General features: G+C 41.4%; 23 protein-coding genes and 1 long non-coding RNA gene across 39 annotated transcripts; 15 read left to right on the top strand and 9 right to left on the bottom strand.

The window, feature by feature from the left end:
* The first annotated feature begins 19,774 nt into the window (after positions 1-19,774).
* LOC311490250 (uncharacterized protein) lies at positions 19,775-21,291 on the top strand. The gene is made up of 2 exons (XM_084547653.1): positions 19,775-20,379; positions 20,709-21,291. Exons 1-2 carry the CDS (start codon positions 19,819-19,821, stop codon positions 20,997-20,999), a joined length of 852 nt encoding a protein of 283 aa, XP_084403779.1. The 5' UTR covers positions 19,775-19,818; the 3' UTR covers positions 21,000-21,291.
* An 89-nt stretch (positions 21,292-21,380) lies between these two features.
* Positions 21,381-26,062, top strand: LOC311490887 (mediator of RNA polymerase II transcription subunit 22-like). The gene has a single exon (XM_084548641.1). The coding sequence runs from the start codon at positions 23,539-23,541 to the stop codon at positions 24,028-24,030; it is 492 nt and encodes a 163-aa protein (XP_084404767.1). The 5' UTR covers positions 21,381-23,538; the 3' UTR covers positions 24,031-26,062.
* A 3,166-nt stretch (positions 26,063-29,228) lies between these two features.
* On the top strand, positions 29,229-31,619 carry LOC311490301. Its single transcript, XR_014699149.1, has 3 exons — positions 29,229-29,379; positions 29,936-30,430; positions 30,590-31,619. It is a non-coding gene; the product is annotated as an uncharacterized lncRNA (long non-coding RNA).
* A 16,461-nt stretch (positions 31,620-48,080) lies between these two features.
* On the bottom strand, positions 48,081-52,993 carry LOC311490227 (histamine H3 receptor). Its single transcript, XM_084547627.1, has 3 exons — positions 52,285-52,993; positions 51,529-51,695; positions 48,081-49,922 (listed from the first exon to the last, which is right to left on the bottom strand). Exons 1-3 carry the CDS (start codon positions 52,520-52,522, stop codon positions 49,065-49,067), a joined length of 1,263 nt encoding a protein of 420 aa, XP_084403753.1. The 5' UTR covers positions 52,523-52,993; the 3' UTR covers positions 48,081-49,064.
* Positions 52,994-56,113: 3,120 nt separating this feature from the next.
* impact (impact RWD domain protein) lies at positions 56,114-72,950 on the bottom strand. 2 transcript variants are annotated; one of them, XM_084548009.1, is made up of 10 exons: positions 72,121-72,943; positions 71,983-72,035; positions 71,792-71,854; positions 71,542-71,627; positions 67,883-68,008; positions 67,692-67,786; positions 65,604-65,677; positions 64,674-64,764; positions 59,228-59,362; positions 56,114-57,136 (listed from the first exon to the last, which is right to left on the bottom strand). In XM_084548009.1, exons 1-10 carry the CDS (start codon positions 72,271-72,273, stop codon positions 57,077-57,079), a joined length of 936 nt encoding a protein of 311 aa, XP_084404135.1. In that variant the 5' UTR covers positions 72,274-72,943; the 3' UTR covers positions 56,114-57,076. The 2 variants fall into 2 exon arrangements, with proteins under 2 accessions (XP_084404135.1, XP_084404136.1); XM_084548010.1 differs by lacking the exon at positions 59,228-59,362 and having other exon boundaries at positions 72,121-72,950.
* Positions 72,951-73,374: 424 nt separating this feature from the next.
* On the top strand, positions 73,375-98,789 carry osbpl1a (oxysterol binding protein-like 1A). Of its 4 annotated transcripts, XM_084548007.1 has the most exons (29): positions 73,377-73,825; positions 75,970-76,099; positions 76,174-76,259; positions 76,335-76,409; positions 76,542-76,653; positions 76,783-76,868; positions 77,574-77,718; positions 79,577-79,644; positions 79,735-79,779; positions 81,502-81,575; positions 81,802-81,865; positions 81,975-82,076; positions 83,625-83,750; positions 83,907-83,988; positions 84,332-84,438; positions 88,559-88,721; positions 89,768-89,954; positions 90,807-90,882; positions 92,286-92,420; positions 92,566-92,663; positions 92,903-93,085; positions 93,189-93,296; positions 94,210-94,299; positions 95,305-95,431; positions 95,586-95,699; positions 95,822-95,945; positions 96,027-96,117; positions 96,761-96,781; positions 97,247-98,789. In XM_084548007.1, exons 2-29 carry the CDS (start codon positions 75,976-75,978, stop codon positions 97,347-97,349), a joined length of 2,916 nt encoding a protein of 971 aa, XP_084404133.1. In that variant the 5' UTR covers positions 73,377-73,825; positions 75,970-75,975; the 3' UTR covers positions 97,350-98,789. The 4 variants fall into 4 exon arrangements, with proteins under 4 accessions (XP_084404131.1, XP_084404133.1, XP_084404132.1 ...); XM_084548005.1 differs by having other exon boundaries at positions 73,375-73,825; positions 76,335-76,653; XM_084548008.1 differs by lacking the exon at positions 96,761-96,781 and having other exon boundaries at positions 73,380-73,825.
* Positions 98,790-115,322: 16,533 nt separating this feature from the next.
* Positions 115,323-117,956, bottom strand: cts12 (cathepsin 12). The gene is made up of 6 exons (XM_084547777.1): positions 117,195-117,956; positions 116,722-116,886; positions 116,418-116,639; positions 116,174-116,342; positions 115,713-115,818; positions 115,323-115,622 (listed from the first exon to the last, which is right to left on the bottom strand). The coding sequence occupies exons 1-6, from the start codon at positions 117,270-117,272 to the stop codon at positions 115,523-115,525; spliced, it is 840 nt and encodes a 279-aa protein (XP_084403903.1). The 5' UTR covers positions 117,273-117,956; the 3' UTR covers positions 115,323-115,522.
* A 2,266-nt stretch (positions 117,957-120,222) lies between these two features.
* ankrd29 (ankyrin repeat domain 29) lies at positions 120,223-124,405 on the top strand (the record flags this gene model as incomplete). Its single annotated transcript, XM_084549035.1, is given in 11 exon segments — positions 120,223-120,249; positions 120,450-120,560; positions 120,853-120,951; positions 121,832-121,930; positions 122,168-122,266; positions 122,658-122,756; positions 122,881-122,979; positions 123,273-123,368; positions 123,896-123,994; positions 124,083-124,154; positions 124,156-124,405. Coding segments are annotated over 11 exon segments (948 nt in total). The 3' UTR covers positions 124,204-124,405.
* Positions 124,406-124,850: 445 nt separating this feature from the next.
* LOC311490662 (vacuolar protein sorting-associated protein 4B-like) lies at positions 124,851-129,797 on the top strand. The gene is made up of 11 exons (XM_084548273.1): positions 124,851-125,040; positions 126,372-126,483; positions 126,817-126,961; positions 127,491-127,549; positions 127,632-127,751; positions 127,839-127,995; positions 128,095-128,243; positions 128,542-128,623; positions 128,744-128,963; positions 129,427-129,567; positions 129,660-129,797. The coding sequence occupies exons 1-11, from the start codon at positions 125,020-125,022 to the stop codon at positions 129,759-129,761; spliced, it is 1,308 nt and encodes a 435-aa protein (XP_084404399.1). The 5' UTR covers positions 124,851-125,019; the 3' UTR covers positions 129,762-129,797.
* A 3,078-nt stretch (positions 129,798-132,875) lies between these two features.
* plekhb2 (pleckstrin homology domain containing, family B (evectins) member 2) lies at positions 132,876-135,828 on the bottom strand. The gene is made up of 8 exons (XM_084548275.1): positions 135,702-135,828; positions 134,923-134,968; positions 134,646-134,798; positions 134,433-134,535; positions 134,283-134,322; positions 133,783-133,866; positions 133,341-133,455; positions 132,876-133,026 (listed from the first exon to the last, which is right to left on the bottom strand). The coding sequence occupies exons 2-8, from the start codon at positions 134,957-134,959 to the stop codon at positions 132,890-132,892; spliced, it is 669 nt and encodes a 222-aa protein (XP_084404401.1). The 5' UTR covers positions 134,960-134,968; positions 135,702-135,828; the 3' UTR covers positions 132,876-132,889.
* A 112-nt stretch (positions 135,829-135,940) lies between these two features.
* On the top strand, positions 135,941-140,690 carry ing5a (inhibitor of growth family, member 5a). The gene is made up of 9 exons (XM_084548274.1): positions 135,941-136,030; positions 136,460-136,644; positions 137,625-137,696; positions 138,314-138,480; positions 138,671-138,782; positions 138,861-138,960; positions 139,065-139,200; positions 139,289-139,350; positions 139,490-140,690. Exons 2-9 carry the CDS (start codon positions 136,608-136,610, stop codon positions 139,527-139,529), a joined length of 726 nt encoding a protein of 241 aa, XP_084404400.1. The 5' UTR covers positions 135,941-136,030; positions 136,460-136,607; the 3' UTR covers positions 139,530-140,690.
* A 151-nt stretch (positions 140,691-140,841) lies between these two features.
* Positions 140,842-142,016, bottom strand: cep19 (centrosomal protein 19). Its single transcript, XM_084548277.1, has 2 exons — positions 141,783-142,016; positions 140,842-141,260 (listed from the first exon to the last, which is right to left on the bottom strand). Exons 1-2 carry the CDS (start codon positions 141,910-141,912, stop codon positions 140,914-140,916), a joined length of 477 nt encoding a protein of 158 aa, XP_084404403.1. The 5' UTR covers positions 141,913-142,016; the 3' UTR covers positions 140,842-140,913.
* Positions 142,017-142,182: 166 nt separating this feature from the next.
* pigx (phosphatidylinositol glycan anchor biosynthesis, class X) lies at positions 142,183-144,908 on the top strand. Its single transcript, XM_084549169.1, has 6 exons — positions 142,183-142,486; positions 142,779-142,866; positions 142,945-143,080; positions 143,175-143,388; positions 143,792-143,892; positions 144,006-144,908. The coding sequence occupies exons 1-6, from the start codon at positions 142,423-142,425 to the stop codon at positions 144,141-144,143; spliced, it is 741 nt and encodes a 246-aa protein (XP_084405295.1). The 5' UTR covers positions 142,183-142,422; the 3' UTR covers positions 144,144-144,908.
* Positions 144,909-145,060: 152 nt separating this feature from the next.
* Positions 145,061-151,187, top strand: pak2b (p21 protein (Cdc42/Rac)-activated kinase 2b). Its single transcript, XM_084547931.1, has 15 exons — positions 145,061-145,548; positions 146,417-146,761; positions 146,852-146,958; positions 147,084-147,234; positions 147,344-147,375; positions 147,469-147,582; positions 147,711-147,846; positions 147,998-148,061; positions 148,157-148,205; positions 148,476-148,588; positions 148,686-148,803; positions 148,907-149,006; positions 149,095-149,291; positions 149,810-149,947; positions 150,072-151,187. The coding sequence occupies exons 2-15, from the start codon at positions 146,572-146,574 to the stop codon at positions 150,156-150,158; spliced, it is 1,596 nt and encodes a 531-aa protein (XP_084404057.1). The 5' UTR covers positions 145,061-145,548; positions 146,417-146,571; the 3' UTR covers positions 150,159-151,187.
* Positions 151,188-160,507: 9,320 nt separating this feature from the next.
* rpp21 (ribonuclease P subunit p21) lies at positions 160,508-163,047 on the top strand. The gene is made up of 5 exons (XM_084547652.1): positions 160,508-160,672; positions 160,799-160,899; positions 161,412-161,494; positions 162,288-162,437; positions 162,622-163,047. Exons 1-5 carry the CDS (start codon positions 160,616-160,618, stop codon positions 162,717-162,719), a joined length of 489 nt encoding a protein of 162 aa, XP_084403778.1. The 5' UTR covers positions 160,508-160,615; the 3' UTR covers positions 162,720-163,047.
* Positions 163,048-163,101: 54 nt separating this feature from the next.
* aqp12 (aquaporin 12) lies at positions 163,102-164,342 on the bottom strand. Its single transcript, XM_084547651.1, has 3 exons — positions 163,641-164,342; positions 163,335-163,451; positions 163,102-163,252 (listed from the first exon to the last, which is right to left on the bottom strand). Exons 1-3 carry the CDS (start codon positions 164,233-164,235, stop codon positions 163,125-163,127), a joined length of 840 nt encoding a protein of 279 aa, XP_084403777.1. The 5' UTR covers positions 164,236-164,342; the 3' UTR covers positions 163,102-163,124.
* Positions 164,343-166,194: 1,852 nt separating this feature from the next.
* Positions 166,195-173,834, top strand: LOC311490449 (nucleotide sugar transporter SLC35D2-like). Of its 2 annotated transcripts, XM_084547930.1 has the most exons (13): positions 166,195-166,225; positions 166,478-166,643; positions 166,934-166,967; positions 167,073-167,159; positions 167,970-168,037; positions 168,143-168,214; positions 168,367-168,435; positions 168,684-168,786; positions 169,466-169,558; positions 170,174-170,241; positions 170,516-170,594; positions 170,675-170,757; positions 172,481-173,834. In XM_084547930.1, exons 2-13 carry the CDS (start codon positions 166,534-166,536, stop codon positions 172,584-172,586), a joined length of 972 nt encoding a protein of 323 aa, XP_084404056.1. In that variant the 5' UTR covers positions 166,195-166,225; positions 166,478-166,533; the 3' UTR covers positions 172,587-173,834. The 2 variants fall into 2 exon arrangements, with proteins under 2 accessions (XP_084404056.1, XP_084404055.1); XM_084547929.1 differs by lacking the exon at positions 166,195-166,225 and having other exon boundaries at positions 166,308-166,643.
* A 1,114-nt stretch (positions 173,835-174,948) lies between these two features.
* Positions 174,949-180,018, bottom strand: LOC311490759 (transmembrane protein 205). Of its 2 annotated transcripts, XM_084548424.1 has the most exons (4): positions 179,499-180,018; positions 178,521-178,775; positions 177,629-177,792; positions 174,949-177,532 (listed from the first exon to the last, which is right to left on the bottom strand). In XM_084548424.1, the coding sequence occupies exons 2-4, from the start codon at positions 178,618-178,620 to the stop codon at positions 177,230-177,232; spliced, it is 567 nt and encodes a 188-aa protein (XP_084404550.1). In that variant the 5' UTR covers positions 178,621-178,775; positions 179,499-180,018; the 3' UTR covers positions 174,949-177,229. The 2 variants fall into 2 exon arrangements, with proteins under 2 accessions (XP_084404550.1, XP_084404549.1); XM_084548423.1 differs by lacking the exon at positions 179,499-180,018 and having other exon boundaries at positions 178,521-178,830.
* Positions 180,019-180,177: 159 nt separating this feature from the next.
* Positions 180,178-189,101, bottom strand: dhcr24 (24-dehydrocholesterol reductase). The gene is made up of 9 exons (XM_084548823.1): positions 188,120-189,101; positions 187,308-187,463; positions 186,016-186,121; positions 185,438-185,556; positions 183,628-183,891; positions 183,414-183,557; positions 181,518-181,715; positions 181,242-181,420; positions 180,178-181,142 (listed from the first exon to the last, which is right to left on the bottom strand). The coding sequence occupies exons 1-9, from the start codon at positions 188,348-188,350 to the stop codon at positions 180,989-180,991; spliced, it is 1,551 nt and encodes a 516-aa protein (XP_084404949.1). The 5' UTR covers positions 188,351-189,101; the 3' UTR covers positions 180,178-180,988.
* Positions 189,102-190,593: 1,492 nt separating this feature from the next.
* LOC311491176 (uncharacterized protein) lies at positions 190,594-192,640 on the top strand. Its single transcript, XM_084549034.1, has 2 exons — positions 190,594-191,277; positions 192,281-192,640. The coding sequence occupies exons 1-2, from the start codon at positions 190,866-190,868 to the stop codon at positions 192,589-192,591; spliced, it is 723 nt and encodes a 240-aa protein (XP_084405160.1). The 5' UTR covers positions 190,594-190,865; the 3' UTR covers positions 192,592-192,640.
* A 2,405-nt stretch (positions 192,641-195,045) lies between these two features.
* Positions 195,046-200,123, top strand: LOC311491197 (uncharacterized protein). 3 transcript variants are annotated; one of them, XM_084549057.1, is made up of 4 exons: positions 195,046-195,679; positions 195,853-195,912; positions 196,090-196,228; positions 199,138-200,123. In XM_084549057.1, the coding sequence occupies exons 3-4, from the start codon at positions 196,128-196,130 to the stop codon at positions 199,295-199,297; spliced, it is 261 nt and encodes an 86-aa protein (XP_084405183.1). In that variant the 5' UTR covers positions 195,046-195,679; positions 195,853-195,912; positions 196,090-196,127; the 3' UTR covers positions 199,298-200,123. The 3 variants fall into 3 exon arrangements, with proteins under 3 accessions (XP_084405183.1, XP_084405182.1, XP_084405181.1); XM_084549056.1 differs by having other exon boundaries at positions 195,895-196,228; XM_084549055.1 differs by having other exon boundaries at positions 195,853-196,228.
* Positions 200,124-202,914: 2,791 nt separating this feature from the next.
* pcsk9 (proprotein convertase subtilisin/kexin type 9) lies at positions 202,915-211,480 on the top strand. Its single transcript, XM_084548640.1, has 12 exons — positions 202,915-203,279; positions 203,760-203,951; positions 205,437-205,569; positions 206,370-206,503; positions 206,602-206,743; positions 207,134-207,330; positions 207,418-207,601; positions 207,690-207,866; positions 207,964-208,112; positions 208,193-208,358; positions 210,085-210,257; positions 210,610-211,480. The coding sequence occupies exons 1-12, from the start codon at positions 203,106-203,108 to the stop codon at positions 210,802-210,804; spliced, it is 2,016 nt and encodes a 671-aa protein (XP_084404766.1). The 5' UTR covers positions 202,915-203,105; the 3' UTR covers positions 210,805-211,480.
* A 973-nt stretch (positions 211,481-212,453) lies between these two features.
* usp24 (ubiquitin specific peptidase 24) lies at positions 212,454-245,110 on the bottom strand. Of its 8 annotated transcripts, none has more exons than XM_084548814.1 (67): positions 244,659-245,110; positions 241,641-241,809; positions 241,367-241,434; positions 241,128-241,271; positions 240,376-240,501; positions 240,002-240,037; positions 239,836-239,901; positions 238,782-238,847; positions 238,212-238,286; positions 237,401-237,559; positions 237,202-237,316; positions 236,993-237,096; positions 236,727-236,834; positions 236,552-236,647; positions 236,302-236,463; positions 234,636-234,728; positions 233,903-234,010; positions 233,665-233,814; positions 232,905-233,036; positions 232,280-232,391; positions 232,101-232,177; positions 231,804-231,944; positions 231,613-231,666; positions 231,391-231,524; positions 231,164-231,230; positions 230,945-231,055; positions 230,747-230,845; positions 230,393-230,566; positions 230,217-230,302; positions 229,886-229,994; positions 229,533-229,688; positions 229,314-229,411; positions 229,038-229,133; positions 228,728-228,950; positions 228,438-228,600; positions 228,041-228,202; positions 227,835-227,905; positions 227,584-227,744; positions 227,441-227,502; positions 225,948-226,154; positions 225,739-225,853; positions 225,472-225,616; positions 225,272-225,391; positions 225,047-225,172; positions 224,354-224,452; positions 224,182-224,264; positions 223,956-224,097; positions 223,751-223,870; positions 223,413-223,627; positions 222,565-222,689; positions 221,621-221,762; positions 221,207-221,357; positions 220,999-221,094; positions 220,452-220,555; positions 220,247-220,360; positions 218,597-218,804; positions 218,416-218,505; positions 217,998-218,100; positions 217,782-217,900; positions 217,561-217,674; positions 217,409-217,474; positions 217,243-217,309; positions 217,051-217,129; positions 216,874-216,949; positions 216,390-216,476; positions 216,150-216,260; positions 212,454-215,755 (listed from the first exon to the last, which is right to left on the bottom strand). In XM_084548814.1, the coding sequence occupies exons 1-67, from the start codon at positions 244,935-244,937 to the stop codon at positions 215,693-215,695; spliced, it is 7,899 nt and encodes a 2,632-aa protein (XP_084404940.1). In that variant the 5' UTR covers positions 244,938-245,110; the 3' UTR covers positions 212,454-215,692. The 8 variants fall into 8 exon arrangements, with proteins under 8 accessions (XP_084404940.1, XP_084404941.1, XP_084404942.1 ...); XM_084548815.1 differs by having other exon boundaries at positions 225,963-226,154; XM_084548816.1 differs by having other exon boundaries at positions 231,409-231,524.
* Positions 245,111-246,570: 1,460 nt separating this feature from the next.
* bloc1s2 (biogenesis of lysosomal organelles complex-1, subunit 2) lies at positions 246,571-249,024 on the top strand. Its single transcript, XM_084547670.1, has 5 exons — positions 246,571-246,827; positions 247,031-247,147; positions 247,270-247,389; positions 247,507-247,611; positions 248,412-249,024. Exons 1-5 carry the CDS (start codon positions 246,662-246,664, stop codon positions 248,441-248,443), a joined length of 540 nt encoding a protein of 179 aa, XP_084403796.1. The 5' UTR covers positions 246,571-246,661; the 3' UTR covers positions 248,444-249,024.
* Positions 249,025-252,272: the final 3,248 nt, after the last annotated feature.

The following is a 252,272-nucleotide window of genomic DNA, read 5'->3' as shown; positions in this document are numbered from 1 at the left end:
GAAGTCTGTTTTAACTTACCTTCCGACAATTCCTTTTCTAGGGTGAGGTTCATGCGGTGATATGCATGTAGTGTATTCACTTCATTTAAGAAAGTATTTTTTTGTTTATGGATAAGACCGCAAATGACATAGAAAATACTCAGCGAGTGTTAATAAATAACTATAACTACTAACTGATATGCTATGCAGGTTTCACACGTCCTTTGACTGGAATCACAACTTTTATCTGTACTCTGCAGGGCCAAAAGTAAATATTTGAAAGATACCTGATAACATTAGGTCAACAGAGCAGGAGAAGAAAATGAAATCCATAAGGAAATCATGTGGGTTGGAATAAGATAAGGTTATCCTTTAATGTATCCCATACTGTAAGTGGCTGACACCCAGCTGTAAACATGGACGTCTATGAGGATTCAATTGTGTTTAAAGCCAGTGTTTATTTGCCCCTTGTGTTGAAGTCACTTCCAGTCAGCATGAGTCAAGTGGAGGAATGGAAGAACGAACTTGACTGTCAAGACGACAACATTTTGTCTCTTTTACTGATCCACACCTATAAGCAAATCTCTGTTTAGTGAAGCAACATTGCATGTATTTGCCTCATGTCTTTTAGGCATAGCCTACAGAAGGGATGAGTTTGTCATTATGTATTGTGTTATTATGTTTCCTCTTTTGTTCTTTTCCTTTCCCACCTAAGTTTTAGTTCTATTCATGCAACTTTGATGTTGACAACACAAGCTGTGATTACCATTACATACATGTCAGAGAGAAGAGAAACATCTGTTGTGATGTGAACAAAATGAAAAAACAAAAACAAAAACAGACTGAAAATAAATACCAACCCACATAAATGACACCAGCTGTGTGTGTTTCATTTTTCCATATTAATAGAACAAAAACATTTGCTGTGAGGTTATTGTCTTTCAGATACAGGTAGATCAGAGTACCGTATTGATTGCCGTCCCCCTGCAGAACATTTTCCTCAGGTAATGTGGATTCCACATGTACGCTTTAGTCAGATATGTGTATCTATGACAGATGTATGTTTATCTTGCTGTTCTCTTCTCTTCTCTCTTTGCTGTTCTCTTCTCTCTTTCTTCTGTCTGTACCCGGCTGGCCTTAGGCAGATGGGTCCCTCCATATGAGCTGGGTTCTGCTCGAGGTTTCTTCCTGTTAAAAGGGAGTTTTTTCTTGCCACCGTCGCCTTCAGGCTTGCTCTGGGGGTTTCAGGCCGGGTTTTTGTAAAGCGTCTTGAGACGATTTGTATTGTTATTGACGCTATATAAATAAAATTGAATTGAACATCCATTGTAACAAGGGTTAAATGGTATTGTTTTAATAATTTGCTGCAACAAACAAGAAAAAACATTCAATGAAGTCTGTTAAAAAGCACTTTGACACACGCTCTACCATTTTATTTGGACTGCAATGTATGCTGGGTGATAACATCCACAATTTTTGATGGGTTGGGTACTGAGGTTTTTGCCATGTACACAATGTTTCTATTGTTTTCCTAATGACAACAATAGAAGACAAAGACATCAGTCAGTGCAATAGTCTGTGTTTGTACATCTTTTCTCACATGACGTCTTTCCTGCCAGTCATGCTGTTGTGATGATGAACATGACACACAGGTGATCTTTCTCGTGATGACTCGTGATCTTTCCTGCTGTCCTCACCTCTTTCTGCACCTCTTTCTGCACCAGCCTCTTGTCTGAGGCACTGCAGCTTCCAAACCAGACAGAGATGCAGTTGGTCAGTATGCTCTCTACTGCGCTTCTCTCTAGAAAGTGGTGAGGATGGACAGACTACTTTTAGCATTTGTGAAGGTGGATCAGGTAGAAACTGCAGCAGTGTTGTGAACGCAGCTCAGTTTTATTCAGTCTGGTGTTTTATAATAATAATAATAATAATAATACATTTTATTTAAAAGCGCTTTTCAAGGTACTCAAAGACACTTTACATAAAAAGAACATCAAATCAGCAAAACAATGTGAAATATAACATTAAAAACACAATAGACTGAGCTAAACATTAAAAGCAATTTTAAAAAGGTGTGTTTTTGTCAGAGATTTGAAGGTAGGAAGGTCGGTACAGTCTCAGATGTGTTTGGGGAGAGAGTTCCAGAGGGAGGGGGCAGCTGCAGAGAAGGCTCTGTCGCCCCAGGTTCAATGCTTGGTCCTGAGTGATGGAGTAAGGAGGTTTGCGTCACATGAACGGAGGCTGCGGGATGGATTGTGGCGATGGAGCAGGTCAGTGAGATAGGAAAGGGCCTGGTTATGGAGGGCTTTGTGTGTGAGGAGGAGGATTTTGAACTGAATACGCTGTGGAACTGGGAGCCAGTGGAGTTTCTGGAGGACAGGAGTGATGTGATCACGGGTGCGGGTGTGGGTGAGCAGACGTGCAGCAGAATTTTGGATGTACTGAAGTTTATTTAAAGTTTTGGATGGTGTGCCATAGAGGATGCTGTTGCAGTAGTCAATTCTGGAAGTGATGAAGGCGTGAATGAGGATTTCAGCAGCAGAAAAGGAGAGTGATGGACGGAGTCGGGCAATGTTCTTGAGGTGGAAGAAGGCAGTTCTGGTGATCTGATTGATGTGATGATCAAAGGAGAGGTTACTGTCAAAGATGACTCCGAGGTTGCGACTGTAGGGGGATGGAGACAGGGTGGAGTTGTCGATGGTGAGGCGGAAACGGTCTGTGGTTTTGTTGAGGGATTTGGGGTCGATAATGATTAGGTCTGATTTGTCACAATTTAGTTTGAGGAAGTTGATCTGTATCCAGGATTTGATGTCAGCGAGGCAATTGGAGAGAGTGGAAAGAGTGGCGGGAGTGATGGAGTTGGTGGAGATATAAAGCTGGACGTCATCAGCATAACAGTGGAAATGGAGACCTTGGTGGCGAATGACGTTGCCAAGGGGGAGCAGGTAAAGTATGAAGAGGAGAGGACCAAGCACCGAACCCTGGGGGATGCCTTGGGACAGAGGAACAGTGGAGGAGGTGCAGTTGTTGATGTGGATGAATTGTTGTCGGTCTGAGAGGTATGATTTGAGCCAGGAGAGTGCAGTGCCAGTGATGCTGAGGGAGGACTAAAGGCGGGAGAGGAGAATGGTGTGATTTATGGTGTCGAAAGCTGCAGTGAGGTCCAGGAGGATGAGGATGGTGAGGTGGCCGGAGTCTGCGGAGAGGAGGATGTCATTGGTGACTTTCAGGAGGGCTGTTTCGGTGCTGTGTTGGGAACGGAAACCGGATTGAAATGGTTCGAACAGGTCATTTGAGCAGAGGTGGGCTTTGAGTTGTGTGGCGACAATACGCTCCAGTATTTTGGACAGAAAGGGGAGATTGGAGATGGGCCGGAAGTTCGACAAGATGTCAGGGTTGAGTCCAGGTTTTTTGAGGATGGGGGTGATAGCAGCCAGTTTGAGTGAACGGGGGACTGAGCCAGACCTGAGGGAGGAGTTGATGATTTCTGTGATGAGTGTGGAGATGGCTGGTAAAGAGTCCTTAATGAGGTGAGATGGGATGGGATCCAGAACACATGTAGAGGTTTTCATGCCTGTCATAATTTTGGGCAGCTCCCCTGGTGACATAGGGGAGAACTGAGACAGAGGCTGAGAGGTGAGGAGGGAAGGAGCAGGTGGGGGAGTGGGAGTGCAGGCCGTGGGGGCAGGAGAGGAGGACAAGTTGTTATAAATGGTGTCGATTTTTGTTTGGAAGAATGAGAGAAAGGAGTTGCATTTGTCAGTGGTGAATGAGTTGGAGGTATTGTCGCTGGGCTTGAGGAGTTTATTTACTGTAGAAAACAGAGCCTTGGGGTTGGTGGAGCCAGAGTGAATGAGGTGAGAGTAGTAGGTGGACCGGGCAGTACTGAGAGCATCCTTGTACTGCTGGAGGTAATCTGTATAGGGTTGTAGATAGACAGTTAAACCGTTTTTTTTTTTTTATGCCCTCTGTTGGAGCCCTTCACACACACACATCCATCCCACATCAATTATGTCCTGCCTTCTGTCGCCGTAAGGTATCAATACACAAAACCAGCATCAATGGACTCCCAGCAATGAAGGCTAACTGTGACGCTGCCTCACGTTGCCTGTGACGCTGACTTTCACAGTCTCTCATTTGTCTTCTAACAGTCCTTCAGCCTTCCACACAAGCTTTCATTTTCTCCTCCAGCCACCTGCAGCCTTCTTCTTATCTCCTCTAGAGGTAAAACTTCATCACCATCACAGGCCTTTGCATTTATTTATCTTTTTGTGGTGGTCCTGTTCCTTTCTCCTACCTCCATCTAAGACTCCAGTCTATTTTGTTGCTTCCCACTCTCACAATGTTTTGTCTAACCAGTTCTTGTTAATTCAGTTATTTTGGTTCTTGCTTCCAAATGATCTGTCCTTAGTATAATTAGATACTAAGTACATAATAAGGAAGATCTATTCTCACAAATTCTCTGTAGTCCGTTAAAATCATTAGAGGCTTTTTCTGCTGCTCTTGATGTCACTGCTGTTGTTTCCCCACACTGTCACACTCACTTTATTCTCAATTTCAACACCACTACAGCTGTTTTATCATAGCCTTTCAGCTGTGATAAAACAGCAGTAGATGCTCCTCTTCTTCTTCATACGCTTATGCAGCATTGCAGCCGACCATGTTAGATCAAAAAAAGCTTGTTTTGTACACTTGAATTTTTCACTCTGTAGTGTCAATATATCGAATCCCACTATGGACTGCCATTGATTAATGTTTATTTTATACTAATTTAATTTTGGTAGTTTCACAGTTCACCTTCTATACGCAAAAAAATGATTCATTGCATGTTTGTATTTTGACTAAGGCACTGTCAGTAAACCTTTAAAAATACCCACAAAGCTTCTTTTCTAACAGTTTACTCTGACTTTGTCTGACGTTGTGTATTTGAATGCAGGTTCACACACAAACAACCAGGCAGGAAATGTAATAATGTGTTGTTTGTGTGCTTTTGTGCTCTTGTTATGGAAAACTGAATCAGTGTCATCATCACTATACAGTAACGTGTTGTATAAATAGTCTGCATGTATGGGGCAGTCAAACACAACACGCAGCTGGTGTCATTTTTGTGGATTAGTCTTTACTTTCAATCTGTTTTTTTCATTTTGTTCACATCACAACAGATGTTTCTCTTCTCTCTGACTTGTATGTAATGGTAATCACAGGTCGTGTCATCAGCATCAAAGTAGCATGAATAGAACTAAAACTTAGGTGGGAAAGGAAAAGAACTGTTACTTGCTTAATAATAATACCAAACAATATTTTAGATGTTCAAAATGTGTTAATATAGTTCCACATAGAAGAACAAAAGGGGAAACACAATAATACATAATGACAAACTCATCCCTTCTGTAGGCTATGCCTAAAAGACATGAAGCAAATACAATGCCTGGCCAAAAAAAAAAAAGTCGCCACCAAAAAAAAAGGTCACACACTCAAATCTTTCGTTGGACCGCCTTTAGTTTTGATTACAGCACACATTTGCTGTGGTATTGTTCCCATAAACTTCTGCAATGTCACAAGATTTATTTCTATCCACTGTTGCATTAATTTTTCACCAAGATCTTGTATTGATGATGGGACAATCTGACCACTGTGCAAATCCTTCTCCACCACATCCCAAAGATTCTCAATGGGGTTCAGGTCTAACTCTGTATATAAAGAGGAAAAAGAAAAAAGGCCAGATGTGGAGTACCCAAACTCAACTTATGGCGTCAAAAGACTACAGTTGGGATATAAGACATGCAGTGAAAATGTTGCAGGAGGAGTTTCTGTTTTAGTTTGCAAAATTTGTGGATGAGAGTATTTAAATGAATCACAAAGCAAAACTGTATTTAGACAGTCAATCAGGGCTTAATAAACTCTTACTTTCAAATCAGTGTCATAAAACATCTTGTCATTCTTCAAAACAATAAAGGCTTGCATGAAATACATGAAATCTTCACCTTATTGACATTCAGTTTCCTGTTTTCATGGTTCCAGACCATGGGCAGCACACATGGTTTCCCCCAAATGTCAGATGTCTGTCCCAATTGACCTCCATGTTTAAATGGACAACTTTACAGCAGAAATAAACATATTGACAGCCTAGTAAAAAAATAAAAAATAAAAAAAATGGTTTTGGTTTCTAATTTCACTACTCGCTAGAAGAATTATGAATTTTTATTTGGTTCATGTGTTTAAAGGTAAGTATAATTAAGTAGGTAGGTGCTGTCACAGGGTGCTAACTGTCTGCCTCAGCATCAGCTGCACACTTCAGCTCCATTCACGCTTTGCCTCTTGGGCCGCTTTTGAGTTAGCCAGGAACAAGGTGAAGTCAGACAGTGGCAAAATGGTGACGGCCAGCACTAACACACTGACCTTCAAAACCCCTCTTCTGGAAAACAATGGGTGACGTTACCAAGGTTTTCATATGGATTTTCTTTTATACCACAGAAAACGTCTGTAATAACAGATGTGCACTAAATGTGCACGAAAACTCATTCAAGATGGTACGATATTAGAAGTATTTCATATTAGAAATATTTCACAGTAGAAATGTAGCTATACATTTGTTCATTTTTACTGTGTTTTAATGTTGTGTTAGAGTTTCTAAAAAATTGTCTCTGACTAATCAGATAAATAACAATATGGAAGACTGCTTACATGTCATTTTGTTTGTGCTAAAGTCAGTTAAAATAAATGTTCAAATGTGCTTAATAAATGCTGATGAGCAGTCAGTATGGAACAATAACCTCTCTTCTCTGTCCCCTCACCACCGCCACACACACAGCCTCTTAAGAACCCTCCTGCGGGGAAGAAGTATGTACGCTGTCCCTGCAACTGTCTCCTGATCTGCAAGGCAACATCCCAGAGAGTGGCCTGCCCCTGTCCAAACTGGTGAGCTTTAAATATTTAGAGGATAAATATTTGGAAATGAGGAACATGCTGGGAATATGATGAAGCAGAGGTAGAGTAAGGAGGGGAAAAAGACTGAGGCACATCTTTATATATTTATTTCTCTATGTACTCACGTGTGTGTACACACACATATATGCAAGTTTTAGGAGAAAGTTTTGAACCGAGGAAAGCTTTATCTACACATTTTAGTAAAGAATCTTTTTAATATAGGTATAGGTAGCTATAAAGGAAGTGCTTTCAAATCCTGCTGGACCTATAGCAAGGAATGCAGCCACTACATCTGAAAGCATAGTAGAGAGATTAATTAAGCTGTTAATCATACAAGGATAAGTGCTATATGAAAACAGCCTTTCATAAACAGAAAGTACAGTAGCTGCACTTTCAAACTGTCAGCGAGTCCCTTTTGTGCAAAAGAGTATAATTTCCAGAATTTCTGTAGTGGCTGGTTCTGCACATCAGAGTAGATGTGGTCTATCATATCCTAAAGAGATTATTCTATGGTGAAATTTAAATGCTTTTCATGTCTACACATTCATTTTAATGATCACCTGTTTTTTTGCAGCACTGGGCACTGAGCAGTAGCATCTGGTTGGGTTTGAGTATTTCTGAGTTTGCAACAAGAAATGACAAGTCTGACTAGAAGATAGTTCTTTTACATTAGCTGTTGAAAAAGTGAAGTGTCTAGAGCGTTTTACACCCATTAATTAGACTAACAGTTCTCCCTTTCTTTCTCAGTGGACTAATGTGACAAAGAAGTACAGCGTAAGGTGTCCCCACTGCCGAAAAGTGTAAGACCTCTGCTTGTGTCTCTAGGACTCACCCTCACACCCACTCCAAAATTCAATTCATGTATCACAGCACATTTAAAACACATTTCTATCAAATTCTATTTCTGTAACATCCCAGTCTAAAATATAAAACTGTCTCTCTCTGTTTTGCTTTTAGGTCATGTGTTGGATGCAGGTACCCCTGGCGACGCTTTCTTCACTATTTCATGCTCGGCTTGTTCTTTGCTGCCATCGTTGGAACGCTAGCGGTGAGATAAAAATTCATAACGGGAACCTTCCCTTTTAATTGTATTTTGTATTCTGAATGTAAACATTTGAATATCTCTTATCAGCTCACCTCAAAAAAAATTCCCAAGGCACACATTCCCAGGGATGATGCTGACTCTTAACGCTCCAGTTAAATATCAGATATTGAAGAGGGCAAAGAAAGGAGATTTCATGGAACCTAGCACAGATCTATTTTGGTCCAGTTGATGTTAATGATTTTTAGCTACTAAAAAGGTTACAACTTCACTGTTTTGTAAACGTTTTTGCTCACTCGATTAATGGATTATCCTCATTTCAACGTTTCTCTAATTGCTTTACTGTCTTACATTAATATGTTTTCGATGCTTCAAGATATTTCTTCCCAGCAGAACATCTCAGAGCACATTTTTAAAAAGCAAGCACGATCATGAATGTAAAATATAAACTGTAAAACTGGTGTGTGCGTGTGTATTACATGCATTACGAGTAGCGGTTTTAGGCACGGGCGAACCGGGCAGCCACACGGGGCGTCATTTTTTCATGACACGGGGGGGCTGCATTTTTATTTGGCTCACGTGCTTAAAGCTAAACATAATTTGCAATCATCACTGTGGAAATGCATCAGCAGATCTTTTAAATTCAGTGTGATTTTATTAGATTGGAAAGAAAACATAAATGCCTTTAAAGCATATAGTATGGCATATACCACTTTTCTTGGCTGGTTTTGGCTTCAGTTTGAACCTTTATGGACATGATTGCTGAGTAGTAGTTTATTAGTATGATAGATGTGCACTTAAACCATTTTTTCTATTAATGACTGTTAAGGGAATCATTTTTAGTTTTTTTTTTTTTTAATACTAATGAAGTGTAGGTATAACATTAAAGAATCTGTGATTCTGCTACTCCTAATTTTGCACATATACATATATTTTATTTTTTACTGTAATATTGTGAATTTGGTTTCATTCAGGGTTTGTCTCTTATGCAAGCAAATTTTCTAAACTAAAAGATCCTAGTTTATATTTTTAATGTGTTTCACTCTTATGTCTTACAGTGTTATGTAAAGCTCTTTATATGCTACACTGTGTTTTTGTCAATTTTATATATGATCTTGTTTTGTATAATGAATAATCGAACGTTGTATTAAACACAAATGAATAAAAGGTACTTTACCAGTATCTGTTAGTCTTCTCTAAATATCTACAGACTGGTGTAGCTGTGTGTTCTTGCTCACGCTCTTCGTTATAGGTTTGGATCAAAATCTAGACCAGAGTCCATGTTAAAAAAAAATGGGACATGTACCGCATATAACAACCCTTGTCTTTTCTGCTGTTCTTGACACTGACGTTGCACACACACACACACACACACACATGTTCACTTATTTCATTACCTCTTCCAAATAGACATAGATCTCATCAGTTCAATACAAATGAGCTAATCTGACAAGACTTCCAGTTCATTCAGTTGAATGCATGAAATGAGACGAGCTGGACCAAGAATCAGTTCAAGTGTTTAATTAATAGAGATGACATAAACCAATGCCCAAAGGTTGTTAGTTACATTTTTAAAGCATACAGCATATCTGATGACAGTTTACTGGTGACAACTGCTCATAGTTCTACTCTTTCAGGTTACAAAGCAACACAGCAATAAGCAACTATGACATTTGTAGTAGAACATTTTTAGCGCGCTAACTGAAAAGTGTATATTTTCCTCTTTTATCTTGAGTACTTACACTAATAAACATTACAGCATTTCAGAAGTAGACACCTGAAGGACAAAGGACCCTTCTTTGAAGATAACAACATCCAAATCTTAACCAGAGAAGAGCAATTGTTTGAAAAAGGGGGAACGGAAGCCATCTATGTCATATTGGAAAAACCTTCTCTAAACAGAGGAGGTGGACTGAGATGTAACCTGCCATCAATTTACGATACAGTTTTAACTCCTGTCCCTACTCAGAAATGTCTTCTCAAACACTTTTTTGGTGAACACTTTTCGGAAGTAGAAAGGTTTTAGTTGAATGTTTGGTTTAAACTGAACTCAGCTGTAATTGCAGACTTTGTATTTCTAGTTTTGCCTGATCAATGATGAGGGAAAAGGAAATGCTGGTTTAAAAGACAAAAAATAGCTGCAAGAAGTTTTCACTAAATAGTTTTGAGATATCCCTGTCTTATGAAAAGCGACAACAAATTAATTATTGAACAGAAAGCAAAATCTGGCATCTCATTTCTTTACCACAGAGGTAAGGCTTTAGCTTCGTTTAGCTGAAATGTAAGCTGGTCAACATCTGCCTGTTTCACTGGAAAGCTTCCAAGCACAGGAAACCTGGGCACATTTTTGGAGATGAACTCGATCAGGTCAGAGAATCCTTTGAGAAATGCATCACCAGCCACAAGGAACTCTCTCATGTCTTCTCCTGTTGGGACGTTGAAGACGGTCTTTCCATCAAGCTTGTCCTGGAGCTTCTGTGCGATTTTGAAGGCCGCATCAACAGACTGAAACATCAAAATACAAAACATCAACCACCTGATCAGCACTGTGTTGATTATGACGATGTTTCTGTTTCTCTAGGTATATAGTCTACAAGAGTTGATGCAAAAGTGCATAGTGTGTAACTGCAAAAGGTGACTGGTTTAAGACATGGACTGTCATATACAGTATGTAATTATTTCTGGTTCTGCTTATTTTAACTTCAGTTGTGTCTTACAGATTTAAATTTAAATTGTTGGCTTTATTCAATAATGTACCTGTGAATATTCATTTCAGTGCCCATTCAGTGGGTTAAGTCTAACGTTATTGAATAGTAATATAACATGTTTGACTGTAAACACAGTGTGTAGTGATGTTGGACCTACCTCAGATATTGGGTTCATGTATTTTGCAATGACTGATTCCAGTGGAACCTCAAACCCATCCAGGATAATGGTTTCATCTTTGTGCTCTTTCATCCAGTCCAAGACCTTCTTACTCAAGTCGGTCTCAGTTTTGATCACAAAGGCCAGTGCCTTAATGACATTACTTTTCTTCTTTATATCGGTGGTTTGATGATGGAATGCTAATTTGTTTAGAAGAGCATTTACTCCCCAAAAGACAGCACCGACGGCTACATTCCTAGCAACAAAGCTTGCTACCTTCGGTATGCTTGTTGTGACAAAATCAAGGAAGGATTTTAAAGTTTCTGCAACTCTGGAAAACTGTGAAACCTCAACACGGGCTTCAGCTATTTCAGCTTCTACTTCCGCTCTTATTTCTTCGGGCAGTTCTTCAATCCCCTCTTCAGCTCCTTCAATAGCTTCTTCAATTCCTTCAAATATTTCCTCGATTTCAGCCATTTTTGGGGCTCTTTTACTCTGGGAAGACAAATATTTGTACAAATAATAATTATTGCATTAAGTGCGTCCATTACTCTTCAAGTTACATGTAAAGCACTCGTCGCGCTTGGGGATTCAATTTACATGTACAATTTTATGATTATAACAAGGCAAAAAATACTGAAAATCTTTTTATTTTCAGATATGTGCACAGGAACCAAGGTGTAAAGATGGTGACAAAAATATTTACTTTCTAAAGAACCACCACAATGTGACACTGGTCAAAGTACTAGCTGTTTGTCTGAAATCATTAGCGCTTCATATGACAGGATCTGAGTTTATAAGCATTCTTAGCTCTACTTCCTGTTTTCTCAGCCACTTTCCACTAAAACCTTTGCTTTCCCTTATGTCTACACCCTCTCTCTAGACACCACCACACTGTCTGTGGTTTCTCATGTGTCAGAGTCAGTCTATGTAGATACAGGTTATACTGTAACTTGGAGGGAGCGGGTAGTCACAACCTTTACAGTCAACAAATAGTACTACCATCTGTTAACACAGGCAGGTCATGGTGACTAAATGATTTATTTTTAAAATGAATTATTTTTTAAATGAATCAAATTCTAACTACTTATTGACCTTCTGTATTGAATAGCTGTCTACAATAAACTTAGACTGTTAATTTTGCAGTTATTTTATCATTGCAACAGGGGACAGGTGGAATAGCTGTCTGTGAAACATTTGTTTTATGAAAACAAAGGCATGCATGAATATAACCTGTTCACTAAACCTACTAACTAAACGCAATATTTTTCTATCACCACTCATGCATATCACGTAATAAACCTGAGCTTTGAAAAGAAAGTTCTTTAAGCAAAAGCTGTAACACACCTCACTACACTAAAACCATCAAACAGCTGCAGAAAGACATACACTGGACAGAAACAGAATGTGGAGCTTCTGTGTCAGAGGCAAATACACACAAGATGAACACTGGACAGATGATGTCAGGCTGGACGGAAGCTCAGAGACTGCGAGGGCTGAGATTAACTTGGGTCTGGTGGTCTTATAGCAGATACAAGGTAGGGTGGAGAATTCTACAGAAAACATGTGAAGAACAATACTTTGCGTAAGAGTTTCATTTATTGGCACAGTCTGTTTCCTGCTTATCATGAGTAATAGATTCGACCTACAGAACTCAAGTTCACGAGGTCAGAGAGAGCACACATTAGGCTTATTCAGCAGACTGGGATTAAATCCCCATGAAAGACGTGTTAAATGTAGGTTTACTTTTGTGTCACTTTCTCTAGCTTTCACTTGCTGCTTGGTTTAGGCAATAAACATACTTGGTTAGGAACCTCCACACATTTTGAATACTCATGTTTATACAAGGAACAAGAATTAGTTTTGACCACTATGGCAAATCGTCCCTTCTCTGTCAGTATCAGCTGCAGCTATTCTGCACAGCAGCTCATTTTCTACATGAAAACTATTTTATTATTCCATTTTGTAGTTGTGGAGTCATAAAAATATATACCATCTTACAGAGACATCCTTAGTGGACTAATTTAGGCTTTATCAGCTTTTCTATCGGCCCATTCTTTCATTTCAGTCCTGGTAAATTTAGCAGTTTGGCTCATAGAGGCAGAAAATGTTACTCAGAAGGCTTGGGTATGAGCCTGTGGCACAATTTGACAATTTGATGTTGAACATGCTTATGGTAATAAACTTAAGCCTGTTCTGTCCTGTCTCTTCACCTAAGCTGCAAACATTAGCAGGTCAGACGATCAGCTGAGTTAATTTATAATTATTTTGCTCATTTTTCAAAACAAAAAAAAAACAAAAACAAAAACAAACAAACACCAGAATGCAATAGAGTGATTTGCTGCTGTTGTCAGTGCTCATTTCACTGTAAAGTCCATTTCTGTGGACTAGCCATTTGAGGTAATAACCCTGGGGATAATTCCCCTGGTAAATAGCTATGATGTAAAAGACATAGCTAAACTATATATCTCAAGAGAGTGCAAACACTATGTGTAGTAGATCACTTTGACATATTATGTTCCCGATATGCGATGCGATACAAAACATTTAGAGATTAATGACGAAAGAAAAATAGTATAGATGTTCCTTCAGTTCAATGCCTTAGCCTGGAAACCATTTCCATTTCATCAACTGCATTATCAGAATAGCATGATTAGTTATTCATTTTATTTTGTAAAATTGTTTAGAAAAGTTCTATCTGCAAAGTTAAAGTGGCTTTCTTTTGACGTTTTTAAATACTGGAGGGAGCAAAGTTATTATCGTTAATGAAAACGAACGAAATGACGAAAACTAAAATTGAAAAAACAATTTCGTTAACTGAAATAAATAAAAACTCTAAAAAAAATTAAAAGGAAAAAACGATAACTAACTGAAACTGTATTGCGTGTTTAGAAAACTAACTAAAAGGAACTGAAATTATAGATATAATTCCCTTCGTTTTCGTCTCTGTCAATTTAATTATGAGCCTAAATTGGTTGGATTCATATGATCGATTTATTCCGCTCTGGCAGTTTTACGTCAGCTGGCAGCAGCACCTTACGGCACCTCACGGTCCGTGACGTCACCCGGCAGAACCTTGGCGGTTGCAGCAAAAACTGGGAGAAAGCGGCAAAGTCCTGTATGGACTTTTTTGAATAAGACGACGAGAAAGAGTGTGTCTTGTAGTGGAAACAGACTGTGACAAAGTATGTGGCTTGCTTCTCAAGGGGAAAAACCCCACAAATCTCAAAGTCCATTTAAGAAGCTCGCACAAGGCGGCTAATGTCGAGTACCAAACAAGTTATAGCAGAGCTGCCAACTTTCACGCTTTCGCCGTGTGACACACGGTTTTGCCTGTTTTCACACGCACTCACGCCACACATCCAATTTCTCACGCAAAAAAAAAAAAAAAAAAAAAAAAATCCGATCTTGGTCCGAGACTTCCCTTTCAAACTACACGACGGTAGATGGCGCTGATGAGCGCCCCTGAACCTTTGCGCTGCGCTACACCTGCAGTGCACCCCTTTACTATCTATGCCTGCACCCCGAAGTAGACAGAAGAAGAGATACAGAGACCGCCAGGACAGCAGGAGAAACCAGAAACTACCGTTTTTTCCGGACTATAAGCCGCACCCGACTATAAGCCGCACCCGACTATAAACCGCTGGTGCTTTAATGTTTAATTACCGTAAGAGTTTCTTCTACCACGGATCGAGGGGATTGTCGGGACAGAAATGACTGTTTGGAAACGCAAAGCGTCCCATTTATTTACATTTGACAAACATAAATCTTTCGATCAATCAAACAAAAAATCAATCGATCAAACTTTCACATCTTTGACATTAAACAGCATTCGTGCAGTGCACAAATAATACAACGGTGCGCTCCTAGCGCACTTCCTGCAGTCATAGTACCGTAGTAGTGCAGTATAACAAAAAACAAAGCTTACAACGCTTGACGAGGCAATAACGTTAAATGGCTAAATTTAATTTGTTTGTAAAAGTGCTTGCCTGTAACACGGCAGCAAAAGTGCAGTAACCCGGCTGCTCAACAAAATAACCAGCATCTTTTTCGAAAACAGCCAACACAGCAGTAAAGGTGCAGTAACACGGCCGTTTACTGTATCAAAATAACCAGCCTACTATACCAGAAAAGTCAGTTCTTAATCCTCGTGTCATCGTCTATGACATGATAGTGCGCCCCTGGTGACCGTTAGCTGTAAAAATCCATCCGCCGTTGTATAAGCCGCAGGGTCCAAAGCAAGTGACAAAAGTAGCGGCTTATAGTCCGGAATTTACGGTACTTTGAGAAGTCTGATAAAGAAGAGAATCTGAGCTGAGACTAGGCCAGAACCATGCACACAGATCAATAGCCGGGATAAGCCTCAAAATCGGGATACTAAAGACCATGTAAAAGGACTTTACCCAGCTTCTGATCTGCATCTGATACTGATTATGCCTCATTTTAGCTATTTTTGTAATGCATTCATCTGTTTTATTGCTTGAAAAGGTTGTACTGTTTAAGCACTTTATTTGTTGCACTTTATTTGTCTCTGATGGACCATGTGGTGGGAGACTTTGAATGAAGAATAATGTCCCTCCCTAACTAATCTTGTGTCGTTTTTGGCTGAACATAAATCATTAAGTGCTCTTAAGAATACAATTATTCACAACATAGGTTAGGTTTTAGTTAAGAATTAGTTTAATACCATTTTAATTAAAATATCAATCAACCTACCTAGGTCAAATCTTAAACACTGATCTATAAATAAGGCTTTATTGTCATTTAGGCACACCGATAGTTTTCTGGTTGAATGTTCAGCTCAAGTCTACAGACTAAGACCTACAAGTCATGATGCCGAACATGAATCAGAATAAGTTCAGGTATTGCACATCTTTAGCAGACCACCCAAAAATCCACTAGAATGCTGGAAACCACATCTACTTAATCCAAAATCTCCTGGGGGTGGACCTTCAGCTATGTCTGCTTCACAGAATGTAACCAATATTGTCCATCTTCAGTTCGCTGCCCCTATCAACAGCTTTGGACCTCCCCACAAACCACCAGAATGCAGGGTACAACATGGGTAAAACATCAAATTAATTCCAATTATCTTGTATCTGAGCCACCAATTTGTGTGACTGCGTGCACGGCATAATTTTGGTCACCCACGACAAAATCTCACTCCAAGGTTTTTTGAAAAGTTGGCAGGTATGTTATAGCTTCTGTGAATCCGAAGGATTAAAGGCATAGTTCACCCAAAAAATAAAAAGTCAGTCATTATTAACTCACCCTCATTTTTTAAACGTATCCAAAGTGACCTGTTAGATGAAGAACTGCAGACGACAGGCTTCACACAAACCAACATCATGGCGAGGTAACCAACTCTCTTTTCTGTGACCTACTGTTCACAGACTCAGGTAGTGTGCAGAACGAAATTAGATCACCGTCACTAACAGGATGAAAAAAGAAAGCCAATTGCAATGTGACTTCTTTATTAAAATAAATGTAGTTGGTTTTGCTGCCCCATGAATTCTGGGACCTGAACTATGACAAAGCATTTGCTCTTCCCACTAGTTACTACATGTACCACTTCTCCTTCTTCCAAAACTATCATTTTGGGTGGCTGTGGTTCAGTGGGTAGAGCGGGTTGTCCACGAAACCAGAGGGTTAGCAGTTCGATCCCCGGAATGGGCCACATGCCGAAGTGTCCTTGAGCAAGACACTGAACCCCCAGTTGCTCCCAGGGAGTGGCACTGGTGTGTGAATGTGTGTGTGCTTGTGTGAGCGAATGGGTAGATGTGTCTATGACTGTAAAGCGCTTTGAGTACCAATAGGTAGAAAAGAGCTATATAAAAGCTTTTATATAGCAAGGCCATTTACCATTTACCATTTGGTACACCCTGGACGGGTTGCAGTTCATGACAGAGCTAACATGTTGGAGAATACCACATGGACCCCCCTGTTCACTTGTGACATACTCAAAAAATCTTACAAATGTTCAAGTGAAAACAGGAACCAATCGGATATTTACTTATAAAACAATAGAGAAGTGAAAAGGAGAAGAGTTGCGCCAGTTTCCAGTGAGTTGAGTCGGCGAGCCATTTGTTCTGCAATGTCAACATTCCTCTTTTAAAAATCACACACATCCTTGCGCTTCCCTCAGGGACCTGAATGATCAACCCCATCTTACCTCAAATTCTCGTAAACTCCCATTTTTTTTCTTCCATTTTAACAAGAAAGAGGTGGGCGTTTTATATGGCTGAAATGCCAGTTAGTCCAAAGGTAAAGAAGTCATATAGCATACTTAGTTCAGAGATGCGGTTCAGAAATGCTGTTCAGTGCTTTCATTGAGTGTCTTAACAGTGACAAATATTAGTATGATTTGTTATGAAACCTAGATGTTGTGAGTGTCCTACCAACGGTTTGGATATCTTTGTTCTTGACTTTTCTTTTACACCTGTCTGAACAAGGTCCTTGTTTTTGCAAAAACCTGATAATATACTTTTGCTATGGGCTGCACAAGCCAAGTTTATTTATCCATTTTTTATTTTTTTTTATTTTTGTAATTTCCACACCAATATGAAAAAAATAGACTCAAAATCTAGATTTAAAAAACAAACAAACAAAAAAAAACATTTTAAAATCTCACACCCATGGAGCAGCAGAGTCCATGTCTCCCTGAGCTCTCATCACTTAGCTGGAAATACAAATAACAGCTTTGTCTGAGTACAGCCTGCAATTGTCCATTTCAGCAACAACACACAGTTTTCTAATTGATTATACTTAATTCATTGTTAATTAAAAAAAGTTACGTAATACCAAAAGAGTCATTATTGATCTCAGTTTCCTCAGCATCTGTACTATAAATGCCACAAATTCAGAAACACTCTTCATAAATTCTTTGTGGCTTTTTAAGCAACTCTAGTGCGACAATCTTTTTAAAAATGAGCAAAATATAAATTATATTTGGACATCATAAAACGTTTCTTGTCGTGCACTCAACTGTAGCCATGAGCTGATGTGTCAAAGTCACACGTTCACTTACAAAACTGACAGGAAAAAATAAACCAGACGTATCAGTGAATAATATTCTATTAGTTAATTCTTTGTTTTATAAAGAGCCATTGCTTAGAAGGGTTGACCTCTTGAGCTTAAGCTTCTGTTCCTCAATATCACAGTGCATGACCTAGTTGCTCAGCAGGACATTTCAACACATTTCAAATGGCATCTCACAAATCACGATGCCTGTGGAATTCTCCACCCCTCACTGTAGAGGCTATAAAAACAAGAAACCTTATTCACCTTCATCAGTTTGATTACAGACCAACTGTGTGCTTCCTTCCAGCCTGACCTCATCTTTCCGGTGTTTAGCTCGTGAGTACTTGCGTCTGGTTACCTCTCTGACACAGAAGCTCCACATTCTGTTTCTGTTTTTCAGCAGCTGGCTTGCAGGGTGTGTGTGTTGAAGTCTGTTTTAACTTACCTTCCAACAATTCCTTTTCTAGGGTGAGGTTCATGCGGTGATATGCGTGTCCTGTATTCACTTCATTTAAGAAAGTTTTTTATGTTTATGGCTAAGACTGCAAATGACGTAGAAAATACTCAGCCTTGTTGCCTTATACAGCGAGTGTTAATAAATAACTCTAACTACTAACTGATATGCTATGCAGGTTTCACACGTCCTTTGACTAGAGTCACAACTTTTATCTGTACTCTGCAGGGCCAAAAGTAAATAATTGAAAGATACCTGATAACATTAGGTCAACAGAGCAGGAGAAGAAAATGAAATCCATAAGGAAATCATGTGGGTTGGAATAAGATAAGATAATCCTTTAATGCAGGGGTCTTCAACGTTTTCCAGGCCAAGGACCCCCAATCTGATGGAGAGATGGAGCGGGGACCCCCTACTTATATATATATATTGTATAAAATTGTGTTTTATATTAAACCGGTCCTATAGTGCCTTGTAGAAATGTACCTTGTTGTTCTGCATTCAATACTAAGATATTAAAATAACAAACAGGTTAATATATTCATGTTTTTATTTTGAACATGCAAGGTACAGTGGTATGGGTGGCCGTGCCACTGCCATTTATAAACATACCTCAAACTGATACCTACCAAGATTATCAATGTCAGTCAATTGCATGTAACCATGCACAAAAAATATTGAAATTGACATTTTTAAAACATGTGCATATGCATACAATACTTAACTATAGCCTAACATTGACAGATTCTTTTCCCCATAATCCCCAAGCTGTATAACATTTAAAAAGAACTTCATGTGTGTTTAAAAAAAATTGTGGAGGTGAATATAAAAAAATGTCTAATCAATCAAAACATTTTCGCGACCCCCCTGCAGTACCTCCGCGGACCCCCTAGGGGTCGCGGACCCCCTGTTGAAGACCTCTGCTTTAATGTATCCCATACTGTAAGGGGCTGACACCCAGCTGTAAACATGGACGTCTATGAGGATTCACTTGTGTTTAAAGCCAGTGTTTATTAGCCATTCAAGGAACTGCAAGTTTTGGCACTTCATTTTTTTTTTTTTAGTTCCAAGCGTCGTTTAACATTTTTGGTATGAAACATGTTAAACACGCAAACACTGGTTATCATGAGGGTTAGCTGTCTCATTCATAGTAGAATGTCACATATCATTGGTAACAAACATTGTGCGCAATACCACAAACAAAACAGTTGTAACTAAAATGTAACCTCAGCAGTGTTTGTCTCAATCACAGACTCTATATAAAAGATGGATGAGGGAACAGCCCTTCTAAAGTGAAGTCAAAGCTTACCAGAAATTGTCCAACCAGGTAGAATTGTATTGGACGAGAGCACATCGACCAATTGACCTGCAGCCCTAGTGTATAGTTTCTTGCACAGTCTATGGTTAATATTATATTACAATACACAAAATAAAGAAACAGAATTATATGTGTGTGTGAAAATGTGGGAAAGCAGCCTGGTGTGGTCAGTGAGTATTTTGTTTTGTGTTTCTTTCAGGTTAAGCTGTCAACATGGGAATAGTTTTAGGAGTTGTGATTGATGTAGTGGTTACAGCAGTGGCAGCAGCTGCAGAGGCTGCTGCAGCTGCAGCAGCAGAGGCATTGGCTGCAGCAGCGGAGTTAGCAGCAGAGGCAGCAGCGGAGGCAGTAGAGGCAGCTGCAGATGCAGCGGCAGAGGCAGCGGCGGAGGCAGCAGCAGAGGCAGAAGCAGAAGCTGCTGCAGAAGCTGCAGCAGAGGCTGCAGCTGAAGGTGGAGCTGGAGCTGCTGAAGCCATTGCTCAGATTTTGCGTTGGGTCGCAAAACTTTCCAAAATTATAAAAGAATTCTGTGCTATTGATGCTGTTTTTAGGATTGCAAAAGAAATCTTAGAAGAATTATTTTACGATCCTGCGATACGTGAAAAATGGAACAGACTGAACAAGTCTCTCCATTTGTTGACACAACTAATATCTACGATGGAAGAACTTGGGAAATGGCTGGAAGCCCATAAAAACGACATGGTGAAGCTTGAAGGATATGATATCCCTTTGGAATCAGGCATTCTCAGCAAGTTTATGCCACCACTGTCAACGGTAAGATGTGATACATATGATACAAACCAGCAAAGATTTAATTTAAGAGCAAGTTATGACATTCAAAAGCTCCCCTTCGGTCATGAATGAATTCAACTAAACACAGACAATGCAGTGAGTTTAGACAAACCAGACAAACAATAAATAATTCAGCTCAACAGTAAAACAGAACACAGTGGACTACTTTTAGTGTTACACATCACATTTTGCAAAAACATATCTCAGTACAATTAGCAGTTTAGTTTTATTTCTTAAAGCAGACTACAATGTCCAAGAAAATCAAGTAAAAAGCTAAATTCTTAACAGTTTTACAATCATCTCTCTTTCAGGCTGTCACAACCCTACAGCGACTATCTGAAGACGTTTCCAAACTGAACGTGAATAAGGAGACCATAAAGGATGCACAGCTGACAACTCTGCACAGAGGCATCATTCGTGTTGTGGCAACGTTTGAGTCTCTGGCCAAATACAAAGAAGAAAAGGGAGAGAGACTCCCTGTGTTGAAGTCACTTCCAGTCAGCATGAGTCAAGTGGAGGAATGGAAGAACGAACTGGACTGTCAAGATGACAACACTCTGTCTCTTTTACTGATCCACACCTATAAGCAAATCTCTGTTTAGTGAAGCAACATTGCATGTATTTGCCTCATGTCTTTTAGGCATAGCCTACAGAAGGGATGAGTTTGTCATTATGTATTATTGTGTTTCCTCTTTTGTTCTTTTCCTTTCCCACCTAAGTTTTAGTTCTATTCATGCAACTTTGATGTTGACAACACAAGCTGTGATTACGATTACATACATGTCAGAGAGAAGAGAAACATCTGTTGTGATGTGAACAAATGAAAAAAAAAAAAAAAACAGACTGAAAATAAATACGAACCCACATAAATGACAGCAGCTGTGTGTGTTTCATTTTTCCATATTAATAGAACAAAAACATGTTGTTACATTTGCTGTGAGGTTATTGTCTTTCTGATACAGGTAGATCAGAGTGCTGTATTGATTGCCATCCCCCTGCAGAACATTTTCCTCAGGTAAAAGGAAGAACATCCATTGTAACAAGGGTTAAAGGGTATTGTTTTAATAATTTGCTGTGACAAACAAGAAAACAACATTTAATAAAGTCTGTTAAAAAGCACTTTGACACACGCTCTACCATTTCATTTGGACTGCAATGTATGCTGGGTGATAACATCCACAATTTTTGATGGGTTGGGTACTGAGGTTTTTGCCATGTATACAATGTTTCTATTGTTTTCCTAATGACAACAATAGAAGACAAAGACATCAGTCAGTGCCATAGTCTGTGTTTGTACATCTCTTCTCACATGACACCAGTCATGCCAGTCATGCTGTTGTGATGATGAACATGACACACAGGTTATTAGTAGACTGTACAGCAGTAGGTTATGTGGTACTTAGCTGATGAGGTAAGCATGTTTTTTATTTAATGTCCGTGTAGATGCTAGCTAGTCGTGTTGTTGGAGTACACTACTATGGTTTATTGAATATTTCATTGTTTTCTTATCTCCTCTAGAGGTAAAACTTCATCATCATCACAGGCCTTTGCATTTATTTATCTTTTTGTGGTGGTCCTGTTCCTTTCTCCTGCCTCCATCTGGGAGTCCGGTCTATTTTGTTGCTTCCCACTCTCACAATGTTTTGTCTAACCATTCATTCATTCATTCATCTTCTGTACCCACTTATTCCTGTTAGGGGTCGCAGGGTTTGTCTAACCAGTTCTTGTTAATTCAGTTATTTTGCTTTTTGCTTCCAAATGATCTGTCCTTAGTATAATTAGATACTAAGTACATATTTAATAAGGAAGATCTATTCTCACAAATTCTCTCTAGTCCTCTAACATCATTAGGGGCTTTTTCTGCTGCTCTCGGTGTCACTGCTGTTGTCTCCCCACACTGTCACACTCACTTTATTGTCAATTTCAACACCGCTGTTTTATCATAGCCTTTCAGCTGTGATAAAACAGCAGTAGATGCTCCTCTTCTTCTTCATACGCTTATGCAGCATTGCAGCCGACCATGTTAGATCAAAAAAAGCTTGTTTTGTACACTTGAATTTTTCACTCCATAGTGTCAATATATCGAATCCCATGTACTGCCACTGATTAATGTTTATTTTATACTAATTTATTTTTGGTAGTTTCACAGTTCACCTTCTATACGCAAAAAAAAAAAAAAAATGATTCATTGCATTTTTGTATTTTGACTGAGGCACTGTCAGTAAACCTTTAAAAGTACCCACAAAGCTTCTTTTCTAACAGTTTACTCTGACTTTGTCTGACGTTGTGTATTTGAGTGTAGGTTCACACACAAACAACCAGGCAGGAAATGTAATATAATAATAATAATAATAAAATGTTTTTTTCATTTTGTCCACATCACAACAGATGCTGACATGTATGTAATGGTAATCACAGGTCGTGTCATCAGCATCAATGTAGCATGAATAGAACTAAAACTTAGGTGGGAAAGGAAAAGAACTGTTACTTGCTTAATAATAACACCAAACAATATTTTAGATGAAGATGTTAAAAATGTGTCAATATAGTTCCACATAGAACGAAAGAGGAAACACAATAATACATAATGACAAACTCATCCCTTCTGTAGGCTATGCCTAAAAGACATGAGGCAAATACAATGCCTGGCCAAAAAAAAAAAGGTCACACACTCAAATCTTTCGTTGGACTGCCTTTAGCTTTGATCACAGCAGGCATTTGCTGTGGTGTTGTTCCCATAACCTTCTGTAATGTCACAAGATTTATTTCTATCCACTGTTGCATTAATTTTTCACCAAGATCTTGTATTGATGATGGGAGAGTCTGACCACTGTGCAAATCCTTCTCCACCACATCCCAAAGATTCTCAATGGGGTTAAGGTCTGCTCTCTGTGGTGGCCAATCCATGTATGTCTCATGCTCCTGAACCAGTCTTTCACAATCTGAGCCCCATGAATCCTGGCATTGTCATCTTGGGAAGAAAAAAACCCATTGATGGAATAAACCGGAAGTGAACAACAATTAAAATTAACGAAGAAGAAGGGAAGGCGGAACGAACGCAGTGGTTTTTCTCCTTTTATGTAAAATACGATTGTTTAGAAACTATGCGGTGAGAAGTAACGCCAGCTTTTCTTGAGCACCATGACTTCTCAGAGAGTTCTCCCTCAGAGCAAAGAGACTCTGCTCCAGAACTACAACAAGAGGCTCAAAGATGACATCAAATCCATCATGGACAACTTTACAGAAATTATCAAAACAGCTAAGATAGAGGATGAGACACAAGTCTCCCGACCAACGCAGGCAGAGCAAGACCATTATGAGATGCATGTCAGAGCAGCCAACATTGTACGTGCCGGCGAGTCCCTCATGAAACTGGTGTCCGACCTGAAGCAGTTCCTGATTCTGAACGACTTTCCCTCGGTGAATGATGCCATCAGCCTCCAGAACCAGCAGCTCCGCTCCCTCCAGGAGGAGTGTGACAAGAAGCTCACGTCGCTCCGTGATGAGATTTCCGTCGACCTGTATGAGCTAGAAGAAGAATATTACTCCTCCAGCTACAGTCAGTGGGACAGCACTGATCTGCCACTATGTGAGGCCTACCGGCGCCGAGACAGTTGGACCTCCCCAGACTGATTTACTAACTGCTGTCTGTTTTCCCTCCCACAGGTGCCTTCGGTGTGGTTCCCAAGCGGACCTTTGATAATTATTTAAATAAATAAATAAATAATTGTTACTTTTTCCGGCAACTGACGTGGTGTGTCTCCTTTTTGTTGTGGCCACTTGAGCCAGGTCATAACAAATGGTAGTAGTATGGCTTAAGCAGATTGACGTGGCAGAGCTGAGACCGCTTCATCCGACAGGGAGTAGAAATCAGATAGTTTTGATCTGAAACTTTGTTCTCAATGGTGTAAGGGCCAGCAAACCTGGCCTGAAATGGTGAAACCTGGAGAGGCATGAGAGCCAACACTTGGTCCCCTGGGCTAAACTCACGGTACTCTGATTTCTGATTATACATTCTCTTCATTTTAATTTGGGCTCCCGACAAATTTTCCCTCGTCACTTCAACAGCTATGTAAAGGCGACGACGAAACCCATTCACATAGTCCACTAGGTTTTTAGGGGGCTCCCTTTCCACCAACTCATCTTGAAGGACAGCCAGACGACCGTGTACTGCATGACCAAATTCAGTATATTCAGGTAGTCAGCTGACCTCATTCTCTGGACACATAATGTTGCTGAACCTAGACCTGAGCAACTGCAGCAACCCTAGATCATAGCACTGCCCCCACAGGCTTGTACAGTAGACACTAGGCATGATGGGTGCATCACTTCATCTGCCTCTCTTCTTACCCTGATGCGATGCCACTATCCTTCCAGTTTTTAACAATACGTTGGACAGTTCTTAACCCAATTTTAGTAGTTTCTACAACCTCCTTAGATGTTTTCTCTGCTTGATGCATGCCAATGATTTGACCCTTCTAAAACAGACTAACATCTTTTCCACACCCACTGGATGTGTCTTTAGACATGGTTGTTTAAGAAATGAGAAGCTATTCATTTCATCAGTTGGGGTTAAATAACTTGTTGCCAGCAGAAAGATAATCACCCATGCAGTAATTATCCAATAGGAGGCTTGTACCTGTTTGCTTAGTGAAATCCAGGTGGTGAATGTTTTTTGGCCAGACATTGTAGGTGCCCTGTTGCTTCAATAAACAGAGATTTGCTAGTAGGTGTGGATCAGTAAAAGAGACAGAGTGTTGTCGTCTTTATAGTCCAGTTCGTTCTTCCATTCCTCCACTTGACTCATGCTGACTGGAAGTGACTTCAACACAGGGAGTCTCTCTCCCTTTTCTTCTTTGTATTTGGCCAGAGACTCAAACGTTGCCACAACACGAATGATGCCTCTGTGTAGAGTTGTCAACTGTGCATCCTTTATGGCCTCCTTATTCGCATTCAGTTTGGAAACGTCTTCAGATAGTCGCTGTACGGTTGCAACAGCCTGAAAGTAAAAAAAAAAAACAGCAAGAAAAAATGTGATGTGTAACACTAAAAGTAGTCCACTGTGTTCTGTTTTACTGTTGAGCTGAATTATTTATTGTTTGTCCGGTCACAGCAAAGATAGTTAGGTCATTTATTAGTAAGAGTTCTGTGAACGGCTCTAAACTCACTGCATTGTCTTTGTTTAGTTGAATTCATTCATGACCAAAGAGGAGCTTTTGAATGTCATAACTTGCTCTTAAATTCAATCTTTGCTGATTTGCGTCATATGTATCACAGTACACCAGTAACACAAGGAATACTGCATGTTTTGTGGGAATTTACAATGAGACGTTTGAATCTTGTACTTGATTACACACTATGCTAATACACTTGTGTGTGGATTCCTAAACTGAAAGACATGCCATTAGCCCTGGTTCTATGTAATTTTTAATTAAAAGACAATGTGCATCAAACAACTGTGTAACACCTTACCGTTGACAGTGGTGGCATAAACTTGCTGAGAATGCCTGATTCCAAAGGGATATCATATCCCTCAAGCTTCACCATGTCATTTTTATGGGCTTCCAGCCATTTCCCAAGTTCTTCCATCGTAGATATTAGTTGTGTCAACAAGTGGAGAGACTTGTTCAGTCTATTCCATTTTTCACGTATCGCAGGATCATAAAGTAATTCTTCTAAGATTTCTTTTGCAATCCTAAAAACAGCATCAATAGCACAGAATTCTTTTATAATTTTGGAAATTTTTGCGACCCAACGCAAAACCTGAGCAATGGTTTCAGCAGCTCCAGCTCCACCTTCAGCTGCAGCCTCTGCTGCAGCTTCTGCAGCAGCTTCTGCTTCTGCCTCTGCTGCTGCCTCCGCCGCTGCCTCTGCCGCTGCATCTGCAGCTGCCTCTACTGCCGCCGCTGCTGCCTCTGCTGCTAACTCCGCTGCTGCAGCCGCCGCCTCTGCTGCTGCAGCCGCCGCCTCTGCTGCTGCAGCTGCAGCAGCCTCTGCAGCTGCTGCCACTGCTGTAACAACTACATCAACCACAACTCCTAAAACTATTCCCATGTTGACAGCTTAACCTGAAAGAAAGAGATATAATTGAGAAGGCTTTGTTTTGTTGCATCCATACATACAGTATGTTACACTGAACAAATCTTACTTAGTGGTGTTTTCTTATAGGATACTCTTCTGACCACTGTTTCTGCCTTATATTTGATCTGTTTCACTGGCTTCTATTGTTTTTGTGGTTTGTTGAAATGTCTTGATAAAGTCTTTGTTACAACAGATGTGCTGTTCTGGATTTGATAAACTTGGGTATTTCTCCATGCTGTTCAAGCTAACTTAACTTGGTTAAACACATCCACCATCACCTTCATGGAGCTATTATTATAGATATTTCCCTTTATCACCCTATTGCTTCTTACTGTTTTTCTCTGCTTATGCAGCAAAAGCTTCACGGCCTAGAGACACAAAAAGCTGAAAAGTAGTTCCACTACTCAAGCACATATGACACTCATTAACCTCAGGATGATGCTCAAATAATCACAATTGCATTTTGTGTAACATAATTGAATTGCACCCTAAAATGATATAATCCTTTTTATATCTGGTGAGCTTCTTCCAGTAAACATTGAAACTAATCCTGAGACGCATGTAACAAAGAACATTTGGAGCATCTGTGTCAGATTGAAGTACTCACAAGATAAACAGTGGGCAGATGATGTCAGTCTGGAAGGAAGCACAGAGGCTGTCTGTATTCGAACTGATGATGGGAACTCAGGCGTCCTGCATTTATAGCTAATAAGAAGGAAGAGGAGACTCTTTGAAATTGGAATGAGGAAATGTGAGCGAGATGATGAAACACAGATAAAGACTCACTACATTCCCAAAGTTGAAGAACTATCCTGTCAGGCACGTCCAACAGGACAGGCGCCATCAGCTCAAGAAAACAGATTGTTCTTCCAAAAAGCAATAAGGAAATAATCTGTGAGTGGTTCACTGCATTTCTAAGATCGGCCTTCAGTCCAGAATACTTTGTGACTCACTTTGTTCATGCTCAAAAATACTTGAACCCTTACCTTTTAACTTTTCATTTCTTTCAGAAAATGCAATGAAACATATATATATATATTGCATTGTGCAGCTTCCTTTGAGCATTTTCTCAGACTGTAGCCCTGAGCAGACACTTGACATAGTGATTGTGATGAAAAACAAAGCTTCCATTTTTATTTCCAGTAATATTTGTACTTTTACGTTTGTGTGTTTTGTTGGGTTATCCCTCTAAGGGTGGGGGGTGGGAATAATGCTCAAAGGAAAATGGTAAACTGTATGACCGAGGAGCAGTATTTCTGTATGTCATTTGAATGACTTTCTTTTGAGAAATAAAAAGATATTACAAAAAAAAAAAAACAAAGCTGAGAATTGAGCTGTGAACACTGTAGACACCCATGGCTGCACAACAATAAGATGCTTATGTGCCTCCACACAGCCAAGTCAGAGTGAACTGTGAGAAGAAGAGAGATGTGTATTCTCACAGTTTACTTGCAGTGCTTGTGTAATATTGAGTCATTTGAAAAGATAAAAGGATGCCAATATTTCTGCACATGAACATATTAAATCACCAAGTGTTCTAGACTGGAGGCAGAATTTTACAAGTAGAAATGCACTGAACCCCTTACAGACTATTTCCTTATCCTTTTTAGGAAGAACTATCTGTTTTATAAGTTGATGTTTGAATCTTGTACTTGTACTCCAGCTTCCTCCCACCATCCATAGTTAGGTTAATTGGTGATTCTAAATTGACCGTAGGTGTGCATGTCAGTGTGAATGGTTGTCTGTCTCTCTGTGTTGGCTCTGCGATAGACTGGCGACCTGTCCAGGGTGTACCCCGCCTCTTGCCCGATGACAGCTGGGATGGGCTCCAGCAGACCCCGCAACCCTTAACAGGAGCAAGAGGTTACAGAAGATGAATGAATGAATGATCACTTTTAAAGCTCTTCATGGCTGTACCCCGGGCTACATTGCTGACCTTTTAGCACCATACAGGCCAGTACGTACCTTGAGATCTTTGGGCAGAGGTGACAGGGAGTTTGCAGTGAGGGCTCCATGGCTGTGGAATGTACTGCCTGAGGAAAAATCAGGCCAGGTTGGGGGGTGGGGGGGATTTGTCTGTGACTGACATCATGGCAGCAAGATTTAGCGTGCAACAGACCCTTGATTTGCTCTACCAAGACAAGGAGGTTGATAGTGATTTGGAGCAGAGCAGGGAGACAACGTGGAAGAAAACTCTGATTACAGTCCCTCTGGTGAAGTTGACTTTCTTATGTAATGGTTTGTGTTAAATGTAAGTATTTGAATTAATATTGATAATTATGATTTCTTATGACATAGCAGTAAGGACGGCGATAATGGTTGCAATGATTAACCATGGTTATGGTTAACAGTTCCAGAATGATCATGCCATTTTCAAATTCAATAAAATATATTTAAATCATATATTCTGATATTTATGTTTTTATGTCTTATGTAAAGGATGTGATAATGTGTAATGGTAGATGTTTTTCTCCAAAAATGAATGTTGTAAAACTTAAAAAAGTACACTCTTCCTGCTCTCTGAAATATTTGTTAAAGATTAATCGTGTATTTATTAACGAGACATGGGCTATTTAGCCATTCTAAGTAGAGCTGTAGTTTAAAATGAAGGAATTTATTATGACCCTTTGCCCTGTTTTAACCCTTACAGTATGTAAGGGTTAAAACAGCTTGAGCACACTTGCAGCAGCACTGGCAGCAAAAAAAAGGACATACACAATAAGTACAGAGTGAGTAATCGAACTGGTTTTACAACTGACAAAGAATCATGTGTTCTTTTACTCTCCATACCTCCCTGTGTTTGCTATAAAAACACGGGCCCTGTGTCACCCCATTCAGATTGCATCAAGACAGTCCTGGTTCTTCCGTTCAGCCTGACATCATCTGTCCAGTGTTCATCTCGTGAGTGTTTGCATCCAACACAGATTCTGTTTCTAAGTTCTGTTTTTTCCTCTTCAGTTTCTTGTGTTATCCAGCCCAAAGGTGAGGTTAATCCTTTGGTTGCATGTGTATTTTCTTCACAAAACTTGCTTTTGGCACCTCAGCCATGGACACAAGGCAGATGTGAAGCTGCCTCTCTAACCCCTGGGCCATTGTGGTAAATTCAAATGTCGGTTGATTTAAAGAGTGTGTTATTGCTAGCAGCGTATTATCATTAAAGCAATAAGGTAAAAGGAAATAACATATTCACACTTGTGATGCATTTGGAAGGCTGCATTCAAAACTTTGTAAATGTGTAGATATAGATGTACATACATAGCATAGATGTGATTTGTGCACCTATAAAGAAAACTTTATGCATACATGAATCAAAATAATTTCTGAATGAATGTTAGTAGAAAAAAAAAAAACTGATATGGCTTTAACCATACTGGACACAATTACTGTGGCAGTCACCGCTTCTGCTGAAGTTATTAAACTACAACAACAATTGGCATTCAAATATTTGTCTTCGTAGGGTAAAAGTGCCCTAAAAATGGCTGAAGTTGAGGAAATAATTGAAGGAGTTGAAGAAGCTATTGAAGGAGCTGAAGAGGGGCTTGAAGAACTGCCTGAAGAAATAAGAGAGGAAGTAGAAGCTGAAATAGCTGAAGCCCGTGTTGAGGTTTCACGGTTTTCCAGAGTTGCAGAAACTTTAAAATCCTTCCTTGATTTTGTCACAACAAGCATACCGAAGGTAGCAAGCTTTGTTGCCAGGAATGTAGCCGTCGGTGCTGTCTTTTGGGGAGTAAATGCTCTTCTAAACAAATTAGCACTGCATCATCAAACCACAGATGTAAAGAAGAAACGTAATGTCATCAAGGCACTGGCCTTTGTGATCAAAACTGAGACCGACTTGAGTCAGAAGGTCTTGGATTGGATGAAAGACCACAAAGATGAAACCATTATCCTGGATGGGTTTGAGATTCCACTGGAATCAGTCATTGCAAAATACATGACACCAATATCAGGGGTAAGTACAGTGAAAATGCTCATGGTACGCTTAATCACTAATTTCATCACACATTTTTGCATCAACTTTTGTGGGTATATGTCTACAGGAAACAGTGACATCATCATAATCAACACAGTGCTGATTAGGTGGCTGATGTTTTGTATTATGATGTTTCAGTCTGTTGATGCGGCCTTCAAAATCGCGCAGAGGCTCCAGGACAAGCTTGATGGAAAGACCGTCTTCAACGTCCCGACAGGAGAAGACATGAGAGAGTTCCTTGTGGCTGGTGATGCATTTCTCAAAGGATTCTCTGACCTGATCGAGTTCATCTCCAAAAATGTGTCCAAGTTTCCTGCGCTTGACAGCTTTCCAGTGAAACAGGCAGATGTTGACCAGCTTACATTTCAGCTAAACGAAGCTAAAGCCTTACCTCTGTGGTAAAGAGATGAGATGCCGTCTGTTTTGGTTGGTTTCTGTTCAGTTATTCATTTGGTGTTGCTTTTAATAAGACTGGAAAGCCTCAAAATATGCAAATATTTAGTGGAAACCTTTTGCAGCCATCTTTTGTTCGTCTTTTTAACCAGCTTTTCCCTTTCCTCTTCACTCATCATTTACTTATCATCAGGCAAAACTAAAAACACAAGCTCACATGTGTGGCTCCATGCTTGTGTGAAAATATACTCTTTTTGCTGTTTAGTGAGCATGCATGAATTTATCTACTGTTTTAAAAGAAGTTTGGGAAATAATATTTGGGAAAAAACACAGTTGCTTCAGTGAGGACTATAGTGGCAGTGATGATCCTTGTTAAACATTTGCTAAATTAGAAAATGTTTTGAAACAAGACCATTTTTTTACATCCATCTCACTCCATTTTTATCCAACACATTTAATAAACAAACTGTTAGAGCTGAAGGGGATGTCCGTTAATCACCAGTCAATGAGGTGCCAGGGTGTCCCATTGGTGTACAGGTGTGATTATGTATATCATTAACCCTGGAGCATGTGTTTTGGAAACCATATGGATCAGTTCTACATTTGCCTGTTAATCTTTGTAACCTGAAATAGTAGATTTATGTGCAGTTTAACACTTTTGAACACTTTAATCAGATATACTGTATGCTTTGAAAGGGGAATAAAAAACCTTTGGTTCATGTAAATCTCTTTGTTGACATCCCTGATGAAGTATTAATTAAACATTTGAACTGTTCCTTGGTACAGCTCATCTGATTTCATGCATTCAACTTAATATCTTGTCAGACTGAATAATTTGAGAATAGAATAGTTTGAGAAAGTTATCCTAGATCACAAGAACAGAGTTATCCTGGCTTCCCCAGAAATATTAAAAAGAAGAGAGGAACATAGAGAATGGACAACAACTGAGTGACTGAAGGATGAATTTGGTGCAGTTTATGGCTTGGGTGATTGCTTCCCAACCCCTAAACATCCCTCACCCATGAATGCTGCGGGATGTGAACCGATGACCCCTCGGTCCAAAAGTTGCTTCTCTAACCACTACTCCCCCATAAGATGTAAGCAAAAACAGGAACACAGTGAAACTAAGTACTTTGTTAGCCACTTGTCATAAAAAGAGCTATGTAAGTCCATAAAGCTCTTCTGCAGTATCTTTCTGTGCCGTGGCCTTGGAGACAACAATAACTTTGAAACAATACAGCAGAGCTCCGTGAGAAACATCCGCTCATTAGCAGTCAATGCCAGAGGGGAGAGAGAGCTGAATTCTGCCTCTTCACATCAGCATAATTGTACACTGTACATTAAACATAACAAATACATTTTCTGTATAATCACCTCAGATTTTAGCAACACAAAAAAAATATTACTCTTTACATGAAATAATATAATGAATCACAATCAGTTATTAATGCATCACAACACCACAGCACTTAAATGACAGCATTTACAAATAAATTAATAGCCAGGAACAGAACAGGCTTGGGGGCAGAGTAGAAGATGGAAAGATCCTGGAAGAGGACAAGCGGTGATATTACAGCTCAGGTTTATGTCATGACACTCAACTCATAGGCTGTAAAAGGTTCCTGCTGCAGTTTGACTCTTCAGCGTCAACATTTGTTAGCCTTGCTGCTGAGTGGGCACAGACATCTGGAAAATACATCTGTCTATGTCTCAGGAAATGCACTTATTTATCATTCCATCATTTCATTCTACATATTTGAAGTGCAATGCGCGCACCTCAGGTATTTTCCACATTCATGCCATTTCTGTGCAATATATGTGTTCTTAAGAGCATTAATTCATTAATGTCCATATGTGTATTCAGCCTCTACCACTTCAAGCCCTTTTTTCCACTTAACTCTACCTAACTTTGGTTGGTTGCTAACCAAACTGTAGTTACATAGTTACTTAAACCTATTTTTTAATCTACCTTCTATATTTGCACTGTTTTGCCATGCCACTGCAACTGAATTTCCCCTCGGGCATCAATAAAGTCTTGTCTTGTCTTGTCTTATCACAACAGTGACAAGTTCCTGTGAAAAAAAGTACGAAGGAAAAACAAACACAGATTCAATTCTCTTATCTAAGATAAGTCACAGTCTATGCATCTGTTTGCAGACAGAAGTCACTGTGAGCCAACATTAGTTAACAAGGAATGCATTAGAGAGGAGTGTTTTGAGGAGTGTATGGGCGGAAACCTATAGAGAAATGCCAGTAAAGAAAATTGTGCAAGTGTGTGACACTACAAGTTGACAGTTGGCTAATGTTGGCCCGCAGGCAGCTGACTGGAGTTTTGAGGTTCTGTTAAGCACAAAGAACAAACAAAAGAAAAAAAAATGTTTTAGGACAGCTGTCAGCTGATGTGTGATTTACGGCATACAGCATAGCTGGTGCTGCTGAAAGAGAAGCCCCGTCCGGCACCGCAGAAGCACCTGATCCACACAAACATCTGAGTTATTTCCTAGTATGTGCATATACTAGGGTTATTCAATAAAGCAGTACAGATCCTGGCAGAGGATGGATGGACACGTCAGTTAGAGATTCTATTGAACAAGAATATTTCGAAGCTGCTCATTTAAAAAAATAAATAAATAAATAAATGGAACTTATATCAAAATTTAAAAAATGTGAACTTGAACTAGTTCACTTTTATCTACGTGAACTGAACTTTGAACTAGTTCTTATGTAGTGTGAACTTGCACAACAATTGATAAAACTAACAATAAGATCAATGGGGGGGGGGCATTACTTCAGCCTATATGCTGCTTACGCAAGTGAAAAATAGCTCTCAAAGCACAATTTGTTCTTCTTTTCTTTTGTTTTAAATTGGTGTTTATTTCTGCGTAACAGTGTGCAGCCACTCTAAATCTCACTCCAAAAACCCTGTTGCCAATTTTTACAATTAAGCCAGTTATTCCAGTTAATTCTGACCTTTTACAAAAGAGAACTCTAATTAAGACTCACTGTAGAGCTGATAGAATTAAATAACTATATTTAATAAATACTGTGCATCCGGTTCCACGTCTCCTGTCATTACCACTCAAGCATTCTGCTGCCATCTAGCGTCTATAATTATAATGTGCATCCCAACCTCACCAGTCCTGTGGCATCACTGTGGTGGTGCAGCAGCACTCCTTTCAAATGAAACCACCGACATCAGTACAAGCTTGTTGTGGGCATGTTTTTCAATCCCCCCCAAAAACGTGACTGCTTTTGACAGGTCAATATAATGAGTGCATGAGTGCAATCAAGCACCCAGCTTTTGTTTGCTGTCATTGTTGGATTGTTTTACCCAGCCAGCAGGAAAACATCCACACCCCCTCTTGTTATAGCCTAAAATGCCAAACAGAGATGGAGATAAGTCGGTCCTCAGGGCTGCATGACCTTCATGACATCCTCTACAACCACTCCAGTTCTGTTTGTTGGCTGCACCATGTATTGCTTGCAGAGATGTGTTAGCACAGGTACAGATATCAGATGCGGTGTTTGGCCCCAGTCCTGTCCATATCCCAAGCTTACGTCCTGTCTATAGTGCAGTATTTTTATATTAACATTTACTCCTTATTACTATTGTATTTGGTTTCCGTGACAGCAAAATACACGCTGTCCATCACAGATATTTGTATGCTGAAAAGGCACAGGCTTGTCAATCAATATCACTGGTTGCTTTGTTGCATTTAGGTGCCCCAGTAGAGTCCCAGCATGCATCAGCAGGGCTCTGCTACTGCAGCTAAATGGACTGTATCCATCCACTGTGCACAGTAAGAGAATTTGAGAGACCCAGTCGTGGCGTCATCATATTTCAGAGGGAGATGGTAAGGTCGTGCTCAGATTTGGAAACTGTGGTGGTGGTGGCGCGGAGAGGAGAATACTTGAGGTCTGGCTGGGATGAAGAGTGCACAACCTTAGGGGCCTGGAATGAAGGTGAACGGATGGAGGAGGGTTGAGGGGGGCAACAGCAGATGAGAACATATGCAAAGTTTGATAGCAATGACATGACTGGCTGATTGAGAACATGGCAGAATCTGAATGGTTCAACTGGAATTAGAGACACTGATTAGAGAAGTGGGAAGAGAGCTGTGAACTAGTGAGGACAGTCTTCTTGATTAAACAGACTTACGCCAAGCTACATTTGTTACGCCAGTGTTTGACAAAAACAAAATGTGTGCCATGGATAGGGTGTGTAAAACCACTTGTGCAATAATATATTCTACCTTAAAAAACAGTTTTTGTTGCGTTCAAAGATGGTTGTGATCTGCGTACTAACCGAATACGTGTGGAGGGGCATCTGGTTTAGTTGTTTTTAATCTTCTTCTTCTTTTTTTTTTTTTAGGTGCACATCATACTGCAGGATGTTTCAAATGGATGCCATCAATTAATATGGTCACCAGTGTTTGATTGACAAGCAGCAAGTGGGCAACACAAGAGAAGAAGCAGGGAACTTGAGCAGAGAAGCTTCAAAGGTAAACGCAAATGTGCTGCATATCATTACACTAAAAGCACTCAGAGTATGAATGCCTTCAATAAGGCTTTCAGAATGCTTTAAATGTGTCATTTAAATGTTAGAGGTTTCACACGTACAGCACATAACGCTAGACCATAACTTACGACCACTGAGTTACACACATTAAAACCATCCTGATGCAGCGCCTCCCACGGAATAATGAATTAACATTAAATTAGGCAAGATTGCTCAGAGATCATCTGTGCATGTGTCATCTAAGTGTGGTTGCAACTGTACAGAGTGTTTAAAGATAGTGGTATTACACGCCGACTTGGCCGTGCGCACAGAAATCAGAAGACTACACAAATGTTGATGTTACACACCGGGGTTCAGGGTTTCTACGCAAAAACATTGCTGCTTAAAATGGTCTAATGGTGGCGCCACCGTCACCAAACTCTTGGCAGACTGCCTAATCTTCCAGGAAATGTGAGTGATGTGCGTGGTGTAGTTTTTGAAGCACCTCTACTGAGCAGGGGTGATTAAGCTCTCATGTCTGACACGTGTAGTTGTGCTGTGTGCAGCAGGCGTGCTGATGGGGTGTGAGCTGATTAATGTGAGTGACTTCCCCTGCGGAGACGTACAGTTGAGTTTGGCGTTTTACATAATGAAGTTCAATTCTGAATTGTTGCTGCTCAAATTTACAGCAGCCTACTTTTTCATTTGTTACACAACAGTACATGATGACTCCTTTAGGGGTGTTGGGTTTTGAGTGGTTTGTGTTTTGAAAAAGTAAACATTTACTTTGAATGCTTTGTATCCTGACACTCTGGCTTCTTGAAGAGCATTAAAGGTTTAGATAGTTACAATAGGGGCACATATTGATTCTGTGCCTGCCTTCATGTAAAACGAAACCCTATGATGTCTCCAGCTCTGTGCTTCAGAAAATGCCAGGTGTAACAAGTGCGCCCGGCATGTTTGACAGCAAGTCATGTTATAGACGTGTGTCGGCCATTATAGAATTTAAAGTCTTCCCTCGATAAAGAGATGCTTTGTTTTACCTTGAAAGGATAATTACTTCCTGGTTTGTACCTCTTTTTTTCATGAACAGCACTAGATAGATAGCAGCATGTGTCTATTCCTGTTTTTCAGTTTGGTTATTGCAGAGGGGATGAAAGATTTTTTAAAGATGTTTTTCCGGGCCGGTGGAACCTTATAACGCTTGCCCGATGGCAGCATCTAAAATCAGTGGTGGAGGGGGTGAGAGGGGTCTTTTGTGATCAGGATGGCTTTAAAACATGGATGCTGACATTGAAGGTCCTTAGCTTCCTCTGCAGGTGGAGGCACTGTTGAGTTTGTTTGTTGTTTTTTTTGAAAATGGTGTCTGCATGCTTGGAAAAGGAGAGGTTGTTGTCCAGGTCAGTTCCCAGGTATTTGAAGGACTCAACCTGCTCCACAAGCTGACCCTGGATGCTGAGTGGTCCGCATATTTAAAAAGGTTCATTCCCTCACTGTCACAGGTGATGTTGTTGGTGTAAACAGAAAAGAGAACAGGAGATAAAACACCTATGTTTAAAATCGGCTTGTTTGATTTAAAACCAATAAAAAGTTTTAAAAAGTTCCTGATCCATAAAACCAGTGTGGGATGAACTCGGAGGCCTAATCGGGTTTACAGCAGGGTATCTATGTGCACAGTGTTAAAAGCAGAGGAGAAGTCCATAAATAGGATCCTGGTGTGAGGGTGTGGAGAGTCCTGGTGCTTATTGACGGTGAGACTTGCATCTTCCACACCTCACTTCGCTTTGTAGGCAGACTGAAAGGGATCCATTTTGTGTGACAGCATTTTGGCCAGAAGGTCACACAGGACCCTCTCCATGCTTTTGCACAGCACAGAAGTCAGGGACACTGGTCTGTTGTCCTTCAGCTCCTTAGCTGGTGTCTTCTTGGAGATGGGAATTACATTAGATTCCTCCCACAATTATAGTAGATTCCTTCCATTCCTTCCAAAGACCTTTTCCAAGCATTTGCAGAAATTGAATTTGGCACCGATAAAAGGGCAGTCTTAATGTTCCTCCCTATGGATGTGTTTCCGACCCTCATGGAAAAGGTAGATAGATAGATAGATAGATAGATAGATAGGTTTTATTTGTCACATGCACAGTTATACATAGTACAATGCACAGTGAAATGTATTCTTGTACCTGCAGCCAGTAGTAAAAAAAAAAAAGTAAAAGTACTACAGTAAAACAGTAGCAATTGCAAATTCCTTAACACACAAGGTAAACAATATAAGTGTAAATGTACACTGAGAAAAATAAAATAAAATATACACTGTAATATAGAATAAAATATAGACGGTAAAACTCAAGTGTAAACTTAGAGGGGGTAGTTTGTATATATACACACATTTACAGTATTTAGCAGCTATGTGAGTAAAGTGCAATGGTGCAGTGGTATTTAAGTCCGGTTAAGGCTCAGAGTTGAGCAGGCGGATGGCATGTGGGTAGAAACTCTTCTTCAGCCTCAGGCATCGGAAACACCGACCTGATGGCAGTAGAGAGAAGAGAGAGTGTCTGGGGTGACTGGGCTGTTTCAGGATCTTCTTGGCCCTTAACCTGCAACGTTTGGTATAAATGTCCTGCAGGTTGGGGAGGGGGGTTCTGATGATCCGCTCTGCTGAATGGACCACCTTTTTGAGGGCCAGGAAATCCTACCTGGTACAGTTTCCCATCCAGGTGGTGATGCTCCCACAAAAGATGCTCTCGATGGTGCAGGTTCGTGCATATGATTGACTGTCATGATGCACACAAAGCTCTAACCCACTTTTTTCCCTTTAAACCAAGTATTGTTTAAATGAAATCTATACTTCACAGAAAAGATAAGTTCCTCTCCCACACTGGGTGAACACGTTGAAAGGTCTGTTGATGGTGAGAGCTTTGTAGAGGCTGCAGCGCCAGCTTTGCCATATTCCTTTGTGACATAAAAAAGGGAGTTGATTGTGCGCGTGATCATTTACCCCTGACATTAGCCTAACTTTTTTGTGTGCTGTATGTGTCACATCTCATTTATCATACTGGGAATGCAAGGAGTTCAGGATGGAGGGCTGAGGCGCAGAATGTGAATAACTGGCTTCTCATTTTTAATATGAAGACAGTGACATTACCACAACAGAATAATCTGAAACCAGAAAAAGGTTTGACCAGGATTGTCAGTCTCCCTCGATCTGTCAACAGTACTGAGGCAAGGTTACTCTTGCAAAATGGGAGACATATAAAGTCACATCAAATCCCTGGCCTGATGTTGTTTGTTCCAGAGTGTGGCTGATAAACACCCATCAATATTGCAGGATGTTCTTCACTGATAAAATGTTTGCACACATAGCTGAACGGCAACACTGATGCTTCAACAGTCTGCCTCCGGAATCAATAAAGCCCCTTGAGGGATGCTGGTTTTTCTTCTTTACGCTGTTTTAAATGGTATCCTTTGAAGACTACCTGCCTTGGGACTCCCACTCTCCAGCTCGTGTCACATGTTACACCAGCCAGAAGCATCCGCTCGCTCAGCTAGTGCCTCCGTTTCAATTACAGCACACAGTTTGGAGCACAAATTTACCATATCTCCACACTGTGTGTTAAACGTGCATTGCTTGCTGTGTCGCCTCCTAAAAGACACACATGCACACACACACACACAAAAAAAACCTAAGGCTTCAGCAGTGTTTGTTGTGTGTAGCCCTTCTGCGGTTGTTTGTACAGCAGACGATGTACTCAGAGCGCAGAGGCATGTTTTGCTGGTGTTGATGCTGTCAGTGCATTCTGCAGGAATACAAAGCAGCCACAAGCTACTTTTGGTTAGGCGATGCATTATTAAATTCTAGGTGACCTGAAGCCCCTGAAGATGTGTATGATTTATCAGGGAATCTCAGGAGGAATTGATCTTTGCAGGCCGGCCTAAACTCATCCCGAGCAACAGTTCTAAATGTAAACCTGATGTACCGTTTCTTTTAAGAACAAACAAAAGGAGGGTGCAGCCTCATCACGACTAAAGCAGTGTCCGTGAAAAGGTTTTGTTTGTTAGTGGCCGACTCAGGCTGAGTCTGGTCTTTAGTTTGTAATGATTCACAGTGAGCTGTAAAACAGCTCTTCACACTGAGTGTCTCTCAGCTGACCGAAAGACAACAAGGCACTTGAAAGGAATCGTTATCCTTTCTCCACAATTTATAGAATCCTTACTTGAAGATGTTCCAATAAATATGTTTATAAAAATAATAATGTATGAATGAGTAATGTGATGGGAGGCGCTCAAATTATCACAGTAAATCTGAGGTTTGCCTCCGCTGTACGGAGCTTTTGGGCTCATAGTTCAGCTTTGATGTTCTGGTTCAGTCAGTACCCGCCACTGCAACACTAGCTTATTAGAAGCACCACACATTTGATACTTCAGCTGGAAGAATAAGAGTTTATTCTTTAAACAGAATATTCTTAAGTCTGAAACCTGAGGAGAGTTACCAGCAAACAAACAGGCTAATTCATCTGACAGCAGACACAAAAGCCAAATTCTTCAGTGACTTGTGAGGATAATGACTCATTAAAAACCCTACGGACTGCTCAAAGAGTTGATTATTCCAAGCTTTCCTTTTAAATGTGATTCTATTGGAGCTGCGTTGAGCGGCTGTCAGAGGTATTGGAATTTGAAGTACTGCTGCGTCGGCTCCAGCCTCAAGCTGAAAGTAGCTAGGGCTCTGCAAAAACCACCAAATAGAGCTGGTTATTGTGCTGTGATAAAATTAGACTGCTGATAGTGAACCAGAACTGTAATGTTAAGGAGTGTGAAACCAGAACAACCCTTAAGCTCCACGGAGTACAGTGTTGTAGCCAGGGAAACATTTTAAGCGAAGTCCAGAAGCAAATGTAGCGGGGGTTTATGCACAGCTGTAAAATGGTAGATTTTGTTTTGTTGAGTTTAAGACATGTCATTTCTTGCACTCTGGTTAATTTTTAATGCATAAGCAAACTGACTTTAAGGACTAACAGGTGAAACCTAACTATTATCCTAACTATTTTAAACTTAATATTAATACTACAGTGGTGCCGCATGATCTGAATCTTAATCATCTACGACTACGTCGACATAATCGTCATCACAGTCATGCTTGTAGGATTTATGTTCACACTTGTAGTAGGCATTCCTTCTCTCACGAATCATTTTATATTGACAAGCCTGTTGTGTGTGCACCATGCACACATACAATACATATGACAACATACTAACAAGACATTAAATTAAGAGTAGATTGAAATAAGAATACAATAAATATGGTCAAGCTAAGACAGTAAATCTCACAGAGCCAATGTGAAGTCACTGAGTGTTGACTATGTCAGTGTGCTCATGGTGTGCTCAGGGAAATTAATTTTGAATCTGTTATTATGGTTTAGCTTTATAAGGATAATGTATAGTAATTCAAAATGCATTAAGGTGAATTCACCTCTTACCATCAACTCACTTCTAAGGCATTTTGAATAGCTCCTGTAAATTCAGTACGCCAGCCCCTCCTTGTGAGTAAAGATGTTTCTGTTACGGACATGAATGGGTTAAAAACAATCAGTTGATACGGGGTGCTCTCCCACCTACGTCGGTTCTTTCAGGCCGGTGTGAACACAGCTATCGTACTCTGTTCCAGAACCAATGAACCGAGCTGAGCCTGGTGAGAGAGGGTGGTCAGTGGTGATGGTCTCTGTGTTGGACAGTACCACAGGTAACATTAACATTAGTATTTATAAGGTGACCGTAGTGACCATGCAGTCTCTCTTTGTGGAATAGGTTCATAGCCAACTTCTGACACAATCTTTGGGGGGCTTGTGGACTAGAGTTTAGAGAGGTGTATGCGGGCCCTTGAGGTACCAAACCCCTAAAACTGGTTGAACGCAGAGAACAAATTTCCCCAGTTTGGGATCAAATACTGTACGTACATTTTTGCTTTCTAATAAAGGGACGCAGATCAGTCAGACACTCGAACGGTACTCCTGAGACTCTGTCAGTGTTCTTGTCTCTGTCTCTGAATGTGACAGAAACACGTTCACTTATCCCTGAGGAATGAGTTTTAATTTGTTGGAGTGAGTTTTATTTCGAGGATCAATACAAACATATTGCATATATAGCAGGGGGATTTATAACATTGTCAAGACAAGATCACATAATAAAATCATGTTCCTTCATGTACACACACACACACACACACACACACACACACACACACACACATATATATATATATTTGTGTATATACACTGCCAAATGTCAGCCTATCCGGGGTCGGAGGGAGAAGGCAGAGTCGAGTCAGGCGGTAATAATATGTTTGAGTTCATCACTTCAAACAACAGCTGTTGTATGCATGTAGCCATCTATTGTTCAGAAATATTAATTACAGATGCAGAAATACACACAAGAAAAATCTAAACATAGATATGGGCCTATAAGGTTGGTTGTATTTATGTAGATATCGTAATAATCCCAAATAACTGATGACTGAAGGGCAAGGATGATAATTCGTCGAGTTAGTTTCACAAAAATGGTGTACAAACTAAAAACAGTTCTGTGTTCACGTGGGTTTGAAATCTTAATAAGAGAGCTGCCAATCAGTAGACTGTGATCACATTATGTACATGTACCCCAGTCAGATTAGACCTCCTCAACACAGTGTTTGTCTTCTAAGTACGAACCCCCCCATGGCATCTGTGTATTCACGCCAGGCTTATTATTTTTTCTCTACACACAAAACAAGGTCAAAAGTAATCAGGTCTCAAATGGAAAAACAGTCTCGTGACGGTATCAGTGTGGCGACATCTGACAGGTGAGTGACACCTGTGACAGGTAAAAGTGGGGCACAAAACATCACTCTGCCTCTTTTCATTTCTGTGAACGGAACGAAGTGATCTAAGCGGCAGACACGGTTGAATTAATTTTGTGATTGTTAATTTAAGACCTTGGGTGTTGTTTTTACTCAACAACAGATTCATCCACACACAAACGGTTGCAGCTACGGTTTGGTCATTGCACCAGGTTTGTTGCTTTGAAAGGACAACCACAGCATTCATGTTAAAAACAACACAACATGATATATGAGAACACTGTAACTGGCGCTGAGTCAGGATACGCTACAACAATACAAACACAAGAAGATACGCTATGTGTTGCAGAAACAGTATGACAGAATTTATTCAACACCAGAGAACAAAATGTGACTTTTGTTGTCAAGAACAGATCAGAGAGGGTAAACCACTGGAGCAAGGTATCTTTTATTTTTGCATCTTGAGTTGTTCTCTGTAAAGATGCAAAAACATGATGAACTATAAACCCATAACACTCGCAGATTCTGCCCAGTTTTAACGCCGCCACATAAGCCTGGCAGACATACGGCTCAGACAGCAATCAAGGGGAACAGCGGGCTGACCGTTTATATAGTCACTATGCCATCACAAAAATAACGGGTTGTCAGATCTAGTGATCAAATCTTCAGGTTTTTTTGGGAGGAATAAAAGACGCCCACTGAAAAACAAATCAATCACAAAAGAAATCTCATTGCTTGTGCGACGGTTTTCCTCCACAGAGGCTGATCTCCTTGAGTGAGTAAGCTGGAACAAAACAAATGACCGTGTCGAAGCTTTGTCAAATCCACTGCTTGACAACCCGATTGCACTCACTGTTTTATTATTCATGTGCCTGTACCAGCTCTGGATGGTTCGGCCTAAATTCCAGAACAGGTTCTCTGTGTGAAGGAGACAACATTAGGAGCATTACATTAGAGAACTGGCTTGCTTGAGCTCTCAAATCAAAATTACCCGTTGAACCTTATCCCCTGTAAATTGTCTCCTGACTGGAAAAGGGACTTTCAATAAAGTCTAGGGTTTTGGAAACTCATGAAGATGGCAGAGGTGGAAAAAACAAATTTTTTAGGGAATGAGTGATGATAATTCTGGGAGATTGTAATATCTTAGGGGAAATGAGGTACATCTTAATAACATGTAATTTATTAGTGGTGACCTTTGAGCCATTGAAACGCCTACTTGACTTTCTTTCTATTTTGTACTCAGCCATTGTGGAAGTTTCAAACTATAATTTGGTTGGAAGTTAACATTTTGAGGGTAAAAAAAACTCAGTGGAAGTCAGTCTTATTTATATAGTGTCAATAAGAATCCATATTGTCTCAGGAGGCTTTAAAGAACAGAACCACATTTTATATATCTTTCATATGTTCTGTATTTTTATATCATTATCATACTTTTCTATCACATTGTACATTGTACACTCTTGTACAATGCAAATTTTAACTAATCACTATCATCTCTCCATAAATATTTTTGTAATGTTTTATCTTGTTGAAAAGGAAACATCATATCTGAAGTAGGAAAGTACCTACATGTGACACCATGGTGGCATTTTAAGATAAAAATTAAAACATTTAAAGAAAATAGAATGCTGGCTAGATAACAGCCTTATCTTTGCCAAAAGCAGGTTGTCATTTGTTCACAAATGTTCATCGGTTACACAGATTCATGCCCTCTTTTACCTCTGTGTCTTACATATCTGCAGTATTTGCAAGTAGCCTGTCCTTCGATGGAGATCCCTAATGCAGTTTATTTTCTTTCAATCACACCGAAAAGAAACATTTAGAATGATTCATGTGGATATGATGTTTATTGGACAGCTGCAGGGAGATCGCTCTAATAGCTGCAATATACACAGTTCACACTCTGTCTTGTGGGTCTCCACATTTCTCTGAATCTCTATAAAGGGTTCAAAGTTTGCACGTCCGACTGAGACAGATTATTAGGAGATATGACAGGTTGAAAAAAAAAAACCCAGAATTACTATTGAATTTGGTACAGTTTCAAAGAGCAGATAGTGTGTACTTTTAATCTTGTTTTAATGTAGTGGAAAGAATCTTAAATCCTAATGTTGTAAGGGGTCAGGACAAGATTCATGCTGTGTAACAAACATTTCCATGAATCTGCTCCATAGTGGGACAGGGAAGACAAGTGGGATGTTTCCCGTCTGTATCCCTTCACTGGTTGTCACTCAGCCAGACGGGGTTCACTAATAACATCAGATGCGCAACCACTTTGTGACAGGGAAACCCGCTCTCGTACGACGGACAACACTATCTGGAAGTTTAATCAAAGACTCTTGAGTGTGCTAATTTCTTCAAGCCCTGGACTGTAATTCAAACTTTAAGAAGTTAAAGGTGACGCTGGCACAATGTGAAAGCAGCTTCCAGCAATTAACAACATACAGAAAGGTATACAATACAGTGCGGAAATTAATGAGGAGAAAAAGTCACATTTGATTGACCTCTTGTGGTGAAAGGACTCTGTAGATTATTTCTCTGCAAGCAATTAGCATGTGTAGGGCATGTTGGTTAATTAAAAACTCTAGAAGAGTTGTCTGAAATATTTTTTACATTGACCTCAGCGTGATTGAGCTGCTGGCTGCTGTTATCCACATTTACATCATACACTATAAACCATTATTACACACAATTACAGCTCTGTCAGTGTCAGTAAGGATGAGTCTTTGTTCATAAGACCTGCAGGCTCTGCTGTGGAAGACTGTATAGAAGGAAGCTAATTGTTCATATCTACACTAAAGTCATTTATTTTTTTTAAACCACCTTCTTGGACATTTGCTTTTCAAATTTTCAATGTCCTGCCAGCTCTGTCTCATCAATTACAACTGTGAATATGCAGAGAGAAAGCGAGCAGTGGGACACGCTGCTTTCAAAGCCAGTGAAACACACTCAGGGGAGGTGTTTCTTTTGTTTTCTCCAAATGACTCAAGTTTGCACGTAGCTTATCATCTTTCAAACACAGGCGCTCTCGTCTGGTGAGCAGCAGCTCCAATTTGTGCTCTCGAGTCGTGTGTCTCTCACAAACATCAAGTGTTCAAGAAAGCCGGAGGTCTGTACGTATATTCACTCTCCCGTCCTCCAGGATCTCATCTGTGTTATGGGTTCACCAGATATTTGCTTCACTAACAATTACATTACTTGCCACCCTATTTGAATCCCAGAGCAATCCCAACACGAACCAGAAGGATGTGAACCGCTTCCAATTTTGCTTTTTGAAAGGCTGTGAATATTGGTTCTTAGGTCTCCCACAGCACACAGAAACAATGTCAATAGTCACACTGAGCAATTTGCTTTCTATTTGCAAGTCCACCTGCGTCTCTGCGCGGGTCTCCATAACCACAGCCTGTTCATCTCATTCGCAACTGACCTTTTATGAAATGCTTCCAAATTTACTCCGTCGCTCCTTTTTGTTCACTGGGGGGTGTCACTTGTACTCCTCGACCGGACTCTTATCATTTTTAGCAGATGATTTCTGCTAGACAGTCGTTCATTGTTAAAAATATGTTTGGGGAGAGCATTTTCTCTTTTCAGCCGTGGTTCTTACAGGCGCAAAATGTGTGTCCGCACTCTCACAGTAAATGCTGCATTTAAAGCCTGTTATTAAATGGGGTCAGTGGGAGTATAACACCATCACAGTCTCCTCAAAGGCTCTCGCCACAGCGGACAATTAAAACACTTCATGCTGGTTTAGCAAAGGAACTTTGTTAAAACAAAAAGCCACTTCATGCTACGTGTTGTTTTCATAGAAGAAGAGATGGAAAATCTGATGATTGGAGCCGTTCCAAAGTCCAACTGCGACGTACAGTAGACAGAAATCACAAAAAGCTTCTGCATCTGTCTCTGTGTTAAAAGTGGCACATTCTGAACCTTTGAACTTACCAGACCATTTACACACACCGCATGCTTTGTATAGCTGCTTCCGTATCCATTACTATTCTTGATGTTCAAGAGATTATGTTGAATTTGTCTGGTGGAAGAATGGAAGATAGGAGCTAGCACCACCCACAGAATGAGTTTCCGTCAACACAATGAATTGTATGTGCGTCCCACGATTCTGCAATCTCCAAGGGTTTTATCTCTCAAGTAAAATATCCCACATTATTCCCAGAGGCAGAACTACACTGTTGTTTCCCGACTGTTATAAATCCCCGGGGATGGTTTTAGGGACATATTTTGATTCTGTTCATCGGTGCTGGAAATATGTAACGAAGGTCAAAGCCCTACACTTCTGTCACGCTTTTTTGTGTTCTTGATCTCAGATAATAAAAGCTTGACAGCATTCTTCACAACAAACTCTGTTTGCACTTTTATAGAAGGCTTCTGAGGAACCTCTTCTAAAGCAGCATTCATTTATTTATTCCTTTATTTATTTTTTATGTAATTTGTCAAATCATTAACAGACAACAGGTGACAGTCACATAAAGTACAACCGAGCACTCAACTCATACCTGAACCATCTCAACCTGTCTTATTACAGGAGCCTCTGTTCATAACAAATCTTTAACCTGTCATAAAACACTTCTGCTTGTTCTTTCTAAGAGTAAGGTCATGTTTTGTGTAAATACGAAGCTACCTACAAGCAATTAGCTTAGCATAGAAACAAGCCGATGTTTCCTGATACAGCTGATGGTTTCCGGGCCAAGAGCAGTTTAAAAATCACCAAATCGCACACAAAACTGCCCAATATATGAGATTGATATTTCGTTTGGTACTTTAACCATCCAGATTGATTAGACTTGTGTAGCTGATCACAAAAAAAAGTCCATTGATAGGCCTATGGGCTGCTTCTCTACTCATTAAAAAAGCAGCGCACTGCAGCTAGCCTGAACGTAGCAGCTTCCAGCAAAGCTTTACAACATTTTTGTTTAATTTGTGCATTAACCTCATTGCAGGTTTATGAGACGTTCTGGTTTTATGGGGATTCATGTGACCATTTACTGTTGTGACATCCTGCAGTCAAAAACGGAAGAAAAAAGCTAGACAGCGTTCAGATCTCTCTTTTGGCAGTTTTTAACGTCATAACTGGAAAATTTCGATATGATCAAAACTCACAAGTCGTGACATGTTTGCTTTTTTCCGGAAATGACGGAGGTCAATGGTAAGTTAAGACTGTATATAGCAGATTAGCAGTATAGCAGTTTCTTTGCAGTTTACAATGTGTGTGATTAAAATACTGACATTCCCAACGACCTCTTTTTCTCGTTATGACTTTACATTAAGATACGATGTGTGACGCCCCTGCCCCTGTGGGCATGTGTGGGTGTGGTTTCATTCTGAGGCTGATTGCGATAACTCGGGGCACCTGTTCCCAGTGCCCATTAGTCTTTGGCTGCCACCACTCCTTCAGTTTAAATGAGAGGCTGTGCGAGGGATCACGGTCTCTCTGACTGACTGACTTTCTAACCGCTGTCTGTTTGCCTCCCACAGGTGCCTTCGGTGTGGTTCCCGAGCGGACCTTAATTCATTATTTAAATAAATAAATAATTGTTATTTTTCCCGGCAACTGACGTGGTGCGTCTCCTTTTTGTTGTGGCCGCTTGAGCCAGGTCATAACAGATGTTTAGCTTGTAATTTATTAACAAACCATACTAAAGGTGAAATGACCCTGTACTGGAGATTCAGTGCATAGACATGAGTGTAGGAGGATTTTTCTCATTTAACAAGCCTCAGGGCAATAAAGAGAACTGGGGGTATTTCTCGAAAGACAAATTAACTGTGTTCCAGCTTTCACCCACAAACGTACAGTAACAAATCCTGCAGGCAGTCTTCTTTTTATTCTTTCTTTGGCTACTTACACCGACAAACATTCATAATCAAAATACAAAGCAGTCAAATAGTAGTTTTTCGGAGGTGTAAACTAGTCAAGTCTTGGGATAAATACTGCAGGTTATGAACACCACTGTCTAACTTGGCATAGATCATATAGTACAAAAGTTTCAATCCTTCTCCTATTTCATAGTGTATATGTACATTTATAACATCAGCAAGAACAACTTTTCATGTGCAGAGTCAATGTTGGCGGACACCAGCTGATTCCCCCAGCCCCTTGCTCACTTTTCAGATAAAACAATGTATAAAATGTCTCCGTGATAAAAGTACACTCAGTAGTCAGTAAACAAATACAGCTTTCTCTTTTTTTATGGTGCTTTGAACTCAGAGGACTCTACATTTGTTATTCTATTGCTGCACGATGAAAGGTTTCAGTTGGCAAAGTGTCCTTCTAAGCAAAAGGTCTCCTTTTTCAAATTAACACCTATGAACAGTGAGGTGAAAGGGTCTCGTGCGCAGAGAGATCTTGAAACTATTTAAAGACCATTATAACCTTATACTTCGCATCAGCTTCATCTAAATGGGAGCTGAAAGGTTTTCTTGTCTCAGCAGCCATTAAAATGCTGGATGTTAGTTGAAGCTGTCGCCTCGCTCTCTGCTGTGCTTCCATTCAAACGGATCAGAATTTAACAACTTGATGTGCTGAAGCTCTGATATAATATCTTGCACGAAATTATGGTAATCACCTCCTATCTGGCTGTATAAGTCATCATTTCACAGCATTCAGCACAAAAAGAACTCAGTGGTGAGAAAGCCTAAACTGCGTCACTCTGCGTTACTCCTTCCTGTCCTATTTACAGAGATTGTCTGTCAAAGCTCACTGCAGTGCACCGTCGTATTGCTGTCAAATAAGCTGTGACAATCCACCATTCAAATAAAACATTCTTCTTATCTTTAAAAACATTTTCTTTCTCATGGAAGAACAATATATTTATTTTTTTCCTTTACAGAGTTTGACCAACGACATTTTATGCATTCATAAACTAAGGAAGTGCAATTCAAGTCATCTAACAAGACTGAATCTCAATCTGCGGCTGCACTGATTGTCTTTTAGGACACAGTATCTTTGAGAAAGCCCTTCGAAAGCTGCTGTGGCACAGAGGGTATAAAAATGGGTTGATAGCAGAGTTCAACCACAGAAGCCAAAATGTAATCTCGTACCAGTAGTGTGCCACACATTCGCCACTACAGGCGGCACGGATTATCATTAGGAGAGTGTATGGGGCCCAGCATATCCCGAAAATGCAGACTATAATGGCCAAAGACTTTGCAATCTTTTTGTCTCGGGATAGACGAGATCCCTGTGTCCTACGGCCAGGCGCCATGCAGGACGCCGTGTGCTGAAACAGCCTGGAGTTTTTTCTGCTGGGGGAGAACTTCTCCCTCTGCATGAATATCTGACTTGTGTTCGGGTCCCCACTGGAAGAGGGGGACAGGATGTCGTCATCCTCTATAACTGCAGAGATTGCAGTGGGCTCAGTGGAGGACACCTTCCTGGTCTTGACAAAAAACACAGACCAGCCTCCTCCGTCCACGCGCTTCTTACTGTTCTTCTGTGGCTTGGCTTCGTCCTCGGCGCAGGCGGCCCCGCTCTTATTCCTACGATGGATGTTCAAGTAGATGCTGAGGTTGAAGAAGGTCACCGACACAAACGGGGTGAAGAACTCAAAGGTAGAAGCGCTAAGCAGGAAGTACCAGGTGAAATAAAACTCAGCGTAGCACTCGTGGGGTGGGACGACGCTCTGGCCGACGATGGTCTCCCAGAAGATGATTGCAGGGCCGTAAAGGAGGAAGGCCAACACCCACACCGCCACCATCTTGAACACAGCCTGTCGGGTCATGTTTCTTTGTGCTCTGTATTTTACCTGTGTCAGAGGAGAGGCACAACTGTGACTCACAGTGACGGACTGTGAACAGAAACTGTGCTTCATAATAAAACTGTTTGTCACATTTCAAACTGCCACAGCTGCTGACATACTGACAGGCTGACTAACGCACCGGCTTCTGAAGCCCTTGTTGTATTGTGGGACCCCGGAGCAGCAGAGAGATACTGTAAATAAAACCCACTCATGAAGCTCTCGTTCCACGATGTGCCACTGAAGCCAGAGAGGGAAGGGGAACGTTGGGATGAGAGCCACATTCACTGATGCAACACGCGTATGAAAGAGACATCTGGTTTCTCCCGATCCACTCCTCCCTCGCAATCACCCATCGCTCATTCTCTCTGCGCTCGCTCCATTTTCCCTTCACCTCCTCCCAGTGTAAACTCTATCATTTAGCTGGCCTCCTCCTCCTTACCACTCTCTCCTTTGTTTTATTTATTTATTTATTTATTTTTGTATTTTTTCACCTCACTATCAGATGTCTTTCTGCGGTTGCAACAGCTGGGCAGGTCACAGTGGGACAGCGGTCCCACTAATGTGACTGTTGTTAAAGAGCAACTTTAAAAAAAATAATAAAAAATCGATAAATAGAGCCACTTCACGATGCCCATAACTGATTCAGGCTGCAGTCTGGAGTGTTCACTACAAAAGCACAAGGCTCCCCATTTCCATTGTAAATTAAAGAAATGCTGCTCTCTGCGGGTTGAAAAGGAGGAAATAAATAGATAGTGGTTCATCCTGAGCAGCTGAGATTAAACTATCAGTCAAGATAAAAGCATGCCCCAGGCAAGAAGATATTATTGCCATACACTCCTTAGAAGGCAGCTAAACAAAATTATTATTATTATTTTTTTTTCTCCCTGTAAAGTAGCATCTAAAAGCTTTAGTAAATTAAAAACAGCACAGGTTGCAAGGTGATAAAAAAAACACTCACATGGAACCTATTACAGTTTTATGCATATCAAGGACAAACAAACAGGCCTGAAAAATTGTTTTATGGCTAATACCAGCCACATGTGGGGAACTGATGAGAAATTTAAGATTAAAGCCACTTTAAAGGGCTCCATTACGAACAATTCTACACCCACAAATTTGGGGGAATCACAGGAGGCAGATTTTTCAAAAACGACCATCAAATTTAGGCAGGAGAAGGCATAATATTCATGTTTTTATGGATCCAGCTCCAAAAAAGCTCTAGCTCCTGCTCCTATTTCCAATAACGCTACCCAACAGCATTTTTCAGCAAACCTCCACAAGACACACTTGATACCCTCCCTAAGAGATCATGAAAAAAGTGTGAAATGTATGTGAAATAGGCGTAGTTCCCATTCATCTGCTAATGTCCTAATGCTTGCATTGATAATATTTACTCAGCAGACAACTCAAGCTTTAAAATGTATTTAAGCTTAAAACTAATCCCCCTTGTGAGGGGAATAAAGCTGTGAATGTAAATGACATCTCGGTGCAGCACCACTGCTCTGGGGAGTGACACATTTTAGAATTGGCTGTGGTAGTAGATGAGTGCGTGTGTCTGTGCGTGTGTGTGTGCGTGTGCGCGGTAATGAGCACCTCCACGGTCCGTACTTACTGCTCTCGTGACTGACAGGAAGCGGTCATAACTAATGAGGACAATGTTGAAGACAGAAGCGGTGCAGAGCAGGTAGTCCATGACCAGCCACACTTTGCAGAGACCCTTACCCAGCATCCACTTGCCTGTCAGGGTGTACGGAATGTACACCGGGATGCAGAACGCACCTGGAACACACACACACACACACACACACACACACACACACACACACACACACACTGCATGATGATTCAGCACCCCAAAAACATTAACATTCACACCTCTCAAACGTTAACATTCACAACCTCCACGCATGCAGGATGGATGTGAGACCTATTGCCTGTGACAAAAAAAAAATAAAAAAAAATAAATAAATAAAAAAAATAATACTAGCTACTGCGCGTTCCCAACACACACGCGTGCCCCTGTAGTGTGTAAGACATCTCAGGTTTGGGTGTATTTTATAAAATGCTGCCGATAAGAGCAGTAGCTACTAGACCATGAGAGGGGTGTGACTGCATTGCCAAGATAAAGCAGAGGGATGCTTAGATTACGCACAATAACGCACGGCAATGGAGCACAACGCGTGTGGTGTAAGGTCACCATAAACTCGCCAAAGATAAATAGTGATATATATTATATTGCAGCGAATTTACAGCGCGTCCCGGCCGTGCGCAAAGAAACATTTGGCTCACAGGGAAGAACAAAAGACTTGAAATAGCAGAATCTGAGCTAAGTGACAAAGGAAGCACAAAGAAGAAGGCACCAACTTACCCACGAGAAAATCCGATATAGCGAGGTTCAGAAAGAAGTAGTTGCTTTGATTTCTCAGGGTTTTATCCACAACAAAAGCCATGATGACCAGCGCGTTCCCGGCCACCACCACGACAATCAGAGTGACCATCAGGACCGACGAGATCACCATCAGGTATCCCGGGAGGACAGTCCCAGCCTCAGACACCGCGGGCGTCAAGTTGCCGCTGGAGTTGGACTCCAGGATGTGCGCGCCCATAGTTAATTTGGTGCCAAAAACATTGTAGACTTTTTCTCACCGCGCGCACAGACACACCGAACAAGTCCAGTAACGCGCTCAAACGGCCCGCTCCACTTCAACGAGGAGTTGAACGCACATGAAGACCTGTGGTTGAATGGAGTCACTTTTTCCAAATCTTCCATTTTGCCAGTCTGGGCAGTAGTGAGACGCAGGGAGACACAAGTTGAAATTAAATCGTATTATTTAATAGCTGGCGATTGTATTAATAATATTTCCTAATAAGTCCTCTGGGTTCTCTCTCTGCTCTGGACAGTCAATTGCTGGTATCTCGGAGCGCACCGTGGATTTTGTCACAGCTGTCAAGGTTGAGATATCAAGTTCTAGCCTATATCCGGTTATATTTTCAAAATACAGCTCTAGTTGCAGAATTTTCAAGACACGCGATACTCATCCAGTTTTTAAAGTAACCTATGCATTCAAGTATCCGTTTAATGAGGTAAGATACAGTAATCAAGACATGACCTAACAGCAGACACCATATTCAAAGCCAACGTGTGGTCAACAAGGCAACTTAATTAAGAGAGTTGAAATGGTTTGATAACATTTTTAAATTCCTTAAATGGAAATATTTAGGTTCCTCATGAAACAAAAAGATCACACAAAATAATTCCAAAATGTCCCGCTTGTGTGTTTGCTGTGAGACAAAGAGGTGTGACAGAGTCTTACGCTTTTATTTTGAAGACAAGACAATTTCCGGTCTTCGCCGGGTGATTTGTGCTCTTTGGACATTTCGGTTCTTTGTCCTCCCAGCAGCTGATCAAAGGCTGAAGTCTGCAATCAAAAGCTGAAGTGGTCCAGAAGCGAGAAGCAGACTGAGTTGACATGACCTGAGCTGCAGCTTGCAGGATGTCTGCAAGTAGTCAGTCCAGTCATGGTACAGATGTTCACACAAAACAAAAACAAGTTCAACCATTCAGTCAAGCCTCTCAGAAATCATTGTCCAATGTGAATGCCCATCTTTTCCTCTTTTTTAACTCAATGTGAAATATCCCAATGATTACACAGTTCTTAGTGGTTCAATTTAATACTTAAAAATCAACCATGTTTGCATATGGAGTCCCGTCTTGTTATGTATTTGCTATTTAAAGTCCATCCCTCTTTTCAAGTTTCAGATTTCATTTTTTCATAATAGTGCTTTCCCCAACTTCATTTTTACTTAACCTCACATTTAATTCTACAGAGTCACTTTCTACAACTTTATATTTAAAGTTAATAAATGTTCCATTTTGTATTGTTTTTCATATGCATTGCAGTTCTGCATATGAAGCATGTCTCCCCGCATGCTGTTTTTTCCCTTGGAGCCACCACTATTTTGGTTGAGGATGACCTGGTTCAACCTCTATCCTCACCCAGCATCATGAGCTCCGTTGAACCTGGAGCCACACCCATCAGTGATGTCTCTGGTTCTCTGAGTACACCTAGACATCTCTGCAGCCAGGTGTAAAGTTAAAGCACTGATGGTCAGCAAAGATATTCTCCTGGGTGTGTTTAAGTTGTTGGTGGCAACACTACTGCTACTACTACTACTACTACTACTCCTCTTCGTCCCATGTGGGACATAAGGCTTCGACGATCTGCCTCCATCAGGACCTGTCTTGCGCTGCATGCTGTGCCTGACCCCATGTAAGGTTCATCCAGGTTGTTTTTGGACAACCTTAACTTCTCTTCCCAGCTGGGGTCCATCTCAAGGCGACCTTTGGTATTAGATCCTGGTCCATTCTGAGCACATGTCCCAACCATCTTAATCAGCAGCGTTTGAATTTCGACGCAACGCTGGTGCACTTGGTCATCCTATGCAGGTCTTTGTTTGAGATCTTCTCAGGCCAGAAGATGCGGCAAATTCTTTTCAGAGGCATCTATTGTGGAAGGCAACACTGCTGTCATAAAACACAACAGTATGAAATTAAAAGTGAAAGTAAACTAAACAGAATTGTGGGAAATGCAGTTAAAAATGCAATTAGGCAAAATGTCTATGATGAATTTAAAAATAAACTTCTACAATATTTATGTATTTATTTAAAAAGGACACTGCACATTAATCAGCTTAATAGTAAATGTGCCAGTGTTAGACAGCTGGCTAATTTTCAACTGTAGTCCTTTTGGTAAATGTTTTAAGAACCATATCTGTCGAAAAAAATCAAAGCTGTTAAAATTACAAAGCAAAAAGAGTCATTCATCACTAAAAACTAGGCTCTAGCCATTAGGCTGGCTCAAGATAAAACAGATAAAAAGCTTAAACAAATGCAGGTAATGATGTTCACATATTTGGTTATTCAGAAGCTAGTCCTTCAGGTGGAGACTAAATGTATTGTAAGAGGTGCAGTTTCTTATGTTAAAAGGTATTGTATCCTATAGTTTAGAAGCTCTCACAGAAAAGGACAGCTGACTGAAGGCACTAGATCTATTAGGGATCACACAGTCCTCCCTGAGGGCAGACCTTGTTACTTTGCTGCTAGAACCTTTCTGCTTTATAATGGCAGAGTGGTGGTGACGGCTTACCATTTATGATTTTAAAAGGTAAGCAGGCATCAGTGTGTTTTATTAAGTTCTCCCAACTAAGGATGTTAAGTTTATCAAGAGTCTTACAGTGATGATAGAGTTTTGCAGCTGCTTGTGCCTTAGATTTTGCATGGATATAGATGACTGTTTCATCTGCACTTTACACCCTTGGCATGCTGATGGTAAGTCATTGATATACAAGCTGAATAAAATTGGTCCAAAGACAGACCCCTGGGGTACACCCATTTAATTTATATAACCATGAATTGAATTTAACTTATTATTTCGCCACTCCTTGATGGGATGGCAGCAGCCAGCAGGATGCAGCCTGACACAGACACACACACTAAAAAATGGTTTAGGAACAACTCAAAAAACATGAAAAACAGCACAAGGTGTTGACCTGGAATACAAATTCACAAGATCCCAAACTGATTAAGTATCTGTGGGATGTACTGGAACAAGCCTGATCCACAGAGGCCCCTCCCCTCAACCCATAGGACACAAAGGCCCCCACTAGCAACGTTCTGTTGCCAGACACCACAGGACACCCTCAGAAGACCCATGTTCATTCTCTGATGAGTCACAATTGTTTTGGAGGCACAAGGGAGACCTACACAATATTGGGAAGGTGGTCACAATGTTACGCCTGATCGGTGTACATATATATGTATGGGTCTCCACATCAGCATGCTTTGAATGGTAACTAAATTCTTGGATTATCACTGCAACAATAAACTAAGAGTCTCCTAGGCCACCAAAGTTCTCCCAAGGTGTTTTATTATAATCCACAACTTGATGGATGAAATTTTAATTTCTATGAAGCCCAATTATACTCTTCTGCCTTGAGTAGAAATTTGAGATGGTCCCAAGCCTCTAAAAAATATGATTACAGGTTGAGATGATTGGGTTCAGCAAGATGGCAGCTTGTCAGGGAGAAACAACTCTCTGCTAAGTGAATTAGCTGTAATTATTCTTAATGGCTGAAATGGGCAGGCGGCTGTGTAAACAGACAGGAAAGAAATTTCAGAAATCTTACGCTGCAGTGTGTCATTTGTATTATTCAAATTTATTCCCCGAACGAAGATAGTGAACAGACATAAAATTCAACAAATTTTACATCACAATAGTCTGGCTGCACCAGTAGCAGCCAAACCGCCAAGTGCACACATGAGCCGCGGATATTTTTAGAAAGCAGTTCTCTGTTGCCTAAAGCCAACTCTGGAGCAGTTAATATGCAGACTGTGTCTTCCCAGGGATCAAGAGACGCCAAAACGGAGAGGTGAGGCAAAACCCCACAGGAGCCAATGTGAGGTAAATGCTCCGAAGGAACCCGCAACTGTGAAAAGTTGAATATTTAACAGCCTTCAAGCGGATGTTGAATGCTTTGGGGAAAATGGACATGTGAATTATGTGAACGCTTCCGTGTGAGTGAAACTCAGCAAACTTCATTTTGTTGAGCAATGATGTGTGAGATTCATGTTTCTTAAAAACGCTGAATGAATTGTGTATTCTGCATGAATTAGATGGAGCTTGGGCTGAAAGATGAATTAACACTTGCAGGGTCAAGGACTGTATCAAGATGATGGATCGTTACAATTCAGAGAACGTGGTGAACAAATGCAGAGCTGCTGCATAATTTATTCTAGTGTGTGAAGATGTTTTCTAAGAAAGTGTAACTAAGAAACTGAATAAATAATCCTCTGAAACTAATGGATGTAGTGATTCTGATGTCGAAGTTAGTGTCTGGACAAATTCCCACAGTCTCAATCAAAAACATATTGTATTGTAAAAATTTAATTTCAAAGCTTGTCAGAATAATGTGTTGAAATATAGTTTCCAGAGTTAAAGTAAACAGTTCACAGTTCCCAGACTATTACCATTTTGAATTACTTGTAATTGCAAAATTTACACATCTAAACTGGATAAAAACAAGCTTTTCGCTGAATTATACAGTAAAACCCGTGAACATGTGTGTGAATACCAGTTTTCTTTTTCTTTTTCTTCAGAATTTTATTTCGTCTTCTTGTTTTTTAGCTTTTTGGTCTTCAGCCCTGATTTGGCGGCCTCATCCTGTGAAACAAGAAGGAGGAATTAGAGAATGAACAGGCTAATGATTATGTTACATTAGCGCTCCATTTTAAGGGTGCCACAGCTCCTTCCATGCTAAATATCTGAGTGCTGCTTTACAATACATGGAAGACTCTTTTGCCTAAACTCCTGCTGTGTGTGCAAATGTGCAAATTACAATGTACTGATTGACGCGCATCATACTGTTTTAATGTATTCCGATAACTGCATCTAACCAAACACTGCATTCATAAGTACTATCATAAAACATCCATCACTAATTATTGTGCTGACAAACCAGGCTGCTACATCACTCATAGTTCTATTAAATACAGCAGGATGACAAATTTGGAAATTTATAATATTCATGCACTTTTTCACTCATCTCAAACATTCTCCAATTTAGGGTTGAGGTTTCTTGGGGTTTTGGTTGAAGGTAGTCTCGTCGCAACTGGTGGGACTTTTTTCCTATTCAGTTGTAAAACTGGTAGCTTAGTTAATTAGTTTTCTTTATCAAGGTATTCAGTGATTTTATCTCATTTTATATTCGCCTATGGCAAAACAACTCTCACTCTCTCTTCCTCGTAATTATTGAACTGTTACTATTCCATTGGGTCTCGTTGTCCTCTTCCCAGAGTACACTTTGGTTTTCTTTTCTTACAAATAGTTGAGGAAACGACCTTTGCATATACTGTTGATTGACAGGCACTGAGACAGAACTTCAGGACCTGACCTGACATTTATTCCTTCCTTAGATAATTGAAAGAACTGAATTTTGATCAACAATATCTACAATTGTGTGGCACAGTGGTGTGGTGGTTAGCACTGACGCCTCACAGCAAGAAGGTTCTGGGTTCGAATCCATCAGCCGACTGGGGCCTTTCTGTGTGGAGTTTGCATGTTCTCCCTGTTTCTGCGTGGGTTTTCTCCGGGTACTCCGGCTTCCTCCCACCATCCAAAGACATACTTGTTAGGTTAAATTGGTGTACCTCAAGGGCTAGTTCTGGGCCTTTTTTGATTCCTTGTATAAATTTACCAAGCTGCATTATTCTATAGATGTAAATGTTGGCCTGTCAGTCAGATGACCACTTTGGTCAGGACTGCAAAATCTGGAAATCTGTTGTAAGAATTCATCTATCTATCATGTATGATGGTCGTCACTTCAGTAGAAATCTACCAAGGTTGGTTCATTCATTCTCGTCTGTTGTAGAAACATGGTGGAGTGCGGGAAGAAGAGACACTCCCTGTGTCGATATGAAGGACTCATTTTAAGGCAACTAAAACACAACGCTTCATAGTTACATGTGATTACACACTAATGAAAACACAACTACATTTACTATATTCCAACACTGCTAATAGATCCACCCAAAACATACACACTGGACCTTGCAGTCTTCCCTGCACAGGAAGTGGCTGCTAACAAGCTGTCACAGAGTCTGGGTTTGATGTCCAGGGGGAACTGAGCCTCCGCCGTCAGGATGGGAATAAAATCAAGTGTTCATTTTTACAGTGAGTTGATGTGGTTTTAAAATAGCATACTTTTAAGAGTAGATTTGCAGTACCTTTAATCTACCTGTGGCTGCCACTCAAAGGTCAATCATGTTATCAATGGAATAACTTCGCAGAACACAAAGACGACTTCAAAGCAGACTGAACCTAACCTCGGGCCGGTGAAAGGGTGTTTGATCTCCAGAACATGTGGCAACCAGACACTTCAAATGAAGCAATACTTCTAATGTGACAGGTACTGAAGAGTTACTGTGGACACGCAAGTCATGCCAGACACTCTATATTTTTATAATAAATCAATGTTTCGCTTTAAAACTACACAGTATTGCCTGACAATCTAACTCTTGCTTTCTGACAACGGCATTGGTTGCCGGAGAGGCAAAATTAAAAATATATATATATATATATAAATCTCATCAACAGGCAATCTACTGAATGTTTTTCTTGATAATTGGAGGAAGATTAGGGTGGTGTAAGCCAATTAAACTACAAGATACCGGGGTGGCTTCCAGCATCGGAAAACTGGAAATAAATTCAAATTTGACTGATGATGTGTCAGTGGAAAATGACAGTATGTCTCACCAAGGAGGCAGTGTATCCCTCCTCCACCAGGATATTTCTAGCGCAGTTGTTGATGTGTTTGAAGCGGTCAGGACCCAACAAAATTCCCCCGTACCACCGGGACACAACCACCAGGACGTTACGCACGTCCAGAATCTGTTGGTGAGAGATAAACACATGTATGTGAATGGAGTGTGAATTTGAAGGAGACAAATCCAGTAAATTGTGACGTTAATAGTTTGTTACTACTTTCAAGCAGGCAAATATGTTACACCCAATGCAATATGGTGGGTGAATCCGTCTAGGCTGTCAGTCTAAAGCTGATGGAGTGACAATCCAAAATTTGGGGTTATTTCCTTGTTTATTTCCTTCTTCCAAAGAGTTTGATAAGAAAATGAATTTCACTTTCATCTTTGTGTGTATATACTGGTCATGTTTAGCTAAGGTTAGAGCATAACACTAAGAGGTTCAAGGTTCAATTGATTCGTCCATAAAACTAATAGCACCTAATCAACCAACACTGTTTACGAACGTTATTCAATAGCCACAAAATGATGAGAAATAAGACCATAAATAAATCAAACAATGTCAGTGTGATTGTAATCCTCAAAGAAATAAGAGACCTTAAAGAGGTCAAGGATATAACTGCATGACAAGAACAATTAAAGCTACGTTTTCATATTAGCAGTGAATAAAGTGTCACCGTGTATGTGACAGGGGTCGTGCCCACAGATAAATCCGTAGATGATAATCACCCAGCTCTGCAGGTACCTTCGGCTATAAAGAGCATTTTGGCATATTTTATGTCAGGGTTTTGAATATCCAGCTGGCAAAATTGCCGTTTCGGTTCACCGTGGTGCTCCAATCAATGTCAATTCCACATAGCTTTTTTCACAGCTGTCACCAAACAGCCAACACCAAACAGCAGGCAAAGTTGGTGATTAGGTGTGGAGCATTTATCTGCAAATAAACCTATATTTCCTGCCTGGGGATTTGGCATAAAGCAAAACCATGTTGCTGGGAGAGCCAATATTAGCGGCTAGAAACACATCTTCAAAGGAACGTTAACTGATAACTGCTTTACAGTGACTGAATATCACAGCTAACAAGATGCCCTGCACCTCTCTGCTGAATGTGCAGAAATTAAACAGATTTTACTAAAACTCTCTGCAAATGGAAAATTCGGAAAAATGCCAGACTATTCCCTGGAATAGAATAATTGCAATCTGTCATTTGAAGGGGACTCATCCACATCTGGCTGCCAACACTTATTAATCAGATGCCTCTTTTATTCATCACCTCGCACTTCCACATACACTGGCAGAAAACACAAATCTAAATGAGGAAATGTGAAGAAAGGATCACACAGAGGACTCAGATTAGAGGAAAATAAAATTAAGGAGAAAGCTCTTCATGTAAATTACTCAGGACACAGGAAGAGTGAATTGAGTCGAATATTAATCTTGGCTAGAAGAATATAAGCAGGAAGAGGTTGGACCTGATGCTATCACTGTTGTTACAGGACATCTTTTCATCTTCTCTTATGTCCATGTGGTTTAGGAAGAGCCAACGTGAATGGAGGGTGCTCAGTTTAGATCTACCTGGTTTTGAAAAATCAATGTTCTAATGGTTGTTAGCAGTATTGAGAATCATGGATTTTAAAATAGTCACTTTAAACCTGTAATAGCAGATATTTTGGTCACCTGGAGGCAGAATCATTTGGACTCATGTGGAAACTAGAAGGAAGAAATAAGGCCCAGTATTCACCTCTTTTAGCTTTGTTTTCGGTCATTATCAATTCCTAATTTTAGCCATTTAACTGCTAAATGCTCCACTAGTTGCTAATTGTGTCTGGCTTTCATTTAGTGCTGGACAGGAGAAAGCACATTGTGGAGTTTTCAGAGCTTGTAAATGATGCAAGTGAGAGCAATGAGAGTAAATCGAAACTGTACATTTGGGATCCGTAAATAACAAGATGCAAAATTTCTCCTTAGAGCTGTTATAATTAAATGTAGGAGTGTTTTAATATTAGACATTGTTCTCTGACTATTTTTGAAATAAATATATTTATTACAGCAGCTTTAATGTCGGGATAAATGTGGAATTATTTAACATAGGTTTGCATCTTTTTCGTTTGAATGTTTTGGATGGCAACATAGTATTCGTCGAAGACAGCTCGGTTCATCTGAATTCAGTGCAGCAGATCGCAGTTTCTGACATGTCCACACCAAGAATCCAATACACTATTTCACAGTGATTTGTCTCTGTAACAGGGTCACACTGGCACAGATGACTGCCGTCATCTTATGAATGAGTATGAACTTTGACATGAGTCAAGGATCTCATCTGGAGAAGCTCTGACACGACGTGGCACCTACTAGTAATGAGTATGACAAAACTACTACAAGTCACCGCTGAGCTTTGATTACAACAAACTTTTTGTTTTGTCACAAACCTTTCTCTGGCTTTCATTCAATATTACAGGGAAACAAAAAGTGTGTGGACAATTGCATGTTTGAGTGTGATGTGGGTGTGTGTGCGCGTGTGAATCATAGTGCCATCTGACAGCACAACCCAGTGACAAATGCCTCTTTGATATGTGAAATGAAAGGATTAATAACAGTGTGAAATTACAATTGTGCGACCAAAGTTCTCTTGGGAGGAAATTTATGCAAACACCAGTGGCGTGGGTGACAGTAGTGCAGTCATTTCCCCATGTTAAACCATAAAGACTAAATCACTGTGTAGTGTGTAGAAGTACATTTATCTAAATTAATGTCTGGCCCTGCCTTAGGGATCATCAATTAGAGTATTAAATACATTTTTTAGAGTTTTGTGAAATGTAAATTCAGTTCTCTCACTCCAGTGTATCCAGTGTGTAGGATGGAGAAGAAATTAAATTTAATATTCATAAATATGTTTTCATTACTCTAGAGAGGGCCTTTCACTTATTTATTTTTTAGCACTGACTGTGAAAATGGACGGACCCTCCATGTCAACAGGATTAATGAAGAGTGGTTTTAAAGCTCAGTGTGGGCGGATCTGGCTGGGGCCATCTTGGCAGTGCCTGACACCGCTCACGGCTAATAAAACAAATGTGGGCCATGAATAGAGGGTGATCCCAAGGCAGACAGTTAGCAACCTGAGAGGGCACCCACCTGTCACTCAAAGCAGCAATGTCCTGAATTATGCATAACGTTAAGCCCTGATATAATTTAAATGGGTAAAAGTTTAGCCTCCAGTAATGAATGAGAAAATTAGCTATGGAGACCAAAACTGTTTTTAGTACCTTAGATATTCAGTTGGATACAATATGCAACCTCACCACTAGGTGTCTCTAAATCCTTTACACTGGTCCTTTAACTTATAATATAGTCATTTGAAAACAAATCAGTGAATCCAGGTTGTCAAATGTGGGGATTTGCTGCTTTTTACATCATTTTTAAATCATATATTATAATTGGATTCTGTTCAAGTTCAGGACAATTGGTATCTCAATACAAAAACAATGTAAAGACATTTTAGTAATTTCCCACCTTTAAGTCACATTTGAACACCTACGCCATTAAGTTCTCAACCGCCTAAACTGTCTTTTTTTTTTAATTTATTTATAGGACTAATTAGGAAAAGTAAATATGCTAGAACGTTGAGCTACGTTGGTAAACATGATATCTGATACAGTTTATCTATAAGACAAGAATTTGTCTCAAAGCACAAATGTGTCGAGATACAAATAGCTAAAAAATAATGCTGTCTAATGAAACAAATAATAAAGCAAATAGTGATAACAATCTCAAAGGCAGCATTTATTACAGGTTCGTAGAATTAAACTAAATTAATTGTATCTGGTTGTACCTAAAAGACCGGCAGTGTATACTGTATTTATAACAAAACATATAAAAAACTGTTTTATATTAACTGCAAATTACACACTTACACCATCAGATGTTAATTAGATGCATCTTTAAATGCCTATTAAACTAAAGAGGTATCAAAATGTTTTTCCAAAACTGTAATACTCATTATTTTTTTTTGTCTTCAAAGGTGTCCCTGGGGCTGTTTCCTCACCATCCACAATTACTCTTAATTTTTTGCAGCTGCCACTTATGCCTCTAATTGCCAGCAGTGAATATATTACGGACTCACAGCTTTAGTCTTGTTCACGTTCATTCCCTCAGATTCCCTGTGTAACTGGAAATCTATGTGATAATTTTTAACAACAATTCAAAATGCTGAATGCTAATTGCCGCCCTACAGCTTAACGTACTAAACATCTCTCATGTCTGTGTTTTATTTTTATTCAAAATCCAAATGTCACTGGGAACATTCCTTTATATTTAGGACACCTCGCTGCAGAAGGCCTTCATATTTGCCAGTTCTGAAGCTACATGCTACAACAGCTGTAACTGAAGCTGTTAAACGCAATTTAAACCTTTGCCTTTCCTGCTCTGATATACACCATAACATTATGACTAATATTGTGTAGGTCTCCCTTGTGTCTCCAAAACAGTTGTGACTCATCAGAGAATGGACATGGGCCTTCTGAGGGTGTCCTGTGGTGTCAACAGACTGTTGTTAGTGGAGGCTCTTTGGGTCCTATGGGTTGAGGGAAGGGGATCATCCCACAGATACTTGATCAGTTTGAGATCTAGAGAATTTGGAGGCCAGGTCAACACCTTGTGCTGTTTTTCATATTTTTTTGAGTTGTTCCTAAACCGTTTTTGTATGTGTACCTGTGTCAGGCTGCATCCTGCTGGGGATGGCTACTGCCATCAAGAGTGTCATTGCTATGGGGTGGGGGTGTCTGGTCTGGGGTGGGTGGTACATATCTAAGTAACATTCACATGAATGCTAGGTCCTAAAGTTTCCCAGCGGAACACTGTATTGTCACAAGATGGTCAATGTTATTTACTACTACTGTCAGTGGTTTTAATGTTGTGGCTGATGTGGCCAATGTAAAACTGATGGTGTTGTTAGACGTCTTGTTTAACAGCTGGTGGCACCACCTTTAACTCATTTTGAATGTCAACATATACAGACAAAAATCTGTAAATATGTCCAGTTTATATTATGTATATCTTGCAATATATGTCTTGAAATGCTGGAATAAACAGGACACTAAAGCACCATTCATGACTTTCAGGTACATACTGTATTGTATCAGAAAATCTCTTACTGATAACAATCCCTGTTTAAAAGTCACAGCAGATGCCAAATTATGCAGACTGTGAAAATGAACTGGGTAGTTTAGGACGGACGCCAATTAAGCATGAAAGAGCCAAAAGAAAGTTGGATGCAGCCAGCAGACATAACAATGTGCTCGTGACATCAATGCTGGGAAAAAGCTTTGCGTGTTCTGCACCGTCTAATTAGTCAACTCTTTTGAAGTTTTTACCCATTTAACTGTTTTGTATGCGGATGAAAGAGTTCTCTGTTGGGTCAGCATTTTTTTCAATATAATGATAACCTGCAGTAAATGGAGCAATCTCCCCCCTGCAGCCGTCTCGCCGTCGTCTTCACAGTCCTGCAGGAAGCTGTGCTTGTCCTCGCAGTAAATCCTACAACACACAGAATCCCAACAGCTTGGCATTAGGCGGGAGAGCATAAAGACATTTTAGTCACAGAATGACGCTGTGACACCGGCAGCCTCTTCACCGGAAAAGTTTTTTTAAGTGGTCTAAATGTCAACATATCCCCCCACTGAGTAATGACCACCCAGGCAGTGCATCAGCAGCTCAACATTCACACACAGGCATGCGTGAGAAAACACACACACATACAGGAAGAAGGCCGCGCATCTTCTTACGTAACGCCCAGCACTGTCAAAAAGCCTTCATTTTCTCTAGTGCTTTTGTGACCTTTAATTGCATTAATGTGCCCTTCGGAGGAGACGGATGGACCTTGAATCTTAACTTGTCTCATTTTCTTTTCCACTAATGAGACACGCTGTAACACTGAACTGATGGTGTTAGCATGATTAGCATAATAAAGTCAAGACAGATGTTAAATTATATGGTATACTTCCTATACCGACCTCATTAGACCACCTTAAAAAAAAAAAAAACTCTCAGTGTGATTAGCATAATAAAGTCAAGACGGATGTTAAATGATATGTTATACTTCAATCAACTGTGTTGAAAGATCTTAGTCTGTTTGAGAAGGGTCAAATCATTGGCATGCATCAAGCAGAGAAAACATTTAGATTGCAGAAACTATTCAAATTGGGTTAAGAACTATCCAACGCATTATTAAAAACTGGAAGGATAGTGGAGAACCATCGTCTTTGAGGAAGAAATGTGGTCGGAAAAAAAATCCTGATTGATCGTAATTGCCGATCACTCAAATGTTTGGTGAAATCAAATCTGAGAGATATTTGTTACAAAGCTGCATCACCAACCTGTAGGCATAAATATTATGAGTGGCACTAGCAATCTTCTTGTTTTCATACAGCTTGTCCAGGACCATTTTAACCTGTAACATATGACATAACAGGTGAAACATCAGGTCACTCACCCGTGGACAACATGTTTCTGTCCTCCGCTCTACCTTAGCAGAGCCTTATCTGTAAACCGTTTTCATAGTGAAACCCAGAGCGGATGGACTGAACGTTAAAACTAGAGTCAATTTCTTAACCAAGCCAGAAATGATAATCTGCACATGACAACAGATGAGGTCAGCAAGCTGTCTGACGCTGCTGACTAATGCACAAGGCAACATTAGTCAACTGTTTATGAGGATAAGTCACATGTCATACAAATAAAACAGAGATTAGAGACACTAAATATACATTCTTAGAGTAAACCATGGTTTGAAATGACGTGACAAAAAACAATATTTCAATTAACACCTCTTTTGCATGTCTGTCCTATATCATTTTAAAGGAATCGGTCAGATTTATTCTCCCCTACAGGATGATTATACAATTAATCATGTTAAATAAAAAAATACTTTTTTGCATAAAACAGTGTAGAAATGTTGCAATAATAATAACATATATTTGCCTAAAAAGGCAATATTTGTCCACTCCCACATTAACAAGAGTATTAAAACATGAAAAACATACCCGAAGGTAGAACAGATTCATTTGAGCTTAATGTGTAAATTATGATTAACCATGTAATTAATCGCATTTAAATATTTTAATCGATTGACAGCCCTAGAATAGACGGTGAAAGGATGGTGCTGAAAAAAATGCTCACATGATCTTTCAAAAGTCTGAAATAATTGTACAATTAATTTTTCCTTCTTCACAACACTTAACCTCTTTTTTTACAGTAATTTTTCCAAGACATTTTAGACTTTCCAACCGCTACATCAGTTCGTTTTCCAGGTTTATGAAAAAGCTATGAAACAATGAAATTTGACAGACATACTCCAATCAGCCACAACATTAAAACCAGCTGCCGAAAATTGTGTTGGTCTCCCATGTGTTTCCAAAACAGTTCTGTCTCATCAGAGAATGGGCATGGGCCTTCTGAGGATGTCCTGTGGTGTCTGACACCAGGACATTAGTAGTGGGGGCCTTTGGGTCCTGTGGGTTGAAGGGAGGGGTCTCTGTGGATGAGGCTTGTTCCAGTGCTCCCCATGGATACTTGATCAGTTTGGGATCTAGGGAATTTGGAGGCTGGGCTAACACCTTAGGGGTGTGCTTGGGGTGGCTGCTGCAGTTAAGGAGTATCATTGCTGGGGTGAAGGTGCCTGGTGACCAACGACGTTTAGTTGTGTGTCCCAGCAGAAGACGGCATTGTAACATGATCAAGGATATTCACTTCACCAGTGGTTTTAATGTTTTGGCTTGTCGGTGTATATGTGCACTCTCTCGCGGCTCTGGTTTTGAAACTCTGAAACAGATGGCCCGGCAAAAACAGAATCCTGGAGAAGGAAACCATTTGTTCTTATTAACCCGCTGGTGAATCTTTGCTGATGCCGGTGTATTTACCAGATAAGGTGGGATTGAAAAAAAAAAAGCTTTCTTTTATTAATTCACCTATATGTTTCCACGTATCTTTATTTGTTTTATATATTGACATCATTTAATATCGGGTTGCCTTTATTTTTTTTCTTCTAAACCACTTCGTGAAAATATGTAAATCCAGGTCTCCATCTATTCCATTCATGTGCTCTTTGGAGGAGCGCCGTGTCTGTAAATATTTTTGTCCAAATAGCTCTTCACAGCAGGTGAGAGCTTTTAAGACGAGCTGGTATGTTACCAGAGAGCCAGAGAGCACAAATAGCGAGTAGGAAGGAGCCAGGTGATGTTTCAGTTTACGAATCTGCTGCGTAAATTAGCACATTTATGTCCTCCTCCTGCATGAGACCCTGATTAAGCCATGTCTCCTGAATCTCATATAAATCATTATGTGCATCGTTTAACTTTTAAACTGAAACCATTCATCTGTACCTTTGGAGCTTGATGGATTTTGCTCATATTGTTTTTATTCTGCTTTGTATCATTGTCAAAACATAAAACATCTATGTGACGTACCTGTCTGGGAGTCACCACAGGCGCCAAATGAGGCTGGAAGGTACTGCGTCGGTCTGTGATTGTGTTTCCATGTTTTATTGGGGGTATCTCTTCATCTACAAGATAAAATCGCCATATGAAGCTATATGTAACAAGACAGACAGGCTGATTTTATGACAAATGAACCCAGTGCAGACTAGAATGTGTCCTACCGTTTGCCTGACCCATGAAGAGGTGTGCATTTTCTGTGTTGAGCTTGAGAGTCCTGAAATCCGGTACGTCCTCATCATCATCCACTTCCTCTTCAGCCGTCAAGTTCACTTCTTCTGGCTGATCCACTGAAGGAGGTCATACATAAAATATTATGCCCCGTGAAACGAAAAGGTTGTCGTGTTTTTATTTTTCCTAAATCCCAAACCTTTACTAAGCTGTCTGTGGTCCAGGCAGCCTGTCATTAAAAAGACACCTGCTGAGCGAATGATCTCCAAATTACCATAACATGACCTTAACACTAAAGCATGTGACGCTAATGTGGATTCTGCAAATCAGACTGAGCCGAGCGCCGCGGACTATTGAGATGTTTCAGAGATGTTTCAGCTGAGTGATTAATGCCAACAAAACTGACAGACGGAGCCGAACCCAAAGTGAGCCCAAGTTTTCCCTCTTGTGTTGTTAAGCAAACAAACGCTACGTGTGTGCATAATCCATATGCATGTATGTACCGTCTACACAGTCATTAACGAATGTGCTAAAACAAAAGCAGACTACATTTCCTTCCAGCATTTGTTCTAGTAAGCTAATACCACATCCCTAGATAAAATCAGGCCTGTGAAATGCCTGACAGCGACTATGTGGAAATTTGGGATTATGACAAAAAGGATCAGCCTAGTCATATCTTTTTATTCCATTAGTATTCTCAGCTCTCGGCTCCAGATCCATTGCTTCACACTGAAGATCTAAATCTTTTAACCCATTCAGACCGGATCTATGCGTAGTTACCATTAAGGCCGGCAAACGCGTCTGTGTCATTTTGAGCGTTGTCGTCTTTTTCGAGGCACATGGCCAATTATATGCACTGCGATTGGCTGAAATATTCTTGGGGTGAGTGACAGAGATGCTTAGGGATTTTTTTTTAAACTCATGTGACTAATAAAACGCTTTGTGATTGGTCGAAATAGATAGATAGATAGATAGATAGATACTTTATTAATCCCGAGGGAAATTCAAGATAAGCCTACACGTGGAGTATGTTTTGGTAAAAAAAATTTAACACGTGCTAGCGATCCGTCATGGCTAACTGAAGTGAAGGAAGTGATATTGACGAAGTAATTGAAAAAATAGATCTTTACTGATTTTCAAAATTTTAAAAATGTTTGGTGTTTATTGATTTTTTAAAAAAAATGCATTTGAAGATTATGCCCTAGCAAGTCAGTCAAGTTGAAAGCCAAAGAAGTAAGCTGTCAAATGCTTTTTATCTCATGTTTTTATCTGCTACAGAGCCTGAGAAATTAAGGTTTTAGTAAGCGTTGACATATTTTGAAAAACCTCAGGTTTTGAGAGGGGATTTACAGAAGAGTATTTAGGCCTAAATGGGTTAATAAACAGGTCACAAACAAGCAATTTTGTTAAAAAAAAAAAAAAAAAAAAGGCTACATCATTTCCTCCCACACTACTCAAACAGGAGTAGAGAGTGTTCAGTTCATTTGATGGGAACCATTTTCAGCCACGGATTCACACACTGAACTATTTCTGTCTTTTTGATTGACTCAAAACAAACAACCTGTCAGGCAGTAAGTCAGTGTGGCTCACGGAAGTCTTCTTCGTAGTTTTTATACTACAATCAAGGAGACAATTTCCTTGGTGGGAAGGTGGGACATCGTCATATAAGTCACGTACCTTTAAAGTGAACTAAAAGCTACACCCTTGACAACAACAGAGGTCCACAGCACAGAGAAATAAGATGCATCGGGTTTTGCATTGGTTAGGTTTTTATTTCTAATGTCAAGGAAAACAGTTACTATGGCCATGATATTCTTCATAAGATGTAGACTCTTTAAGACAAAAAAGGAACTTGTGACAGATCCATCAGGCTTCCTGTGTTGTGAAGCTTAATGCTTACATAGTATATTCTGTGCACGCACACACGAATACGCAAAACGACTAAACCACAGATGCACACAACCTGACCGAATTCATCAAGAGTAAAAGGTTCATATTTCTGCGAACAAATATTTGGTTTACTGATGTTTTTTCCCATCCTTTTGCTTCCTGCGCGGCCTCACTCACACCCATTATTTCTCTTTACATTTCAGATCATCTCTGTCCTGTTTACTCCCTTTTCATTTCCTTTTCTCAGAAATGCACTTCCTCAGCCTTATCACGCCCTGCTCTTTCTCCCATCATGTGCCAGTCATTTGAATGAATAAGCCATCAGTTTCACTCCTGAGCTGCTGTGACCAGTTACACATATTACCGCATGAATCACAAAGAGATGACCTGTGGCGTGGAACAATGGGGAGGACAGTTAATATTTTTTCAGGCGTGTTGCTCAAAAGAGAGTGTCTGCATTGATAACACATAGCGCTCGGTGCAAGATAGACACGGACCTGGACACCCCTCTCCCTCTAATAGCTGCTTCGCGGTGACACTTGTAGAAAACCTTTAATTTGGGTATCTTTTAGTCCTTTCACACTTCAAAAGATTCTGCCAAGGTAACAGACGGTATTACAAAGATATCGATCTTAATTCAGTGCAGTCACTCAAAGTCAGAAGGAGTTTTTTTTCCCCCCCCTTTCCCTTTGTGCTCATCTCATTGCAGCCTTAGACCAGCCTTAGTGTGTGTGTGTTATTAATGGAGGAGCATCTTAGCAGAAACCTAGATAGGGGATGCATTTGGACGAGGCAAAACTTGACTACTCTGGTTTTCAAACTACATGTCCGCTGAAAAAAGTGGTTTTCTGTAAGAAAGAAAAAGCTACTAATCCAAACTGTTCGTGTGCCAATTTGGAACAAAATCCTATAGCAGGAAAAGAAAAGAATATGATTGGGGGGGGCGGGTGGCAAGGATTGTCCGTTGTTTCGGGTCCAAGCAAAGCTTCCCAATTGCCTTACTGGCCGATGTTCTGTTGCAGGCCTTAAGACTGATTGATGGTTCCTCTGTCTCGAATCTTGCGCTCTCATAGGCTAATGCACATGTTCAGTGGGCAACAAGATCGAAGCAAATCCAGGAAATGAAAGTTCAAAAATGCATGTGGCTCCTGTGGCAGGCAAGCAGTTCTCATATAACCGAGAGGGCGCTATCTTTGAATCTGGTACCCATAAGGTTTAAGCATTGCGTATGGGGTATTTATGGGTTTCAGGTTGTGGCAAGGGCCAAATACCTGTGTTCAACAGTACACACAATAAAAGCATTGATGTCGCCCATGTTTTGTAGAGCCCAGTACACAACTGTTGTAGTTGATAGTTAGCGTGTAAGACACAGGAGCAAGCAAAACACGAACAGACATCACTTACATCACACATTCTGTGCAGACATGCCGTTAAGCTTTAGATATTATGCATAATATAGAATCATTATGTGCATATTTAAAGGGGTTTTTGTTTTAATCAGATCATCTGGAAACATTAAAGAGTCAGCAGCAGTTTACAACCCCCCTGGAGTTTTTACTATTAGCAATAGCATGTGCCTGTGTTACATTTTTACATACCAATACTTGGAAAAATGGGGTTTAGTAAAAGGTGCAGTGGAGATGCCCACACTTGCAGTTTTATGAAGCAAACTCCTCTGGACTGGTAAATGTCTCTCATGCAAAATTTTCATCAGAAATTGCTCCTATGGCTTCAAGCATGAATCTCACTTTCCACACCTCACCTGTTTCTGAGCTCTGGGACCTCTCCAGGAGGAAGTCTCTGATTTTTTCCACCCATAGGTAGAGGATGCTCTCTCCGACATGCTCCCTGAAATTTTAATATTTCCATGTGAGAGTGGGTCCTCTGAGAAACACACACACACACACTGCAAAGATATTGCAGCATGGAAACAATAATGAAAAGCTTTTGTTGTGGCTAATATCCCTCTATGGTATCTTTTCTTGAAGTCAGAAATTATCAGAAGCACTCACACATAGAGGTCTTCCAGGCTGTTTGCCAATTTGGCCCTCTCAGGACCTCGCAACCAGGCTGCGCTACAAAAGCCGAGAACAAACACAGGGTTATTGAGTGGGACGAGAAGTGGCTTTTTGAGTGGGATGCTGCTTGTTCAAATCAGCAGATCCCCAATATTATATTAAATTTGAAAGGCAAATAGACTTACTTGATCTGGTAGATGGGCGGAGCTGCGCTTGGATAATCAGGAGGGAGAATTATCTGATCAATAAGAAAAAAAAAATCATACACTGGAATACAAACAAACTGTGAGGATGGACACTGGTGATTGATGTTTATTATGTACCTGCAAACATGCTGTCAGTTTTGGCTCCTCCAAATCGCTGGATATTTTGATGCAAAATATTCTGGAGGCCTCATCTATCACACACCATTCATCACCATAGATAGAGGACAAAGCCTCAACCTCTTCAATCTGAATGAGAAGAAGCAAAAACATCAATCAAATGAGTCTCTACACATTAATTATGGATTAATTACAGCATTTGAACCAGTGATGTGCAAAAGGCTTCAAAGTCCAACAAAACACATTCATAAAAAAAATAATATGCAAACATAGCCAGACTCAATTCTTATCAAAATATGAGTCTGGTAACACGCCATTAAGATTTCATTATGGGGAGGCTTTCAACCAATACAGGGAGTGAGAAAAAAAACCCTCTGCACACAGTTGGACAGTCCAACAACCAATCAAAGTCATTTTGTTGAAAACAAATTCAACTCCATGGTGTTCAGATGACGCCACTGTTACTCTTCTGTCCATCACCACATAAAACCCACTCCAACGAAAAGACTTGGTGGACGGGGGGAAGACAGACTAGCTCCCAGGCTAATACAAACAATAAATGCAAATACTATGAAAGTACAGCTACCCTCAGTCTGAGCCTTCCACATATTCCCATTGTATGTGTCACAGAGTCCATTTTCCTAAATAAATAAAATAAAATAAACAATGACTCAGTGAGTCTTTTAAAGCAACCATTCTACATTTTGGGAAACACTGACTTTATTTCTGAGCTACATAAACAGATCAATGCCACTCTCACATCCGCACAATAAACTTTGTTGAAACCACAAGCTAGTTAGCTTAGCTTAGCATAAACACTGGAAGGAGGGGAGTTAATCTGGCTCTATATGAGAAGGTAACAAAACCAACCTGACTTGCAATTTTAAAAGTGCAAATGCGACTTTTGTGAATATCAGAAACAAAATGCAATGTGACAGTCTTTATGCTAAACTAAGCTAAGCTAAGCTAATTTTACAGACACATCAAACTGACATCAAAGAACTACTGTGACGTCACCTCGGGTCACCAGTGTCTGGACCAAACTCTAAAGCTGACGGACAGTTTTATTATGTAAAACAAGAAGCCCAAAATAGCTATTCAGGTAGCTATAAAGAAAAAGAAAACAAGCACATAATCTACATGTGTAGTGTCATCCAGCCTGCGAGTAACTGCTTCCGGGTCAAAGAAGCTTGGGCGAGTGTGTTTTGTCTTCCGGGTTTTGTTGTCAACGCTTTTGAAAACTTATAGTTTTGTTATATGTTTTGCGATTAGAGAAAACTTCTAAGTCCCAAGTCTGCAAAGTTAAGCTTGAATTTTATATGAATTTCCAACTTTTCTTTAAGTTAGCGTCTCTTATTTTGAAACGCTTGAACGGTTCGGCCGGGCGACTTCCGCTCGGGGGGATCAGCTGATCTCAGTGTAAACAGTCCACAGAGATGTGGTGTGGGACAGAGGCTGGGTGATACAGAAGTAGCAATATTTCGTCGTGGAGGGGGATAAATGTGAAGTCTGCGGTGTGTGGTGTGTGAGTGACAGCGTGATGGGTCTGTCGTTGTTCGCCGCGCTGTTTGCGCTGCCGTAGAGCAGCAGGAAGCGGCTCAGAGGGGTTTAAAACATCACATGCAGCCTCACTGAGGGCCTGTGTGAGAGCGACTCTGCCTCAACACACTGGAGTCTACTTCACTGGACTGGACCGGTTAAAGCAGTAAGTGTTGCAGTTGATCCTGCCGATGTGTTTATTCTCATGACATCTGGTCACAGCTGCTTCAGAAATCTGCATCACTAATTTATTCTACAGCTGGGAGGATCTGGGTTTGCCAAGATATGGCAAATATGTTCTGTATGCAAAATTTTTTCCTGAAAAGCAGAAATGCAGAGATAGGATCAGTTAAATGGACCTGAAATATCTGATATGAAAACATGAAACAGTCAGCGGGGAGAAATGCAGCACATGACTAATGTGTTATCTTGATCAGTGTGTAAGCAATGTGTGCTTCTTCACAGTTATTAGTTGAACATGATGAGATGACGGCTCCTGATCCACAGATGTGTGTTATTGTTTGAATTTATATAATCTTTTGGTTCTCTTTGGCTGCTCTTTTGGTTCAATATTTGATTGTTTGACATCTTCCAGCCACAACCTGTTATCACACTGGAATACTTAACCATCTGAGATGTCTAGAGGTGAAATTTCTCTTTTTCACAGAGTCGTCAACAGCTCATAGGGGCTAAGTAGGTTAAGAACGCTGTAGCCCACTGATTTAGTCTTTAAAAGTGTCTGTATTTTAAAATCTTTCCATTTGTTGTTGTTTTTAATGCAGAATGTTCACATAAATATAGTGCACTGTAATTACAGCAGCAAGGATGTACTAAGTACAACAGAATACAATACAAAATATATTTTTTAATTTGGTTATTAAAGAATTGTGACCAATATATGCATTAGGTGTGACATTTTGTGAAAAGTGAGTTTTGAGTCAGAGTTTAGATTTTACCTTGCAGAACACAAGGAAGACAAGAACTTGTGACTACAATAGAGGGACAGGCTGAGTAACTGTCGGTGTCACATGCCTCTCAGTCCCAGGTAAACCTGTTTCAGAGCCACTCCAACTATTCCTCTGTGCACCCAGCACACATAGCAACATCTGATCTGTCTTGTCTTGCTGATTCATTGATCCTTCCTCTCAGTCATGTGACATTCCACGGCATAAAACATACCAACGTTTTGATCGCAAACACAGAACGTCATGTGGCTGCTTAAAGAGGAAAGGGAGAAGTTGTTTCTTGCTTCATCTGGTGACCGTCTCCTTTTGAAATGGTTCGCATTTCCTTATGTGTTGCTTCTTTTTCGCTGTCTAACAAAATAAACTCTTGTGACTTTTTCCTCATGTGTCATAAAGGATGACAGTGATGCCTTATTGAGCAATACTGGCCACAATGAAGATCAATTTAAAAGACATTAGAGAAAAACTAGAAATATAAAGACATTAAAAGGCAGATTTCACACATCACATCCAGCAACTGGTTTAAAGTACAACCACAAAGGTAAATGAATTATATGAATTCTGTTATTAACTACCTTTATTCTGCACGTTCACTGCAGCTGTCCTGCTCTTCAGTATGAGCTGGGGTTGACAACCACTGACATGACCCTACAGCTGCTAACGTTAAAGTCATGACAGTAAAACTGGTTTGTCTAAGTTAGGCTCATTTAGAAAGAAGCGTTGCCGATGTCTGAGAATGCAGCCCTGCTGATGTCACAGGGATGTCATCGGGGTTATTGTGACAGATTTTTAGAAAAAAAGGTTGCATTAGAAACACAGATGGTGTGTTCTGAATCGCATACTTGGTCACAAATACACTCTGCGTACTCTACTGCATAAGTATCTACTACGTGCTACTTCCTGTAGCTTACCACATAGTCACATGACCACCGGGCTAATAAGATCACCATGGAAACAGTTTTTGTTGATTGTTTTCTTGATAGGTGATTGTTCTTATCAGCCATTTTCAGGAAGGTGTAAGAAAGCAACTCATACCCTCGTACCATAGCAATAGATAACATTTCAATTATGTTATCTTTACCATATTTGAAAATCTTGAAGTTCGTCACATACCTTCTCAGTACCGCCTGAGAGTCGGTGTGCTACTAGATGATGTGTGTGAAATGGGCTGAAGCATGTGGATGTGTATCAAGCAGGAAAAACACCATTCAGATGCATCGAGGGGATAGTGTGTGTTTGTTTTGTTTTTTTCAACCTACATGTTGCTACTGTTTGTTTGTTTTTCCCTGGACATGCTGTGTCAAAGCATCTCTACAGCCCTTTTTTTCCTGCGTTTCCTCTGCAGGGGTCCATGGAGGAGCTGGGGCCAGAGGAGCAGTTCCTGCGATACGCTCGGAACGGAGATCTGCCTGGAGTTCAGAGGCTCCTCATGTCCACGATAAGGGAAGAGACTAAAATCAACATCAATTGCAAAGGTATGTCATTAACAGGTGAGATTACCGTCAGTTATTTGTGTGCCGGTGTGAAGCAGTTTGTTCTGTTTTCTCAGGTAAAAGTAAGTCTAACCTGGGATGGACGCCTCTGCACTTGGCCTGTTATTTTGGACACAAGGACGTAGTGGAGGAATTGCTTAAGGTTGAGTTTCTTTTCAGCAAAACGCGTACATTTTAAAATACTGCACGGGGTAACGTGTGCTGTCCCACCCTGCAGGCGGGGGCAGACGTTAACTTGCCCAATAACATCGGAGATACGCCGCTGCACAAAGCTGCCTTCACAGGAAGAAAGGTATCTTCCCATTCAGATTTTAAGTTTCCTTCTACTCTTTGCGACTCTTTGTTTATAGTAAGATTGTTTGCTTGCATTTATTCATCCATTCATTCAATGAATCAATCAATGAATCAATCACGTATTGATCAGGAGGTTGTCATGCTGCTGCTGCACTATGATGCATGTGCTACTGTCATCAATGGGACAGCACAGATTCCCAAAGATGTCACTCAAAATGCAGAGATCAGAGGCATGCTGGAAGGTGAGAAAGACCTGTTGTCATCTAAGAGATACAATGAAAATCTGTTTTTAATCAATTTTCATGCTGAATGCTTTATGTGTTTATATAATGTTTGAAGTGTAAAAATCATCATTGTTTCTCTGATGCCAGCGGCTGAGAGAACAGAGGAGAGGAAGCTGGAGGAGGAACTTTTGGAGGCTGCACGTGAAGGAGACCTGACGGCACTAAATCAGTTGGTTAGTGCCTGATGCGGATTAACTTTATAAAATATTCCCAGATGTGATGCAAAGTTCTGAATCTAATTTTTAGTTCAGACATAATGTCCATAGCTCATACAGGCTCATTTCTGTGGTTACTGTTGTAGGTACAAATTTGTAATTTCAGATTTAGTTCAGGTCCATGCTATCGCCATTGATCAACAACACTTTTTCCCAATATTTTTATAAGTGTTGGACAGGTTGCCATGGGGTTTGGAACACCTGCTAGTCAAACCTACTTTTTATACCCACTGTGAAAGAGCATGTCAGTTCCAGCAGCCAATTTTCTGCATGAAATAATATATAATAATAATAATCCATAATAACAATGCCTTCTAAACGGCCATTTAGGATTGTCATTGTGAGCATCTTAGCATGGGTGTAGACTTTTATTTGTACGAGTACTGACAGTTACACGCTCAAGTGACACCATGTTCACAAGTCCAGGCGAGCATACAGTCAGCTACGCCCTTTGCATAACAACACTTCATGAAACGATTAATTTTAAAATCTGTGGACAAAATCAATACTTGCAGTATGTGCCAACAGAGCAATCAGGTTTTGAAACCCTTTGCAGCTTTAGCAATTGCAGCTCTAAATCAAGGTGGTGTGCGTGAGTTCTTAGAAGAAGAAGAAAAAACTGCAAACAACAAATCTGTTTCTGTCCGTGTGTGTTGGCTTTAGCTCAGCAGGAAGAAGCCTCCTGACATCAACTGCACAGATCTGCTGGGTAACACTCCGCTGCACTGTGCAGCCTATCGAGGCCAGAGGCAGTGTGCCCTGAAGCTGCTCAAGAGTGGAGCCAATCCCAACGTCAAGAACAAGAATGGTATGATGCATCGGCCAAAGCTGGCAGCCATGAATGACTGGTGATATTCATTCTTTTTATTTTTTCTTTCTTTCGTTTTTTCTTTTTTTTTGGTCAACAAATACCACGAAAATGCCAAAACCAACAGTCAACCGATCCTATTATAAGTCCCGCTTAAAGAGACAAAGACTAAAAACAGGGCTGCCAACTCTCACCCTTCTGGTGTGAGTCACGGGCTTTCAGTCTTTTCTGTGTCACACTGTCCAAGCAAATCTCAAGCCAAATAAGAGGAAGCCTCCAAGCCTTGCCTTGGTTTAAAAAAAGACAAAAGAAAAAGGTTAAACAGATTTTCTGTGCACACAGGAGGAAGTCTGAACATCAGGCGTTTTCTGCGTTTTCCGCATTTCGGCAACGACAGTGGATAACAAATTAATGTCTTCTGCAGGGGGTCGGAATTCGGCACAACATTGGAAGTGCGCACATAGGCCTCCACAAAGTCAGAAAATGCCTTTTACTGTATGCATGTTGAGTTTTGCTCACTCATTTACCTCTAGAAGGGGAATCCCTTCCCAGTTTATTATTTTAATCTGCAATTTGTGTTACGCTTTAGAGGTAAATGAAGGCGGTCAGAGTAATGAGACTCAACAATAATGAACGTAATGGGTTTGGACAAAACGCTTTGAGGAACTCAAGCTTAGTTTGTTGCTTCCTTCTATTTTATTACTATTAAATACCTGTCGCTTCAAAGCAAGAGAGTTGCATGCATTTAATCACCCGGCACAACAACACACAACAGCGGTAACTTCATTAATTACATGGAGGACAGTATCTTAGGGAGAATGCCTCCCTTTCTTCCCTTCAGACATGAGCTGTCTCACACAATCACTGTTTCACAGTTTTTACTAAACAGCTGTCAGGTTGAGGACGCCATCATGGTTTTTATTTCCTATTAGTAAAAGTCTGATCCGTTTACTGGGGTCAATAATGTGTTTCTGTTTCTGTTTAATTCTCACATTTCCAGTAGTGATGTTATTGTGCGCATGGATGCTTCCCATCATTATAGTAAAACACATTTCATGGTAGCACAAGTTGAAGCGGTTAAATTTACCTTAACATTACACAAGCCTTTTTAGCGTTTAAAGAATCATAAATAAGGCGACAAAAGGATTGTGTCATACTTTTGTATTGTTTGGATTGGTTTTTTGGGTCAGTATGTTTCTGCTGTTATTTAAAATTACATGAATCTGGACAATGTATCTTATCACGAGTTGATCCCAAATACACGGCTCTGTTGCTGTCAATACTACCATACCATATATACTGTACGTATATTACTACACAGCTGAAATAGACCCCCACCCCCTCCCAAAATAAATGCTGTATTCAAAGTGGTAAAGGAAGGGCTCGGGGGTGACGGGGAGAGAATTGAGAGACTGTCAGCCGATAAGAAAAAGATAGAACATCACCAGGCTTTTTTTCTTTTACAATCTTCACATGTTGCTTGTGCCAAAAACTGTTCCTTTAGGAGTTGAGTGACAGTTTCAACTCATTTCACGGGGTCTCTCGTCATTCCTCCACCCAAACAAAAATAGCAACCACTTCATCGCAATGTTTCCAGGTCTAAAACATTTCTGTGGCTATTTCTGTGACTCAAGTATGACAATCAGTGCCAGAAAAAGTTTAAAAATTGTAATTGCATGAGAGGCACAAGCTGGCCCTGGTAAATGAATCCTTGATATTTATAACTGCTGTTATAAATATTTGAATGCTGTCGAGCATTCAAGTATTGCCCAATCAAGCAGTGTTTTTGTTCTCCCTTTTTGTACATGTGCTGTCTTGTGTGAAAGCTCCACTTGTCTTGTGTTTCCATTACTCACAGGCCAGACTGTGTTTGACCTGGCCAGTGACACTGCAATGAAGCAGTTTCTGGAAGGCAGCCTTCACCGAGTGAGTGTTCAGATCACGGTCGGCTTCCTAAAGTTGGAATGATTCGTGTTTGATTTGTTTTTTCATGTTTCTCATTTATGTCCCCTGCAGGGTATGACACGCCATGTCAAGAAGCACGAGGGACTCCTCTGGAAGGTAAAGACTGGGGATTATCATCTGTGGTGGCAGAGAGAATCCAACATACCACAATGGGAAGTCGCATAAGCAGTGTCAGATATCACAGATGTTTAAGGGACACTGCAGGCTCAGTGCTAAAGAACTAAAGAATAGTCAGTACAAACTGTTAAATAAGATGTATGTGGATTTTCACAGCAGAAATTTTTCTGTTAAGACAACTGAAAACCCACTTTGCAGCTTGAAGCAGTTCACTTTTACCTTATATGTCTTTTTTGAGTAAATTCAGCTGCTACATATCTGTGAAGGATCTCAAGCTGCAACAAGGCCAACTGAACTTTTAGCATTTCTTAAAGACGTTTCGCCATTCAACCAATTAGCTCCTTCACTTCTCAGAGGCAACGATGTGCAAAAGTCCTGAGGATCATAATATGTAGACCTGTCTGTAATGACAAAATGAACCTGTGGGGTTGTTACAGTATCTGAGAGAGTCCTGTTCAGTAACATTAAAGATAATGAATGAGGAGAAAAAAAATAAATGGGAATAGAGACGCACAGCATTAAGAAGAACTTGACACTTGCCTCCTCAATAATTAGAAGAAAAAAAAGCTGTCCAGTGACGTTCGTACTGAAATAATACACAAATCTCCTCCATGAGGTCCCACATGTTTTGCTTCTTCTTCATTTCTGGGCCATGTTCATTAACATTAGTCAAGACCATGCCAGTCAGAGACTTTGGCTGGTTGAGCCAGCTGACCTCCTAATGCCTCCCCTAAAATAAAAGATTCATAGAGCTTTTCTAGGTCTTCCACATTTTAGAGTCTTTTCATGGTATCTGATACTTCTGCCACTTTATTTTCCATGATTAAATGTGGGGAAAAACGCATTTTTTTAAGTTGCAGTAACAGCAACTTGCCACTATGCCATACTCGGCTTAGAGCCACTTTTTGAACCCATGACTTCTTCCACTTTTCAACTGAATTCTCAGACTTCTTTTCTCTCTGTTTTGGTCGCTACCTCAGTTTTTTGCATCTTTCTTTAACAGTTAGTTGCTGTCTGTTGTCAGTTGCTGAGCAGGTGGCCAATAAAAAAAATGCTACAAGAGTTCAGAGAGTGAACTAAGACTTTAACGTTCTTTCCAGAAAACCAAAATAATGAGTTGAATGATTCTCTAAAAGATCTGTGGAGTTGAAGGGAACAGTCATTACTAGTCCCAAGCTTTAACACATACAACCAAACAGTGAATTATAGACAAGAATTACAGCTTTAAGGACAACTAAATATAAGGAAAACTGAAAATAAATGTATCCTGTAAACATATATTTTATATATATGTATTTATAATAATTAAAAACTCACCATTCCCCCTTTCACTGGGTGCCAGTCAACACACCCACAGTTGTTCCCCCACTAGCACACACAACTGAAAATAGACCCAGTTGTAATTACCACTTGTATATAGACGTGAGCTCTATTTAAATGTCAGAATGCAATTATAGCAGCTTTGGATTTCTGTAACAGCAGCATTGGTGAACTTTCTTCGGCGTTTCTTTTTTTTTTTTTTTTTTTTTTAGCATTTGCGATGTGTTGCTGCAGCGAGCATTACCAAACTGTGTTTCTAATTTAATTGTGTTTCTGAAGTGTCTCAAGTGTGCTCTCTATCTTAAATCAGAAAAGACCGAACAATAGTGAAAATCACTAAAAAACAGGCTGCTGATTCTTCTGTTGTGTGTGATCCCACAGAGCTCCAGGTTTTTTGGCTGGCGCTCCTACTGGGTGATTCTTCAGGATGGGGTTTTATCCTGGTACTCAAAACAGTAGGTGCATCTCTCATCTTGGCTGTGCTCCTTGAATCAGACAAAGATCTCAGCAGCAGATAAGTGGAAATAGTGCACGCTTTTGATGAGAACGATGCTGGAGGTGACACATGAATTAGTTAAAAATAGAACCATTCCGTCTTCTGTATCTCCGCTGAAAATCTGTTTTCTGTTGAGATTACAACCACAAAATAAGAGGCCTCGCTTATTTCTCTCTCAAATGAAGGTCAGATGGAGCTGCCAATGTGAAGAGGCAAGGCTGTAAGTCCCTCACACACTCTCACTGTTTGGTAAGCCAACATTTAAGAATTGCCCCCCCCCCTTTGTTTGACCCCTGTGTTGGATTCGTCTGAGTACAACGTTTGCATAAGAGAACGTTTCTGATCTCCTCGTTTCCAGATTCGAGCCAAAGATAACCGCTTTTTTACGCTCAAGTGCTTCGATGACAGCGTGCATCACTTCAAAGTATCACCTGACACTGACCCAGAGGCGACACGAAAAGTAAGTTTAACTTCTGTAGCTGTTATCCGTAACACTCTAGAGAAAGATCCGCGGTTGTCCCCTGAAGTGTGTGGAAAAAAAAAAAACGTATGTCTCAAATGTTCTTGTGAAGCACCTGTCCAGGCAACCGATTATGTTCCACTTCTTTACCATTTTGCCCACCTGCTCTGTGGCTGATGTGAAATGAGCTGAACCAACCTTGACAAATGGAACTTGTGAGCTTGTGGCTACGACATGGGAAGTCTTGAACACATGACTGGCGCTCAATTGGCGACCTTCAGATGTGAGAACACCACTGCTAAGCGACTGTCTGGAAGCTACTGAGTGGGAAATGCAACGTAATGTGGGAAACACAGAGGCATGACAAAAACACAAGGCCATTTTAAATATTAATATTATCCTTAGACATAGAGCACATTTAAAAAGAAAATGAATTCAATGATTCATTCACTTGCAATGAACTTACAAGCACTCCGACATTTCTGAAAATGTCTGCAAACATGTCAAAACTTGTAACTTCCACTTTTTTGAATTTTTAATTCCCACCTGTTCTATAAAAACATGAATGGCACTGATTTGCACCTATCAGGCATAACATCTGACAGGAGAAGTAAATAACACTGACCATCTTGTGACAATACAATATTCTGCTGGGAAACTCTATGACCTGTCATTCTTGTAGATGTTACTTAGACATGTACCACCCACCTAGACCAGACCAGGCACCCCCACCCCATAGCAATGACACATCTCAAACTGATCAAGTATCTGTGGGATGTACTGGAATAGGCCTGAGCCACAGAGGACCTTCTCCCCTCAGGACACCCTCAGAAGGCCCACCCTTGCCTGTTAATGTAAACTACATTATGTGCTGCTTGTTTGGAAAAGAGATGTTTTTTTTCTGTTAGAGGTACTGTAAATACTGTTGAAATAAGAGTAATGAACATGTTAGTATGCTAGCTGCTGAACACGTGATATTGATCAGATGCTATCCTAGAAACAGCTAGCTTGTTTCTGTTCGAATGTAAAGGAATGCTACCAGCACCTTAAGCTAACAGATTATGTCTTCATGTGGTATTAGGGTGTCTACAATAATATAAACTTTGCATTTGCGCTGGTAAAAAAATGAAAGACAAGTTGCATTAAAGGAATAGTTTGACATTTTGGTGAAAAACCGTAGTGTAGCTTAGCATAGTTTAGCATAAAGACCGGAAACACGGTGAAATTTATTTTCATTACACTTAAGGTTTTGTCCAGATTGGCAAAATGCAGTATAATACTGTATTGCCTTCAGTAAGAACCAGAGTGGTTCTCCCTGTGTCTAGTCTGTTTGTATAAAGCTAAGCTAACGTGGTTGTGGTTCCACAGATACGGCTTGTTCCTTTTGTTTAAAAAGCAAATGAGCAAATTTCCCACAATATCTTCCAACCTCTCCAGTCATATAGAGGGATGGACCCTGTAATTGTCATGTCTCGATATTTGAAAGCAATCATTAACTGGTTTTATTTTCATTATTAACCAAAGAAAAATCTGTATTTTTTCTTTCAGGCGTGGCTTGATGCGATGGAGGAGCACTCTGCTTACAGCACACACTACTGCACCCAAGAGCAGGGCAGCGTGGAGGATGAGGACGAGGAAGTGATGTCAGTTGGAGAGCTAACAGAATCACTACAGGTGGGTGTACACAAAAAAAATCCATAATTAGCATGTCAGCATAATTATCCATAGGGTTTTTTTCAGAACTAGAAAGCCCCCCCCCCCCCCCCCGTCCTCCCACCCTGCGCTGCTTTTATCCATCTGCAGTTTTCTCTCGTCTCTCTGAATTACCAGGCAGCGGATGTCAGCCAGAAGAAGCTGGAAAAGGAGGTGGCAGCGTTGGTGTCCATGCTGAAAAATGACGGGCTGTCAGAAAGTAAAACCTGTTATTTTATGGTTGTTTAATGTTTTTCCCTCAATACAATGTAATATAGCAGAGTAGACGCCAGTTATGAACCATTCAAGAGTGCAAAGTAAAACATTATGATTAAAATTACAAGCATCACCAGTCAGATTTAATGGGATACATTCTCAAACTTTCTCATTCAATGTTTGATTTTGATGAAGAGCCTGCTCCATCTGTTTCTGTCCTTAGAGGTTTCTGTGATCGCTGTTTGTAGCTTTTCTCAGAGCTTGGAAAAACACCAATTTCAACTTCACGTCTGCTCCAGGTTGTTCTTTTATATTTTGTGACTTTCAGTTGTGTTTGATCCGCTCAGGTTTTCCACCAACCATGCTGCAGAAAATGCAAGAAATCTGTGATTTGTCCAGCGAGACCACTTCCAGCCTCAGTGTCTGTCTCAGTCACTTCTCCAGACAAGAAGGGGTAAGTGTCAGCTCACCTAGGACGGATTTATGTCTTAATTTGAAAGCCTGTTGGCTTCTATATGTGACAGGTTTTTGTCTGTTTTGCAACTTGATTGTCAGCGGTGTGGCCTCCGTAACCTGCAGCGGGTTATTTTTTAAATTCACTCAAACCGTAAAACAAATCGTCATGTGACAGTATTTTGACACATTTAGCTCTGAAGGAGGTGAATGGCATTTCAGTGGCATTTTAACTCCAGTTTGTTTAGAGATCTGTGAATAACACTGTTTCTGCAGAGAAATGCTGGATGACTGTTTATCTTCCAGGCTCCTGTAGAGGCTGTGTGGGCTTTGTAAGATGATATGTTACGTTGCGATTTGAGTGAATTGTCTCTTTTAGAAAATGCTGTAAAGACTATAAATATTGCAATCAACAGGAGCTATCTTGTTTGTGACCCTTGTATGCTTGGTGGTGTTTTTTTTTTTGTCAGTCTGAGATGTAAAAACAAAACATTCCTCAAAAGAAAATTCAGATACAATTCACACCTCCAAGTGAAATCGGCCGAGTGGAATACAGTGATTATAAGCTGTCAGATGGGTTTTCTTTGTTTATGAATCAATGGACTTGATTATAATGGAAGGATTCAGTGGTTAGATTGCATCCCTTGATGGGACTGCTTATAGATCACAACAAGCCCCAACCTTGAACATCAGTTTTATAACAATATAAAATGTATTCCTAAAGCACTTGGCTAAACACTGTCGTGAGTATGATGATTCACAGGATAAGATCTATTTCAGTGTTTGGAGCAGGAGGCTTCTTGGCGGACTGCGTGGCCTGGTGACGTGTGTAAAGTATGAATGACTTGTGCACTTCAAGCTCTTAGTGATTCAGTTCATAACAGAGCTGAAGGCATCATGTTGTGAAATTGCATTAGCAGCACAGAGACGATCACTGTTGAGCCAGTTTACTACACTGGCCTCGCGCCCAGTGGCACTCTGGTTCAGCTGTTGTCTGTCGCAGCAGCAGACAAACAATCCTCTCTAAGGGTGGACAATGCATCCTCCATCGTGGGTCACAGGGTCATTTTAAACTGTGACAGTAAATCCTTCTGGAAAATCAAATGTACTTTTATTTATGGATAAAACAGCAGGATTATCTTTTGTGTTAGATAATCCCTTATTTAATATTTGACACATTAACATCCTTTACTCCGATCAAGCATAACATTATGACCACCTTCCTAGTATTGTGTAGGTTTCCCTTGTGCCTCCAAAACAATTGTGACACATCAGAGAATGGACATGGTCCTTCTGAGGGTGTCCTGTGGTGTCTGGCAACACAATGTTGTTAGTGGGGGCCTTTGGGTCCTATGGGTTGAGGGGAGGGGCCTCTATGGATCATCCCATAGATACTTGATCAGTTTTGGATCTAGTGAATTTGGAGGTCAGGTTGACACCTTGTGCTTGTCCTTTTTTTTTGAGTTGTTCCTAAAGCATTTTTGTCTGTGTGTGTGTCTGTGTCAGGCTGCATCCTGCTGGGGATGGCTCAATAGCTATGGGGGGGTAGGTTATGGTTATTTACATCCACCATATTTCTGCGTATGTGTCAAAGCTACAAGTTGTGTACCAACATTTTGCTGACTTTAAGACTTCTTCTATACTTGAGGGGAATGATAGTGTGAAGTTTCTCAACTGGAAACAATTTTTTTTCTGATTACTGCAGCATCACATGAACGCACAGTTAACAACATTCATTTGAAAAACCATAAAAGAACCATTAATTTATACAACCATTCTAGCAGCTCAGAGAGGATGTGAATACAGCTCAGTTTGTTTGTTTTGGGCAAACTAAAACTAATAGTGATGTCAAAGAAAATTATCATCAAAGTCAGCCATATTCATCGTCATGGCACCATAAATAACTGCGCAAAATGTCACAGAAATCCATGTAATTGTTGTTGGCATATTTCAGTCTGGATCAAAGTGGTGGATTGACCGTCATGTATTTAAGAAAAAAAGCCATGCTGTTAGAGTTACTTAAAAAACAAACATTATTAAATATGTAAATCAGTCTGGTTCATTTATCATATAATATGCTGCATAGAAAAACGCACCCAGGGGCTTTTCAAGAGTACCATGCATGATACAGTGTGACAAAATCTCTGTCAGTCTCACTGGTGGTATCATTAAATTTCCTCAGCACTAATACTCAGAGTAGCTTTAACAGTGCATCTGTGCATGTCTCCGTATGTGTGCAAATTCGTTTGTGGCTTGTCAAAGTATATTTAAGGAATATGATTGCTGGCTTTGTGGTGGTTGAACGTGGAACAGTACATTTACACGCAAAGTTATTGAACTAAAAATTGGAGTATGATCGAATCCGGTTTCTGCTGGAGCCAGATTTAAACCTGCAAAGCATATAATTAGCAACACATGTCAAAGAGTGTATGTCTGATTTCCCTCCTAATCATGCTCTCCTATCTCAAATCTGTAGCGAAATGTAGTTTGGCAGCACTAGATCTAAGAGTGAGAGTGGCCGTTCTGCATTTTCATTTTGCATTATTTCCTGTTGCAGTCCGAATCCATACACAACATTTACTTATTCAGATTTGTATCCGAACGCCACATCAGAATGACAGTTGTCTTCTCCCTTCTGATTGTTAAAACTGATGCAGAGTAGCGCTGATGCTTTTGATGTTCCTCTGTGATGAATGCACACTTGAGTTGTTGGATATGTAAATCACAGCACGCTTGGGTTTACATGATTCAATTCTTTTAAGCCAGAAATTCTGACTGCCTGTCATTTTCTGAAAACATGAACAAAGAAATTGATCAATTTTTGAGACAGAAGCCCAAATTATTAAAATTTCAAAAAGGTGCAGGACAAAAAAAATAAATCTTCAGTGTTTGACCATCTTGTTTTGTTCTGACCTCTCTCGCGCTCAGTAACATACAGTGGTTTCATCTCGCAAACAAGAACGTTGAATTCCTCCCGGATCTTAAGAGGATAAGACGCTGCTGGCGAAGACGAAGCTGCCAAAATACAGTTTGAATGTTCTGGGTTTAACAGCCAGTCCAGCGCTCTCAGGGTTTACACCTGGGCCCGGCCTCGATCGCTCAGCTGCACAGCCTTTTGAACTCCGATCTGCAGAGGCAGAGTGCGCGATGAAAGGCTTACAGAATCTCAGAGCTCACCATGAATAGGCCTGGTCTCAATAGGAATAATTCAGACATGTACATTATAGCTCAGTCTGCACATGACGGTTGGCAGTCTGAATGAATCTCATTCCCCCTGCGAGGAAAAGAAACTGAATCACTTCCAGCTCCTGCAGCGCTCTTCGACACTTCGGCACCACCTGTGGAGGGGTCAGCAGCAGGAATTTACTCTTTAAAGTTCAGTATAGTGTTGGCAAACGATCTTCAGGCTGTCACTCTACAGCACTTACTCCCCACTTCATCTCGCTTGCTCTTGTCTTGTGTGGGTGATAATTTATCATCTTTGTCTTCTGCTTTTGTTTCTTTGACAACCCAAAGTAAAACACTGCTTTGTTATAGGTTTCTAACACTGTATTTACATGTCATCAGACTGTCAGTGGAAACAATGAAGTAAGATTACGTTGCAGAACAATATGCGCTCCGTCGTATTATCAAGGCTGATGTTTTGCGTAAGCAAATGGTTTATATCTGAGTCCATTACTCGTCATTTGATCCCCTCTCCTCCGCGGGAATCATGTTCTCCGGCAGGCCATTTGAGATGGCAGTGTCAAGGCAGCTGTCCTCCATTACAGATAAACACGGCTCATCCTTCTCTGCTCCATCTCCGTCTCCCTCAGTGGGTCTGATAATGAGAGGACAGAGCAGGGGGGGAGGATCAGTCAGTCAACGTGCTGTTTATTTGCAGACCTGCTGCCATCACAGCCTGTCTGACAGTCACGCACATTAGTCTTCTGTTTGTAATGAGAGTTGGAATAAAAAAAGTTGTTGGCTGTGAGAACACTTGCAAATCTCCTGTAAGTGGTCACCGACTGCAAAAGATAAAATTCCATGTTGTGTTTGTGTGTTTCTGTGAGTGATTAGTCTGTTTCCTTTTGCCTGCGTGTGTGTGTGTGTGTGTGCGTGTTTGTGTGTGGTGAGCTCAGGTGCGCAGTCTGAAATTGGAGCACGAGGTAGAGAAGAATAAGATCCTCTCTGAAGCGCTGCAGACTCTCGCCACGGAGCACCACGAACTTGAGCAATCCGTCGTCAAGGGATCTTCACCGCGGAGTGCCCTCAGCGAGGATGAGTTCCACGACGCCGTGTCTGGTGAGTTGACGAGTTATCAAACACACTGGGGACATGCGGGAGATTCAGTGACAAGCTCACACTCGCTGCTCTGTCATTCGTCTGTAGGACACTGGAATTCTTTTTCCTGCCAGTGAATGTCTTTGGTATGTTTGCCGCTCCTTGAGACTCAAGTGTTGTCTAGTTGTGTTGGAAAAGAACTTTTCACATGTTTTTGGCGTGAAAAAAAAAACCTGCATGGTGTAGAAATATTAAAAAACTGGGCCTGACTAATGCTTGATGGTTTTTGAAAAGTGGCTACAAAATGTTGCTTTGTATTTTCTGGAACTTCCTTTTGTTTTTAGTTTAGTGAAACATCTAATTTTATGCAAACGTGACCAGGCTGATAGAAGAAACGTGAACTTGGATGCGTGACAGTAGAATAAAATGTAACGCTAATGTAGATCTGCATGAGAGATTTGCATTCATCGTTACAGAGCATGATGTGAATGTTTTTTTTGTGCAGATACTTTGTTTATTCTATATATACTGTATCATATACCAATTAAAATCATAAATGAGTCCCAAGAAATAATTGTTTGCGGTATTCATAACAAGTGGGGCATTTTTAAGTTGACAATTTAAACACATATATTGTCAACTGATACTGGCCCGGCCTATGATTATCCACAACTATGTGAAAGACGACCATAACCTCATAAAGATGTGAATAATATCCACCTATGTGTGTGTGCTTCATATTCTCATAATGAATTTTTGAGTGCTGTGACCGAGTAATCTTGACAATCAGAGTGGAAATTTTGCATCTGAATAATAAACTTGTTATTTCTTTCCAGTGGACAAAGTACGTTATTACAAAACAATTCTGACCTGCTGTTTTTAGCCACTGGCACATCAGCAGTAATCTGATCTACGTTAACTCACCATTTGATTTTGTCCTTGGGATTTTTTTTCCCTTTCAGTTTAAGCAACTTCGCTTCATGCTCTCGTGTCTGTGTATTTTGTCGGTTTAATTTTTTAGGACGCTGTCTCTCTCTGAATCTTCTCCATGTGTCCGTCTCTCTCAGATTCAGACTCTGAGCTCTCCCTGAGCGGCTTTGAGACGGTCGCCAGCCATTCCTTTGAGGAGGACGACGACGACGAAGGCTCTGTCATGCTAAGCAGCCCTTGCGGCAGCCCTTGCAGCAGCATGTTGCAGGAGGATCACCATGGCGACAAGGATGCGACTCAACCCAATGGGATAACAAAGCATAGGTCAGCGGTGCAATATGCCCCCACAGTTTCCTAAACGGACCGCTGACTCCCACTGCTTTTATCTCTCAACAAAACTGAGGAACGGGGCTGTCCTCTCTTATCTGTTATTGCTGCTTTTATTTTTTTCTTGCTTTGATATATCCTTATCACTACTGTTGGGTATTACTCAACCTTCGTCGAGACTCCTGTTTTCTCAGATATTTGCTTTTGTTTTTTTCCTTCCTCCCTCAGGTCTTTCCACTTCATAGTGTGAATAATTTAGAGTCAGAGTTGTATTGAAAGGACTAAGCTCAGTGTTGGAGCTGTTAAATATTGATAAGGTCACAGTGTAATGCAATAATCAGTTTGCAGTATGATCCCATGTTGGCTGATCCCTCGGGCAGCTTTGGAGTGTGGTTCAGACAATTTGGGTGGATTATAAATGTAATAGTATGGTTTATACCTCTTTTGTTTTTTTAACATGGCTTATAGTCTACATTCTTCTTCTTTTAAGAACAGCAACCTCCAAAGCTTTTCAGACAGTTTGACCGGGTTGGCCCTCTGTAATAGAGCTAAGTGCTGCTGATGGGTTGTTCCAAGGCTACTGACCACCGTTGCTGCTGGTGTTGTTTGTCTGTCTGGGCTGTGTTCCAGTACGTCACATAATACATCCCTGGCTTTTGTTGCCTATATTCACTTGATGTGACTCCTGCAGCTATTACATTTCTGGTACATTTACCCTAATGAAATGTGTCAATTTTTTAGAGAACTAACACAAAGTAAATGTACCGCATATGCGTCAGAGGAGACAAATAATTTCCTGTTATTTATATGTGTGTGTGTGTGTGTGTGTGTGTGTGTGTGTTATATTAGGACAAGCTTACCTGCGCCAATGTTTTCAAGAAATGACTTCAGCATTTGGAGTATCCTGAGGAACTGCATTGGAATGGTGAGAATGAAACTCAAATATTGTTTTATTGGTCTTGTCTCATAGGTGGCAAGAAGCCAGCTGCTTTAGTCCCATCATTTTGTTATAGACAGAGAAAATTGGTAAAGACAATCTGGTGCTCAATTGAATTCTACTGACTTTGGTTTCTTCTTGTGCCACCTTTAGATTAAGTATTTTGGTGAAATGTCTTGATAACAATTGGATGGCTTGCCGTGAAACAGTACAAATATTATTGTTCCCTTCTGTGCCTGCCTCTACCTGATATTAATCAGCCTCAGTTTAATTTGTGTTTAACGCAAATTAGTCAACGCTACGCTATCACGCTAGAATTAAAGTGGGTGTAATTGATAGATAGATAGATAGATAGATAGATAGATAGATAGATAGATAGATAGACAACTTTATTGATCCCTTTGGGAGGTTCCTGCAGGGAAATTAACATATCCATCGCATACAGCACTGTCGGACATACATGTACATGAATTGGATAGAAAACAGTGAATAAACCCCAAATACCCAACACCCAGAAAGAATAATAATAATAAATGTTGTGATTGTACATACGTGGTTTGTAACTATGTATCAAAATGTGAAAATGGATTTTTCATTTACTTTTCACACTGGGATTTAATACATTGTTATGCATAAAAATATCAATTACAGCTGCTTTAGTCCTAGCATAATAGCATGCTAGCATTTGCTAATTTTCACTTTAGTTTTCAAACCCAACAGGCAGCGGTTTAACGACTTCTTATTTGTAAATAAGTGTCTTAAACACTTTCATATCCGCACCAAAGGGCAAATACACAATCCTAGTAACTAACTCTGCCATCTGGAGTTGGCAGAGACCAAAAGCAGAGCTAAAAGAGAGTTACTAATGGACTTAGAAACTTTTCATCTACTGCAGGTTTAAATGTTGAACATAGGTCCCACAAACACTTACTTAGCATCAGCGCATCATTGTGAGCATGTTAGCATACTAGCAATAGCATTTACCTCAAAGCTGCTTGCAAGTCACGTTCATCACCATCTTCTGTGTAGTGTCATGTGTTGAGCAACATGTGTATAATTACGTGTGGGCTTCTGTAGTTCCGGTTTAGGTTGTGAAAGAGTTCACGGCCCATTAGAGCTCAGATGCAGTATTGAAAACCTGTTATTCTTGTATATGCGGATTGTATTTTATTAAACTTTCCCTTCATTTGGCACCAGGAAAGGACACATTAAAGGTATATTCTTGTTGGTAGACGCCAGAGCAACTTGCTAGAATACTGAACAAAAATCCTCTAAGCCTTTTCAACACTCAATTTTTATATTGCACTTACAGAGAACTGCTGCATGAAAGGACTTTATGTTCTCTTTGTAATGAAACCTTGTTTCTCAATTCCTCCTCGTGCCTCTTTCAGGAGCTCTCCAAGATTACAATGCCAGTGATTTTCAATGAGCCGCTCAGCTTCTTGCAGCGTCTGACAGAATACATGGAGCACACGTACCTCATCCACCAGGCCAACGCCTCCTCAAATTCTATTGAGAGGATGAAGGTAGTACGCTCTGTAATATTCTCGATGTATTATGTGCAAATTACTTAAATGCTCCCAGACATTGGTACAGTTTAACTGTCTCTCGGCTTTGCTTTTGAGTTCGTTGTGTTTAATTTATGAGTGTGTGTTTATCTACTGTTGGCAGTGTGTGGCTGCATTTGCAGTGTCGGCTGTGGCGTCGCAGTGGGAGCGGACAGGTAAACCCTTCAACCCTCTGCTGGGAGAAACCTACGAACTGGTCAGGTAAGTCTGATTGTACGACTCGTGTTCAACACTTTGAGGAAATTTGGGGACACATCAAAACTTTTGCACATATCAGTTACTGGGTGTAGTGTTGATGCATCCAACCTCGAAAGTCAATTTACCATTGGGCGCCCCAAGGTTTTGCATACAGTTGGGAAATACAGCATAAATATGAGCTTACCAGTCATACACAGCTCTGTGCTTATATGGCCTTTAACACCATGTCCCTGGTTGTCCAGAGATGATTTGGGCTTCAGGCTCATATCAGAGCAGGTGAGCCACCACCCTCCAGTCAGCGCCTTCCATGCGGAGGGCCTCAACCAAGACTTTGTGTTTCATGGATCCATCTACCCCAAACTTAAGTTCTGGGGTAAGAGTGTGGAAGCTGAGCCAAAAGGCATCATCACGCTGGAGCTGCCCAAGTAAGAGTTTCTGGCTAATTTAGGTTTGTAGACAGTATCACATGTTGACCAACTTAAACCTGTTCATCTTCCTTAAATTGTTGGGGGGTTTTTTTGTCTCCAGGTACAATGAAGCCTACACATGGACAAACCCTACTTGCTGTGTTCACAACATTATTGTGGGTCAGCTGTGGATTGAGCAGTATGGAAGCATGGAAGTGATCAATCACAGGTAAGAGAATAAAATATGTTTGGGTCACTACAATATGAGGATTAGAAAATTAAAACAAATCAAAAAAAGTGTCATTTAATACATATTTGGTTTCCGTGGTGATGCGCCACATTAAAATTAAAATCATAGCATCATTTTATTGCCATCTTTGTAAAGAGCAGTGTAAAGTTCCTAATGCTTAATACAAAGCGCTCATTTGATTTTAAGGGAAGGGATTTTATTTATTTATTTTTTTGTTGTGAGATGGAGATACATACATTAATGCAAAATTAAAAGAAACCAGCAGTCACTTTAAAACAGTTTTCTGTGGGCCAGCCAGCCAGAAGGACCCCACTATGAAAAAAAAATGTAATTGTTTTTTTTCACACATTTTCCATATCGTTGTTACGACCGGGCTTGAGAGGCGCAACATAAAATGGAGACACATGACGGAGTTACAAAAATAAGGGTTTATTTAATTCAAAAGAAAAGAAAAAGGCTACATGTCAGACATAATGAGCTTCTACAGCTGAAAAGTGTTCCTCCTAGGCCTCTTCAACAAGGCCCTTTATTCAGTCTTCTCAGGTATGGCTGGTTAAGGTGATTAAGCACAAGCCAAAGACACTTGCACAGCCAGTGGAGGTGCAGAGGGGCGTAACATCATTATAAAACATTGAATGCATCTCTAAAAAGGGACACACATCAGTGTGTTCTCTGCTTCATTTGTTTTCATTTGTTCATTTTAAATCCTCCATACTAGTAAATACTCCAAATACCGCAGATAAAGTGTTTCTTATCAAGTAGAACAAGTCTGACACAGACTGAGGAAGTGTGACCGTGGTGGAGGAAAATGGACGGACCAAATGAGGAAGTTTAGTATGAGTCAGCCAGAAGAAAGTGAAAGGGTAAAATGTTGTTTATTTCTCTTTCCCAGAACCGGCGAAAAGTGCTCCCTGCATTTCAAACCATGCGGCCTTTTTGGAAAGGAACTGCACAAAGTTGAAGGGTATATTCTGGATAAAAGGTACAACATGACGGTCGGAAAAGTTTGTTAAATAATGAGTCGTCTTAGTTGGGATCGATGGTCATTATTCTGGTCTGGAATGCTGAGTAAAATGATCACGTGACCAGCGTTTAAATCAGAGTTCTCACAATGGATTATTATTCACTGAAATCATTTTAGCATGTTGCAACGTACACAAGGACTTCACGAGTGCCTGGAAAGATTAGTTTTCTTTAATAATAGGCGTCGGTGTCAAACGGCTAATTTATCTGCATGATGGTTTCTGAACAGTATTCCCTCAATCGCCTGTATTTCAAAGCAGCTGTGATTCAATAAGCTACTTAAAGCTGTCTAAAGAGGCTTAATTTGTAATTCAGGCCATACAAAGTTAAGTAGCTCCCTGGAGCACATTTCTAACTTCAAGTGTGACATCAGAATACATTAAAAAAAATAAAAAATCATCATGCAAATGATCAATCGACAATTCACACCGTTAATAATTCATTGCATAAATAATTGGCTCCTGAAGGATGTGTGCACTGATGCAAAATGAAAGTCAAAAGTGTATGAAAGGCAGCAAAAAAAAAAAACAAAGAGGAGCAGACAGCATAAATAAAGATGGACAAGAGCAGATCAAATGACAACATCAAGGACTGGACACAACCGGTGCGTAGGACCACGAGAACGAGACTAAAAGTGCACTGTGAGACGTACGACCCGCGAAACGACTCTGAGAGATGTAGCAACAAGAGATGACGATAACAAGCAGAGAGATGACAGGATTCTCATTGGTTACTCGGCGTCATGTCGGATGCAGCCTGAGCCTGAAGCTTTTTGGCTTCCTTGTAACCGTGAAAGTTCCACTTAACTGCAGTTTCCAGAAATCTCCCACACACGAAAGTGCTTGTCTGGATCGGGGGGAGCTTTTGTTCGAAAGTAGGTTTTAATATGTAGAAGTTAACCCTGAAATCATCGCTAGTGTTCGTGTCTGAGAACATTTGTGCATGTGTGTTTGTTGTTCGACAGCAAAAAGAAGCTGTGCGCTCTCTATGGGAAGTGGACAGAGTGTCTGCATGTCATTGACATTGCCGCCTTTGAAGCCCATAAGAAAAATGACAAAAAAGGAGCGGACGACAAGAAAGGCAGCAAAGCGGTATGACTTGTTTACAGCAGAGAGTCCCATGAGTTTACTGTCATGGTTCATCATGTAAATAATTTAATTTAAAGAAAGAGTTCACAGAGTGGAATAAAATTAGATCTTGGCTATCTTTTTTTTGTTTGTTTGTTTTGCTTGTGGTGGTATCCAGGGTTGTAGTGGGGATCAGGAGGAGGTTCCTTCACCTGCTGCTGACACCGTGGAGGTGATTCCTGGCAGCCAGCTGTTGTGGAGAATCGCACCCAGACCAGCCAACTCTACCCAGGTCTCATTACTAATGCAGATTATGAGCATTCGTCAGAGCGTACTAGTAGTCTTGAAGGGATTATGACATTTTAATATGGTCTGATAGGATTCATACAAACTGAATCTTTCCTCTAACTGCAGATGTACAGCTTCACGTGTTTTGCGATGCAGCTGAACGAGCTGCGCAAGGAGATGGAGGGAGTCATCCCTCAGACGGACTGCAGGCTCAGGCCGGACATACGAGCCATGGAGAACGGCGACATCGGTAATGGTCGCAGGCAATCAGCTCCAACTGATAAATCGAACTGTAGCCTGAAACGCTGAAATGGTTTTATCATTCAAACAGACCTCGCCAGTGAGGAGAAGAAGAGGCTGGAGGAGAAACAGAGGGCCGCTCGCAAAAACCGCTCCAAGTCTGATGAGGAGTGGAAGACGAGGTGAGCGTTCTCCTCGTTCCCCATTTAACTAAACAGGGTTTGAATGGTTTAAAGTCAGTGTTTGAAAGATTGAAATTTTTTAAAAAGATGCAAGTCTGTAGCAACTTTTGGAATTGGGAACAGTTTTAAAAGCCAAAGGTCGCTTTGCTCAAATGTTCCAAACTGTGTTCAAATTTCTGAAAAGTGGGAGTTGTAAAGTCAGCTCTGAAAGAAGTGTAATACCAAGAGTTCCAGTAATGTTTGGCCCTTTCAAAACTCAAATTTCAAGGTTTTAAAACTTTTTTGCAGATACGCGGACATTGAAAAAAAACTTTATTTCAAAAACCTTTTTTTTTTCAAATTAGATTTCAACCTTTCCGAACACAAAACATGTGTATGCCGTTTCAAATTATGTCATGATATTACTACCATGCAGTACCAGCGAATATTAAGACAACAGCTTTTATCAGTGTGGCTAAAATGTCATTGTCACTACTTGACAATTGTGGTAACCCACATGTCTGCCTTTAATGCTGCTATTGTATCATCTTATCATCTCTGTCTTTTCTATCTCACACTTTGTTGCTTTGAAATGCTCGAGCTGAATCTCTGTTTTATCTTCACTCGTCTTGTTTTCCGGCTGCGTCCCGGCTTTGATGTTAAGGAGTCCTGCCCTGGGCCCGAGGTTAGAGCTGCTTCGCTGTTTGACTGATGCGCCTGAAATATTTGATGTGATCATGTGACCTTCCGTGTTTTCAGACACTTCTTATTCACTAATGTTAATCCTATCGGCAACTGTGTCACGCTCTCTCTTGAGATGTGGGAGAGAATCGCTGATGATAGTATCACAGTTTGGAGACAAACTTAATAACCCGCTCTTGCTTCCACCAGCATGAGAGCTCCACTTACTGGCACAAAATGCAATCACCCCAATGCCTCAACACCTCTGAGTTGCTTTCCTTCCCTGCTTAGGTGCAGTTAATGTCTAACGAAAGCAACTGACACACTCACAACCCCCATGCAAATTATCCATAACCTTGAGATGACACGTCTTAACATTCCTTCCTCGCTTCAATGTAATGTGATTTTTTGAGTCATATCTCCTCAGCTGATGTCTCTGAATGCTGATGTGTCTCCGCTATGTCTGCAGATGGTTTCAACAGGGACAGAACCCCCACACCAACTCCCAGGACTGGCTCTTTTCTGGTGGATACTGGGACAGGGCGTACAGCCAGCTGCCAGACATTTACTGATGGACTTTTTCCGCGCGGGAAAGAGCGGCGTTAAAGTGACGTTTCAGTCCTGGTTGATTTGGTGACACATGCAATTACTGGTGGAAAGCAGTTGCGGGTTTAAAACGGCGAGCTCGAAGAATTCTGGCGACAGAAAAAAAATAAATGTAATTTTAATAAATAGGTAATAATTGGCCTTTTTTCCATCATACTTCAAGTACCTGTGATTTGATTTGAGGCAGAACACGGCGTGAGTCTGTTAACAGCAGGGCACTGTTAAAAGAACTGTGGAGAAATCTGGAGATGTGCAGCCTGCAGCTCTTCATCTAACAGCTCAGTGTTCCTGTAATGGCTGCAATATTTCGGTACAAGTCCGCTGTGAAGTAAAAAAAAAAATAAAAAAAATGACTGCTCAAACATGGCATTACCTGACAACCTCAAAATAAAAGTCAGACTCTGTTTACATTAGCAGCAATCTGAACCCACCGACTATCATCTCATGACAGTTTAGCGTTCTTCATTCATATCCAGATAAACGTCTGTTATGATTATATTAACTATACTTTAACGCAGCTTTTTATTCAGGAATGGCACCACAGACAATCAGTTCATAATAGTGAGATAGATTGAGACTTTACAGACATTTATAAATCTTCGAGATTGTCACTTTAACTCTTTTTATTATTATTATGATTATGATTATTATAGCATAACTACAATGACTGCAAGCAATATAAACAAAAAAAAAGTGTACTTAAACGGTGTGTGGCCTTAATCTACTTTATGATTGGGAAAGCTGTGCGCAAAAATGTCAATAATCCGTAGTTACAAAATGTTAAGCTGTTTGACGAAGCTCTGAAATGTAGCATTTGTATTTACACTGAGACCAGACTGTTTCTGTTCATAATGGACTTTTAGAACAGCGGAAAGGGGTTTATGGTTTTAATGTCCATCTGTCTTCTTTTAAATGTTCCTTGTAGTCTTCTGACTCTAATTGTATATCTGTGTATATTTACACAAATTCAGACCGCTCATGACCTCATTGTGTTATTCAGATTCACTGTGGACCAAGTTAAACTCACAACACCACTAGTTGTAAGTTAACAAGCGGCTGATGGATGTCAGTCATTGCTCATCAAGTATTTGCCTTGTAAATATATATATAGATATATTTCTATATATGCTTACAAAACATACCTTATACATTCTGTATTAATACTACACTTATAAAACAACTAGAAAAACTGTCTGGGACTACTTTTGATTGTTTTTATCATTCCTTTCTCTCGAATCCCGTGTCTTTTGTGATTGTGACATGTGTACATCGTACAGTTGACAGATGACAACTTTAAAAAGTTGTTTGAGGCTTGTGAGGTCAAGTAGAAACCCATAACTTTAAGTTATTTTGTCTCCATATAGAACATTGAAAGTATTTTACTGCACACCTAAATAAAACAGTTCAATGTCTTCCTGTACTTTTTTATTATTTATGTCACATGTTTATTATATATATACAGGTATACATAGGAGTCTGAAAGTGAAATGTAGTTCATCAGGTTAACAGGATGATTTTAAAGTGAGCAGTGTGTTAAACTCACTACATAGATCTGATCGGTCATTTTGAAGTTATATTCAAGCTCAAACGCTTTAGTATTAAATAAACAATATTACATTATAAAAGCCCCTCATATGAATCTTAATTTGAAGTTATAGTGGTAAATATAAGGTGGAATATGAGGTTTCATTCTGATCACGGTTGTTGATCCCAAACATCTTACCAAAATCTGATGTGAGATCAAATAATATCTGTTTGTAAGTGTATTAGTTTCCTAAACACTCAATAGGTGTGCTTGTGAGTGTGAATGGTTGTCCGTCTCTCTGTGTCAGCCCTGCGATAGACTGGCGACCTGTCCAGGGTGTACCCATTGACTGTATATACCAGGGTGTACCCCGCCTCTCACCCAGTGACAGCTGGGATAGGCTCCAGACCCACCGTGGCCCTCTAGGACTGGGGAAATTAATGTATGAATAAATACTACAATTTATATAGAAAAACGTCCGTAACTCATTTCATGTAAGCTAATACACATTTATTAATATTAACTGCACGCGGTAATCCTTATTCATAAATTATTTCTCATTTATTTGAAACTCATTTATAACTTTTCTTACTCTTTTAATCTATCACATTTTTAAAACATACAGATTTATGCATAGTAATATACACTGGCTGGCCAAAAAAAAAAGGCGCCACCTGGATTTAACTAAGCAAATAGGTACAAGCCTCCTATTGAATAATTACTGCATGGGTGATTATCTTTCAGCTGGCAACAAGTTATTTAACCCCAACTGATGCAATGAGTAGCTTCTCATTTCTTAAACAACCATGTCTAAAGACATATCCTGTGATCGTGGAAAAGTTGTTAGTCTGTTTGAGTAGGGTCAAATCATTGTCATGCATCAAGCACAGAAAACATCTAAGAAGATTGTAGGAACTACTAAAATTGGGTTAAGAACTGTCCAACGCATTATTAAAAACTGGAAAGATAGTGGGGAACCATCGTCCATGAAGTGATGCACCCATCATGCCTAGTGCCTACTGTACAAGCCTGTGGAGGCAGTGCTATGATCTGGGGTTGCTGCAGTTGGTCAGGTCTAGGTTCAGCAACATTATGTGTCCAAAGAATGAGGTCAGCTGACTACCTGAATATACTGAATGACCAGGTTATTCCATCAATGGATTTATTTTTCTTCCCTGATGACATGGGCATATTCCAAGATGACAATGCCAGGATTCATGGGGCTCAAATTGTGCAAGAGTGGTTCAGATTAGGTGTAGTGAAGCACTCCATCTCATGGTCAAAAGTAGAATAACAAAAACGAGTTACGGTAGCAACACAAGACACTGTTAAAGGTCTACAACATTGATCATCTGTTGACATCAATCTTTTAGCACTATAGCCATGGACGCAGCCAACCAGTGTGTATTCAAGAGCCCTATATCAAGGTTCCTGTAAGTTATTCACAACCAGACCACAGACTAGATTGGCAAATGACCCATGAAGCGAGCTAACTCGCTGCAACAATTTTCCTTTGAGTCAAAATAATCAGCTATAATCAAGGAAGAAAAAACATTTTATTTTATCCACCCCAGTCTGAAATCAAGACCCACTTTTTCAATATTTAGACCGACTATTGCTTATTTATTTTTGAGTGGCAATTCAGGGTTATTAAGCAGAATTTAAGCAATCACTTCATCATTTTTTATTATTTTCTTTTTGTGTGTGTGTTTGGAGTTTTAAATTATGCTCAAGGAGTTTCAGCTTTGTTTGTCCTTAATATGCAGGGCATCCGCTGATGATCACGGGGTCAACCACCCTGGACTCTGTCTCAAATGAAACAGACCTTTCATTAAGCTTCACATTTCGCAAGCAGCCCACAAACGGCGAGGACACGGGGGCTCGGTTTTTAGTCGTAATCCCTGAATGGAGAAAAAGGAAAAGCAGAGAGAGATTCTGGTCAGGTTGTTTGACAGAAAAGCTGATATTCGTAGAAAGATGTGTGAAATGCTGAACGGGTTAACCTCCGATGTAAAGTGACTCCAGTGCTGTTGAGTGAGTTGTGGACGTGGAGGGGCCTCCTTTTTGCTCAGACACAGAGTCCACCTCTAGTTTGATCACTTGGAGCTGTTTGGACACTGAGAGATGGAGATATCAGAACTTAAAAACCATATCCCGCTCAAATTGAATCAGGTTCTTGTAGTGTTTTCTGTATAAGTCCTACCTGTGACCACATGAAACTTTCCATCACAGAGGCTTTTACGAGGAGTCACAGAAGCACTGACAACACCATTACCGTCGTTCACATCGGCACCGACCTGGTAAAACATTGGGTGATTTGTCATTAAATGCAGTTCCTGTTTTGAATTGCAGCTCGATTAGATGCAACCCCTTATTTTGTGGGTGAAAGGTCTTGCCTTGTTTTCCATTAGGAACACATTCAGGCTGGTCTTGTCACTTTGAACGTGGAAGAGAAGACCCGTCAGGTACCGAGGGCGCAGCTCAAAGGTCAACACAAAATGAGAGCCGACGGTCAAGTAATTATCTAGAATAGAAAAGTTCTTCTTGAGATCACGGTTTGTTGGAACATTCACACGTAAACTGACAACAGGGAAATAAAGCCAAACCTCTAAGTGTAAGAAATACAAGGACCAACCTAAGACAACGTGACCTCCCCCAAAGTACGTCCCCATCTCTGTGAGCCTATCAAAACAGGGTAAGGTCTTGTGGCTGGCCTCAGGTGCACCAACAGCTACCTCATTCATTTTAAAATCCCGTATACAGCCGACAAGACTGTTCCTGGGAATGTTGTGTCCCTGAAGGAGGGAGCAAGAGGAAAGACAAGAGGGTCAGTGTGCAAACAAAATACATCTGGGGAAAATCTGAAACACAGATTGAGTTTGACACGGACTTTAGTGGTTCTGCTTTGTGGGTCACCTCCCAGATACACAGGGTTGTGCAGGTCTAAAGACGACCCCTCGTTGTTAGGTAAGTGACCATCAGTCACACGAAACCCATCAACCAGCAAATGAAAAGTGCTGAACTCCACGCTGATCTGAACCTGCACTCAGAGAGAAAGAGAGAACCTGTGATTCACTGTTTCACCGGATGACTTTCACTGGAAGTCACCACAACTGTAATCAGCAGGTGACAGGAGCATATATAGAAAAACGCACAGTTTCCCCCCAAACCCCCGTCTCCAAAAATAATTATCCTGTCATATTCTGGTAACTGTCAAGATCTTGAATGTATGAAGAGAGTTGGGTACACAGCGGACCAAACCTATTTTTGCACCTCTAAAACCCGCTTTTAACAGGGTAATAACTCGCAAAGTTGTAGCGTAAACATTACTTTGAAACAATCTTGGAGAGATGAGGTAAGAAACTCTCAGAATTCCTGCCTGTTAGTTTGGAAAGAGAAGCCTGCGTTTGTTTTCTTCTGTGTGGGCTCAATCTGGTAAATCTGAGTTGGACAGCGATAATGAGAGAAACTAAGGTAATCACTCTGTGCCAGTTCCCGTCGTTGCTCTTCTGCTTGTGCTGGATAATTCTGTTTCGCCCAAGAGACATCTTGATCTTGCCGTTGGCCATGTACAGGGCCAGCACGGGTACGACTCCTCTTCCAGCTAAATGGAGGATCAGCCCTTTGGATGAATTGGTCTTGAGGTCAAGGGAGAAGTGAGGCCTGGGACACACAAGATGGGAACAGCAGTGAAGTACTCTTTTACCAATGAATGGAAAAATAGAAGAAGGCATTACAGACAACATAAAAAGTGTTCCCAAACAACCCTGTCATCATTTTCACATCTTCAGGAAATAGCTTGATATCTTAGTATTGTACCTGTGATTAAGGTCCTGTTGTGGCAGGCTGTAACTGAGCCAGCTGCGTGCCTCGGAGAGGCGGTACTCATCCTGGTTTCCTTGGCGTCTACACGGACTGCCAGCTGGAGCCCGAATCTGACACATGGCAGAAAAATGGCCCGTTTTACCAGCTCATTATAAAAGCAATAGGAGGTGTTTTAGAAATAATGGCTTGATGCGCTCACGGGTTTGTGTGTCTGGGGCCTTTTCAGAGGGGGTGTTGGTGGAAGCTCAGTGTGATGTGGGGGATGCAGGCTGCACTGTCCAAGGACACTGTCTCCCATTTGTGATAATGAGCTTAGATCAGTGGGTATAAAGCTCTGCTCAGGTCTGCATGAGATTATTTAAAATAAATAAAGTCATTTTAAGACAAAAAGCATGAGCATCTGGTGCAGCAGAACACCCTTTAAAATAATGTCAACAGTTTTCTAACCTCCTTGCATACAGGTTAGTAATGCAGCCCTTGAATTTTCCTCCTCGAAGCTTGACATCTGGTGATTGTCTTTGAATTACATTTATGTTATCAATGCTTAGCTCCAACCTGAGGAAATCACAGGAGGTTCAGTAATGTGCTTTTTTTTTTTTTTTTTTTTTTTTTTACATTTCACTTGGAATAAAGGTTCATTTATTAAAAGCATTCACGTCTTACCCTGTTGACCTCCAAACTGCAGAGATGTAGTGCCAGGCACCATCGCTGTACCTTTTATCTGACTTCAGGCTGTAATTATAACTATTAAACACCACAAAACCATCATCCAGAGACAGCTGGAGGTCACGGACCGAGGCGGAGCCCTGTGGGGAGAAAGCTCCTAACAGCCCTCAAGATATTTGGCTTTTGATTCTGTTTTAAAGCTCAGTGTTAAACGTGCGGTGTTTACCTGAGAGCTGCTCTTGAGAAGAATACCTTGGCCGTCCGTGCTCCTGAAGCCCAGAGAGACTCTGAGAGGCTGTTCATCGCGGGCAAACACGGAATCGATAGACAGTGCTGAATACAGCGTTGCTGTTCGAACGCCCTACACAAGCCAGAAACACGGTAGTATCAGCCTCCTGTTTCTAGATGCTGTTTTCTCAGAATTTTAAAGACAGCGAGAAAGTAAGTAATATATCCCACTACTGCACAAATTCATACACCGAGGTTTTGCTGCATCAGTCTTTTTTGATCTGGTATGACCTGTGGTTCCTTGTGGCAAATGTTAGCTAGCATTAGCAAAGTCTTCTTAGATGTTGCTATGTATTTCTAGTGAGTTTACTGTAGTAGTTTAGTGCTATACTGTTACACCAATGAGGACCAAAATAAATATCTGTATTAGTATCTGTATTAGTTTCCCTATTTATTTACTTTCCCATTAACATTTACATTACCCCTCATTTATTATCCTCATTTTGCATTTTATATCTACCCACACATTTTTATTTCAGCCTTTTCTTTTTTCCTTTTTATGCACTTCTGCTTTTTATTTATGGACGGTGTCGTCAAGTTGCAGGGCCAACATTCACCTATTGATTGATTGAGGTCAGAGCCAGATTCACAACAAAATGGTTATCTTGAGTCAGGAGAAGAGGAAAATAATCTCGAAATAAATACATTAATGATGATAAATGGATCGCTTGAAACATAAAATCAACAATTAAATTGCAAATAAATAGGGGTTTATCAGTTCATGCCATATTTTATAAGTGAATTTGTGTCTACATTTATTTTTTATATTGTTGGCTCTTTTCAACCTACTAATTATTTATTTTATTTATTTTTTTGGTAGCTAGAGTCCTCCATATGACGCTATGTTTTAGCAGGTCACATACATTTCATTGGTTTTATTCTGAAAGTAACACAAGAAACAAACTCCTGCCACAGCCTTACTTTGTTTTGAAAGCCCATTAGCTTGTGATGGCTAACGGCAGCCAAATTTACTGTGTGATGCTACTGATTTTTTAACTGTACTTCACTAGTAAATGCTATGTTTCAACATTTAAAAGTGGTTTGATTTAAACAAAAGTGAAATAAGGGTCACACAGTTTAGGCATGAAACCAAGAGCAGTCTTGTGTGGTTGTAACCCACCAGTAAGGAGGCTGGACATCCACCACTGACACCAATCGTCTGGTTGTACTCAACGGTCTGAGCATCTTCGGTTAGGTGGTCCACACATCCTCTGAGAGGTGGGGCTGTGATGTTGTGTCTGAGATTCAAAGGAACAAATGGACAGAAACCAGAGCAACAGTTGTGTGTAAGCTGAGGCAGTGAAATCAACACAGACTGTATCTGGTTACCTCCGTCTTAGCTGTCCTGGTAGCCCCCCAATGTAATAGCTCCTGAAGTTTGTTTGAATGTAGTTTGTGGAGATCCGTGTTTGTCCACAGCGCACAGTAAACCTGTCTGCAATAGTGACTCCAATCTGTTTGTCCTGAGGCAAAAAATTTACCCTGAGTAAGAACATTTACAAATGAGACATAGACTCATGCATGCATTGCTTTAAGCTGGTATATATATTTTTATATATATCTCTTACCAATAGAGAGACTCTTTCAGCACTTTGAACTCTGAGCTCTTGACCTGCTTGTAGCCCTTGAAGCACCAGGAAGCCTCTCTCCACAAACACACTGAAAAAAGAGTCCTGTAACAGAAGAAAAACACCTAAATCTTGCATTTATTTGTAGAGTTGTAACCAGTGAGCGTTTAATTGGTGCAAACATCATACTTCATGCCCAATGTAGAATAACAAGGCATTCGTTTCTGGGCTGTTTGTGTGAAATTTGAACCGCAGTCTCCTTTTCTTGTCCGGCTTCTTTATGAATGCCATACGGTAACCTGTTCCCTCGTAATAATCAGACGCCTCTGTCCGGGGAGTCCTAATCAAATAAAGAATAATCCACTTGTTAACTGAGATTTTCTCGTCATCAAGACTGCAGTTATTTAATGCTTACTTAGCGGTGGGCTGCTTTGCATCCATATTGACCGCGTGCTTGTAGTTGAAAAGGCAGATGGGGTTGTCATTGATAAAAGAAAACTTCATGGCTCCTCTGTATTTACGGTAACGCAGCTCCACCGGAGGCTAAAAGAACCGAATAAGATTTAAGATATGCTTTACAAATTCTAACATGTCGTAAATGGATGACCTTAATTATTTTGTTGAGGACATTTCTGACCTCCTGAGTAAAAGCTCTATGCTAACAGGTATTTTTCCATTAACCTTTTCCCCCTAAACAATGGTGAAGGACTGTGCTCTTGTCATTTTACAAATTTTAATCTTGGCAAGTGACTTGTATAGTATGTCACATAAATATATATGGAAATTTATCCAACAAAAAATGTATAATCCACATACATGATGAAAAGAATCAAAATAACAATGGGAAGTTATAATTAATGCCTTCACCTCTGTCCAAAACTTAATGTGGATTTACAAAAGATTTTGAGATGGTGAAAAATTTCTTCTTCTAATTCTAAATCACTTAGTCAAACATCTCAGATATTACATAATATTTATGAGACAAAAGTTCAAGCTCTCACTTTTTTTTATATAATGTCCATTTTTCAGCTAAGCACAAGATAGGATGTTTACTGGGCTAGTGCAGACGGGCTTCAAAGGGCCTGACCTTAGACCCTGTGATTGATAAAAGCCTTGCCTGACAAAATTTTCATTTTCTGACAGCGTGTACACTAAATACATGCATGCATGAAGAAATGATAGCAGTGGCTGGTTACGGTAAAGTCCTCAGGATAGCCGCCCACGTAGAAAACAACTCTGTCTGGATGAAGGTTGAGCACGCTGGTCGTTGTGTTGGGGAGGTTACGTGTAGGAGGGAGGCCCACGGGCTTCTCTGACGTGAAGTTCTGTGTGATGATAACTTCGGCGTCTTGGTATACTCTGCAGGAATTGGTGCATGCAGATACTTTATGATCAGCATGTTGATTGGACCATAGAAACGGATCATAAATCCATGTTTACTGTGTAAACTTCTGTTATAAAAGTGGAGTACCTGTGGAAGATCACCCTGTCAAAGTGGGAGGAGTTAATACTAGTGACTGTTATTTGGCTGGTTTCCACCTCATGAACGACTCCACCCAACTTATAGACACAAATCAGCACAGCTCTTCTAATTGCCATCCCAATGTAGTCTCCAGAAGCCTGAGAAGAAAAGTAAAGATAAGATATTGCTTTATATTGTCCGTTAAATTCTTGTTGTGGCAAATGTAGGTGTTTTTGCGTGGAGGCACGCTCACATCTTTAAGACCAAGGTAGAAAACAAAGAAATTGGCATCTCTGCGCGTGTCTTGACGTCGCTTTCGTCTGCCTTCTGCCTTTGAGGGGTTGTTGGGATGGCGATTGAGGAGCAGATCGACAGCTGTAAATGCTTTTATGTCCTCCAGGTTTTTTGGAGGATGAAGCTCAACGTGACCCTTTCCACTGAAAGTGGTGGCAAGAGAGACCTGTGAGAGGAATTATGAGTGTAATTTGAGCGTATGAGATATTTTGGTCTGTTTTTTTAACAAAAAACAAACATGTAATGATCATCTTGGCCACATGGGGCAGTGGAAACAAGAGCAAGCTCCTTTCAGCTCTATATTTGGTCTGCACCAGTCAGTTGTGGCCAAAGTCTGCCATTAAAGGTAATTAAACCAACAACTTTAATAGATAGAGGACTATACTGAGCAAGACCAGTATTTTATTAAATTTTCAATTTACGTAAAACAACTATCACTCAGCTTTATTATATTTTTACTGAGTCTAATGTTGGAAAGAAAGTACAAATTAATGGGAGACCTTTACCCTGTTAACAATGCTTCTTGTCTCCTCAATGATGTCCTTGATTCTCCTGATGCTTTCTGTCACATTAGCGCTAGGAGACGCCTTCCCGCCAAGAGCCTCAACTTGCACAAGCTTGTCAGTCAAATCAGGAAGCGCTCCGTTAAAGCTCTTCACTGAAACACACACAGAAAACACAAAAGTTTACTGTGAAATGTCTGTATTCGAACATCAACGTGGGGTTCTGTGAATATAATCTTCTTTTGCATCATCACGTTGGCTGTTTTCCAGCATTAAATACTTACAAGCCTGGTCAGTGTCAGTCAACATATCATCTATAGTCACGCTGACATTGGTTAAAGTTATTCCTTCCAGTTCCAGGCTGATATTCCTCAGTCTTTCTTTTAAATTGCTGATTGTGGAGTTAGCAGCAGATGCATTTGTTTTCACAAACTCTATCAGGACCTTTGTGTCATCTGAATTAACAAAAAAATACATAACAGATACGACGCATAATCTGCCATTTGTTTCTCCTCTGCAACAAATTTCAAGTGCTCCACAGACCTCTTCTGATCTTTTTGACGTCGTCACTAAACATCGAGATATTCACTCTCAATGATTCTCCTTTTTCCTTTTGCTTATTGATGTGATCTTCCAGGGCGTCCACCGTGCATGAAAGCACTGTTCAAAAGAAACAGAGAAGCTTTTCGTTTTGCATTCTCAATCTACAGATGACATATTTGACTTGTTTCGAATGATCCATTTTACTTTTGAGTTGGCTCTGAGTGTTGCTGGCTTGTGTCCACAAATGAGTTGAATTATCCTTCAGCACTTTGGCCCAGTCGATCAGACCTCCCTCCTTCACGATCTAAGTTGTGATTTCAGAGTGACATTTAATAGTTTAACAACATTCAGGTCTTCATCAAGCACTAGTAACAACATTGTTACCTTTGCAGATTGATCAGCAGCCTCTCTGGACTTATTAGCGGCCAACTCTGCTGTTTCGGCTGCATTAATGATACTGTTATACGGTCCTATTCTCAGGAGCAGCTCAGTGTTGTTGGTAGCATCAGGAAGCACTCTGCAATAACAAGAAACATAGCTGTTGTCAGTGTTCATCTAACCCACAGTACATCTATCCCCTTTCTTTATTTCCTCTGCTTCGCACTTACTGTTGTAAATCTGTTGCTACTCTATTGAGCTCCTCTGCATGCTCCTCAGCCTTGGTGACACTATCCACCTTTGTCGTAATATGGAAGTTTCTGTTTAACTTTTTAAAGACTTCCGTCTGGGCTCCATCCATCTGAGCTGCATGATTCTCCAATTCCTGCAGTTTACACACAATCAAGTTAATTTCCACATCCCAGAACATTTCGAATGAAATAAAAAAAAGCCTACTTACTCCTTTCATTTCTGCAAGCATTGAAAAGATGTCAGTAATGTTCTTCAGCAAATCCCTAGTCATTTCAGAGGCAGGAAGGAGCGTGCTTTGTTCCCTCTGCAGCTGAGCTTGAACACGCTGTCAGATGATGAACAAAGTCAGGTGAAATCAGTAACACTACCAAGTGTTCTATTATATATCGGAAATGTGCGAAACAGCCAGTGATGGCTGTGTTCCCCATTACCTGCAGTTGTTGTAGGGTAGTACTACTCTTCAGGTTGAGGCCATGTGTCCTGTCGACTGTGTCCTCTGCATTTAACAGCAATCCGCTCACTTCCCTCAGAGAAGAGTCTGAGGACATCAGAGAGTCTGCAGCCTGATTCAGGACGGCCTGGCTGCTCTCTGCTGGAACTGTCATGTTGTTCCTAATGAAGTGCAACACTTCAGGAGAACACATATTTTTGATTTTACATGCTTGTTACTGTTATATATACCTTTATGTAACCAGGGAGACCCCATAGAGATTAAAAAATACAGTATATTTCTTTGTGTTTCCCTTTTAGACAAACATGTATCTGTTGAAAAGAAAATAGTGTGGAATTTTTGCCAATACTTGGGCTAAACGTGGAATTTAAGTTCAGGAACAAGATCTCACCCCATGTCATTCTATTTCCCTAAAAAGGAGTGTCTTTTTTCTCTGTTCGTCTCTGCTCTCAAACCACACCACCATACCTATCCCTCTCTCCTCTTGCATTCATTGCCTTCATTACAGGAGCCTGGGTTTCATTCACTGGGTTCTTCTGCTTTTTCCCCCTTGTCCCTGTTCGTCCATCCCTTTGAGCCCTGTCATCCCTCCATCCATTTCCCTCCCGTTCTGGTTACCAATTTACTACCTTGCATCAATTAAAGTGGGGTCTTTGTTTGTTAGTGAAGTACAGTATACACTGTAGACCAGACTCCGGCTAAGGACCCAGGCCAGACATTTTCACAAGAGTGGTTATGTTATTTGGGGAGATGCAAAGATGAAAAGACTGACACTACCTATATCAGACAATTGAATATGAAGCTATATTCAGCAGTTGGTTATCTTAGCTTAGCTTAGCATAAAGACTAGAAACAATGGTGAAACAGCCTATTATCACCCACCCAAAACTGATTGCTTAACACATAATTGATAGCTTCGTCCGGGATGACTCCCTGGCAATGTCACAATGACAACCACGTTTGTCATTTCATCCTGTCCAGAAATAAGTAGACACAACACACTATCTTCTGTTACAGTGCATCATACTTCTTGGTTTATGTAGGGGTTAAATAAAAGATATATGACATGTAAGGCTTGATCTCTAGAGGTGATTATAGGTGGACCTTTAACGCTAGAGGAGCCACACTGGCTGTTTGCCTATGATTCCACTGTTTATTTTAATCAAAGCTAACAAGCTACTGGTTGCAATTTCATTATTTTGTTTCATGACAGTGATAATGATCATTTAATGAAATGTCTCTCCAAGTGTCAAACTAAATCTGTATCTGGCAATTTCCAATAGTCTAGTGGTTGCTAAATTAAAAGTCGGAGGGGTGTTAATTGTTGAAAGTCTTCTGAAAACTTTCCACTTCAAATGAAGAAGATCTGTTTCATGTTTAAGTGCTTCCAGTAAACAGAACATAATGAAATCCCCATACCAACCAGAAGATGATTTTCAATTTACTCACATTTATGTGCTTCCTCCAGCTCACCGCCCACTTTATCCCTCTGAGCTGTGCAGCCTTTCTCTCTCATTTCCTGCAGGACAGGCTCCATCATCCCGCTTTTCTGATTTTCAGAGAGAGAGACTGAATCTCCAGGTCGCACCTCGCTTAGCTGCCTCATCAAATCTGACAAACCATGCGAGTTAGTGATAAATCAGGGGCTGACGCTTGCTATGACACAAGCCGTTTTCAGTTCTCCTTGGACAGGAGAATCAGGAAAGATTACAGCTCAAGCAACATGGGTGTTTAGATTTAAGTATACTTGATTAATACTATCAGTTAATCAAAAACAAAATGGAACAATACAATACACGTGTTCATACATGAGAGATGTACCTTGACTTGCTACGATGAGAGCTTCAGCTTCAGCGAGAAGGTTGCTAGCTTTCAGCTTTGTTTCATTCACATACTGATCGACCGTATCCAGATGTGATGCAGCGTCGAGGGTCTGGAAAGTTAATCATAATCTTGAAAAAACTGCATTTATATAAAATGACACAATGATGGGACCTATGTGGCGTTCCTCTGACGTGACGTTATCAGTCTATGACAATACCTCCTGCAGTATTCAAACAAAAATGTACATTTACATGAGTTTCATTTTGATTAACTGAGGAAAATTATCTTCAGTTACCTCATCAATCAGCTGGCCCAAGTTATATCTGACAACATCAACAGATGCTTCCAGTTGTTCAACCTTTGGCTCCAATTGTCTTACAGCGTTGCCATACCTCCAAACAAGAGTCTAGAAAACATGAGATGAGAAATACTCTGAGCATGTAGAGACTTAACTGTATGATGTAAAAGAAACGGTGGTCTTTTTCTGCAAGTTCCTTGCATGGTACCTCTTGTACCTTGGTTTCAGAGACGCTAGCATTCAGCTTGTTCAGCCTGAAGACTGACGCTGGGCCGCGACTGATGTTCTGCAGCTGCTGCTTCAGCCAAACCAGGCTGTCACCCTTCTTCTCCAAGTCAACCAGCAAAGCATGATCATAGCTGTCACATTCTGTCAGTGAATACAAGGAGAGGATGAAACATAGAATATAGCTATTATCATAGTTGACTCCCCTCGTCAAAACATGAAAGTAAAATGAGTTTCCAACACAAACTCACCATGGCAGTGATGGCCACAGCTGCTGTTTCCACCTCTGACACACTCTGTTCAAAGGAAAGGATGCTAAAGTGAATTTCATCACATTAAGCTTACTTTAGTTGTGACAATGACAGGGGACTGGGACAGCTCAGCCTGCGGAAATGGTTGTGTAATGTCTTCTGTGCCACTGAGAGTCTAGTAAAATAACACCTGACAATGTCCTCCGGTTTGAAGGCTATGAATTTTTACCAGAAAGACTGCACTACAGGGCGGCACAGTGGCGAGGTGGTTAGCACTGATGCCTCACAGCGAGAAGGTCCTGGGTTCGAATCCATGGGCCGACTGGGCCTTTCTGTGCGGAGTTTGCATGTTCTCCCTGTGTCTGCACGGGTTCTCTCCGGGTACTCCAGCTTCCTCCCACCATCCAAAGACATGCTCATTAGGTTAACTGGTGATTCTAAATTGGCCGTAGGTGTGCGTGTGAGAAGATGACTGTGAGTGTGAATGGTTGTCTGTCTCTGTGTGTTAGCCCTGCGATAGACTGGCGACCTGTCCAGGGTGTACCCCCGCCTCTTTCCCGATGACAGCTGGGAAAGGCTCCAGCAGACCCTCGTGACCCTTAACAGGAATAAGCGGTTACAGAAGATGACTGACTGACTGACTGACTGCACTACAAACTGAAGCATGACAGTCATCTGTGACAAAAAAGAGTGGTTGCATTATGGGAAATGTAGGACTTACAAATTGTTTTTTTGTCGTAAAATCAATATGATTTTGATTAATTTTTAAAAATCTGTCTCTTGTTAATTTATAAAAGACACAGTATACTAAGAAAAGTAAGAGGCCTTTTAACTGAAATTTCTGTTGATCTTTATTAGTCTAACTTTGTGTGAAAAAAACAAATATTCACCTCCAGTTTGAGCATCACAAATGTCCAAGCTGCTGCTACAGTTGCAGGGGTTGCAGGTGCCTCCATGTACCGTTGGATTGCCATAGTAACCAAACGCACATCTTAAAAAGAAGAAACACAAGATGCAAATGGGACTGGGATGCAACATTTTGCCGCACTGACGGTGATGAAAATGATCCAGTGGTCTGTTTACTACATTGTGCCCCACCTCTCACATGTGAGTCCACTGTAACCGTGTTTACACAAACATTGAACCTCCCCTGAGCCGACGTCCATGCAGGCCAATGCAAAACTAAAAGGGAGCAAAGAAGCTTTTTAACTCTCTCTAAATTAAAAAAAAAAAAAACTAAATGAAGAAATAAATACATGAGCAAAAACTCTGTAGAGGCAGAGAGTGGAGGGAATAACAAATACTGACTTGTTCTGCGTGGATGGACATGGACAGGCGAGGCAGGTCCTGTTGGCTGCGTTTCCATAGTAACCCTCTTTACACCTCTCACAGCGGTCCCCGGTAGAGTTGAACTGACAGTTCTGGAGGTCGGTTTGATTAAACACAACACGCGTCAGGCTCAGCAGTGCGGCCACAAATGCTACAACCTTGATGTGTGCTGTAAATTAACATGTGTCATTGGACACCAACCACACAGCTCCCCGTATGCTCATCACACTCATCGGAGAGTCCGTTGCAGCTACATGGCACACACTGACCCCTGTGTGGTCCGGCCCGCTCTATGTAAAAGCCGGAGCTGCACTTCTGCACAGGCACACAAAGAACTGGACAGTCAACTGTGGCATAATTAACACAAGCAAAGCTCCCTGACCTGGTTAGAAGTCATCTGTAATCACAAAGTAATCCAATTCATTTCATCCTTGAACGTACAGAAAATACCGTTTTCTCTGGTATGAGTAGAAAATCAGGCTGTGACATACAGAGAGAAACGCAATGAGGACCGTGTTTGTGCTAGAAATACACATACACAAGACTATTATGTACCCTTGAAAGATATCAGTATCTAGGCCTGAGCTTCAGGTACCTGGCAAATGATAAAATGATAAAATGCATGTCTGACAGTGACAGTGTCAGAATATAAAAAATTGCATCAAAATAATTTCTTGACATTGTCACCTCATGCACTGTAATCCCGCTCGACAAATACCTGCATTACCTGAGTGATAGCACCTGCTGTCTGGTTGGTGAAGGAAGGATCAAAGAACTTTTTTGTGCTGTGTCTCTTCTGTTGGACCCGAGTGTGTCTGTCGTGCCAAGACTTTGGATGTTTCTGAGTGGAGGGACAAACCCGAGCAAAGCAGAGCAAAACCAACCACGCTGCAACACAAAGAAAATGTGTATTCCACTGCATTGTAAGATTGCCAGTGAGCCGAGTCTAGCACTGGAAAAAATCCTTTCCGCCAAGAGGGCTCCTCCTCTTCCTCCTGCCAGGTAAACTCAGGAGCAGGTGAACCTTGGAGCTTTTTGTTTGAGGGACATGCAGAAAAAAAAATATGACAGTGAGTGTGAATGTGGGTTAATACCAGTAGGGCAAAGTTCAGCAAGGTGCGGTTGCATTTGTAGGTCTTTGAGGTAAAAAAAAAATCTCAAAAAGATCTCACTTTAAATCTCTTTATTATCCACACCACATGTCAGTTGATGGAACACAGTATATTGTAGCTAATTAAGATAAGTACCAAAACAACCAGCAAAAAACAAACACACTGGCACTGTAAAAAGTTTTATTTCCATTGACAGTCTGAGAACCTTGTTTTTTGAGTCCTGAAACACTGGGGCCAGATTTTAATTCATAACATGTCAATATCTATATGTAATTTCTTATCAATGCAAGTGTTACTGTACCAATAATAACAAAATATTGCAGTCTGGTTATGTATTATGAGAATTACACATAAACCCTCTGGCTAACCTAGCTCAGTGAAACTCTCTACATACGGGGCACCCTGATTTTCTTTATGACAGGCTTTAATCCTCAAAACTGATATGGTTGCATAATGGTAGTAAATAAAGCATCTGTTAAAGAATAACTGTGTAACTCGTGGAGCACTATAGGATGGTTAACATCAGGTTACAGACCAGACCAACTTTTGTGACTGCCAAGCTAACTGCTAGCACGTTAGCCATCTGGAATGCTAGGATAGATGCTAGCAATATAGCTTCTTTCTATTTTTTTCTGCAGTGCTCCGTTGAGTCTTTATTGGCATTTTTTTTGTTGCTAATTCGAAAATGGACTCACAGAGGTGCAAATCACTTTCTCTTTTGAGTAGCAACTTAGAGGGGCAATAGAACTAACAATGTACAGTGGCTTTCTTAGTTGTGGAGTAACAGTCAGTCGCTCTCAAAGCATTGGGAGCTTGTTAATGGTATACAGTAAAAACGTAAGGGCCAGACTGTAGTAAGTAATTAAAACTCAAAATAAAACTTAAAAATCAACATAAATTTTATTTATGTGAGTGAGTTCACTAGTTTCAAGGCCTGTCAGGCAAAGGTGACCAGACCTTTACAGCGTGATGCTAAATGCTATGCATAAACTCAGATTAGCCTGAAATGGAGCAGCTGTGTTTTTGTTTGTAAGTGGTGGTGTGTTTGGTCTGGTCTGTCAAAGGTTACATAGTCTTACTTTAGTGTTTAAAACTGTAATTATTTATATTTGGTACATTTCAATAAAACTAACTAAATATATATATCCAGTAAGGCTTATGTGTGTGCTATGTCCCTGAGAGAATAAATGTGGAGATTTTTCATGAATATTAACCCAAACATTTAGCACCGTCAAAAAGGAAAATATGGATAACAAAATACGGAGTACAAAGATGACTAGTGTCTTCTGTAGCTCCAGTCCCGCTGAAGAGCGCTAACACTCAACTCTCTAGCATCTTATCAAATTCACAGAATAGGGTACAAGGCGTAGCTGGCGATGCCACAAGTGTTTCTGCCATTTCGAACAATTCTCATAAAGCCACCTTCGCCCCAGCTGGATCCCCAACTAAAAAAAAAAGAAAAGAAAATTTAAATGTAATAGAAACTATAGTGTTTGACATGCTGTGCTATTTAATGAATGCAGAGCAGAGCAGACCTGTTTTTGACGATCCAGTAGTCTTGGCCTCCTTCTGAGCCGTAGCCGACCAGCACCACTGCGTGACTCAGATTGTTGGGGTTACAGCTGGGTTCGTCGTATATTCCTGTGAAAGATTTTGTGTCATTTACAGGGTTGCAAAAAGAAGCTTTACAAACAGTTAATGAACTGCTGAATGTGCAACAAACAGCAGATACAGAGCACCATTGGCATAAATGTGGTGTGCTTTAACTCTGATTCTGGTCTCCACCGAACCCTGAAGGAAATATGTGGCTTGTTGGTTGCTAAGAGGTTCACTTTCTTCAGCTACGGCTAATTAATTTAGTTTTTCTGCTGTTTGGTAGTTTAATCAAAGCTTACTTGCCTGGACACACTTGGACTGATTATAACCACTTATATATATAAAAGTATATCATTGTTGACATCTTGATTGCATTGTGGGAGTATTTTCCGTAGTTAACCTGAGCTGTAGAACAGGAAGCTTGAATGATTTGCATCGATGGCTACTGTGATTGGACCAATAGTTGCCACAGCGTCGGCCAGAGCTTGCTCATCTCCTTGTGGTATGAACCTGTACTCTCTGATATGTGCGACTGCGAGTCTGCTGTCATAGTAACAGGGCTGTGTATCCTGTGGAGAGACATAAATGTTAAGCACAAGCTGGATGCAGAGTCATCAACGGTCGTTATGGAGGTTGAGCCTCACCACTGAGGTGTACGGGTAGGTGTCTGATGACTGCAGTCCGTTGCTGACCACATAGTCGTAGGCGTTGGCCATCCAGGCACCATTGCAGCCATAGGTACCATATGATTTGGAGCAGTCCACCAGGTTTTGCTCACTCAGGGATACAACCTGTCCTGTCCTCTTGTACATTTGTCCCTCTATAGCTCCTGTAGTGCTGAAGGCCCAGCACGAACCACAGTAACCCTGAAAAGCATGTTTAAAACATAGATATGACAGTGATTCCGACTTGAAAAAACCCACTCAAGTGACTGTATCATGGTGTTACCTGATCTTTAACCTCTGTGACGTATCCCGTGTTTCTGTAGTCGACGAACTGAGCTTCTGACTTCCTTGCATTATAACGCAGTCTTCGAGCCGAGGCGTCCTTCCCTCTCTTTACGTACTGAGCGTTTATAGTGGCACCTTGCAAAACCTGGTATTCTTGTCTTGTCTACATGGGGACAACACAGAGAAGCTTGTTTTCCAGTTATTCATCAGGTTAATAATCACGATAATTAATCCAAGCAACCTATTTATTGAAGTAAAATCATTTTAAATAGTTCTACATTTGGAGAAATTGGCTCGATTGCTCTCTTGCCAAGAGTTTGATGACATTAATTAACAACATTAATACTGATCACAACAGCAGCTGGTTAGCTTAGCATTAAGACTGGAAAAAAATCCTCCTCTCAGCACCTCTGAAGTTCATTTATTGATACTATTTTTAACATCACTTCACTGCTAGAGCAAACTCCTTACTAGGTCTCCATATTTGTTCATGGCCATAGTGTATGGCCTCCTCCCCATCAAAAACCCTTGGTTATTGTCTTCAATCATCCGCTTATTCTCCTCCCAGATGGCCCTCCTTTGCACGTCATCCTGAATGGTAACATAGAAATCACATCAAATACAGATTCAAGAGAATCGGGGCACATGTGCACTGCGCTTTGTCATTGCTTGTTTTTTAAACGTATAATTACTCTTACCATTTCTTCGTAGGTTATGCCATGATTGCTTTTCCAGATCTCCCATTCAGTCAGGACTACCTCATCTGAGTCTGACAGCACATGCTGTGGGCCACACAGCAGGAGAGAGAGCAGAGCTGCTTTCAGCAGAGAACTGGCCTGCTGCACTAGAAGGATGAGAACATCAAAGTATAGTTTCAGACTAAATTTGACCTTAATCCGACACTCTGCTGCTAAATGTTAAAGGTACCAGACAGTGGAAATGTGCCAGACGACTTAATTTGTTTACACCCTGGTTCTTGTTATACTGTGAGTATACTTTAGAAAACAGAACCTGGGGTCAGGGTCCCAGACAACAAAAACCTGTGAAAAAGCTGCAAGGTAACGATTGCAGCAACAAACACACTATGGTTGAGCCCCTACTCTACATGCTCACTTTGATACATAGAAACAGACACAGAAAAACACTGTGGCTCTTTGCTGTGGACACCACTGAGCCCATTTGTAAATGCTTTGTATGAACTCACAAAAAGACAGATCTTGTTGTTCTTACCATTTACAGATGATGACACGTCACCAGTCACCAAACAAATTCCAAGCAGTTTCATTCTAATGGTTGTATAGTGTCTTGCAAAATATGATATATAAATAGAGGTTTATCAGTGATTAGCCAAAAGGCACAATCAGTTAACAGCTTAACATGAACCTTTTCAATACTCCTAGAATAAAATGTGTTCTGTAATTTCTCTTAAATATACATGAAATATACAATGAAAAAAAAAGAAAGACTAAACCGAAGAGGCAACATATTTTGTATCCAAAAACTCAATTTCGCCACTATAGATGAGTGGTGAAAAACGTCTTCTAAAAACCCTCTATAAGTCCAGTACCATGACTTGGATGACTGAGAATCTTCACAGACAACATATTTTGTACTTAGAAAGCATCAAGAGTTAAACCCCATAAAATTCTGTTCCATATGAAATATAAAGCCCCAGCCAACTTACCTGCATGGATGTGAGTCTGTTTTGTTCCCATATTCTGAGATCAAATGTGAACAGTGACACAGAAGCAGATTAACTATCAACCTGCCTTATATAGCGTTCCAATAAGTACATGTTGTTGCTGTACTCTTACTCAAACCCTAAATCATCAATTGTGACTGAACTTGAGCAGGACGTTAGTCAACAAAAATAAGATGCTTTCCCTGCTCCTCCTCTGCTGTACTGCTGTAATTATTCAGAGCCAAATCCCTCCAATAGCAGTTTATAGTTGAGCACAACACCTGACATCTAACTTTCCAAAACCAGTGGTGAAAGAAGAACCCTACTTAAGACAAAGTGTTAGTATAGTACGTAAAAATACAAAGTCCAGCTAAAGCAAGGGTTAGGGTTAGTAAATAATAATAAAGCCTGAAGCAATATATATGGCATTACAGTGTAGATGCATCAACGTGTAAGCATCATTTCACTGTTTTTTTATTCATTCAAATAGTTTTTCAGCTGTATGGTCAGCCCCTGCCAAAGGGACAAAGTTAAAAGTGGCTGTGAGAGAATAAATAGGAAGTTAGAAGGAAAAAAAAATAATATTTTGGTACACAAATTTTAAACTACTTTTGGATTTTTTAAAGTTAAGTTTAAAGCAGGTCTTCAACAGTATATTGTATATCAGAAATGTATTTTGCATTCTGCATTTGCTTAAGGTTTTTAATTAATTGTAATGTAGCAAAAAGCAGCATAAAACTGTAGTTAACAACAGTATTTGGTTTACAATCTATACCCTTACTAGAGTTCACAAGACAAGTACTCTCTTTTTCTTCCGTAGTCCTTGGAAAATATAGGATCTTTCTAGTTGTGGGACATTGAGAGCGGGGACTAAGGTTTAAATTTTAGCAGTGCAGAGATCATTACATGTTTGTAATGCTAAAACAATTTTTAAAATGTAAATCTATTTAGGTACTTACCATACTTTGACACTGTTAGAAAAATATATATTTATATATTTTTCTAAATATAAATCTTTATATACTATAAAATAATGTTTTGGTTTGGTTTTTTTTTGATAAAAAAAAAATATGTACGCAGCCACATTATCAGAGAAGTATGTGTGTGTGCTCAGCAGCGGCCCCTGGTGGCTTGTCGCAGACCTCCGCGCAGCACTCACTGCAGAGGATGGTCTCAGCTGACTGTCAGCCTGTTATTATGTCCGCGAACCGGCGCCGCCAACACCCAAACACAGTGCGGCAAAACAGGCGAGTGGGGCTCACTATCGCGTCTAATGAATGAGTGAGTACGCAGGAAGAAACATGAGTCACGAATGAGGTCTGCAGGATGTCTTTCAAGGTAAACCAGATTTCTCCATCCATCATTCTCGACTCGCAGCCTAAAAGGGCCGCAATGGGACAAAAAAAAAAACAACAACAACTAAACCATATCACCTGCTTCCTCTTGAAGGGTAGACTTTTTCGTTTTCAGGGTTTATTTAACAACGTGGTGTATTTTTACCCGTGGAGCAGCAGGAAACATTAGACTGTTTACTGGCTATAATGCAATCATACAGTCTGGCTCTGAGGGTGCATGCGTCTGGGTGGATGTAATGGGGGTATCAAATTACCTGTGGTCCTTTCATATACACACACCTGTGCATGTGAGGGGGTTTATGCATGTGTACTACTAATATCGTTGGGACGATTCATTTTAGAAACACTGTGGAGACTTCCCTTTCTTTTGGGGGCACATGCAAGTCCCCACACTTCATCAATAGGCCTAAATCATGTTAGGTTCAAGGTGTGGTTTAAAGTCAGTGCTAGACAAATGGTAACTATGGCCGGTTCTTTATGCAGTGATGGGGTATGCACTAGTGTTTAGTAATTGATCACTTTTGGCTGCTGGCTCCTCTGTCATCCATGGGTAGACACATGACCCAGTGAACCCCTACACTTACACTGACACCTGGACACACTCTCCTGTTGTTATTGTCTGCTCTCAGTGTGTGTTATGTCATAATGGTGGTTTCAGGCCAGTGTTTGTTGTGTGTATTTACCCTCCAGAAGGAAACACCCCTGGCTAATGCTGTGTTTTGGGCAGCGAGGAAGGGGAACTTGGCTCTGCTTCAGCTGCTGCTCAACAGCGGGCGTGTGGACGCGGACTGCAGAGACAGTGTACGGACGCTGCATGTCCTGGCTGCTCAGCTGCACGCTTTAACCATAACCCACCTGTGGTAGGGACACAGAGAGCCTCAAGCTTTACCTCTGTGGTGCATGCGTTTGTGTGGACCATCACAATTTCACATCCGTTTTATGCCTTTTGTTATCATCATAAAGGTGGAAGGTTTTCATTTTTAGAGATCTGGAGAATTTGGCAGAGTCATCATCACATTTAAAACTCTTTTCAGCAAGTCACCCCCATAATCCAATCAGTCTTCATATTTGTTATTGGCCTGTTATTTTTCAGTATGGAACGACAGCGCTGATGGTGGCGTCGTACAGCGGCCATTATGAGTGCGTCAAAGAGCTTATCATGCAAGGAGCCGACATCAACTACCAGAGAGAGGTATGCTGGGAAAATTTACCTAAAGACTTTACTGAACTGCATCTGGAGTCCAGCAGAGACTCCAGGAAATAGTCTGGCCCACAACCTATATAATTGCAGTTTTTGCAGTTTTGTTTTTGTGTGAAATATTGAGCTTTAGAGATGCTGATAGAAAAAAAATGTGTTTTACCTACAATACAGACAATATCAGTCAAGCTATTTTTCCATCCTACGTGCTAAGCTACGCTAATCAGCTGCCTGCTACTGTTGTTGACTGTACGTAGCCAGGAAATAGTCTGGCTTAGACATTAGATATAGTGTGTGAAAAAGTGAGCTTTTGTGGTGCTAATTGGTGGATTTGTCTAACCTGCAGCCTGCGCAATGCTAACTTATAGCAACATTTTGTGCTAAGATAAGCTAAAGCTGGCTAGGGCTGCCATTGGAGACTCCAGGAAGTGGCTGCTGCCAGCTTAAAATAATATGGCACAAACAAACAACTGTTCTATTTTTGTCCCGAGGGAAGATATCTATCTATTGGCTATAGCTGTATAGGTTTGAGCTAAAACAAAGTTTACTGGACTTATGACTGTAGCTGTATATTTAGCATACAGATACAAGAGAGGCATCTTTTTTTTTCTCATTCAGTTGTCTGAAAACAAATAAGCAGATTTCACAAATAGTATGTAATGTTAGTTTTATGTTTGAACAGTAGATTAGCTGTAAGAAAACATTATATATGTCATTATGTTGATGTTTAAAATGAGTCATGGACTCTTATTTATTCTGTTCCTTGTTTCAAATATGTCCACGCATGAAAGGTTGTAGTCAACATTAGGTTAATGTTCATTGTGGTAAACGTCAGTCAGTATTTTTCTTTTTTCTTTTTCATCATTCCTTCCAGACAGGTTCAACCGCCCTTTTCTTCGCCTCCCAGCAGGGACACCATGACATTGTGAAGCTCCTCTTTGAATTTGGTGCCTCCACTGAATTCCAGACAAAGGTATGCTGCAATGCACAGTGATGTGTATCACAGCTTTTGTAATGTGGGGTGTGATAGGGAATGCTGCGATGCTATCATCTCAGACATCGCAATGCATCAAGGGGAGATAATGAGACAATGATACGCAAAGTATGCTGCTGTTTTTTTACACTCATAGGGACAGTCCGCTGTTTTTATTACGCCTGCTGCTTGGAAAAACTTAATGTGCTTGTGTGCCCTTGTGTGTTTTTATGGCAGGACGGCGGCACAGCTCTCACTGTTGCCTCTCAGTATGGTCACTCCAAGGTGGTGGACACCCTGCTGAAGAATGGAGCCAACGTTCACGACAAGCTAACTGTGAGGCCCTTTGCTTTCACGTCAGCCTGACGTTAAGCCTGTCTTCTTTCATTGTCACCACCCCCTCACGGTCATGTTTAAACCCTCCTCATCTGTCAGGGACATGATGTTTAGTTACACACATTGTGCCAGTAGTTGGAATCCGGCCTCTCAGGTTTCTGCAGGCTGCTGAGTCAGACGTGAGTCACATTGAGCAGGATTAGTCCTAAGGCCGGGGAAAACAGCCTTACTGCAGAAAAGTGTATTTATAAATAGTACGAACATATGAATGTTTCATTAATAGACTTTTTCGTGTAATTGGAAGCATTTCAAACTTGTTTTTTTAGATATATAAGAACCACACAACAGTATTACCCTGTGTTTGAGGTGATTCTTATATTCTTATACTCAGGATGGTGCTACCCCTCTGTTCCTCGCTGCCCAAGAGGGTCATGTGACTGTCATTCGTCAGCTGCTGTCATCTGGTGCCAAGGTTAACCAACCAAGGGAGGTAATGTCCTCGCCCATCTCTTCCTCTTCCGCACACGACCTGCATAACTCTCCTCTTCTTTGTCACCTGCTCCCTCTTATGCTCTTTCTCTGTGCAACCCCGTTCTCATCCATTGGTTCTCCAGGATGGCACTGCCCCCCTGTGGATGGCAGCTCAGATGGGACACAGTGAGGTGGTGAAGGTGCTACTCTTACGCGGTGCAGATCGGGATGCTGACAGACAAGTATATTGATCTTTTAAGACCAATAAAGTGCACTGAAGTGTAAGTAAAGGGGTTGTTTAGTGACAACGAAGCAGCCTATTTGAAATGGGAGTGGAAATCATAACATCACTTTAGGAGGCTGCCATCATAACCACAGAAACATTTTATCCTCAAATAGAAAAAATCGTTTGGTACCTAAGCACGTGTCGACAATTGTATTCACACTCCTGCTGATAAAGACCATGTCATGTAGCTGGACTTAGACAGGAGGTACGTTAAATAATCATGTGCTTTATCTGCTGTCTGCTTTCAAGGATGGTTCAACAGCGTTATTCAAAGCTGCTTTTAAAGGACACAACAGCGTCATTGAGGAACTCCTGAAGTTTTCTCCTTCGCTTGGCCTTCTCAAGGTAAAACACGTTGCAATAGATGTTGTCCATTTTGGGGAGTATGCTCATCTGCTGTCTTGCCAGGGGTTAGATGAGACTCTTGTGTCAATAAACAGCTTGAACGCATTACAGCGTGTTACTTATTGACATTTAGATGTGGTGTTTTGTGGATTTTGCTAGCTTTTGATGTGGCCAGGCTAAGAGTTTGCTCCTGTTTCCAGCATTTGTTTTGAGCTCAGCTATTCGGCTTCTGGCTCCAGGTTATCTGGAATGTACTATTCTATTGATATAGTAGGTCTGATAGCAAGCTGAAACAAAGGCAACTGGACTTGAGTTTCGTGAAGATGCTTCGCCACACATCCAAGTTGCTTCTTCTTTTCTAAAGTTTCTCTAAAAGTCCAGTTGCCCTTATTTTAGCTTCTTTTTGGATACACTCTTCTACTCTAACACCTGGCAAGAAACATATTATATTTATTTACCAAAATGTCAGCATATTTTCTTGAAACAGTTAAAGCGAAAGTAGTTTCACGTTTATACTTTGTTTCTAGAACGGCTCTACTGCCCTTCATGCTGCTGTTATGGGTGGCAATCTCCAAAGTGTTTTGCTGCTGCTTGGGGCCAACGCAGACCCTACACTACCAAATAAGGTGAGGCACTGAGAGCTGAAAGGTGTTATAACAAACAGATAGAATTTGAGTAGACTATACCTCAGTATTTCTCACGCATGTTTTTCAGAATAATGAACTCCCAGCGGATCTTACAAAGAGCGATCGCATCCTAAAGGTACTACATCCAAAAATCTTAAACGGACACAGTTGATGACAACCCAGACTCCTGCCTACGTATCTGCCTGTGACACACACTGAGGATGAGTGGGAAAAACAGCGTCAAATACTCAATTACAACATGTTCTGTACACGATGCTTGCTTTTGATTGCGGCTGCAATGAAGCTGTCATATGCTGAACAAGCCTGGACTAAGTATAGAGTATAGAGAACACAAAATGCATTAGTCTGCCATGTGCATCATCATCTCCTTTACGCTGTTCTTCCACGATATATGCATTTATTTTGTTTACCCCGGGTGTTGTAATATTTCTAGATATTTTGCACACTATTTATTTGCCTTTTTAATAAATGTAATAAAGTGTAATTTTCTTTATTAAATGCAGGAGTGTCCATGTGCATGTTTGTTGTGGTAAATTTTATTTTGAAGAAATTAGGTTTTGCAGTGGGAAAAATATTCAGTCACTTGATATAACATGTTATAGTAATACGTACTAGCGGTCAGTATTAATGTACACTTGTAACTCATCTGTACTGTGATTAAGGGTGTTTTAGTTTTTATTTAATTTTGGTTTACCTGATTAGAAATATTGACCTCTATTAAGTTACCTTGACTGATTATGTAATTTTCTAAAGCATGAGCGAAACATCCTCTCACCACAGCTGTTAAAGCCAATAATAACTACGTCATGTCACGTGACCATCGCGGAAGTGACAGTCGAGATTTTGTTGATGCGGAAGAGAGACAAACCTTTGGGATGTTTTGCTTTTAAAGTTGTTCGACAATTAAACATATGTAGCAGGAAACCGGGAAAAGAAGGTAGTAAACGGGTTTACAGTTTTATCTAAATATAGTTGCTGGAGTTTGACCGACATAACAACAGCTAATGGCGGGCGGAAATTTACAGGTGAGTCCCAGACTTTTACTAATCGAGCTACCTGCTTATAGCGTGTCAACACGAGAGTCTTTGTACTAAACAAGACAAAAGTCAAAATCATTGGGTTATTTTTAAATGGTTGCTTTAGCTATAGAAGTACTCTGATTTAAGCATCTTTGTCTTAAAACGAAAGGACAATGATAATAATGATTAACACGGCCTTATTAATGGTGGTTAAACCATTACGTTTTCTTTATGGATCAGCTTGAGTTAAAATATGTAAAATAAAACAACTTTTTCTCTGTGTTTAGCCTTCGTAGTGATAGAAACTATTGAGGTATGTTTACCCAAACACTTCCGTAAATGTTTCGATATATTTTACTTGAGTATTGTCATTTTTTGCTGCTTAATACGTCGACCTAATTATTTGAGTGGTAATGTTTTACGAGCTCTTGGCATTTAGTGAAATTATCAGTTTTTCAAAATAAATAAATATATATATATATATATATATAAATATGGGAGACAAAGTCCCACATATGAATACAGATTGATCATGTTTATCGTGATCCTATGAAAGATGGTTGTGAACCACTGTACTAGTTATATAGATGTCATAATAGAATCATGTATAATGGAACATGTAATAACTGCAATCAGCCACAGGGGGGCACTGCAGATTGACTACTTGTACTTTAAATTCTTTGACTCATACTCACTTGCCACTTAATTAGGTACACTAGTGAAACGCGTCATAATATAACCGTCCCGCACTAAATCTTAATCTTAATGTTTAGTTGATGTTAAAACGGCGTGGTAATTCAACTGTATAATTATTTTGACGGATGTAGTTTGTGGTTCTGTTAAACTGGATTGATCTAAACACAGAAGTGTTTCTGTTATTTAGCCTACACCAGTGACTAGAATGGGGTTGTCAAAATAATAGAAACATATGCCAGTTCAACATACTACAGTCCACAGCCTCCAAAATGAAAACACAGTTCAATCAACAGCTCTCTTTTATTTATGTGACGCGTTATAAACTAATACTGAATTCCATAACCGTCGTGAAGCTAAGGTTTTATTAGAATACACCTCATGAACTGGAGAGTGAGTGTATATTGTGCTGACAGTACTGAAAGGCAGGACCTTTACAGGTGGCTTCAAATTTCTTTTTAGGCATCCATGAACTTAAAGCTTTTCATTAATAGCTTTACTATAACTAGTAACAAGGATTTATCACAACACAAAATAATAATCAAACCAAGATATGAAATGTTACTTTAACAAGAATGAATAACCCCATTAATTATTGGAAAGTTGAAGCCTTAATTCTTCTCTTTCATGTCATTTGTCCTCAGAAAGCTATAGATCTGGCCAGCAAAGCTGCAGAGGAAGACAAAGCCAAAAACTACGAAGAGGCCCTCAGATGTTATCAGCATGCAGTGCAATACTTCCTTCATGTGGTCAAGTGTGAGGAATCTGATTTACAGAACTTATCTAATCATCTACCCATGGGCCGACTGGGCCTTTCTGTGTGGAGTTTGCATGTTCTCCCTGTGTCTGTGTGGGTTCTCTCCGGGTACTCCGGCTTCCTCCCACTGTCCAAAGACATGCTCATTAGGTTAACTGGTGATTCTAAATTGGCCGTAGGTGTGCATGTGAGTGTGAATGGTTGTCTGTCTCTCTGTGTTAGCCCCCACCCCACCCCTCACAGGACAAGCGGTTACAGAAGATGAATGAATGAATGAATCTACCCACGTGCACCTTCTTTTAAACTCCCTTTGTGTGTTGCTGCTGCTGCAGATGAGGCCCAGGGCGATCGAGCGAAGCAGAGCATCAGGGCCAAGTGCGCCGACTACCTGGACAGAGCCGAGAAGCTGAAGGAATATTTGAAGAAGAAGGAGCAGAGTCCCCCGGCCAAACCTGTCAAAGAGTCCGGTGGCAAAGAGTGAGACTGATCAATAACTATGTGGAATGAGTCATTGTACCTGTGTTTGTTGTTGTATCTGCCAGACTCACTGTTTGAGCTCTGCTTCACAGGTTGAATAACTTCCTAATTTAGAACTATGAAATAGTTATATTAATACTAAGAACCTAAGTTATTTATGTTTATTATGTTGGGATTATAAGTAGTGTATAATACATGCATAATTATGTTTTTATTAGTGGTAAAGTTAGACCTTACCTTAAAGTTAGACTGCCTCATTTTGGATTTGATGTTTTTGCATATTAAGGGCCCTAAAAAGCTGGGGTCTGTTTTCGTGGCAGTACAGCAATTAATGCAAGCAGCGCCTCATCAGTTGAACTTCTATTTTTAAGATTCAATATATTCAAGCAAGTGTTGCTTGATAGGTTACACCTGTTAGTGTTATGGGAAGTGTTTCCTTGAAAGTTTACAAGTTGGACAGTGTCACTATTTTCATTGTGCCCCATTTTGCATCAAATGTAAATCAGTGACAGTGACGGTTTTATTTTAGCAGTGACAGTGAAGAAGGGGACGACCCAGAGAAGAAGAAGTTCCAAAATCAACTTTCAGGTGAGCGACACTAACATAATTTAATGGTATTTCAAAAATATTAAATACTCCGGTCTAGAAATTGTTCATGCCTCTCTTACAGGTGCCATTGTTATGGAAAAGCCAAACATTAAGTGGGACGATGTAGCTGGCCTGGAGGGAGCCAAAGAAGCCTTAAAAGAAGCCGTTATCTTACCCATCAAATTCCCACATCTGTTCACAGGTACAGAAAACAAGAGCCAGAGTTAATGAAGTGTATCTGTTGTGGATATGTGCGCAGTTTTTAAAAATGCTATACGTCTTTGTGTAGGAAAGCGAACACCTTGGAGGGGGATCCTTCTGTTCGGCCCTCCAGGAACAGGGAAATCCTACCTGGCAAAGGCGGTGGCCACTGAAGCCAACAACTCCACCTTCTTCTCCATCTCCTCCTCTGACCTTGTGTCCAAGTGGTTGGGAGAAAGTGAAAAGTGAGGTTCTTTGCGTGATCATAAAGCTTTAAATATAAGAAAACGACTACCAAAAAAAACCCAAACACCTGTTGTCTTTGCTTCTCTGCCTGTCCCTAGGTTGGTGAAGAACCTGTTCACTTTAGCCAGAGAACACAAGCCATCGATCATCTTCATTGACGAGATTGACTCCCTCTGCGGTTCCAGGAGCGAGAACGAGAGTGAAGCCGCTCGCAGAATCAAGACAGAGTTCCTCGTGCAGATGCAGGGTGAGTGAAAGGAGATACATGGGAATCTGAGCTAAGAGCTAGAAGGTGGTGTTTTGTTAGAAAGGGTAAGAAATGCTCCTCAGAGGCTGTGACTAACAGTTTCCATTACTAATTAATCTGCCTGAAATTTTGTCAGAAAACAGTAAAAATTGCAACAATAGATGTTCAGCCTTAAAGATGTTCAGTTTACTGTGAGATATGACAAAAAAGGCTGCAAACGGTCACAGTGAAGAAACTGGAACCATACAATCAAATATCAATCAAACCACTAATTGCTGATGCTCCTTTCTCCCCTAAGGTGTTGGAAATGATAATGAAGGAATCCTGGTCCTGGGAGCAACAAATATACCGTGGACACTGGACTCGGCCATCAGAAGAAGGTTAGCTTAATTTACTCACCTCATCACCATCCCACGCGGGTTTTCATCCAGTTTGCGATGGGTAACTATCAGGATTTAAGGGGTTAAATGCTCCATAATGGCTAATTGTTTGTGTCATAGGTTTGAAAAGCGAATCTACATTCCTCTGCCGGAGGAGCACGCCCGCTCCTCCATGTTCAAGCTTCACCTGGGATCCACCCAAAACAGCCTGACGGAAGCGGACTTCATTACTCTGGGCAAAAAGACAGACGGCTACTCTGGGGCAGACATCAGTATAATCGTCAGGGATGCCCTCATGCAGCCTGTCAGGAAGGTTCAGTCGGCCACTCACTTCAAAAAGGTGAAATCACAGTAACTGCACTGCTTTGAGAAGTTCAAATTTCTAAACCAGAATATATTGTTTCAGAATAAGACTGTCATATCTAAAATGAGTCCATTTACCTTACTTACCTTTACATGCTAATACATTATTTACATGACATTTCTCTAGAAATACATTTTTTGGTTTCTTAACCCACAACTTTACAGGTTAACACTGTCATTTTTTAGGGTTAGGGTCCCATGAACCCACTGTACACCACCTGCTCAGCATCCAACAGCAGTCAGACACAATTAGCAGCTAGCTGGTGAACATGTTGGAGCATTTAGCAGCTCAAGAGACAAATATTTGCCTCATGAGTTGGTAGAGACAAAAAAACAGAGCTCTAAACTAGTTCCACCCAAACTGGGAGTCAGCGATTAGTCGGATTAGTGTTTCTAGTAACTGTGTCCTTACTTCTGTCCCTCCACAATCATTCATTCAGGTTCGGGGGTCATCATGGAACAATCCCGACGTTGTGGTGGAAGACCTGCTGACTCCGTGCTCACCTGGGGATCCCAACGCCATAGCTATGACGTGGATGGAGGTTCTTGGGGAGAAACTTCTAGAGCCAGTCGTGTCCATGGTGAGAAAAGACAGAAGTCATTGATGTATGAGTATCAGTGATGTATCACTGATAAACACAGTGACAGTATCTCTTTTATATTCTCTGTACAGGCTGACATGCTGAGGTCACTCACAAACACCAAGCCCACGGTGAATGAGCAGGACTTGGAGAAGCTAACGAAGTTTACTGAAGATTTTGGACAAGAGGGCTAGTAATACTCACACTCTACTCTAATACAGGACTGGAACTGTTTTCACTTTCGGTTATGCTTTTTATTATTCAATCAATCTTTATGCCTAGTAAATGAAGCCAAAGTTCTGAATTAAATCACTTTTTCCATCAGCAAAGTAATCACTTAATCAACTGTTACAACACTAATTATCTATTACCCATCAAGGCTCGTGTTTACATCAATATTTTGAAGGGTTTTTGTTGTGTTTGTCTTGTATTGCTTTAATTTCACATCTCAAACCAAAGTGATAATAGTCTTTCTTTTAATTAAATGTCGCTCATGATGGCTGCTTTGACTACATATCTTTTACCACTCAATTTGAAGGTCTAACCAGTGGAAGTAAATTAGCTACTGTAACCATGACCCCTTGCCTACCTTCTGATTAGTTGGTGTAGCACCAACCAATCAGAAGGCAGATAAGGGGTCTAAGGCAGCTTAAGCTGTTCTTAACATGAGTGGCTTTATAAATGGGAGAATATACTATAAAACACTCTTTTGAACATGTCAATAGGTTATCACTAGTGGTGTAAAAAAAAAAAAAGGGGGTCTTCTGGTTCTGCTGAGTTAAATGAAACTGTACAAGAATGCCTTTGAAACCTTTTCAAGTTGTGATATGCTTCCCAAAGAGTTATAGTACCTAAGCACATTTTTCATCTTGTCAAATTGCTTTGGACATCTTGCTGTGGTTTAGTTGTAGTTCTGAACTCTCTCAGCTGTAGCAGTCTGTCATGCTCTGAGTTATTTATAGAGATGTGTTCACCTGTGTTGCCTTTGGGTTTGAAATATATTCAAGATTTTCTTTTGGAGTTTGCAGACGTTACATGAATGCACTTTCCTTGTATCATACTCAATATGTTCTGTGAACAAGTCTCAGGGTTAAATAAACAAAACAAAGCACCAAACAACAGGAGTTATTATTAACTTGGTGAATATATTTAATTGTTAAAATACATTATATTTTTATTTTTCAATGGAGGGTATAATCATCATGTATTTAGTACATTTGGTGAGAGAAATAGAGTAGGTTTCATTTTAACATCAACGATAAATTTAAGACAAAAATGACATCAATGTTACGATGCTCACAAAGCTAAAATCCTTTTACATCTCTTAGTTAATATGATTAATATAGGAAGTAGCTCTATTTGATAAGCACACCAAAATGTTTTCCATTGAGCAGAACTTGTAATTTTGAATATGGCCATAACTAAAATGCTGAAGAGACTTAAACTAAGACATCAGTTCAGAACACACTTCAAATGAAATGTTTGGTTCAAAAGCTGCCAATGAAAAGAGAGACCCAAAACAATGCATGCCAACATGTGAGGAGAGGAGTGATGTCCCTTTTCACTTTGTGTAAATGCCAGTGTTTCTCCATACAGAGACTTATTTAACCCTAAAGACAATATCATTAAACCAGATTTCACCAAATGGACCCCTCACAATGCTACAATGAAATTATTGCTTTGTTTGTGCACACATCTCAGGAAGCCTCCACCATGAATAACCTGAGGAGCCAAAGAAACACTGCATATTCACAACCAACCCAGACAGAGTAAAATAACTAAACGTACAGTACATTGATATTAACACAAAACTTGTAAAAAAAAAAAAAAAAAGTTTGATTTTAAATATAATTTGCAAATGCAAAGGACTACTGTGCTCCATGAAACAACTTTAATGAGAGCACCTGAAGTGTGCACAAAAGGATTATCATCTTTCTTTCAGTTCAGTAACTTTTAGAAGTGTGTTGTGGTCGTTATATTTTCGGTTAAGAACGTTCACATTCAAACAACACAAAAGGGGTGGGAATCAGCAACACAGGGCTTTTACGAAAGTGCTAATAGTATATAACAGTTTGAACTGAATTACTCACAATATGTTTAATATATTGTTCGTATACACTGATTATCCTCAACATTAAAACCACCAACAGGTGAAGTAAATAACACTGATCATGTCGAACAATGCAATGTTCTGTTGGGAGGCGTTGGGTCCTGCCAGTCATATGGACGGTACTTTAACACAACACCTACCTAAACATTATCGCAGATCAGGTACAATCCTTTCATGGTAATGTATTCTCTAGTGGCAGAGAATCCTTTCAGTGGTTTGAGGAATACAACAACGAGCTCAAGGTATTAACTTAGCCTCCTCATGTTTTCCTCACATCTTAATCCAGTCAAATATATTTGGAGTGTGCTGGACCATTCATGGAGGCCCCACCACATAACTTACAGGACTTAAAGGATCTGCCGCTAACATCTCGGTGCAAGATACCACAGCACACCTTCAGATGTCTAAGGGGGCCGATGCCTTGATGGGTTAATGTCTTGGTGCCAAAAGGGTGAAACTACACAATATTATGCAAGTGGTTATAATGTTATGATTGATCGATGTAATAAACTGATCAGCCACAACATTAACACAACTGACAGGTGAGGTGAATAACTTTGATCATTATTAAACATTACAACGTAATGCTCTGCTGTAAAACCTTTGGTCCTGGCAGTCATGTGGCTATTACTTAGACATGTACCACCACCTAAATGTTGTTGCTGACCAGGAACCGCCATTCAATAACAACGCTACTCACAGATAGCAGCAGCTATCTCCAGTATGACGATGCGGCCTGCCACACCACAAAAACTGCTGAGGAACAACTAAAAAAAAAAAAAAAATGGTAAAAATAAACCAAGGTGTTTATCCTGCCTGAAAACTACATAGATACCTGGAACAAGTCCAATCCACAGAGGCCCCTCTCCTCAACCCATAGACCCAATGACTCCCATTACCAACATCCTGGTGCCAGACACCAGACACCACAGGACACCCTTACAATGGTCCAATGAGTCAGACTTCTTCTACACAATAGAGACCTACACAATACTAGGCAGGTGGTTTTAATGTTGTGCCAGATCAGTGTATATACACTGTATACATATATATATAAATATATGGAGAGAAAGAAAGTGAGTAATTCACTGACCATCACAATCATGCTTCATAGATGTAGCCCAGCAGACACATTTCATTCAACTCATGTGATGGCACAGAGAAGATAGGCTGTGAATACAGGGGAGCTGTGTGCTAATAAACAGTCGCCAACTAGAAGACAGAGAAGAGAGAGCCGAGTGCCAGACCAGTTGCTGCTCCAGCGAGCATGCCCAAAGCCACATCTCCTCCGTCGTCGCGCTGGCGCTCTCGGATGATAACGTGGTTCACTCCGGGAGCAGCGTACCCACCTACAAAGCAGGGGTAAGTTCGATTATAAAATTGTAACTTACTCAAAAGAATAAATTCTGCTTCTTCTCACATAAGACTCCAGTCACAACCTAAGCCTACTGGATGGGCTGCCATGACATTTGATATAACTAAAAGCTTTTGTGTGACTAAGTATTTATCTAGTGGCAAAATACTTGCAAATCAGCTAATGCTAGCACACTGATAAGCTAAACTAAGACATGGCTGATATGTAGCATTTATCTCAAAGTGTAGTTCACAGATCTGCCAGTACAGATGTACACTCTAAGTCTAGAATAATATGCAGTTGTTTTACCTGGGTACTGATAGGGATAAGCAACAGCATAGGGCTGCCCATCAGCAGAGTATACAATCTGTGTGGCATGTGGCGGAGGTGCAACATAGTCTCCGTATGGGCCTGGAGCATACACCTGGTGAGAAGTCAGAGAGAAAAAAAATTATTGAAATGATGGCCAGAACTAGCCTTCATAATAAAAGTCATATGACTTATATAGATATGTCCATGACTACACCAGTAGAGGGCAGCAGGCTCCAGCTTTCTTTGCTGTTGTAGCAGTATTCCCTTTTTTTGTTTTTTTTTAGCGAGATCCTTGGTTTTCAATTGGGGTTATGTCAAACCTAGCCTGTCCAAAAACTTTAACGTACCATCATGTTGTAAAATACTGCCACATTCTTAAATACATCAATGCTAAAAAGCAATTTCATATGTGTATGTGTCTACTGTTTATGCCTCGTACCTGTGGGGGAGCATATTCCGAGTAAGGCGGAGGAGCCGACGCCATCACTTCTTGTGCAAAGCCGATCTGAGGAGTAGCGACCACCTAAAAATATTGAACAACATAAAATAGGCCAATTAAACTCGCCAGCGACTTTACAACTGAGCTACATGACATTAAGACAAAATTGAAATGGCAGCAAAAACACCCAATATTACTCCGACAAAGACAGTACCCTCTACTGTACAGATGTTAACCTGATATGATAATATGAGAACTGTCTGATACACAGGAACGATTCACAATAATATCATTAATCTCTTATCTTGTGTTCTAAGCCCGTTTGAAATCATCAAAATAAAATGTCCCAGCAGTTAGTGTTCAGTTTTAGGCAGAGCTTGTTTAGATAGAAACAGATTGATTTGACAATGCTGATTTGGGCTGCCCCAACAATAACTTCCAACACTTAATTTGGTAAACAACGCAAAACCCCAATGACTTTTAAATGTAGAAAATCTCACCGTATTAATTCTGGCATCCTGGAGTGCCATGGTCCATGCCCTGCAACAAAAAGAGGAAATCATTTTGAAAGCACAAACACAGAATATGAGAACTAATATGACACATAATTCATCATGTGCTATAATGACTCAGCATGTGTGCACTCTTACAGAGCATCATCTGCACTGTCTGCACACAGGCTGATGACCCGTCCATCTCTGCACACTATCTGGAGCAAGGAATCACGCTTCTTCCCCTCCGGTGGGTTCAGGTCTGAAAAGAACAATGCGGCGGGACAAAAAGAAAGGTGACACATTTAAAATAGGAGTCAAACTGTGGGTGATAACACTGTGAGGCTATGACATCAGCATGAACAGATGTACCCTGACATGCAGCAGAGCTGCGGATGTTGATGCACTGGACCCTCATGTGGATGTCATCCTCCATGTCACGCCGTTGTTGATCATTATAGAACACCAGCCGTCCATCCGCCCACAAGTCAAACCAGTTTCTTTTCCAGCGACGCAGTATGGTACCTTACATGCAAATATGCTGCAGTCAAGTTCTTTTTCTTTTCACAGGGTATCACAGCACCATAAACATCTGGATATTAGACGACACTTATTCATTTCTGTATTGGCAATATATAAGGGTACTCACTTTGTCGATGGAGCCAGCCACTCTTTACCATAGCCATCTTTAACACCTAAAACAATAATTTACATAGTGTCTGTTAAACAGTATCAGAGGTCAAAACTGAAGTGATCCCAAGACTGAGGACGGGGCGTGGCTTGTCCAAAACAAACCTCGTGACTGTTGGCACTAACAAGTCCATGAAGAAACTGATAGTAAAGCTATGCAAAGTAGGTACAATATTCATGCCCTTAAGATAACTGAGTTTACAGACATAAAGAACAAAATCAACATTCAAAACGTATGATTATTAACAATACATTACTTAGTCTAGGCTAAATAAGTGATAGTCCCATCTATTTCACTTTCTCTGCACTCCTTTAGTAAGTCAGATTGTTATTTCGGTTCTAGCTGAACATTAGCAGGCTAATTAAAGTGTTTCTGGGTCCACATAAACACGGGTCAGCTGGGGAGAGGTAATCCTCGTGTCTAATTAATAATACAGACTGAAATGGTGAGAACGTGTTGAATAACTTGATAGTTTAAGACCAGCAGCCCATTATTACAAACTGATTTTTGGTTGATGTTGCTAGCTGGTTGGTTTCTGATACTTTTGTTGTTGTTATTAGAAGTTAGCTAAGGGCCATCGTTTCTTTGTTAGTAGAAGTAACGCCAGCGGCCAGCGAGCTGCTCTGTTAGCGCCACTTCAGTGTCACGTTTAGCTAAAACACTACAACTTGTTCCTACATCAGATAATATCGGCACGTTGTTATTTCGTGAATGCGCGTGGTAGTTTAGTAACTTACCTCTGTGCTTCGCTGGAAAATATATCTTTCGTGCGGTGACAGCAAGTGCGGAAGTGAGGCGACGGAAGATGCCTTCCTTGGAGCGATAAAATCTTGACCGATAACCAGAGGCAGGCGACGCGGCCCGTTCACACAGCCGTTATTTCCTCGTCGACGACGCTCGCCGTTAGCCCCGCCCACAGAGCATCCTCACCAACGTCCAGTCTCTTTGGACAGGGAGGCGTTTGTTTTGCATGACGTAACCCATCAGCTGACAGCACTGGAAAGTGCTAGCAAGGGCTGCAAGGGCGCGCTTGTTAAAGCTCACCCCTTCTGTTTGGGCTCACATGGTCAGTGAGCCCTGCGTTAATTAATATCTGTAATGTCTAATAACACAGGATGGATATATGGACGAAATGTGATTTCCCCAACAGCCAAACGGCATTGTTTTGGAATTGTACATGTTATCTGTTTGGATAGACGTGTATCTGGTATACATAAAGAGAGTAAGAGATGTAGAAACTGTTATGCGCACCGTATCCGTGAAGACGACTTGGGGGAATATCCACGTTAATATGAAAAAAAAAAAAATGACTGATTTGATTTATGGGACTTGCGCGCAGTCTGAGACGACTGTTCTCGCTGCGCATGCGAGACACAAGCTCTCAGAAGAAGCAGAAAAGTTGCATCCTGTGTACGGGTTCCGAGTGTGCATGTGTGCTGGAGGGAAAACTGACACTGCCTATTTTATTTGTGATCATTGTTTCTACTCCATCCAGAGAAGCCAGTGGGTGCATGAAGAGAAAAAGTATCCCCCAGGCCAGTGACTGACGGGCAGCGCAGGAATACAAAACAAACTCAACAAGCTATCTCGCCGACAGTTTGAGAGCTAACGAGAATAACGCAGAAGCTAACAGCTAACCTGAAATGGCGACGGCAATATACTTGGAACATTACCTTGACAGTAAGTTTACAGGGACAAGGTCTGCTAGTTTTAACATTTTGAACATATTAGTCGGTTTTAGGCTCGGTTTGACTGTATCGAAGACTTTTGGCGCGGCGGATTACAGGCAGAAAGCAGCGCAGCGCGTTAGCAGGCTGTTGGGTCACTAGCTCGCTAGCTAGCCCGTTAGCATCGCGACATTGCTATCGGTGGAATAAAGTTAGATAAAGTCTCCATGTGTGGTGTTGAATTCACTCAGAAGAACATGTCATCAAGGTAGTCCGTTAACTTCCCTTGTCATGCATTTTGCAAAGTTAACCTCTTGCAGTAAGATAGCGGTTCCGATTCCTATTCTATCGTGTTACAACAACTAGCGATGGTTATATAAGTTTATTTACAGACTAAATGTCACGGTAGCATTTTTCGGTTGTTGAAGGTGGTTCATTTCGGCTTAAATTTGTATTTGCTTTAGACTAGAAGACACCATATTTGCAACCTGTTGGCAATCGCGCTTCCCGTAACCGTTTACGCGCCGGGGAGGGGGGTGTTTAAAATGTGACACTTTACTGGATGGTGGTGTTTTACTCTGGGCCGCTGCCTGCTCGTTACTGTCTGCTTTTCTAACAAATATGATGCCTACCGTGGTGTCTTTACCTAATATTACTTTGCACACAAATTCCAAAGCAGTCCACGCTCTCATATTATTGTACAATACAACTGCTCTAACGCAAAGGCTTACAAAATGTTATTGTGAATTCTTCATTGTTGTTGTTTTTTCAAGCAAACGTACTTTCCAGTTTTAAGTATGAAAATTAAATTTTACTGTGTTAACGTTAATTTAAAAAAAAATGCCTGTTCAATTTTGAAGATTTTTATGCATTGAACCATGCATTAATCAAAAAAAAAATATATATATATATTAATCATGATGCCATGATTAAGTTGGAAAATGCAGTCAAGTGTCAGAGATGAGTGTCTTCCTATTTTAATCTCCTCTTTAGGTATTGAAAACCTGCCGTGTGAGCTACAGAGGAACTTCACGTTGATGCGGGACCTGGACAATAGAACTGAAGGTGATCATTTCATCTCATAATGTAATCTTCATCCATAGACCACAAGGAATTAAAGCGTCAGAGAGCCTTGACACACCAAGCATAGGGTCAGTCGTTTTCCGGTTTGGGTCCGTCGGTGAGCATCTGTGGCCCTAGTTTTTTCAGTGTGTGCTACACCATGGGACCCTTGTCTTGATCCTTGTGACAGAAATAAAAAGAAACAAAGGGCACACACAAGGCTTTTCTTGTTTCACATCTTTATTTAATCTGAATATTCAAATACACAAATATTTTCACAACATGATAGTCTGCAATTTATAGACAGGCCAACTGATCAGGATGATTCAGGAGAGACCGGCTCTGTATGACGGTTTGTTGCTCTTCCTTGCTTCCTAGTCTCCCAGCTAATAGCTCTTCCAGTTTCCTGAAGAGTTATTTCCTTTCACACTGGCCAGCTGCCGTTGGCTGTAATCTTTGCATTGTGTTCAAATGCGACATTTCGGTCCAGACACAGGCAACATGAAGTGACGTCACAGTCTGTCTTTGTTGCCATTAGTTCTTTGTGTCCGTACCTTAACACACAAAGTATTGTGATTAGTAGTGTTTTCCAGCACTGCAATTATCTTGTTGTCTTGCAGAGAAAAAAGGAGAGATTGACAAGCTGGCTGAAGAGTATATTGTGAATGTGAAGAACTTGGCTTCGGAGCAGAGAGTGGAACACCTGCAGAAGATTCAGAATGCCTACAGCAAGTGCAAAGAGTTCAGTGACGACAAAGTCCAGCTTGCAATGCAGACGTACGAAATGGTCAGTCCAAAACAGACCCACTCATATTTGATACGTTGTCACTGTTAGATGGTTTCTATGTCATTAACGTTTTAGTGTTGCTACACTGGAATGCATTTTAAAAGCATGTGAAGTCCCACTTTATGGCAATGAATGAAGTGTTTTTCTTGTCTGCAAATTAAACTACATACCTAAAATCCTATTACCGTAGGTGGACAAACATATCCGCAGACTGGACGCAGATCTGGCACGGTTTGAGAATGAGCTAAAAGAGAAATTGGAAGTGAGCGGCTATGAAAGTGCGGAAGGAAGAGCATTGAAAAGTAAGTTGGGTAGCTGAAAGGCTGTCAGCATCAAGCACTACAAGCTGAGTTGTCTTAAATTTAAATTTTTTCCACCAGAGAGTGAATTGAGGGGGCTGAAAGAGAAGCGTGGGTCCAGGGGAAGGGGAAGGAAAGGTTCTGATGAAGAGTCTCCCAGAAAGAAAAAGATAAAAAACAGGTAGGTTCAAGCCGTCGGTTCAATCAAGCTGCAGATTTGCAAGATGTCAGATCATGGATTACCCAAAATGTACTCATTCTCTGTGTATTGTGTTGGTCCTTTAGCCCAGACTTGAGCGACGCTCTCCTGCCCATGCAGCCATCAGACGTTTTGGATATGCCAGTCGATCCGAATGAGCCGACTTACTGCCTGTGTCATCAGGTGTCATATGGAGAGATGATTGGATGCGATAATCCAGATGTAGGTTTTCACTTTTTTTTTTTTTGTGCAATTGTCTGCCCAGGTTTGTGTCGAGACCTTGACATTGTTTTTTCCTCCTTGTTCTTAGTGCCCTATTGAGTGGTTTCACTTTGCTTGTGTGGATCTCGCCACAAAACCCAAAGGAAAATGGTAAGTTTTTATGTGTTCATAGGATATAAACTGAGTTGTCAATAAATAATTTAATGGTTCATAGTACTGATGCAGATTCCCAACGATTGCCCTCTGTACCTCAACATATTTTTTTTTTTTCCACATTTCCTTCTATCAGGTTTTGCCCGAGATGCACCCAAGACCGGAAGAAAAAATGAGACTTCTTATTTTCAGAAATACTTATCAAATGTATGCATTTTTGGTGTAGTTTAATAGTGTAATATCAGTTCTTACAAGTCTCCATAAATATAGGGGATCATACAGATTTCTTTAAAGGCCTAATTCGGTTTTGGAGTTTAGATTTGTGATGAGATTTCATCCAAGACTGGCTTACAGAACCCTGAGAAAATAGACCAGACTCCAAAACCGCCACTGCAGATTTCAAGCAGGCCGAGGAGCGTCCAGTCCGAAACAGCCCACTTGGTTTACTTGGGTGCCGAAAGAAGTGGGCAACGCTTCTGCTTCCCGTCTGAACCTGGGTTTATTGTCCCTCTACTGGCGTTATATGGTCTGGGCACTAGAGTTTCAGACTTATTACCAATCGCAGTCATACGCTGTATATATTGTCATTCTTGAGAAACTCAGAAGTCCTGGATTGTGGCTTTAGTGTACTTGAATTGTCAGTTTTATAGAGAACTATTTTTAAATAAATGAACAGCCTGCTGAGAATTTACAATTTAAACACCTAAATCCTTACTGAACTGGTGATTTGTTTTAAAAGGAATTATGTGTCTGATTTTCTGTTACTACCTCTGTAGGGAATACATCAGCACTGTATAAATGACTGTAATTGATACTGGTGTAAAAAAAAAAAAAATAATGTTTTGATTAGCTTAAACCAAAATAGCCAAGCAATGTAAAACCATACTCTATTGAGCTTCAACAAAAACCTATGACACATTTGAATGTATTGTGGTACTAATGGTCAGTCAGTCAGTGTCTCTTGTCAGCCGAATGAGGTATTTAAGCACTTTGAATGAAGTTTTCCCCAGAAGAGGTTTGATAACTGCAGGCTTGGTTTTATGACATAGTTTATCTGATTTAAAGCTTTGCCATAGTTCATAACTTCAAAACTATATATGGAAAGATATATATTTTGTATAATGTAAAACAATATTTTGTGGACACATTTTTTTCCAAAGATATATTTGTTGTATTGCTTACTGGTGTACACGCAGATTTTATTTAATATGAATTTAACATTTTCTCTCATATTCAACTGTGAATATCACTCGTTTAGGTGTAAGCCACAAATAACAGAACCAAAGTCTGTATTTTGTAAAATTCTGTATTTTATAACAAATAAATATTCACTATTATTAATGCATCATTTCATTCATTTCACTTTCTCACAGAACATATAATGTGCGTTTATAATGGCATTGCCTTTGGAAAGCAACCCAACAGGTGGTGCTAAGAGTATATGTAGTGTAGATGGGCATAAAGTATTCTGAGTTAACCTCGGCTTTGTCAGATTTTCCTGTTACCTCACTGTAGTTTTGAGGCCTACTTTCTTATCTGAAAAGACGGGTGAAGAAAGTTTCAAAATCCATCATCTGACTCGTCATCCCAGCTGCACTTTTCTTGGGTGGGGTTGGAGAATTCCACTTCCAGGTCGTAAATAAAATTGGGATCATCTTTGCGCTTCCTGTTCTTCTCGAACAGCTCGTCCATTTGACCCTTCTTGCGAGCCAGCTCCTCGTCGTCCAGTTTGTTCAGGTCTTCCTCGGGGTCCAGGTGGAATGAGGCGAGGCTGTGCTCCAGGCTGAAGCCATGCATGTGGTCCCGCAGGATGATGTGAAGCTTCTCCAGCTGGCTCTGGGAAACACCCTCCAGGTAGTCCCTGTGCCGAGGGTGGTTCTTCAGCCTCTCAGCAGCCATGCTGGAGTCTGAAAGTTAGTGAGGAAGGACGACAAGGATTCAAACTGCTTTACTGCACAAGTCTACAGAGTCTGATTAACCTGCTAGATGGCCTCTATTTCTGTCCCTTATTTGACCCCCTGTTCATCACACTGTGAGCGTCATATGTCCTATTTGTTCTAATCATTTACAGTACACACAGCTTCATTTATAGTCAACTGCAAGTTTATTATTTTAGTCTGAAGCCCCAACATAGGACCTATATACTGAGCTTCTTCCAGTCCCTATCCATTCATTTACATGGGGCTTCAGTGATGAATATTCCAACTAAATTATAGTTAATAAACCTAGCACGAAATAATAAAAAGCCCAATCCAGCTGGGAAACTTGGGGCATTTTAATTTCCAACATGTGGTCAAAATGATTCAAGGGGCTGCTAGAATTCCATTGAGATTATTTAATCATTACATTTATAAGAAATAGGAGAATGCAGGGATAATATTCCTTTACTAGGCCTGAGCATGAATATCTAGCGTGTGTTTGTTTCTTACCTGAAAATTTCGAAAAGTTCCGGACAGGTATTATTCTTTTTCTCACTTTTCTGGTTTCTGTGTGTTCATAAATTAAGACTATGGAAGGAGGACTGAACTGCACTCCGCAACGCTTTGCCTCGAAACGCATCTTGTCTACATCACATGCAATAAACCCGGTTTAAACTTAACCCCACTTGGAGGTAGAAAATTGAGATATTTTAGCCATAATCATCAGTTTAAGGACAATCTATATTAAGCTATTCACAGAAGGTAGATGCTACAGGGACGGTTAAGCGTCGTCTGTGTGTTCGCTTTACGTTAGGCGGTGTCAGAGGCTTCTGTCCTCACCGAAGCCTGCATAAAATTAAAAAAAAGAAAATAATTTCATAATGTTTATTAACCAACAGTCGTTATTATCAACAGCTTGCTTTAAGTTAATTGATTTTTATTTGGTAAATGTTGTCACTTACCGACAGTAAATGCTTGTTTCTTAATTATTTTAGTCAGGCACTGACACAGCTTCCCTAGAACTACAAAAGGGCCTTTCAAAATCCTTTTCCGTAAACAGTTCAAAGAAGCGCTTCGAGTAGAAGTGAAGTGGGTGCACAGTAGCTGATTAAATAAGCTGTAAACGCGTCTCGCTTGACTTTTAATTTTGATGTATTTCAAATTGTTCTCTGTGTTGACCTGTATATCAACATGTCATTGTTTTGGAGAAAGGGGTAAGTGATATTGTTTGACAGATCACTAGCTAAAATTGTGGCATGAATAGATAGTGGGCGGAGACATCTCTAATCAGAAGTACAAACTAACATAAAACTTCAGAAATGTAAAGAACCAAATGGATGGAAAATACATTTAAAGAGCAGCTAAGTTATCCATTCATTGGTGTAACGTAATTTGAAAGGTTAAAATATTTTCATTGTCTAAAAAATCCATCACTTGAACTTAAAAATAAGTTAGTCTCTATCTGGTTTTGTGGTTTTGACCAGTTTAACCTGCACATCCTTGCAGGTGAGAATCAGGACCACTGTGCACCTTTGAAGCAGTGGCTTGAATCCTCATCAGTGTCAGTGGAGCTCAGCAAAAAAGGTTTTCACAGGTATTTGTTCATTTGTGAAAGGTCTACTGTTTCTGAAGATAACTGTGAAATCAGTGAGTGATTTCTGGTTTGTTTCAGGGAAGTGACGACCACTGTTGAGCTCAGACCTGATGTGCTCAGCGGTGTCAGAGTGTTGCTGGTCCATAGATGGCCCAGAGGTGTCTACATTGATCCATATCAAGTCGCATCCCTGAGTGATCAAAGTGATTGGCGGGTAAAGCAGACTCTACAAAAACTACTACAACTACATATTTGTTAACCAAACATACTCATGTACATTATGTATATTTGTGTTTCACCTCTGTAAGATATTACTGGATTCAGCCATTGACCTAGAGGTGCCTGCTCACAAAACATCGGGATTTGTCACCTACGTGTATCCCTCCCCTGTTGGCCCAACTCCCAGAGCGCTAAAAGTAACAATTCCAGTACATGGGCGCTACCACGAGCCGTCTTTTGCTGGAAAAACATTTACATCGGTTGATATAGAAGCTCCAGAGCTGCTGCTACGAACAGAAGAATGTAAGTGGATCAATTTTAATTTGTAGTCTAGAAGTACGTCTCTTTTTTACTCTGTACTAAAACCCACAATCCTGTAGGACAAAAACACAGCATGTTTACATGAGAAGAGTTTTCCATCCATATCTTTGACATTAATAAAAAGAGGACACAAAATCTGAAATGTTGTGGTTATATGATGTTTTTTTAAGATAGTGCTGTAATATGTTGATATGGTAAAATAGTAATTACAAGAGTAAAACAGTATTTTAAATAGTGGTTTATATTTTTATCCCTAGATGAGATGTGATTTTATCCATGTTATATATGGTTATATTATTATATATGGAACAATAACACTATAAAAGCCCTTAAAATTAATTATTACAACTGCATAATTTATTCTTAAACAATTTCTTCTCTCTAGGCACACAGCTCAACAGCTTAGAGCCACATAGTGTCATGGAGGCCCCATGCACTGTCAACAATTCCAGCACTTGTCTTTGGGTTAAAATCCAGCATCAGCAGGTAAAACCTCGTATATCTTTGTAAAACCTTAAGTGGGGAAAAAGCCTACCATTTCATAACACTTATTTTTTCCCTTTTCTTTTTTACTCAAATAAATATCTGGTGTCCTGCAGAAGCTCGGCCCCATGAGATTCCAGTTTCCAGTTGGTGACGGGTCTTTGATGACACCAGTATGCGGGGGAACTCTTCTAGTCACGATGATCTGCTGTGTGGCACTGTCCAAATACATGTGGAAGCATCGACTCATTTAAGCAGCAACGTCGCTTGTGCTAAGCGGCTCATGTACAGTACTGCCAGAAACCAAAATCATCCCCAAGGAATAGCTCAGGGCACACAGGAAGATGACGCTTCCTTATTTACTTACTGTAAAACACTTAAGGGTGGAGTCAGCCATTCTTGTGAAACGCTGTTGATATTTGAACTTAACAGTCCAACAGACACAAATGTCCCTTCAGTGCTTCATCAGAAACAGCAGGGGGTTAGCAAACTGTTGTACAGTCACACTTTCCGGCTGCTGGTTCGCTGGGAATAGTGTTATACTGATCGCTCATGTGCAGGGTATGTCAGACAACAAGAGCATGCCTATACAAATTCCTCATTTAAAATGAACACAAAGCGTATCGCATTAGCATGGCTCACTCCACCTTTAACTTAGCAAGTGTGCAGCCAACACTGTTTTAGAAAGTAACTACAAACGATATTTTCACCACCTAATAATAATAATAAATCAGTTTTATTTGTTCTGTAGTGATTGTGTCTTTAGACATTTGCCATTCTGTGTCAGCTGATTCAAGCAAAAATAGCAGGACCATAATAGCGTAGTAAGTCTGGTTGTTTGATACCCAGTGTTGCTAGTACTGCCTTTGTAAGATCCTTTATTTTGAAACTTTGCATTTGAGAGAATAACACATGAAATCAATTTAAATAAACAGATTTTTTTTAATTATCATTATTATTTATTGTGGGAGTTTGAAGAATGTTACATGATTATCAGCTACTGGACAATCAAAGCTGGATGATATGAAAAATAAACATCACTATAATAAAACTTTGAAAGTCTCTCTCTCTATATATACACTTATAACTGTGTTTTGACAAGCATATACTGTATTTAAGCAAGGCAACAACATGTGAACATCCTGTGTATATAAATAGTATTATAATTTACAAGATCACAGTACGCTCCTCTTCACGTACTATGAACTACATTACCTAAAATGCATTTCGACTTAATTCAACTTCTAACGTCCAGTTTGTTTAGTTTCAGCACGTTTCTCGCTTTTAGTCTTCCCAGTAGTCAAAAACATGTTGCAGTAGGTCTGACTTTTAGGGGCCGTGATGTCTGGATTCATAAAGCTGACTGTCTCCACACACCATTCATTTGGAACATTTATTGAATAGGCCAGGGCTGGGTCGGTAGTTCCGCTTCCCCTTCGCCATAGCGGAATTATCCCAGGGCCGAAAAGATAGAAGAAAAGTTGCATTGTAAATAGTTTGAGTCACAATTTTACTGAAGTTATCTGTACGCGGCGCGTACCGCCCAGGCCCGCATGTTGCGGTGGAAACACTTTTAACGGATTTACCAACGTTTTCCAAACCGTCGAGGATCGTCCGGGAGTGAAGTTCTATTCAAGTTTAACTGGTGTGGAATCTCCGGTGAGCTCCACCGCTCCTGTGTCGTCTTCGTTAGCCAGAAAATAAAGCACATTTGTAGTGGCTAGTTTGCTGCTTTGTTGCATGTGTAGTGTTACTGAAACCGCCGCTTGGCAGGGTTTATTTTACAGGAGAAAACGCCTCAATTCTTGTTGTCAAGCACTAGTTAGCGTTAGCCGAGTGCTCTGTTAGGAGGGTAAGCGCCGCTGTAGCTTGACATGCTAACGCCAGCTCTTAGCTAGCACACTTGTTGGCCAAGTAGTGAATGCTAGCGTTAGCCTGCTAGCCGCCCCTGTTGTTACTCATTTGAAGGGCATTTTCAGTAAACGTTAAGGTAGAAGTATGGTTGTATGGGGGAAATAGTAGGCGGAATATCGATAATTGGACGCTTTACATCGTAATGCGAAGAGATTAGGTGCCAGCTTTTCATTTCAGTATCCAGTGCTCTGAAAGAACTTCTATTATTCTTTTATTCTCGTCTGGGCTCCTTCAGATACGACACGATAACGGTCCCATCACCTTGTTAGTTAGCCAGCTGTACCAAAATAAGACTTGGTGTTGCTGCAGTCATTTCTGGTGCAGTCCACTCAATGGACCGTTTATTTTCTTGATGTAGAGGAGGCACTAGGAGCAGTTTCCTCTGCACTAAAACCTGACTGAACACAGAGGAGCTGTGATGTTATTGAAACATTGTCAGGAGGCTCTGTGCTTTTGTCTCTGCTCAGTGTTGTTACACCAATTATTACATTCTCCAGTATTGATATTACTCTTTAGACTCAAATAGCATCTTTTCATTAGGTTGTTTTGTTGTAGAAAATAGTTCTTGATTGTACACTGCTGTGTTTGACACTTTGTTGATCTTTTTGTCCAGGTACTAGTTGGTGCTTCCTTTCTCCTGTTGTGCATGAGCACACTGGTGCCACATGCTGATGTGAGAGCTGCTGCCTCCCTCCCTCACTGTTTACCTCCGTCTCCATCCTCACCCGGTGTTCCCCTTCCTGCAAGGCTCCCAGCGACCCGGTGGCAATGTGCGACAACGGAGACCCAGAGGATAAACCCCCCGCCCCTCCGGTCAGGATGAGCAGCACCATCTTCAGCACCGGCTCTGGCAAAGACTCGCTCTCGGCCAACCACAGCTCGAAACCGCTGCCCTCTGTACCCGAGGAGAGGAAACCTCGCAATAAGATCATCTCAATCTTCTCTTCGGCTGAAAAAGGTGTTGCGGAGTTTGGCAGTGCTCAGATAAATATATCAGATCTATCTATATCATCATGTTCAGGTTCAATAATGTTTTGTTTACTTTCAGGTGGTAGGAAGAAAGACAGAGACAAAGAGCGACCAGAGATCTCACCGCCTTCAGATTTTGAACACACCATACATGTTGGATTTGATGCTGTAACAGGGGAGTTTACGGTAAGTTTTAACCATTCTGTCTTTTTTTTTTTTGTCTACCAATTAACTCGTGCTTTTAGCCGTTGACAACAGTATGCTATTTGCATCACATTTTGGCTTGCACCACTTCTGTTGGTCGCACACAGGGTATGCCAGAGCAGTGGGCTCGACTACTCCAGACCTCAAACATCACCAAGTCAGAGCAGAAGAAAAACCCGCAGGCTGTGCTTGATGTCCTTAAGTTCTACGACTCTACAGGCAACGGTCGCCAGAAGTACCTCAGCTTCTCTTCCTCTGGTGAGACACAAAGATTTATATTTGATTTCAGTTTTTTAGTTATTAACACGGTGGTAGAAGTGATCATGCAGCACACTGTAATACTCGCCCTGCTTTTTTACATTCACAGAGAAAGACGCTTTCACTCCAGGGCCTCAGTCTGTAAGTATATCCAGACTTCTGACATAACTGTTCTATTTAAAGTAATAACTTGATGTATAACGGTTAACAAACTCTGGTTTGACTTTGAATTAGCCTGCCAAAAAAGGCACCGAACCCTCATCTCCGAACATCAAAGACATTGATGATGACGATGACGATGAAACGCCTCCTCCTGTTGTGGCTCCAAGACCAGAACACACAAAGAGTGTAAGTCACCTGGCTTCACGACAAAATGATCATCTTTGGGATTCGTTCTGAAACATTCACATTTTACTTTCTAATGCACTCTTTGTACAGATCGCGTTCATTTATGTTGGTTTTGGCGTGTCCTACAGGTATATACTCGCTCCGTTATTGACCCCATCCCCGCTCCAAGCACGTGTCCAGATGGAGATGCTGCTTCCAAGGCTGCAGACCGACCGTCGAGAAACAAGGCCAAGATGTCGGACGAAGAGATCATGGACAAACTGAGTGAGTTATTCATAAACTATTCATCCCACATATCATTACAAAAATACAACAGTTTATACCCTTCTCATTACGTTAAGCAATTTCCCTTGTGGATCAATAAAGTCTAAGTCTAGTGTTCTTTCGTCATATGTGATTGTAATGTGGCTTACAGGAACCATAGTCAGCATTGGGGATCCCAAGAAGAAGTACACCAGATACGAAAAAATTGGGCAGGGGTGAGTGCAGAATCACCATCTACTGGTAGAGCTTGTGATAGGATTAAATAGTAATATTAAATAGTTTGTTATAATGTGTGTTGCTCTTTCCACAGAGCATCAGGAACAGTATTCACAGCCATCGATGTCGCCACAGGACAGGAGGTAAAGACTGATTGAGTAATGGATTAGCGTAACCTTAGCCTTGATAGTCTGCAAGTCATTCCAGATCATGTAAGGTTGTACATTGATCAGAGGAAGGTACATTTTATTGCTTAGGTACAATGTATCTTATCTGTAGGAGCAATGTGTTTTTTTCTTCTTTCATAAGTTACAGTGAGACGCTCTTTACGAGAACTTTTATCTTTCAAGAGAAAATTATTTAAATTGTACATAGGGCTTATGCAATAAAGCTCTTTTGTTTCCTACTGCCAGGTCGCCATTAAACAGATCAACCTACAAAAGCAGCCGAAGAAGGAGCTGATCATCAACGAGATTCTAGTGATGAAGGAGCTGAAGAACCCCAACATTGTCAACTTTTTAGACAGGTGAGAGTGAAATTCGACATGCAGCCTGGCAGCTTTTAATATCTGTGAGAGTGGAGGGATTTTATTTAACGTGTAATGCTTTTTGTCTGTCTGTCAGTTTCCTGATGGGGGAGGAGCTGTTTGTGGTGATGGAGTACCTGGCCGGTGGCTCATTGACAGATGTGGTTACAGAGACCTGTATGGATGAGGCCCAGATAGCTGCTGTCTGTCGGGAGGTACGCCACCAGAGTCCTATCAAACAAATCAAATCTAAGGTCTAAAGGACTATTTTCTTAACCGCACTTCTCTGTCTCCTCACTCTTGTCTCCATATCCGCAGTGTTTACAAGCATTGGAATTCTTGCATGCAAACCAAGTCATCCACAGAGACATCAAAAGTGACAATGTGTTGCTTGGGATGGATGGTTCTGTCAAGCTCAGTAAGTCATGTGTTGTTGCCTGATGAACTTGGATTGTCGCGTCCTTAAACTGTGACGCTGTATTTAAACTGCTCTGTGTCTTCGACAGCCGATTTTGGCTTCTGTGCCCAGATCACCCCAGAACAGAGCAAACGCAGCACCATGGTAGGCACGCCCTACTGGATGGCTCCGGAAGTAGTGACCAGAAAGGCTTATGGGCCCAAAGTAGACATTTGGTCGCTGGGTATCATGGCCATTGAGATGGTTGAAGGAGAGCCTCCCTACCTGAACGAGAACCCACTACGAGTGAGTACGCAGCAGCATCGCCATACTGCACATGGGTTTATATTCAGTGGGAAGGGAGTTTGTTTCCTCCACTCTGACATCGTCTGTACATCCAGCTTTCTGACTGTCGGACTTTGGCATAGTTTTAGAACAACTGCAGGCCTTAAGCTCTTGTGAGTCAACACAAAAGCAGGACAAACGCTCAGCAGGATATGAGCTGTTTTTCACACTGAACATCATTCAGGACATTTGTTGTCTGGATACTATTGGCTTCTTCTTGTACATTATTTTGGATCATGCAACTCTTTAGATTATGTCGGTGCTGCTCTTGGTGTGTTCACATTTGAAACCTCACCTCTTCACTGACTGCAGCTCTAGAAAACACTGGTTTTATCAACTCGGACAGCTTGAGTTAAAAACATGCCAAACTTTTCTCACTTTACCAGTTTGACTCTAATTTACTTGCTGCAGTTACATGGTTTTCCAAAACTACATTTCACCGTTACACGTTGCTTTTTTTCCCTCTTCCCCTTTGGCAGGCATTATATTTGATTGCCACAAATGGCACACCTGAGCTTCAGAATCCTGAGAAGCTGTCTCCAGTTTTCAGAGATTTCCTCAACCGATGCCTGGAAATGGATGTGGAGAAAAGAGGTGGAGGCAAAGAGCTCCTGCAGGTTAGAACCTCTTTTATTTATTAAACATTTATTGCTTTTAATTTATGTTTAACTCTCCAACACGTGAATGAAATTTGCACTTACATTCAAGGATTTGTTCTTGCCCCATCCTTGTTTTTCTCAGCATCCGTTCCTGAAGCTGGCGAAGCCCCTCTCCAGTCTCACACCTCTCATCCTGGCAGCCAAGGAGGCCATGAAGGGCAATCGTTAGCTGATGAAACTAGCTACCCTGCCCTCCCATGCTGTGCACACATATGTGCCAACCATTTAGATTTCGTGCCAGACAATAGGCTGAGAGTGACTTTCCACTCTTCATGCACCAGCCTTATAAGCCCTGACAAACCTCACTGTGAAGAAGACCAAAAATCTAGAGCACAACCCCACCGCTGTCCATGTGAACTCTATTCTCACTCAGACGTCAGAAGACAAGTCAAACTGAAGTGCTTAGTTTCAGAGTCAGGCGTAGTTAATCTTGTACATCAAATGTCTTGGTGACAAGTTAGGGCTAGGCTTGTATTTAACTTGGAATGAAGAAGATGCCTAGTTCTGTTTAGTTTTTTTTAATCAACTGCCTTAAACAAATGCAAAATGTTGCCTAATGTATTGTTGATCGTGTCAGTGTCTCTCTTCCCGTGATTTTTACTACCTTTGTAATTGACCTTTTGAGCTTGTCAGTGTCTTAGTTATTTTGATACTTGAATTTCATGTTTTTCCCCCCTCTTGTTCTATGATGTGTCTCATTCAATGAACACTTGCTATTTCCACATCCACCCACGTTTTATGGACATTTCTCGTACCGATTTTTATAGGAAACATTTCAGTGCATTCAGCACCATGAGCATGTGCTGTGATTCTATGATTGTCACACCTGACAGACCTACTGTACCAGTTCTTCCTATCATTAGTCTCCTGATACCAGAGGCGCACCTTACAGGCAAATTAAAATGTTAGATTGACAGGGTTTATACTTTCTTCTCTATTGTTGTTATTAAAAATGAGTATTGTATGTTGAACTCTGTCCTTTGTATTCTTCCAGACTTAACAAATGCGCTTTTCCCATGTGTATATTGTGTACTTAATAATTAGTTTTTAAAAAAGTGACCATATCATACTGGTTAGTTGTCGAAGGCTGGTAAAGACAGTTTAACGTTTTTGTTTTTGTTTGTTTTTTGTTCTCTTCTGGATGACTAACAACCTTGTCTGTGCACTCAAATAAATGCAACCATTTTTGCTTTTGTGATTTGGGTGTAAAAGTGATTGGTGTGCAGTAACATCTTTTTTTTTTTTTTCTAAAGCTACACTAAGAAAACTAATATAACACTGACCAATGCAAGCAGTGCCATAGAGAATTGAAACATGAATTGATCTTTTATTGATGATGGGAGAGTCTGACCACTGCGTAAACCCTTCTCCAGCACATCCCAAAGATTCTCAATGGGGTTAAGGTCTGGACTCTGTGGTGGTCAATCCATGTGTGAAAATGATGTCTCATGCTCCCTGAACCACTCTTTCACAATTTGAGCCCCATGAATCCTGCCATTATCATCTTGGAATGTGCCCGTGAACATCAGGGAAGAAAAAATCCATTGATGGAATAACCTGGTCATTCAGTATATTCAGGTAGTCAGCTGACCTCATTCTTTGGACACATAATGTTGCTGAACCGAGACCTGACCAACTGCAGCAACCCCAGATCATAGCACTGCCCCCACAGGCTTGTACAGTAGACACTAGGCATGATGGGTGCATCACTTCATCTGCCTCTCTTCTTACCCTGATGCACCCATCACTCTGGAACAGGGTAAATCTGGACTCATCAGACCACATGACCTTCTTCCGTTGCTCCAGAGTCCAATCTTTATGCTCCCTAGCAAATTGAAGCCAGTTAGCCTCACTGATTAGTGGTTTTCTTAAGGCTACACAGCTGTTCAGTTTCAATTTCAATTTCAATTTTATTTATATAGCGTTTATTTACAAATCGTCTCAAGACGCTTTACAAAAACCCGGCCTGAAACCCCCAGAGCAAGCCTGAAGGCAACGGTGGCAAGGAAAAACAAGGAAAAAAAAAATGCCACAATTCATTTATTATATTATAATGTGTATAACGTATTTTAACATTAAACAGCCATTTATTACACTTTGTATTAAATTCACTCTTACTTATAGGAGCTTTAATTGCGATAAACCAACATACTGAACTGATTCCTCTCCCTGGTTTAATTATACAGATTTTACACATCTTCTTAAACTTTACAGCAAATACACTCACTGGCCAGTTCATTAGGTATGCTTTACTTAGTTCTTTGTGGCACAGACTCAGTAAGGTGCTGGAAGCAGGCTGCTCGTATATAGTGTGAATCATCCGGTTCCACCACATCAGAAGGTGCATGGACATGTTCAGCAGCAGTGCTCAATGCTGAACCATTGATACAAACCAGGACGGAGCCATGCTTTCATAATGTTTGTGTAAAAATTTTGACCCTACAGTCCGAACGTTGCAGCATCGGGAAGACTCATTAGATGAGACATTCATTCATTCATTCATTCATTCATCGTTGTCGTGACATCTGCTGGAGCCTATCCCAGCTGTCATCGGGCTAGAGGCGGGGGTACACCCTGGACAGGTCGCCAGTCTATCACAGGGCTAACACAGAGAGACAGACAACCATTCACACTCATACTCACACCTACAGCCAATTTAGAATCACCAGTTAACCTAATGAGCATGTCTTTGGGCGGCGGGAGGAAGCCGGAGTACTGGGATCATAGTCAGCCCATGGATTCGAACCAGGGACCTTCTTGCTGTGAGGCATCAGTGCTAACCACCTCGACACTGTGCCGCCCATGTTTTTTGAGTCATCTGTTGTCTAAATTCTTCTGCTGCCACAGCACTTCTTCTTCAAGGTTTAACATGTTGTGCATCCAGAGATGCCCTTCTGCCTGTAACCAAGTCTAAAGTCACTTTAACCACCTTTTTTCCTCATTCTGATGCTCTGTTCGAACTGCAGCAGATCATCTTGACCGTATCTAAATGTACCGATTTGCTGCCATGCAATTGGCTGATTAGATATTGGCGTTAACCAGCTGTTGAACAGATGCTGTAATTCATATCATTTAGCTAATCAGCTGCATCTGTTCTTCTTTGAAGGGAGCCAGGCCGTGGTGGAGGAGTACATGGCCTTCCTCGGTAACCTGGTGTCAGCACAGACGGTCTACCTGTGCGCCTGCCTCAAGATGGTGGTCTCCCACTTTACTCCCAGTACGTTCCCTCTGACTGATGTCCAAATGATCAGAAATTAAATCCCGAACTGAGGCCTCTCACGGTGCTGTGAGACTCGTAAAATGTCTGACTGTGTTTTGTTTTTCAGAGAGGGTGACCATCTGTGAAGGAGGGGTGGATATCTCTGATTCCGATGATGAACATGAGAGTGAGTAACTTTTTACTTCTGTGTTTTAGAGGGACATTTGAGAAGGAAGTAGTGTGGATGGCTTTCAATCATCACACTTCATTCTGTCATTAAATACATATTAATTGACACCATACTGTACTTTTGATTATTATTATTATTTTTTTTTAAGATCTTCCCAGAAACTTCCATCAGTGTCACCAGGCGCTACAGCTCATCACCAGATATGTTCCATCGTAACTCACCTGCTGTCATTCTACCAAGCTTTTGATTATATGTTTTACTCTGAAAGTTCCTGACACTGAATTCTCAATCAGAGGCATCTTCTTCTGCCAGAAGTTGACTTAGTGTGTCATCATTGGCCTTAGTTCAAGTTGTCATGGCAGATCATTTGAGGGGAAAGAGTTTATTTTAATAATCACTTGCGCTGACAACCTGGTTCATTGCCTTTCGTTGCCTCCTCTCAGGAAGGAAATCTACGTTGTTAATGAGTGACGTGGCTCTGGACAAAGAAAGTGTTCCTCTCATTCTCTCTTTAACTATTGGCTATATCTGCGAAGTGTCCTTAATCCATCCATTTATGCCAAAACATGTCATAGAGCAACACATATGCATTAATATATAATCAGTTAGTCAATAAAATGACTAAAATAACCTAATATTGTAGTTTACATGTTACTATAAATTATTGGTGCTCTTGTTTTAGCACGAGTCGCTTCCTGATGCCGATTCTGCAGGACAACTTCCCCTTCATTCAGAAATCCTCCAGAACACTGGTAAGAGAAAACTGAGGCTGGAACAACACCTAGCACGAACTCCATATATATACATTTTAGTATCATGTGTGTACTGTGATTGTTGTGCCTCATCACATATAAAGGAGACCTTGTTTAGTCATTTCAAACATCATCAAATTGTGAATACATAATATTAAATTCACTGTAGTCAGGAAATAGATTTTCAGCTCTGCCGTTATTAGACATTGACAGAAGTTTTATTAGTTTTGCTTGATTTTTGCAATAATTATGCAACAGTTTTATCGTAACATCTTACGTGTCATGAATATTGTTGTGTATTCGTAGTATTAACCACAGTTATGTCGGTACTTGGTCGTTCTTTACAGGAGTGTTACGTCCACAACCTCCTGAGGGTGACGGTGTATATACCATCAATTAGACGGGACGTGCTGGAGGTGATCATCGGGAAGCTGCTCAAACTGGACGTGAGTGCTACGACTCCGCATCGCAAGTTTAAATGGCCAATAAAGTGTAGGTTGTATGTTGCCGCATTTCCTCCCGAAGTTCCAGGAACTTTTAAAGTTTTTTAGACATTACATCATGAATAAGCGGTGTTAAAAAGTGTTTCAGCATTTAACAGTTAAACGCTGAAAGACTTTTAATCTCTGCCGCAGCATGTCTATCTCTCTCATCCAAGTGAGGGAGCTGACATTAGCTAACATTGATGTAGTCAACATATATACACGAGGTCTTTGACAAGCATCGAGGTCTTTTTGCATCCAGCAAAAGATAAAAATGTATTGGTTCATTGATTATCTATTGGTTGGTTGATTGATTGATTGATTGATTGATTGAGATCACCTCTCACGTGTCCACACTGAGCTGATGGAATGTTGGCTTCCATGTGTAAGAGAAACATCACGTGATGTCATCAGTCAGATTCTGTGATCATCAAAGACCAATGGTCTGCCTTTGATCTTTAGAATGTTGCCGAGAGTATAAATAGGACTCAACTCCCGACAGCCACAGCTTAGTTTTTGATCGGTACCTACCACAAAATACACAGCGAGCGAACGAGAATATTACTTCATATTCCCAGAGCGACAGTCAGAGATTCGAACAGTAAACACTGCTCGATTTCAAATGGAGACTACAATGAACCCGAACCGCAACAAGGTTCATAGAGGTAAATTTAAAGTCGTATTGCGTGACTTTAAACACCGAGTCTTCATTCCAACGAAGACTGCCGTGACGTCTGCCGTGACATCTGCCGTGACGTCTGCCGCGACGTCTGCCGCGAAGTCTGCCACGACGTCTGCCACGAAGTCTGCCACGATGTCTGCAGAGGAAAACCAGGAGATGTCTCAGCCAACGGACTCCGGGATAACTTCTAACTTCCAGGAGGAGGTTGAGCAAAACGTCAGCATGCAGCTCAACGATGAAGACTTTCCAGCCCTCCAGACAGAGCAGACTCAACCCCCCGCACAGGAGGCGCACAAGAACACCGCTGACCTGAAAAGGGGAATCAGAAAACAGGACAAGATTGCAACTGTGAAAATCAACTTTGGTTTGATTACGACAAGCACACAGGCAACCAAACCTGCATTGCTTGCCACATTGCCTAATCTGTCCCACACACCTGTCGAGATACCAGCAACAGCCCTCACAGTACCTGATGCAGCTCCAGGGATTCCTGTCGTAGCTCCCACAGTACGTGAGTCAGACACTGAAGTGCCTGCCACAGCTCTCACAGTACCTGATGCAGCTCCAGGGATTCCTGTCGTAGCTCCCACAGTACGTGAGTCAGCTACTGAAGTGCCTGCCGTATCTCCAGGTATTCCGGTCACATCTCCAGAAGTGACTGCCATGTCTCCAGATATGCTGTCCCTATCTCTAGATGTGCCTGCCGCATCTCCAGAAGTGACTGCCATGTCTCCAGATATGCCGTCCCTATCTCTAGATGTGCCTGCCGCATCTCCAGACATGCCTGCCGGCTCTCCAGAAGTGCCTGCCATGTCTCCAGATAGGCCGTCCCTATCTCTAGATGTGCCTGCCGCATCTCCAGACATGCCTGCCGGCTCTCCAGAGGTGGCTGCCGTATCTCCAGATATGGCTGCCGTATCTCCAGAAGTGCCTGCCACATCTCCAGACATGCCTGCCGGCTCTTCAGAGGTGGCTGCCGTATCTCCAGATATGGCTGCCACTTCTCCAGAAGTGCCTGCCGCATCTTCAGAAGTACCTGCCGCATCTTCAGAAGTGCCAGACGTATCTCTAGATATGCCTGCTGCATCTCCAGAAGTGTGTGCCACATCTCCAGAAATGCCTGCTGCAGCTACTGCTGTACGTAGTGCATCTCCAGAGACAGCAACTTCTGAAGAGCATGCTGAAGATACCCCTGCATGGGCTGCCATGATGCCTACGATAGGGCCATATATAGACACGATGGAGTGGACACCTACAATACAACAATCCACACCAAGAAAATGGATTGAGACCACACTTAAAGTGGAGCCTACTGCCATGCTCCAATGTGCAGCTCCAAAAGTGCCTGCCACAGCTACCCATGTACTTGGGGCAGCTCCAGAAATTCCTGTTGCTGCTCTCAACGTACAAGCTGCACCAAACTCTGCACAGATGACCATAAGGATCAAAGTGCAACCTTCAGCACTCCCAAAACTGACGGAGCTGACTAGAGTGCTGTTGTCCAGCAGGCCTCGAACTGCAGCTCTTGTAATACCTGCCAATCCCAAATTGCCTCCCACGGATTATACCCTGCAAAAACTGCAGGCTATTACAGAGCCCATGCAGCAGCCTGAAGCAGCTAAAGTACATCCTATTCTCCAAATGCTGCTTGGAAACCCAGCTGAGAAACTGCAGCCTGCAGCCCAGCCTGAACCCACCAGTGCTAGGATCGAGAACGACACTCTACTTCAGATCTCGGAGCTGGAGTTTCACAGAGTTCTGGGCGAAGGGACAGACAAGATCTCTTCACTGGAGCAAGAAAATGCTGCTCTAAGAAAAGAGTTAGAGCAATTGAGAGAACAGCTCACAACCCAAGGAAAAGAGGCGAAAGAAGAGATGGCTGTTCTTCATCAGGAGCTCAACGAGAAGGAGAAGACGCATGAAAATGTTTCCCTGCACAGCAAACAGCTAGAAGAAGCTCTTCAAGCAGAGGAAAACAAAAGGAAGGAAGCAGAGGCCTGTCTTCAGCAACAAGCAGAGGAGACCGCTAAAGCTAAAGCTGCACTGACTGTCATGCAGACTCAGATGGACGAGCAGCGACGTCAATGGGAAGAGGAAAAGCTCCGCTACGTTTCTGAGAACATAGTGACCAGATCAACCATGACAGCTGCAGCCATCAAGATGCAGGAGGACCTGGAAAACGAAAGAAAACAGTGGGACCAGGAAAAGGCCGACCTCCAGCACCGCCAACAATCCATGACCGAGGCCATGAAGAAGACCGTGGAGGAGAGTGAGAACTCCAGAAAAGAGCTGATGGAAGCAGAGGCCTGTCTTCAGCAACAAGCAGAGGAGACTGCTAAAGCAAAAGCTGCACTGACTGTCATGCAGACTCAGATGGACGAGCAGCAACGTCAGTGGGAAGAGGAAAAGCTCCGCTACGTTTCTGAGAACTTAGTGACGAGATCAACCATGACAGCTGCAGCCATCCAGATGCAGGAGGACCTGGAAAACGAAAGAAAACAATGGGACCAGGAAAAAGCCGACCTCCAGCACCGCCTACAATCCATGACCAAGGTCATCAAGAAGACCGTGGAGGAGGGTGAGAACTCCAGAAAAGAGCTGATGGAAGCAGAGGCCTGTCTTCAGCAACAAGCAGAGGAGACCACTAAAGCGAAAGCTGCGCTGACTCTCATGCAGACTCAGATGGACGAGCAGCAACGTCAGTGGGAAGAGGAAAAGCTCCGCTACGTTTCTGAGAACATAGTGACCAGATCAACTATGACAGCTGCAGCCATCAAGATGCAGGAGGACCTGGAAAACGAAAGAAAACAGTGGGACCAGGAAAAGGCCGACCTCCAGCACCATCTACAATCCATCACTGAGGCCATGAAGAAGACGGTGGAGGAGGGTGAGAACTCCAAAGAAGAGCTGATGGACAGACTGCAACACCTAGAAGAGCAGATTGAGGAGGCGCCGAAAAAAGTGAAGAAGAAATCTTTGAAGAAGAGCTTCCTCAAAATTTTCAAAAGAACTTGAAAGACCCAGCCTCAGCCTGACTTCTGCCATAACCACCAGCCTATAACCCCTCCTCCTCCAATCCCCTCCCCTCCCCCATCCTTTACCCCTTTCCCCTTTCCCCTAACCAAAACCCCCGTTTGTGTTTGTTTGTGTGTGAATGTGAGTGTGAATGATTGTTTGTCCTGTGATGGCGAGGAGCCCTGTCCAGAGTCTTAGACATATATTCATAGACGCCTCATTGAACGCTGGACCGTACATCAACGTCGCCGCCATATTGGAGGAGGCAGCTCTGTCCCGCGAACCAGTACGAGTCAATGGAGTGAACTTTATTAAGCGTCTACCAAGTATTATAAGTTAATGCCTCTCATTTACACATTTACACACGAACGTATATAGTCAGGAAACATAGAGGAACCAAAAAGAACAGACATTGTTTTTGGTTCCCTGGTTTTCCCTGGAATTTATACGTTCGTGTGTGAATGTGTAAATGAGAGGCGTTAACTTACAGCACTTTGAAGAAGACGCTTAAAGTTCACTCATTGACTCGTATTGGTTCGCGGGACAGAGCTGCCTCCTCCAATGTGGCGGCAACGTTGACGCACAGTCCAGCGTTCAATGAGGCTTCTGTGTATATATGTCTATGTCCAGAGTGGCCTTGTGTCTCTCTGTCTTAATCCTGTGATGTACTGGCAGCATGTCCTTACGGTATTGGGCAAAACATCTTTTGTCCATTTCCTTCTGGAAGAAGCTACAGACATCAACAGGAATCTGCCCTAGCCATCTGCGGACAATGAATGAATGAGTGAGTGAATGGTTTCATTAACAGCACAAAAAACACAAATAAAAAAAAAAAAATAACAACATACACTAATGTTTACACATCTCTTCTATAACTAAGTTCTGAGTTGTAAAGTATTGAGTATTCTGAATATTTAAATTAGCAGGTGATTATACCGTGCTATAGATTCATGAAGAGTACTACGGAAGTGCAGTACCTTCCTCACAGTGGTACTGCTGAGTCTTATTTGTCTATTTTAATTATGTGTCTCTTTACTTTCTTATTAATGTGTTTGGACGTAATGAGACCCCAATGTCTGAATTCAAACTGCTGTTTTCTTATAGATAACACTAAACCTGTTTGACCTCAACAACACATTGAAATTTATTACACAGTCACAAATACTGATGGTGACTAAACTGTCTGTGGGTGCGTAAAATGTCAAAGTAATACTACGAAAACATTTATTTGTCTGTAGGCAGCCTTAATAGTCATATCAAGCATTTTATGATCGCCTTCAGTGAGGCGCGGGGGTTTATGGGGTGAGTAGTTCCTTCTCTCGGAAATGAAAATATGTACACAGTCTTGTACCTTTGACTTTTTTTGGACTTTCTCTTTGTTTTTTCACTCGAAATGATATGTTATATGCTTATGAGTTCAGCCGTAGCTGGTTATCCTAAGACATGCTCTAAAACTCTTTAGATACGGATTTTTCCAGAACGTCAATGGGAGAAATGAATGGGAACCGTACGGCCAGCCGGGTACAGACAGAAGAAAGAGAGAACAGCAAGATAAACATACATCTGTCATAGATACACACATGGGTGCAGATCCCGGGGGGGATGGGGGGACATGTCCCCCCCAATTTGTGAAAAACATGAATTGTCCCCCCCAATAAAAATTATTCGAAATTGAACAAATGTATTTTCAGACTTCACATTCTTCACATTTTACATTCACATCTAAAAAGAAATGATTGGTATGGTGCCATGGTATGAGTTGCATACCGACAAAAAACAAAAATCACTTTTGTGTCCCCCCCAATCCTGACACATATCTGACTAAAGCGTACAGTTCCAATCCCTTCAGTGCTCTCGCTTTCACTATTAAACATAGCCCTGAGTTCTACTGTTGTTGTTCTTCAATTTGATTTCACCAAACGTTTAAGTGATCGCCGATCACGATCAATCAGGAATTTTTTCCGACCACAGTTCTTCGCCCATGCAGTAATTATCCAATAGGAGCCTCGTACTTATTTGCTTAGTTAAATCCGGGTAGCGACTTTTTTTGGCCAGGTAGTGTACATCGAATGCAGACACAAAGTCAAGATGTCTGGAGGGACTTTGGAAACTTTTTTTTTTTTTTTTTTTGTGGATTTTTGTGTATGTCGGTGTGACTTTGTTGCGGGCCTTTATTTTGGAGGATCGTCCCGGAAGTGTATCAGTTGTTGGCGCTAGCTAGCGTAGCTCGGGTTAATGTCAATCGAAGTAACGCCGCTGTAACATAAGGACGAAACTTAGTTTGTAATTTCTAACCGTTTTGTGTAATGGCAGGTCAACTGAAAGACAAAGACGCGTACCAAAGACTGAACTATCTTTACCAGGTTGGGGAAAGAAAAAAAAAACATTTAAAGCTAATCGCTATCACGCAGCAACCACATGACCAGCATGCTAGCTACTTCGCCGAGCAGCATTTAATAGCTTCACTAACTCTTCATGTCTCTCTGCAGGCTGCTCATTGTGTTTTATCCCAGAATCCAGAAAATGTGGAGCTCGCTCGTTTCTACTGCTTCACACAGAGGACAATTGCACGGCGTTTAGTTCTCAGACAGTAAGTAAGCTGAGCATATTTCCACCAGCGTTTGTGGGTGTGATTTAATTATTTTATTTTGAAGGTGGTGTTTGAGTGATTTGCGTAACTTCCTTGTTAATTTTAACAAACTGGGTATAAAGGCGCATGGACATTTACAGTTTGATCATTCAGAAAACGATTGTTTTAAATGATAAGACGTGATATCTTGTTACCGCGAACATAATAATAATAATAATAATAATAATAATTTATGTAATAGTAAATGACACGTGATACCTGTGGAGCCATTGATTAAAATAAAGTATTTCTTGATGCCATAGAGATCCACTGTTGACCTAAACCCTACACCTATTTAAAAACATATTTAACAGCCACACCATTGTACACGTGGGAGACATACCATATTGTGTGGCAAATATGTGTTAATCCACGGCTGAAAATACATTATTTTTATTTATTTTTTTCAAAGAACAAATAAACAAACATCTCAGACAAGAGAGAGAAAGAGTAACAGCAGTGTTTTATTGCAGGGACCCCTCAGTGAAAAGAACATTATGCAAGAAGTGCTGCTCATTGCTTATTCCGGGTGTGACTGCTACAACAAGACAAAGAAGTAAGCTCAGTTGTCATTTTCTGGTACCTTGTATTTCATATTGAGTGTACTTTAAAACTGAGGACACATTAGACTAGTTTGCCAGATTTTACCCATGATTCCCAGTTGGGCAAAGTCTGCACTAACTGGGGACACACAGTTGGCACACAAATCTGCAAGTGTGTGAGGGGAACAGACCCGACCCGACCTCAGTCTCTGTGAAACATGTTTGAATTTTTTGAGCCGAATCTGGAAGTAGTCAAGTAGTGTGAACTGATTACCAACCCAACTGCAAACACATGTTGCCAACAGCCAATAAAAAAGAGAGGTTGGGACACAGGAGATAGCGTCAGAAGACGACAGGAAGCAGCGGGAATATCACAACAACTATGTCGAACAGCAAGAGAGTGGCAACAAAACGAATCTGGACTACAGAAATGGAGGAGAGATTAATCGAGTTATAGCAGGAGCACAAGTGCCTATATAATGTTGGTTTCAGAGCATAACACAACTGCTGCCCTCATGAGTTTGATTCATTCAGTTCGCTTTGGTTGGTTTGACTAATCATGTAGTATGTGATCCCTCATCAGGTGCAGTAGTTAAGTGTGTGATCCCCAGTCTTTCAGTCATACAAAAATCTGCTGAAGCCAGTCTGTTAGTGTGTACTCCTTGTCTTTTCAAAATCCGTAAAGACTGTGAAAGTTGTGTAGTGTGTCCCCAGCTTTGGTACATGTTGTAGAGTTTAGTCAGCCAATTTGTGTATTTTTAAAGGATCGATAATACTAAACTTTTTTTGTTGACTTCATCTCCTAAGGAAAAAGCGGTAGGACTCGCTTCACCGTGGCGAGGTGTCTGAGCTGTGGGCAGAGCAAGACTTTACTGAACAATCCAGAGTACTGTTTATGGGTAGACCGGCCTGAGGCTCAGCTGGAGCAGCAAAAGCAGCCAGGTGACAAACCTCCAAGTAAGACTATACACCACCTCCACAGAAGACAGTTCACATAAGCATACTTTGCGTTTCTTTGCTTCCTGTTTAAATGAACTGTGACCTTATAACAGTAAGAATTAAAATTCAGCTTTTACCCTTCATGTGGAAGAACACGTTAAATGGCAAACACTTGGTACTGACTGTTCTTTTTCTCCCTCAGATCCAGGCACATCTGCTAAAAGTCAGCCAAAAGAAAAAGACCCTGATGGGTCACAGTCTTCTAAACCAAGTGCTGCTCAGAGTACTGCCAGCACGTAGCAGCAGCTCTTCCCCTCTCCATGTTTCCACATATTTATAGTTTAGCTTTATTGTTCTATACATACTCATAGACTGAGGACATTGTTTTTTCTTCTGTTATTTAAAAAGAAACTGTCGATTTCATTAATTTAGTTAGTTGTTTGCCTTTTGCAGTTCCTATAGCAGTCTGTTAACATGTCATTCCTGATGCTACCACCAGATGGTCATTGTACGGTGTCATGCAGGTGTAAGTTTGGCTCCAAAATAAACATTTCTGCCATGGTTTTATTGGAAACGGGACAAGAACTATAAAATATTTCTTAAGGATGATTTTTTTTTTTATACCCAAACTTCTTAAATTGAAGGAAACTCGACCATTGATTGTCATGTTGATGATTTTTTTTGGGAGGAAATAAAGAGGATATTTCACATTTTCTTCTTTTCTGCTTTGTCTCCTTTTGGCACTCTGAAGCGTGTCTTCTGGCTATAGAGTAGGTTCCTGGCAAAAATCCTCGGGATATGGCCCATGTACAAGAGAAGAGCCAGAGTCATGCCTAGAAAACAGACGGTCACTGTAAACACTGCGTTCACTTTTAAAGAAATGACGGCACATACACTTCATTTAATATAGCATACCTGTGAGAGAGCTCAGCCAGTAAACCACTGCATACTGTGAGAAGGTAAATCCAGAACAGTAGAAGGTGAGTCCGTAGGCCAAAGATGGATTTATGTAAGCTGAGGTGTAGCCTCTGGCTGCAGAAAGAAATGGAGTAAAGTTTATGTTAGTTGCTCTTAGTGACTCTGGTTAAACTCTGAAGAAAGCCAAGATGTTTTGCATACAGTAAAAATAAAAAAATAAAATAATGAAAAGATATTTAACACATTGTTGAAAATAAGAGATCCTTGGTGTGGCATTTGTGGACAAGTTCACCTAAGACTAACCTGTATGGGACAGGAATGTGAGGAGGACAGCGATAAGGGGCACCCGGATCAGAGCAGACCTGCGTTGCAGACTAAAGTGGAGGAGGTGAAAGATGAGCGCACAGACACACTCTGTAAAAAAGCCCTGAAGCACAGAGACCAGCAGAGATGTGCTGCACTCTGTAGCCATCAGGTTTTTGATCATGTGCATGTCTGTCAGCTCCAGTCCCCAGTAGTACGCAGCTGCAAGAAGGGCTAAGTGAGCCCCGGCGAACTGGGCTGCAACAGCAAGCAGTGTGGGCAAGGTGCTGGCTTCCAGCTGTAGAAACTTCTGCAGCACCAGCGTGGGATTCCCCGATGCGCCACCACAGATCACACCGTGGGTGAGCAGCACCACAAACAGCATGGTTGCAGTCACATCAGGGCCCAAGCCCCCGGCCCACTGACCCACCTCCACAATGGTCTGCACCTCCAGCCAGCATGCCACCAGCATGAAAGAGGAGGCAAACTCCAACGCAAATCTGAACCGCGGCCACCTTTTAAAGAGCGTCCGAACAGTGACTGCAAAAATCAACACGACCACGAAGTATCCCAGGGAGGCGTTCAGTCCAGACATGGCTCAGATCAGATGTCTGCTTCTGCTTCTTACTCGGAAAGGGGAATTGATGAGGGGTTGACTTGACAACTGTGCTTTCTGCTTGACAACGTGGCACACGCACAGACACATTGCTTATCAGAGACACGTCAGGTTTGAATCCGACAACCACCTGCCAAAATACACACGAGCCTTTGCAAGGTCAGGTCAGGAAGTTGGCCTTCATGCTGTGGTCATTTAGTACCGTATCAAGGCTTTGGTTAAATTACTTCCTCCTCTCTCTAGAGAAAAATAATAATAATAATAAAAAAAAAACGATCTTGTCAATCTTTTTTTTTTTTTTTCCATACTGAATTGTTGATAACACATTCTATTATAAGTATTACAGATCTAATGTGGAACCTGTAATTCTAAATAAATTAAATCCAGCTGCTGCACGTAACAGTTAGTATAAACAGGCTTCACCAAAGGATACAAGTGTAGCCTTGGCCCTTTGTTCCCAACCTGGGCCCTGTGCCTCCCTCAGCATATCACCAAGGATTTCGCAGGGCGTGCAAGGCTTTCTTTGCTCTGAGTTGTCTTAATTATCCATGCATGTGTTCAATAAAATCATAATAACACACTTACTGGATAATTAAAAGACTGTATGTAGTTGGCCACAGCTCTGGGACCTGGCTCTTTATCAGTTTTATGAGGTCAGGTAGCAGCAAGCTGACCAATCTCATTCTCAGTGAGAACATTGCTATTTTATGAATGAAACATGTCTGAGAAATGTGCTGATGACTCAATATTTACAAAAGGCAAGCCTTTTTACACAAGTAAGGGGGCACGGTCGTCATGACGAGTTTCCAACACTGGAGACGCATAAAATGTCTTAATCAAATACAGTGTGTAATTACAAACCAGACAGAGAGTCTAGGCTATGCTAGTCGCTCCGTGAGGCTCTGTGTGCATATAGTTTTCTCTGTGCTAAGTGCTAACAACATGCTCACAGGGACCATGCTGACATGCTGATGCTTAGCAGTTAAATGTTTACTGTGTTCAACATCATAGTGCACCCTGCAATAGACTGGAGACCTGTCCAGGGTGTACCCCGCCTCTCGCCCAATGACAGCTGGGATAGGCTCCAGCCGTATGCAGATATTCATTTACAGCAGTTGCACATTTTTGGGGAGATCTGTGCGGGCCACCACATAGCTGGAGACCTTTAACGCAGAACCCTGTTCAAGTCTGCACTGTACTAACTGCAGGCCCTCACAGGGACCCAATGTTATGAAATAATCATCATATATTTCACTCTCAACTTCACCTTTAGTCCATGAGAACAAAATGAAGATCTGGATTCCTACCAGATATTAACACACAGTCCACAGCTGATGAGGAGCACATACTAATCACTGAGTGTTTCCATCATTAAGCATGCATTTTGCCTACATCTTGTGGTTGAATAGTAAACATGGCACATTCCACTGTTTTTTATGTCTGCAGTTACGAATGTATTTATCAGTATTTATACTTAAATACTGTATATTCACCGTATTTATTTCTGCAAATCTCCTCAGGACTGTGCACCTTACCTCTGTCTATAGTTTCATATGTCTTTTTATGCTGTATATTGTTTTTTTGCACTGTTATTGGTGACGGCTTTAATCTCATTGTACATGTGTATAGTGACAATAAAGGCATTCTGTTCTATTCTATTCTATTCAGTGTGAATAACACACACATAATAACCACAAAAACACAAATGAATAGTGAGAACAGGTTTATTGTGGTAAACAGGAAATATAATTGATGTAAATGACTGTAATTATAGCTTACTATTTCACATCTATAGCAGACAACGTAACGCCTCAATTAAACGTAGCTAATGAATGAATGAGTCACCTAAATGGTGATTGGGTTAAACGGATCACATGTCGGGTTAGAACCAGGAAGTGTTGTGCTGTCCGTTAAATGAACTGATAGATGATTGATAAAGTGTGGGGGAGATAGTAAAGCTGCAGAGAAGGTAACGTCTCCATCAGACTGTTTCTTTACGAATCCTTGTAAAAACAAAAATAATAATTATCTATAAAGCAATACGTGGTTTGTGTTTTCAGCTTTTTATATGTGCTTGCTAGGTCGATAAACTGCATGCTGTGGTTAATTCCAGCAACATTAAAGTAACTATTTTTTTTGGACGCTCGAGGCGGAAGTTGTGAAACGTTGACGTTACCGTTGTGTGTGTGTGTGTGTGTTTGTGTGTCGGTGGGCGAGCCAGTGAAGTGATGGCAGGGGAAGAGCCGACGCTCATAGAGGAATGAGAACTTGTCGGGGATGGCGGACAAACCTCTGACACTGTTCGTGAAGCTGTTTGCCGCCGGTTTTTACGGTCTGAGCTCGTTCCTGATCGTCGTGGTGAACAAAAGCGTCCTCACCAACTACAGGTAACGGTTTCACTGACGCTTATAACGGTTGCCGTTGGACGAGCCGCCGTGTTAGCTAAACCTAGCTACTGGAAGTTGTGTCTCGGCTTTGATAGAGGAGCCGACGCCGTGGAGCTCATTAGCTCCAGGGCAACTTTTTGGCTAGCGAGGCTAAACCTTGTAGTACAGAAGAAGAAGAAAGCTAAACAGTCTTTAGCATGTTGTGGAGCTAAATGTTAACCGTCCATTGTTAATTTGTGATATTAGCTAATTGCAGTGTGCTGAGGTTTTAACATCCAACTCTGTTTCAGGTTCCCTTCTTCAATATGTGTCGGAATAGGACAAGTAAGTTGAATGCCCCCCCTCCTCCCTCCTTATTTGTAACAAAGCACACGCCGCTTTTTAAAAACCCAGCCAGCTCCACTGATTTCCTCTCAAATGTGTGTTCAGATGTTGGCCACGGTGATCGTGCTGTGGGTGGGCAAGGCTGCGAGGGTGATCACTTTCCCCGACTTCGATGAGAGCATACCTCGCAAGGTGAGACTCACCTGTGGTTGGAACAAGTAGCTACTCAGATCTTCCACAAACAATCTAAAAAATACTCCATTGCGAGTAAAAGTACTACAACCTTTACTCAAGTAAAAGTATTTATCTGCAAAGTTGGACAAAGTAAAAGTACTCCTGACACACCCGGATAAGCTCTGTCACGTTTACGCTTTTAAATGTGAAATACTGTGTTTAAGTGTAATCCTAAATCATTTGTACTTTAGTATTAGTAGTAAATAAGCATTACAGTACTCTGAGTCTTATGCTACTATACTTGGACTCCACCATATACTGTATGTTATCACTGATGTATTAACATGCAAGCAGTATTTAAATGTTGTAGCTGACAGAGGTAGATCTGATTTTGCTCATTATATATATGCATTTTATATAATTCAGTATGTCATGACAGTGTTTTAAAGTCCTAATCCACTGTAAAGATAAATTATGTTGTGCTGTAGAAAGTACAATATTTAACTACTATAATGGAGTCCAAACAGAGTAAACAAATAAGTAAAATGCAGAGTAAATTTACTTTACAACATTGCCCCTTCATCTACCTTTGTTTTTGAATGACAGACATCCATAACAGATTTCCAAAGGCCTGTAGATGTATTGTTGTGCTGGACAAACTGTCCTAATTTCAGTTTACTTCAAATACTTTTTGCTCCGGATTTCAATAAATGCTGCCTCTCAGCTAATCAGAGTCTTCAAATGGTTTCGGCTCTAATCTAATTTTACATTTTTATCAATTTTCTGGTCCTTCTTCGGCAAACCCAAGTGTATCTTCTTGTTTTGTAGACGTTTCCTCTACCTCTCCTTTATGTGGGAAATCAAATCACTGGTTTATTCGGAACCAAAAGGCTGAAGTAAGTTCTCTGAATCATCTGTTAAAGATAAGTTGAGGTAACTGTGCATCCAATGCCATGAATCACTGATAAATTTCTGTCCTAACTTATGTCATCTTCCTCCAGTCTGCCGATGTTTACAGTCCTCAGGAGGTTCTCCATATTGTTCACTATGCTGGCAGAGGGATTTCTGCTCAAGTAAGGGAACACATTAAACATAACCTACTTTCTCTTGTAATTTCCTGGTCCTTTTGTTCAGATTGACGCCAAGCCTTTTTTATTGGCTTTTATTGACTGCACAAAGCAGTCAGATTGAGTTTCATTGCTGTGCTCTCTTTGACTTGTGGCAGGAAGAAGTTCTCCAGGCCAGTCCAGCTGACAGTATTTACAATGATCCTTGGGGCGTTTATAGCCGCGAGGTAAGGTCAGCTGCATCCAGGTGGTCGTGGCTGTTAACCAGACCAGAATTACCTTCACTACAAAGTGCTGTCCTGTCTTGATATATGTCCACACTTAGCTGATATAGTCCTCAGAGTCATTAGACACAGCTGTAGCTATAGGAGCATTGTTGAGACACACCATGCCCCGAGCTATAACTGACAGAACACTTATTTACTTTTTTTTTTTTTTGACACTTTCCAATGTTTTCTCTCATCTCTGTTTGTAGCTCAGACTTATCCTTTGACCTGCAAGGCTATGTATTCATTCTCCTGAACGACATTCTGACTGCTGCCAACGGAGCCTATGTGAAACAAAAATTAGATGCGAAGGTATGTGGCAACACCATCTGATGAATAGTGAGCATTGTTGGGTAGGAGCTGTTTTTGGCATTGAGCTGATGTTGGTGAATGTGGAGAACCCAAACTGTCCTTCAGCTTCTGGCTTAAAGGAACGCAGTGTGCACAGACACTCTGAGCGACTTCTTTTTTTTTTTCACTCCCCAGAAAAGTGATTCGATTATCGGGGTTTAAATGTGTTTTTGTGAGTCAGGGTTATTCTAAATTACTGCCATGCTGCTTCACTAATTGTTTTGCAGAGTTCCCTTCATTTTAACTGTTGAGTCAGTAATGGCTCGTAGTTTGTTTTGGTTGTTTCTTGCATCGCGTAAGCAGACGAGTTGGCTCTCGCGTTACAGCAGGGGCAGAACTCTGTCCAGATTTAGTCTGTAGAGCACCATCTGCTAGCACAGAGCTAAACTGGGGGGAGGTGGGGGGGTGGGGGGGTGGAGTGAGTGAAAGGTGTGAAACAGGAACAGACAAATGCATACTTTCTCTTCTAGGTAGTGTGGGTGTAGTGGTCTGGCCATGTATGACATCTGTGTGCTAGTTAGTGAGGAATGCTCTGAAACACTTGTGAATAACTGTCTCTGTTCTGCCTCTACTTATTTTCTGTATTCCTGTTGCCGTTTCCCCATTTCCACATCTGTTTCTCTGCTCCCTTTTTTTCCAGGAGTTAGGGAAATATGGATTATTGTATTACAATGCATTATTTATGATAATTCCCACTCTGCTGTTGGCTCACGTGACTGGAGATATGCAGAAGGTGAGCCGTTCTACTCTTCTAATGTTCTTCTTTCAAACCTCCAATTCACAGCCATTCATTTTTTTTTCATTTGCTGAACCGCCAAGCTTAGGTCTTGTAGTGTGTTCTTGGGCAGTTATAGCAAGTTATAATCTTACATTAAAGTAACTGCACATACGTGTAAGCATGGGTGTGGGCTGTAAATATGAGCTTTTTGGTCAGCACTGGCAGAGACCTTCTGGTTTGCCCAGCTGGGGCCCAGCAGCCAGGAACGCACAAAGATGCTATTATGCACCTCGCAGAGTTATTACAGCAACGTCTACGACTTCTCTCAACTGAATAGTCACAGCACAGATACAGGCTGCTACTTTTTAAAGCTTTTTGGAAACTCAGTGCTGCATTTACAAGTTGTAAATGTTACTTGTACTGCTGTCCTTGTCATCAGCTCCCTGGAACTATTTATTTCATTTCCTGTCTTTCGCTGAAAGCCTGACATGACACACCCAAAAAGCAATAACTTAAAGCAAGTCATTTGAATATGTGATCACATACCTTGGCTGCTTTACCCCTTTTCATTAGCGTTTGATGTATATTTGTGCATTTTCACTAATGGAGTTTTGCCGATTCCCTTGCCAGGCCGTGGAATATGAGGGTTGGTCGGACGCGGTTTTCCTCTCCCAGTTTATCCTCTCCTGTATCATGGGGTAAGATTTGGAACAAAGTTTAAGTGTGTCATACATTCATGTGCAATCAAGATAGTGTCTTGTCCACAACATTACACCACTGTCTGTGGTTTTCTATCAGTAGAAATCTAGAATATGAGGAGAATGTGTCAGCCCAGATACAAGGCCACTGCTTGGCTGAGTGTGAAGCTCACAATGACCCTGTTGTCTAACGTGTTGCATTAACGTTGTGAAACGTGATTTCGTGCTTGAACACGCTTTGAGTCAACTGTAATACGATAAAATTATTTTGCAGGTTTGTTCTGATGTATTCCACTGTGCTGTGTACTCAGTACAACTCAGCTTTAACAACTACGATTGTGGGATGCATCAAGGTGAGACGCAGGTTTCGGTGAAGTTGAATACACTGTAACACAAAGCGCTCGGCTTCATTAACACGTTCTCTGTTTTGCAGAATGTCTTGGTGACGTACATTGGGATGGTTTTCAGTGGAGACTACATTTTCTCTTGGACTAATTTCATCGGTTTAAACATCAGGTATGAAATCACGAGGTGCATTTTAAGGACGCAGCAGTACCGATACCAGTATCTGTGTATGTGTACACAGATACTTATGGCAGTGTAATATTAACTTCTCGTTAGCAGCACAGGTAAGCAGTAGTAGGTGCTGCTGGCTTCTCCCAAGAATTTTTCAGCATATACTACCAGCTTGTGTAGCAGTGATGTTACAGTCTCTCATTGAGCAGGAGTGGCTGCTTTTGCTAATGTTCGGTTCTGAATATGAGCTCCCCAACAATCTAACTGTTCATTAGTGGAACCTTGATGTTTTAATGTACGATAAAATGTCTCGTTGTCTTAAGAGACCCTGAACACAACACGACAACCATCTGACATACCAGTCTGTAAACTGAATGTTGTATGGTCACACAGCAGATAGACCCAGTTAAATAACACGGCTCCTTTTTATAATCTAGTGTTTTTAGCTACACTACTGAGCGTCCTGCCTCCATTGTTGGTAATGTGTTGCTCTGTCAGTTGACCACTAACATAGCTGAATTATTAGATGGATATTTCTCACATATACTCAAATATTCATGTTCCTTGTAAGATCAGTCTGACTAATGTTTTCTCTTGTGCGCTAGCAGGTCAGAATTTTAGATTAGGACGTTCATGGTTGTCTGAATCTTACTGTGGACACTAGTTCTCCACTAATAATCAGAATAGCAGCCCAGTCAGAACAGGGATGCCTCCTGTATCCACCTCAGTCACAACAGACCTGATGAGAAGGACTTTTCAATCAGATTGAGAGGGGTGGAGAAAATCTTTGATAGTCTGTTATCGCCTGTTAACGTCTAATAACATGTAATCATTCAATTGCTTCTCCCTGGAGTAAGTACATTCTTACTGTGCATGGTTGCCTGTGATTCCAGCTTGCTTGAACGAGTTATTCAAACCAGCTGGAGCTGATGTGGGCAGGGCTGTTTTGGTCATCGTGTCCTAGAGAATGGCTTCAGTGTTGTCAAGAAAGTTGGGGAAAAAACATTCTGTTATATTTCTGGCAGATTCAAAGCTTCACAGTGGGCAGAGCCACTTTTCATATTTTACTGAATTTTTCTGATTGTGAATCTATGTTGTGGCATTTAAATGCAAGTATCTTATTATTATTCATCCATGTAAACAGTGTTTAATGATGTCTGTCAGATTGAACAAACATAGTCCACGCAAACATATCAACTGTGTACTAATGGCTTTGATGATCCCTTGACTTTTATTGCCACCATTTACTTCAAATTGTGGTTTTCAAGTAAATTATCTTGGCAAGTATTGGACGGATTGCTTTGAAATGAGATTCACATTCATTCAGGAAGTATTACAATAATTTGGAGCCATCATTGGGTCCACTTTTTAATTTGTCCGGTAATTAGTTTATGAACACATTGAGAAAAGAAAAAAAAGACATTTCTTAGCTTTAGCTGATTTCATTTAATCAGTAAAGTTATAAATGCCTCAACATAATATATAATTCAGTTAATGAACTTAAACAGTGTGGCCTTTTAGTGTTACATTAGTTCATGTTTTCACTGTGCATGCTGGATCTTGTTAAGAAATAGGACCAGTTTTACAGCCTGTGATGCGCTCTAACATGTTCACCTTAATACTGTGATACACAAATGACAACATGGTTTTGTCCAACATTGTCCCTTTAAAAATCTCCTTTTACAGATGTACTAACATGTCTGCTCTGTCTGTGTCGTTGCAGTATTGCTGGCAGCTTGGTGTACTCGTACATCACTCTCACAGAGGAGCAGTCCAGCAAAGCAAGCGAAAACACCAAGCTGGACATTAAGGGCAAGGTGGTCGTATGACAGAGACACTGGATTTTATTATTTTTAGGCTGATGAACAATTCTATTTTTAGACTTTTATTTATGGAGTATTTCAGCTGTGAAGGCATGGGACTGACGGTGTGCATTTATGTGGAAATGGAGCCGTGCCGTCACCCTGCCTTTCCTGCCGCTGCCATGGTTACACAACCCTCCAGAGGGTTTTGTATGTTGACTTTTAGATGGTGTTATCTTTTTAAGCGTTTGTATTTTGATACTGTACTTGCGAGCATTGAGAACAAGGGAACATGGAACCAATACTATTTATATTAAAACATTTCTAGATATTTAGACAAACACAATATTTAAAGTTAAATGTCGGGTGACGTCATGTTTCACAGGAGTGAACAGCTGGATTGATCAGCCGTTTTAAGTGTGTGAGTGTGTGTGTACCGACGAATCATGGGAATATTAAGTAATGGTTATTTTAAAGGCACAATCCTTCATATTGCCTTTTCTGTTTTGCTGTTTACAAGGAATGTAACTATAGGTGCCTTCTGAGCACAGCGAGATGCACTGACACTGACATTTTCTGTTGTTTCAGTCTTTTATCCTGGTACATATCTTTTGATTTTAGCGCAAACACTGTTTATAAGCTTGGTGGTGACAGAGATCTAACATCACCCTTCAAACAACCAAAGTGGACGGGCAGTGGGCTGTTATGTTTCCATCAAGGATTGTGGCTTTAAATGATGTTGCTGCCTCCGTTTTGGGAGATAATTTAAGAAGACAGTTTACATTTTTGCTCCCTCAGTATTACAGAATGTTTGTTGTTGAATCTTAGGCTGTACCTGGTTCTCTCTATGCAGACTTAACAAACAGTACTTACAGTTTGTTACTTGTATAAGGGGGTCCATTTGTTTTGTTTTTTGTTTTTCTTGACACATTATCGCACTTTTAACTGAGGTGTCACCTAAAAACAGCCTCACCTCCTGTTACATTTCATCGTTCGTATTGAGATTAATGTACTTTCCTGAAAAGTTCAGTTTCAGGTTTTTTTTTTTTTTTTTAAAAGTACTACACAAGGAACTTGGTTATTTAAACATTTAATAATCTGGTACGAGTTTCTTTTTCTTTTTTCTTTTTTAAACACTTTTGTCAACATGGTTTTATATTTATTACTATTTGTAGGTGGAGTGGCTTGATCTGATTTCATGTCAAACAGTAACCATGGATTTGTAGCTGAAACCTGATGGTGTATTTTTACATTAAAAAAAAAAACTAAAACTTCTCCTGACGTGATGTATTTGTTGTTCAGGTTGCCAGTCATTTCCGCATCTAGAAGATTACTTATATATTTAAGTATTCACCATCTAAAATCCAAGACTTCTGTGTTTTGGACTGATGTAATTTGAAAGTAAAAAGCAAGTGTTAGTGAAGTAACGTGAGATTACGTACGTTGGCATTCAGATTTGAGATGAGAAGTAACATCATAGAGTCCCCATAGATGAAGGTAGTATCTGAGGACAGGACCCATATGTCTAGATGCTGGTGAGCCATCCTGGACAACCTAGGAGGAGCTGTAGGAGAGCTGCATGACAGATGTGGAATGAATATAAAGAACATTTACTCAGAACTCAAACAAACACATCACTGGACAAGAGACTTCAGGTTGAAATTGAAAAAAAGTGATTTTGATGTGGGAAAGTAGAAGTGGTGAAGACAATGGAGCAGCAGAAATAGACCAAATTGACTTAAAGGGAATAAAGATATCGTGTGAACAGATCATCCTCGTTAAACATCCACCAGCTTCATTTGAGTCTTTGACGTCAGGGAACTCCTATTTTAGACACTCCCATGTTAATATTTCCACACAGCTCCGCAACTGAACCTGTTTATACTTCCAGCCAATCATAAACTACAGCAGGGAAATAGTTCCCCCTTCTGTCAGATCTGTATAAACTGGAGTCAATTTGTACAACCCTCCCTCCACCCACACATCTGACATTACCTATTATGTGTAGAAATCTATGTGACTGTAGCCTGTTCAAAGTTCACCAGAGTTAAATTATGTTTTTTTTGTTGTTTTTTTTCCTGATAGCACCACCCTGAAATGTTTTAAGTCACACCATATACAATGATATCTTCTTGGACATAAACTCAGCTGGTGCAAGACTAGAAATCTAAGCAGTTCACCCAAAACATGAAACTACCAGTCAATGTGGCATCAATCTGGTACCTTTTAAATCCAGTTCATGAAGCACAGAGCCAAAATAGAAAACACCTGTACTTCCAGAGCAAGTTCTACATATTTATCTACAGTTAATGCAATTAAAAAAAATAAAATAAAAAAAAAAGGCTGAAGATGAGGCACACATTAATAGAAAATACATTTTAATACAAAAAACATGCTGAAACATCTCCGATACAAGCCCACTACCATTAACAGCTCAGTTCTGACCATACTGGTCTTAATTTACATTCAGTATTCAACAATTCCTATTATAACCTCAACCCTGTCATCATAAACATATCATTAAGAAAACTGCCATAAATATCCACAAATTAAAGTTTAAAATTTAACATCCGAATACAGCCTTTATGTTTATACACAAAACTGTCAAATGACTTTCATTCAGAATCTTGCTGAGCTTTCAGGCAACATCAGAAATGATAATATATATATATATACACAGTTTGCATTGTTTTTGCCAATATTAAGCACCTTCATTAGTCCAGCCTGAACCAACAGATAAGGGGGAAGAGATTCAGAATCCACCCTCAGTGGTAACCACCTCAAATATGGAATTGCTGGTGTTGATTGTATTTTTACTCCGGTTTACATGTACACATAAAATAGGCTGACACAAACAAAAACCAAAAGGTAACAAAATCACACTGACTGAAGAGTTTCCTCTAGACAGGGAGAACAAGGAGGACGAGAAACGAACATGTAACTGACCACAGCTCCTCTGTGCTCGGTATGGGAAACAATTTAAAGATGTTCAACCTAAGACTAAAAACTGCACAGAACACAAAATAGTTTGGCTTTGATTCATGCCTGCATATTTCCCCACAGCCAGGTCATGACTAAACAGTAATACACTCATGTGCTGCAGGTTGTTGTAAAATGAAGCTAAATAAATCACAGGGAGTTACAGACATTTACAGTAGCTTTAAAGTCCTTCACCAATATACATGAAATGATGAGTGGTATAGGCCCAATGTAAGGTAAAAACATTTATGGGGGTCACCCTGGGATGTTAAGTGATCACTATAGAATGCAGAAGCGTCATTCAGGTCTTTAAATAGACTATCCTGCAGGGCACCAAGTGGTCACAGTGGGGTTTTCTTTTCTACTCTTGTGTTGTTTTCCCTTCAATCCACAGCCAAAAGCAGTGCTCTAGCACTAACTTACAGCAAGAATGTATTGTGGTGTAATAGTTATGCACTGTGTTACACAACAAGTTTGCTGGCTCAACAATACAGACTTATCCGAGCCACAAGTCTGTGTACCCACTAAAATTAGTGTCTACACAGCCCTCACTGGCCTTCCACATTAAAAGCATCATGTAAAGTGTCACATCACGTAGGCTGTGACATCCTGTAGGATCTGTGTGGATCGTGGGAAATGCAAAAGTTATTGTAGGGAATCTCATTATTTGTTCCATCTCACTGTGACGCCCATACTACTACTACTACTACAGACATTTAGTCTAAACAGAGCCACATCAACTCAAGCAAGTCTGATCAATACTTTTAACCATCCCAGTAAAATATGCCCCCATACTAATATCTGCATCAATGTGTCTACAAGATTGTTAAAACCCTCAAAGCTGTTCAGCAAAACTGAAACTCTGATCCCCATTTCCACCCATGGCCACCCACAGAGTTTCATGACGCACTAATAAAGGCAGGAAAAGAGCAAGGCTCTACCTGCTGGACGACTAGACCAGCCCTGCTGTCTCCCTGCTCATTTTGCAGATCAATACAGCAGTTACAAAGACCATTTGATTCAGACACAAGTGTGCCCTTGACAAGCTAAAAGTAGTACTGACTGCATACTGGAGTAAACGTGATTAAACCGTTCTTTATATCAGCATCAGCAAGGGGAGCTAAAGATAGTACAACCTTTCACACACATGTGCTTGTAAGGCAACATAAGGTCAGGACAGGGCAAACCTGTGACGCTACACTGTAAGCAAGGTAACACAACTCCACCCAAACAGAAAGAGCGGGAGTGAGCAGCACGGGAGTGGTTCCCTTCCTAAAGCTGCCTTTCGATTGTGTGCATATAAAAAGGTGCAGTGCATTGGGATATTTTCTTCTACCCCGTCTCTGATACTGCTATAGTTTTTAAAACATTCCACCTGTTTTATGTTACTGTAAGGTAGGTATGTAGTGATGGTAAAAGGAAATCTCCAGGCAGCCAACGACATCAGCCACACTAGGTGAGAGGTGAGACGTTACTCACCCCTCTACCTTCAGGGAAGAAATGTGGTTTCCTTTCATCATTCCCCAAGACAAATAAACAACAAGGCTTACCTGACATTTCATCTCATACCTAATAGGCAGAAAAAAGACGTGAATTAAATATATAAGTTACAGCTTCAAATCAAAAGTGTTCCTGGATTTGTGATGGTATTCATCGAAACGATTTAACAGTCCAGCTGCTGTGTGTCAGTTTTACAGCGTGACAAGGTTCTCGGCCATGTAACAGAGACTGTAGAAGTTGCAGCCTACGCAGCACAGGTTACACAGCGAGGACAGCAGCCTGTACAGCCACAGGCGGCTGCTTAGGTGTCTGTATTTGACGTCTGTTTCGCACAGCTTGGCGTAAGCTTCGCGGTTAGACGACAGGCCGATGTCCTGACCCAGACCGCACGTCTGCTCGATAAGATGCATGTCGGCCATGATCTCTGATGTCATCTGGCCAAACCACTGAGCGTTCACAGCCGCAACGGTCACCGACACAAAGAAGATGAAGATCTGGCGGCAAGAGCGGAAACAGAAATTAAGAAAAGTTAAAAAAAATAAAATAAAAAATGTATAATGCAATGTGGCGACGGAGAATAATCAACACACCTGAAAGGCTTCTCTGTCATTCAGCATGTCGCTGGGATGATACACGGCGTAGATGGTCAGGTTAAAGAAGGCGCAGGCGGAACCCAGGTGGAGGTAGAAAGGGACAAGGCGACTCTGAATGAACCCATAGGTGTGTCTGTTCAGGTGGCTGTCCATCACAAAGCCTGTGCAGAAAACAGAGCACTTAACAGCGCAGGGGATGCAATGGTTTCTATTTATATACAAAGCACCGCATGAGCAGCTATGTCCTGAAAAGAACATGATTAAAAACAACAATTTTAGATACATACATACATTTCTAATAGAGAGTCTACGTTGTTTCTGCATTTTAGGATTATAAACGATACTTTATAAAATTATGTTTGCAAAAATACAACCACAGTAGGATCATGACAAAAGCAGTGGGCAAGAAGCTCAGCTGTTTCAATGCACTGAGGGCCAAGAAGGGGTCATTCTGAGTTAATAATATACAGTAACTGCTGAAGAGCAGATAGACAGCTATGTGAATGGCATAGCTCTACAAGCAGGCCATGTACGCAGATTAGTTCAGGCAATAATAATTTAATAATAATAACTTTGTGACCAAGCTGACCAGCTGAAGAAAGACAGAGTCTGCATATAGCCATGAAAAAAAAAAAATGGGAGTAAACCACCAGTTCACAACTGCAAATACAACAGCCCAAAACACAACATGATCCAGTCTCTCAGGTCATATCAGGGGATAGTCGGGACCCTACTGAACAACCACCTCACTCATGATCAAGTTGTGCATTCTGCAAAACAACAAACCAACACATTCTGTATCCTGAAATCATCATTCCTCATTTGTATATCTGAATTTTCTGTTTACTTTAATCCCGTGTGTGCATGTGCCTTTGTGCATGGTACCAACTTGAAATGAAGGTGACCCAAATTTGCATTCCCCAGTAGGTGGAGAGCAGCAGCAGCTGCAGCAGCTTCACAGTGAAGGTGGGCTCCTGGTCAGTAGGCATGCTTTCTCCCAAAGCCTCTCTCCTCTCCCCGGGCTGGTCTCCACTGTAGTCTGCAGAACAGCACAAACTAGAAGGACAGGTAATTCTTCTTGCTGCACCACTGGTTGGCCCTGCCTTTTTGTATGGAGTGCACTTGATGCTCCCGTCCAGAGTCTCTGCAAACATGCAATCACAGCACTGGCATGAGGTTGTGGCAACATTCAAGAGAGCTAGAAGGTTTGTGCCCAGTCACAACAGGCCATGAAGCTAAAATTACTATTAATTCAGACTTACACAATTATGATAAGAACAACACACCTTCTGTTATTGGGATAGGGGCAGCTTATCTAGTGTCTGGCTGGTGATAAAACAAGCAACAGGTCTGAGCGTTGAAAGTATGTAAAGTATGTGTTTAGTATGTCAAAGGTTTATTTCTAACCAGAATGGTCCTGAGACGTTCGCACAAGGAAACTAGTCGGCTGTCCTCTCCTTACCTGCAGTAGTAAAGACCCCCGTCGGGAAACTAAAGCTACACCCAGGGAACTTGAGCTAAACTCAGTAGCTAAAACTCAACGTTTACCAGCTAGAAACAGACACCTGCTGAAGGTTTACCGACTTGCGGGGCTGCAACACATGTTCAAAGTCACCTTTGAAAAGAAGAAGCTTAATCATAAACTAGCTAACAGCGGCTAATACGGTGCAGCAGCAGCAGCAGTGATAAAACTTAACGGACTAGCCAACAGCTAGCTAAAATTAACTTAGCGGGACTAAGTTAGCTTCTCTTAAAAACCCCTACCGTAAGTCTATATTTTCCCGTCATTTAGAGTCTTAATCGTCTTAAGAGGCAGTGCAATGTTAGTACTCAAACTTTAATGACTAACAACCTGACTAAACCGTACCTGTGTTTCCAAATGACTCCGGTCAGTTTGTAGAAGTTGTTTCGGGTGAAACAGCGATGTTACCAAACCGGCTGCAGGAGCTCCTCCGACAGTCCACCCAGTCAGCAGCGACTCACACACACTGGACAAGAAGGCGGAACCGCAAGTGTCAGGATGTGTTATGGAAACCTTTCCCCTGCGGCTCTGACAGCGCATATATACTGGTTCCTCCGGTATCTCCAGCAGCAGGTTCAGGTAAAACCTCCCTTCATCCAGGATGTCTTTAGTTACTAAAGCCCGGCGCTGCTTGAAACACAGGCTGGCCAAGTATCATATGAAACATCTGTATATAGTAACGCGAGGAACTAGTTAAAGAGTGCTGCTAATAAATCAAACCTAGTCACTATATGCACAGAGCTGATCAATGCACACACAGATGTATGCGCTCCTGGTTTGCCTATATTTGTGTCCTCCTTTATGGGGGACCAAAGTGTTGGACCCCACCAGATAAATCTTTCACATTAAAAGGTTTAGGATTAGATTAAGGAGAATCTATTATGGCTATGGAGAGTCCACGTGAAAGTAGTAAGACAGAGTTGTGTGTGATTACCATGATATCTCAAAAGAATGAAAACTGACTCGATTGCAGAAATTATTATTTTTTTAATTAATTAATTTATCCAACTCTTAAACAATCCAGGAGATATGATCTCATTTTGATATCAAAATAGAAATTATGGATTTTCGGATTTACAATTTTACTTTTGTTTGTCACAAAATGATGTATTTTAAAATAAGTGCATGAGGCTCATCAGGAGGTCGTGTTTTCGAAGTGTTTTGCAATCTGGGAAACAACAAGATACACCTATCAACCACAGCAATAAAACCAGGTGACAGGTGAAGTAAATAACATTGATCGTCTTGTGACAATTCAATGTTTTTCTGGGAAACTTTTGGACCTGGTATACATGTGGATGTTTCTTAGACATGTACCACCCACCTAGACCAGACCAGGCACCCCCACCCCACCGCAATGACACTCCTTGATCCCAGCAGCCATCCCCAGCAGGATGCAGCCTGACACAGGCACACACACAAAAACATGAAAAACAGCACAAGGTGTTGACCTGGCCTCCAAATTTACTAGATCCCAAAGTATCAAGTATCTGTGGGATGATCCATAGAGGCCCCTCTCCTCAGCCCATAGGATCCAAAGACCCCCACTAACAACATTCTGTTGCCAGACACCACAGGACGCCCTCAGAAGACCCATGTCGTATAAGACATTTGGTACAATATGGTCTCATCAAGTTTCATATAAAGTTTTAGTTAGGCAGCACATGAAATCAGAACGTGATTAAACTTTGAACATAACCCATATAATTGACAACATTCGTCCTTATTTTTTTGTAGAAATGTCCTAAAACTAGTGTCTTTCACCAAGTTGCAGCCAGTGTCTCAGTGTTACTTTGACACAGGGCTGAGGTCGGGGCAGAGACAGGAGGTGAAGGTCAGTGTCGGGCAGATTTACAGATTTTCTCATAAACCTCTGGGAAGGCTTCCTTACAACCAAGCTCGTCTCTTAGTCTGTGGTACAGCTGTCCGTCGAACATGTCCCAGAACTCCTCTTTGTCCATGTACACATCTGCATAAAGCATCTGGAACCTGTAGGTCAACGAGACAGTATGTAAATACAAAAAGAGTCAGTGCAGTGTGAATGTCACACCGTAGCTTTGGTTGCTGAGTTTAAGTTGTGTGGCTTACCCATGCACATCTCTGACAAACTTCTCTAGCTGACGCGTTGATGCTTTAGCTTCAAAATTTTTGACTTTAGGCTCCCCGTAAGCCCCAATGTCCACGTACAGCTCCTCCTCTTGACCTTTAGGGTGAACCATCCCTCTGCCCGGTGGCAAGAGGAATGGACACAGCCACAGAGGGTAAACCTGAAACAACAAAAGTAAATTAGAGAATTCGAAAAGAAGTAAAATATATGGTATGTAACCTGAGAACGCTGGACGCTAATCCATATTTGATTCTTACACTGATGTCTTGATGGAAGTGTGTGATGGCAGCCTGCAGATGCTTCATGGGTATCAGCATGTCCTGGACCACGTGGTGCTGTTCATAGAGACGTCTGATGGTTTCTCCCTGAGTGAGCTTTAGCAGAGAGATCTTGGGAGGAACCATCCACCCAAAAAGCCAGCGGAACACGGGATTGTTTCCAAATGGAATAATGTCCTGGAGAGAAGGCACAATTGTGCACTAAGATATACAGTATGCAAACAGGTAAAGCTGCTCTTTTTGATACAGTTCCTTGACAAGAGTTGTAATAATTGACGTCTGATTCCAACTTCACAGGTATGAGAATATATAGCTCTGCTCTGCCTAAGTTAGTTTTAATGAAATGTCTTTGGGTTTTGGACTGCTGGTAAGATCACCTGTCGGTTTGAGGCGTTGTCTGTTTTAAAGTTGTAAGGCGATGCAGTGTGTGCATGTGCTACATAAAACTATTGTGGCACACTTAGTGGATAATATGCACACACACATATCTTAAAATATATATTTTTGGTTCACACTAAAAACCAAGACCTCTGTGACCTCCCAACCTCTGTGACCTCCCAACCTCTGTGACATGGCAGATCAATCAGTCATCAGAAGTCAATCTAATTCCTGGCTCAACCTCGGTTTCCCTACACTAAGAGAATAATTATAGACACATAAAAGTGCAAGTGTTTAATCAGACTAATAGAAAGTAAAGCTATATCTCAATAATTCATTTGTAGCAAGAAGCTAGTTACTGACAATCAATTTATTTTAGATATAAATTAGAAGGTCACTAGGAAAAAGGTTGGGAACCACAGAGTTAGACATTAGAAGTTATGTTGAGATGTCACGTTGTCACACAAACAGCCATAAAACTTAACCTCACTGCGATTATCAATCATTGCTGAATATTATATATTAAAATTCACGTCCCATTCAGTTAAAAGCTTTAAAATATTTCACTCTGAACACCATCTGTTTGAATTCACAAGGTTTGTTTTCCGTGCTTTCACATTTCCAGAAGATGAAAGAAATTCACCCGTGTAGATTGAGCGTTACTTTCTTGGATCATGTGACTGAAAAACTTCTGATCAACTCCATTTGGGATTCATTGATTTTAAGTAGGCCAGATGTTCAAATTTGAATCTGTCAAGATGAATCGTATTTACTTTTGAGGAACTTGATTTTTTGAAAAATAAATAATTCTTTGCTCACATATTGATTAGGTGTGTTTCTTTCCAATATTGAACGCTTGTGTAATAAATAAAGCAAAGAAGTAACCTTAAAAGCCTTTTCCTTAAACCAAATATCAGTTTAGTTATATAAACAGAGTAATATAATTCCTATTTAAATATTTTAATTCTAGCTAATTACATTTAAGATTTTGCATTCTAAAAATGTAATATGTAATTGCCTAACAAAAGAAACAATCACATAAGTAATCTCTCAAGTATAATCTAACATTTTTGCCACCTACGTAACAGTCAGTATTAAATTATACATTTCATTAGTTGAGTAGAAGCTGAGTTGTTCCATTTGTTCATGTAAATGAAACGATGATATAATCCTCTAAAGTTCCACCAGAGGGCAGTCAATGATGCCAGTCGAATAACACTTTGTCTACAAGGGCACTCTCTCTGAGCAGCGAAGGGGCTCTATGAAGCATCTCTTAAGCCAGTGAGATGCATAATTCATCACACTATTTACTGCTACAGAAAGTAAAGGATGCCAAGCCCTTCTCAGGAATAGAGAGAGAGAGAAGAGAGAGAGAGCATTAGAGCATTATAAAGAGAAGTGAGCAAACAAGTTGATGACAAGCTAAAATATGGCAGATACGGGCAGCTCTTTAATGTACTCTTCGGGCTCTCTGAAACATGGATCCTGTGTGAATACCTGGAGCTCCCAGAAGATGCTGCGCGTGTGTCTGTGATAGTACTGCCTCAGAGGGATGTACTCTACTCCAGTGTGGTTTCCTTTCAGATAGCCCTCCACGTGCTTAAAGAACCAGGGTTTAAAGTGCAGGCCGATCCTGTTGATCTGACGTGATAGAGAAACAAGGTAAGTTAAATGTGATCAAACATGTGAGAAATACTCACAAATACGTCACCTTGTCAGGCTCTGCGTGGTCAGTCATGGTCCCTGTCATGATGACAGCAGTGTCCAGGCTGTATTGGATTCCCTCTACAAATGTGTTCTGCTTGTTCTCTGATGCTTCGCTGAAGTGTTTACAGATGTTTTCCAGTCCTCTGACCGGCTGATAGTGCAGCTTCACCCAGGGTTTAGCCGGGACTATTTTAATCTCAGCTGCCACCAGGAACCCCAGAGTTCCGCATGACCACGGGACTGCGTGGAACAGGTCTGAGTTCTCCTCCTGTGTGAACAAGGACATAATGTGTACAGATCTGTGGCACACTTGTGGTGGTGACTGTGGTCATGGTCCTTGGGCTTTTAACATTAGGCTATTTGTGTTGCACGTTCTCACATTAGCAAACCTCACAGCAGCGACCACTTTATATTCTCACAAGGTGACTACTCTTCTTGCTTTCCTTGGTGTGACCATAACACAACATGCTACTGTTACAAGCCACGCTGCAATGCTGGGGCCTGTGTCAGAAGATCACCTAAAGTGTTCAGACTCGCCATATTTTTCCATTATACAATAGTCACTACAACTGCAGGGTCACAAAGTAGTGCCATGACCGACTCACTGGCCAATCGAAGGTTTCAAGCTTTCTTGACCTTTATGAGGCTGTTTGGACAGAAGGTGTCAGGGATCAACTACTGGAAGCAAGAATATAGACAACGAGTAGCATAAATATCACTAGTTGTATTTTGTTTGGAAACAAGAATTGTGGACCTGTCTGTGGGTCATACAAAAAGAACAAATTTGGGGAGCAAATATTTAACGCCACACCATATTGTGTGTGTAATGACACTCTGGACTCCAATTACAGGCTAGTCTTTTTGTTGGGATGTGGTGTGCTGGCCATAATACCCTGGTTGTGTTTTTGGCATCGCAGTTTTCATACCAGTATCACATGGTTTGAACAATAGCGTGGCTCTGTTTGAATTACGTACGGCAACAAAAATGGGATGACCCATTTCTCCAGCTGATAAATGTCTACTTTATTTTATCAATTAATGGTAGCGTTACTGTAAAAGAAAGGCTAAACCGATATAGCGTTTGGTGTACGTGATCAGAGACACGCATTCTGTGTCTGTATCTGTAACGGGGCTTTACTTTGTATTTGCCAACATATGAGTTTTAAAAAAGATCTGTTTACTATGATTATGTCTGTTCACTAGTCGAGAACTGTCGTGCTCTTCTTCCTGCATCATGGCATAATCTATGTATGATATGTGTCATTATAGAGTAACCTATAATATAACCATGACCTGGGCTGCTAATTTGCAAAGCTAAAATATCACAACGCTGCAAATGAAATGCGATTTTGGCTATGTTAAGAATGATTCCTTTAATAATTTCATGCTGAAGTTAGTTATGAGCTGAGAAGCTGGGGAGAGGGGTGTCACGAGTGCTCCTCACTCGTGTTTGGTCACAGGGGAGACAACAATTTGACTAAAAACACATGTCCGTTTAAATCAAGCCTCAAGAGCCTTTTGATCTCAAGCAGCGTGATCAGGACCACTGATACGAGGACTTAATAAGAGATTACACCCACAGAAGTATCAGGTTACTGCTGCCTGAAAAAGTAATCAGACATACGCAATAAATACAGCACAGTCAGGCAACTATAATAGGCTAAGAGATAAATAATATCTGTCTTCCATATTTTTTGGGACTGCCGGGCAATAAGACCTTACTGGGGAGAGATCCACAGACAGATCAAAAATGTATTTAATGTAAACGCTCAGATATATTACTCATACACAACACACACACATTCATTTCTCACCTCAGTGCAGCGTACTAAACTGCCATCAGCTAGAACCAGTTCGTATGCAACACAGATGTGCTGAAACAATCCATAAATGTGGGAGGAAGACTCAATGCCTGTGCCCATCACCAAACCACCTGAGAGAGGGGAGAGAATAGAACATATTCTGTAGTAATTGAATTTCTACCTGGGTGAGAACAGCAGCAGGCAAACACAGGAGCAGATAGCAGCGCTTTCCTGCTGTGAGAGTGTATATCTGTGCCTGTGTGGACCTCAGGATTAATGAATGTACCATGGCCTGATGGGAAAACATTAGATTGTTGATGCGTAGTTTATGGCATCAGGAAATCCATTATGAAACCCAATCCAAGGGTGCTTCCACACTGCAGCCATTTCCTCTCAGTTCCATCTTTTGAGCTACAACATCAGTCCCTTAACATAATTACAGAAGTCGCTGAGGCTCTAAACAGGATGCAGTGATTGATGGCAGAGATGTGGGATCTGCATCACGGAGCTGTGGAAGTCTTCTCTATTTCTAGAAACCAGATGATGCTATTTACAATACAACAAAACAATTTGCAATATACAGGACATACCCACAGTGAGGTCATCCAGCTCCGGCAGCACTGGCAGCGTCCAGCCAATGGAATTTAGGAGAGCGGTCACTTGACCCATGTTAGCCAGTGGCTCAACTCTCACCACCTAAAACAAAGAGTAACAATCCACCATCAGATGTTTTTTATTTTTTTTTTTTAATTATGTGTTAAATTGTGTCCTCCTGGCTAAAGATCTGGGACCACAATTGACATCAGATTGGTGATAAACGTCAGGAGATAGGGGAGCATTAAGCAACAAAGGTCAACAGTGGCTCGGGGTTGAACCATGGACTCTGCTATTATAGTACACACTAGATTTCCAGACTTCACCAGTCATAGGTTACACAAAACAACAACTAATGCTTATCAATCTTAATAAAGTTTGCTAGCATTGATATTAAAACAAAGTTACAGGACAAGTACATTTTTTACACTACGGTGGCGCTAGAATAAAGCTTTAGAAATCAGAAGTAACTGGTGGTGAGGGGATCATGAATGTGTGTCTCAAACTTCACAGCAAATGTTCACTGTTTTCATAATTAATGGTTTACATTTAATTTACAACCACAAATGAAGAACATTTAGCAAAGTTAAAGGATAAAAATATTTCGACTTTAGGACACATCCTCTGGGAACCATGAATGTACTGATTTTCCTGTTAACTCTTTCAGTCAGGGCGGAAGTGGTGGATGAATTCAACTGTTACATGACAGTGGTGCTAGAGCAAAGGTTAAAGGGTCACTGAAGTTACTAGGTTTCATCCTGAGGGGATCATAAACATGGTCCCAAACGTCCCTGGCAATGTTTTTGAATGTTAGTGGTTTAGATTTCACTCAGTACCACAAATGTCAACCATATGGTGGAGCTAGAGATACAATCAGAAGACTTTATGATAATCTCAATCCCTCAGATAGTTGTTTAGTTCTTTCAGTCATAAATTAAAATGAAACTCAAACCAGTGTCAATATTTACATAGGGCGATGAAGCTCTGTGTTTCTTATCAGGAAACACACTGGCAAAATTGACAAAATGAATAGCGTCTGCGATCCATTTAGATATTACACTCTCAAAGCCGAGGCTTTGCAAATGCTGTTACTACTTTATACCAATAATATATTAATCTTCCCTCTATGACAACTATAAATGTAAGTAATCAAAAGGGTCCTTCCGTAAAGTTGAACGGACATGCTCGAATGGTGATGGTGTAACCAAAACTCACTCATATTGCTATTGTTGACTGGTTTCCACAGGAATGCAAAACACGTGGAGTTGCGTTAGTTGCCTCCTCTTACCTGCCTCTTTGTGTCCACCTCCAGAATGTCCATCATATTGATGGTGATGTTCTTGTGGGTTTTCTTGTATTTCCCCACTCTGAGAGACACGGTGAGCCAGCCGGGTCGACCCGTGCACATCCGAGTCTTACGGCCGTCCTTCATCCATTCACGCACCTGAAAAGTGTCAAGGAAGCTGGCGTTAAAGCACTCACAGTCCAGCACATGTAAACATCAACTGTCTGCATGTCTAGCGCTGCTTTAAAGGAATTGGCCTTCCACTATTTTTTAAAATAACTTCTTACTAAGACAGCTATAGGTATAAGAAGCTCACAGAAAAGCAACTATTGCGTGTGCAGTGTGTAACATGGTGTTGCAGCATAAAAACAGTTAAATAAATGAAAAGACTTGAATAATTGGCAGATAAGGCAAGAACACAAATGCTATGTAATTATGTAATCCATAAATTGACGCATAAAATCACAACACAAGGAGACAATGTGAGTTTTTACCCATGATCCCTTGCAAACCATGAACATTCATCCACTCATTCAATCATTCATTCATCTTCTGTAACCACTTGCCCTGTGAAGGGTCGTGGGGAGGCTGGAGCCTATCCCAGCTGAACCATGAACACATGTAATAAAAACACTTTATCTTAACACACAAATAAAACAGATTCCTCTGCGTGGCAGAAACACTGATATCCTGCAGCTGATTAAAACTTTAGCATAGTTGCAATATAACTGGAGCAGCGTTTTTTTTTGTTTTAGTATAGTGGAGACGAGACACCTGTCCACGCACACGCCTCGAGGTGGTGACGGTTCGCTCACCTGTCTCTGGATGTCTCGCACGCGCTGCTCGTGCAGTTTGGGCGCAGAGCACATCTTGAAGATGAGCCATGATCTCACATAGTAATACACATCGAATATAACGGAGAGAGGCAGCAGGAACAGACACACAAATATCCACCTCTGGTGAACGATCACGTAATCTAGACCTTTGACTTTGATCCACAGCAGGAACATGACGACCAAACCTCCTACATACAGCAGCGGGTCCATCGTGGACAGACGTGTCAGTGTGCTCACTTCCCAAACTGAAGATATCTGCAACACCTCTCAGCAGAGGAAATAATGTAAATGTAGGTACTGGCTATCCCAACCCCAAAAACCTGATCACCCCTTCACTGCGATAGGTAGGAGGGACCAGAAGGGAGACCAGCGCCGCCTCTACTTCACGCTGATTGGCCAATATCACCACGAGGGTGGGGCCATTCCCACAAGCTTCACGCTTATTGGTCAACTGAGTGACAGTAGAGAATTCCACAGATGTAGCCTTTCAGTAGTTCAACCAATCATAGAGCACTCGTCTGTCACACCATGCAGCCTGTATCAGGGCTGTGGTACAAGTTACAGTCAAACTCCAAACTTAAGCATACATAACTCCTCTTCCCCTTTTATTATTCACTGCAACGATCATTTAGTGGACCGTTTATATTCATAACTCATTTGTTGTCAGTATATTAGGGTTGTAGTCTGAATTTGGATCATGAATTATATATAATGTTCGGGTGTTTTATTATTATAACTTCTTATTTAGAGGTATTGTGGTTCATTAGGTGGCCTTTCAGTTATAGTCTGTGTAAATGTAAATCTGTGGATGGTGAAATCTGTAAATCAGTGAGTCTTCCGCTTTAGTCAAGATTTAAATCCTCAAAGTGCTCCTGGATCTACAAACATCCAGGATCCCCTCAGGATGAACTGTAGCAGCTTGGACAAACGTTTAATGGCTATTCAAGCTTCACCATCTGTTCTAGATGTTTACCCAGTACTTTGGTTTATGTCAAAAATGCTCTAGTACATGCAGTTCAACATATGCATGCAGGCCGTCCTGTCTCTTAAGTTCGGGGGCCTTTTGGAAGGTTTGTGAACATCATGTGGATGCAAGAAAGTAAACTGGGTTGTGCTCATATGATCACACAGGTTGCCAGAGTGGCGTACAAAATGAGCTTGTTCCCAGAGGCACATACAGCTGTTATAAGATAAGACAGTAGCTAATAATAATAATAATAGCTTTTTTATTACCTGAAAAAAAGAAAGAAAACATTTTCCTGGTGGTAAGGACAGCATAGAAGGAAAGAAAAAAGGCTTTGAATGCTAGCTAACTGGGTGATCAGAAACAAACTGGTTGTGTGCGATGAAAGCGTCTTAGCATTCCCAGCACCCAGTCAGACTGCACGGCAGTGTCAATTCAGACTGTTCAGAATACATGTGTCTTGTGAAAAATATTTATTCAGTGACTATGGGGTGGAGGACTTGGTCACAGTCTGTGCTCATAAAACCGGTAAAGGAGCAGTCGCTCATATAGTAAGCTAGAGTTGTGAACAATGTAGGCGCCGTTTATTAGCATGCTAGTGTTAACATTTAGCTTAAGCACCCTTCTTGTCTATCTCCTTGTCTTGTTAGTCTTGTCGTAGCCTATTTTACTGTATTGTTCTATACTGTTTCCCCTCTTTGTTCATATTACGTTGTATAACATTTTAATATATCTAAATAAAACAAAAGTTTCAAAACGTCCACCAGTTTTTAGCTAACAGTATGTAAACTGACCCCAAGGCAAATTCTGATTAGCATAAAAACACATGAATATAGACTTCTGTCTGACACTGCATTACCAGTGAACCCTTTAATAAATTCACTTATTCGTTCATCAGTTCACTAAGTCAGCAGCACAGGAGGTAAATTGTATTAAATAACATTTTTGGGGATAAAATTTGTAAATTAGGTTTAATTTAGCTTTCTCTGAAAGCAGCATTCCTTTTATAAATTACTACAAACAATTTGAGGTTGTGAGGTTGTGCTGAGAGTTGTTTCACGATGTGCCATGTAAAATAATGGAGGCTGAAATTCCTTTGTGTTTTATGTCCAGTATGTCCATTTGTGTTTAGAGAAATGGCTTTGAGACACTCATCCATTCCCCCCTCTCTCTCCCTCTCTCTCTTTCTTTCTTTCTTTCTCTCTCTCTTTCTCTCTCTCTCTCTCTCTCTCTGTCTCTCACACACACACCCACACACACCCACACACACACGCACACACACAGGGCTAAAGTGGTACCCTTCAGACACATTAGACAGAGGGAGGGTGGGGCGCCAGTAAAGATTTCTTAATGGGCTCTGCTGTCCTCTCGTCCATCTGCCTTGATGATAAACACACAGCTACTCAACATTAGCCTGATGCGCACCATAGCTTTATCTCTCTTTGTTTTCCCACAAACCATCAGTTTGTACACTTTTCGACAGGAGCTGGAGCTCCAGAGACTAAGAACTAACACGAGGACTAATTGACCAGGAGTATCTGAACTGGAACAGAAATGGAAATTAAGGAAACAAACGAGTAAGATTCAGGAAGGATTCTCGCCCATAGGATTTCTGTGACTGTGGAGTGAGTCATTTGGATGTCTGTTTACTGTCAGCGCATGGGGAGTGCACTCCGTGGGACTGTTTATATGTGAGTGACACTATCCAGCCAGTCACCGCCACACAGTAACCTCAGTAAGAGTTGACAGTCCTCGGGGAGGATGCCTTCCCTGCACCACGGAACAATCTTCATCGGAGCCTTCCTCATTGTCACTGGAGGATCCACAGCCTTCCTGGCCTCGTACCAGAGCCGCCTACAGGCTTTCTCCCTCTGCTGCGTGGTGCTTGGGGTGGTCATACTTATCATGGGGCTTTTTTGGGCTATGAATAGCAAAAGTGCTGCAAACTATAACCACAGAGAGTTCGACCCGGAGTGCCCACATTATCCATACAACGACTACACCAACTACCCAAGTCACCCCCTCTTCACTCCCCCGGGGAGCCGCTTCCCAGAGTCCCAGTCAGTGTTCCTGCCTAGGTGGGTGAAGGAAAAATTTGTTCAATTTAATGTTCCCTTTACAGGACTGTGTTTGCTCATATTACACCAGAAACAATGTTGCAGATTGCGTACTCTCTAAACTGGAAAAAAACTATTTAGATAACCCCCAAAAAACATGTTTTAAATGTCCTATTTAGTCTAGTCTAGTATAGTCTTCCCAGTCCCAGTCAAAATAATTTGATATATTTCAGATTGTTTGATCGATCCGGGTGGTAAAATCCTGACCTGTTTGCTTTCATGCTGAAAGTTAGAAGAGAAGATTGAGATGCAATGTATGCTAAACATGAAGCTACAGCTGATTGACTTATTGTAGATTAGTATTTGACTGTAAACAAAGGTAATGAAATTAGTCCACACAAATTACTTAGACTCACTAATAAATCTTTTTCACCACATGCATTTTGACTTGACACAGCAGGGAGAGTGCAAGAGCATTAATGATGCATTCCCATTTAGAGGATGTTATGCTTCGGTCCCCGTCGGTTCACTGCTAGGAAACCTAACCATCACGAATTCCGCATGTGCTTACCCACTGTGGCAAACCAAAATGTCTGCCGTGAAAAAGGCTGGAACCACTTTCATCCAGTGTATAGCACAGGTCTAGGGATGCTAAGCACAAGTGTGCGGATCGATTTATAGCAGAGAAATAAGATATAACATGTCACTTGTAAGCTAAGCTAAGTGGCTACCGGTTGCAGCTTTATATTTAGCAAAGCTAACACGTGTGTTAGTTTTCTCATTCAATCTGACTCTGCAAAAAAGCATATTTGTTTCAAGTTCAAACTATTACACTCACTTGACGGTACAGGTTTTATTTGAAGCAGAGCAGCAGACTAGCTCCTGCTGTTTAGCTAGTTGTGTGCAACTTGTGGAAGAGAAATCCTGTATGCACATTACTCATGGGTGCAGATCGTGACTATGGATGTAATTCAAAAGCTTTTTATCATCCCTCACAGCTGGGATGTCAATTATATGCTACCTTGGAAAACTCAATTATTTGTCTGGAAACATGACTACTACTGACAGAATATGACTCCATCTGCTGTCTAACATCTGATCTCTACACTTATATCTCAGAACTTTATTATGCATCAGTTTTGTGTTTCAACATGAATGCCCTCACACGATTTCTTACTTTTCACGAGTGTAGGACGATGGAACGCCACAGGCAGTGTGCTCGCGGTGAAGATTTTGACTACCCTCCCATGGACTCCGGTGGTTTTAGTCCAACGCCTCACCCTCCTCCGTGGCTTGGACCCCCTCCTCCCTACGAGGTTGCCATCAAGACGACGTGCAGCTCCACACACCTGCGGCGGGCTTACTCAGACACCCAACTGGCAACAGAGCCCCTCTTTGGACAGTCAAGAGAGATCAGCTTTGAGGTGTGATGCTGGAGGATGAAGACTCCTCACCTCAAAGCAAAATATAAATAGGCACAATACTTTTACTCAGACTCTACAGTAGCTGTCTGTTGGCAGCCACAAACTGTATCGCTCACTTGAAGCATGCTTCTTTCTTGGTCCCAGCATGTTTTCCCTACTATTCCTGTAATTACAATTCAGGTGTTAGCACACGCTCCAATATATGTTAAAGGGAGAATCACACCGAGTTCAGCCTTATTTTACTAACATAAAGCACCAAGACATTCCATGTATGTTTGTGAACAACAATTTGTCAATGAACCATGTTCAAGTGCTCTTGAAAAATGGCGTGATAACATTCCTCACTCACTAATACAGTATTCACTTTGGTTGAAATCTGACTTGTAATCCATAAAGGCAGTTATGATCATTTTCCTCTTGTCAAGAATCTGATGAGAAGATCGATACCAAATTATTGTCTGCGTATGAAACAGCCAGGATCTTAGCTTACCTTAGCGTTGCATGGCGCTGTCCAAAGAAATAAATCCCATTACTGGATAGGTTAGTACAAGTTGCACCTTACTGGTTTAATCTGCACAAAAGTCTAGCAAGTGATTATGTTTCAGGGAGTTACATGCTAGACTATTTTATAACTAATCTCAGTGACTTAAAGCCTTTATGCTGAACTAAGCAAACACAGACCAGGCGCATCAGTTAAAAACAAGATTCACCTGCAATTTTCAGGGACATGGATCAGCAGATCTAGACAGAAAATGTTGGCTCAGCAGTGTGAACATAAGAACAAAACCAAAAACAATGGATGCTGCCTGTTGATCTCTTATAATCATATAATCATACCACTACCTAACACTTTACTTTGGATAGATGCTGAGATTAGATGGCATTGATGATGTACAATGAAATTCTTATCTTCTTGAGCCATTATTACAATTATTACAATGGTTTGCACAGGCTTACACAGCTGAGCTTTATGAGACTATAACCTTGAGCTTGATAGAAAGGCAGGAGCTAAGATCACCATAACCTGCTATAAGCAGGTTAGATTAAGGGCACCGGTTGCCATAGTAACAGACGCACTCAGGAAATCCAGGATTTCCTTTGATTTCCTTGGACAGATTTGGATAATCCTCCTCTCTCCCCTGGTGATTGCAAAGGACAGTTTTCTTCTTTCCCATCAAACAATGGCGTTGTTCTGAGCATTAGGCTTGAAATCCTGAACAAATGTTTTCCTCGTCTGTACTCATCAGCTTGTTGAAAGCAGGGGAATGATGACTCATCTGACCAACAGAGTTTTTCCACTGTTTGACAGACCACTCATAGCTCACTGGCAAAAGAGCCTGAGCCTTTAAGTCTTACAACGTGACCTACAGTATTGCAGCTATAGAATCCAACTATTTTAAAGGCTCACAGCCGGGTTCTTGCATTTACAATCATTTTAATGTGCACATTCCTTTATTCAAGACTACTGTGGTTAAACGTACTGTACATTTCAGTGAACATTGGAATCCACGTCCAGAGGCCGTGACCTTGATTGTTCTTTAGTGTATGTGGGGCATTCATGTGCTAGTGGGAATCTACAGCTTCAAGGATTTGAGGAGTGGTCAGCCCAAATGCATTTATAGGTTTTCTTTTTTTTGTGAAATGTAAAATGTCTAAAAGACATTGTGGAAAGGAGACCAGCATCAGAGTTTCAAAACAGCTCAGACTCAAGAGCTTTGACATACTGGTCTCGATCAACTGCCATGCACGAAGACTGCGAACTGTAATTTATCTTTCACAGGCACAAAATATTTCCAGATGACGTTTGTCGGAGATGAAAACAATGAAAAGTTATATGTATCGTTGTCAGCCCTCACACTCCAGTAGAACTGTTATATTGAAGTATTTTAAGGGGAGCTAGAAGCCGCACAACTCTCCTGTGATCTTCAGTGGCACATCTGACTTCAGCTAACATACCAACCGATCCACCGCGTTATTTTCTGTTTCTTTTATAGCTCTGAATGTGCATGCATCTGTGACTGATATACTTTACTGCTGGAAAAGCCAATTCAACACGGTTTCAATAACTGTGAGAGTGTGTATTCAACTTTATGTATTAAACCAGTGATCAAGGCTTGGTTGTCTCGGTAACCAACAGAGATTAATGAACCTGAATCATATAAAACATAATCTCCATCTCCACACTGTGTGATTATAGCCTACTCTTGGGTTGATTAAAATAATAATAATAATGATAATAATAAGGGTGAAATGTATCATATCCTATCCTGTAATATATATATCCTATATCATTTCAGAATATCATTACATTTAAGACATTATAGAGAAAGGTTCTTCAGTCAACATCTTAAAGTCAGATTAAAGACGAAGAACAGTCAAATGACAGTTTTGGGATGACTACGCGTCCGTTATCAAGCTGCCTCTTAGCTTATTCATGATCAATAAAGTAATATTAAACCAGTCATTCCTTCCTAAATTTAGGGTAGGCAGGGCTCATCCTGCTCCTCCCTCCGCAGTGCTCCGGCGCAGCCTACAACCACTTTGCTTTTACGCAGAGATTCTCGCTTCATGCGGGACCGTAATTCTCTCCTTGTGCAAACAGCTTGCCTAAACAGAGGCCAAGTGACAGTGTTCAGACGGTGCGCACGCCCTGCCCTCCATTCCTCGTCACTGAAACCCTTCCTCATTAAAAAAAAAAAAAAAAAAAAAAAAAACCCTCAACACTTCCTCACAGCGCACGTCTCTGCTTCTGCTGCTGCGGCCAGATGAAAATCCCCCAGTACCCGGCCCACATGCGACACCAACTCCTGTCCAACAGATTTTCGGTGCGGTAATCGCCCCCTCCTAAATACCGGATATGCTTTTCTGAGGGGAGCAAAGCGCCAGAGGAGCACATCATGAGAAAAGAGGCGGATTTGCGAGATAAACGGGCTGAACCGGACAGACTGTTTTTCCCCTGTTTTCTTTCCAGGGCTCGGGAGGACGCCTGACGGGGATCACAGGGAGACTTAAGTTGATGACAAGGAGAAGAGTGATGGTCAAGCTTTCAGCCCACGCATCAGCTGAACAGCTCCTCATCGCGACTTCTTATCAGGTAGAGAGCGGATCGATATTCATTCCAACGCGCACAGGCGCACACGCAGAGATGACTTACATGTTGCACATATCCCCGTTGTTTCCCACTAAAGTCAGTTCCTATTTTTGCTGCTGCTCTCTTCATTGTTTTCTCCCTCCACTCACACTGTGCACACATTTTTTTTTTTGCAGTTGTAGACCGTGTGTCTGAGTCCTGCCTTCTGTCTCCTGCAGACTGTGTTTGAGGTGGAGGTAAGGAGTATCTGGAAGAAGTGAACTTCTAGAAGGCAGGAGCTCTGGAGATGCCAGTCAGCCAGGGCACGCTGATCTGCCTGGGCGTGCTGCTGATCACTGCTGGAGGGGTCATGGTCTTTGGCGTTGGCTTACCCTATGAGTCAGTCCTGCTGTTTGTATTTGGGCTCTTCTTAGGTCTGGGCGGCATTGGCCTGCTGATTAGTGGACTCTGCATGGCCATGAAGAATCTCCAGGTGGCGGTGCCCGGACACTTCCTCCTGCACCCCCGCACGGGTACACGCTTCAGCCCGCAGCAGGCCCTGGCCATACAAAGGTAACGGAGAAGAGAAACAGGCTTGCAACCATTCAGTCAAGCGTGGGATGGGAACTGCGTGGGATGGCAAGAGTCAATGGTTCCTAACCCGGGGAACGATCAGTGGCATTCTTGAATGAATCAGAGGGAACAGGATAGAAAAGAGGAACAGATTTTATTTAGGTTTTCGATATGGAAATACTTGATAGCTTCATATCTTTGGGCCTACAAAATATTCAGATATTCACATTGCACTGAGAATCACGAGTCAACAAGATGAAAAGTTATTCCAGCAGTTCAGTAAGGTTACACTGGGTGTTAACGTCAGCATGCTAACATGCTTACAATGCCAATAGTCAGCAGGTGTAACATGGTCACTGACAGTGACAGTCTTTGCATGCTGAGGTGTGCTAATTAGCCTTCAATAGTCCTCATGGCTGATGGAGTTGTCATTAGTTTTGTAGGAGCTTGATAAACCAAAAGTTGGATAAATTCTAAATTCTGTTGATAGGGATCCATATAAATGTAGCGATCTCTAAAAGTACTACAGCTCCTCCTAGGTTTCCACAAAACCTAATGTTGTGGTAATCCCTCCAATGAGTTAATGAGAAATGACATTTGTTATAGTGTTATCTGAATTTTGTGACTGAAGACTGACTCTTGGTCGAAGTGTAGAAGCTGAAAGCAGTTCAAGTGTTGCAAGTCAGTGCAAACAATGAAGGGAGCTTATAAATTAGCTGAAAGACGCAAAAGACTGGTTTACTTGAAGAGCAGATGCTGAAAGGAGCTGATACCTGTGCGCCAGTGTGTCACCATTGTTCTGTAATAACGCTGCTAAAACTCTAGGCGACTACCAGGTGCACTGAGCGGCTCATGTTGGGGTTGGATCAACAGTATGTTCACTGAGATACAAGATGTCAGAGTAGATGTTGTATAGGTCGATCAGGAGAGAACTTTCTGTGCTTGTCAGGCCGCGGAGACACATAAACAAGTAAATGCGTTTTCGTCACCAAGACCAGTCATAGCTACTGCCGTAAGCGTTGCTGCACAGCGTAGTTACGTTTCTGGAGAGGTGGATGTCAGGTTACGGCGTTGTGTCTGGAACGCCGCAGACTAAGCTCAAGTGTTGATATTTGTTGCTAAATTTAAAGAGAGTTAAGGGAAATGTTAACACTGAAATTATCTTATGTACTGGCTGAAAGTCACAAAAGACAGTTAGAAAAAAAGTTTGTAGAATAGACGGAATTATTAGTTGTAATTATTAGTTGAATTATAAACATGGAGAGGAGGTGAGGAACAAGCTGAAGTATAAACAGAAAGGTTCTCCGCTCTTTTCAGTACACTTCTCACTTCCTCTTTTACTTCTTGTCCTCACCAAACCTAATTGGGGGCGGTAATCCATCCAATAATCATCAAGATATTTCACTCAAAGCCACAAATGGGCCTCATGTTGACGCTAGTGGAAGAGTTATTACCATAAATGTCTGCATCAGATTTGATGGCAATCTGTCTAATAGTTGCGGATATATTTCAGTCTGGTCTGAAGCGTTGGAGCAGCTCCACCACCGACAGACAGGAAAACGCTGGCACAGAGAACAATGGACATAGAAAACCCTTTTTCTCTGTAGATAAGCCAACACTGCTGCTTTTCAGGCTTCCCTCGTGTTGCTCGAGATAAATCAGCACACTTACTGACAAATACCAGAGCACAGCATCCAGCGGTTCGGTTGTTGAATAGTTCTCTCTGACTCATTACATTAGTTATAGAGTTTGACAAAGACCAGTGAAACACACTGGGACCCTGAAAACACTGAACTCATATGCTGAGAATGGGAAAGCGACAGATCTGCTGATTATGGACTGACTATTAGAAGTAGGTCATGGAGAAGACAGCAGACACATGCATGTGGCAGTTAGACTCCCCCTGGCACTGTTGTAGGTAATCTATGACAGCCTGTGAATTTAAACAAGGTACGCTCTGCTCACTGTCCAGCACTGTGGGAGAGAGATGCCAAGAGCACAGATTTCATCATCAAGGCTTTTTCTACCTCCAGACACTGGCAAGACGCACGCTGATCAGTATTACTAAACCTACGCTTACTTTTCATCATGACATACAGAGTGTTGTATAAAGTATGGATACTGTAAGACAGATGTGCAAGACTAAAGCACAGAAATGCAGTGATTGCTGGATGTTCAAATGCATTACTGGAAAAGCTGTAAAGGAGTAAAGGAGCAGCTGGAGGAGAACTGCTGGAAGAGGAGTTTGTCGAGCATAAGTGAATGAAAGTGTGGAGGTGTAAGATAAGGGGCGTACACTTGAAGTTGAAATCAGCTGCTGAATTAAAATCAGCAAAAAGAATGACGTCAAGGTCACGACAATTTGTGATGAAAGGAACTGAAGCGTAGATAATGAAATTTAAACACTGAAGGCCGACTGTTAGTTGTTTAGGTTGAAAGCAGGTCAAGAGTTGAAATGTGCACAATGAAAGGAGTTTATAAACTGTCCGTAAGACGTAAGGTTGTCGAAATGTTCACTTAATGGAGGCGACTGTTAGTTGAAGTGCAAATGCTGAAAGGAGTTGATGTGTAAGGTAATGGTACAGTGAAATGATGATCATTAGTTTAGGTGTAAGAGCTACCTGTCCGTTTAGTTCCTGAAGACAGAGGAAGTGTTGAATGAACGGACCATCACATTCTAAGCGTTTGTTAACTTTTACTAACTGAAAAGACTGACTCGGTTGACTTGCTGAAAGCACTGGAAGCATTCAGTGAAATGTAAACGCTGAGTCACTAAAGGCAAGTTCACGACATGGAGAAAAGTATTAGTTGAACGCTTCAGCTGCTGAAAGCAGGAAGTTAAGCATCAGCTGAAACATAAGCACAGTGGTATTGAACTCCTCACTGCCTCTCTGACTCCCTGTCCTCAGGAGGTTGGACCAAATCCGTCGGGAGATGTCAGCGGACTCCGTCAGCAGAGTGCCGGACCCGGAGCCCTCGCTGCCCTCCACCCCTCCGCCCTGGACGATGGAGCCGCCTCCATCCTACGACACAGTGATGAAGAGCCAGGAGCACAGCGAGCAGCTTTAACCCCTGGTGGACGTCCCGAACTCATGCCAGTGCCTTTTGGGCTTCCGGTTTTCGGCGAGAACCTCGAGCGAACAATCGGTGCTATCAGTGAACCCCGCTGCCGCCGGCCTCTCCTGTGCCTTAAGACAGCCACGCTGCTCCCAAACACAAGCCAAACAGCAGGGAAAAAACTGCAGCTGGATAAAGATTTAACATTTGTATAGACTGGGCATCTATGTGGCCTCCACGTCTACTCACTACGCGTGTGTGACTGACTGGGAAAGCAATTGAAATGATTCCTACAAGTGCTTCACTCTGTGTCCTAAGGGCCTTGCTTGAGACCAGAAATGATCTATCAACAAGGTTCATGTTAATGGAATGGCAGCAAGTCTCTTGTAGAAACCTAATTAGGATATTTTATTGGCCTGCTTGATCTTTTGTGACCTACTACTGTGGCTGCTACGCACTCTCACAACAAGAACTTTCCTTACAGCTGCACTTACTCCAGTTCTGTTGTTTATTCCAGTGCATTAAGTGCCTTAAGCAGTGACAGCAGAATGTTAACAGCACAGTGTTATTCATCGCTTTGTATCCACTGTTTGCAGAATGTCCACTGTTAATCGTGTTGTGATGTTCCTATAAACTTGTGTTAATGAATAGCTTCAGAGCTCTCAGAGGGTGGCTACGCTCTTAGAAATAATGAACTGTTTATCCAAAAGTAGGAAACCCCGGAAAGGCGGAGAAGATTAATGTCTACTTTTTCTTTTTTTCTTTTTTTAATCGTGTCCAAACCAAGCAAATGTAAACACTCACTCAGGTACTCAGTACTGTTCAGAAGCTGAGTAGCAGTCAGCAGCTTGAGGCAAGGTGACCTATCAGGTACACACACACACACACACATTCACCTGCAATTTTATACCTGACCTGAGCGGGCTGTCTGCAGGCTGTAATAAGCAGCAGAGTGGAACCCTGACGGCTTTTTCTCCACCCTCACCTTCAAGCCCTGACACAGATCGACACGAAACCTTTCCTCGCCGCTCGACAGGTGCCTCACTTTCAAGCCTGTACAAAGCTTCATAAGGCAGCAGTGGCTAAAGCCATGGCGGAGGGGAAACCGTACCGGTACGGCCTGATAGTAGCGGGGCTGAGTGTGGCGGCAGTCGGCCTCTTCATCATGACGCAGGAGCGGCCCCACGTCTATGCCACCATGTGCGCTCTGGGCGTCATCATGGTGTGTGTCGGGACAGCGTGGAGCCTGTGCCAGTGCTATCCTAAGGTAGACGCGGTGTGTGGGTGTTGGGGGGTGTGGGGGGAGATGCAGGAAATGCGTGATCGCTGCCAAGAGGAAATAGATTTGGTAATGGATGGTGTGTACTTGTCAGGTCATTGTGGCTCCTGGGAACCAGGAGAAAAGCAGAGCAGATCTAGTGTGCGCTGCAGCTGAGGAAAATGATGAAAGGTACTGTCTCGCACACACTCACACAGTTTCCTAATGGGCCACACACAAGAGGGTGCTCATGGAAGTCTTAATGATTCCCGGTGGGCTGTCTGTGTATCTCAGACTGCTAAGTGACCATCTTGTTGTGGGTGAACATGGCGACAGCAGCAGTGTAATGTGTCTGGGAATGGCTGGGAGGGTCTGCACTAATTCACTGTAGATGCTCATTTTATTATCTTTAAGTCTTTGCTTAATAGAGAGAGGTTAGTAGAAGTGGAAGACGGAAAAGGACGGTTGACCTGAAGGTTGTGACTGAATAGAGCAGATTAGCTGGAAACACAAGGACTGAAGACCATTAATTGTTCCTTTGATTAAAGTGCTCGAGGCTCATTTATTAGGAGTGGCCAGCGGTTGAAGAGGGGGGTCGTGCTCGTGCCACTCCTGCGTGAGCGAGTGTTTTGTAATTAAATTAGCGTTCAGCAGCCAGATAAAGACGTGCACGCTCAGCGAATCCTCGCCTCTGAAGCAAAAAGTAAGAAAATGAGGACAAAATGTTGGAACACTACTTCTATTTCTGTCCATCCCCGCTCCTCCCTCCTCCCTCCTCTCCCCACTCCTGCCTCCTCCCCCCTTTTTGAATTCATCTTAGGCGCGCTGAGGCTCTGCCAGGTTTCGGTGGCCAAAATTCGAGGAGTAGCAGACTTCTCCCCGAGGCCCTAAAGAGTCAGTGTCACAGCTGTCCCGCACTGCATCTGGTCTGAGGGACGGACGCCGTTATCACAGGACTCCTCACTGACACAAAACATGCTCTCAGGACAGGGACGAGAGCCTCTGATGCCAGCATCGCCCACACATGACGTTGTTTGTATTATTTTTACAGGGAAATGACTGATTATGTATTTTGTGAAGTGGTTAATAAAGCTAAATATGTATTACATATTGGTCCCATGAGATGGCACTATTCACTATACACCAAAGAAAGAAAGTGTGTGTTCTTGTTTTTATGAAGAAGCGGGGGCCTGGTTTTCATGGAATACTTTTGATGCCATTTTGTCATTGTGGGGCCCCACAACTTTTTGATAGTTAAAACACTTTTTTCTGTGTTTAGGACACAGGTTACTATTAGGTTAGGGTTAGGATTAGAAATGAGATGCAAAGATGCAAAGATATCAGTACACCTGAGGGACAGTGAGTGTTAAAATAATTCAATGTAATACTACTTTCTTGAAACTGATGCGTGAAGGACGTGAGCTCCAAAAAAAAAGAAAGAAAATCCTACATTTCCCATGCTGCAATGCTTTCTCCCTGCCTGGTAAATGCCCACATCTTTCCTCATTAAGCATTTGCAAAGCTGCATCATTTGTGAAACAATGTCTGTCAGCGTCCTTTGTCTTTACAAACCTTATAGTGACACACTCTAGTCATAAAACACAACATTAAGGTTTTTGTCTCGCTCTATTAAAGATAAAGACTTCCACCTCTTGCCAGTGCCAGAGCAAATGTAGACTGCCACACCTGACTGAAAATCTTGGCTTAATCCAAACACATCCTGATTATATTAGTTTAGACTTGACAAAAAGGACTTGCTTCTCTAAATGAGAAGTATCCTACTCCTTCATTAAGAGTGAAGTGATCAGGCTGTGTGTAAAAGCCAGCATGATAATAATAACAGGACTGACACCTCAAGTTTGTGTTCCTCTAAATAACTTTGCTGCAGTTGTTAATTAGAGCTGTGATCTAAACTCATGATTATTCAAATGACAGAGTTTAATATGGACTCAGCAGTTTTATGGGGCATCCTGCGCCTCCGCACCAACTGTTTAAAAAGACTGGGCTACATTCAAATTATTAATAAAAAAAAATAAATAATAATAATAAACCACATACTCCGCAGACACTCTTTGCGCACAATAGTATAACAGTGGCTTACAACTTAGGCCCGCACTTGCATGCATAACTCATCTTGTTCACATTAAGTGCATTAAAACGGCATCAGCACATCAACTGGAGCTGAGAGGAAGTGTTTTCTCAGATTGACATGCAATAATTACAGGGTGGTTTGGGGGGAGCATGAAACATGACTCCTCCACAGTGAGAGGTGTTTTTAACGGAGGACAATCATTCGATACAAAAGCAGTGGCGTGAGCCGCGGAGACGTCACCAGTCTCCGCCTTAAATTATAAGAATCAATTGTTTGATTTTTTTTTTCCCTCCTCAAAATCAGAATAGATGCTTGGAGACGTTATCCGAGTATCAGGCACGCTGGACGCGCGGCGGTCGGAGACACTAGAACATCTGGACAAGTCAGGCTGCAATTGAAACTCTCATCAGTGGTGTGGTTTAGTAGTTACCCTGACCATTTTACTGGAAACTGTTCAAGAGGTGTGAAGAATGCGTCGCACCTCCGCCTGGGTTGGCTGGGCGCTGTGTCTGTGCGCATCTTTGGCCGTGTGCGCACAGGACTACCCAGAGGACGACGAGATGATCCTGGACCTGAACCTCGAGGACGGGGCTCAGCCCGAAACCGGAGCCGAGCCCGCTGCTGAGTTCCTCAGGTGCAACAAGGTAAAAGGCGCAACTGCTGCGTCAGAGGCGTTAAAGCGCATCTCCTCCATTTGAGTCGTTATCATCAGCATGAGTGTAGTGCACATTTTACTCTTTGTTAATGAAGGATTCCTCGCCATAATGAGCCATTAACCTGTATACTGCAGCCTTTTAGGCATTTGATTAAATGAACAGTCGTTGCTGATTGGTCTATCCAGTTAAAAGAATGTTGACAAGAAATACACATCAACCTCCAACGGAATGTGCGCTCACGACCTAAAAACTCTCCAATTAACTGTCATATATAGGCTGCACATTTCCTATTACTGCTAGTATGACTGTAAAGCATCCAGGTGCACAAAATACACCATTGATTGACAGCTGCATAGGACTGAGTGACATTACAAAATTAGAAAAGTTTTTCTCAAGCGTGCCACATTTCGATTGTGCGTGGAGACACTCAGATCACCTGTACTGTATGTTCATTGCTCTGTACCCCAGGCGGCATGGCGCATGCCTGGTCAGTACTTAGTCATACTGCGACAGGGGACGCACGAGTCTCACGTCCAGAGGACCATCAGGAGGCTCCGAGCCAAAGCAGCCAGGAGAGGCCACCCGCTGGAGATCCTGCAGACCTTCTCTGGAGCTCTGCGTGGCTTCCTGGTCAAGATGAGCAGCGACGTCCTTCACCTGGTAACTGTTTCACCTGTCGGCAGTAAAGCAGAGGCTTAAACGATAAATCAGTGCGAGGGCTCAAACTTTGAGGCAACGAATAGTAAAAAATAAGTAAATAAATGTCAGAATCATAAAAGTTCAAATTTGCAGTAGATGAGGAGAAAGTCATGTGATAAAACTGAATTCTGAGGTGAACATCTAGAGAAGATATGACATTAGTGAGGTTATTCAGAATATGTACGTGGATCACTCAACATTATCCTGAAAAAACAAGGCTTGAAAACCAGCAATAATAATCCTCATCATCTAAACTGGCACTGACTCAAGGGCAATAATATGATATTGAAGCTTGTCCAGTGGTGATCCTAGGTTCTGGGGGAGGGGTGCATGAGGCATACACCCACAACACATCAGCCACAACATTAAAACCACTGAAACTAGAAGTAAATAATATTGAACATCTTGAGACAATATAATGTTCTGCTGGGAAACTTTTGGACCTGGTATTCATGTAGATGTTACTTAGACATTACTTAGACCACTCACCTAGATCAGATGAGGCACACACACAAAAATGGTTTAGGAACAACTCAAAAGACATGAGGTGTTGACCTGGCCTCCAAATTCACTAGATCCCAAGCTGATCAAGTGTCTGTGGAATGTACTGGAACAAGTCTGACCCACAGAGGCCCCTCCCCTCAACCCATAGGACCCAAAGGACCCCACTAACAACATTCTGTTGCCAGACACCACAGGACACCCTCAGAAGAGTCACAACTGTTTTGGAGGCACAAGGGAGGGCAACACAATGTTAGGAAGGTGGTCATAATGTTATGCATGATCAGTGTACATGTGCTATCCCCCAAGTTTAAAGTAGTGAAATCTGTCATATGGTAGATAGAAGCTTTATGGTTGTCACTGCAAAATCTGTCAAAAGATAGCCATCTGGGGCCCCCTGTCTCATTTATCCACAGGGCTTGTCAAAGGCCTGGCAGCAGTGTTTCATTGCAGCTGTAGCCTGTGGATATTGTGCCTGCTGAGATCAAAAGAAAAAGCCTCAGATGACTGTAACATGACTGCACTTTTGTAGGATGTTCAAAGTAGACTAGAGTCTTCAAAATGTTGATGCTGGGGCAAAGAGGTTATTGTAAGTATCTCCCATCTGGACTTGCTCAGATTTAATAGTTTAAGAAATATATTAATATTAAATATTATATAATGAATGAATAAAATATTCAGTAGCTTTGCTGAGTCACTAAGTATTAGTGGAAGTGTGCATTATATGGGTTAGTGCAAAGTTGAAGAAGGTGAAAGAAAAAAAAAAAAAAAAAAGAAGACCCAGGATAGAACCCTGTTGAACCTCACAAAAAAGCATGGAGTCTGGATGTGGTCTGGACGGACAAGAAACAAACTAATCTAGTTCTGTTTTCTTATTGACCTGTTAGATTATGTTTATGTTGTCCTTCAGAAACAAGATAAAGTCTTTGTTTGTGTTCATATCAGGCGTTGAAGCTCCCTCATGTCCAGTACATAGAGGAGGACTCCTCCATCTTTGCCCAGAGCGCCCCCTGGAACCTGCAGAGGTTACTGCAGCCTCATGGTGGCATCTCTGAAAATGGAACCTACAGACCTCCCAGTGAGTCAGTCTCTGTCTGTCTCAGATTTATCCGCTTACACACAATTGTTTTATTGAAATCAAAAAGAAAAACATTCACTAATTTAAACATTGTAACTATATAAGTATACAGATGTATACAGTTCGTGTATCAACTGTATCAACAACTAGTATTAACCGAGACCAGGGCATTCACATGGAAAGTCGAAAGAAGTACTTCTATAACTCGGTCTATTTGCCATCACCATGGCAACCTTTAATTGCAGGTGGGCATGCACAGTTGTTTCTATGAACTGATTATACAGTGATCCCTGCACCGTTTACCCACGATTGACATCTCTATTAAACCCTGCTACACACTGCAACTCACAACCGCCTCAGGGTAACAGCTCAGATGAGATTGGAGTCGTTTTTAAACCACAGATACTAAAGTATTTAAGTTCACTGACAAAGCTTATTGGACGGGATATGTGAATTTACTGTACAGAAACCCTCAGACCAACTAAGGTGTCTTGTCTATTGGCACAACAACATGGAGCATTAGAAGGAAGGACCATTGATTTTGTTCTTTAAGATTTTATGTAATTTGTCATTATTTGGAACCTTTTTCCTACTTCCTTGGAAAGTTCCTGAAAATTCTGGAAACATTGCTAAAAGCAGTCTTTACATTGTCACTCTTGTTATTTCAATAATTTACACTATATATTGCCTCCTTTATACAAAGTTAAACCATGCTAAACGCAATCCTCCTGATTTTCAAGCAAAGCTCTTGACCTCCCTTTAGCTCTATGTCCCATTCACACACCGTCTGTGTTGTTCAGATGATGGAGGGATGGCGGAGGTGTACCTGATGGATGGCAGCGTCCAGAGCTCTCACAGGGAGGTTGAAGGACGAGTGCTCATCACAGACTTCGACGACGTCCCTGAGGAGGATGGAGCCAGAGTCCACAGACAGGTTACATTCGCAGAAAGCAAACACTTGCACGATTGAAACGGCAGCTGAGTACCAATGCATCTGCTTCACTGTGGCGCCGATCCCTCTCTCCTCTGCAGGCCAGTCAGTGCGACGGTCACGGCACACACGTGGCAGGTGTTGTGACTGGATCGGATTCAGGCGTCGCTCGGGGTGCTGGCGTTAACCTGGTCCGTGTGCTCAACTGTCAGGGGAAGGGGACAATGTCAGGAGCTCTGGCAGGTAGATCTTATAGATGTTCAGAGCCAAGCAACGTCTCCCGAGTTTGTCTAACTAGACCTAAGATAAGTTATTTCAGTTGGTTATTGTCTTCTTCTCTGGAATTGGTGACACAAGTGACATTGTTTGTGTGACATATTGGTGAGTTGGTCCAGATAAATCTCTCCAGAGGATTAGGTCTACTGACTGTGGTGATCCCTTCTGTGCCACCATGAGTTTAACATGTGTGTCTTTGCAAAATGTCTGTTAAGAAGGATTGTGATTCCTGATGTGTCATATTTACACATATTTATATACCTAACACCTCACTTTTATTTAATACCAGTTCCCAAATGTTAACCGTTAGCATTTAGCTCAAAACACTGCTGAGCGTCTCTATCCTGCATCCTTCAGGGATGGAGTTCATCAGAGCGACTTTACTTGAACGTCCAGTGGAAGCTGTGGTTGTGTTGCTGCCTTTCATCGGTGGCCTCAGCCGCTCATTAAACGCGGCCTGTCGAGACATGGTGGCTAATGGAGCTGTGGTCATCGCTGCGGCAGGAAACTACAGAGATGACGCCTGCCTCTACTCGCCTGCTGCCGAGCCCGAGGTGACCTTTATCTTCAGAGTCTGACGCCTTCGCATGCAGGACCAACCCCACACGACCCCTTACCTCGGTGTCTTTGTGTGTGAGCAGGTGATCACAGTGGGGGCAGTCAACTCAGTGGACCAGCTCATGTCACAGGGAGCGGGGGGCACCAACTTTGGCCGCTGCGTTGATCTGTTCGCACCCGGCGACGACATTGTTAGTGCCAGCAGTGACTGCAGCACCTGTTTCACCTCTCGCAGTGGAACATCCCAGGCTGCTGCACACGTTGCAGGTATAGACGCGCGCACATGCATAAAATATATGCAAACGGTGTACAGTATAAATGTGCTTTTTATTTAGTTTTGTGCGCCCGTGCATAGGTGTAGCAGCAGTCATCCTGTCGTCCAATCAGATTGTGTCACCGGTGCATGTCCTGCAGATGATGCTGCATCACTCCATCGGCGACACCATCAACTTCCTGTCTCTGCCTGACGTGCACCATCTCACCACTCCAAACCTGGTAGCAGCTATGCCTTCTGCCAATAACACGACTTCAAGTTAGTGACTCAAAACCCTTAATCTCACACTCAAACACACGCCGTCCATGTGTTGCTCACGCTGCGAGCCTATTTCTATTTCTATTTCTGTGTGCAGATGAGGAGCTTCTGTGTCGCTCAGTGTGGTCAGAGAGGTCAGGGGACGCGAGCACCGACAGAGTTATCAGCCGCTGTCGTCAGGGGGAGGAAATGATGGGCTGCAGCAGCTACGCTCCTGACGGTGTCCGTGCTGGGGAAACCATCACTGTGAGTTCACTCGGATGTGATATTACCTCTGAGATGATCTCAATGAAACATCAGAGGATGATAAATCTTTGTGTGGACAGGTGAGCGGCGGGCGGATGGAGTGCGCTGCTTATAACGGCCCGGCAGGTAAAGGTGTGTACGCCGTGGCTCGCTGCTGTGTGATTAGCGGCCTGCAGTGCCAAGTCCATGCTAGTCCCGAGCCGGGACAGGACGCTCTGTGTGTCGGCCCACAGCACCACCTGACCGGTAAGTCACCGGTACAACCTGCACATCTTTAAATAACACAGGCATCTGTCCAGTTAATTTCACACTCATTTACTTCCTTGTGAGTTAAAGGAGAAGATCATTACCATCGTTTGAAGAGCCTCCTCCCAGTTATATCGTTGTGAAGCACCAACTGAAATGAACACAGTTGTGACAAGTGGTGCAGAAACAATGGAGAATTCCAGCTGCTCTCCCTTGAACATGTTACAGCAGCTACATGAAGCTATTAAATCAAATGAGTGAACATGACATGGATCTGTACTATTTCAGCTTCCCCTATTAGTGGAACAGATAAGGCCACGTTCAGCAAGCATTGGGTCAGATTTATATTTTATTTATCTTAATCATAAATAATGCAGAAAAAGACCATCTATCTATTATCATATGAATATCCGAGGCTCCCTCGCAGTGGCAATAGGTTGAGCTACGCTTTCCAGCTCCCAAGGATCCCAAGGCGTTCCCAGGCCGGCCGTGATATAAAATCCCTCCAGAGAATGAGTCTACCCTGAAGTCTCCTCTCAGTAAACCTCCAAAGGGAGGCTCCCAGGAGGCATCCTCACCAGAAGCCCAACCTGAACTGGCACCTTTTCACACGAAGGAGCAGCAGTTCTACTCTGAGCTCCCTCTGGATGTCTGAGCTCCTCAGCTTATCTTCTCTAAGGATGAGAGCAGCCATCCTACGGAGGTATCCTCATTTTAGCCGCTTGTATTCACACTGCCATTCTTTCTGTGACTACCCAAAGTTCACGACCATGGCCTCAGACTTGGAGGTGCAGATTCTCATCCTTCCTGCTACCTCCAAAGAGTCGTGTTGCCTGCTTAAACCAACATCATCTGCAAAAATCAGCGCTTCAATCTCAGGTTCCCACACCAGACACCGTCATCGCCTGGTCTACGCCTTAAGATCTTTCCCATGAATACCATAAACAGAGACAAGAGGCAGAGTCCTACATCCACCAGAATATTGCTGCACGTCAAGGATACTGCAGAATAAGACCGCTGTTCAATACAGAAGAAAATGCAACGGCCTTTAGAGAGATTTTTTTCTACTAACAACAACAAGTAACTAAAAACTGACAGTTTGATCTACACAATGACATGGTAGTAAGCACCTATATGAATTGTAAATGAGGGAAAATGCCTTACAACCTAACCTTGTAAGTAATCAGTGAACCTTAGAGGTGCAGATTTTGGCAGATGTACTATCAGGCAATTTCCAGGCTCAAAGCTGGGCTACGGTTTCCATTGATGGAGATATTAGAGAAAGTGAATAAGCCTCTTTCCCAAAATGTCAAAATGTCTTCTTATTCCTCTAAATGGACTGGTTGCTGATGTGTTAAAGCCAGACAAACCTGCACCTCAAGCACAGCCCTGGATATTAACTGCTCTTTAAGCCATGCAGCTGAATTTAGAACATCACCATCAATTATGTTAGTTACCATGGCAATAACCCTGCAAAGAAAATGTACTGTGGCCGGCATAAATGCCAGCTGTGTGTGTTGTTGTAAAGAGCAAGTTTCCAAATGCCATTATAGCGCTCGAATGGTTTTACATTATCCTCCTGGAACCGTCCATCGTCCTGGACCAGTGAGAATCGTCACAGACATCCTCCCCGTCCACGCCCTTCACCATCACTTGAAATTGGATGTCTCCGAAATGTTTCGTTGCTCAAACTTAAGTAACCTACCGCTCGCTCATTCCTCTCCAGGATGTACATCGTGGTCCTCTGCCGCTGACATCTTGTCCGACTCACTCCCCCACCACGGCCATCATGGGAGTCGCTGCATGCCGAAAAACGGGGTCACGTCTCATGCAATATGCTGCCGTGCTCCATCTCTCGAGTGCCACCTGTTGGAAAACATCTCTGCTGACAAACACCAGGTGAAGAACTTTAAATGTGTCTGTATAGGTTCTCACTCAGGTCATGGTATATCCAAAGATAAAACTAGTTTTCTTCACCAATCATCTAAATAGCTTCTTTAGTTCTATATGACTGGTGTTTTTTATTAGGAACATCTATGGGTGGTGCACACATGAAACATACACCACAAGGGTTTGTTGACAACCAGATACTCACCTGAAATTAGAGGAATTGCTCAGATCAGTCTGAGTAGCATCCTGTTTTTGCAAATTAATCAGTACTCCAAGGACCAGCTAATGCCCAACTTTAAATATGAGAAATAACTTAAATCGTATCCTGGCCTCTTCCTCCATTGCTGCCGTTCTCTTGCAGGTCGACGTCTCCTGTCCCTCCGGCTGGACTCTGACAGACTGCAACGCCATCTCTCAGGGCTCTGCTATCTTGGGGCCAGTTGCTAATGGCAACAGATGCCGTGTCCGCAGTGCAACAGGAGAGGATGGAGTGGTGGGCATTGCCGTCTGCTGCCGCGTCAGGCCACCAAAACAGGCCACCACAACTCTTCAGTGATCCGGTCCCGCAACTATTCAGCCGTGAAAACCGCTCCGACTCCATCACTTCTGTATTTTAACCCCCTTAAACCTTCTGAAGACACTCTTCACATCAACTCTTCACTGAAAGCACTTCTGTAAAACTGTCTGTGTGTGTTTCAGTGGTAGGTGTGTGATATATATATTGTCTTGATGGAGTTTGAAGTGTTGACTCAGTATCCTGTTAGGTATTTTAAAGCTATATGACATGCAGTTTGTAAAATGTAATCAAATATTTTTGTATCTTTTTACATAAAAAGTGTAATAAAAAGATCTTGAGGACATGATTGGAATGGTTGCAGAGTATCTTCCTGAAATACGTTCTGTATGCTCTTTATGAAGTAATAAACTGAGCAGCTGTCAGGACAAAAATATACACTCAGTGGCCACCTTATTAGATAAACTGTGCTAGTACCACGTTGGACCTGTCTGTTTTCAGAACTTAATTGCTAGAAGGCTTCCTTAGAGAGTTTGGTCGATATCGACATGAAAACATCATCACGCAGTTGCTGAAGATTTGTCAGCTGCACGTCTATGATGTGAATCTCCCATTCCACCACAACAGAAAGGTGAGATCTTGTGATTGTGGAAGTCATTTGCGTTCAGTGAAGCTAGTGGTGGTTGTAGACGGTTGCCAGAAGGAGCCATCAGGAGATAGGTACACATTGATCGTATAAGGATGGATAGGGTCAGCAGCAATACTCAGGTAGGGGGTGGCCTTTAAACAGCACTCAGCTGGTACTAAGGGGCCCAAACTATCCACCACCAGCCTGAATTGTTGATACAAGACAAGACGGACGCACGCTTTCATATTGGTCACGCCAAATTCTAAGCCTACCATCAAAAAGTCGCAGCAGATATCGAGACTCATCAGACCAGGAAATGTTTTGTTCAATCTTCTATTGTCTTTGGCCTTCAGCAGATTGTACTGACCACGTCTACGTGCCTAAATGCACTGATTTGCTGCCATGTGATTGACCGATTAGATATTTAAGTTAAGGAAAAGCTGAACCTGGTGTACCTAATAGGGTGGTCAGTGGGGGTTGTATCGACTAATCGACTTTACTGCTGTACCTTGACTAGTCGCCGATCAAATGACAATAACAACACGGAAGCCACATTCTCGATGAACCGCAGCACACTATCAGCGGTTCATCAAGAATGTGGAAATGCTTCACTAAAGATGAAATACAACAAAAGCACTACTGCATTGCTCACTCATCTGAAAAGGCATCCGCTAACGTTAGCAGAGGAACGGTCCAAATCCTCTCCAAGACAGTTAATTAACAACTTCACCTACGGTAACAGAGAGAAGGAGGCTGCACCGACAATTTGATGGTGAATTTCCTTGTCTAAAGTTATTAAACCTTTAGCTGCTATACATGGAAAAGGCTTTGGAGATATACCAAAGGCTATACATATCTGCAGCACACAGCATTGATAAGCTCATGTATTTATGTTCAGTTCTGTTGTGTTCTATTAGTTGACATTGTTGCTGTGGTTGTAGTTTTTTTTTTTTTGCCTAGAGTATGTGGTATGTAGAGTATTATGCTGTTCACGTGGGTTACATAGCTTCATTTGTGTGAGATGCTACAATATGTATTTAGGTCAAGGATATAGATAGATATATACTGTTTTCTGTGTGACGTCATCAACTAGTCGACCACGTATTAGTCGACTTTAAAAAAAACAGAAGTCCTTCAACCCCTACTGACCAGTGAGCGTACATCCAGTTTGTTGCCTCCACTCTGTCTCATCAGAGAGACACTCCTGGCTTCCTCTTCAGACTTTAGTTGCAGGCTGAGCAGCAGTACAGCTGTGGTTAATCAGCCTGATTAGCAGCTTCATTAATAAGCCCGTTACCGTCTGCTCGCTATGTTTTGCATTTAGATTGCAGCAGTAGGTGCACATGAAACGAGATAAACAGCCGACATTCAGGTTATTGTTTCACTTTATACTAAAACGAAAAACATCTGGGTGTCCTGAGCTCTGAGCAGCAAAATAAACTGATTACATGTCTATATAGTGTCACTACAACCAGACTTAAATCCTGATACCTCATCAGTGAAAAACACCATGAAATGAAGCTGTGACATGAGACTTGGAGATGATTTCATCAAGTCAACGTCACATCTGTGCCCTCTCTGACCCATTCACTGTCTGTAGGATAACACATGAAAGGTTTAAACATTGTTAAAGCAAATAAGGGCTCGTCTGTACAGTAGACATACATAAAAACACTGTTTGCAAAAGGTTGTGCATTCCAGTTTATTTTATATCAAATTTCCCCTTAATCAAACTCTGATGTACAAATTAAAACTGAGTTTTAACATGCATTACAGAATCCTGCGATGTCAAGTGAATTTTCAAAATTGAATGACAGTAAAAACCCATATAGATGCCAATCCCTACCCACGCACTGACCCATCCCCTCCCTGCATCCCAGGATTAAAACAAAAGATTGTTCTGAAGTTTTCTCTCACTCCTATTTTGAAGTAGTTGTGGTGATGTAGCAGAGGGCTAAACCCTATGAGGTGCTCTCGGCTGAATGCAACTCATGTTGCCATGTATCACTTGGCACAGACTGCATGCAGCTCCCTCAAATAGCACGCAACCAGAGAGAAGGGGGGTGTGTTTGTGACAGTAAGTGCTAATGACACCAAATTACAGAGCAAACAACACGGGGGGCTGATTTTTTTCCGTCACACAGAAAAGACAAACTTCACCACCACTTACTGCCACACATGCAAACGTGCTGGAGAGCACGATGTGACATTCACATCTAGTGAGATAGAGAGGAAAATGGAGTGGAGGGTGGGCTGTGTGTGTGGAAGGGCTAAAACAACATCTTCAGTCTCCTCGGGGCTGCGAGGACGCAGAGGAGCTTTAGTGGACTGACCGCGAGTAGACTTCAACAAAAAAATCATTTTGCATGATTGCTTCATAGGTCCTCACACTGTAAACATTGACCTGTTAAAGCTGAGAGCTAATCCGCTAAGCTAGTTTAGGCTCATGTCTTCAGAACAAGTGAGTGAAAGTGTGGCTTCCTTGAAACTACCTAGCAGAAATCATCGCCTACAAAGTGTCTCTGCTAGAGCGCAGAGTGAAAAGAAGCAGCATTTTACCATCACCTAAACCCTGTTCTGTTGCCTGAACCCTGTTTTACAAAGGTAAAACTCACACCCCCACCCTCCCCTATCCACACAGAATCAACAGTTACATTCCTACAATCCTTTGTCACAACACACAGAGGATATTCCCTGTAATAGTTTGGGTAATAACGGGGATGAAGATGCCCTGTTGCGCAGCGAGACACAGGAGACACTGGTTTGGTGTCGCAGGTAGTGTCGACGTTCACACACCTCGTCCGAGACGTGACGATACAGTGTCAAGAGGTGGGAAGAGGGGAATGATCGGGAGGTTAAGGCACTTCAAGTCTCCCGATGGCTGGGGTGGGGATGATGGTAACATGGGTGTTGCTCTCCAGGTGAATACTAGAGCTACATTTGGGTTTAGCTCCTCTGTGTGTTTCCAAAGGTACACGAAAGCAAAAGGCAAAGCAAAAAGAAAAATCCACTGAAAATAATAATATATATAAAAAAAAAAAAAAAAAACCTGAAAAAGCAGAGGTAACAGTGAGCTGAGGAGGACCTGTTCTTTGTGTTTCTGAGCAAAGCGAATGAGCGACACAAGCTCAAGTTCTATCATAGTGTGTGTGTTTAACCTTGGCACCTAAAAATAAGACATGCTCCTGAGCTTCCCCTCAGTCGGCACTGACGGCCCACCGTGACTGATCTGTGCACTTCAAGATCAGCTTTTCTTGCATAAGGCTTGAGTCCCTAAATATCCCTTCCAGTATTCAGATTCTTCCATCGTCAGAGTAACGTTGCAAAGAAAATAAAACACAGCAAAGAAAAGGATAAAATCCAGCACATAAGGCGGCCTGTCAGCAAGGAGGAAGAGTGGAGGGAGAGTGCTGACCATGGCACTGCTTGTTTCAGATTTGCTGAGGGCCTGGATCTGTCCCGTTTCTAGGACAGATCCAGGCCCGTACTGCATCCCCGAGGCTACACGTGTGGCCGCCGGGGGTCAAAGGTTAAGTCACAGGCAGAGTGGCTTGATATCAGGGCTTCCATGTGTCTGTGTAAGTGGCACTGCAAATATAAGTTGGTTAAAAGCAAAAGAAGAAGAGGACAAGAGCGTGAGGAGGCTCTAGAGGAACTGACCGGTGCCGCTGCACGTCACAATAGACTGGGCTGGACTATAAAGTGCATACTTAACCCCACCCCCCTCCCAAGTGCGTGTGTGGAGGTGTTCTCTACAAGTGCACACATGTGTCTGCAAGTTCCTCTAGAGCAGCTAATGTGACCTCACACTACTGGCTGTGGAGAACAGCACAGGAGACTTTAAAATATTATCTTACAATGGAAATTACACCTATGGAACAAGTCTTTACAATATGAATATGTCTATGTAGATACATTGGCAAATATGAGCAGAAAATTGTTAAAACACAACGCAAACCCATCCTCCACCTCGCTGTCATTCTGAGTGAATGAATGAATAAAAGGATAAACTGAAGTCATCCATGATTGAGGAAGGTTATTTGCACTTCCCACCCTAATCAACTCTGCTGCCTTTAATGATAATGCATCTCCATCATCGCCTTGGCTGGTCTGAAAGGAAGTAATTCATGATTTATTCATAGCTCCTTCGTTGCCGTAGCGACCGAGAGACAAAGTGTTCCGATTGGCTTGTTGTGGAGTCCTAAATGTCCTGACCAATCAGAGGCGGAGTGCAGCCCTTTTCGATTGGCTGCCCGGCGATGTACTGCCTCCCCTTCGGAGGAACCCCACTTGTTGGAGGAGCTAGGAGTCGACGTCTTCTAGATCGCTCTTTGAATCGCCGAGCATCATGGGAGACTCGGACCCCTGTGGCAGAGAAGAAATGCTCATTTAGTGAAAGAAATCAGGTGTTTTTGCCAAACGCGATGAAACGTTCATATGCGAGGCAGAGACAGCAGGATTATCACTTCTATACAACACACTGATTATCTGTAGCAGTCTGTAGCTTTCATGACTGAACGACTCTGACAATGTAGTGCTGTGTGGGCATCCTGACAAGCACAGCAGTAGTCAGAACAATGGCTTCAAATCCACGGCTAATAACAGCCGTGGGAGGTAACAAGCTGCCTTTGCGGCTTTTGACAGAACCAGCGAGATGATCCGTTTTTGTTCCACTGGCTGTGTGAGCTGCTGTAACACCATGAGTCATCTGAGAGCCCCACTGATCTAGGCCGCTAGCGGGGTTGTTGCTGAAGGCTACCTGTCGGAGGCTGCGGTCCGCGTTTTCATTTGCTGGGCTGCCGTCGGAGCCATTACTGCTGCCAGACTGCTCCTTCTCATTTAACAATGCTGTGGCATAGGCCAAGGTATCCTGCAGTTTGGCAAACACACATAGACAGACAAGTGAGACAAGGATAATAACAAGAAAATATGAGTAAGCGTGTTTGTGTTGTAATGGAACTGTAGGGGGTCATATCAGGCTGATATAGCATGGGTGTACCTGTGCAGAAATGGTGCGCTGGAAGGTTTTATTGGTGGACGTCTCGTTGGAGACGTTGCTCTGTGGAGTCCAGTAATGTTCTGTCATCTGAGAGCAGAAAAAATATAGCATGGTTCACGACAAGCATACAGAATAATTAAAGCACATGGTCTGTGGGGCGTCCTGGTGACAGAGGACAGTGACACCAAATCAGGGGTTAAAAGTAGTTAAGTAGCTTCAATAATATCAATAACTGAGATTTAAAAACAAACCCCACAATGTAGGGGTAGGAGGCAAGACACTGAAAAAGCAGCAAATAAATAGCTGAAATAAAATAAGTGGACAAGAATTGAAAGTTTGTTATCGCCAGCTCAAAGTAACAGATAGACAGTTGTCTCTCCCCTCATTTCCTCTCAGTTAATCTACGGTGGCTCTCACGGAAACAAAAAATCAACCAAATCAACCCTTAACTATTTTCCTGACATATGTGGGTTTATAAGCTTGCCTTTTTCTGGAGCCACTGCACTGCCCAGCTCCAATGACCAGACAAGTCCTTGAAGTAATCCTTGGCTGGAGGACACCTGGGAGGGAGACATGACAGGAGGCTCAGAATTATGTTGCTCAGTAAATATGTCTGTATCTTCTTGTGCAGACGTGACCTCTGCACCTTAGATGTACTTACTTCTGAGCTAATGTGACCAGGAACTTAACACACTGGTAGCAGCGTCTGCTGTCCACGTTGTTGCTCTGGTGCATCAAAGCTGTGACGACAAAGTACGACAAAGTGTTATTAATTATCACTGTGCTCTGATTTAGTATCACGCCAAATGTGGGCAGTAGAACAAAAACAGAAGCAACAACAAAATAATCGTACCTAACAGGCCTTTCTCTGACTCAAATGCATACTTGAGTCTCTGGGATTGCAGAGGGTCTTCCATTATCTGAGGAAAACATGTGACTGAAGTTAGAAATCCTGACAGATAACATAATTACGATGTGATGGATTAACAGATAAAGTAGCAGTGAAGACTGGCACTCACCAGCAGCTCCTGCAACATCTGAAAAACGTTCTTTAGCTCATGAGGTGGAGCCGCCTCCATCTGGGTCTAAGAGACACAAAGAATTCAGAACATTTCAAAACATGCCAATCATTAACTAACAGTGTGATGTCTGGTTATCAGTGCTCTCTAACCTTGAGTAACTGCAGCACTCCCAGGGAGAAGGGCTCATTACAGTATGAACAGTAGGTCACCATTTCAATCAGGAGAGAGAGTGGGCCTGACAACTCACGCATCGCAAACATCACCTGGTAGATAAAGAAAAAAAAAAGAAAAAAAAGGAGAACATCAGTCAAAGAGCTTTTTTAAAACTAAATATGAACAGATGACATAATGTTACTGGGCTGTATGTTACCTCTAGAAGGTAAGGCTGTCCCTCTGGAGGGAAGAGTGAGTCCGAGATGTCAGAGTGGAGGGGAAGGAGAGAGGTGGGGGGTTGGATGCTACTCACATGCAGCTTAAACCCTCCTGGAGCTACGTAGGACAAGAGGTGAGACATGAATCAGAATCAGATCAAGAGCTGGACTGTAGAAAAACCTGCTACTTTGAGAAACTGGTGTAAGTTTTTCACCCTGTGTCTGCTGGGGGCTGAGGTCAGAGTGCAGCGTGATGAGAGCCAGAGTGCTGTGGAGGTGTAGAAACTCCCGAGCCTGAGCAGGACTCCATCGGCGGTTCTGTCAGAAAATGCAGAAAAACAACTGTTTGTGCTATAGTAATAAATAAAATTAACATATTAGGCATTACCGCATGTAAAAATCAGCATTTTTCTTTTTCAGATATAGACTAGTTAGAAACGTTCATGACTACAGTTCAATTAAGCATTTTCTGAATGCTTAGTTTCATTCAAAGAATAAAAAAACGATTTTAGGGTTAAAAACAAAATGCTCAGAGGTCAAACTCAAAGCTGTGTTTTGAATGCAGATGCATTATTATATATTATATACTATATATACTATATACACTGTGTAGTGTCTATTGTGCAGGTGTACCTGGTTGTTCTGCCTGTTGGCTCCCAACAGGAAGATGCGCATCCGACGATAAGCTGAGTGTCTTAACAACAACTGACATGGACCACAACCCTGAAGGAAACAAAAACACTTAGCACATCATTTAATAGTTTAATAGTCAATGAGTTTAATAGTTATACTTAAAAAGCACCAGCAGATGTACCCTCTGAGTGAAGTTACTGAAGAGGCTGAAGTACTGTGCACAGTTCTTCACATTCTCAGGAACATCTTTGTCCAGTAAGGACAGCAGGGCGTCGGTCAAGCCGTCCAGTCCCGGGTCTCCGAAGTGAAGTGCGCTCTCCAGAGTCCTTTCGAGAATGGATGCAACAACCACCCTCACCTCCCTTACACTGCACTCCAACAGACAAACCCTAAGGAGGAGATGTCATAATAATCAATATCATCGCTCCAGTCACTGAAATTGGACCACACTGGGACTGCACACAGTATAGTCTGTATCCCAGAGCACAGGATCTGCATTCTCTTGTATTGTAGAAAATGATACAGCTGAAAAAAAGGGAAGGGACTACAACACTGTTCATACCAGAGACTGTTCACGGTTCTTGTGTTGGCAGGTTTAGCCTGAAGACACACAGCTAAGTGCTAAACTCACTGCCTCATTCCTGTGGGAAGGAAGGTGTGCTATGCATTGCCCAAACGTTCGATGTACTGCAACCAATCATATCTGAGAAACTTATGATCACCCCATGCTTAAACACGGAGCTGTGTAAGACAACACCTTTCTCTAAAACAGGGAAACTACCCTCTATCTGTAAACATTTACATTCCAGAGAATGACCTGCTTGTTCAGCCAATCAGCATCCAGCCAGTAAACAACATACAAGCAGGTGTTCCTAACCCCCCTGTTGTCAGCACAGATGTAAACGGTGAGCATGCTCCAAGAGTACTCCAGAGGCACAGATGGAGTGTGTGTGCCAGTAAACCATGTTATGGAGCACTTAAAAACACCGTGAATATGTGCATTGGTAGAGAGTGAAGCTTTAGCAGCTGGAGCAGCATTATCAGGGGGGATTTATGTGACCAAGGCCAGAGTTGAATGTGCATTGATTAGAATGAGAGAGCAGTGCTGTGGCTGCCAGGTCTGTAGTATCGTATATCACTAGGACAGCTACAAAAATACTGCAGTGATTAAACCACGCCAAGGCCTCACAATACCAACCCAACAAACATACACTAGATCCACGTATTCATGTCTCATATACTGCAAAGAGTAGCCCTGTAATTTCTACTATTCAAGCAGCAGCAGCTCCCAAAATTGAATATCACCAATACAATATTTGAAAAATTTAAGAGAAAGCGTTTCTGCAACAGGATAGAAAACCTGAAAATATATTATTACATAATGGGTAGTGCTAGAGCCAGACTACATCAGTTTCAGGATTTATTCTTGAATTCACCCCTCCTGAAAACTGTTGCAGAAACACAGTCTGGACCTCGCTCTGTAGGTTCGGCCAATATTATCAGGTAATGTGAGTGTTAACAGATAAACTCTTAAACCAAACTGCTTGTTGAAGCGGTGATTAATATCAATATTTAGGATTTAAAATCTGGATGAGTAAGTACTTTCACAACAACCAGTTAGAGAAACAATCCCACAAGGACAACAGTAAACATTGCAGCATTTGAGGCTAATGTCAGCGTGTGTAAGTTTGAGATTAGAGAAGAATATCTGTGACGTTTCTCCTTGAGTGTGTGATGCAAACTGTGATTCAAAACCAGGTAAGATTTTAAATTCCTGCGTTCTGAGCTCAGCTTATGTAAACACAGCACGGCAGCTCTGTAGGATTCTTACCTGGTGATTTCTCGACCCTCTGGTCCCACCAGGTACTGCACCATCCACTGGCAAGCCTCGCTGCTCTTAGACAGCAACACCTCCACGGTCGCCATCCACTCCTCTGTGTCCACCCTTCAGGAGACACATATGTACAGGTGTAATGTCGCTCGTCAGGAGGAATGACTTCAGACGTGCGTGTGTGGGGGGGTATGTATGTACTTACCTGAGTTTCTTTTTGGTGTGCAGGTATGTGTGGAAGAGAAAGTGAACAGCCAACTGGAGACTCTCTTTGGCCATATGCTCATAGTCTGGATGCTTCAGCTTCGTCTGAACACATGGAACACAGGTTTTCAATCATATTGTGTGTACTTTAAAGTATATAGATGTTATGCATGAGTATAATAGTAATATTGCCTTTATATTGTAAAAAAAAAATAAAAATAACAACAAAAAGATGGCTCTTAAAACGAAGAGAATGAGCAGTTTGTCTTAATTTGAAAGTAGAAGAAACAGAAGAACCACAGTGACTGTACAACGTTAAATGGAAATGCTTCATTGTCAGAGCTGTGTAATTTAAGACAATAAAAACAGATCAAATTAGAAGAGTGAGATCAGATATTCTACCTCCTTCTAGAGCAGGATGTAATATATAAGTAACAGTAAAAAAAAAAAAATTATGATGCAAAAGTGGAACAATATATTCACTTATTATTTCAACACGTGGATAATTTTCTATTCACACAATCAGAGAAACCAACAAAGACACACACCGCATTGACTGAAGCCAGGGAGAGGGTGAAGTTGAAGTAGTCACTGTTGTAGACGTCTCTGTTCCTCATGAACTTCAGATTCTCGTCTCTCACCATCTGCACAACACGAACGGAGAAGTCAGGTGACTGAAGGGTGGTAACCTTTCTCCCTCTCTGACTAACAGAGCTGTGGCCTCCATGTTAATAAGGCAGCTCGATGCAACTTTACCTGATAGATGCTAGCAGGCATCTTCTCTACAAACAGCCCCTTCTTCTCTCCCTTGCGGACAAGGCGGGTGAGGATGGTGAGGCGGTCGTTGTTGGCTCTTGGGGGGCGAGGAGAGGACTGTGGGGAAACATCAGGAGAAGACGGGGCAGACCTGGGAAACGATAGAGAAAACAAATCAGCTTAATAGCTGTTTTTATGACAATGTTTATGTATAAATGAGTAATTGTTTTCAAGAGGCTGCAATTTTTCTCAAACAGGGGACCGTCAAACCCAGATGTATCGCCTAACGCTGACAGCGCCATTGATTTTGCTGACAGCTGAACAGTGCCGAGAGAAAAGAGGACTGATGCATTATCAGCGATGCAATGAGGATGTTTATGAGGTTTATGTCGTATTTGTTGAAATGTGACTCACAGTGTAAGGTCTTCAGCCTCCTGCCTCATGATACTGACTCTGCTTTTTTTGGGCAGGACAGGGGAGTTCTGGTCGCTGATCTTCTGATAAAACAGCATGTAGGCGTTCCAGTACCTCCTCCGCACGTCAGGGTAGGGATTGGCTGCACACACACAAAAACATGTTTCTCAAGTGTGTGAACTCGCACCGATAAACGGATCTCAAGTAGGGCTGCAGTTGCGATGACATTAAAGTCACAGAAGAAGCCCAACTCTGATCGCCAAAAGTCTGTGAATTCTTTATAAAGAGACTCTGTAAGGTGTAAAAATTAAACTACCACAGCAACACAAACTCTATGCACGAGCACCTCGAGACAGAGGACCTGCAGGCGTTTAAAGCACAAAACAGCGAGACAGCAGCGTCAGTATCCGGACTATTACAGAGAGTTTTTTCTTGCTGTTGTGTCCTCATCTCTTGGGTTTCAGAGCACTAAAGTACAAGAGCGGAAGCTAATGGCTATTATGTCAGCGCTGCTTTCCAGGGTGCATTTGCAAGTTGTAAGCAGTTTGTTTATGTGCATATAGACCCATAAAAGGAAACAACGTTGATTTCCATTAACGTTACAAGTGATTGTATGGAGGGTATACATTTCTAATTATAAAACCCATTAGCCGTTTGTTAATTAATGGCAGAATATAAAAAACAAGACATTTCCTAATTAGGCCTACACTGAATAAATCTTCTGTGAAAAACAGTATTATCAGGTAAACGTTGAGTTTATTGTTCTTTTATAGATTTCATGTTAAAATATGTTTTTAAGAAAAAATTAACAAAAAAAGTTAACCAAAGAATTAATCGACTACTCAGAATATAATCAATTGATTAATTGGAAAATCAGAAAAACAAAACAACAACAGACTGTTCAATCTCAACAGCCCTCGTGTCAATTAATGTCTGTTACTCACACTGGTCGTAGACTTTGGGACGGTACTCTCCACCAAAGCACTCGTACTCCAGAGTTTCATCGTTCATATCAAACTCCTCCACGACGTTGTCATTGAACTTGTACCAACGTCCACGGGCGCTACCGCTGTAAGACAAAGATGGAAGAATGGCAAAAGAAAAATTTGAGAAAATAAAGTAGGAACAGGGAAATGTATGCAAAATGCATCAAATCTCAAGGCTGCAGGATATGAAAGATGAGACAGTGGAAACCCATGTGTGCAGACCACATTAGATTATAACATACAGCATAGTATCCACCTGTGTACATCCAGCCTATCTACTCTCAGGCAGTATCAACCCACACAGACCACTACTAACATAAGGGATAACTAACTAAGAAGCAGCTTCAGAATGTGTGTGGAAAAACCTCAGCTGCCTGAGAACAAACAATCTTTGTTGTGATTGGGAGTAGGAACAATCGGGCGAGAGAGCCGGGTGCCAAATATTAGCTTCTGTGGTCTCTTTGCATTCCACTTCTCCAGTGAACGTTTCTGCTTTCCAGAGCCAGACATCTGGAGACGCTTACTAACTAAACCAGGAGACCACACGGAGTATGATCCTGCACTCATGCGCCTCAATGAGGTCTTCTAAATTCTGCCTGGAAAACTAAAAGCAACACATTAATGTGCTCCTCTAATCACGGATTATGTTTTCTTTACGTAGTGTAGGCACAAGAGCAGGAAAATACGATGAGAGAACTTTGCAGAATGTAGCTCTGGTATTTGCAAATGAAAATGTTTCTGATTTCCAGAGAAAGTTATTTCTTTAAACAAGGGAGGGATGAGCTACCGCCTGCAGCGTCTCTTACCGTCTGTCTTTAATGAAGGAGTAGTAGTGTCCAGCATGCGCCTGACCACTGTGAACAACAACCCCCACGAGTTCATAGTTCTCAGAAATTGTGACTTTCTTCCTGGGTGACCCTCCCGAGGTCCCTTCGCCTCTCCCCTCGCCTCCCTCTCCGCTGCAGTCCTGACGAGCCATTCCAGAGACGGTGTAGGGCTCCATGTTCAACACCCAGGGGAACTGCATGCCACAAAATAACACAGATATTTGTATTTCAATTCTTCCTTTTGGGCTAAGCAAATCAAGAGAAGTATGTTCTGTTAAGTAAAGTTATGTGATCTTGGGATTAGAGGTTCTTCATACCCTAATCTGCTCATCGTATTTGATGGAGCGTCCACTTTCCCAGTCGAAGCCAAAGCGCATGAGGTGAATGCAGAGAACACTGGGCAGGGATTTAATACAGGTCCTCTTCACTGTCGTCCTCTGTGCAGATGAACGAACATATACACTTTTAAGTACACATGAAGTGAGTACAGCTGAATAAAAGCATGCAGAGCAGTATACAGACCTTCTCCTTGCATTTCTCACAGTAGTAGGCATTGCTGCCCTCTAGCACCTCTCCTCTCACAAACTGGTCTAATGAGATCTCCAAACTCTGACAAGAAGTCACTCCAAGGTTCAACGCCATGAATGTTTCTTCACGCTCGTACCTGAGTTACAAGAACTCGATGGTCAAATATTATGCAGTATGAAAAAATGTAAGAATTTTTTAGAAGTGAATAACTGTGGCTCACCGATGAGGGCAGTCTTTACAAATCTTCTGGTCCGAGAAGATTCCCTGAAATGTGTTTTTGAAAATCTGTTCTCGACCCATTTTCTGGTGGAAAAGAGAGAAGTCAATAATCACAACATCCAAACCTGACAAGCCAATATGAGTATCGTTTTCAGCTTCTGTGTGAGTGATACCTTCAGATGTTCATCAAGCTGGTCCACCAGGCTTGTGAAGAACTCGTACGCATCCTGCTGCTCCCTTACGTACAGCTCCTTGTTCCACATCTTGAAGATCTGCAACCAACATAATTTGCATGTGGATAATAGATATAAATCTACAAAGTAGGACGTCCCTTATTAACTGTAGACAATTCTTCTCAGAAAGAAACTTTGTGATAAATGTTTTCTCTTTGATGTAAAACAGTTAAACTTTCACATTTTGGAAAATACGGTTTCAAGGTTCCTGAACTTTTTCAGGACATATATGCAGCAGTTTTTATCACTTAAAAGGTTTCAACAAGGAAAACAATCCAAAATTTGAAAGTCTGAATAGGTCTTAAAATAATGTTTGCAGAGACAAAACACAGGCACGTTTTCAAAACTAAGTTTCAGCCTTTTAAAACGTTCAACCTTTCAAAAAGGTTTGAATTATAATAACATACCTATTGAGAAATGTCAACAAGTGCCAACATTTCATTTGAGAAGCCTTGTCAATGTGCTGTATAATGTTAACCTCACTAATGGTGGTCAATGATTTTTTTCTCTTCTGTGTAAATAAATCTTAAATTCAAAACAGTCTATATACTTGTGTATTGAAAGGGTAAGTGCACTGCCATTAGAGCACGCTGCAAAACTCAATATCTGGTGTGTAGGCGATTTAAATGTTACCTTCCAGAAGTTCTCAGGTATATAGTACTGCAATTTGCTCTCCATCAGGTGACCAAACAAAGACTGGACCTGGTAGAAGACACTCTCTTCTGGCTGGTCTGTGTCATCCTCAATGGATAGGAAAGCCTTAAATCAAATATAGATAGTGAAGTCACTGATACGTTTCAAACAGAGTCGGCACACAAACAGCAGATGCCCCCTGGTGAATGCAGAAAATCTGTGTACCTCTGGTAAGCCAGGCTGCATGTAAAGCTGCTGGAACACAGCATTCATGTAGCACGTAGCTCCACCATTCTTCAACCCAACAAAACCAGAGACTGAGCGGCTCTCTACAGGAGGCAGATACTGACAAAGAGAAATGATTATTAAACTATGTGCAACAACAAATACACTAGTAACCAGTTTTATTTTACTCAGTGTCTTACATCAAACTCCTTGCAGATGGAGGGGTCAGACTGGTGATGCATGGACAGTAACTCCTTGGTGATGAGGCGAAGGTTTGACAGAGAGCTGTCTGCCAGCATAACCAGCACCTCGTAGGCCGCCAGTCTACTGCTGGCTGTGCTGCACCTGATCAGATATGTAAATATGTAGATTAACTTCCCTAACGCTCAATAAAGGTAAGAAACACACACTCAAATGAATAAGAAATCACTGAAATGTAAAAAATCCAATACAAGTGACATCCATACTTTGGGTGGAAGTCGTGGGTCGGTGCCGGGGAAGGTGTAGGGTTGGAGCTGTTGATGATGATGCGCGAGGCTCGAAAAAGGAAGTCATCCAACAACTGCTGGATGAGAGATGGGCCTGGGGAAAGAGTTGCACAGCGTTACATTGCACTTTTGTCTTGAATTACCTTAGAAAGTGGTTTTGATAGAAGAGGATACATATGCATGTATACTTTGGGTGTGCCCACCGAGATGTTCTTTCTCGCTGCCGCAGAGCGAGAGCAAGGTCTTGATGAGTCTGAGGTGTCCTGCTAGGAGGATGTTATCTGCCTCGCTGGTCTCCATCTCGGCGCTCCAGCTGGGCTCAAAGTTGTCTAGCCAAGATATCTCATCTTCCAACATGGTGGCTGCGCTCACTTTTAACACCTCCATCTCTGAGGCTGGAGGAGGACAGGAAAGGGGAGAGCAGGAAGAATAATACAAGGGAAAAGGGGAAAAAAGCAACAGAAATTTGTGACTTGTTTACCTATAGTTATAGGTATAGCCGCTTCTTCCTATAGTTACAGGAAGAAGAGACTGTAAGCTCTGCATCGAGACAGTTCTTACAGCTAGAAAAATACTTCATATCTACCAGTGGAGGGCCGTAAGGACCAGCAAAGCCTTCTCTGCTGGCCTAAACTTTATCAAAATCACTGACTTACATTTTAATATTTTCCGATTAATCTTATTAAATGATTCCCAATAGCCTATTCTTTTCATTTTATGGCTTGTCTGTCTCTCAGCTGCGGTGCTTCTGGCAGTGTAACTTTTTATCCAATCATATTTCAGTCAACATGTGTTGCCAGAGTCAAAGAAGTCTGCCTGGGCCTTCACAATTAAAACCGCAGGTGGCTGAAGCTTGAAATACATTGTAATGACGCTGTTCCTTTGACCAATCATATTTCAAGTCCGCATTCTTAGGCCTTCTCTGTGGCTTATGGTAGCGTCAGGGTTTTTGCATCCTCTGACTGAAGGGTCAGAGTGCTGTTCGGTTTAAGCCAAGCTAGCGGTGCATGCCCATCTGTTGCGAGCTGCACAAACAAATTGTCCCTGTTAAGGTTTTGATAGCTATTTTTTTAACTCATGATGGCGGAAGGAGGAAACGCTATCGATTTGGTTGCAGATCTTCTTAGAAAGACATTTTCACGGCTGACTTTAAAGGAAAAGCTGGATATTGTGAGGAAAGGCTGCCTAATCATAAGAGAAATTTCCCAGTTTGGGATTAATAAAGAAACTATCTATCTAACTATCTATCTATCTAATCCTGGAGCTAGCTAGCCTGACCTAGCCGGGGAAAGGGTGTGTCTGCCACCTTCAGGTCAGCATCTATGAGCGCTATGAGGAGAACTCTAAATTGTTTCTCATGTTCTGATAAGTAAAATTAATTATATTTACATCCTTCATGAATATTTTTGCCATTTTATTGGGTTAACATTGATGCTTCTGCTTGATTTGACGTATGTGACGCTGGTGGGCAGCTAAGTGAGTTTCTTGCTTTCGTAATGGCATTCATCTCACTATATGAGATACCTGTCTACGATGCAACGTCCTGTTTTATTGCATGTCCGCATGATATTGATGATTTTTATATGAGTGGCATCATAAAGACATGTCTTGAATGACTGTGTAGGGCTTAGGTAGAAAACGCACGCCCCGTCACTGATATCTACTGATAAAAGAGACTTACTGGTTAGGTCATCCAGAAGCTGGCACCTTAGGTCAAAGTACTCTGTGCACTGAGACAACAACCTGAGGAGAAAACGCAAAATCAACACGAGACGTCGGCTAAAAAGTCAGGGTTTTTGTATCTTGTGTTTCTTGCCTACGTACCTTTGGTTGACCCCTCTCATGACAGACGTGGGACTCCATAACGGCAGTTGAGCCGTGAGAATGACTGAAAGGAGGAACAAGTTGGGTTTCTGGACTTCAGGAAAGGCTGAAGTGTCAGACTGGCTCAGAGTGTACAGCTGATCACAAGCCACACGGCGGATCTAACAGAGAAAGAGGCAGAGAAATTATAAGTAACAGTTCAAGAGTATGGATATATTTCCTTGGTGCAAGCTACTGGAAATAATGTTTACCTCTCCACTGGGAGATCCCAGCAGGACATCAATGATGAAATCACTGACGGCAGGAAGGTTGTAAAAAGAACCTGGAGAGAGAAACCAGCAAACATCTTAGAGTTTTAAACTATAATATTATGACACTGTACAGAGCATTCATTAAAATGTACAAAAAAACATGAGGGTAGGCTTGTTATGTATGTGTCCTTCTGCACGAGTCTTACACAGCTGTTGACAGCGTAACTGCAGGCAGGTGACCAGCAGCGACAAAGCCTCGCGGGCGATGATGGCGTCTTTGATGGAGACACTCTGCTGTCTGACACATATCCCTGCATGCAGCGCTATTGGCGTGGTTTCACCCTCACTGCTGGAGCTGCAGTTACTTCCTGCAAACACACACAACATTTGTTTTACTTTCATTTTTAAGGTGGTGTCATGGCTTTGACCATTTGGTTGCATGTCATCACAACTCAGGAATGAAGCCGTGCAGGAGATATTACACATACTGATTGGAAACATGTAGCCGACACCATAACCAGCTATCTGCTTATATTTATGTGGGTACAATAAAAAGATTAAGAGGAACTGGTGAAGTAAGAAAAGTGTGTGTTTCTGTTTTACCAGTACTGCTGACTCTGGTGCGAACTCCCTGCGGCAGAAGTGAGCTGTGGGTCTCTCTGATTGGCTGTGGGCTGCCAACTAGATCCAATCGGCCTGCTGCGGCCGCCCAAGTCAGGCGCATGAAACAGGCCACAGTGGAGGTGAAGTCGCCCACCTCCATAGTCTGGAAATCAGGGACAGCAAACATACACAAACGTATTTGAAATAGTGTAAATTTAATAGATGAGTCTTGGGTGCTGAGTTAACGGTGGCTCTGTAGTGGATTTGGCTCGACAATGGTTTTTTAGTACCTGAATGGCTACACGAGCAGCAGGTATGATCTCCTCCACTCTTATGGATGAGCGCTCAGACAAAGACATTTGTCTATAGGACGACTTCTCTGGAGTTCCGCAGAGAGACAACTGTCGCCCGGTCCGTCCAGCATTTCGGAATGGACGGGACGACAGTGCCTCGCCGTCCCTGATCACGTCATCATCCAGCGCTGCAGGCATGCTCTGGCCAACCAGGAGGAACCTGCAAACACAGCCAGTTGAGTATGAAAGTCTGGTGTGTGAGGCTCATCGTCTACCACCGTATGTGTGTTTGAAAGTTGTTTTGCACCTGGCCAACTGAAGACAGATGGAGTAGACCCCTTGTCTGGTCTCATAGTCCACTTCTGATGGGATGGAATCTCTCTGCATAACATTCACCACCAGACTACAGAGGCAAAGAAAAATCACTGTCAAGACTAAACATTTAAATACACTGAGAGGCATATGCCATGTGCCACATGTGTCCTAGTATATTATGTAGCTTGACAAGTCGGCTGACAGGGAAATGAACCCAACGTACAAAAGCAACAGTTCTTTTCATTGAACTTGTTGTCTGTGCTGTTACCTGAGGCCTCCTGCTTTAAGGAAGTTCTCACAGAAGGACTTGCTGCTGGTTTTGGCCATCTCATCATCAGATGTGGGCATGAGCTTTGAACTCAACACCTAGCACACAGATAGGGATGAAAGAGATGAGAGATGAAAACAAATGTACTTTCAGAATATCTGTGCAATTTAGGGTTGTTTGTCTATTGTGCCTGAGATGTGTGTTCGAATGCATGTGTACCTCCAGGTTGTATAGCACTCTGAACGTAGACATGCCAGGGGCAGAAGATCTGAAAAGGGACTCCAAAATGGATGTAGCGCTAGGCTGGTGCTGCTGCTTGGAGGACATGGATGGAGATCGAGAGCCTGTGCCTTGGCCGAGGGTGAAGAGTGTCTTCTACAGAAAAGAGTCATAAGAGTTAGAAAATAACTGAGGCAGAGGAAGGACTGATCGCACCTCTCCTCTGAAAGATTTTGCTTAAATCAAAAGCATCAAATAAGATCAAGGAGTTGGTAGAAAACAGAGAGCTTCAGTGTTCTGCCGTAGCAGATGCTGTTTGATCTGGAGGAGAATTAAAAGAAGGCTTGAGTTACCTGGTGGCTCCAGACGCTGGATTCTTTGGGAACAAAGTTGTCGAGAGCATCCTGCACTTCAGGATCTGTTGGAATCAGCAGCAACAGCTTCCTCACACGAAGAGTGATCCTGGAGATTACAAAAAATAGTCACTGTGTTACGTTAAGCAAAATATGTATCATATGTCATATGTAAAATTTGATTGCCCCTGTAGATAAAGATCCAGTTATGCAACATGACGCACCATGTCATTTCGACAAAGCATAGTTTATACATACAGACAAGCCGTCACAACGATGATAAAATGTATTATTACACTGCCTTGTATTGACATAAGAACTATTATCTCACCTGGTCTCATCTAGGTTTGCTAACTGGTAAAGCATCTCAAACACATTGCACACCAAAGCCATCACCACCCCAGGCAGGGACTTCTCCTGGAGAGACACGGATACAGAGCATCAGAACCAATAAAAGATTTAGTGCGTTTTAAGACTGTGACCGTAAGTTCATGTCTGAGATGGTACCTGCTCCAAGGCATAGGCAGAGTTAAAGACAGCAGAGCTCGAACTGCTAGAGGCAGAGGCTGAGGACTCGGAGCTGCCAGAGGGAGTGCCAGTGCCTGAGCTCTTCACAGTCAGGGTCTGCTCATCACTGAAGCCCAGCTGAGACAGCAGCTTCTGATCCCGATTCATGGTCAACTGAGACACAGAGGAGGGAGACAGAGGGCAAAGCGAGAGGAAAAACAAAACAAAAAACAAAAACAGGATTAATGTTGTTCAAAGCAACTGCCCACAAGAATTGACTGAGCATTGATTTGTTGTTGACTTAAAGGGTAAAACATGATGAGAACAGGAGGAACAAATGTCAGTCACACTTACCACACTATCATTGGCAAAAATCTGGACATTATCCACCGGACAGCTTAAGTGCTCGGCTATCTTCCACCGGATACTTCCTACTGTCTCATTACTGTGGGTCTGCAGGACACACGTGCACAGTCAGAAGAGCTATTTTTTACTGTAGATGTTAACACCATATAAAAATATTTCAGGGAACTGGGAAAAGTGTTACAATACCTCTAAGGTGAAAGTGTCTTTGGTTGATTCATAGGTGATGTGAAGAGTGACGGGGTGCCCATTGTACGAGGCCCCGTGAGGTAGAATAGTGCGAGGAACTGAGTACATATCCTACACAAAAACGCACAAATATATTCAGTTAAAACATTTTTGTGTTTCATTCAGACACATCTATCAAAGGGACAATGACAGCGTCAGGGTGAAGGCTGTATGGCATACCTCTATAGTGATGACGTAGCGTTCAGCCAGTAGCAGCAGTCTTTCAATTATCACCAGCTTAGTGGACCTGGAGATAAACACACACAGAAGAGTTTCAACAACACTAAACAAGTGGATTAACGCCCCAAAAATGGCGTTTTTCTTTCTTGAGTGTTAGTGGTAGTAGTAAAGTTTAAAATGATTTGAACACAGATGTGTTTTAATAGGTTTAGTAACCATGTTCTTACCCAAACCCCCCTCTGTACCTGGATGGTGATTGTACAGATGTGGCAACAGTTGGCATGGCAGTGGCCGTCAGCATCTTGGTTGCCTTGGTAACAGCATGTGTCAAAGTAGGCCCACCCAGGGCCGAACTGGCCGCCTGAGGAAAAAAAAGAAACAAATGTGCTGTTACGTGTTGATTTTTCTGAAAGGGTGCAATCATACCTGCAACATATTCAACCGCCTACCTCTAATCGCTTGTAGCAATCAGCAATGAACTTCTTGTGCAAAGAAACAGAATCCTGTAAGGATGAAAAGTTGAAACTGTATGAGACTTCAAGTTTACTATGGCTTTACTATGTAATAACAAAATGATGACTCAAGCGTTCTCAAACCTTCTCAGACCTTGTAAAGGAACCGTCCACACATATACACTGACCTTCTTCATCTTGGGATTGAGGTTGGTGTAGCTGTACGTGATAATGAGCTGGATTGCTTCATTGGCTATCTCTTCATCAGGGGTCTCCATGGCGATGCGCCAGATAAAATCCATCCCTGCTAGGTCAAGTCGCTCAACACACTGCAATCACACCACATCATACACTAGATGTAAATGTCAAGTGAGCTGTGTGTTACAGCATACATGTTTCCAGTGCACACCAGCTTTCACTGACTAATGATTCATTTAGCACAAGCTCTAAACAATGAAATGTAAAGAAAGTGGGTGAGGACTGACCAGCTGAGTTCCCTGGCGCTTCAGACGATGGTCACACAGATTAACATTTTCAAAGAAAGTCTTAAATAGATTGAAACCTGAGACGCACAGAAAACACAGAAAACACAGAAAACACGTTAACTGCTGTGTCAAACACTTATTCAGGAGCTAACTGTGCTTCTCTTGACAGTGTCTCTCACCATTCATGGTGATCTCATAGGGCTCAAGTTTTAGGATCTTCTCCTTGAAGAGCTGCTGCTGAACATCGCTCTCGAGGTCGTGTTGTCCTTTGGTGAACCACTCAAAACACATCTGCACACATCAACACATACTACACTTAATTTAATTAAACAGGATATGGGCACAGGAAGGAGCATTTTTAAATTTTCCTTAGAAGAAAACAGAGCAGCTGCTGCAGATTGATCTTGGTTAGTTAAAATCACTAATTTAATTCAAAATTTCCACACAGACCGGAAGACTGTGCTGTTCAAGGGGCAGGGAGTTTGACCAGGGACTCTGGCTGCTGATGGAAATTTCACTCTAACCAAAGGGCTATTCAGTAACCTTGAATATCTTACACTCATTGCATTTAATGTTAAATTAAGTTTAAATTCATTATGAGATTACGCATCATGTCTTTCAATTGTTTAATGTCTTTTCATTTGTCTTAATCATTGCTGAAAAAGAAACTGAAGTTAAAGTCTAAGGTTGGCTATTTGCCTTCCAGCCAGCATTCCTCCAGATTAGTCATCCAGATAAAATATGCTTGCAATGTCAAACAAATGGCAAAGGACAAGATTTCATTTGCATTAGCTGTCTTCATACCTCACGGTCAAGTTCGCAAACATCCGGCCCTGACACCAGGCACTCCCAGAGCTCCTTGGCTCTGTTCCAGACCAGGTAGAGGCTGGCCTCCTGCAGGAAGAAGGCCAGGAAGCGCAGGTGGCTGTCTAGATACTGAACACAGACAGAGACTGTCATCATCACCCTCAAATGTAAATTCACTGTCAACATGTACCACTGTGGTCTTGTGTTCTTGATTACCAGCTCAGTCAATTATTCAAGTATTACACTATACTATCAGAATGAGATATTCCCTATTACTAATTTATTTTTCATTTTAATGTATGTGTATGCGTGTAAATATGTATGTATTATAGATACATGCATATATAGATGTACACCTTTGATAATCTATTCAATAGAAAAATATTAGCGACTAATAACCACATAAACACTTAATCTGACCATTTCTTTCTGGTTGGAATAAATACGTTACCTGCAGATTTAACACTTCACAACAGACAGAATCACTTTGTGCATAACAAAAATGTTCTTTTCTGACTGATTTTTTGCAACATGTAAACACACCTTTTATTTAGCGCCCATGTAAACAGTTGAGACCAAAACTATTTCAGTCTGGGTAAATAAACATACATAACCATGTAACTGTATTGTGCGATGCACAAAATAATAAAGCTGATTAATAAAAGTAACACAGGAAATAAAATTAAAAACAAAAATAAATCAAGTCCTGCAGTAAAATTAAAAAAGATGAGAGAGAGAAAAGCTGACGTAGACAAACCTCCTGGTAGGTGTATCGTCCATCCACCAGGGTGGAGCCCGAGAGGCCGCTATTACCCGCAGCCGTCACTGCAAGGCGGTGGCAGCACACGAGGGACCCGGTGATCAGTTTCACTATCTCGAAGTTCTTCTTCAAGTCCTGGATGATGCTCTGTGGGGGAAGCAGGGAAAGGTTCCCATTAAAACACTGTTTGCACAGCAGATCATTCATTCTGAGTGCTTGTGTGCATCTGTGGTACCTTGTCTTGTTTCTGATAGGTCTGCTTGATGAAAGAGCGCGTAATCTCGTGGAGCTGGCGGAGAGCAGGAACAACCCAGACGGCCTGAGGACTGCTCTGCTGAGAAGCCTGTGGAGAGACACACACACGTCAGGTAATGACATTTGCTGAGGCAGAATGACCTGAACCAGAATGAACACACCAGCACTACAAAAATATCAGTCTGCGATGGTCTTTATGGATAACTTTTAATTTGATGTCATTGGTTTGTAATCACAGACTCAATATTTTTGTAGTAAGAGCTTTGTGAAAACATGAGGAAGAATAAAATCAGAGCCACGGATGGATGTGAAGATCAATTCTGTTAAATATCAAACATGTTTGTACTTGTCTTTTAGGTATCCATGGTTCTGATTAGACAGAGTAAACATGCTCACACTTCCACCAAAGCTGACCACTCACCCAGAAGATAGATCACTCATTTAATTCAGCCAGCTCTCACCCAGGACAAGATCAACACCCCTGTGTAATCATTAGTAAGTGCCAAAGCCCTCTTAGTGAGGCAAGCTGGAGATCAACACACACCTGGTTTAACTACCTCATGTTACAATCACATGTGAAATAATCAACCTGTGACCAATGAAACCCCTCTGTGGACAAACCCTCCTCCACGATTGGTTGGCAGGCGTGAAGCAGCGTGATTGGATAAACATCGGTCAGTGGAAATATAAATTACATGGGATTCATTTCTTACTTTGGCCAAAGAGTTAGATTTCTTCTTGCCCCAAGTGCCAATATGAAAAGAGGTTTGAGTGTCGCTGCCTTTACTCTCCTCCTGAGTGTGAGTCTAGAGACATACATTTCATTTGAGGTGGGACATTTGTGCATACACCCGTAACAAGTGAGGTTAGTAAGGCTGACATTTTGAACAGTATGCGTGGACAGCAAACGTAACTAAAACACACACAATCGCTTTCCAGTTCAGTAGGTACGCTGGTGAAAATGAACACATTCTAATAGTTTAGCTTCATGAAGGTTATAATGTTCAGTTTATGATGAAACATTGTTGGAAAGGTGGTAACTCAACTGTACAATCACTCTGGAGGATGTCGTCTGTGTGGTTGTTAAACTGGATTTTAGCCTAGCCCACTGAATACTATAGGGTTGTCAAAATAATAGAAACATGTCAGTACATGAAGCTAAGAGTTAGTGCCTGACTATAACATTAGAATGCATTCATTTTCACTTGTGATTGTATGGCCAGCATGTGCAATACTAGTTCACTGATACTGTCACACCCAGATGACTAAGATACGACAAATTCAGAAGTGCAAGTCGCAGCACGAATTCCTGCCTTAACTTGAATTTACCTGTCTTGATTTACAATCATTTTAAATGCAGCTTATAGTTGTTGATCTGCACATTTAAAAAGTTTACCATGCCTCGTTTATCTTATGTAGAATATCGACCTAATAAATTAAACCACCTAATGAAGGTACAAACATTTAACAAATGCTTTAAAATGCACCATAAACATCACATAGTCAAGCGTCATAGCGCTTTATAGTTAACTTGAATTTATAGATGCCCGCAGACGTTTAGCGGTGCAGACATAAACATGAATAAATACTTATTTCAGTTTACTGCTGAAGTACGCATTATAAACCATTTATGTTAAAATGTTATTATTGTACAGTAATTATATTATTATATATTATCACAGTTATTATCAGTACAAAATGGAGGCTAGAGTCAAGTATGATTATTTGATTATAACTAATCAATGCAAATGAAAGCTCTCCATTAAATAAATGAGTTTAATCGTAATATTTGTAGTTGTGTGAATGTAAAAATTCTATTTTTATGAAAACATGAATATGGAAGAAATATAAACAATGTGTTTTTAAGCATCTTAACCCTCCTGTTGTCTTCTCACTTCGCACCTTTTGTCCTCCTGGGTCAATTTGAGGACAACAGCAGGGTTAATACAGAAGCTCAACAGACCCAAGAGGCAGAGCTAGTGGGACTGTATGACATCAGTCTAAATCAGGCAAATTAATTCCTGATGGATGGGAACTCGTTTAAAAAGACAGAAAAAAGTCCCAACTCAATAACCTGCTGTGACTTCATGGATTCACTCTGATGTGAGAGTTAAACAAACTGAAGTTGAAGGGTAATATGCAGCACGAGCAACCAGCTTTAAAACAAAACAGTCACAGCAGGAAGAAAAAGTGTAGGAGGCACACTGAAGTGTTTCCTTCAAACAGTTAGAGCTGCATAATAAACGGTCCCCGTTTACGTCTGTGTGAAAGACAACAAATACATCCACTTAAAGCACAATGGCCCAGTGAAACTACTGAACCACAATTAACGCGAGCACTCACACGTACAAAGACAATACTATAACACGTCTGTCTCACCTTCTTAATGTCCTCAATACATTTAATGATGTAGCTCCGTTTCACGGTCTCCTTGACGGCGTAGGCATCACTCAGGATCCCCAGGTGCTCCTCTAAAGCCTGCTGCACCAGACTGGTAGGCAGGGTGGGGAGGTGAGCCAGCTCCCACAGCACCTCCAGCACCTTAGCACGCACACAAAAACATATGATGCTTCAGACTCAGGGAAACGCTTTTATTTACGATGAAAAGACGAGGAGATACGCAACCTACCTTTCCTGTGGTAGTCTCAGAGCGAGCTTCTCTTCCTATCCTGCCGATGAGGCTGAGCAGCTTTTGCCTAACACGGTCGCTCTCAATCTCCCAGCTCTAAAAACCATGTACACATGTGTGATTATGAGCTCTTTAATTGAAGCTGTTTAATCAATTAAAATGAAATGGCACTGACCTTTTGTATGAGGACGAAGAGGTGCGTGAGTTGATCAAAGCTGAACTTCACAGCAGCAGCAGCAATTATTGTATGAATGTTTTCTATCACAGTTGAAGATTGGCCTGCCTGAAATGCCCACACAACAATTAGTACATCCACAAGGCAGTAATTTAAATATATGAGTAAAAGTCAAAACAAACAGTAATAAAAAGACTAGCTTGCTGATGATGATTAAAGAAAAAAGTACATGCGTAACGTTGTTTTCTGCATGCCCTGGTTCTCACCTGTATTCTCCAAATCTTAGAGAGTTCGTCCAGCGACAGTTTACTCCCCAACAGCTCAATGATTCCCTTAATCCTCTCACAGTACTGAGCCTGATCAATGTTACCTAAAACAGGAAAGATTTATTGCATTAAACGAGAACTCTCCAAACGGAAAGATTTCTTTGTAGCTTCAGAGCCATTAAGAAATGTTAATATTTAATAGTTCTTACCTTCCAGTGCTATTGACAGGACTGAGTTCTCTACAAGCCAGTCTAGCAGTTTATCCGTGTCGATGGCGTTCTTTACCGTCTTAGCCACCGTGCTCTCCTCTATTAACTTCGTCACCTGAGAGACACATTTACATATGAACTATGAGACATGTGATTTAAAAACGCAAGGAAACACAGTTGAGAATCTGAAAGAGCTGACCTCTTTGAGAGAGTTCATCTTGGTGGAGAAGTGAGGGGTTTTGAGCATGCGCAGCAGTGTGTCCAGCCGCAGGTCGTCCACCACGGCCACCAGCTCCCTCTGGAACCTCATACACAGCAGCTTGATGGCCGACAGCAGGTCTGGGATGCTCACCAGACGCTGAGATTAAAGGATAATGGGTTAAGTTATAATCAAAATACAAATATCCCCTTTTCTCCACACCAACTAAAAAACAGCTACTCTGTATTGAGGTCCTTGTGACAATTTCCACGTACTGCAGGATTCCTTGAAGGTTTGCATTATTTCACCTGCTCTGGTTCTCATCCCTGAACCAATTGTTTTTTACTAGAAAGCAGAAAGTTTGGTTTATGCTTCTGTGACGGATCTACACAGAGTCTACATAGTAAACATATGTGAGCGGCCATTTATATTTGTGTGCTGATGTGTTGCTATCGTTCTGTGATTATGCTGCCAAACCACCAACGAAGCGACCAGTGAACAACCCGTCCTGCCACCTGAGCCACAGTCATCCTGATGTGCAGGAGGCAGAATGAGGGGGAATTTTCTATGTGTGTCCTCCCACTGAGAGACGTAGACGAGGAAATGCATTTTGGAACAATTTCAGTAGTTGCAGTGTATTTGTGTGGAGGTGCACGTCCGGCTATGGAAAAGCGTGCAGAGGTACGTCACCGAAGCTTAAATCTAGCTTTAGGTGTTCGATTGAACACAGGGTTCTACTGAGTCTGTCTGCATTTTCACAACAAATCTAAGTGGATAAAATCATAAGAGGATAACCCAAACACAAAACTACCTTGTCTTTAAGGTCCTTTTCTTCCAGGTTCTGTACATATGTGATCATCTTGAGGATGACTGGATCAAGCATCGGCTAGGAAAAACAATATGAAATTTTGTTGATCCCTGTGGGTAAAATGAGCCACTGCAGCAGCAAAACAGTAAGAGGATACAGCGAACAAAAATAGAACAAAAATAAATCAGAGAGGAGCACAAGGATCATGTTAACATACAATTTCAACACTGGAACAAGTGTGAAACAAAACTTAAGACACAGACAGAAGGACGATATAGAGATACATTAGCAGCTGTCACACAAAAACCTGGTCTATATGCTACATCTGTGTGTGTGTGTGTGTGTAGGTTTGTGTTCGTATCTTTGAAAGGACCAGTTTGAATCTTAGACCTTAGATCGAGGACTCCCTGGACAGTCATTGCTCTCTGATACATACACGCTTCAAAAATCTCTTCTTAAATCTCTAGTTGTGACATTTAGGGTAAAAAGTTTAGAAAAACATTACATGTATTAATTAGCGCCCTTACAAAGAATTAAAAGTGTGTGTGAGACAGAGCAGTTGAGGCAGCTCACCTGGACGAGGCTGGAGTTTAGGTATTCGGCACAAACTCCGAGAGGCTGGACCAGAGCCGATACACACTGCATAGGGAGATGAACAGAATAACATGGGCATGACAAAAAGGAAATACACTTATCAGCACCAGCTGAGCATGTTTTACCTGATTCTGTTATAGAAGCAGAGTTATCATAACCTGACCTTAAACAGGTGTGAGAATTTGAGGACACACACAGCAGTGTACTATCTATTTAATGCGCACAAACCAGAGGTTAAGTTTAAACCAAAACTGTGTTCATGATCACATGTGTGCGTGCGATTTGGGAAGTGAATGTTAACAGATGTGTGAGTGTTTCTGATACCAGTGCCCAGCTGTCATTTGTCATTCAGAGCGAAATCACAGGATGTTAATGAATGGTTCACGTGTTCCTGCCTGTTCCTTTTTTTTTTTTTTTTTTTTTAAACCAACTTACTACTTTCTCTTCCACTTTCCTTCTCCACCCCTCCAATCTACTTGACTTCCTGCTCAAAGCAGACAAATGAATGACTCACCCCTGGGAGTCAGTGAGGAAGGGAGTACTCCTCCCATTATCTTTTCCCCGTTCACTTTGACAGTCTCTTTCTACTGTGCATGCAGTAGGTATCTGACAGCTTACACACTCTGCTGAGCTCCCACTGCTGCAATGAGTCTCTGCCTTGTTAATATGCTAATGGTTAGAGGGAGTGTGTGTTCGCACACTGAATCAATGGCTATGCACTGCCGTGGTTCCGGGCCAGGTTCCCTGAAGGAAGCATCAGTACAAGGATGCCTCAGAACACATAAAACAACAGAGCAGTTCAACCATCACACAGCGGGAGGGTGCAAGAGTGTGTCTGTGTGTGAGTGAATATTACTGAGAGGAGGGAAGAGAGAGACATTCAGCAAGCTGCAGCTGAGAGCAGTGGGGGTAAACATGGCGACCTTTAGCCTGTATAGACGGTCTCCAAGTCATGAATCACACAGAGAAACCATTTCATCACTCTTAAGATATATTAAGACAAGACGACGAAAGTAAGGATGGTTAGTCTTACAGCAATCTCAATTTCCACGGTGTTGAGCTTAGTCTGGATGGCAGTGAATCCTCCCAACTCTCCAAACTTCATAAAAAGACAAGAGGGGAGTAAACGTTAGAGGCAAAACTGAAACAACTGACATATGTACACGGAGACAATATATAAGTGATTGATCATTACTCACTCGATTCACCAAATCAACCAGCCACCCATGAGGCTCCTGAAACAGATAACGTTGTTTTCAGTGCTTTTATTAAGCAACAACAAATTCTCATCACACACACGTTTTCTGACAGCTGTTGTGTGTCAGTCACACATGTTCACCCCGAGTCCCCCCCCTCACTTACGCAACAGTGGGAATGAAGAAGTCATTTGTCTGGCTCCAAACGTGAATATAAACAAAACCATGAACTATAAACAAAATCTAATAAGGACGTGTGTGTATAAATACTCGTGTAGGTTTACATACTTGTAAGTGCATTTGATGAACTGGCAGACATAAAGTAGTCACATAGCACTTCACAGTAAAAGGTTGAGTACACACAAAGCTCCCCTTACTTTCTGATAGGTGTTGCTAGGAGAGACGGCAAACATGTTGGCCTCATCTCCAAAAACTTCAGCCCAGTTCCTCTGACAGGCCTTCATCCGGTTCTTGAAATGGTACTCATTATCAGGGTTAAGGGCCTGGACGCAATAACAAAGACATCAATACATGCTGCTGATACATTTCAACTACAGCTGTCAATAAATTTAAATATTCAGTCCCGCATGACTGTGTGATTTTCATAGTTTCATAGTGCGATTTACTCAAATGAATTGCTTTTTAAATCTCTTCTAAATAAGAGATATTTCTATGTTTGTAACACTCTTATCAACATGTGAGCGGACAAATATTCTGCCTTCATGCAAATATAATGTTGCTATTATTAGTGCAACGATCTAACACAATGATATACATGTCACTGATCTGCATTACTTCCTGATTTCTCGAACTACGCGTCGGGCTGACGGTCAAATCACAGAACATGTGCGAGTTAATCACACATTTAAAAAAAAAAAGGACGACATTAAAAAGAATTTGTTATTAACGCGTTATCTTTGAGAGCCCTTATTTCAGCAATCTACTAGAACATGTCTGATTTCAAGTGGTTAAATGAAATTGATGAAGCTGAACTAACACAGTGCCATATTACTTTTTAAACAAGGAGTTCTGGTAAACAGATTAAATTATCCTTCATGATAAGACGGGTATCCAAGATCTTTTTGTTTTCTGCTATTTCTGGTGCATACTACTAAGTGAGAAAACATACCATAGTCAGAACTCCCATTAGATTCACAGGTACAGGGTCCTGCTTCACCCTCTCTGCCACCAGCTCCACCAGCAGCATGAGCATGTTGTAGATTCCCTCATGAATCTCTGTGCCCCACTTGTGTACAGCACTGCTGGTCAGCAACTGGCGACGTTGAACAAGACAAAGAGGGAGAAAGTAAGATAATGGACAATAATTAATCAAGGAGTCAATTAAAGGTCTGTTTCTCTATTACTCACCTTTTTAAAGGCCTCCGGCATGCACCGATCCATAAACCGCTTGCAGTTTTCGTCAGCGTCTGCAAGACCTGACAAGAGATGGTGGATTCACATATTTATCCCACGTATAAAACTTGGAAGATTTGGCTGTCACCGAGGAGCTACATATCGAGTCATGCGACACAAGCGCTCAAAATAACAACACGTGAAAAACACCCGATGGTCCAAACGAAACATGCCACCTACACGATGACGCAGATTTAGTTCATTACGTATCTTAAATACACAGTCATACCGTGACGGGCAAGGCAGGTGGAGGCAATGAGACATTTGCCCAGGGACTCCTCTCTCTTGTAAGGTATGGACCAGTGGTCAGTAAAGACACGACTCTCCAGCTCGTACAGGTTGGTGGTAGGAAACTCCATGCTGCCTCCAGAGCAGTTCCCGTTCTCATCATTGCTCCTCTGTAACACACAGACAAAGACAAATTTACTACCGAATGCAGAGGGTGCCTTCACTTCACACATCTGGTCCCACTGTTTTAAAATGATGCTGCGACTGTCCTCTGCGCGATGCAAGGATAATACCAATTGCCTCTAGCAATGATGGAGCCAGACAGGATAATGCTTGATTCTTTTCCTCCCTCTGGGAAAAGAGCGGCAGCAGCCATTTGGAAAGTGTGTCCTCTCCTCTACGGTATGCCCTTCATCCCTGCATAATTTTCATCCCCCTGGAAGCTTTCAAGACAAATCAAGACAGGTGCTTGTTTTCAAGCACTTCACCAGTGATTGCGTCTAAAGGGTTGTGATAGAGCTAGAGTCGGGTTTAATGAACAACCTGTCTCACGACATGACACCGTCCTGTGATTGTTCGCAGCACGACGCTAAAGCCGATGACATTTTCTGCTGTCATGTCTGAGCAGGTAATGAAAGTAAAGTTAAAATTCAAACTTAAGGTCAACTTTTACACTCTCTGTATTTGTGGGTCAAAATACCTAGTTCAAGCTAGGCTGCCATACAATCACAAAATGTGAAGTGGCTGTGAGTCTGTGTGAGGATTACTGAATTATTTACATCATAAAGTTGCTTACGTATTCATGAGGTCATGTGTATATTCATGATTAAACTATAGAACTCCCTCCAATGAAACCATTAGCTCATTACAGCAAACATATTCAAGGCTTAGGCCATATGTGAAATCAACCCGCATGTTTGCACTGTTACAGTTCTACTTAATGAAGACTGTATAAAGACGTATGTGAACGAGTGCAAGGATTCAGCTCTTACTACATAATGAATGACCAAAACTATTACCACACATTTGTCGATCTTGCCTAGGGGATCTGACTGCAATGTATAAATATTAATACAGGAAAAAAGTTAAGCCTTGCCATTTTGAATACATCTCCACATATTAGCATATATAATGGTCAGTGCGCTTAGTGCCCGTTTTACTGAGCCTCACTGTGATACGTTTACAATAAAATCTGATAGACTGAACATTAAGTCTCTGTAAGAGAGGAGAAAAGGAGGGATGAAAAGGGAGGGGAAGGCAACAGAGAGGCATCATATTTCATCTCTTCCCTTTCTAAGAAAATTAGAAATGACAGATAGATGGATGAGAGGAAGGAGGGGGGAGGCTAAACTGATCTTAGAAAACAGTGGGTTCAAAGAGCAACTAGGACATTTCATGTTAGCTGAAATACCAAATCACAGCTCGATGATTTAGCCTGAATGGGAAAGTTGACTTGTTTATTTTAGAGAAGAATGGAAAAGGGGAAGTTTTTGCTGTTTGACTACAATACACAGAACTTTTCACGAATCGCCAACAAACATGCATGTAAGCTGCAAATCTCAGTGTTAAACGGCTTGAGGGGAAAGGTTCATGTCGCAAAGGCGGACCGTGGGGTGCACGGTGTGGTAACTGAGCACCACTCTGTCTCTATGCGCCGACAACTCTCCTGGGAACCCGTGCAAAAACTGCACTGTGTTTGTGTGTCAAGGGAGACTGCAGAACTATATTTAGGACACGACATGAGACCACAGACATGCGACAGGACCTCATAAGAACCAATACCGTAAACACAGGAAGATAATAGGGGAAATAAATCACTTTCACCTTTGCGTTATATCAGCAGCAAGCTGAAAGCCATTAGCTGCAGAAAATATTTATTAGACAAGTTAGTGTAGACGGACACATGGGTTCAAATTAAACTGCTTTGGCCAGCAGAACCCATAATCTCAGCGACTCAAAGAGGGAAACAACAAGTGGTTAGAAGATTTGAATCAATAATCGCACAAATGAAACGATTTGTGGTCTTTAGGGAAAGCATTGCTTCTCGCAGCTCCTACGAAGTTTTGGGAGATCTAAGAACGAAACAAAACAAGACAAAAAGCCTCAAATTCCTCCAGGTGTCAGTCAAACCAGTCCTATCACGTCTCATGTGGACGGCGGTCTATGGGAAACTGGTGCAGTTTGCTATTACAACACCACATTAACATAGAAAAAACGAGGTCAGAATGATAGGTCTGGTAGGTGAATTACTGTCAGAGAACCAACGACTGGCCCCAAGTCATCAAACACCACGGTCCTTAAACACACTGTTTAGGAATGAACACTTAATTAGACAAGAAAAAAAAAATGACATTGAGGTGACAGCTGAGACTGATTGATCAAAATGGCCACGTATGCCAAGGAAATCGCGAAATTGTTCCTGTGTCCGGTTCGAGTGGACCGCAAATCTCGACAGGAGCTGCTGAGCACCGACCGGTTGACACTGTCAGGCAACTCACCCGCTAACGCTAGCTAACCTATTCAAAGCACACTCACTGGATTTAAATGACTGGCCGTAGGCTGGCAGATACACCTGATGACCCGCTACCAGAGATCCCACATGAAATGTGAGGTTGCAATCATGCAGTGTATGCCCCTGCGCCCCTACTACTGATCCAGTTACTGGCGCGATAAACTCCCAACCACCGCTAGCTGGCGAGCTACTAGCTAGCTAGGTTAGCTTGCAAGTTTGGAATACACTTTACATTACCTTTATTTAAATAACTACGCTTAATGTTGGTGGACAACTAATGTCACTGTGAAGCCGTGACATGCTCTGTCCCGTAAGACTGGAGACTATTTCACCTCCTGCTTTGACAGCTCACGTTGGGCTAGCTGCATGTAGCACAGAGGCTGCTAAGTTTAGCTAGTTAAATGGGCGAGTCCACTCTTTCCTGCAAGTTGCAATTAGCCATTAGCTATGTTCTCCCCCCCTCGCTCCTTCAAAATGATGCCTTGCTGAAGCGCGAGTTGCCCTTACCTCGCCATCCACAACATCGTGGTATGCTGGAGGAGGGTCGAAGCCTCCCGTCCCAGTCCTCCCGCTGTTCTCCCCGTCTCCACTCGAACCCAAGCCGGGGGTAGGCCCACTCTCCATCGGCTCGTATCCATACCCGAGTCCGGGGCTCTCGTTCGTCAGAAGCGCCACTGCCTCGTTGATGTCGTTCTTCGCCAGCCGGAGCGCTTTCCGTATCACGTCGGGGTCCGGGAAACCCATGCAGAGGAGCGTCGTTATGTGCTGCTCCTCTTCGGTCTCCATTTTTGAGGTGTCTCTGTCTCTCAGGCTAATAGTAACGGGGTGCTCGGCACAACCCTGTAGCTGTGCACGCCGCCATGTTTACAGTCCGCCGCTGTTAGCCTGTCACGATCTGCTTCCTCCACAACAGCGCCGACACAGGTGTTGCCGAGTCCTGCCGGCCAAGAACTGCATGCTGCTCGCGGGAGCGCGCACAGCTCAACACTGTATTTAGTATTCAGGTTAATTACTGTTCATCTGCAGCATTACTTTCACTGGCGACTGCGTCAATTATTTACGGCAGCCCATTGTAACCAAGAAAAGAAGCAATTACCCTACAAGAAAAGCTATGCATGTTTAAAAAATGTTCAGACACTAAAACAACCTTTTGTCATAAGTAATAATTAACATACCAAGAATACTTTGAATATTACTAAGCATTTCATTTACAATATGCAATAGTTGAAACAGTTAATCAGGGAAAAGCACACTGGCAAGCCAGAAAAAGACTTGTTAAAACTCCTAAATCTCAGCTGCAAAATTTAACTGACTTTGTCCTTTCTAAGAAATGCTTTGATTTCAGCGGTGAGGATGGTTCAAATCTAACCATTAAAACTGGTTATTATATCTTCTGCCTTACAATAAACTAACAAAAACAATTGTTTTCCAACTTATACTTAGAGCTAATTATAATTTACAGATTACATACATCACATAGGCTACTGTATTAAATATGGTGTACAACAAAACATTTGATTAAAAAATCTTACAGCAGAACAAAATAGATGTGTATGTGTTTTAAAATGGGGAACAGAACGTTTGTTTAGGGATCCATTGTGTCCATCTGACAATCAAAACTGATTTGGTCAGATCACAGAGAGTTAAATAGCTAATAATGTACGCTTTCACTCAGAAACCAATTTTACTGATTGATTGTTATTTTTGTGAAAAGAAGCTGTGTGAAGAATGTGGGCTATCATAATGTCCAGATGACAAATGTCCATTTCATTGGACACTATCAGAGAGCAGCCGTTTCCTCAGCTGGAATCGCCAGTGTATGTTGCAGCCTCCAGACAAAGCAGTGGGTGGCTAAGTTTCATTAAATGTTTATGCTGCACACACTTTTAGATCAAAAAGAACCGTCTTTATATTAAGGCAATGCATGGTAATGAAAATGTACAAATCATTAGATGGCATCCAATAATACACCAGCAGACACATTAGTTAATTAACTGTAATTTAATATATTGTTTTAAGTTACATGATAAAAATCTAATTATTCAGATGGTACAATACAGCCTCCATTTTCTTTTTATTCATTTAATTTTATTTTAACAGATGTGGATACTAGAAGTCAAACGACAATCTGTGAAACAGTTATATTCTAAAACTCTACCAGTAACATTGTAAAAGTGTAATATTGTTCAAATAAACAAATGAAATGTCCTATTTTCAATCATACCTGGCTAAGACAAGCTGACATTCAATTCATGAGTCAAGCTAATTTTGCTTGTTAGATGTGCATTAAAACGACCAATTATACCGTTTAATATTAATGTATAGAATATATTTTCCTTTAATGCTTAGGTTAATATGCCTCCTAAAGATGATATGATTGTAAATAAGAGTCATTCTAACAACGTAAGGGCGTGGCTGTGCGCGCGAGCAGGACCGGTGGTGGGTGTTGGCGGGCGGACGTCACGTGAACACTCAGCTCATGTGACAAAGGCAATCAAAACAGGAACAAAATGGCTGCAACTGGGGATGAGGCCGCTGCTATGGACAGCATCTCCAGGGCACCAGCGGTTCTTGCGGCAGTGATGAATCCGCCTGCAAGCGATAGCGGTCAGGCAGAAGGTCCGGAGGATGCAGCGGAAAGCCTGGGGGCTGCTTCTAAGAAGCCCGGCACAAACAGTGAGTGGGGTTCTTTGCACTTCCGTAGCTTACTAATGCTAATGTAACACATGTTTTTTGCTTTATTTTTGTTTGGTTTACATTAGGTGGTTCAATGTGTTACAGTGGGCTTTAATATTTTTTTCAAATGTGGTTCTATTTAGTGTTAAAACTGGACTGTCAAGCTGTGTTGTACTAATCTTGTACCTCATGGATGTGATCAGGTGATGGTGGTGTGGAGACGGCAGAGGAGGCAGTGGAGCCTGCAGAGCCCGATATCAACGAGCTGTGCACTGACATGTTTGAAAAGATGTCCATCTTCCTGCAAGGAGAACTAACAGGTTTGCAATATTTTGTATATAATGCAAAGTATCATGTTCTTTTCATTGTATACAACAACCATACTGCGATCTTATTATTTTGTACAGTTTTTCATACTCTCCCCATCTTCTTACCTTTCCAGCCACTTGTGAAGATTACCGTCTGTTGGAGAACATGAACAAGCTTACTAGTCTGAAGTACATGGAAATGAAGGACATCAGTATTAACATCAGCCGCAACCTGCAAGATCTCAACAACAAGTGTGAGTAAGATCTATAGTATACATTGTCTGCACAAATATTATTATTTGTTGTCAAAGTAGCACCTTTAGGTTTGTTTGTTCTGCAATGTCATCAACACTTGGGTGTTGTGTCTTCAGATGCTAGCCTACAGCCCTACTTGGACCAGATAAATCAGATTGAGGAGCAAGTATCTTCACTTGAACAAGCTGCTTACAAACTAGACGCATACTCCAAGAAACTGGGTAAGGCTCTCAACCAGACGACAACTGCATGTTTAATCTTTAAAACTCATTCTATTTAAGTGTTGATGCATGGTATTAACATGCATCAAGGGTTATCCGATCATACTGCATTTGGAGACTGTGCCTCATGTGGCCACATTCTTTTAGTAGTGGGAGCACGAATGTGTCCTGGGCCGCTTACTCAACTGACATCCTCTACGTTTCTTCTTTTCCTTTTAATTTCTGCCAGCATTGCTGCCTGTCGCCAGATTCAAAACAATACAGATGATATTTGGAAATTAGTTTATTTCTGTATGATGTTGTATTTAGTTACCCGTGAGGTCTGATCACAAGTGGTGACTTGAAACACATTTTGATGAGGGGTGTAAATTGATTTCTTGGCTTTCCACTTCAGATCCGATCATCCAGTAGTTGACTCCTGGCAATGTTAATGCCAGGAGTCAACTCATTATTAATGTGATTCAGTTCTATGCTTTTTTACATAGTCTATCCTTGTGTATTGTCTCCCTGTCATTGAGGGGGAGGTCCCTGCGTGACAGCATAGTTATAGTGGTCTCTTTTTCCATATGCTGGCTATTTTTTGCTGGCGTGTGTGGAACAGACCAATAATAGTAACAACAGCCATCTCTAATCAGCAGTCATGGCAGCAGATGGCGCTGTGACGCCATAAACAATTCTTTAAATAATTTGTCAATACACCATAAAATAACAGCTTAACATAATTTTATTTTTTTATTTTGATTTTTTGTTTCATCTGTAAGCTATAGGTCTATGATCCTGTCTGTCTTTATCTTTTATAGAGGCAAGATTCAAAAAACTGGAGAAGCGTTGAGGAGATGAGAAGGCAGACGGAGAGCTATTGTGCCTTCTCACCTTCTTTCACCCTGCCTTGGTTTCTGCTTTCCGTGCCGGTGGAGCCATTAGCTACGGGGAGGATGTGAACTGAGACTGAAACAACAAACAATCGGAGCCAATTTGACACCTACAAAAGACTGAGGAGGAAGCAGCTGAATGCACACGAATTAGAACCGTAGTGTTTGGCTTAGATTTAGCTCCCTGTACCACTGTTTATGGCAGCTGTCATGCAGCCAAGGTGTACGGCTTATACACCCACATCCTTCTGCGGATGTATATTTTGTAGAATCAATCTGCCTATTTGATAGCGTATCCCAACTGTTTTTCCTGATCCCTGGAATTGGAATAAACGTATCTACTTCTAACCAAAAAGCACCTCCACAGATTGGCTGGTGCTGAATATCACTGGGGTATATAGTAACTGTCCTGTCATGGGTAGGGGGGCAGCTGACGATGTCAGTCTCCACAGAGTGAGTTTTAAGCAGATATTTGATATGAATGATGTCTATCTGCAGGTACGAACACTGAAAACTTTTTAAATAAACCATGATGTCCGCATTATAGGTTGACTGTTTCCTTAAATTGAACCAACTTCCGACAGCAGATGGCAGACTTGCTCCACGATGCACTTACTTACACATACAGCTGCATCAACTATTGTATTGTATTGTAGCACTGGAAAAACTAAACCTCTGCTGAGAGAGCTTTGAGCTGCAGCCTTCTCAGAAGAAGGGGAAACTCTGGGAAGAGTGAGACCCACAGGGGGGAAATTGCTGACGGACACTTGACAATTCAAAGGAAAGGATGAATGATTAACTGAAGATGTGTGTGTGATGCCCTCTGCCTCCTTTGCTTCCTCCTTTATATTGGCCGTCCCAGAGCAGAACACGGAGATCTGTTTGCCCTGGGCAACAGATTATCTAAACTGATAGGACCTCCCTCCTGAGTGCCTGGGTTTCTGTCTGTTGCCTGTTGAGCACGTTTGCACGTGTGTGTGTGTGTGAGAGAGACCTAATCTAAAACAGGTCTCTGTCATTAGTCCAGTTGAGGCCCTGGCACAGAGGGAGCTCATTATTCATACTGTAACATTATTTACTGTTGCGCTGTGATCCTTCCATCTCTGCCTTTCACTCCATTTTTCCAGGACCCTCGGGCATAAATTCAGCTCCACTCCCAAAGGCCGTCAAATCAGCTCTATTATATGATTTGGGTTGTTTTCTGAAAGCTAAATGTGAGTGCCAGAAGGCAGTCAAGCATAGAGCAGAAGGTAGCATACTAATCATAGGTAAGCCTTTCTTACATCATTCTGTTGGGGAAGTACCATGAACATGCTGTAGTAGTATAATTTGGGTGTAGTATGTTTTGTGCTAAATATGTGGTTTCCAGACTGGGCAGTTTTAAACATACAGATGAAGGATGTGTATAGGTCACTCATTTAAAGTTAAAGGAGATGCTCCTAGGAGCCACTAGTACTACTGTGGTGACTTCACTGCACTTGCCAGTTCATTGGGTACACTAGTGAAAACAAATGCATCCTAATATAAAAGAAAAACAGTCCTGCTTTAAATCTTTGCTTTGTGACTGTTATAATGTTAAGTTTATGGTGAAACAGTGTCAGAAAGATGATAATTCAACTGTATGATGATTTTAGAGGATGAACTTTGTGATGCTGTTAAAGTGGATTGAAATGAACACAAAAGTGTTTCTGTTATTTAGCCTAGCCCACTGACTAATATAGGGTTGTCAAAATAATAGAAATGTGTTGGTACAACACAATACAGTTCAATACTACTACAAACCAAACAGAAAATACAGTTGAGTCAGCAGCTCTCTGTTATTTTAAACCAATGCTGAATACCCCAACCATCATGAAGCTAAGATTTAATTGTAAATGGTCTTGTTTGTATATAGCACTTTTCTATCTGTTGGTACTCGCTTTACAGTCACAGCAACACATCTACCCACTGATGCAAGCACACACCACTGCTAAGCACCTTATGCGGGTTTTATGCAGTGACAAAGAAGAAGACTGACGTAGTCGTACAAATAATTTGAGCACTGTTGAGTTAAATTTATTTACAACACAATGATCCTGAATTGGAAATGGTCTTGATTTTATACAACTCTTTTCTACCCATTGATACTGAAAGGGGTTCAGTGTCTTGCTCAAGGACACTTCAGCATGTGGGGATTGAACCACTAACCCTCCGGTTTGTGAACAACCCACTCTACCTACTGAGCCACAGCTGATCGATTGTCATATTAGTATGCAATCATTTTCCCTAGTGTACCTAATGAACTAGCAAGAGAGCGTACTGCAACATGCAGCTAGGAATATGTGAGTGAATGTGTAATGATTTCATGTTAATAAATAAATTGAGTCCCGATTATTGTGCACATGTACGTGCCAGCAGCCGTTAGCTTAGCTTATCATAAAGACTAGAAACAGGTGGGAACAGTTAGCCTGGCTCTGTCCAAAGGTAACAAGATCCGCCTATTGGCTTTTCTAACACTCTCCAGATAACTTTCAGTCCCTTCCTGAGGTCTCTGATGGTTGGCTGGCAACCTAACACTGGTGACAAGATTTAAGGATGTCTCTGTAATCAGCCAAGAAATTGCTTGCCATAAACGCCATGCACCACCGCAATCAGCTGCTTTTCCGCTTAAAAATAAATCTATGAAAGAAACGCGACATAATGTGTTTCTTATTGTGCTTTACAAGTGTTTGTAGACTAAATTTATCACCTTAGGACAGATCCAGGCTTAACGACATGAGGGGTTATCAATCTTCTCAACTAATTCTCAGCAAAAAACATTTAAAAAAAAACCCTGTAATTCCTAAAACATCGTACTATTCCTTTAGTAACTGGTTGTGCAAATAGTCTTCAGATGAAAACTGTTAGAAAACATAATTTTCGCTGATTGCTTTTGCGAAATGAATGCCACATGATAATCTGTGACTGAATATAAATTCAGGATGAGAATCTTTCACAGCAGCACAGAGTTACTGACAACACATTTTTAAACAGATCACTGGAACAACAAAAAACACATGCTTTTCCCTTTGTTTTCTCTGAGAAGGCAGCTCTCCCATTTCCCTCCAAATCTCTTTTCAGACTCCCGTCCTCAGTATACTGTACGTGCTGAGTCCCAGGGCTGAAATACACCACGAACAGCAGGGGACATTGCACAGACAGTGAGTCCTCCGAAAATATGCTTTAAAAATGATCCTGCGAACCTCATAACCTTTCCAGCGGGCAGTTCTGTAACAGGCTGCCCCAATATGCATTAGATACTGTATGTCACCATATACCTCCTTGTAACACCACAATCAGTTGCTTTAAAGCCAGGTTATATATCAGTCAACAAACAAAGGATTCTGATTGACTTGCATACCATGTGGCTTTAATTTAATGAACCTGAAATGCACATCACACAAAAATAAATCCGTAATGAAATAGCAATTCAGATCTTTTGAGCTGATACAAAGTGAATTTGATTCTGCCTGACAGACCTCAGGAGACTCCCAGAAGTGGGACTGAGAAAGAATCAAACACACGTCCGTCAACAGCCAAAGCAGTTGAGCTGTTTTCTCCATAAGCCTCCAGTGGAGATTGGGCCAACTAACAATAACAGGGCAGCCTGCCACGCCACAGTGTTGTGTAACTGACAAGTAAGCACGAAGTTTGGGAAATGTTGCCTGTGTTCATGAATGAGCGTGAACAAGGACACGCAAAAAGCCATTTTTTAAAACCACATTTGTTCTTTGTTTTTCTGCATGGCCCAAAGTTAGCAGTTCACTTAAT

This window comes from Chelon labrosus (assembly GCF_963514085.1).
Source record: "Chelon labrosus genome assembly, chromosome: 7".
Taxonomy (NCBI): domain Eukaryota; kingdom Metazoa; phylum Chordata; class Actinopteri; order Mugiliformes; family Mugilidae; genus Chelon; species Chelon labrosus.
Note: the sequence above shows the minus strand (reverse complement) of the source record. Positions and strands in the feature narration are given on the sequence as shown.

Bases quoted from the DNA above. Each gene is read 5' to 3' on its own strand.
- dhcr24 (XM_084548823.1), bottom strand. From the start codon at position 188,350: ATGGACCCGCTGCTGTATGTAGGAGGTTTGGTCGTCATGTTCCTGCTG. The intron at 185,557-186,015 runs GTATGTCCTGTA...CCCCTCTCTCAG, and splicing joins GCTGGATGACCTCACTGTGG to GTGGTTTGGTGATGGGCACA. The intron at 181,421-181,517 runs GTAAGAATCAAA...TTGTTGTTTCAG, and splicing joins ACTTCCATCAAGACATCAGT to GTTTACCCTCTGTGGCTGTG.
- LOC311490449 (XM_084547930.1), top strand. From the start codon at position 166,534: ATGGCGGACAAACCTCTGACACTGTTCGTGAAGCTGTTTGCCGCCGGT. The intron at 168,038-168,142 runs GTAAGTTCTCTG...ATCTTCCTCCAG, and splicing joins TTCGGAACCAAAAGGCTGAA to TCTGCCGATGTTTACAGTCC. The intron at 169,559-170,173 runs GTGAGCCGTTCT...TTCCCTTGCCAG, and splicing joins TGACTGGAGATATGCAGAAG to GCCGTGGAATATGAGGGTTG.
- ing5a (XM_084548274.1), top strand. From the start codon at position 136,608: ATGGCGACGGCAATATACTTGGAACATTACCTTGACA. The intron at 137,697-138,313 runs GTGATCATTTCA...GTTGTCTTGCAG, and splicing joins CCTGGACAATAGAACTGAAG to AGAAAAAAGGAGAGATTGAC. The intron at 138,961-139,064 runs GTAGGTTCAAGC...TTGGTCCTTTAG, and splicing joins AAGAAAAAGATAAAAAACAG to CCCAGACTTGAGCGACGCTC.
- osbpl1a (XM_084548005.1), top strand. From the start codon at position 75,976: ATGGAGGAGCTGGGGCCAGAGGAGCAGTTCCTGCGATACGCTCGGAAC. The intron at 90,883-92,285 runs GTGAGAATGAAA...TGCCTCTTTCAG, and splicing joins TGAGGAACTGCATTGGAATG to GAGCTCTCCAAGATTACAAT. The intron at 95,700-95,821 runs GTCTCATTACTA...CTCTAACTGCAG, and splicing joins GACCAGCCAACTCTACCCAG to ATGTACAGCTTCACGTGTTT.
- LOC311491176 (XM_084549034.1), top strand. From the start codon at position 190,866: ATGCCTTCCCTGCACCACGGAACAATCTTCATCGGAGCCTTCCTCATT. The intron at 191,278-192,280 runs TCTAAACTGGAA...CTTATATCTCAG, and splicing joins ATGTTGCAGATTGCGTACTC to AACTTTATTATGCATCAGTT.
- LOC311490662 (XM_084548273.1), top strand. From the start codon at position 125,020: ATGGCGGGCGGAAATTTACAG. The intron at 127,996-128,094 runs GTGAGGTTCTTT...GCCTGTCCCTAG, and splicing joins TGGTTGGGAGAAAGTGAAAA to GTTGGTGAAGAACCTGTTCA. The intron at 128,964-129,426 runs GTGAAATCACAG...TCATTCATTCAG, and splicing joins CGGCCACTCACTTCAAAAAG to GTTCGGGGGTCATCATGGAA.
- pak2b (XM_084547931.1), top strand. From the start codon at position 146,572: ATGTGCGACAACGGAGACCCAGAGGATAAACCCCCCGCCCCTCCGGTC. The intron at 146,762-146,851 runs GTGTTGCGGAGT...GTTTACTTTCAG, and splicing joins CTTCTCTTCGGCTGAAAAAG to GTGGTAGGAAGAAAGACAGA. The intron at 147,583-147,710 runs GTAAGTCACCTG...CGTGTCCTACAG, and splicing joins GACCAGAACACACAAAGAGT to GTATATACTCGCTCCGTTAT.
- LOC311490227 (XM_084547627.1), bottom strand. From the start codon at position 52,522: ATGGGCGCGCACATCCTGGAGTCCAACTCCAGCGGCAACTTGACGCCC. The intron at 51,696-52,284 runs GTAAGTTGGTGC...TGTGTGTTCCAG, and splicing joins TATATCGGATTTTCTCGTGG to GTGCGTTCTGCATCCCGGTG. The intron at 49,923-51,528 runs GTAAGTACGGAC...CCTCTGACACAG, and splicing joins TCCTGTCAGTCACGAGAGCA to GTAAAATACAGAGCACAAAG.
- impact (XM_084548009.1), bottom strand. From the start codon at position 72,273: ATGTTTTTGCTTCTTCTCATTCAGATTGAAGAGGTTGAGGCTTTGTCC. The intron at 64,765-65,603 runs GTTGGTGATGCA...TGTGTGTTGTAG, and splicing joins CATAATATTTATGCCTACAG to GATTTACTGCGAGGACAAGC. The intron at 57,137-59,227 runs GTGAGACATACT...CTTGTTTCACAG, and splicing joins AGGGATACACTGCCTCCTTG to GATGAGGCCGCCAAATCAGG.
- rpp21 (XM_084547652.1), top strand. From the start codon at position 160,616: ATGGCAGGTCAACTGAAAGACAAAGACGCGTACCAAAGACTGAACTAT. The intron at 160,673-160,798 runs GTTGGGGAAAGA...GTCTCTCTGCAG, and splicing joins GACTGAACTATCTTTACCAG to GCTGCTCATTGTGTTTTATC. The intron at 160,900-161,411 runs GTAAGTAAGCTG...GTTTTATTGCAG, and splicing joins CGGCGTTTAGTTCTCAGACA to GGACCCCTCAGTGAAAAGAA.
- LOC311491197 (XM_084549056.1), top strand. From the start codon at position 195,963: ATGCCAGTCAGCCAGGGCACGCTGATCTGCCTGGGCGTGCTGCTGATC. The intron at 196,229-199,137 runs GTAACGGAGAAG...CCCTGTCCTCAG, and splicing joins CAGGCCCTGGCCATACAAAG to GAGGTTGGACCAAATCCGTC.
- pigx (XM_084549169.1), top strand. From the start codon at position 142,423: ATGTATTTCAAATTGTTCTCTGTGTTGACCTGTATATCAACATGTCAT. The intron at 142,487-142,778 runs GTAAGTGATATT...ACATCCTTGCAG, and splicing joins TCATTGTTTTGGAGAAAGGG to GTGAGAATCAGGACCACTGT. The intron at 143,081-143,174 runs GTAAAGCAGACT...CACCTCTGTAAG, and splicing joins GTGATCAAAGTGATTGGCGG to ATATTACTGGATTCAGCCAT.
- cep19 (XM_084548277.1), bottom strand. From the start codon at position 141,912: ATGCGTTTCGAGGCAAAGCGTTGCGGAGTGCAGTTCAGTCCTCCTTCC. The intron at 141,261-141,782 runs GTAAGAAACAAA...ACTAACTTTCAG, and splicing joins GAACTTTTCGAAATTTTCAG to ACTCCAGCATGGCTGCTGAG.
- LOC311490887 (XM_084548641.1), top strand. From the start codon at position 23,539: ATGACTTCTCAGAGAGTTCTCCCTCAGAGCAAAGAGACTCTGCTCCAG.
- aqp12 (XM_084547651.1), bottom strand. From the start codon at position 164,235: ATGTCTGGACTGAACGCCTCCCTGGGATACTTCGTGGTCGTGTTGATT. The intron at 163,452-163,640 runs GTTAGTCTTAGG...TTCTTTCTGCAG, and splicing joins CACATTCCTGTCCCATACAG to CCAGAGGCTACACCTCAGCT. The intron at 163,253-163,334 runs GTATGCTATATT...TCTGTTTTCTAG, and splicing joins CTGGCTGAGCTCTCTCACAG to GCATGACTCTGGCTCTTCTC.
- plekhb2 (XM_084548275.1), bottom strand. From the start codon at position 134,959: ATGGCTATGGTAAAGAGTGGCTGGCTCCATCGACAAA. The intron at 134,536-134,645 runs GTACATCTGTTC...TGTTCTTTTCAG, and splicing joins CAGCTCTGCTGCATGTCAGG to ACCTGAACCCACCGGAGGGG. The intron at 134,323-134,432 runs GTAAGAGTGCAC...TTTTTGTTGCAG, and splicing joins GACAGTGCAGATGATGCTCT to GGCATGGACCATGGCACTCC.
- usp24 (XM_084548814.1), bottom strand. From the start codon at position 244,937: ATGGAGACCGAAGAGGAGCAGCACATAACGACGCTCCTCTGCATGGGT. The intron at 226,155-227,440 runs GTAAGTCTCTTT...GTCCTCCTCCAG, and splicing joins GCTTCTGGATGACCTAACCA to CCTCAGAGATGGAGGTGTTA. The intron at 217,675-217,781 runs GTAACATACAGC...TTTATCTACCAG, and splicing joins GACAGCCTTACCTTCTAGAG to GTGATGTTTGCGATGCGTGA.
- cts12 (XM_084547777.1), bottom strand. From the start codon at position 117,272: ATGATTGAAGACAATAACCAAGGGTTTTTGATGGGGAGGAGGCCATAC. The intron at 116,640-116,721 runs GTAACACCATGA...CATGCTTTTCAG, and splicing joins TCACAGAGGTTAAAGATCAG to GGTTACTGTGGTTCGTGCTG. The intron at 115,623-115,712 runs GTCTGCTCTGCT...TTTTTTTTTTAG, and splicing joins TACTGGATCGTCAAAAACAG to TTGGGGATCCAGCTGGGGCG.
- LOC311490759 (XM_084548423.1), bottom strand. From the start codon at position 178,785: ATGTTTGCAGAGACTCTGGACGGGAGCATCAAGTGCACTCCATACAAA. The intron at 177,793-178,520 runs GTTGGTACCATG...TTTTCTGCACAG, and splicing joins TTGGGTCACCTTCATTTCAA to GCTTTGTGATGGACAGCCAC. The intron at 177,533-177,628 runs GTGTGTTGATTA...TCTTGCCGCCAG, and splicing joins ATGACAGAGAAGCCTTTCAG to ATCTTCATCTTCTTTGTGTC.
- pcsk9 (XM_084548640.1), top strand. From the start codon at position 203,106: ATGCGTCGCACCTCCGCCTGGGTTGGCTGGGCGCTGTGTCTGTGCGCA. The intron at 207,331-207,417 runs GTGACCTTTATC...GTGTGTGAGCAG, and splicing joins CGCCTGCTGCCGAGCCCGAG to GTGATCACAGTGGGGGCAGT. The intron at 207,867-207,963 runs GTTAGTGACTCA...TTCTGTGTGCAG, and splicing joins TGCCAATAACACGACTTCAA to ATGAGGAGCTTCTGTGTCGC.
- LOC311490250 (XM_084547653.1), top strand. From the start codon at position 19,819: ATGGGAATAGTTTTAGGAGTTGTGATTGATGTAGTGGTTACAGCAGTG. The intron at 20,380-20,708 runs GTAAGATGTGAT...TCTCTCTTTCAG, and splicing joins TTATGCCACCACTGTCAACG to GCTGTCACAACCCTACAGCG.
- bloc1s2 (XM_084547670.1), top strand. From the start codon at position 246,662: ATGGCTGCAACTGGGGATGAGGCCGCTGCTATGGACAGCATCTCCAGG. The intron at 247,390-247,506 runs GTGAGTAAGATC...TTGTGTCTTCAG, and splicing joins GCAAGATCTCAACAACAAGT to ATGCTAGCCTACAGCCCTAC. The intron at 247,612-248,411 runs GTAAGGCTCTCA...TATCTTTTATAG, and splicing joins CGCATACTCCAAGAAACTGG to AGGCAAGATTCAAAAAACTG.